We start from the raw sequence: 285,263 nt of genomic DNA, 5'->3' as shown, positions 1-285,263 counted from the left end.
CTGAAGATGCTGGAATCTTGAACAAAGTCAACAAAGTGCAGGAGTAACTTAGCGGGTCAGGCGGCATCTGTGGAGGGAATGGATGGGTGAAGTCTGGATAGGGAGCCTTCTTCAGACTGATAACAGTAGCGGAGAGAATGCTGGAAAAGAGAGGTGAAGGGGGGACAAAGCTTAGCAGGTGATACACGGCTAGAGGTGAGGGGGTTTGATTGGTAGATGGGTGGAGTAAGTGACAAAGGCTAGAGGTGAAAATAAAACAAAAGAATGTTTGATAAAGAGAGAAGAGTAGGATCAGAGTAGGTCCGAGCATCATATTTGGCAGAGACAATAGACAATAGGTGCAGGAGTAGACCATTCGACCCTTCGAGCCAGCACCGCCGTTCAATGTGATCATGGTTGATCATCCACAATCAGTACCCCTTTCCTGCCTCCTCCCCACATCCCCTGACTCCGCTATCTTTAAGAGCTCCATCTAACTCTCTCTTGAAAGCATACAGAGAACGGGCCTCCACCACCTTCTGAAGCAGAGAATTCCACAGACATTTTTTTCTTCATCTCCGTTCTAAATGACTTACCCCTTATTCTTAAACTGTGACCCCTGGTTCTGGACTCCCCCAACACCGGGAACATGTTTTCTGTCTCTAGTGTGTCCAAACCCTTAATAATCTCATATGTTTCAATAAGATACCCTCTCATCCTTCTAAATTCCAGAGTATACAAGCCCAGTCGATCCATTCTATCAACATATGACAATCCCGTCATCCCGGGAATTAGCCTGGTGAACCTACGCTGCACTCCTTCAATAGCAAGAATGTCCTTCCTCAAAACTGCACACAATATTCCCGATGTGGTCTCACTAGGGCCCTGTACAACTGCAGGAGAACCTATTTGCTCCTATACTCAACTCCTCTTGTTATGAAGGCCAACATGCTGTAGATCAAACAGGATTGCTGATTGATCTACGTGCCTGGTTTTGCAGCTGATGACCTGATCCATAATCCGTCAGGTTTCACACACCACCGCCACCTCATGCATGTGGGCAGCCATGTTGTGTTTTAGTTTTAACTTAGATTTTGAGCCCACAGTACTCATCTCGATGGTCTCTGTATGTATACCAATTAAAGGGCTTGTTATGATATAATGGCACACATGCCATTCGCTTTCTTCACTGCCTGCCCTACCTGCATGCTTACTTTCAGTGACTGATGGACCCCCAGAACCCGTTGTACTTCCCTTTTTCCCAACTTGACACCATTTAGATAATAATCTGCCTTCCTGTTTTTGCCACCGAAGTGGATAACCTCACATTAAACTGCATTTGCCATGCATCTGCACACTCACCCAACCTGTCCAAGTCACCCTGCATCCTCCAAGTCACCCTGCATCCTCACAGCATCCTCTTCACAGTTCACACTGTCACCCTACTTCGTGTCATCTGTATTGTGGGCCGAAGGGTCTTGTACAGTGTTGTACTGTTCCAGGTTCTATGTTCTATGAAGAGTGAAATGTAAAGCCAGAAGGTGGGAATTAGGTGGAAACGGGCATTGGGGCGGAAAAGGGGCGAAAGTTTGCCGATGACACTAATGTAGTATGAACTGTGAGGAGGAGACAAAAAGGCTTAAAGGTGACTTGCATCAATGGAATAATTGGGGAAAATGTGATAGATGCAGTGTAATGTGGGTAATAGTGAAGCTGTCCACTCTAGTGAGAAAAATAGAAAAACTGTTTTTTTTTAATACTTTTAGATTAGGAAGTTGACATTCCATGAGATTTGAGTGTTTTTGTACCCCAGTCATTTAAAGCAAACATACAGATGGATATGTGTTCAAGAAGGAACTGCAGATGCTGGAAGATCGAAGGTACAGAAAAATGCTGGAGAAACTCAGCGGGTGCAGCAGCATCTATGGAGCGAAGGAAATAAGCGATGTTTCGGGCCAAAACCCTTCTTCAGATATGGTGTGCAGGAAACCATATAACCATATAATATAACCATATAACAATTACAGCACGGAAACAGGCCATCTCGACCCTTCTAGTCCGTGCCGAACACATAATCTCCCCTAGTCCCATACACCTGCGCTCAGACCATAACCCTCCATTCCCTTCCCATTCATATAACTATCCAATTTAACAACTGCAACTGCTGGTTTAAATCGAAGGTAGACACAAAATGCTGGAGTCGTTAGTCTGAAGATGGGTCTCAGCCCGAAACGTCACCTATTCCTTTTTTCCCAAGATTCTTCCTGTCCCGCTGAGTTACTCCAGTATTTTGTGTTTACCTTCGATATACAGATGGCTATGCAAGGATAGGAGGGATGTGTATCATATTCAAGTAAAGGAGGTTATATTAACATGGCATCGTGTTTGGCATGGACATTGTGGGCTGAAGGACATGTTCCTGTACTGTTCTATGTTCTAGGTTCCATGTGTTAGTTGTAGCAAGCAGTTGGAAAGACAAATGGTGTTTTGAATTGAAAAGCCAGAGGATTTGTGTATAGGAGAAAATATGTTGTGCTCTAGTTATACAGAGCCCTAATTGAGATGCACCCGGCTGAGTCCTGGATGATATGGTAGCTGTATAAAGTGAGATAAGGCTCATGTTCACTAAGATTAAGCAAAGTGACAGGGAATCTCATTGAACTTTACAAAATTCCGACAGGGCCACACAGACCGGGTGTGGGACAATGTTTGCCCTGGCCAAAGGAGTCCTGAACAATGTTAGTTAATTAGTGGACAAATGAATTGGGACTGAGATGAGAAGAAATAGCTTCAGTCTGAGGGTTAAATTCATGATCACAGAGGTTGGAGAGGCCAAGTCACTGAACACATTTCTAGACACAAAATGAATCAAGGGGCATGGGGGTCATGTGATAATATGGTATTGAGATGGATTATCATAAGGAATGGTAGAACAGCCTCAAAGACTAGATCACATACACATGCTAATGTGGACATCCAAAAGTTGCAGGCATCTTCTCTCCAGCTCAAATTCTTCCTGGAACTAGCACTGGGCCATACTTTCCCCTTGGACAAACTGCTGGAAGACCAAAGGCCTGGTCAGACCCAGCCCAGAAACAGCAAGGAACAGCTCCAAGGTCAGCATTGAGTAATATACATATTCTAACTGAACAAATTTCCAGTCATTTTTAATACATTATGCCTGTAAGGGTTCTTTAAAATGTTATTAAAAATATTTATCATTTCCTTTAAAAGTTTAATTCCCTTTTTTAATAGTTTAGTTTAAATGATTAACTAGTTGTGCTGGAGCAATTCATTGGGTCAGTCAGCATCTGTGGAGGACTTATCACTTGCTAGGCTTTGTTCCACCTCCACTTGTTTCCAGCTTTCTCTCTCTGACTACAATTAGTCTGAAGAAGGGTTTCGACCCGAAACATCAACTATCCATGTCCACCAGAGATGCTGCCTGACCTGCTGAGTTACTCCAGCATTTTGTGATTTTACTTTGGAGTCACGTGACTGACTACGTGAAGAACCCCGCCAGGACGCATGCGTGTCATATCGCTACACGCATTGCAAAACGTCAGGCGCGGTGGAAGGACTGCACAGTGACTTCTTGAAGGACTGCACAGTGCTTCTACCTCATCAGAGGGGAGCACTGCGGGTCAGTTCTGGGCTGATCTGGAAGAGGGGTCCGCAGAAGAAAAGTCAAGTGTGCAGGGGGTGCAGGAACGAGAAAACCTACTGCACATGGTGTCCAACTTCATACAGCCAGACCAGATTGGCCAAAACCTGGAGCCAAAGCTTGCTGCCAGTATAGACTATATGTCTCTAAACCAGTTACAAGAACAGGCTGTACTGGACACCGCATCAAGACACCTGGCACCGGGCAACTGCATATCCCTGAATGTTCCAATAGTAAATACCTGTATATGGAAACATATTGGAATAGGAGTCACAAGTATGGATGTCAAACTACAAAAAGTATTGAAACTCCTAACAGCAGGGATAACAGCATTTGCCCGCACAGTGGATGACAAGGACATGTCCCAGGACCAACAAGATGCACTGGCACTGCTTTGCAACACTCAATATGAGATAAACAACATCAGGAAGAGTGCCATCCAACCCACATTAAATTCAAAATTCGCTGATCTGTGCAAACCTGGGAACACAAAACCACCAATACTATTATTTGGAGGCAACCTACCGAAGCAAGTCAAGGAGCTTGATGAGGAAGCAAAAACCCTGGGACTAATAAAAGGGACTCCATCAAAAACCCACTACAGCCATAGACAGCATCCCTACGCACCCACCAGTAGAGCAAGACCGACTGGTGAAAGCTCGAAGGCCCAGTATACAAAACATGAGTCTTTTTTAGGCCATGGCCCAGACCGGCCTTCTTGGAAGAAGCGCGGACCTCCAACGCCAACCAAACTACAAATCCAGACACCAGCGCATCAACATCAGCGAAGAACTTACAAAAAGAAGTAAACCTGCCGCTGGTAACTATGGAGGTAGGTGGGTCTGGTTCCCTACAAAATACAGTGAGCATGGAGGTTGGGGGGGAGATTACTCTCGTTTCTGAATGCATGGAGCATGTTAACAACCGATACTTACATTTTAAGCAGTATCCAGGGATATACAATAGAATTTATATACAAGTACAGCCCTCCAGTTCAACATATACCGAACCGAATGTTCATACTTTCTGGTAAAGAAAAATCGGAGACGCAAGCTGAACTGGAGTGGCTTTACGCAAAAGGTGTAATTGAAAAAACCCAACACGATCCACTAGAATTTGTGTCCAATATATTTACCAAAAACAAAAAAGATGGTGGTTGTCGCATCATCATAGATCTGACCAAATTGAATACATTTGTATATTCATTGCAAAATGGAAACATTTGTTACTGCTAAACAATTAATTTCCAAAGGTCACTTCATGGCCAGAATCGATTTAAAAGATGCTTACTATTCAGTGCCCATACGAGGTGACCACAGATGTTACTTAAAATTCAACTGGATGGGACGGCTCTGACAGTATAAAGCACTACCAAATGGTTTATCATCAGCCCCCAGGCTGTTCACAAAGATTTTGAAACCAGCCCTAGCGTTGCTACGGAAACGAAAACACATGGTCATGGCATATCTGGATGACATACTTATTGTGGGCAAAACTTTGGAATTGGCCAAACAAACTGTAAGAGCCACAAAACTGTTATTTGAAAAACTGGGATTTATTATCCATCCAGTTAAATTTAAATTAATGCTTTCCACTACTATGGACTATTTGGGGTTCACCATTGACTCAGTTCACATGTCGGTGACTTTGCCTAAGGGAATGGCAACAGACTTAATAGAGGCTTGCAATAACCTTATTGACATCAGCAAACCATCCATCAGATTGGTAGCAAAAGTAATTGGCAAAATGGTGGCTGCTTTTTCAGCCACACAATTTGGACCTTTACATTACTAAAACTTACAGAGAGCAAAAATACAAGCACTCAAAATCAATGCAGGTCACTTTGACAGACCTATCAAGCTACCAATCAAAGCTAAAATGGAACTAAAATGGTGGATAGATAACATCTGGCTTTGTTCCAATCCAATCATTGTCAGTAACCCTTCTATGGTACTACAAACTGATGCCAGTGCACTTGGGTGGGGTGCCACCAATTCCATCACCAGCTGTGGAGGTAGAGGGACTGCTCAGGAGGCATCATTATTACTCACGCTGGGCATAAACTACCTGGAAATGTTGGGTGCATTCCATGGCCTAAAGTCATATTGTACTGGGTCATATCACCAGCATGTTAGACTACAGATAGACAATACCACCGTGGTAGCATACATCAACCACATGGGTGGAAACAAATCGACATCATGTGACAATCTGGCTAACACAATTTGGCAATGGTGTATCCAGAGAGATATTTGGATATCTGCTACTTACCTACCAGGAAGACTAAATTTAGTGGCAGACACCAGGTCACGCGAATTTAATGAAAACACCGAATGGATGTTGAATAAAAAAGTATTTGCTGATATTACAGCACGATATGGAACACCAGATATCGATCTATTCGCATCCAGACTTAATCACCAGTTATCAAATTATGTTTCATGGGAACCAGACCCTGGGGCAGCGGCGACAGATGCATTTTCGCTGCATTGGGGGAAATTGTTTATTTATGCATTCCCTCCTTTTCTGCCTCATCAGTTGGGTATTAAGGAAAATATAGCAAGACTCTGCGTCTGGTATTTTGGTAGTACCCGATTGGCCTACTCAACCATGGTTCCCAGTGGTACTAAACATGGTATTAGAACCATGTATCACCATCCCACATAGACCAGATTTATTGCTTCATCCCGTAACAAGGGATAGCCACCCATGCCATAACCATTTGAATTTACTAATTTGTAGAGTTTAAAAACACCACTACTACAGCTGGGACTGATGGACCGAACAGTGAACAAGATCTCGGCGGCCCAAAGACAGTCCACCAAAAAATAGTATCTGGTCTATATCAGGAAGTGGGAGATGTACTGTCACAAAAACAACATCACCTACAGAGATATGAACATCCCGTCTGTTCTGGAATATCTGGCAGGCCTCCATTATGATGAGGGGCTCAGTTATAGTGCCATCAACTGTGCCAGAAGTGCCCTATCAACTTACCTATGGCAGGGGACAGAGCGTCACTCTGTTGGGACTCACCCACTGGTAACAAAACTTATGAGGGGAAATTTTTAATACCAATTCACCAAGAACCAGGTACTCCCAAATATGGGATGTAAGTATTGTCCTGAAGATCCTCAGGAATTGGTCTCCAGCAACAGCTCTGTCCCTACACAGACTGACATTAAAAACAGTCATGCTAATGGCATTGGTCACGGCACAAAGGGTACAGTCACTGCATAAATTAAGACTGGACAACATGACTTCTTCATCTGAAAATATTACGTTTCATATTTATGAATTAGTAAAGCAGAACAGATAGGGATCAGCGGGCCTCAATATAGAATATAGGTCATACCCAACAGATGATCGTCTCTGTATAGTAAGACATTTGTCGTTATACATGGAGAAAACGAAAATCATCAGAGGCAATGAAAAGGCACTTCTGGTCAGCCACAAGCAACCACACAAAAGAGTGACGGTCCAGACCATCTCAAGATGGCTGAAACAGGTGCTAACACAGGCTGGGGTGGATACTAATATTTTTAAATCTCATTCCACCAGGGCTGCAGCTACATCGGCAACTATGCAGTTGGATGTACCAATGGACCAAATCCTCAAGGCAGCAGGATGGTCAGGGGAAAAAACATTCCAACTATTTTATCATAAACCAGTCATGAAACCTGGAACGTTTGCAGAAACAATTTTAAGTTCTGTAATTTAATTTACCCCATAAATAGGGGTTATAATTTTGTGTTAATAAATTTTATGAATTTCAATGTCGAATTCATGTCTAAATTATGTTGACACAATTCCTCCTACAGTCATCGGCAGATGTGATGCATGGACTCTTCTCCACGGCATGAAATCACAGAGCTTTAAAATCTTCACGTAGTCACTCACGTGACTCCGAAGTAAAATAGTAAGATTAAACGAGAACTTACCAGTTTGAAGTTTGATCGTTATTTTATGAGGAGTAACGTTGTGGGATTACGTGCCCTCCGCTCCCACCCTTGATCATATACTCAACTGGTATCTCTTCTCTAATCTTACTATGTTTAGTCATTAGTTATCTGTGATTTCACACCGCTGCTTTGAAGAATGACACGCATGCGTCCTGGCGGGGTTCTTCACGTAATCCCTCAACGTTACTCCTCATAAAATAACGATCAAACTTCAAACTGGTAAGTTCTCATTTAATCTTACCATTTATTTCTCTCTGTGGAAAATGTTTTAGTTTGAGCTTAGAGATAGAGCATGGAAACAGGCCCTGCGGCCCACCGAATCCACACTGACCATCGATCACCCATTCACACCGATACTATGTTATCCCATTTTTACATCCACTCCGTATACAATGGGGGCAATTTTCTGAGGCTAATTAACCTACAAACCTGCACTTCTTTGGGACTTGGAGTACATAGAGGAAACCTATGCAGTCACGGGAAGAACACGCAAACTCCACAATAACATCCAAGGCCTGGATCAAACTCGGGTCTCTGGTGCTGCCCTAAACATGCATGAATATCCCCGCATTCATATCATTCTGTATGATGGTTCAACTCACATCAACTCACTCTTTAGTGCAGAAGGAAACCCCAAGTGGTTTAATGGAATAAGATCAAATAATGCTAGGTCAGTTGGCCAAAGTGTGGGTTTGACAAGCTGCATTATTAGGCAGTGGGGTAGAATGTGGAACATTCAGTCTGAAGAAGGGTTTCGGCCCGTAATGTTGCCTATTTCCTTCGCTCCATAGATGCTGCTGCACCCGCTGAGTTTCTCCAGCACTTTTGTCTACCTAAGAATGCGGAACTGTTTAGTGGAGGCTTGGCCTGACTCCCGGTGAATATGGGGGATGCAACGCAATTGTAAGCGAGCAAACATCTCAGACCTTTGTAGGGCTAGGAAATGTTACAGGGGTCGGGGATGGCGACACTGTGGAGGGATGTGAAAGTTGGCATGAACATTTTATCAACTGGGTAATAGTATATATCCATAAACACAGACTTGCTGGTGTAATGGGACTTGATAGAACTTAACAGCTGAGTGTTGGTTGACACTATGTTTGTGCAAGGAGACTGGTCAATACATTGTTACAATAAAGGTGTTGTTGAGGTTTACAGTCACGAATGAGCTAAGATTGGAGAAGAGGGAGAAACCAGTAGTCTTAATGATGATCAGAATCTTATCTTAGCCCAATTGAACTTAGATCTGGAATCACACAGTGGGCAGCGAGAGAGTGGTCAAAGAGTGAAGTTTGTGGCACCAAAGGACATTTGTTTCAATTGGCCTTATATTCAACTGCAGAAATTATTGCTTGTTGGTAGTGGATGTTGGATAAGCAGATTAACAACATACAGAATGAGCAGTGGCCAGGAGGGAGTTAGGTGTCAACAGTGTATGTGATCCACAGAGGATCAGCCACCACAAGTTCCTTGACACAGACAGACCTGGGTCCAACAACATGCACTTCACGACTGCAGGGTGTCTCTCCCTGCTGCTATCTTCTTCCAGCTTCTCAGATGTTGTGGTGCTCCACACACTAGCCAGCCACCATCCTACACCGGTTTCACCATTGCGGTCTTCTTCTTCAGCCGTGCTTTGTCGTGAACCTCCCCTTTGACCTGCCCACCACGGGTGACTCTGCCAGGAGCATCTCTCCAGAAGGTTTAGCTCTCAGGAACTCAGTCATAGAGAGGTTTCTCCATCACGACAGGGTAGTGACCCGAAGATAGACACTTAACATCCCTTCACATTCCGAATCTGCAAGGAGCATGGCGCAAGAATACACTCCACTTGCTGGATGAGAGCAACACCAACAATTTTCAAGGACCTCAACACCAAGTCATTTAATTTTCATCAATCAGCTTAAGAAATGATTCACTCCCCACTGGTGCACAAAGGCTGCAGAGTGTGCCATCTACAAAACGCACCAATGTTACCCACCCAGGCTCCTCCTGACAGCATCTCCCAAACTCTCTCCCACCAAGGACTAGAACACAAGTGGCACAGAAGCACCAAATTCCCCTTCAATTCAGCACCATTCTGATTTGGAAATATGTTCAGGAAATGCTGTAATGAGTCAAGTCAAAGACACATCAGGATACAACACATGTTTATAATGTACTTACAGAATCAGTCTGCAGGACATCACAGTTCCTATCAGCTACTCATACTGAATGGCGTAGGCAAAACTCTTGTTAATATAAAACGCATATTGTGCGGAGCAACTACTAACAAGCACTACAATTGGCTGGTAGGAAATAACCAATCTACATCTTTCCTTGTAGAAACAAAAGAAAGCATCGGTACATAGGAACAGGGTGGCTAAGCAACATAGGTAGCAGAACGTTAATAACGCATATGGGGAAGTTTATATAGTTACACTAAATCCCCGTATCTAATGGGTGGCTTGCTAACCCGTCCGGCACATGTGCGGTACAAATCCGCCTCGCCTCCTTTCACCAGAGAAGATACCGGGGAGGGAATGAGGGATGTGACCAGGGACCTGACGGGGCGGGGAGGTGGTGAGATAGGCGAGCTAGTCATCGAGTGCCGCTGGGAGGCCGCAGTGGAAACGGTCGCTGATAGTGGAGCAGCATGACCGGCAGTGGGAGGGTATACAAAACGCAAGACATCTGGATATGGAGCCGCAGGACGCGGTTCATTCACTGGAAGGATATGTTGACGGTTGGGTCTGTAAATGGCTCCGTCCACTTCAACTAGATAAGAGAGCGGTTCTTTGGCAGGGCCGTAGGTGTGACCCAGACGGCCATAGCCCTTGTTGGTCTGGAGGCAGAACCACCTGTCCATTGGCGAGAGGTTTAAGTGGCTTACTGGATTTGTCAAAAATATGTTTCGGTGTATCGCGTTTGAATTGTAGTTATTTCTGGACTGCAGGCGGAGAACGAACTTGTGGCTGCAAAAGCTGCTGGGACACAGGCAGGGGAGCACGGGTTTGGCGAGACATCATTTGTTGGGCTGGGGAACCCAGTATGGGATCCCTTGCAATGTTCCTTAAGTTGAGCAGGTCTAGGTATACGTCCGATTTTGCAAGGTGTGAACGCTCCATTAGTTGTTTTGCGCTTCGGACAGCGGGTTTGGTGAGTCCGTTGGACTGCGGGAACTCAGGGCTGCTGGTGATATGTCAGAAGTCCCATAGTTTTGCAAAGTTTTTGAAAGTCTGGCTGATGAACTGCCTGCCGTTGTCGGACAGAAGACGTGCAGGGGATCCGTGCATGGAGAAGTGATGCTGCAACTTCTCGATAACTGCTTCAGATGTAATGGTTTGGAGTAAATCGATGTCGAACCAACCCGAATAAGAGTCAACAAGAACCAGATAATGTTTCCCATGACATTCGAATATATCAGTGGCTAACGTGGACCATGGGAGAGGAGGAACCGGGTGCGGCAGTAAGGACTGCTTCTGCTGATGTGGCGTCAGGCTTTTGCAGACGGCACAAACTTCTGTTTTGTCACGGATGTACTTGGTCATACCTGGCCAGTAAAACATGCTTTGTGCCCGTTGTAGGGTTGCCTCCACACCGGGGTGGCCCCTGTGGACGGTGTTGAAGTAATTGTCCCAGAGGACAGCTGGGACAATTGCCTTGTGGCCCTTAACTGTAATCCCGTCCTGCATCACCAGTTTGTCATGAACCAGGAAGTTTGGGCGGATTGCGAGCGGGGTGTTGTGTTCTTTATCCTGCCAGCCACGCCGGATGACTGCAGACAGCAATTGTAGAGTCTTGTCAGCAGCCGTGTGTTCTGCCAGGCTGCTCAAGAAAAGGAACATACGAAACCTTCATTACTGAGAACTGGTCCTGTTCAGAGAGTTGTTGTTCGTTGGTTTTGCGTGGGGCTCTTAATAGTGTGTCAGCTATGTGCATGTCCTTGCCTTTCTTACAGACAATGTTGAAATCAAACTGCTGCAGTGGCATCATTCATTGTAGGCAGGCTGGGGCAGCGTGGATGGGTTTATTCAAAATAGTGACCAGCGGCTGGTGGTCAGTTTTGTATAGTCACAGACTCGCCCAAAAAGAAAGTCCTTGAGCTTTGTGCAGGCGAAAACCACTGCGAGCAATTCTTTTTCTATCTGGGCGTAACGTTGTTCAGCGTCAGTTAGTGTGCGAGAGGCGTAAGGAACAGGCTTGCAGTCACCCTCGGTAGTGGTCTGCAGGCAAGCAGCACCAAGTCTGTACTGGGACGCATCACAGGTTAGCGTTACTGGTAATCCAAAGCAAAGTAGGCGAGAGCAGATGCGCTGGCCAGCTGCAACTTGAGAGTGTCTAAAGCTCTTTGGTGCTGTGGATACCAGGACCATGCAGCGTCTTTGTGTGTCAGTTCCCGCAGGGGGGCAGATATGTTGCTGAGGTTGGGAATACATTTTCACAGATAGTTGACCATTCCAAGGAACCTTTGTAGATGCGCAACGTCAGTAGGAACCGGCATGTCGTTGATAGCTGCAGTTTTTGATGGGTCTTGTCTGAGAAAAAACAAATACCCGATAAACGTGAACGGAGTAGGTAAGACTCCCACTTCTGATACCATGTAATGAGTTGAGTCAAACACACATCAGGATACAACATATGTTTATTAAACGTACTTACAGAATCAGTCTGCAAGACATAACAGCTACTCATACTGAATGGCGTAGGCAAACGCTTGCTAATATAAAACGCATATTGGGCAGAGCAACTACTAACAAGCACTACAATTGGCTAGCAGGAAATAAACAATCTACAAATACGTTGTGGAATACCCAGCCTAAAAACATTGAGAAAATGTCTTCATTAGAAGTGCAGCGGCTATTTGAAAGAGTGGCTCACCAGAAACCTGTTCACAGTCAATTAATTGGCCCAATAAATGTTAGACGTCAGTGTTGCCCAGATCCTGAAAATGATCATCGCAAATTCGTTCATAATGGAGAGACAAAAGGACTTGCAGATGTTGGAAACTTGCACAGAACACAAAGTGTTAGAGTAACTCAACAAGTCAGGCAGCTTTTTTTGGAGGACATAGATAGGCAAGGTCAGACTGATTGTAATGTTGAGAGGGGGAATTGGAAAAGAAGTGGGAGTGGAGCAAAGCCTGGTAAGCGATAAGTGAAGATAGACTCAAAAAGCTGGAGTAACTCAGCGGGTCAGGCGTCATCTCTGGAGAAAAGGAATAGATAACATTTCGGGTCTAGGCACCTCTTCAGACTGAAACGAGAGAAATAGAATGTATATAGAACAAATGAATGAAAGATATGCAAAAGGCGACGATGAGCAAGGAACGGTGGACCCCTCAATAGTCCATTGTTGGCTGTGAGGTAGATGATAACGAGTTATGCAGACTGTGAAACTCAACAGACAACAGTGAAATTAGTATGATCAGGCAGGCCATGCAGTGAGGTCATGCCTATTTACATATACTGCAAAAAATATGTACAGACCCAATAGTCAAACCAACTGCAGTTTATAAAATTATAACTAGTTATTGCCAGATATCAGATCTCTGTCAGAAATAGTTTCCAATATATTATCAGTGTGAAGATGTTGGTCACAAGGAGATGTTGCAAATACTCAAGGGCCTGAGAGATTGGGCAAAATAGGAGTTTTACCCAGATAGTGGAGTCAAGAACCAGAATACATAGAAACATAGAAACATAGTAAGCAGGTGCAGGAGTAGGCCATTCGACCCTTCGAGCCAGCACCGCCATTCAATAAGATCATGGCTGATCATCCAACTCAGTATCCTGTACCTGCCTTCTCTCCGTACCCCCTGATCCCTTTAGCCACAAGGGCCACATCTAATTCCCTCTTAAATATAGCCAATGAACTGGCCTCAACTACCTTCGGTGGCAGAGAATTCCAGAGATTCACCACTCTCTGTGTGAAAAATGTTTTTCTCATCTCGGTCCTAAAAGATTTCCCCCTTATCCTTAAACTGTGACCCCTTGTTCTGGACTTCCCCAACATCGGGAATAATCTTCCTGCATCTAGCCTGTCCAACCCCTTAAGAATTTTGTACGTTTCTATAAGAGGTAAGCGTAGGTTTAAGTTGAAAAGGGAAAGATAGGAATAGGAACCTGAGGGGCAACTTTTTCATTCAGAGGCTGGTGGGTACATGGAACAAGCTGCCAGAGGAAGTAGTTGAGGCAGGTATAATAACAACATTTAAAAGACACTTGGACAGGTACATTAACAGGAAAGGTTTTGAGGGATATGGGCCAAATGCGGGCAAATGGGACTAGTTTAAATGGAGCATCTTGGTTGGCATGGACAAGTTGGGCTGAAGGGCCTGTTTCAGTGGTGTATGACTGTGTCACTCTATGATGACGGGAATATGAGTGTGAATAGTTTGAGAATTAAGTGATCTGCATGTTCAGAGAGTTATTTATCATCAATTACTGGAGGGTTCAAATTTTCTGCCACCCATTGTTAATTGTTCCCATCGACAAATCACTCCTCCACCCACAATCAGCCTCCTGATTCCGAAAGCTTACAGTAAATGTTCTGGTAACAGCTGCAGGTGTGAAACCACAAGAACAATGTTGAAATATGACGGGTGCAGCCTTTATAAAGCAGCTACAATATCATGTGGTTAGAACATCACAAGGCTCCAGAACGCTGTGGAGCAGATAGTAGAGTGCCAGAGACTCAGCACCAGAGACTCAGCGCCAGGGACTCAGCGCCAGAGACTCAGCGCCAGAAACTCGGGTCCGATCCTGACTTCGGGTGCTGTCTATGTGGAGTTTACACAAATTTCCCTTTGATTGCATTGGTTTTGGGATCCGTCTATGGGATATGGGAGGAGACCGGAACACCCGGAGGAAATGCACACGGTCATAGGAAGAACATGCACATTCCACATCCGAGGTCAGGATCGAACCTGGGTCTCTGGCTCCGCGAAGCAGCGGCTCTACCAGTTGCACCAGGGTGCATGAGGACAGGGCTTCTGTTCCACTGTTCCATTTTATACAAAAACATGTTACCCAGTCACCGCAGCAAGATCTAATCTAAGGTGCACGTGTCAAAATTGTTCCACTACCTTAGAAACAAACACACAGATGTAGGCAGGCAGCCATTTCCTTTGTGGTGGGCCAGATACTGTTATTGAGCACAGTGGTGCAGCTGCAGCTGGTCTCACAGCGGCACAAACCCAGGCTCAATCCTGACCTCGAGTGCTGACTGTGTAGAGTTTGGATGTTCTCCCTGTGACCGCATGGGTTTCCTCCGGGTGACCATAGACTGTATGACTATTAGATAGGCACATGGACAGGCCACGGAGATTAGTTTAGTTTGGTGTTATGTTCGGCTCAGGCATAGTGGGCAAAGGACCTGTTTATGTGCTATACTGCTCCATGTTCTTAAATACTGAAAACTTGATTGATTGTAATGCAGAATGAGGGAAGTGCTGTGACTGTGATCTCTGTAGAGTTCATACATTCTCCTTCTGATGGAATGGGCTTTCTCTGGGTCCGGGCCAGGGTTAAAACGCCATGGGGTGTGGACAGAGTGGCCGACGGACACAGAGCCGCTGGAGGTGAGGGTGGTAGGTGTGAGAGATGCCTCTGGGGGGGGGACCACCGCCGTGTCTCACCTATCACACCATCTGCACGGGAATGTGAATGCAGGTGAGGCAGCATCTATGGAGCGCTAGACAAAAATGCTGGAGAAATGCTTTAGTCTGAAGAAGGGTCAAATTCAAGCATAGATGCTGCCTCACCCGCTGAGTTTCTCCAGCATTTTTGGCTGCATTGCCATTTTAAATAGTGTGCGATGAGCTTAAGCCAATCAAGTTCTTTACGGGAAACCCGCTGACAGAAAACGATTCTCATTGGTGAGTGTGGAGGAGTGTGACTATTTACTTATGTATATATTTTTTTTAATATTTTTTATAGCGTGTGAAATTCTGTCATCAGCGTGAGAATTTCATGAAATGCGTGACTCTCACACTCAATGCATGAGAGTTGGCAGGCCTGCTCTCTTCCTGCCTCTTTCCCCTTCTCTCTACCCCCCCTCTTCCCTCCCCTCTCTCCTCTCTCCCCCACCCCCTCCCTGCCTCCCCCTTCTCTCCCTCCTCCTCCCCCTCTCTCTCTCCCTTCCCCCCTCCCCCCCTCCACCCCTCTTAACCAGCTATCCTTACACCCCCTCCCCCTCAACCTCCCCCCCTTCCCCCCCTCTCCCCGCCTCTGCCCCACTCCCCCCCCCCTCTCCGCCTCCTCATCTTCCTCTTTGTTTCATTCCAGTCCCCCTCTCCCCTCCCTCCCCCTGCCCCCCTCTCCCCACACTTCCTTCTCTCCCCCCTCCCTCACTCTCCTGTGTGAGTGGGGGGGGGGTTAGTGTGTGGTGTGATGTGCAGTTGGTAGACCCCCCCCCCCGCCTCAAAGCACTGCAGGTACCCAAGTTCGAAGCTGTCCCTCAGGTCTAGTCTTCTCTGTGTTGTCCCTGTTTTGTATGTCTTTCCTCTACCCTCTCTCAGCCCTTTCTCTCTGACACCCAGGGTGCTGCTGCCTCTTAACCAGCTATCCTTACATGCCCTTAATATTCCGGTTTTCCTTCCACATCGCCCAACCAGACAGTTCGAGTTTCAGGTGCTCGTAGGTTGATTAGCTTCTCTAAATTGCCCCTTGCCTGATGTGTAGGGAGTTGATGCGAAAGTGGGAATATATGGAAAGAGTGTTAGTGGATGATTGATGGTCAGCGTGACCTCGGTGGGCCAGAGGGCTGTTTCCATGCTGCATCTTTCAGTCAGTCATTCAGCTTTCTGACTGATCACCCACATGCCGACCGATAGAGGGTTTCCAGGAAATTGTGCCACATCAACAGCTGTTTCATTCTGCTGAAACATTACCCCAAATCATCACAAAACCCAACAGGAAGGCAAGTGGAGTCTAATTTAAATATCATTAGTTCCTTGTGTGAATCTAGCCACTCGAGCAACATGTTGCTGGATAGAAGATAGACACAAAATGCTGGAGTAACTCAGTGGGACAGGCAGCATCTCTGGAAAGAAGGAATGGGTGACGTTTCAGGTCGAGACTCATCTTAAGTCTAAAGAAGGTTCTCGACCCGAAACTTCACCCATTCCTTCTCTCCAGAGATGATGCCTCCAGCGTTTACTCCAGCATTTTGTGTCTATCTTCGATTTAGACCAGCATCTGCAGGTCCAACCTATACTTATTGCTAGATAGCATCAGTTGTGGACAGTTGAGACGTAAAAGATGTCCAATGCTCTTCTTCGTACTGCCTGAATAAAGGTCCCAACGTGAAACATTATCTATCCATCCGCTCCACAGATGCCGCCTGATCCTCTGAGTTCCTTCAGCACTTTGGGTTTTGCTGAAGATTCCAGCATCTGCAATTTATTGTGTCTCACTTTTCTTCTTTATTGCTTTGAACAAGAATGACATTTTGCTTCCAGGAATTTTTTACTTGCTTTTATTTCTGAAACTTCCAGCTTCATTCAGAATTTGCCTTGAGGCTGCTACTTACCAAAATTCCCTAAAACGAAGGGGAAGTTGTTTTTTTTCCCCCGCAGGCATACCCATTGTTGGTCACGTATTTGTTGGAGAAATTTTGACATCAGGTAATATCTCAAAATGTTTTGGATTTGTTCACAAATATTCAATCATAAAGTTATTGGAACTAAGCCAGATTCTGCGTAGAAGGACATAGATAGAGCTGATAGAGCTGCTGCCTCACAGCACCTGAGGCTCAGGTTTGATCCTGACCTCATGTGCTGTCTGTGTAGCATTTATACGTTCTCCCATGAATCTGCCACTGTGTAAACAAGCTTGCCCTGTAAATGTTCTTTTCATTTCATCATCTAATTTCATCATCTAATAGGAATGTTCTTTAGTCTTTGACATTTTATCTTTTGGATAAAGATCTGAGTGCATACTCTATGTATGCCTCTCATCATTTTATTTACTTCTTTCAGGTCTCCCCACAGTTTTTGATGCTCCAGAGAAAACAAACCAGGTTTATCCTACTTCTCCTGAGAGCTAACACCCTCTAATCCAGGCATCATTCTGGTAAACTTCTTCAGCATTCTCTCCAAAGCTTTCACTTCATTTCTGATATGGGGCAACCAAACTGCACACAATACTCCAAATACAGCAAATCAAAATCCTATAAAGTTTCCACATGACTTCCTGACTTATACTCAAGGCAAGCAGACCATACACTTCTTCCACCCAATACCTCATAGCACCATGTTGTAGTCATAGAAACATGGAGCAAAGGAGAAGAACCATAGAACATAGAATAGTCCAGCACAGGAAGAGGCATTTCAGCCCACAATGTCTGGGTTGAACATAATGCCGATCTAAACTAATTATCTCTGCCGGTACACAATCCATCTTCCACCATTCCCTGCGTATCCATGTGCTTATTTAAAATCCTCTTAATCACAGTATTGAATCTGTCTCCACCACCACCTCTGGCAGCATACTTCAGGTACCTATTACCTTCTGTGCAAAAACTTGTCCCGCACATCACTTTAAAAGTATCCCCTTTCATCTTAAAGCTATGCCCTCTAGTCGACATTTCCGCCCTGGTGAAAAGCTCCTGACTCTCTACCACATCCATGCCTCGCATAATGTCACATACAATACATCTATGAGGCCTTCCTTCAACCTCCAGCATTCTAGAGAAAACAATCCAAGTTTAGTTTAGTTTAGTTTAGTTAGTTTAGTTTAGATTATAGATACAGCATGGAAACAGGCCCTTTGGCCCACCAAGTCCACACCGACCAACAGTCACCCATAAGCTAATTTTATCCTACACACTAGCAACTATTTATAGAAACCATTCACACTAGTTCTATGTTATCCCACTCCCTGCACACAAGGAAATTTACAGAGGACATTTAACCTACAAACTTGCACATCTTTGGAATGTGGGAGAAAACTAGAGCACTCGGAGAAACCCCACGTGGTCACAGGAAGAACATGCAAACTCCGTGCAGACCTGTAGTCTGAATCAAACCCAGGTCCCAGGCACTGTAAGGCAGCAACTACCATGCTACCCTATATTTGTCCAACATTTCTTCGCATCTGGATAGTCAGAATCTTTTTCAATGTTAATGACGAGATGGGACAATTTTAAGGTGAGAGGGAAAAAATTAAAGATTTGCAGGGCCAGTCTTTTTTACACAGAGGGTAGTGGGTGTTGGTGAAGGCCTATACGATAGTGATGTTTAAGAGGCTTTTAGATAGATACATGGATAGTCAGCGAATTACGAGATATAGGTCACATGCGGGCGGGGAAGATTAGTTTATCTTGGCATCAAGCTCGATTTTTTCTGTCATCATGTTGCGTAATGCTGCTTCCATTAGTTCCTCTTGAAATAAAATATGCCTAGGTTCTAAATAAAATATGGGTTCTTGTTGATATTCTAAGTGCTTGTTCTGGAGCTCTGGTATGAGACATGGGATGAGGCAGCTCGCCCACTTGTGTTGGTTGATTCTGAGGATGTTTTGGGCAAGGACAGGGATGTTAATTTGCCTATCCAGCTAATCAACGGAGGATGTTGCGTAGTCTGTACTTTGGCTTGTCCACTGGGGTTTGTCCATGACTCACATATTTCTGAGTGCAATTAAACCAACACTGTCTCCCACTAAGTTACTCCAGCATTTGGTGTCTCTCCGAAGATGCTGCTTGACCCGCTGAGTTACTTCAGCCTTTGGTGTCTATCCTTGGCTAAAAATAACGCTCGGTGGCACATCAGTGGCAGATCCACTATTCAGTTGTAACACAAACTCGGTCTCTTCAAATAATAATAAAAGTGTATTTCACAAAAGACTGACAGATTACTCTCGGCAACCCATTCAGAGGAAGCTAATGAGAAGGGATCAGCTTTCCCTGATATTCTGTTTGCTCATTGCAATTTCTCATTGTAAGCAGAAGACTTGTTTAATTTCAGGATCCTCTTCAACTTTAATTCGTAACGTGTCTTCTAACGATATCCCCCACTAGATATCATTCAGCCTTATATTTAGGGTTTTAGAAAGGATTATATTTCTGTGATGCTATTTGTTGTGCAAATTGCCTCATTTGATCATGTTGATTTATGTAAAAATCAGGAATTACGCAGCATTTGGATTTGCTTGCTATATTTTCCTATTTATCCCTGTAATAGTTACCTGGAATGTATCTTAATTGCAACTGTTTCAATATGCAGAGCATTTGTTTAATGCACTGTCATAAGATGACTCTAATGTAATTTATAAAAATGCAGAGAATTAATTTAAATCTTAAAATAAGTGATTGTGTTGCATTTAATCCAATCTAACCAATAAACAACAAAATTCAATCTTTCTCAAAAACTTTATATTGGATATGCATTATTCAAGAATCATTCAATAGTACGTTAGTCTTTATGTCAACCCAGATATACACATGGGTGTACATATACATTTACATACAGGGGTGCAAGCACACAAATTAAATCTGTCTTGCACACACATATATGTATATTTCTTAGGCAGTTCTTGAACAAGGACAATCAGCTTCCAACTTGCCTCCAGTGTTGTGGCTTCTAAGATGACTGATGATGCCAATGTGGGAACCACATCACAGCTGGGTTTGGGAACAGCTCTGCCCAAGACACAGAAATGGCAGAGATTGGTGAATGTAGCCCAGTCAAATCACATATACCAGAACCCCCACCATCACTCCATCTACACCACGCTGTCTCGGGACAATAGTTAACATAACCAAGGACCTTTCTCACCCCAGGAAGGATCATCACTCTTCTCCCCTCTCCCATTAGAGGGAAAATACAAAAGCCTGAAAGTACGTACCTCCAGCCTCAGGAACAGTGTCTTCCCTTCTGATTTCAGACTTCTACACGGTCCTCACTTCCAGTCTTCTTCTTCTTCTTTCGTGTGGCATGCACAGGCTAAAGTTGTAGGACAACTTGTTCTATTTGATCTTCTGTTTGTGCACGTCGAGTTGATTGCATTAGTCGAAACCACGACCACATGAAGGTTGCAATCTTCCACCCCATTCCTGTCTTCTAAACTATCTCATTGCAGACCTTGGACGTTTTTCTCTGAAATTCTGGTTGTACTTGTGTATGGCTAGATGTACTCATGCATAGTATGAGCTGCTTTAATTGTTTTTTCCACTGTATATCGGTACATGATGATAATACTCTTTTACTAATACCATTATTAATACCAACCCCTTACACAGATGAGACAAGAATTGCCTGTCAGAGCAAGGGGTTATTATTCTGCACTCATTCTGCATTTTATTTCTGTCTGCTTCCAATGCTTGTATTCAAGTTTCCAATATCATTCTGAATGATCCTTCTCAACTTTTAACAGTCAAGAGCCAGAGGTTACCAGGTTTCAGTGGGGGTGTTATATTTCCCCAAGGAGGCAGTGAGCACATCAGTGTATCTTTTACTCCCTCCACTTCCCAGCACCGAGTTTGGAACAGCATGTCACCCTCGGGAGTCTAGTGTAGGGCATGTAAACGATGTGGCCATCTGGCAGAGACAACGGGAGCTGGACTTTCACCAGCAGACATCTCAAGGAATTGGAAAAATACCACCTACTCTCTCTGTAAGAACCTCCATGTTCTTCAGAAGGGTAATAAAAGTAAACTACCTCCCTCCAAAGACAACATTCCCAGTGATATGGTCCCAGATACAGCCCTGTACACAACTGGACACACACATTCAGGCTTACACTGAAAGGGACGTATATTATTACACAAGGATGCAGATGCCATGACATGCATGACACACACATACTGGCACACATTCACGTTCACAAGTTATAGGAGAAGAATTAGGCCATTCGGCCCATCGAGTCTACTCTGCCATTCAATAATGCCTGATTTCTGCCTCCTAATCCCATTTTCCTGCCTTTTCCCCATAAAACCTTGACACCCGTTCTGATCAAGAATTTGTCTATCTGTGCCAAAAATATCCACTGACTTGGCCTCCACGGCCCTCTGTGGCAATGAGTTCCACAGATTAACTACCCTCCTCACCTCTTATCTAAAACAGCAACCTTTAATTCTGAGGCTACGACCTCTCTCCCACCAGTGGAAGCATCCTTTCCACATCCACTGTATCTATGCCTTTAATTATTCTAATGAGTTTCAATGAGGTCTCCCCGAACCTTCTAAACTTCAGCGAGTACAGGCCCAGTGCTGTCAAGCACCCATCATACGCTAACCCACTCATTCCTGGAATCATTCTTGTAAACCTCTGGACCCTCTCCGGAGTCAGCACATCCTTCCTCAGATATGCGGCCCAAATTTCCTCACGGTACTCCAAATGCAGTCTGACCAGCGCCTTATAGCATTACATCTCTGTTTTTGTATTCCAGTCCTCTTGATATAAATGCTAGCATTGAATTTGCATTAATGTATACAATAACGTCCATGTACACTGATAATGTACACACAGATGCTTACTGCACACACATATGAATGTACAATTGCACATAGACATGTATATACACAGTGGCATTGGTGATGACGCTGGGTTTAGCAGTAATCGCATTGGCACTCGCAGTAGAGTGAACTCAGTTATATATTTTATTCACAGAAGTAAGAAAGTCCAGGGCCGCATTGGGGCACTGAACCACACCGTCAGGGCGCATGTGCGGTGGCGATGGGGATCTTGGTCTTGTCTTGGCATTTCAGTCCTGGTCTTCGAAGGAGGAGGCCTGGCTATTTCGGGCATCTCCCTGCAGTTCACTCTTTCCTCAATAGGAGGCGCCTGCGATCTCAGGTTTATCTTGGCGGCTCAGCTTTGGGCTGAAAAAGGCAGTGGCGGCTTATCCTGGTGGCTTAGTCTTTGCTCAGTGTGGTGGCCCATTGTCCATGTGCAGGGAGAGGCACTGGCATCTCAGGCTTGCCCTGGCCATCCAGTCTTAGCCCCAGTAGAGGCGCTGGGTGCCTAGGGCTTTTTCCCGGCAACCCAATCTTGACCACACGATGGCACTGGTGGTCTCAAGTTTATCCTAGTGGCTCAGTCTTCCGCGAACCTACAACAGTGAAAAAAGCTAGCAGGGAGGTCCCCTGCTTTCTCACTCTTTCCCTTCTCCCTTCCTTCTTCCTTCTTCCTCTTTCATCCTTTTTCTCTTCTGCTTCCCCTTTCACCGCCTTCTTTCTCTCCTCTGGGTGGAATGCCTGGGTTTTATGAGAAGGAGGCTGATGAGGTTCAATCCAATGTCAGCTAATTGCCAGCAGTTACTAGTGATGCTGGGGATTGGCCTCTCCTGGCCTGTCGGGGAATGATAAGCATCAGAGCGGCATCCGAGAGTGGGAACGCTGCACAACACATGCTTGCATGGATACACATGATTACACACTGCACGTGTGGATACATTGATGCGAACATACAAACACACAATTTGCACTAGCGTGTTATGTACAGGCACATATGTGCATGTCCACACACACATGCAAATTATTTTATTTCACAATTTATTATATCTCCTGTGCGAATGTGAGTCAGGGATTAAGTAACGTTCAATTGAAAATTGGATAAGCACACAGCACAACCCGGATGACTCACTCGATGCCTTCTGGACCCTGCCCAGCAACCAGCAATCACCATGGAGAAGGAAACAAAAACAGAAAAGCCTTTTGTTAGTTTGCAGGGAAAAATCATTTGGGGAATTACCTATTCAATATGAAAGACAAGCAAACAGGTTTCTAAAGGCCAGGGCGACTGATCTTATCAGCATCTGGTGACAGAATTGGCTTCCTAACTGGAGGCATCTTCCACTTGTAGAAACATGCCCGCCTCTCTTTTGGATACTGAGCATCAAATTCTGTCCGCATGCAGCAACAACCAATTAATGAAATAAAATGCCATTTGCAATCTGCTTACTTTTGGTAGTCGTGATTATTGTTGCAAACATATTCTTACTAATGATGCCACTGCTTTCCCATGATTATAAGATGCATTTTAATACACAGGAAACAGAAAGGAGCTTTTCAAATATGTCATCAGGGAAACTTGATATTCAGTAAAGCTCACCACTAGATCAGTCATGCATGATTTTCTTAGAATCATAGTCACACAGCATGGAAAAGAGTCCTTCAGCCCAACTCATCCACGCCTACCATGATGCCCAATCAAGCAAGTTTCATTTGCTTGCACTTGGCCCATATGCTGGTAATTTTCCTATGCATGTACCTGTCCAAATTACTTTAAGGTGCTGATATTGTACCACTCAACTACCTCCTTGATCAGCTCATTTCGTATACCCAACACTCTCTGAGTGAAAAGGTTGCCCCTCAGGTTTCTATTAAATCTTCCCCTCTCATCTTAAACCTATGTCCTGTGGTTCCTGATTCTCCTACCCTGGGTAAAAGACTCTATGCATTGACCCTATTAATTTCCCTCATGATTTTGTACACCCCTGGAAGATCACCCGTTAATGTCCTGCACTCCAAAGAATAGTCCTATCTTTCCAAATCTCTCCCTTTAACTCAGGCTCTCAAGTCCTGGCAACATCCTTGGAAATCTTCTATGCATTATTTGCAGCTTAATGACATCCTACCTATAGCAGGGTGGCCAAAACTGAACACAACACTCCAAATGCGGTCTTAGCAACATCTTGTACAACTGCAAAGATGCATTCTCAGCTCTCTACTATACTCCTTATACACTCATGACTGTGCAGCCATATACCAATCCATCTCAACATGCAAGTTCACAGCCGACACCACCATAGTGGGCCAGATATCAAATAATGATGAGACAGTGTGCAGGAAGGAGTTTGAGAACCCTGTAACCTGGTGCCAAGACAATAGCCTTTCCCTCAATATCAGCAGGACAAATGAGGTTGTGATTGACTTCAGGAAGCAAAGCAGTACATACACCCTGGTATAAATTGATGGCGCCGAAGTAGAGATGGTCGATAGCTTCAAGTTTTTAGGAATAAATATCACCAGCAATTTGTGCTGGGCATCGAAGGAATCCTCCCCAGCCACATCGAACCAATAGTCAAGAAAGCACATCAATGCCTCTACTTCCTTAGAAGGCTTAGGCAGCTTGGCATCTCCCCAACACACTCACCAATATCTACAGATGCGCCATCGAAAGCATTTTATTTGGATGCATCACAGCATGGCTTGGGAACAACTACATCCAAGACCACAAGAAATTGCAGAGTTGTGGACGTGGCCCAGACCATCACGCAAACTAACCTCCCTTCCATGGACTCCGTCCACACTTCACGCTGCCTCAGCAAAGCCACCAGCATAATCAAGGACCAGTCTCACACCAGTCACTCCCTCGTCTCCCCTCTTCCATCAGGCAAGAGGTATTGAGATTTGAAAATGCCTATCTCCAGATTCAGGGACAGTTTCTTCCCAGCTATTATCAGGCAACTGAATAATCCTCTCACCAGCTAGAGTGTGATCTAGATCTCCCATCTACCACCTTGGAAATCTTTAAACTATCTTTAACCTGACTTTATCCTGCACTAAATGTTATACCCTTTATCATATGTCAGATGATTGTACTCACGTATAGTCTTTTTGTTGACTGGATAGTACGCAACAAAATGGCTTTTTTTCACTGTGTCTCCGTGCACCTGACAATAATAAACTAAACGAAACAGAACATAATGTCCCAACTTCTATACTGGTGGCAAGAACAAGAAGGCAGATTATTATCTGACTGGTGTCAGATTAGGAAAAGGGGAGGTGCAACGAAACCTGGATGTCCTTGTACATCAGTCACAGAAAGTAAGCATGCAGGTTCAGCAGGCAGTGAAGAAAGCAAATGGCATGTTGGCCTTCATAGCGAGAGGATTTGAGCATATGAGCAAGGAGATCCTACTGCAGGTGTACAGGGCCCTGGTGAAACCACACCTGGAGTATTGTATGCAATTGTGATCTCCTTATTTAAGGAAGGACATTCGTACTATTGTGCAGGTTCACCAGATTAATTCCTGGGATGGCGGGACTGACATATGATGAAAGAATGGATTGACTGGGTTTATATTCACTGGAAAGAAAGATGAGAGGATATCTTATAGAAACATATCAAATTCTTAATGGATGCAGGAAAAATGTTCCCCATTTTGTGGAAGTCCAGAACCAGGGTTCACAGTTTAAGAATAAGGGGTAGGCCATTTTGGACTGAGATGAGGAAAACCTTTTCACCCAGAGTTGTGAATTTGTGAAATTCTCAGCCACAGATGGCATTGGAGGCCAATTCACTGGATGTTTTCAAGAGAGTTAGATATAGCTCTTAGTGCTAATGGAATCAAGGGATATGGGGAGAAAGCAGGAACGAGGTACTGATTTTGGATGATCAGCCTTGATCAGCTGACTAGAAGGGCCAAATGGTCTACTCCTGCACCTATTTTCTATGTTTCTATGATAGGTTTCTATTAATATCCAACCTGGGGCAATCATTACCTTAAAACAATACTCTATTTATATATTAGTCTGTTTTCTTTGATACACTATGGTTATGACATATCAGTCGCAATATTGCAAAGGGAACAGAATTAAAATGAACGGTACACATTAAAAACTCACTGACAATGCAAATTTGAAAAGGGAAAATGGACTTGCAATCAAGTTGCTGGCCATTTGGTAGAGCTCTTGTGTATCAATTTAAATGTACATTGCTCTGTAACCACTGTTTCTTTTGCAATTCATCTGAATAAATCCTCTTTTGTTTACAGAGATTATGAAAGTGATAGAAAGGAAACATCTAATTAAACGATTCAGCATTAGAAACTCGAATACAATCAACAGCTATCAAAAAGTATAAGGCTCTATTGGAAGTCCCTTAGACTGTAAAGATCTGCCTTGACGCAACAATTGTTGCTGGTTCAGATTTTATTGGAAAAACAATGTCATCTACAAAGTAGGCACTGAACAACAAGTTGTTAAATGCGCTGGCTAATTGCCACCCCCGACCATTCAGGATCCAATAACTTCCTATATATTTTAAATTCTTAATGGTGCAGCTGGTAGATCTGCTGCCTCACAGCGACAGGGTCCTGGGTTTGTTCCTGACCTCGGGTGCTGTCTGGGTGGAGTTTGCATGTGCTCCCTGTGACTGCATGGCTTTCCTCTGGGTGCCCCAGTTTCCTCCCATATCCCAATGACTTGAGGGTTTTTAGGTTGGCCTCTAAATTGTCCTTAATCTGTAGTGAGGAAGTGGAATAACATAGTAGTAGGGTGAATGTGTGATCAATGGTCAGCGTGCAATAATTGTGCCGAAAGGCCTGTTTCCATGCTGGATCTCTGAACTGTACCAAACAACAAAATATTCACGAATACTGTGAGCTCCCCATCTGGCCTTTAAGCTTGAGCAAATGTTCCCATTTTACTTGAAATTGTCAATACATCAGACCTCCAGAATTTAAAGTTCTAACTCTTAACCCAAACAACCACATCACTCTACAAGTGATCTTTTTCACCTTGGACATTCCTCCTTCTCCTTGCACCCATCGGGCAGAAGATATAAAAGCTTGCAAACAAGCACCACTAGGCTCAATGTGTAAGAAAGAATTGTAGATGCTGGTTTACAGCAAAGGTAGACACAAAATACTGGAGTAACTCAGCGGGTGAGGCAGCATATCTGGAGAGAAGGAATGGGCGACGTTTCGGGTCGAGACCCTTCTTCAGCCCACCATTAAACTCAGGTACAGCTTCTTCCTGTCTGTTATAAGACTACTGAATGGTCTTCCCATAAATCAGGGTCCAATCTTTCTTCATTGAGGAAGCTGGACTTTTTCTCCCCAAGTGTAATGCTCCAGTGCTGGAAAATTATATTCTGCACTCTGCTATTTTTCCAGGTATTTTGCTTTTCCTGTTGTTCTTAGGTATTACTTGATTATACTCCCGTATTGCATGATTTAAATAAATAGCACTCAAATAAAAGCTTTTCACAGTACCCCGGTACATGTGACAATAATAGACCAGTCCCAGTTTAGGAGTGGCACAGCGGTAGATTAGCTGCCTTATAGCACCAGAGGCATAGGTTCGATCCTGACTACGGGTGCTCTCTGTACGGAGTTTGTACGTACTCCCTGTGACCACATGGGATTTCTCCGAGTGCTCCGGTTTCCTCCCACACTCCAAAGACAGAGGTTTGTAGTTTAATTGGCTTTGGCAGGTTGTAAAATTGTCCCTAGGGTGTATGAAAGTGTTAGTGTATGGGGTGAGCGGTGGTGGGCACAGATCCAGTGGGCCGGATAGCCTATCCCTGCACCGTATCTCTAAAGTCTAAAGACCAATATTAAGTAGATATTAAGTAGTAAGGACTAATGTAGGGTTCACCAACCTGTGACTCAGCACCAAGGGACCAACATCAATATCAATCCTTGCTTGGAACAGTTGCAACAATCCTTTGGAGCACAATTGACAGAATCCAAGAAATTATTCATCTCTTACAGGTTTTCAAAATGTGGATGATTCTGTTCACTAATTTCCTTCTTATTAATCACAATTCTAGGCCATATTGGGTGCAATCAAGAATAAACCATACAAAGAGTAAATACACACAGCTGGTAGACCTGTTGTCTCACAGCACCGGAGATCTGGGTTCGATCCTGACCTTGGGTGCTTTGCATGTTACCCCTGTCACCAAGTGGGCTTCCTCCAGGTGCTCCAGTTTTCTCCCATATCCCAAAGATGTGCAGGTTTCTAGGTTAATTGGCCTCGATAAATTGATAGTAGTTTGCAGGGAGTGGATACAAAAGTGGGATAGCATTGAATTAGTGTGCAGGTGATTGATGGTCAGCATGGGCTTGGTGGGCCGAAGGGCTTGTTTCCATGTTGTATCTTCCAATCAATCAAACTACATACCATGGGTAATCACAAATCATAGTCACAGACCTTTTTACCTGACACCTGACAGCCTGTGTGACTTTTCCTCCTGTTGCCGGATTACTGATAGCCAAAATGATTGAAATCAACTTCAAATCTTGCTTTTATGAATTTTGAATTCACAGCCATTTGACTAGCAGAGCCCTGTTGTATTGGATTTAATCATTGTGAGCAAACCTTTCCAGCTTAGTTCTCCTTTCAAAGCTCAGTTCTGCTCAATGGTGGCAAGAGCAATATTTTCCTCCTTGGTCCTTCATGCCAGATCCTATCCTGGAATCAACTCAATGATCCGGGCTGTCAGTCAGATGGAAATCCAAGACCATAACTCCCTAAAAGTGGCAACACGTATAGATAGACTGATGAAGAAGGCATGAGGTATGCTGAGTATATGAGTGTGCAAGGCATGGTGTAGCTCTATAGGACTTTGGTTAGACCTTATTTGGAGTATAGCAAGCTGTTCTGGTCACCACATTACAAGAAGGACGTGGAGACTTTGGAGAGCATGCAGAGGATGTTTAAAAGATGGATGGATTGGGGGATATTAGCGACAGGGAGAGTTTAGACAACTTGGATTGGTGTCACTGGAACACCGGAGGATGCAGCAAGACTGGATAGAATATACAAAATTATGAGAGGGATAGATAGGGTAGATTGTCAGAACCTGTTTTTACTAGGATGGAAAAATAGTAAGATTAAACGAGAACTTACCAGTTTGAAGTTTGATCTGTATTTTATGAGGAGTTATGATGAGGGACTATGTGAAGAGCCCGCTCAGCACGCATGTGCGGCATACTTCAAAGCAGCGGTGTGGAATCACAGATAGACACAGTTATTAAAATAAACATAGTAAAGAAAAGGAGACATCAGTTATCAGTTTGACCCATATTATTGAGGGTGAGAGCAGAGGGCACGTAATCCCTCATTGTAACTCCTCATAAAATACAGATCAAACTTCAAACTGGTAAATTCTCGTTTAATCTTACTATTTTACTTCGGAGTCACGTGAGTGACTACGTGAAGATTTTAAAGCTCTGTGATTTCAAACCGTGTAACAGTTATTACTTTACTCACTCGGAGTCACGTGAGTGTGACTACGTGAAGATGTTTTAAAGCTCTGTATTTATTTCAAAACCGTGTAACTGGGTTATTATTTTCACTCACTGCCGAAGTCCTTTTGATCCTGCTGGAGGATGTGGTGTTCTTTTGGCCGTCGACGTGGATCAACCAATGAATGTACATGTTAGTGTTTGTAGCAAAAACACAACTCGGTAGGGTTTTTTTGAACCCAATAACAACGAAATTTTTGGTTGTGTCTATTAGGAAATCATGATCCCCTGGGGCTTACGAATTAAATATTTGCAGCTCTGTTTGATCAGTCCCTGGATAATGAAAGAGATCTGGTCTGGAGCTGTGATCATGTTGTCCAGTCGCAATAGGTGTAGTGACTGGACCCTCTGTGCAGATACAAGTGCCATCAACATGAGTGTTTTGAGCGTAGATTGTTCCAGGTTGAGGGATCTGGCTGGTGGCCATCCCCTGAGGTATGTCAGGACCACACTGACATCCCATGTATGGGTGTACCTTGGTCTAGGGGGGTTAGAGTTGTAAGTACCCTTCATTAGTTTGACCACCAGCGGATGGGACCCCATAGCCTGTTGTCCTGGAGCTTGTTTTAAATAGACAGACAGGGCACTTCTAGCTGTGTTGATGGCACTGTAGCTGAGTCCTTCATCGTGGTGAAGGTTCGCCAGGAATTCCAGTATGCTGGTAACTGTAGCGGTTGAGTAGGTGGTCCCTGTATCCAAGCAGTACTTCTCCCACTTTTTGATGCTGGACTGTTTTCTTGTGGATGTTCGGAGGGATGCTGACATGGTGTTGATGGTTTTTTCTGACAATCCCAGTTCCAGTAACGGTCTTTTCAAAATCTGCAACCCAGGAGTTTGATTTTTTCATGGCACGGGTGGCTTATGCCAGACACTGGGTGTGTTAATAATTCTGGGTTAGTGGAAAATATCATCAGGATTTCAACAACCATGTCGTGGAGTAATGGGAACCATGGCTGTGTAGGCCAGTCGGGTACTATCAAAATACCTGAAGCAGAGTCCATTTGTATTTTGCGCAGTACCCAGCTTATGAGGCAGAAAGGAGGAAATGCATAGAAGAAGAAATTAACCCAATCCAGCGCGAACACATCTACCGCTGCTGCCTCAGGGTCTGGTTCCCAAGCGACATACATAGGTACCTGGTGATTTAGCCTTGATGCAAATAGGTCGATATCTGGCGTGCCATATTGCTTAATAATTTTTGCAAACACTTTAGGGTTTAACATCCATTCGGTGTTGTCATTAAATTTGCGTGACCTGGTGTCTGCCACTGTATTTAGCTTACCTGGCAGGTAAGTTGCTGATAGCCAAATATGTCTTTCGACACACCATTGCCAAATTGTGTTGACCAATTTGTCGCATGATATCAATTTTATGCCGCCCATATGGTTAATGTAGGCCACCACGTAGTATTGTCTATTTGTAACCGAACATGCAAGTGATGCATATTGGATGCATATGCTTTTAAACCATAAAAGTCACCCAACATCTCTAGATAGTTAATGCCCAGTGTAAGTAGTAATGATGACTCTAGGTTAGTCTATCTACCACCTGTGCTGGATATGGACTTAGTCGTTCCCTAGCCTTGAGCACTGGCATCTGTTTGGATAACTAAAGTAGGGTTAATGATGATGATAGGCCTGAAACTATGCCAAACATTTTCTGCCCACCAATGTAGTTCTGACATTGCTTCAGTGGTTAATTTCATGATACGATCATAATGACCTGCATGTCGTTTTAGTGCCTGTACCTTTGCTCTTTGTAAGTTTTGATAGTGCAAAGGTCCAAATTGTGTAGCCGGAAATGCTGCTACAATTTTCCCAATTACTCTTGCTACTTGTCGAATAGTTGGTCGCTCGTTGACCATTAAATTGTTGCATGAATGTGCCAATTCAGTTGTTTTGTCTTTTGGCAAAGTTACAAACATGTGGGCTGAGTTAATTGTGAAGCCCAAGTAGTCCATGGTTGTGGATGGCTTCAACTTAGATTTATCTGGATGTAAGACAAATCCCAAGGTTTCAAACAACTGTTTGGTAGCTGACACAGCTGATATAGCCTATTCCATTGTCTTGCCTACTATTAAGATATCATCAAGACATGGCATGACAATATGTTTTTGTCTTCTTAATATTGCCAGGGCTGGTTTTAGTATCTTGGTGAATAATCTTGGGGCTGATGTTAACTCATTGGGTAATGCTTTAAACTGCCATTGCTGCCCCATCCAGGTAAATTTCAGGTATCTGCGATGATCCTTGTGAATGGGTACTGAATAGTAAGCATCTTTGAGGTCAATGCTTGCCATGAAGTATCCTTTGGAAATCAGTTGTTTGGCGGTAACAAACGTTTCCATTTTGAAATGTACATACTTAACAAACATATTTAGTGAAGTTAAGTCAATGATGATGTGACACCCACCATCTTTTTTAGTTTTAGTGAATATATTTGACACAAATTCCAAGGGTTCATGTTTTGTTTTTTCAATGATACCTTTAGTGATTAGTCTCACCAGTTCAGCTTGTCCCTCTCGTTTCTCTTTAACTGAGAGGGAAAAGACCCTCTGGGGTGAATATTGAACTGGTGGCAATTTTTCTAGTATAAATTGTATTTTGTATCCACTAATGCTATTGAGTATATACTTGTCACTCGTGATAGACCCCCATGCTTCCTTAAACAGGTGTAATCTCCCCCCTGTTAGTATTGCGCCCCTACTTTCTATATGCTGGTTGGAACCAGACCCACCTACCTCCATGGTTATGGGTGTTTCTTCTGTCTCTTCCCAGGCCAGCGAGTCTTGCTCATTGTCTGACGTGGCGGTGATGTTTGGGGGAGGCGCATTTTCCATGGCGTCCGCTCTGGGCCTTGGTCTAAAAAAGACTTCTGGTGGTGTTATGCGCTTGGGTATATTTGTTTTGGGTTTGCTCGTCCCGGGGCCTGCCCTCATGAGACCGAAAGTTTTAGAGGTCTCTTCCATATCCTTGACTTTTTTAGTGAGGTCTTTGCCAAAGAGCAGTGTGTCTGGCTCAGTGGTTGGGATTTTGCACAACCCGGCGAATTTTGGATTGAGGGCAGGTCTTATAATGGCCTCTGCGGAGGTTATTTATCTCGAACTGCATGGTGCATAACAGTGCGAGTGTGGCCTGTTGGTTTGTGGTCATTTCCGTATTGTCCACAGAACAAGCAAATGATGTGATGGCTGACGTCAGGAGCCTGAGGATCTGCTGCAGTTTCAGCTCCTGGTTTCGAATATTTGGCTGTTGACAGCCGGCACTTTGAGTGATTCACAATTTTCAGGAGCTGTGTATAATTCTAAGACCTCATTAGCCACCTGCTCCTGTAGGGGCCTGTTGGGAAGGTGGTTAATGCTGGCCGCTAGTTTACGCTCTAATGACCTTCCTGCACGTGGGGCTGCCACGTAGCGGCCCACCACACCCAGCAGCTCTTCCTGGTCCTGCACCCCTTGCATACTACCGACTGCTTCAGCCAGCATCCCCTCTTCCTGACCAGCCCAGCCCTGGTTGCCAAAGCTGCCCTCGGGTGAGGAGGAAGTGATGGCCAGTGCACAAGGCACTGTGGAGGGAGTGCCTGAACTCCCCCTGCGAGACTGCTCCTCACGCAGCGAGTCTCGCTGGAGCACCTGCTCCAGGAGCTGCTCCATGCGGCTCAGGCGGCTGTCTCTCCCCCGAACGGGTGGTGAGACGTCCCCGTCCGACGAATAGGAAACCACCGGCCGGATGGTCTTCCTGGTGGCTTTGCATCCAGTCCGCTGCTCAGGCGCTAGCGAGACTGGGCTCGGCCCGGTGTCGGGGATGGCGGAGCGCCAGGTAAGCGGTCCTACCGCCTCCTGTCCCCCACTGATGGAACGCTCCTCCGTTGGAGTCGAGCGGGGAACAGGTTTCTTCAAGAGCCTTTTCTTGTTCATATTCATGCGGTGGAAACAAAGCAGAAGGCTCTCCTTGCCAACAGAAAACCGACCTCAGAGTAGCTTACCTGACGGTCCCAGGTGTCAAACATAGAAACATAGAAATTAGGTGAGGGAGTAGGCCATTCGGCCCTTCGAGCCTGCACCGCCATTCAATATGATCATGGCTGATCATCCAACTCAGTATCCCGTACCTGCCTTCTCTCCACACCCTCTGATCCCCTTAGCCACAGGGCCACATCTAACTCCCTCTTAAATATAGCCAATGAACTGGCCTCGACTACCCTCTGCGGCAAAGAGTTCCAGAGATTCACCACTCTCGGTGTGAAAAAAGTTCTTCTCATCTTGGTTTTAAAGGATTTCCCCCTTATCCTTAAGCTGTGACCCCATTGTCCTGGACTTCCCCAAACAAAAGGCAAACAAGCCCAAATACATATTTTTTCTTTATTTCATGTACAATTATTTTCTGTCTTTCTAAGTGGATAAGATTGTATATAAACACTGTTCTTGATAAATATCTAGATATATCGACACTAAAATTTACCTCAACATCACTAATGAAAGCTGGAGAAGGTGAAGGGTTAAATTCAAATGTAATGGAGATGTTGTAAACTTTTGACCTCTGAGAGGTTTAAATGTTCAGTACCATTGTATTTTTGACTGCTGACTCCAAGCACAACTTTAAACAACAGCTTAAGTTTAAATGATGCTTTTGACCTTGAAAACATTCCAAAGAGTTCTGGAGAAGCAACATATCACAAATTGCCATGAGGGAGAAGCGATTAGTCAGGGTGGGAATTCCAGAGCTTGCAGACATTTGCAGAAGTTTGTGCATTACTGCAAGAATAAACACACTTTCAAAACTTGTCTTACACCACCAACTTCCAATAATTTGAGAGAGGAACTTGCAATAGACAGAAGTATGAATTTTCACACACTGCAGGCCAACAGGCATTTGGCAAAACTGAACAACAACCGTATTTATTCACCACAGTAGACTCCTCCCCTCTCATTACCCTAGACTTACCAACATTTCCTTCTGTTCCTCTCCTCTCCTTTCACTCTTCTAGCTCCACATGGAATCTACTTCTGTTATTTGGTTAAGTTAGTCCCTGCAGTAACAAGTTCCACATTTTTACCACACTGGGTAAAGAAATTTGCCATTGCTTTTAATTTGTCAGTGGCCATCTAATATTTATGTTCCCCTGTTTGGAATTCCCCCAAAGTGCTAAGCTTTTTTTTTTCCATTCTTACCTTATCCAACTCATTTAAGAGGTTTTAAAATTGGCACATTGATATGCAGGGATATGGATTGTGTGTGCGCAGTGAAAATTAGTTTAAGTTGGCATCAGGTTCGGCACATATATTGTGGCTGAAGGGCCTGTTCATGTCTTGTGCTGTTCTACAAAAACCATGGCTTCATATTTATAAATTATTTCTTCAAAAAACCTATTCCTAACTAATTGGTCTTAATTCCACTTTTGATTAATATTGATCAATATTCATAAAGAGAGGGCAATGTGTTGAATTGGAACATTTTATGAGCAATTTCTTGTTATTTCTAGGGGCTACTTTTTAGTCATAAAAAATCAAATGGAAATTATCTAAATGTTCAAAAGCTCATAATAATGAGGTATAATGCTTGGCACAGACATTGTGGACTGAAGTACCTGTTGTTCTGCTGTACTGTTCTATGTTCCATTTTGTAACATTCCAGACTTCTAATGGGTCACCCCCTTCTGTTTTCAAGAAAAAGCATGCCAATCTGTTCACCCTTTTCTCATTACTATGCTTCAGTATTTTCTCTCTCTCTCCCACGAATGACCGAACCATGGCTACAGCTATCAAGATTCAGCTAATTATGTTTCGTCACTGTTATTTCTAGCATTCACTGTTTTTTTGGCCCACCGAATCCACGCCGACTATCGATCATCCCTACACACTAGTGGCAATTTTTATGGAGGCCAATTAACCTACCAACCCGCACATCTTTGGGAAGGAGGAAAACCACATGCTCACAGGAAGAATATGCAAACTCCACACAGACAGGGCCCGAGGCTGGGAGACTCGGGTATCTGGCCCATTTAACCATTCACGTGGGCACAGTGTATGTTGTTCAGAAGGTTACCATTTGAAGAGGCATTGTGTTGAATTTTGATATTGGATAGACATTAATCCATTCGGGTCACATTCTATTACTTCCATCATCTTCAATAAGTTCCCACTTTTATCCCCCATCTTTCCTGTCCCTCCTGTCCTTATGTGCCCATATCCCTTCCCCTGGCTTTACATGTCACTCCTCCTCTTCTCTCCTTATCTGACACCTTTTCATCTTTAACCTTTATCACTTACTCCATCCGCAATCAAAAACCCTCCTCACCTGTATCAGCTTGCTAGGCTTTGTCCATCCCTACCTCTCTTTTCCAACGTTTGCCCCCCTATTCCAATCAGTGTGAAGAAGGACTGGAGGCCTGTGACCAGTGGCAGCCTCAGGGATTGGTGTTGGGTCGATTGCTGTTTGTCATTTTGTATCAGTGACACGGTTGAGAATGGAAAAGGCATGATTAGTAAGTTTGCAGTTAACACTACAGTGGAGTGGTATTGTAGTTAGCAAAGATAGTTATGAAATAATTCAGCAGGATCTTGATGAGTTGGGCACGTGGGCTGAGGAGTAGTTCATGGAGTGTAATGCAGATAGGTGTGAAGAATGTCAAACCGGGGAAGTACCTTCACAGTGAAGGCAGCGCCCTTGCGAGTGTAATAGAGCAGAAGGATCTGGAAGTGCAGATACATAATTCCGTGAAAGTGGCGTCACAGGGTGGTCAAGAACGTTTTTGGTACATGGACCTTCATTGGCCAGTGTATTGAGTATAGAAGTTGGGATGTTATGTTACGATTGCACTAGAAGCTGGTGAGGTCATATTTGGAATATTGTGTTCAGTTTTAGGAAAGCTAAGTTGTGAGTGTGTGGAATTCCCTGCCTCAGAGGGCGGCGGAGGCTGGTTCTCAGAATGCTTTCAAGAGAGAGTTAGATAGTAGATAGAGCTCTTAGGGATAGCGGAGTTAAAGGATATGGAGAGAAGGCAGGAACAGGGTACTGATTGTGGATGATCAGCCATGATCACATTGAATGGCGGTGCTGACTCGAAGGGCCGAATGACCTACTCCTGCACCTATTGTCTATTATCTATAGGAAAATTGTCTAAGCTAGAAAGAGTGCAGAGAAGATTTACGAGATTGCTGCTAGGATTTGAGGGCCTGAGCTATAGGGAGAGGTTGGGCAGACTGACACTTTCTTTCTTGTAGCGCAAGAGGCTGAAGGTTGATCTTATAGTGGTGTATAAGGTCATGAGGGAAATAGATGAGGTGAATGTATTAGAAGAACCAAAAGAACACAAATGTGGCTACATCAAGGGTACAACAACCTGTGACTGTGGCACACAGACCCAGACAATACAACACCTACTGCAATGCCCATTGCTGGATAATCCATGTACTACTGCAGACCTTGCACTTAACACTCCAATAGCGCAAAGATGTGTACAGTAGTGGCGAGCCACTATATAGCATAAGGACACGAAAGAAGAAGTGAACTTTATTGTGCCCATTTGTTAGACAAATGAGAGAGTGGTTTTCTAAATAACAGGGAAGATAAGATTAAAGATAACTCTGGGGAAAGACACAGATGAATGGCTACAGAGACATTGACCAATGATGAATTATTATAACAAGGAGAATCCAGAGTTAACCATTGTTTTGTGATAATATAAAAATGCAATGAGTGCTGTCATATGGTTATAATGAATAGGACTAGAATTTGGCCCAGTGGGTCTACTCTGCCATTCAATCATGGCTGATCTATCTCTCCCTCCTAACCCCAATCTCCTGCCTTCTCCCCATAACCTCTGACAGCTGTGAATCTTTCAAACACAAAAAAGCTGGAGAAATTCAGCGGGTGCAGCAGCATCTATGGAGCGAAGGAAATAGGCAACGTTTCGGGCCGAAACCCTTCTTCAGGGTATCTTCGAGTACGAATCGAGTACCTTCGATTCTCCAGCATCTGCAGTTCCTTCTTAATCTTTCAAACACTTTGGGTTCTCTCAGAGTATTATCCAGTGCGTACTGTTAAGGTCTTGAATAAACTGACTTGTTCGAGAAACTCACTGTTCTACGAAATGTTTTATTTTGTGTCTGTTCCTATCTGAGGCATCATTAAGAGGGCAACTGAGCGCCACGTGAAAGTCAGGCTCAGGGTACAGGTTCAATACAAAATTCCTTCCAACAATTGGCACTCATGGGCAGGCATAATGTTAACTCTCTGCAAAGGTAACATATTAACTCTGACTAATCCAGTCGCTGAATAAAATAGAAAATGCAATATATTGCTCTAGATGCAATGGATCTCTTTGTAGACTCTTCCAAAATAATTGTGATTATGAACTACATCAGCAGAGGAACCCTTCCTTTCTGGCATTCCTTGCATCTAAAGTGGATGTTTTTGGTTATTCCTAAATGAAGCAATAAAGTCTCAGGTAACTGCAAGTTCTTCTTGAGATCCCCGGAAGCAACTTTAATAATTCAGTGAAATACTACAAAGAAACGTTGACCACTGATGAATTATTTTTTAAATGTGAAATGTCCATCTGTGCGCCATTAGACAAATCTAGATTGTCCACTGGAATGGAGGATGACTGAATTAGAATGGCTAATTAACACTGATCTTTAATACCCTGGTGTGAGCAGACAATGACATTTCCTTAAATGGGCAATTCAATGTTATTTAGAGGCCAGAGAGTATAAGCTATTCTTTTTCAGAATGGGGAAAGGGAACATAATGTGGCCCTTGTGGCTAAAGGGATCAGGGGGTATGGAGAGAAAGCAGGTACAGGAATACTGAGTTGGATGATCAGCCATGATCATATTGAATGGCGATGCATGCTTGAAGGGCCGAATGAAATATAAAGTTCATGGTCCAAGGATGCCTTAAAAATGTCCAATACCATTTGTACCTTGCAAGGTAATCATTCAGTCAACAGAATGGTCGCCTAAAGCAGACTAAAGCCAGTTACATATGGGAATTGTGTGTTTCACTTGTACTCTGAATCTAGCTTTCACGTGAGGCCCAGTCCCTCTCTTAAATACGGCTCAGATCGGGACCGCACACAAAAAAAAACTTGTGGAACAGTGGTGAGTTTCTCAAACAAGTTGGTTTATTCAAGATCTTAACAGTATATATTGGGAAACCTTCTGAGAGAACCCACACTGTTTGACTAATTTACAACACCCATAGCCTTTTTATATCACGTGATACAATGGCTACACGTGGATTTTACATTTTTTAAATAATTCATCAGTGGCCAACGTTTCTTTGCAGTTTTTCATCCTTGTTATATTTTTCCCAGGGTTATCTTTAAGTCTTTGTTTCCTGTTATTTCAAAAATTATTCTCCCATTAGTCTGACAAATGGGTGCAATACCCTTATTTTCAGTTTTATTGCCCTCAGACTGGTTCACAACCTCCGATATTTATCTTTATTCCAGCTAGCTGTGCCTTGCAATCTAAACACTTCCAAAATCTATTAATTGTCTCACCTAACATGATCTTTATACTTTAAAATATGCTCTAAGGATAACTACATTACACACTTGCTCAATTTTCTTATTATATCCAGAATTGTCACTTTCAAGTGCATTTACACTGGACCTACAATGCTGAGAACTGTATTCTGCACTCTGTATCTTCCCCTGTGCTTTACCTATTGTAGGTAGACACAAAATGCTGGAGTAACTCAGCAGAACAGGCAGCATCTCTGGATGGATGGAATGGGTTACGCTTTGGGTTGAGACCCTTCTTCCGACTGCAGTTCCTTCCTTCACTTTATCTATTGTACTTGAGTATGATGTTATTTTATTTATGTATAGCATTATCTGATCAGATTGGATATTATGCAAGTCATTGCTTTTCACTGGTTGGAGCATTAGACGAGGCTACAGAAATAGGATAGAGAGAGGTCAATAAACATTCACCATTTGCAACTGGATCTGAAGTGAGTGAATTGATGAGCCATTTCAGTGTCAACCACATTGGTGGTCATCTAAAGGCCAGACCAGTCAAGGGCAGTGGAATATTACAGGGTGTTAATGAAACAAGTGGGTTTTACAACAATCCAGTAGATTCCGTCATTGTTATTAATCTGAATTAATACACCACAGCTATGGTGGGCCGTGTTGTAAGCCTTGAGATTGTTCAAGTACTGCATCACCACGTTATAACAGGAATTGCACTCCAGCAGTGACGTGCATGGAGATAGTGAGAAGCTCAGATCATTGTCATTCATGCATAGGACTTTACAGTGATTACGAACAGAATGTAAGACTCTAATTCTATTTGGCAGAGGATAACTAGTAAACCAGAGAAAGATTAGCATCTTCAAGAAAAGAGTACACAAAAGAACCAACACTAATCGCTGAGATTATATTTTTAAAAGGCACAAGAGGTGCTGAACCAGCAGAGGGCACTCATTTGACCTTTGGATAATCGTTCATGGTATGTTAGCAAAGTCACTCAGCCTGTTCTCATGCACAGCCTGTTCAGAGAACACTATTGATGCAATCGTGCTGTTGCCAGCATAATCTATGACAAAATACATTTAGTCAGCAATTCCAGAAAAAAGAGTTACAAATCCCTGCATTTTTTTGATGTGCATGAACTGTAGTGAACTTGTTTTAATTATTCAGATTCGGGGCCATTTGCACTGAGAATCTATCTATTCTTGCATGTGTTCCAATTGTAGCATTTCAAAAATGGTCAAGGATTTTTTGTTCCACTAACAGCATCTGTGAAGAGGTAAAAAGTTAAAGTTTGTGGAAATATTGTTTGTAAAAGTAAAGGGCCTGTCCCACTGTACGAGCTAATTCAAGAGCTCTCCCGAGTGTCCCCTGATTGGAACTTGGAGAATTACGGTAATGGCCGCTCGTAGGTACTCGGGGCTCTTGTGGACATTTTTCAACCAGTGAATAATCTTCACGAGTCTTCACGAGCGTTTCCCGAGTACCTGCCGTTAGCGTTACAAGCTGCTAAGAGACGTCCCAAGCTCCAATGTACCCGCTACGTACATTCTACGTGCTTACCATGAGTTTGATTTTTTTTTAAACTTAGGAGAGCTCTTGGGTAAACTCGCACAGTGGAACAGGCCCTTTAGAGAGCAAGTATGTTTCCGTTTCCCTGGTGCCTGGAGGTTTGTAGCACAGATGACATTCATGAGCATTGGGAGATGCATAGTTGCGGGAATGTTTTTTCAGGCGGTTGGAGCATTGGACGAGGCCACAGAAATAGGAGAGGGTGAGGTTAAAGGGTCAATTGAACACAAGTCTAAGGATTTTATGACTGAGACTTTGGTGCATAGGAATGGCACAGTGGTGTGGCAGGCAGAGCCGGTACCTCACAGCACCAGAGACCCAGGTTCGGTCCTGATCTTAAGTGCTGTCTGGGTGTGGAGTTTGCTTCCTCTCCCTGTGACCGCATGGGTTTCCCACGAGTGCTCTGGTTTCCGCTCACATCCCAAAGATGTGCAGATTGGTAGGTTGATTGTCTCTGTAAATTGTCCCGAGTGTGTAGCATATTGGGGGAGAGGGGATTGTAAGAATGTGGGGACATTTTTTCAAATGACATTCATGTAGGATTAGTGTAAAGGGTAGTTAATGGCCGCACAGACTCAGTGGGCCGAAGAGCCTATTTCTGTGATATATCTCTAAATAAATAAATAAATGGGATTAGTGTAGGATTAGTGTAAGTTGATGATCGGCATGGATCATTTCTGGAAGGGGTAACATGAAAATATAACTAGGAGAGCACTTGATCATTGAATATAACCTAGGTGAACTTCTTATTGCAGGAGGTTATGAGAATTCATACAGCACATAAATAGGCCATTCAGTCCAACACAACCAAGCCGACCAAGATTCCCCACCTAAGCGGATCTCTTTTGCCCACGTTTGACCCATATCCCTCCAAACCTTTCCTATCCAGGTGCCGTTCAAATGTATTTTAAATGGTGTCATTGAGCCTACTTCAACTACTGTCAGCTCGTTCTATATACTTACCAGCCACTTAATGAAAACGTTGACCCTCAGGTTCCTATTGAATCTTTCCCCTCACCTTTTCTTCCCCTCAGAAGGTCCATTGAAACTATGACCTTTAACTACACCAGCAATGGTTTGTCGTGATCTGCAATCTCTATGTTACTTCATGTGTGGTGACAGCTCTTGTTGCAACAATAGTCAAGAGTGTTTAATATGTAAGGACAACAGAACAATGACAATCTTTCATTCAGCAGATTAACAGGCCTGTAAACACAATATACACAAATAACCTATATTACTAAAAGTCTGTTCTTGACCGGTTTTGGCCATCTGTGCTGCGATTTCCGAGAGAACGCCGCCACCTACGGGTGTCATTTTTGGCCACTTTGCTCAGAGCCCCCCTCCGTCGCATGTGTGCCGAGGATTTTTCCCTTCGATGAAAATTGACAGAGATATTAATGTTTTTACAAAATTCCCCATTCTCTCTGCTGCCCCTGCTGGAGGGAGGGGGAGGACTATAAAACCAGGAAGTGGTGTGCCTCAATCAGTCTCTGCAAGTGGTGTGCCTCAATCAGAGCTCTGAATGACCCTGAACAAATGTCTCCACAGCTGTGAGTACCCATAATGTGGTTTGAAAATGAAAATATGGTTAGTTTGAGGAAAAAAGCACTGCCTGCAAATGGTTGTTTGGGGGGTTTGGGTTGAGTAAAAAGGCACACTATCTCTCTCTCTCTCCTCTCTCTCTCTCTCTTCTCTCTCCCCCCCCCCCCCCGTCCCTCTCTCCCTTTCTCTATGTCTCTCTCTCTCCGCCCCTCTCTCTCCCCCCCTCTCCTCCCCCCTCCTCTCTCTCTCCTCTCTCCCCCCCTCCCCTCCCCCCTCCCCCTCTCTCCTCCTCCCCCTCCTCTCTCCCCCCCCTCTCTCCCCCCTCCTCCCCCCCTCCCCCCCCCTCCCCCCCTAAACCCCCTCCCCTCCCACACACCCCTACCCCCTTCCCTCCACCCTCCCTCCCCCTCCCTGCTCCCCACCTCTCCCCCTCCCTCTCCCCCCCTCTCTCCTCTCCACACCCCCTACCCTCTTCCCTCCACCCTCCCCCACCCTGCTCCCCACCCTCTCCCCCTCACTCCCATCTCACCACCCCATCTCTCTCCCTCTCCTCCCCTCCTCCCCCACCTTTCCTCCTCACCCACCCTTCCTCTTCTCCGCCTCTCCCACTTGCCCCTCTTTGTGTTTCTGTCTCTCTCTCTCTGTCTCTACCCCTTCTAACTCTCTACCCCCGTCCCCCTCTCTAGATGTGACTGCAAGTTGGGGGCTATGCGTTAGTAGATAGGGTGGTTATGGGGTAAAAGGAGCAAATTGATAATATTAATATAATATCAAGGGGGGTAATTAGCGTGAGTGGGGGGGGGGGGGATAGTTAGTGTGTGTGACGCTGCATGCCGCCTCCCCCCCCACAACTGCACGTTGGGGGAACAGACCCAACGGGTCTGCACTTGGTCTAGTATATAATAAAAATTCAATTGAAGATTTGTGTAGATATTTTACAATAATCATGATATTCTTTTTATTATGTTATCATGATATTTAGTGAGCATCAAAAATGTAAATACAAAAAAACTAATGTTGAAATTGTGAACGATTGTAATAATTGTTTTTGTGTTGAGGCCTACTTAAGAGACATGGAAGCCTTCCTGAACAGTACAGTGCGGGTTGATGGTGTTATTAAATTGTTTTAATCCTGCAATTTTATAAGAATCTGGTTAGGATTATGCACAGCCAAGTAAAGGTTGGTCTGCATCATGTTCTGTACAGACATTGTGGGCCGAAGGGCCTGTCCTGTGCTGCACTGTTCTATGTGGTTCTATGTTTATCCCACGCCTACTATGTCAGTGATTGTTTTGCATCTCGAAGCGACCTGCAGAAGGCAAGGAATGACACTGCTAAATCGTGCATTTCATTTCTAACGCTCTAACGCTCCCATCCCCCGTCCTATCTTCCCCTGAAAATAATTTAGAACACCAAAGTTATTTTTCTTTCAAAACCCGCCCTCGCTTAAACAACCCCCTCCTCTGCAGACTTTCCACGGGCCCTTGAATGATGAAGCGGATAGATGAAGATGCTCTTTTGAATGCGGGGCCGGGCAGTCCCCGTGCACAAAGTGCGGGAACGATTGGGACTTCCCCATTTTTTTTTTCCACACAGCTTCCTAAATTCACTCCACCATCAGGGGAAATAAAGGAAGAATTTTTTTTTAATTGTTATTCCCTAGCCCTCTCCCCCCCCCCCCCCCCCCCCCCCCCCCCCAAAAAAAAATAAACCCAGTGGATATTTTGGGTATTGATAAGGCACCCAGTCCTGGTGTTTATAGTGGAAACTGAACTTTAATGCCTGGGTCTGACGACCTGAAAGCTCGCCTATCCTTTCCCTCCAGATACTGCCTGGCCGGCTGTGATCCTTCAGCACTTTATGTTCAACTGGAGATTCCCACTGTCTCCTGCCTTTTATCTTTAATACCTGGATGGCTTTGCCCCTTTGTGGAATATTCCCGCTGATCGCTGCGCTCAAATACTCCCCTCCGCTCCAGTGCGGGTATTTTCCAAGCTTTCCCCACTCTGTACACTTTGTCCTCTTTTGCTGTTCTCTGGAATTTCCCAGCAAAAAGCACAGAGCTTTCGCATGACATGTGAACTGGAGGCGGAGACAAGAAGCCCCGCCCAAAATATAAAAAAAATCCCCGAAATGCGATGTTTTAAATCTGTTGCTTTGCAGCGCAGCGTCTCAGACGTGACGGAGCTGGTTGCTGGTTGTGCTTTTGGAGATACTCTGCATTTTTTGCATTTGGTTTTTTGGCCTTTTTTTCCTCCCCTTCAAACGCAGGGAGAATTTTCCCTTCAGTGCTTTAAAGCAATGGCAGATCCCGTTCTATTTAACAATTGCACGGATGGTTTGGGTCAGCAATTCAAAGGGAAGGGAAAGCTGGAGCCTGCGTGCGGATCGGCGCAACCCCCGGTCAGCAAACTGGGCGGACTGTTGGAGGATCGCTGCGACAGCGGCATCGGCTCGATGAACGAGAGGGACGAGGAGGTGTTGCGGGAAATCAGGGAGCTCAGCCTGGCCGACAAGCCCGAGCCAGCCCTGTCCTGGAAAGACTTCACCTCGGAGGATGGAGACACGTAAGTCTTTTGTAAAGCATTGCTTTAAGTAGTTTACTATTGCTCGTTTAAATAAAAACGGAATCTAAAATGTATTTTACACCCCCCTTAAAAAAATAAATTGCATGAGTAAAAATACATCTAAAGCTGGCTGGAAAAAAAACACGTAATACAACAGCTCAGCACTTTAGCGGGTAGCTGAAAGTTTTTAAACTCCTACGACTAAAACAAAAGACGCTAGAGTTTAAAACAAGTTGCAAAAAATATCCTTAATTGATTGCGTTGATATTAAATTGTTTGAGCAAACTTGTGTGTTTGGAGGAGGGGGGGGGGGGGGGGTGAGGGGATCTGATGAAGAAATGGTTGAGAGCACCATGTTCTGTCTGTAGAGGCGCGCTGGGCGTAGTAGTTCCTGTATCAGCTTGGAAAGTCCCTGGCATGGGGCCAGCGTCTGGCGCACTGATAAATATTTAACAGCGTGGAAAGTACCCAAAACCCCGAGCTTGCGCAACCCTGGAGAGTTCCGTCTTTGTCTAGAGTTCCGGCGCAACCTCCACCCTTCGCTGTGGCCGCTGCAGCAGGTTTTAACGTGGCATATGCCTCTCTTTCAGGTTCCTACACTTGGCCATTATCCATTCTGCCAAAGACGTCGTTCGCCAAATCCTTAACAACACACAGGATGGGGACGAGTATCTTCACCGTCAGAATAACCTAAAGCAGGTAAATATTTTTGCTGGGTTTTCTTTGCACGTCCTAGTTTATGGTAGAGGAGCAGAATTAGGCCATTCGGCTCATCAAGCTTATTCTACCATTCAATAATGGCTGATCTCTCTCTCCTAACCCTCCTAATGTAATCTGGGGGGAAAAAGTGCTGTGGTAACTCAGCAGGTCAGATATGATCAGTGGAGAACATGGATAGGCGATGTTTCTGATCGCTAATCCATGATTCTGGTGTTTTGCAGTATTATTACCTCAGTTTTATGCTCAGCACTGTCACTATTGTTTCAAATGTAATACTTAAGAGACTAAATAATTGTAAAGTGAAACTGATGAGTAGCTGAGGGGGTGGTTTCCTGAGATGGGAAAGTCCCACTTGTGTCAACAAATGACAAATGGAACTGGAACAACTAGCCTGCATTTCAGTTGTGCTGTGTCCCACTGCTTTCCTTTCTGTATTCTCACGTGAATGGTTCACATTTTGTTCTCCCCAGAGTGCCATGCATTTGGCAGTGATCACACAACAGACTGACGTGCTGCAGGCTTTGGTTTGGGCAGGAGGAGACCTGGGATCAAGGGATGTGAGTGGAAATTCGCCTCTGCACATCGCTTCCGAGATGAATCTGTTTGCGTGCATCGACGTTATCAACTCGTTCTGCACAAGGCCAGACATACGAAACCTCGTGGATAGCAAAAATTACAATGGTACAGATATCTATCATTTGCACACATCCAATTCAATGCTAATTTCACATTTATTTATCTTTTAACGTAAATTGTCAGAATATAATGTTAGATTTTTTAAATGAATCCTGTACATCTACTATTTCATAATGCTCTGGTTTTGACAATAATATGAAAATTGTAATATTACTGGCTGAAAGATTTGATGGTGAAAATTGTTTGCAGCATCTTGAGATGTTTCCACTTTTACTATTTCAGGTCTTACATGTTTGCATTTGGCAGTGAAAAACAGGCTTCCTGATATGATGAAATGCTTAATTCAACTAGGAGCTAATATTAATGTTCAGGTAAGTTTTTTTTTTTCATTTTCCAATTGATAGTTATCAATAATTAATATATTGACTGTGTTTCATGTTTTCACTTGCACGGCAATTATTAACAGCAAGGTGTGCTTCTTCTCCACAGGAACCATCCAGTGGTAGGACGGCACTTCATCTTGCAGTGGAGGAGCAGGATGCTGAAATGGTGTCCTTGTTGGTGCGTTGTGGGGCAGATCCCAATGTGCTGATGTACAATGACAGCGCTCCGTATCACCTTACTCTTGGAAGGAGTAACCTGAGAATCCAGGACGAACTTATTAACGTGACAGACCCGTCCATACGCATTTTGTACGAAGATAATCAGATGTGGGATGCTGAATCTTCTGACTGGGAGGTGAGTGAGCTGGAAGAAAATTATCTAACCATGAAATGTTTGAAGAGCAAGCTTTACTTTGCTTTTATGTGCACAAAATTAGTATAATGGAGATACGCGGAACTACAGGTGTTGGAACATTAAGCAATAGTGCGCCACTTTGATGCAACTGGTAGAGCTGCTATCTCGCAGCACCAGAGATCCGGGTTCAATCCTGACCTCTGGTGCTGTCCATGTGGAGTTTGCATGTTCTCCCTGCGACCACATGGGTTTCCTCTGAGTGCTCTGGTTTCATCCCAAATACGTGAGCAGTTTGTCAGTTAAATTGGCCCCTAAATTACCCGTTTGTGTGTAGGGAGTAGATGAGAAAGTAGAACATAGAACTAGTGTGACCAGATGATCAATGGTCAGTATGGACAAGCTGAGTCAAAGGACCTGTTTCCATGCTGTATCCCTAAACTAAATTAAAATACAAAAGTTCATGTTCTAAAGCCATCTCTAGATTTATTTGATTATGTGAGGTAAAATATGAACATTTGCCACCAAAATTATTGCTAATGTATAATTCGTTATTTTCTAGGCTTCTTTCAGCTACGACGACTGTGTCATTGGAGGACAACTGCTTGGGTATTGAAGATGATCCCTCTGCATCTGAACTTTTGTCTACTTCAATTCTGGGTTGAAGATGTGCATTGAAGCTTGGTTACCCAATCATGTAATTTGATGAGAATCATCAATGACTGACACTAATATTTCCAAGTCATGCCGTTGGGTGCCTTACAGAATTTTTACTGTAATGAAATATCTATCCCGAAGCAGAGAATGTTGTTGTAAGTTATAGTCGTAAAATGAAATTCTGCTGTTCAAAGGGATACATTGAATGCACTGTCGCAGACAGAAATATGTGAATCATTCTACACCGAGATATTGTGCATATTTGTAATGTATAAAATCTGTAAATATGTGAATTATTGTAAATATTGTACATTTTATGTGAAAATATTTGATACAAGCCTTGGTTATTTATTTTTTGTCAAATAAAGAATATGAAATTTTTAAAGTTGTTCCTTGCTGTTGAAATTGTAAGTTTAGGTAACATTTTTCTGACTCTCACAAACATTAACCTTTGAATTTTCACTTCCATAGTGTGTCTGGGGCACTGCATCTCTTAAGATACCTCTCTGGTGTTCCGAGGACAGCAGTGTAGTCGTGAGTTCTTGTGACAAATAGACAAAAATAATTGAACAACAAAGGGTCAATATAAACCAACATGACTTTTTACAAGGATGTTGCCAGGACTCGAGGGCCTGAGCTATAGGGAAAAGTCTGGCGGGCTGGGACTTTATTCCTTGGAGCACAGGAGGCTGAGAGGTGGTTTTATAGAGGTGTTTAAAATTATGAGGGGAATAAATCGAATGAATACAGTGCTTTTACCCCGAGTAGGGGAATCAAGAACCAGAGAACTTTGAGGTGAAGGGACCAAGATTTAATAGGAACCTGAAGCGCAACTTTTTCACGCAGAAGATTTGGATTTATGGAACAAGCTGGTAGTTGAGGCATGTACTATTACAACATTTAAAAAACACTTCGACTGGTACATAGTTAAGAAAGGTTTAGAGGGATAGATACATAGAAAATAGGTGCAGGAGTAGGCCATTCGGCCCTTCAAGCCTGCACCGCCATTAAATATGATCATGGCTGATCATCCAACTCAGTATCCTGTAACCTGCCTTCTCTCCATACCCCCTGATCCCTTTAGCCACAAGGGTCACATCTAACTGCCTCTTAAATATAGCCAATGAACTGGCCTCAACTACCTTCTGTGGCAGAGAATTCCAGAGATTCACCACTCTCTGTGAAAAATGCAAAACATCGGGAACAATCTTCCTGCATCTAGCCTGTCCAACCCCTTAAGAATTTTGTAATTTTCTATGATCCCCCCCTCAATCTTCTAAATTCTAGCGGGTACAAGCCAAGTCTATCCAGTCTTCATATGAAAGTCCTGACATCCCAGGAATCAGTCTGGTGAACCTTCTCTTTACTCCCTCTATGGCAAGAATGCCTTTCCTCAGATTAGGAGACCAAAACTGTATGCAATACTCCAGGTGTGGTCTCACCAAGATCCTGTACAACTGCAGTAGAACCTCCCTGCTCCTATACTCAAATCCTTTTGCTATGAATGCCATACCATTTGCTTTCTTCACTGCCTGCTGCACCTGCATGCCTACTTTCAATGACTGGTGTACCATGACACCCAGGTTTCGTTGCATCTCCCCTTTTCCTAATCGGCCACCATTCAGATAATAGTCTACTTTCCTGTTTTTGCCCCCAAAAGTGGATAACCTCTCATTTATCCACATTATACTGCATCTGTCATGCATTAGCCCACTCACCCAGCCTATCCAAGTCACCTAGCAGCCTCCTAGCATCCTCCTCACAGCTAACAATGCCCCCAATAACAATAACAGCTTCGTGTCATCCGCAAACTTGGAGATGTTGCATTCAATTCCCTCGTCCAAATCATTAATATATATTGTAAATAGCTGGGATCCCAGCACTGAGCCTTGCGATACCCCACTAGTCACTGCCTGCCATTCTGAAAAGGACCCGTTTACTCCTACTCTTTGCTTCCTGTTCTCTGTCCACATCAATACTGAACCCCCAATACCGTGTGCTTTAAGTTTGTATACTAATCTCTTATATGGGACCTTGTCGAAAGCCTTCTGAAAGTCCAGATATAACACATCCACTAGTTATCCCTTATCCACTCTACTAGTTACATCCTCGAAAAATTCTATAAGATTCATCAGACATGATTTACCTTTCATAAATCCATGCTGTCTTTGTCCAATGATTTCACCACTTTCCAAATGTGCTGCTATCCAATCTTTTATAACTGACTAGCAGTTTCCCCACTACCGATGTTAGACTAACTGGTCTGTAATTCCTCGTTTTCTCTCTCCCTCCCTTTTTAAAAAGTGGGGTTACATTAGCTACTCTCCAATCCTCAGGAACTACTCCAGAATCGAAAGAGTTTTGAAAAATGATCACTAATACATCCACTATTTTTGGGGCTACTTCCTTAAGTACTCTGGGATGCAGCCTATCTAGCCCTGGGTATTTATCGGCCTTTAATCCATTCAATTTACCTAACACCACTTCCCGGTTAACCTGGATTTCACTCAGTTCCTCCACCTCATTTGACCCCCGGTCCCCTGCTATTTCCGGCAGATTAGTGAAGACAGTTATTCAATTGGTCTGCAATGTCCTTGTTCCCCCATGATCAATTCACCTGTTTTTGACTACAAGGGACCTACGTTTGTTTTAACTAATCTTTTTCTCTTCACATATCTATAAAAACTTTTGCAGTCAGTTTTTATGTTCCCTGCCAGTTTTCTTTCATAATCTATTTTCCCTTTCCTAAGTAAGTCCTCCTCTACTGGACTCTGAATTTCTCCCAGTCCTCTGGTAGGCTGCCTTTTCTGGCTAATTTGTATGCTTCATCGTTTGTTTTGATACTATCCCTGATTTCCCTTGTTATCCACAGATGCACTACCTTCCCTGATTTATTATTTTGCCAAACTGGGATGAACAATTGTTGTAGTTCATCCATGCAGTCTTTAAATGCCTTCCATTGCATATCCACCGTCAACCCTTTAAGAATCAATTGCCAGTCTATCTTGGCCAATTCATGTCTCATACCCTCAAAGTTACCTTTCTTTAAGTTCAGAACCCTTGTTTCTGAATTAATTATGTCACTCTCCTTCCTAATGAAGAACTCAATCATATTATGGTCACTCTTGCTCAAGGGGCCACCCACAACAAGACTGCTAACTATCCCTTCCTCATTACTCAATACCCAGTCTAGAATAGCCTGCTCTCTTGGTAGTTCCTCTACATGTTGGTTTAGAAAACTATCCCGCATACATTTCAAGAAATCCTCTTCCTCAGCACCCCTGCCAATTTGATTCACCCAATCTATATGTAGATTGAAGTCACCCATTATAACTGTTTTACCTTTGTTGCACGCATTTCTAATTTCCTGTTTGATGCCATCCCCAACTCCACTACTACTGTTAGGTGGCCTGTACACAACTTCCACTAGCGTTTTCTGTCCCTTAGTGTTTCGCAGCTCTACCCATATCGATTCCACATCCTCCAAGCTAATGTTCTTCCATTCTATTGTGTTAATCTCCTCTCTAACCAGCAACGCGTCAAACGTTTGCAAATGGGACTCTTAGGGCATCTTGGTCCTCATGGATGAGTTGCGCTGATGGATTGTTTCTATGCTGTATGACTACTGCTTATGCATGGGTGAAATCATATGCACAGTTGATCATTACACAAAGGTAGCTGATACTCCACTTCTTGTGAAAGGACTCCACTAAGTTCACTGTGTTTGCAAAACTGAGATAGAGGTGCCGTTTGGCATCACACATGGAAGGGAAAATGACAGGGTTCTCTGCAAAACTGCAAAGGGCTCGAGACAACAGTGGCACTAACCTTTCGTTAGGGAGCCTGTGTTGGTTCCATATCATGTAAAATCAAGTGATCCATAAAACGTTCTCAGAATTGAGGTTAAGGTGAAGTGTTTAGGATAGGAGCAATACAATAGCGCAGTTGGGAGAGCTGCTGCCTTGCAATGCCAGAGACCTGGGTTCGATCCTGATGCTGCTACTGTGCCGTGTGGGCAAGTCTTCCTTGTGACCACATGGGTTTCCTCCGAGTGCTCCAGTTTCCCCCCACATCCCAAAAATGTGCAGGTTCATAGGTTAATTGCACTCTGCAAATTGCCCTTAGTGTGTACGGGGTGAAAGCAAAAATCGATGATTAGAGCGGACTTGGTGGCTCAAAGTTCCTGTTTCCATGCTGTACCTTTCAATCTATCAAAAACCTTCTGTAATTCCTGTTCAAGGACACCCAGGTCCCTCTGAACACAACACCTTTCAAACTCTCACCATTCAAAAAAAAATCTCCTCTGACAAACATAGAAACATAGAAAATAGGTGCAGGGGTAGGCCATTCGGCCCTTCGAGCCTGCACCGCCATTCAATATGATCATGGCTGATCATCCAACAATATCCTGTACCTGCCTTCTCTCCATACCACCTGATCCCTTTAGCCACAAGGGCCACATCTAACTCACTCTTAAATATAGCCAATGAACTGGCCTCAACTACCTATTGTGGCAGAGAATTCCTCAAGCAATTTTGTGGCAGAGAATTCTTAAGCAATTAACAACATTTTTACACATCTGCAACATTCCTATCCATTTCATGAACCTGACTATCTCCCTGAAGCCTCTCTGCATCCTCCTCCCAGCCTGCAATGCCTGTGCTATACAGCTCTATAATTCCAAAAATGCTCAATTCTGTTGAATAATTTATTGCATGGTACTCTGTCAGAGGCCGTCTAAACAACCAAATAACCCACATAATTTATTCTGCTAGTTATAGTCTCAAAATTCTTTTCAGATTTTTCAAACATAATTTCCTTTTCAAAAATCCATGCAGACCTGGACCACTCCGATTATTATTTTGGAAGTTACCTATAAACATTTTCTTATTAATAGTCAGAGATTCATGCAGCATTGAAACAGGCCCTTCAGTCCAAGACATCAATGCTGACCAAGATGTACCTGGTTCAACTACTTCCTTTAGCAGTTCGTTCCATATATCCACACCCTCCGTGTAAAAAGGACGCCCGTTAGGTTTCTATTAAATCTTTCCCCTCCCATCTTAAATCAATATTCCCTCTTTCTTAATTCCCCTGTGCAAAGAAGTCACCTTATTCCTCTCATGATTTTACACACCTCATAGATTCTAACACTTTTCCTATAGTTTTTGTCAAACTAATAAGTCTATATAGCTTCTGTTTTCCATCTCCCATTTTAAAAAGTAGAGTTACGGTTGCTTCGAGCCTTTGTCCGATTCTGTTTTTCTGCACTTCTCTGACACCTCTCTCCCCTTTCTTGATCTTGCAGTTTCCATCACAGGGGATAGAATACCGACTGAAATCTACTACAAACCTAACGATTCCTACAGTTATCTGGACTAAACTTCCTCCCACTCTGCCTCTTCCAAAGATACCATCACCTATCCTTAATTTCTCCACCTCTGCTGTATCTGTTTCCAAGATGAGGTTTTCCATTCTCGGACATCTGACATGTCCTCGTCCTTTAGTCAATGTGGTTTCCCTCCCAATGTGAGAGATAGATCCGTCATCATCTACATCTCCACCGTGCCCCGTAATTCTGCTCTAGAACAAGGATAGAGTTCCCCTGGTCCTCACTTTTCACCTTGCCAGCCTCCACAACCAACACATCCTCCAAAATGTCCATCACCTGCAAGATTCACCTTCATCCAGGGTCGTCAGCAGTCCTTCCAGCTGCGATAGAGATTCACGTGCACCTCCTCTAACCTCATCTACTGCGTCTAGTGTTCCCGATATGGCCTCCTGTACATCGGCGAGACCAAGTGTTGATTCAGCCACAATTTCACCAAACACTTGTACTCAGCCCACCAAGACCTATTGGATCTCCCAGTTGCTAATCATTTTAACTCCTCTTCCCATTTCCATACTGATGTTGGTATCAACAATTTTAGGTAACTACAAAAACCCTCTCCCTGCCTCATCATGCACCACACCCCCTCTTCTTTCCCTGTCCCCTTCTCCTGTACCCCAGCTGGGCTTGCACCCATTTCTCTTCTCCCCCTCCCCCTCCTCTTCCAACTACATTTTTTCCTCCAGCTTCACAATCCGTAATTGGTCAATCCTTTTGTTTCTCACTGTCCATCTTTTCATCTCTGACCTTTGTCCACCTGCTCATCAACCCCTCCACCTCACCTGTATCAACCTGCCAGGTTTTGTCCTGCCCTTCCCCTCTTCCTGCTTTTTACGATCCCCACCCTCCCTGCAATCAGTTTGAAGAAGGGTCCGGCCCAAAATGTCACGCATCCACGTTTGGCATTTCTCTGTCTGACCTGCTGAATCACTCCAGCAGTTTGTGTCTTTTCCAATAAACCAGCTTCTGCAGTCCCTTGTTTCTCTTTTTTTTTTGCCATCTTCCGCTCCTGATGTTAGTTTCTCAGGCTACACTTCACAGGCTACACCGACTTAATAATCTCTACATTTTAAAATAAAAGCTTCACTTCAAAACAATAACAGGTAGGCGTCCCATGCGTAAGTGGAACATACATGTAATAATGTGAGACAAACCCACAGGGAAAAATGCTACCTTTGATGTATGTTGAATCTGTTGATCTAAACAGGGAGACAGTAGTGAGAAGATCTATTGGGCTCTGTGTCTCAGGAACCAGAGAAGGATCATCAATAGAGGGAATAAAATTAAAGTTTTCCACCATGGGAGTAAATAAGTAATGATTTTTTGCAAAATTCTTAGAAAATAGAACATAGAACAGTACAGCACGGAAACAGAGCCTTCAGCCCACAGTGTCTACGCCAAATGTATCTATCTCATGTCTATCTCAATTTAATGTCTATCTCAATTTAAAGATCACTCGAAGCAGAGATACAGGTATAAAGTATAAAGTCTCAGTAAGCTCTTGGTTTGACACAAGCCACAATTTTTCAATTCTGTAATTTTTAATTTTGTGATTTGTCTGAATCAAAGAGGGATTTTCTTTACAGTGTCTCAAATTAACAGTTACCACAGAACCACCAGTGTCTTAGGTGTCAGGCACCAGATATTTCAATTGTCAAACCTCCCAATGCCAGCTTTTTTATCCAAATTATGATCACTGAAATTACCTAAAATTTGGGATAGACCTTAAAAAAATTGTGATTGAAGAGACAGACAAAAATGTAGGAAAGTAATATTGGATTTTTTAAATAAATGGTGGTAACTTGCAAAAGAGGAACCCAGATGTTTTACAGGATTGAAATAGGTTTCTAAGACAGCGAAGTGTGCAGTTACAGAAGGATTCAGAAAATAAACATGAGGCTTTTAGCAAGGCCCTGCTTCAGTGGAGGCCGTTGAAGAGCAGTGAGCACAAGGGTCATGGGACTTGATGCATACGGGTCAAGTTTTAGATGAGTTCCTGCCAACTGAGGGAGAATACTAGGAGAGACAAGCCTGAGGGTAACAAATGCTGGACAGAGGACTTCCAGCGACAGATGAGCATTGACATTGCAGAATTTGAAATTAAGGATCTTAGTCTCTCCATGTGGCTTTCGCTGTTTTTCTCTTGTTTCACCTTTGCTCCCTATAATAAATGAAATCTCATGTCATCACACACACGTGCAGGAGAGAGCTGAAGTTAAAGGTCTGCTGGAACAATGCTGATGATAAGCACCTGTTCTATTGGTCTCAAGTGGCACAGGACTTGGACCACATTTGGTAAAAACTCACCACAGTTCATAGTGGTGAGCCATAGAGTCACACAGCATGGAAACAATCCCACTGGCCTAACTGTCCACTGGCCACTGTCCACTGTCCACAACAACCACTGGCCTAACTGTCCACGTCGACCATAGATGCCCCACCTATTAGTCCCATTTCAAGATACATTTAATTGTCACATGTCCCAGATGGCACAGTGAAATGAAATTCCCATACAGCCATACAATAAAAAAAATAAAGAACACACACTATAGAATTTGACATAAAACATCCCCACACAGCAGAATCAAAGTTTCCTACTGTGTGGAAAGGCACCAAAGTCATTTGCTTGCATTTGGCCCATATCCTTTTAAATCTTTCCTATACCTATCCAAGTGTCTTTTAAATCCTGCTATTGGACCTGCCTCAACTACCTCCCCTGAGAGCTCATTCCACATCCACTATTTTAGTGACAATTTTATTCCTCTTTTACCAGTTATCCTAAATTTCATGCATTCTGTTGTAATTATCACAAAGGGACAAAGTAGCTGGTGCATGGGAACATCACGACTCGCTGTTGGTTCCCTCTAAGTCACACAACATCCTGACGTAGCGTGACTGTTCCTTAACCATTGCTCAATCTAAATCTTGGAACACCCCACTCAACAGCAGTGGATTACTGCATTGAAGATTGTGGCTCACTTTCACCTTCTCAAGAGGAGGTTAGCGATGGGCAATAACATTGACATTAGCATCCATATTCTATGTGAATTTTTAAAATGTTCATATTCAGTGTGTAACACTACTCCTGAAGTGCAAACAGTTTCCATTTAGTAACTATCAAATCCTATCACTGAATTGATTGAATTAATAGAAACAGGCCCTTCGGCCCACCAAGCCCACAGCGACCATCGATCACCTGTTCATACCAGATCTATGGAATCCCACTTTTATATCCACTTTCTAAACACTAGGGGCAATTTACAGAGGCTAATTAACGGACACGGATGTGTCTCCAGTCCCCTATTATATACCTATACTACTGCTCACAGCCCAATTCGGAACAAACTCTACCAACAAGTTTGCAGATGAAACCACTGTGGTGGGACGAATCATGAGATGGCGCACAGGAAGGAGATTGAGAACTTAGTAAAATAGTGTTAGGACAATACCCTCACCCACAATGTCATCAAAATGAAGGAGCTAATTATTGACTTTAGAAAGTTTGACATAATGATTTGTCATGGACAATAGACAATAGACAATAGGTGCAGGAGTTAGCCATTCAATGAGATCATGGCTAATCATCCACAATCAGTACCCCGTTCCTACCTTCTCCCCATATCCCTTGACTCGGCTATCTTTAAGAGCTCTGTCTAGCTCTCTCTTGAAAGCATCCAGAGAAGCAGCCTCCACTACCCTCTGAAGCAGAGAATTCCAAAGACACACATCTCTGTGTGAAAAGGTTTTTCCTTATCTCCGTTCTAAATGGGTTACCCCTTAATCTTAAACTGTGGCCCCTGGTTCTGGATTCCCCCAACATCGGGAACATGTTTCCTGCCTCTAGTGTTCCCAAACTCTTAATATTTTTATATGTTTCAATAAGATCCACTCTCATCCTTCTAAATTCCAGAGTATACAAGCCCAGCTGCTCCATTCTATCAACATGTGACAGTCTCACCATCCCGGGAATTAAGCTCGCGAACCTACGCTGCATTACCTCAATAGCAAGAATGTCCTTCCTCAATTGGGAGACCAAAACTGCACACAATACTCTAGGTGTGGTCTCACTATGGCCCTGTACACCATGTACAACTGCAGAAGGACCTCTTTGCTCCTATACTCAACTCCTCTTGTTATGAAAGCCAACATGCCATTTGCTTTCTTCACTGCATGCTGTACCTGCATGCTTACTTTCATTGACTGATGAACAAGGACCCCCAGATCATGTTGTACTCCTTGTCAACCTACACCACACTCCCTCAATAGCAAGAATGTCCTTCCTCAAATTTGGAGACCAAAACCGCACACAATACTCCAGGTGTGGTCTCTCTAGGGCCCTGTACAACTGCAGAAGGACTTCTTTGCTCCTATACTCAACTCCTCTTGTTATGAAGGCCAACATGCCATTCACTTTCTTCACTGCCTGCATGCTTACTTTCATTGACTGATGAACAAGGACCCCCGGATCCCGTTGTACTGCCCCTTTTCCCAACTTGACACCATTTAGATAATAAACTGCCTTCCTGTTTTTGCCATCAAAGTGGATAACTTCACATGTATCCACATTAACCTGCATCTGCCATGCATCTGCCCATTCACCCAAACTGTCCAAGCCACCCTGCATCCTCATAGCATCCTCTTCACTGTCATAGCTGTCTTCATAGCATCCTCATAGCATCCTCTTCACTGTCATAGCTGTCCTGCCACCCAACTTTGTGTCATCTGCAAATTTGCTAATGTTACTTTTAATCCCTTCTTCTAAATCATTGATGTATATTGTAAATAGCTGTGGTCCCAGCACCGAGCCTTACTAGTCATTGCCTGCCATTCTGAAAGGGACCTGTTAATCCCTACTTTTTGTTTCCTGTCTGCCAACCAATTTTCTATCCATGTCAGTACCCTACCCCCAATACCATGTGCACTCATTTTGCCCACTAATCTCCTTTATGGGACCTTATCAAATGCTTTCTGAAAGTCCAGGTATACTACATCTATTGGCCCTCCCTTATACATTTTCCTAGTTACATTCTCAAAAAATGAGTCAAGCATGATTTCCCCTTCGTAATCCATGCTGACTCAGACCGATCCTGCTACTGCTATGCAAATGTGCCGCTATTTCATCTTTTATAATTGACTCCAGCATCTTCCCCATCACCGATGTCAGACTAACTGGTCTATAATACTCTGTTTTCTCTCTCCCGCCCTTCTTAAAAAGTGGGATAACATTAGCTACCCTCCATTCCACAGGAATTGATCCTGAATCAATAGAACATTGGGAAATGATCACCAATGCGTCTACAATTTCTAGAGCCACTTCCTTAAGTACCATTTGATGCAGACCATCAGACCATCAGACCCTGGGGATTTATCTGTCTTTAGTCCCATCAGTCTACCCAACACCATCTCCTGTCTAATGTGAATTTCCTTCAGTTCCTCCGTCACCCTAGATCCTCTGGCCACTAGTACACTAGGGAGATTGTGTCCCACTTAGTTAAGACGGATCCAAAGTACCTGTTCAACTCGTCTGCCATTTCCTTGTTCCCCATAATAAATTCACCTGTTTCAGTCTTCAAGGGTCCAACTTTGGTCTTAACTATTTTTTTCCTCTTCACATACCTAAATAAGCTTTTACCATCCCCCTTTATATTCTTGGCTAGCTTACCTTCGTACCTCATCTTTTTTCCCCGTATTGCCTTTTTGGTTATCTTCTGTTGCTCTTTAAACATTACCCAATTCTCTGGCTTCCCGCTCATCTTTGCTATGTTATACTTCCTCTCCTTTATTTTATACTGTCCCCGACTTCCCTTGTCAGCCACATTCGCCCCTTACTCCCCTTAGAATCTTTCTTCCTCTTTGGAATGAACTGATCCTGCACCTTCTGTATTGTTCCCAGAAATACCTGCCATTGTCGTTCCACTGTTATCCCTGCTAGGGTTTATTTCCAGTCAACTTTGGCCAGCTCCTCCCTCATGGCTCCATAGTCCCCTTGTTCAACTGTAATACTGACACCTCCAATTTACCCTTCTCCCTCCCAACCACATTGTACTTTGACCATGGGAATGATTCACATTACAATGCTGAGAACTATGTATATTTGTACATATCCGTATCTATATGTGCATTCTCCATCTTCCCCTTTGCTCTATCTCTTGTACTTGAGTTTGATGTAAATATATTTAGATATGGTATATCTGATCGGTTTGGATAGCATTCAAAACAAAACTTTTCACTGGACAATTCAAGTCAAGTCAAGTCAAGTCAAGTTTATTCGTCACATACTCATACGAGATGTGCAGTGAAATGAAAAGTGGCAATGCTCGCGGACTTTGTGCAAAAAGACAAACAACAAACAACCAAACAAACTACAAACAGAATGGAACAGAATCACATATTATTTTACATATTAAATATTGTGGGCAGAAGGAAAAAGGGAAAAAAACAGCAATTTAAAAAAAAGCAATAGAGTGGTTCAGTAAAGTTAGTCCCTGGTGAGATAAGAGTTTACAGTCCTAATGGCCTCTGGGAAGAAACTCCTTCTCAATCTCTCCATTCTCACAGCAGGCAACGGAGGCGTTTGCCTGAACGTAGCAGCTGGAACAGTCTGTTGCAGGGGTGGAAGGGGTCTCCCATGATCGTGACAATAATAAACTTAAATCTAAGCCTACAAACCTGCACGTCTTTGGGATGTGGGATAAAGCTGGAGCACCCAGAGGAAACCCATGTGGTCGCAGAGAAAACATGCAAACTACACACAGACAGTTCTTGGGGTCAGGATCGAACCTGCGTCTCTGGCACTGTGAAAACATTTCTCTACCCAGAGGGAAGTGGATCGACAAAATTCACTTTCAAAGAAGGTTGTAGAAGGCTCTGTCACGTAGTATATGAAAAATGGAGAGCAATAGATTTTTGAGTAGGAAGGAACTGCAGAATCTGAAGAAGGGTCTCGACCCGAAACGTCACCCACTCATTCTCTCCAGAGATGCTGCCTGTCCCGCTGAGTTACTCCAGCATTTTGTGTCTATAATAGATTTTTTTAGATTGAATTAAGAAAGGATATGGAGGAAAATTATGTAAAATATCAGCAATGAACTCATTGAATAGCACAGCAGGTGCATGCAGCCAAGTGACCTGTATCTATCTCACACCTTATTGAACAGGTGCAAGCTCAAGAAGTTGTAATGCAGGCAGCTCACAGAGGAAATACAGAAAGGGTGGAATTAAATAGACCTGGAAGAAGGTTGCGCTCAAGTCAAATGTAGGACAGTCAATAGCGTGACTTTGGAAATTTGCTTTAGGGATGGCTTGCCCAAGAGAGATGAAAATAAAAACTACTAACAATCTCATTGTGGTGCTTCTGAATTTGTATGAGGTGATCGCTGCTGAAAGCTGGAAGCAGTGTCACACTGATTCCAGTGTAACAGTGAATGATGGACAACACTCAAACACAATTAGAGCATTGTCTGAATCACACGGTATGTTATAACACCCTTTATAAATATTTGCAGCATTATTCCACGGATGCTGGTGCAAGTATTTGTATCTGGTTCTGTGTTTTTATTTTTATTTCTATATTGCACTATACTACGGACTGACGCTAAACTGCATTTCATTGTACCCATACTCGTATTTGTGCAATGACATTAAAGTTGAATTGAATTGAAGCCTTGATGCATTAAGAGGCAAGGAAGAGTCCGCCAGTATGTCTGACCTCCTGACTCCACTTCAATCCATACGTCCAGAAACGATAACTCAAGTAACAAATTAATGTGATGATGTGCGGGATTGTAGGTTAATTGCTCTCTGTAAATTGTAGGGAATGGATAAGAAAGAGGGGTGACATAGAACTGGTGTGAACGCGTGATCAATGGTCAGCATGGACTCAGTGGGGTGAAGGGCCTGTTTCCATGCTGTATCTCTAAACTCTAAATGTAAGCAATTAACACCTGAATGTTATTTATAACCATCAGAACGGGGTTGATGCTGTATAGTAGTTGACCGATGAAGCATCTGCCTGTATTTGGGGCACATTTACAAGGAACAATGGAAACGTCCCTGTTCAAGCCTATAACACTATTGAATCGGACCATGACTGCTCTTACTCCAACTTAAAAAAACAAAGTGCTGGAGTAACTCAGTAGGTCAGACAGCATCTCTGGAAGACATGGATAGCTGATGTTTTGGGTTGGGACCATTCTTCAGACTTCTTACTCCAACTTTATTTATTGATTGAATTGAATGATTGAAAGATACAGCATGGAAACGGGCCCTTCAGCCCACAAAGTCCATGCCATCGATCACCGTTCACACAACTTCCATATTATCCCATTTTCTGACCCACTCCCTACACCCCGAACCTAGGGCCAATATTACAGAGGCCAATTAACCTACAGACCAGTTCCAGATGTAAGGCACCCGAGGTCAGGATCAAACCCAGATCTCTGGCTCTGATGGCAGTGACTCTACCACTGTGCCACCCTATTTAATACCATTATTTATCATTTACATCCTTAACCCAGTGCTGAAAATTGCATCTGATTCAGCAGTTCCAATAAAACAGGAAACATCATTTAAAATTTCCCCTAAGTTTTTGCATTGAAAGAACTTCCTGATTTCACTCGAGTGACATGCAACCAATCAGGAAATTGCACCTCCCTGACTGCTCTAACAAATGTTTGCATACTTTTGGACACCTCAGTTGGTTGACGATTTATACTTAAGATCGCCAAGGAATGCAAGCCAAGTTTATGCAATGCTCGTAATTTAAGCTTTTAAAAGGCCATGTATTGTTCTGGTGAACCTAAGTTGCACTCTACCCAATGCTTATATATTGTTTCTGAGAAGCAGTGGCAAAAATTATTACCGCAGATAAAGTCTGATGGCACTAAATAACCAAAACATCTCTTTGATTATCAATACCCTAATAATTAGAATAAAGGCAATGTTTACCCATTACATTTAACTTATTTTCAATGTTTCATTTCCTATTTTGTTTGCTTTTTCCATGTGACAGTCACTTGTTTGCAAGGGGAATAAAAAATAGAATTTTTTCAGACTACTGTTCCCTGGTGGAAGTAACACCTTTGGTGATTTCCATTCAGAAAGATAATTCCAAACCTCTGAAACTAAAAATGTGACAACTTTAGAGGAACAGGAAAATAAATATTGAATGGCAGCAAAAACATTTTACTAGGATCATTTATTTTCAATGTTATGAGATTTTAGAATTATTATTCACTGACTTTGCATAATGCTTACTGGCAGTTTTTTTTTATAGTCAGAGCGCCTTTATTCTTATTTTTATTTCCTGGTATTTACTGGCATCTGATATATTTCCTTACAGCTGGAAAGTTGGGGCTCAAACTGTAAACGAATGAGTATCAAGCTAAACATCAAGCATGGAGCCTGCTCTATATCAGTCAGTACTGAAACCTTGTACCGAGAACATAGAACAGCACAGGAACAGACCCTTCAACCCATAATGTCAGTGCCGAACATGATGCCAGGATAAACTAATCTTATCTGCTTGCATGTGACCCATATCCTTCCATTCCCTGCATATACATGTGCCAATCCAAAAGCCTTCAAAATGCCACTATTGTGGCTGCATGTTCCAGTCATCCACCACCCGTGATTCACCTGTGCGAAAAAACTTGCCCCGCACATCTCCTTTCAATTTTGCTTCATATTTTGATATGTGCTCTGTTACCTTAGAAATCTACTTGCACCGTCATAATAACCATGAGAAAAGAATGTGCGGAATATATTTTAATGAAAACATCACTTTAAATTAATCGGGACTTTTTCATTATTCACTTTAATATTTTATTTTTCTCTCTTTCGTTCTTTCTTCTGTTAGAGTACGCAGAAAATGTACTCCCCCATTTCTCATTTATGGAAATTAGATCGGAACTCAGAGCTCATGTAACCATACCAATCTACTGAAATGAATACTTTGACATTATGACGTCTCACCCATTGAATCTAGTGAAAAATTGCCGATTTCCTGTGTGGTATTAATCAGATGCAACTTAGTAGGGAGTGAAAATCAAGAGTAAGCATAATTATCATGGCCGGTTGGTCTGCTTAACATGTGCCATTAAACTCAACTCAACTCAGTTGAAACCATAAAAGAATGTATAACTTTTGAATAGTAAAATTAATATGGTCATTCAATAGAACAGGCATATTCCATTTATGGCTGAGACATAGTAACATGGCCCCAGAAGCAGATCCAATATGATTTTATGCTACACTCTGCATTCAAAATGTCACCTAACCATGCTCTCCAGAGATGTCGCCTGACCTGCTGATTTACTCCAATTATGTCATTTTTTTATGTTTGTTGGTTTGACGATAGAATCCCATGGATTTATAGGCTTGGAAAAGCGGTTTTCAATTGTATTAAGTTACTAATTGCTAAATTTTACAATGGAAGATTGGTGCATATCAACAACTTGAACCAGAGATGCTGCCTGTCCCGCTGAGTTACTCCAGCATTTTGTGTCTATATACGATTTAAACCAGCATCTGCAGTTCCTTTCTACAAATTGATCTAATAAGATCCCACAGGCACCACCCACATTGCAGCAGTTCACAAAGCAACACAGTAATCCACCACGCAATCATATATTCATCATCCTAACATAGCATTCTTGCTTCCTCCGACTCTGTGAATGATGATTGAAGGTTGTACAACTCTCTTACTTCCTGGACCTCGTAGGAGTGTCCCATGTATATTTTCCACAGAATATAGTTAATGGTTATCAATAATTGGTGCTAACTTTCCTAACCAACAAAATTAGCCAAACTTTTTGGTGGACCAGGCATTGAACCAGGGACTCTCCTGCTTTCTATCACATGTTGTACTCCCATTATCTTCAGAAAAACTCCAGTCCCACTTCACACTTGTGATTGTGGTTGTGTCTACCGATTTATTTGAATATTGGTTACAATTAAAGAATCCTCAATGTACCAGCAGTGGCTCCATTTGCAGCACATAATAAAGAAAGTTGTGAGTGCATATGCCACTCTGGAGATACAAACACAGAAATTTAGACTAATGCTTCAATGCACCGCTGAGGAAGATGAAGAGGTTGGCGCAGCTGGTAGAGGGTCTCGGAGAAGGGTCTCAACCCAAAACATCACCAATTCCTTCTCTCCATAGATGCTGCCTCGCCTGTTACTCCAGCATTTTGTGTCTGCCGTCCCACTTCCACTTCAGTTGTATTCTAGGCTCTGTACAATATAACACATCCATATGCCTTTGGGGATCATGGATAGATACTATCTTGTGTACTATTTATTTACAATTGTTGAAATTAAAAGATACATTAAAAAAAAATTAAACACCACAAATAATAATGTTATTATTAAAGGAAACCATCAAAAATGGTAAGGTTTCATGCAAATATCTGTTCTGATATTTCTAAGTCAACTCACAAGTTCACTCCACACCCCAGCATGGTGCCTCAGCGCTCATACGAGCAAGCTAGACGCCATCCTCAACGACACCATGCGGATCACCACCAGCTGCCTATGTCCTACTCCGACGGATCTTCTGCCGGTGCTCGCAGATGTTGCACCCGCGAAGCTTCGCAGAGAGTCCTTCACTCACAGGCTGGTGTGCAAGGCCCCATCGGACGCCAAACATCCTTTGCACCACCTCGCCCAGGACTCACAGCAACTGGGACCTCAACACCTGTCATCTCGTCGCCCCTTCTCCCGTCACGCTGCGACCCACTGTGGCCCCGGTTTCAACACACTAGGAGCATGGAGAACTAGCTAGGAACAGACATCGCAACCTCCTCAATTCACTGTTGCAGCGAACACCACAGCCCCACCCAGCTCGGACCTGCCCTGCAAAGAGTGGGTCGCCCTGAACCGGCTCCGTACAGGGGTCGGCCGGTTCAACGCCAACATGCATTACTGGGGGCTGCGTTCATCAGCAGCCTGCATATGTGGAGTAGACCAGCAATCAGTGCAGCATGTCATTTTTGACTGCCCTGTCCTCCGCCCCCCTGGTGGAAAGGTAGATCTCACGGCCCTCGACAACAGCACATTGAACTGGCTACAGCGCCTGGAGGGCGTTACATAACCTCTGCTGCCTCAAACGCAAGAAGAAGAAGACTCCACAATGTGAATAGGATTTTAGGGTTTTATTGCAGTCTCAGGTTCAATCCAACACATGCGATTAAAACTTCCATTGTACAATAACTTCCATTATATAGTAAATCTGTCCCATAGTCTCACTGAGTTTGAGCAATTTAGGTTCAAAGACATGCCACATTGTTTCCAAATGCTCAGACAGACATGAGAGTACTATTCTGAGTAAAAACTACCACCAAAATTTCCAGTCTAATAAATTCCCTCTCAGATGCATCTCTGTAAAGACCAACAGCCTTTCATGTGATCAGCCTCATACTTCCGTTGATGTCAGCTCAGAGGAAGTAACTAACTGATAAGCTCATCAAAGATATAGCTGGAGCCTCAAATTAACAGAGACAGGCAAATGAATGCCTTTGCATTGTTCATAATGTGTTGTGCTGGTATATAGTTATTTTTGTAGGATGTTGGGTTTAAAGAAAAACAGTTGAGGAGACTGTTTTGACATGGCTCATCAAGTAAACCATATCGTATAATTAGGAATAAAATATTCCTAAATAATCACAGGCTTATCCTTACTCAGAGAAATGTTACCTAAGATTAATTTTTAGAACCATGCACAGGTGCAAAGTTAATTTTGACCCACTGAAGATAATTTTAGCAAAGTGAGCAGCAAATGGCTTCTTCTGAGGCTGTTACAATGCAACTACACAATGGTTTATTTGGGGTTAATCTTTCCTACTTTCTTCACATTAGACAGTCACCTCTCTTTGAACCCGGCTGCTTGTGGTTGTGTCTACCGATTTATTTGAATATTGGTTATAATTAAATAATCCTCAATGTACCAGCAGTGGCTCCATTGGCAGCATCTAACAAAGAAAGTTGTGACATTTAGACAAATACAGAAATTTAGACAAATGCTTCAATGCACCGCTGAGGAAGATGTAGAGGTTGTCGCAGCTGTTAGAGCTGCTGCCTCCCAGTGCCAGACTCTCTGATTCCATCCTGACCTCAGGTGCTGCCTCTGTGGAGTTTGCACATTTTCTCTGTGACCGTTGGTTTCCTCCAGGTGCTCCGATTTCCTCCCACATCGCAAAGACATGCGCGAGTTTGTAGGTTAACTGGCCTCTGTAAATTGCCTCTAGTATATATAAAGTGGATGCAAAAGTGAGATAACGTAGAACTAATGTGTGAATGGGAGATTGATGGTCAGTGTAGACCCGAGGGGCTTGTTTCCTTGCTGTATCTTTCAATCAATCAATCAAATCAATAAACCAAGGTCCTGTTGCTCTCTTAGGTGGATGTTGAAGACCCCTCAACAACATTTTGAACAGCATTTAGCTTTATCCTTGGTTGCCAGGCCAATATATATTTCACAAATTAGATCAACAAAAAAGATTAGGTGGTCAATGTTATACTATTTTCTGCACAAACTTTCAGTCATAAACTAGCTGCCATATTTCTTGCATTTAAATAGCTGCAATGTGTTTTAGGATGTTTTAAGGACACAAATGGGGAAATTCATGCCTTTGTTTTAACTGAACATTTCTAAAGTTACTGTGTCTATTATAAGAGGAGATGTAATTTTTTAAAAGCGCTATATAGGACAGAGGGAAGAGGAACTTCTGATAGATGCTCAAGCAAATTCTCTGATCAAAGTAAAATACTACAGATAGTAGAAACCTGAAATAAAAAGAGGAATGGTTTTCACTGTAACTCGATGCACATGACAATAAGAATAAACCTAAACCAAAAACTAATATTCAGCATGTTTAAGAAGGAACTGCAGATGCTGGAAAATCAAAGGTAGACAAAAATGCTGGAGAAACTCAGCGGGTGCAGCAGCATCTATGGAGCGAAGGAAATAGGCAACGTTTCGGGCCAAAACGCTTCTTCAGACTGATGTGAGGGTGGTATTCAGCATCTGCTGTCAGGGAGCAGTTAATGTTTCCAGCCAACAGCCTTTCAAAACATCAACTCTGCTGCTTTCTCCATGGTTTGTGTGTTTCCATTTCAAGGGGAAGGAAGGAATGCTGGGTAAAATCACTCAATCAATCAATCAACCTTTATTGTCATCTTGCAAGCAACAGTTGTACAGTGCAAAATGAAAAGACGTTTCCCAGGGAATAGCGGAGCATCGCACATGAAATTTAAAACGTTTCACACATAATAACACTAAAAACAATCCAGTCCCTGATGGAACAATATAAATAAATAGTTAAAAGCAGGTAAAACACAACGTTAAAATACAATAAACCAATCATAAAAATGTCCGGGGCAGCTGATTTGAGTGGCCAGTCCCAGTTATTGAAGTGGCCAGTGCCAGTTATTAAAGTGTCCGTGCCAGCCGCAGAATCAAGTGACTGTGAGTACAGAGTGACTGTTTAGCAGCCTCACAGCCTGTGGTAGGAAGCTGTTTAGCAGTCTTGTAGTCCGGGCTTTGATGCTTCGATATCTCTTGCCTGATGGCAGGAGATCCAGGTGTATGTGGAGGGGGTGCAGTTTGTCCTTAGCAATTCTCTGAGCTTTTTTCAGACAGCGGCTCTGGAACAGTTCTTGTACCAAGGGTAGAGAGACGCCAATTATCCTCTCTGCTCCCCTCACTACCCTCTGCAGAGCCTTCCTGTCCGAGCAGTTGCAGGTGGAGTACCACGTATTTATGCAGTAAGTGAGTACAGACTCCACCGTACCCCTGTAGAAAGTCCTGAGGATGTTGGTGAGGAGTGAGGCCTGTTTTAGTTTCCTCAGGAAGTGCAGTCGCTGATGGGCCCATTTGACGGTCCCAGTGGTGTTCCTGGACCAGGTGAGGCTGTCTGTAATTTGCACACCGAGGAACTTTATGCTCTCCACTCTTTCCACTGTGGTGCCACTGATGTTGAGGGGTGTATGCTTTGGCTGCGCCCTCCTGAAGTCGACAACATCTCCTTCGTTTTGTCCACATTTAATTCTAGATTATTTTTGCCGCACCAGTCCACTAGTTGTTCTACTTCCTCCCTGTACATTGATTCGTCATCTCCGCTGATGAGTCCCACCACTGTTGTGTCATCTGCGAATTTTATGATCTTATTGTCCCTGAATCTGGCAGCACAGTCATGTGTGAGCAATGTGAACAACAGCGGGCTGAGCACACAGCCTTGAGGGGAGCCGGTGCTCAGCGTGATCGAGCCTGAAGTGTTCTTGCCAACGCGGACTGACTGCGGTCTCTCTGTCAGAAAGTCCAAGATCCAGTGACACAGGGTGGTGTTGAGGCCCAGCAGGGTTAGTTTCTCCACAAGTCTCTGTGGGATGATGGTGTTAAACGCTGAGCTGAAGTCAATGTACAGGATTCTGGCGTATGTGTTATTGTTTTCCAGATGCGTGAGTACTGTGTGCAGCGTGGTAGAGATGGCATCCTCTGTAGAACGGTTGGGGCGATAGGCAAACTGTAGGGGGTCTAACGATGAGGGGAGGCTGGCAGTAATGTGGGGTTTCACCAGGCGTTCAAAACACTTCATTATTATTGGGGTCAGGGTGACAGGGCGGTAGTCATTTAGGCAGGCAACCACTGGTTTCTTCGCTATGGGGATGCGTGGAATAAATAGTCTATTGCAGAAACAACAATCAAAATTCTATTTCAATGGTTCTGAAGCTGAACAAGTAAGAACATGGATGGCAGGTAACAATTAGTGCTGCTGCCTCACAGCTTCAGGGACCTGGAGTTGATTCAATCTCAGGTGCTGTTATTTTCCCTGTAGAGGCATTCAGAGAGTGCTCTGCTCTCCACCCAGAGCCCAAGGGCATGTTGTTAAGTTAATTGGCTGCTCTAAATTACCCTTCAGTGTATGTGGTAAGAGGTGAAAAACAACCAGAGGGGAGGTAGCAGATATTTGAGAGAGAATAAGTTGCAGGTGTCTCTGATTTCTTGACATGTGAGAGAGAGCAAGTTGCAGGACTACAGAATAATGATGATGGGGGAGTGGGATTGTTCTGGTGAAAGCTGTGAAAAACTGAAAGGAAGGAGATGCATTAAAACATGCATGCATTAGTTTCAATGCATTAAAATGGGCTGTGACTAAAGTAGATTGCAATCAAAGATTGCCTAGTAAATCTTCATTGTAAAAGCTTATTTTGTATTGCTAACTACAGTTAACCTCTTCAGTCTTTTTGTTTTGGTTCAGAGATACAACATGGAAACAGACCCCTCGGCCCACCGTCCACCCTTCCCCACTGTCAAGGTCTCAGTATCAGGCCTGCCAACTCTTATGCTTTGAGCGTGAAAATCACAGATTTGAACAAATTCTCACGCTCTCACGCTGATCACAAATTTCTCACGCTCTGTCGTGAGAAATTCTGTGATCAACGAGAATGTCAAAACTTAGATAAACTGCATGGGCCGCGGGTGTTGGAGAGCCGGGGCTGAGGGAGGGATGAAAGCAGAACCAGCGGCGGGGACAGATGCGGGGAGCCGGGGCTGGCTAGTGTTTGCGGGGCTGGCGAGTCGCTCGCTGCAGCTCCGGCCATGGAGCAGCCTCAGTGCAAGAGTCCCCGGCCGTCGGAGGCGTTGGAAGCGTTGCGCCGCTGCCGTGAGAGTCTCTGTGCCAAAGGGACAGAGACTCTCAAAGGGAGGCAGAGAGAGAGAGGGGAAGGAGACAGGGAGACAGGGGGGAGAGAGAGAGGGGGTGAGAGGAGAGAGAGGGGAAAGAGAGGGAAGAAAGAGGGAAGAGAGAGAGAGGAAGGAAAAAGAGGGGGGTGGGTGGGAGGAGAGAGGGTAGGAGAGAATGGGAGAAGGGGGGGGGAGACAGGGGGAAGAGAGAGGGGTGGTAAAAAAGAGAGGGGGGAAATGGGATAGAGGGGGGATGAGGGGAGAGAGGGGGGTAGAGAGAGAAGGGGGAAAGAGAGAGCGGGGCAAAGAGAGAGGAGATAGAGACTGAGGAGAAATGAGAGGGGAGAGAGAGCAAGGGAAAGAGTGAGGTGGGAGGGAGAAAAGGGGGAGAGAAAGAGAGGGGAGAGAAAGGTAGAGCAGAGGGAGAGAAAGAGAGAGAGGGAGAGAGAGAGAGAGAGAGAGAGAGGAGAGAGAGAGAGAGAGAGAGAGAGAGAGAGAGACAGAGAGAGAGAGAGAGAGAGAGAGAGAGAGAGAGCAAGAGAGAGAGAGAGAGAGAGAGAGAGAGAGAGGGGGAGAAAGAGAGAGAGAGAGAGGGGGAGAGAGAGAGAGAGGGAGAGAGAGAGAGTTAGTGAGATAGAGAGAGAGGGGAGAGAGAGGAGGGAGGGAGAGAGGGGGGGGGAGAGAGAGAGAGAGAGAGAGAGAGAGAGAGGAGAGAGAGAGAGAGAGAGAGAGAGAGAGAGAGAGAGAGAGAGAGAGAGAGAGGGAGAGAGAGAGAGAGAGAGAGAGAGAGAGAGAGGGAGAGAGAGAGAGAGAGAGAGAGAGAGAGAGAGAGAGAGAGAGAGAGGAGGGGAGAGAGAGAGAGAGAGAGGGGGGAGAGAGGGGGAGAGACAGAGGGGAGAGACAGAGGGGAGAGACAGAGGGGAGAGACAGAGGGGGAAAGAGAGGGATAGAGAGACAGGCTTGCCAACTCCTATGCATTGACCTTGAGAATCACGCATTTAGGCAAATTCTCACGCTGATCACAAATTTCTCTCGCTCTGTCATGAGAAATTCTGTGATCAACGAAAATTTCAAAACTCGTATCCACTGCATGGGCCACGGGTGTTGGAAGCAGAAGCAGCAGCGGGGACAGATGCGGATGGGGAGCGGGGCTGGCGAGTGTTTGCTGGGCAGGCGAGTCGCTCACTGCAGCTCCGGCCATGGAGCAGCCTCAGTGCAAGAGTCCCGGGCCATCGGAGGCATTGGAAGCGTTGCGCTGCTGCTGTGAGAGTCTCTGTGCCAAATTTGCCCAGGTGACCGGCATGGATCAGGTTGCGGCTCAGTGCATCCTGGAGGACAATCAGTGGCTGCTGGAAGTAAGTACCAAGCACTGGGTAGAAACGGTGGAAGATAGTGGACTTCAAATGGGGGTGGTTGGAGAAAGCATCCTGCTTGCCTGCTAGATTTTCACTTACTGTAACTGCAAGAAAAATGTTCCCAATGTTGGGGGAGTTCAGAACCAGGGGTCACAGTTTAAAAATAAAGGGTAGGCCACTTAGGACTGAGAGGACAAACTTTAATCTCGCAGAGAGTTGTGAATCTGTGGAATTCTCTGCCACAGAAGGAAGTGCAGGCCAATTCACTGGATGTTTTCAAGAGAGAGTTACATTTAGTTCTTGGGGCTAAAGGAATCAAGGGATATGGGGAAAAAACAGGAAAGAGGTACTGATTTTAGATGAATAGCCATGATCATATTGAATGGCAGTGCTGGCTCGAAGGGCCAATGACCTATTCCTGCACCTATTTTCTATGTTTCTATGCTTGGAAACTTGTACTTGTCACTTTAATAACGTTTTATAAAGGTCTCCGACATTCAGAGACGTAAAACATATCAATATTGAAATAAATAATTAATAACAAAGATAACTTGTGGCAACATCAATAACTCGACGACATTAACTACCACAAAGTAAAGTTAAAAAGTATGCTACCCTCCAGTTTGTCTCTTATTTCAGTCTCACTGAAATTAATGATGTCTTGTAGACACTAAACTGGAATAACTCAACTTGTCAGACAGCATCAGATAGACCCGCTGAGTCTGACTGACCTGTTGACTTACTGCAGCTTTTTGTATCTATCTTCGGTATAAACCAGCATCTACAGTTCCTTCCTAAACGTTAATTATGCCTTGGATGCTGTACCCAATATGACCGGGCGATACAAGAAACTGCAGATGATGGAATCTTGAATAAAACAGTGCTGGAGTAATTCTTCTCTATGGATTGTTACCTTGTCGTGGTGGAGAAGCTTGTGTGGACCTGAGATCCTGAGAGCGATGCTGTCTGGAGCTATGCTCCTGGTAGGGCCCCCATGCCAGCAAGGTTGGGGAGGGGGAGGTCTCTGACAAAGAGCAATCCAACCAAGACCTCAATGGTGAAATGATGGCTGACCTTAGCGGTGTGTCACAACGGCTGGAAAGGTGGGTGAAGGCTGCAGCAGAAAAGTGTCTCCAGTCGTCTTGGACTCCATGCCATTGGATCCTGACCCAGTTCTGTCGAGGACTGTGCACCAGTCTCCCCACGTTAAACAAAGTCACGCACAGGGGTCCTCCATATAGGGAATAACACCCTGGAAGCACCCATGACCGAAGGGGGCTTAAGAGATTGGAGTAACTCACTGGGTGAGGCAGCATCTGTGGAGGAAATTGTCAGGCAATGTTTTGTGTTTGAACCCTTCTTCAGCAATAAGGCAAATATAACACAGTAGGCTGAACTAATCTACCTAATAATTATGCCAGCTCTGGGTTCTGCTAATTTTTCCAAGACTGGCTTGAAGGGATGAAAGATCACAATCATAGAATAAATATCATTGATCACCAGCATCAGACACAAGCAGGATCATCAGCCTTCATTTTACTTTCACCTCCGCTCATTCAATTCTGCCAATGGGATCTTGTACAAAGGAACGTGTACAAGTATCACACTTGGAACTTGCAACCAAAAATTAAATTCCTCCTTGATACATAGCACGAGCGACCATATGGCTGAAAAATCAACATGTTTGCTAACTATTGCTGAATTAGGTTTAGCTATATTTGTACACTGTGGTTTACTATCTACTTCGAGGAGGTCTGAGGTTATGTGCCATATTCACAATATTTACAGTACTCGTTCAGTAGTAAAGTGGGGAACAGCTACTGGATTTGGTTGGCTGTAATTGGACTATGTGACATTTAACACAATGACATGGAGTGTAAAATATCTTGCATTAACTCGTCTCCATTATGGGTTTTTGTCTATTATATGTTTGGCTGCAGACCTGGGAGGTGTAGAAGTGATCATGTACAACTCTTCAGAGAACCACAGGAGAAAAAGGACATTACATAAGCCTTATCCTAAATCTGAGTCTGAAGAAGAGTCCCAACCCGAAATGTCATCTGTCCAATCCCTCTAAACATGCTGTCGTCAGAGTTCCTCCAGCACTTTGTGTTGTGAAACTCCAGCGTATGCAGTTTCTTGCGTCTCCATGATCTTTATCTTAATGTCTACCTCTGCGTGTACACAGTCCCTAGGTGTTCATATACCACTCTATGCTGGGCTTCGAACCACCCCTAGTGTTGGCCAATTGGTGTGGAACATTTAATTCTATTGTACAAACATTTGTGTAGAACACCTTTGTCGATTAGTCAATCACCCAAGGCTCTACTGGAAATGTCTTCAAAGTCCTGCAGGAAGATTGTGCAATTAGTCATATGGCTTCCTGTACAAGTGCCATCAGAATCATTTGGCAGAACGTTCCACCACTAAAACTTTCACACAAGATCCGGCAAGAAGGATGCTGTCTTTCACATCCTTGATGTTCAGCTACTCCGCACCCACATACACCATCCTGGAAGCAGTTAAGGTGCGGATGAAAATGCCACACATCTCCTTCTGGAATGAACACTTGCCAAGAAGGTCTGGAAAGAGATGCAATAATCTTTGTCGTGGTTCATCATAAACAACTGGGTAACACAGAACTCAGTACAGCATAGACTAGTCTCAGAAACGCATACAAATATTTACATTTGTAATTTACCCGTGTAAAAATAGGGCATGACATTATTCAAGGAACACTTGTAGTCTGAATACTTTAAGCAGTGAAGCATGAAACCATATAAAGAAAATTACACATCCAGTACAGTACAGGATTTTACACATGAGCTTTAAAGCTGGCACACAGAAAACTTTGAATTCTTTCGTTCCATTCTGAATCCAAATGAATTATGTCACCCAGTTCCCTAAGCAGTTGGTGTTAAGTCCAGAATCTCAGGATTTTGTCTAAATTATGGTGCCATCTCATTAATGTCAAGTGACCATGGTGGTTTACAGATATAAGATAAACAAGCTGAGCATTTGCATTTAGTAATCTTTTAATATCAATTATCTTTTAAAATGACTCCTCAATTAACACCGAAGTGCACGCAGATGTTGACCGTGACCTCCAGATGTATCTTTACGACAGAGAAACCAAGCATAGACTAGTTTAAGCCCAACACTTGTGCTAGGTCTGCTAAGGCCTGTTGGATCTTGTGGTTGCCAACCATTCACCTTCCCATTCTGACCTTTCTGTCTTGGGTCTCCTCCATTGCTAGAGTAAGGCTATATGAAATCTGGAGGAACAGCACTTCATTTTCCACTTGGATAGCTTACAATCAAATGGTACGAACATTGAATTCTTCCATTATTGGTTTACTCCTCTCCATTTCTCACACTATCCCACCCCTTTCCCCACCCCCTTTCACTTTATGCATGCCCTTTGGCTTGACATTTCACTCCTTATCTGACACACCTTGGTCTATTTTTTTTTCTCAAGCCTTTGTCACATACTTCACCCACTTACCTATCAAGCCCGTCACCTATACCCATCTATCACTTGCCAGGCTTTGTCGTGCCCCCACTTCTTTTCCAGCTTTCTCCCCCCACTACAATCAGTCTGAAAGGGACTCATCTGCCCATTCCTTCTCTAAAGGTTCATTGAAAATGTTACAGATTTACAGTAATTGTGAATAGATTACCAGTGTATGTTCAGAGAGAAATTAGTGTTATTGTTTAGCATAACACATCACAAATCAAAGCCATTCTGTCTATTGAACTTGAACTATTCAAATAGCCCCACTTGGGTGCAGCAGTAGAGTTGCTGCCTTACGGTGCCAGAGACCCTGGTTCAATGCCGACTATGGGTCTGCACGAAGTTTGCACGTTCTCGTGACAGCATGGGTTTTCTCTGGGTGCTCCAAATTGGCAATTGTACTTCAAATATTGAACGTAAATTGCAAAACTCAAAACGCAAACCAAAGGATGTTTTAACCTAACATTTAATTACAGAATACGCGTTTGCCTAATATTTAATCAACTAATTCCCACATTGTAAATCAACTCCTGTATACTGTCCCAATTGGCTGAATTGGTTTATTTCTTTAGAACATAGAAAAACTAGAACAGTACAATGATTCCAAATTAAACATCTCTTCTGCCTGCATTTGAGCCATATCTCTCCAACCCCTACATATTCATGAACTATTACGTGCCTTAAAACCACCTCCATCGGGCCGGCGCCAAAACACTCCATTGCGGGGATCCTCAACGACTTCCGCCCAGTTGCACTTACTCCCATCATCACCAAGTGCTTCGAGAGGCTGGTCCTGGCACACCTCAAAGGCTGCCTACCTCCCACACTGGACCCCTATCAGTTCGCCTACCGCAAGAACAGGAGTACGGAGGATGTCATCTCGACGGCACTTCACTTCGCCCTCTCCCACCTCGACAACAGAGACACCTACGTGAAAATGCTGTTCATCGATTATAGCTCAGCATTTAACACCATTATCCCCTCAAAACTGATCACCAAACTCAGCAACCTGGGCATCGACCCCTCCCTCTGCAACTGGATACTGGACTTTCTAACCAACAGACCCGTCTGTTAGGTTAGACAAGCACACCTCTTCAACCCTCACCCTGAACACCGGCGTTCCACAGGGCTGTGTGCTGAGCCCCCTCTTCTACTCCCTCTTCACCTACGACTGCACACCTGTACATGGTACCAACACCATCATCAAATATGCAGATGATACAACGGTGATTGACCTCATCAGCAACAACGATGAGTCGGCCTATAGGGAGGTCCAGCTCCTAGCAGCATGGTGCGCTGACAACAACCTGGACCTTAACTCCAAGAAGACCAAGGAGCTCATTGTGGACTTCAGAAGGTCTAGGGGCGGCACGCACACCCCCATCCACATTAACGGGACGGAGGTGGAACGTGTCTCCAGCTTCAGGTTTCTGGTCGTCAACATCTCCGATGACTTCTCTTGGACCCACAATACCTCAACACTGGTCAAGAAGGCTCACCAGAGTCTCTTCTTCCTGAGGAGACTAAAGAAGGTCCATCTGTCTCCCCAGATTCTGGTGAACTTCTACCGCTGCACCATCAAGAGCATCCTTACAAACTGTGTCACAGTATGGTATGGCAACTGCTCTGTCTCCGACCGGAAAGCACTGCAGAGGGTGGTGAAAATTGCCCAACACATCACCGGTTCCTCACTCCCCTCCATTGAGTCTGTCCAAAGCAAGCGATGGCTGCGAATGGCGCGCAACATCGTCAAGGACTGCTCTCACCCCAGCCATAGTCTGTTTACCCTCCTCCCATCCGGGAGGCGCTACAGGTCTCTCCGTTGCCGGACCAGCTTCTTCCCTGCGGCTGTTACATTACTTAACTCTGCACCTTGGTGATTGCCAGTCACCCACCCCGGATACTCCTTCCCCCAGAAAAATTGCACTACTACTACTGTATGTACGTATATATATTTATTGCTCATTATTCGATGTTCGCTCTTCTGGGGAGATGCTAACCGCATTTCGTTGTCTCTGTACTGTACACTGCACAATGACAATAAAGATTGAATCTGAATCTGAACTATTAAAAACTTATTAAAAGCCGCCTACCTATCATATGTGCTTCCACCACCACCTCAGGAATGCGTTCCAGACAGCCACAAACTTGCCCCGCATGACTCCTTTAAATTTCCCCTTCTGATCTTAAAGCTATGTCCTCTATTCTTTGACATTTCCTCCCCGAGGAAAAAGGTTCTGACTGTCTACCCTATCTTTGCCTCTCATAATTGTATAAACTTCTATCAGGTTACCCCTAAAGGTTACATTTTAATAAAGGTTTTAGGATTTCAGATTGTTCTATTTTGCCAACTTCCAAATAGCAGGTCCAATCTGGAATATGGGGAAATTTGACAGTCTATGTTAAATAGAAGTAAAGCAGATATTGATTTCCCCACTTAGATATATAATCCATTACATGGTCTGTAAAAAAGATATAACCATGTCTGTATACATTACTTTAAATAACAGTATTTTCAAAAACCTCCATTTTATTTGAACAGAATAAAATACAGTGCGGCTGCGCATTCTGTTACAGCAACAACCAGTCTTCCATTAACAGTGTTTCTTATGTAACAAATAGTCTTAAACAAAATGGTTTTCAATCTCTCTCTGCCAGAGCAACCAGATGTACATCAATTTCAGAGTCTGTAAGAATCCTGAAAGATAAAATGGTCAGAATGAATGAAGACTTGAATGCTTAAGCATATTTTCACTAACAAAAATTCATAGTTAAAATGCAGATCTAGATTTAGTCTTATAAACTTCAGAGTAAAATTAAAATGTACTTCCAGAATTAAAACTGACGAGAACTGCAGAAAAAGCTGGCAAGAGTGCAGAGAAGACTTGAGAGGATGTCGCCTGGGCCTGAGCTATATAGTCGTTAAGCAGGCTAGATTTGTTTCCTTGGAGCACAGGGAGGTCTTAAGGAATAGGATTGGAATTAGGCCATTTGTCCCATCGTCTACTCTGCTATTCAATTACAGCTGATCTATCTCTCCCTCCTAACCCCATTCTCCCATCCTCTCCCCATAACTTTCTGCCACCTGTTCTAATCAAGAATAAGATGATGGTTTTATGGTTGTAAGTTGATGGAGCTGAGGAATGATCTTATAGAAGTGTATAAAATCATGCAGGGAATATGGTAAATACACAGACTTTTACCTTAGGTAGGTGTAGTAGCCATTTAGCTTAACTATAACCAGTTACCTTTAAATTTTATCTGCCTGTAATTAATTGGGTGGGATTTATATGCAGTCTGAGGCATGTTTGCGGCTGGGATTCTCGCACAAACTCCCAAGGAGTTTAGTTTAGTTTGAAGAAGATCGGGGAAGAGACATAGTTTTTGACCATGCACGAGCATGACCACGAGTATGATTGAAATGGACGTATACAAGAAGAAGCTTGTATAGAAACATAGAAATTAGGTGCAGGAGTAGGCCATTCGGCCCTTCGAGCCTGCACCGCCATTTAATATGATCATGGCTGATCATCCAACTCATTATCCTGTACCTGCCTTCTCTCCACACCCCCCGATCCCCTTAGCCACAAGGGCCACATCTAACTCCCTCTTAAATATAGCCAATGAACTGGCCTCAACTACCTTCTGTGGCAGAGAGTTCCAGGGATTCACCACTCTCTGTGTGAGTGAATTATCTTTCTATTTGTACTACTACAATAAGGAAACTATTAATCAGGATTGCTCCCTGGAAGGACTCTATCCCCTACTCCCAATTCCCCCGTCTATGCCGCATCTGCATCCAGGATGAGGTGTTCCAAACCAGGAAACGTGGGTTCCCCTCCTCTATAGATGAGGCTCTCACCAACGTCTCCTCTATATCCTGCAGCTCCGCTCTCACTCCCCATCCCACTAATCGGAACAAGGACAGAGTCCCCCTTCACACTGGTCGAGAAAAACAAAACTTAATATTGAGTCTACAACTGTCTGGGGAAGAACATGAATCGCATGTTCAGTGGTATCAGAAGAGAACTAGGTTTTTCCTCGGTTTCATGGAAGTTCCTCCGTCTAAAGTTTCAAAGCTTTTCTTCTACATCTCCAAAAACATAACTGATCTCTGCAAGATGTGTAGGTATTTGTACCTCATTGTACTTGAGTTTATAATAACTTGACTACGAACATAATGCTGTAAAACTCGGTTAATCCGCTGTTTGACTGTTTGGAAATCATAGTATTTGGCATCTGTCTGCCACACTCCCTTCCCACTCACCTCAGTTCCCTTGCTCCCTTTTAACTTACCAGATTCCCTGAATTTACCCGAATCATATGATGCATTTCCATTTTGCTTCTCATTGAAAAAGTAGTCTAAAAGAAGGTATTACTAGAAATAAGATCTAACTGTCCAGAAAATCTGTCAATCTAACTTAATGATTGCTGGAGTTTAACTCTAGCCCTGCCAGTTAGGCACTCAACCTCAGCAATGAATTCCAAGTGCATCCACCTTACTAATTCAATTAGATGGGTCAAATCAACTAAGGAGATATCAGTAAGAATTTTTACCTTTCTATGCGAGGCATTCTTCAGCCTCCAAGTAGAATTACCAGATGGCACAATTTGCGAACATATTTTTTGAATGGACAAAGGACATTTATTATCATATACACCAATTGGTGTAGTGAAATTTGACTTGCCGTGATTTTACGAGGAATTGAATGAGTGATTTTACGAGGAATTGTGCTGATTCTTGGTGGTCATTTCATGTGACAAACTAATAGCCTTGCTTTGGACAGGATTCAAACCCAGTTTCTGCATGATTAGCATTTTAACAATGTGCAACTCGGTTTTTATATAATTATCGTTTTTTTTTAATAAAGATGACATATGCACACATTTTAAACCGATTCACCTCTGTTAAAAGGTTATTTAAAGTTACCTATATGAAAGACAAAAATCAATTATAAAATGCAAAGTGCGGAATTTATATCCCCATTTTGTCAATGCAAGAATGCAAAGTTTTGAGACAGCTTATTTTTAAATATTTGTAAAACCGATAGCAGCCAGAACTCCAGAGAAGATATTTTAGATTCCAAATTTGTAAAAAATCAACAGGCATCGGTAGTTCAAGCTAATACGTTCGAAATCAGGGGTCGGCAACCAACGGCCCCTGGGCCGAATGCGGCCCGTAACCCGAAATCACCCGGCCCGCAGGCGGATTTTTTCCCCCCGTAATCATCCGGCCCGCCGGAGCGCCGAGCTCTGACTGTACCGCATCCTGCACAAAGCAGCCGCGCACCTTCTGTGAACACATTTAAGAAAGAACTGCAGATGCTGGAAAAATCGAAGCTAGACAAAAATGCTGGAGAAACTCAGCCAGTGAGATAATGCTGAGTTTCTCCAGCATTTTTGTCCACCTTCTGTGAACACGTGATTGATGCCTGCCATCCGGGCAGGATCCATGTGTACACGTGATGGATGAGGCCCGCCATCCACTCACAGACATGTGTCCTGGCCCCTTTGCAGAATAAGGTTGCCGACCCCTGTTCTAGATAATAGTAGCAATCATGTGCAAAACTAGAAAGTTCAGATTATTCTTTGTTTACATAGCAACGCAATGGGAAGAGACTGTGCAGAAGCAGGCTGTTACCAAACTGGGTAGCACAGTGATACAGTTGGTAGGAGGTCATAAAAAATGGAGGGCGAGATCAAAGGTTAACAAACCACAAGGATGAGAAATTCATGACTACGTGCGTGACAGTCATGTAGCTTGTAGAGCTGCTACCTCAGAGTGCCAGAGACCTGGGTTTGATCCTGACCTCGGGTGTTGTGTGCGTGGAAATTGCATGTTCTCCCAGTGGGGTGTCCTATGGGTGCTCCAGTTTCCTTCAACATCCCAAAGACGTGCAGGTTTATAGGTTAATTGCCCTCTATAAAATTGTAAAAGTGTATAGGGAATTGGTGAGAAAGTGGGATAACAGAACTAGTGTGTGATCGATAATCAGCATGGACTTGGTGGGCCGAAGGGCCTGTTTCCATGCTGTATCTTTCAATCAAAAGAAAAACTGGCAATCCATGGCAAGGTACTTTGTCCAACATTCATACAAAACCTTTAACCTCAAATACTAAACAAATAAATGAAGGAAAACAAATTATTTAGAAACAAAAAATTATCACTAATTAGTACATTATCACTAGACAATACATTTAACATTTTTTTAATTTTTGAATAGCACTTGCTTTATCAATTGAAAAGGCTTAATTTACCTAAATTTCGGGTTATCCACTGTAACCACTCCTACTTCAATTTCACTAGGTTTGAAGTCAATGGAAAGTACTGTGGACAGACAAGTTATTGCTGTCTACAAAAGAGAAAATGGATGAACAAAATAAACGCATGTTAATTTATGGTTCATTACATTTCAATTGAAACAATCTAACACAACATTAAAAATAAACCCATGTTGATTAGTGTTAAGTCTTTGCACTTTCTTACCTCGACAGTTTGGTTATAAACCCAGTCAAGTTTCTTCTTAATTTTCTTTTCCAAGAAGCTTGTGGCTTCTGTCTGTTTTACTCCTGCAGCAGTGGCCTTGAAACCACAGTAATAACCAGCGGGATCACACTTGTAAACCTGAGCACCAAGCCCTTCATCCACACCGACCAGAATCATACCTATAAAAGAAAGCAGAGAACTGTCAAAGTCAAAAAAGTATTTGATACAAAGAATTTTTAAAAAGCATTTCACAGAATCGCAAAACCTGTAGCTCTGGAGTCAGCGGTCTGATCTGTTATGTCCATGATGGCTTATTGAAAGTGTTGTTGCACCTAAGTCCCAAACATTTACTTTGTCTCAGAACTTTGCAAGTTCCTCAACATTAAACCTCTGTTCAGGTCCTCTTTAATTGTATTTTAATAGTATTTTCTCGTAAGTTTTCAAGTTGTTTTAAGAAATGGTTTCTATTCTGATTACAAAGAAAAGCGTGATCAACAAGAACCTGAGAGCAAGACTAAATATTTGAATTCCAGAAGTAAGAAAGAAAACATCAATACAGTTAAAAATGTTAATAGATTCTTACTCAAATTCTGCAGATATCATCCTTTCAATGCAAGAGTGTTTGAATTAATGAAAAACGCTGCCTACATGAGCATACATAGGTATTGGTTAACAGTGACAACATTATGATATTAAACTCCTCAACCTTGCTCTCTGCCAGAATTGAGATGTGCACAAATGTAGATGGGCCACTACAGAGTGACGAAAAATGGAAGTTCTGACCAAATATTTGTCCTTCAACTAACATTACTTAATTGCTGCATACAATAGGTGCAGGAGTAGGCCATTCGGCCCTTTGAACCAGCACCGCCATTCAATGTGATCATGGCTGATCATCCACAATCAGAACCCCGTTCCTACCTTCTCCCCATATACCCTGACTCTGCTATCTTTAAGAGCCCTATTTAGCTCTCTCTTGAAAGTATCCAGAGAACCGGCCTCCACCGCCCTCTGAGGCAGATAATTCCACAGACTCACAACTCTCTGTGTGAAAAAGTGTTTCCTCATCTCCGTTCTAAATGGCCGAGCCCTTATTCTTAAACTGTGGCCCTTGGTTCTGGACTCCCTCAACATCGGGGACATGTTTCCTGCCTCTAGCGTGTCCAAACCCTTAATAATCTTATATGTTTCAATAAGATACCCTCTCATCCTTCTAAATTCCAGAGTATACAAGCCCAGTCGCTCCATTCTCTCAGCATATGACAGTCACGCCATCCGGGAATTAACCTTGTGAACCTACGCTGCACTCCCTCAATAGCAAGAATGTCCTTCCTCAAATTTGGAGACCAAAACCGCACACAATATTCCAGGTGTGGTCTCACTAGGGCCCTGTACAACTGCAGAAGAATCTCTTTGCTCCTTAACTCAACTCCTCTTATTATGAAGGCCAACATGCCATTCGCTTTCTTCACTGCCTGCATGCTTACTTTCATTGACTGACGAACAAGGACCCCCAGATCCTATTGTACTTCCCCTTTTCCCAATTTGACACCATTTAGATAGTAATCTGCCTTCCTGTTTTTGCTACCAAAGTGGATAACCTCACATTTACCCACATTAAACTGCATCTGCCCACTCACCCAACCTGTCCAAGTCCCCCTGCATTCTCATAGCATCCTCCTCACAGTTCACAGTGCCACCCAGCTTTGTCATCTGCAAATGTGCTAATGTTACTTTGAATCCCATCATCTAAATCATTGATGTACATTTTAAATAGCTGCGATCCCAGCACTGAGCGTAGCCCACTAGTCACTGCCTGCCATTCTGGAAGGGACCTGTTGATCCCTACTCTTTGTTTCCAGTTTACAACCAATTTTCTATCCATGTCAGCACTCCACCCCCAATATGCCCTATGTGCCCTAATTTTGCCCACTAATCTCCTATGTGGGACCTTATCAAATGTTTTCTGAAAGTCCAGGTACACTACACCCACTGGCTCTCCCATGTCCATTTTCCTAGTTACACCCTTAAAAAAATCCCAGAAGATTAGTCAATCATGATTTCCCCTTCGTAAATCCATGCTGACTCGGACCGATCCTGTTACTGCTATCCAAATGTGCCATTATTTCCTCTTTTATGATCGACTCCAGCATCTTCCCCACCGATGTCAGGTTAACTGGTCTATAATCCCGTTTTCTCTTTCCCGCCTTTCTTAAAAAGTGGGATAACATTAGCTACACTCCAATCCACAGGAACTGATCCTGAATCTATAGAACATTGGAAAATTATCACCAATGCGTCCACGATTTCTAGAGCTACATCCTCAAGTACCCTGGGATGCAGATACAAATTGGCTGGTGTATTTCCATATGCTACACGACTAATTAGTCTTCAAACGTTATGCCTTGCACAAATGGAAAATTACCAAATACCAAATGTAATGATTGGTCAATTTGCTTTTCAGCAAATAAATTGGAAAGTAACCGATACATCAAAGCATGATTATGACTAACATAGAAACATAGAAAATAGGTGTAGGAGGAGGCCATTTGGCCCTTCGAGCCAGCACCGCCATTCATTGTGATCATGGCTGATCATCCACATATGCAATTTACATAATACAATCTGAAGCATTAACCTAATGTTGCATAATTCTTACAACATAAAATAGCTGCTTACAGCATCCCAGAGGTCGCATTTCAGCATTCTGCGTATATACTTGGGAAATGTCTGCCATCCGCTTGCACAGCATGTCTACTGGGATATCGTAACCATACTTGTATTTCCAATTTGCTGCTTCATAACGAGCTCGCTGAACTTGAGACATGCTATCTGCTGTAGACGAATAAGAAAAAATAGGGTTGCTTAGAGATATAGCAGAGAAACAGGCTCTTCGCGCTCCCCCTCCCCCACGACTATCGATCACCCGTTCACACTGGTTCTGTGTTATCCCATTTTCTCAACCACTCCTTATACACTAGGGGCAATTTACAGAGGCCAATAAGTTCAGGTAATAAAGCATTATTTTATCTCAACTATTTTCAAAAATATATGGGATCAAATTGTCAAAATTCAGAATATTAGATCAAACAATTGAGACACAAGAGAGGAAACAATTATATCAAATACCCATGTTAGGTGATTCTAAATACACCAATGGACCAGAAAGAAATACCATTCTGGATTTACATTATCTCAGTCTGCAATATTTGGAATCTCTTCTTAACTATGCTTATCTTTATCAATTGTTGATTGGAACAAATGAACTACAACAGTAACAAATGATTAAAATCAGGAATTATTCAAATTTGAGTTATAAAATAATTATTTTAACAAATCCATTAATAAATCATCTAGGGGATGGATTCTCAATCTGTAAGGAGTAATTTTTTTTCAGGAAGTTTATTACCTGTCATTCCTGTCATAACACATCCTATATTTTCAGTTATTCTGAAAAGATGAGTGACCGTGTTGGCATCCAAAAGCTTATCCTGAAAAACAGAAAATCAAGCAGTTTTAATTAATTGAAAGATACAGCTTGGAAACAGACCCTTCAGCCACTGAGTCCAGGCAGACTATACACTCCTTACACAATTTACAGAGTGTCCACTGCCCAGTAATCCACTGCCCAGTAATCTCATATGTGGAACCTTGACAAAGGCTTTCTGAAAGTCCAGGTACACTACATCCACTGGCTCTCCCTTGTCCATTTTCCTAGTTACGTCCTCAAAAAATTCCAGAAGATTAGTCAAGCATGAATTCCCCTTCGTAAATCCATGCTGACTCAGATCGATCCTGTTACTGCTATCCAAATGTGCCGCTATTTCATCTTTTATAATTGACTTCAGCATCTTCCCCACCACTGATGTCAGGTTAACTGGTCTATAATTCCCCGTTTTCTCTCTCCCTCCTTTCTTAAAAAGTGGGATAACATTAGCTACCCTCCAATCCACAGGAACTGATCCTGAATCTGTAGAACAATGGAAAATGATCACTAATGCGTCCACGATTTCTAGAGCCGCTTCCCCAAGTACCCTGAGTACCATCAGGCCCTGGGGATTTATCAGCCTTCAGTCCCATCAGTCTATCGAACACCATTTCCTAAGTGAATTTCCTTCAGTCCTTCCGTCATCCTAGGTCCTCTGGCCACTAGTACATCTGGGAGATTGTTTGTGTCTTCCTTAGTGAAGACAGGTCCAAAGTACCTGTTCAACTCGTCTGCCATTTTCTTGTTCCCCATAATAAATTCACCTGTTTCTGTCTTCAAGGGACCCACATTTGTCTTAACTAATTTTTTCCTCGTCACATACTTAAAGAAGCTTTCACTATCCTCCTTTATATTCTTGGCCAGCTTGCCTTCGTACCTCATCTTTTCTCCCCCTATTGCATTTTTATTTACCTTCTGTTGCTCTTTAAAAGTTTCCCAATCCTCTGGCTTCCTGCTCATCTTTGCTATGTTATATTTCTTCTCTTTTATTTTAACATTTTCCTTGACTTCCCTTGTCAGCCACGGTCACCTCTTACTCCCTAGAATCTTTCTTCCTTTTTGGAATGAACTGATCCTGCACCTTCTCTATTGTTCCTAGAAATACCTGCCATTGTTGTTCCACTGTCATCCCTGCTAGGGTCTCTATCCAGTCAACTTTGGCCAGCTCCTCCCTCATGCCTCCATAGTCCCTTTTGCTCAACTGTAATGCTGATGACATTTCCGATTTTCCCTTCTCTCTCTCAAATTGTAGATTCAAACATCATATTATGGTCACTAACTCCTAATGGCCCCCTTACCATGAGTTCCCTTATCAAATACGGTTCATTACACAACACTAAATCCAGAATTGCCTTCTCCCGCATTCTCACCGTGCAAAGACCCAAGAGTACAAAATTCTGCTGCCCATGTCCTTTCTTACACCAAGTCCCTTTCACCCATCACCCCTCTGCTTTCTGACCAGTACTGGTACTTGGTTAAATAATACCACGATATTTAAAACTTCCAAATCACCCTCCCTGTGACATCCACGCCACAGGGTTGGAAACTGGAAGTATCCTGAGCTAATTCTGCTATCACCATCATCTAGTGTGACAAGTGATGGCTCCCACTGATTGTTTCGAGGGATATTGTCCAAACGTGGGCAAATGGGATTAATTTAGATGGAGTATCTTGGTCGGCATGGACGAGTAGGGCTGAAGGGCCCGTTTCCTTGCTGTATAACTGACTCCACACTCACCGGTACTTTCTTTTGTGTGACTATGACAGCGCAGTCCTTGCCACGGACGGCGACTGATGTGAGCCCGCCCTGGTTGATAGCTTTGAAAGCGTATTCTGCAAGACAAAAACACAGGTTATCCTGGGCACGGAGGACATGTAAATCCGACCCCAGAGCACGGCGCCTCGCTGCTAACCCAGTAAATTGCAATACAACCGGCCTGGAGTCCCGGGGCCTAAACTGAGCCCGAGCTGAGCTGAGCCGGGAAGTCCAGACTTGGGATCGGCCCTGGGTTAATACAGGAACCTCGGGGCCTGGGCGGAGCAGAGTCCTGGATCCCGGGCCTGAGGTGAGCAGCGAGTCTCCGGCGTCTGGGCCGCGCAGAGAGTAGCCGGGCCCTGGACTGAGCAGAGAGCTGAGGCCGGGGCCTGGCATGACTGAGCACACGGAGATAGGCCCCACCGACTGGGCCCAGGGATCCCGTCCCTCACTCACCGACTTGGTAGAGCCGTCCCTCCGGGGAGAAGATGGTGATGTGACGGTCGAAGCCGGCGCTCGATCCCCGCGACATCTTCAGCAAGAAGCCGAGTCGAGCAACAACATGCACGGCGGCGGAACTGACCCGGCAGCGGCAGATCGGCTGCACCGGATACACTCGCTGATTGATGGCTCAGCCCAACCTCCAGGAGAAGGAAGGAACTGCAAATGCTGGATTACACTGAGGATAGACACAAAATGCTGGAGTAACAGCGGGCCAGGCAGCATCTCTGGAGGAAAGGAATAGATAACGTTTCGGGTCGAGACCCTTCTTCAGGTCTGAGAATCACGGGGGAGGGAAACGAGAGATACGAAAAGGTACATAGAACAAATATGTGGCCCTTCGTAGACGACGATAACATGCTAAATGTAAGCAAAAGGACAAATCAAAGGCAGCAACGACGATCAAGGAAAGTTGCAGCCCACAATAGTTCATTTTCGGTTGTAGAGAAGGTGATATAGCGAGTGACACAGTTAATAAACTCAGCAGTGAGCCTCGTACGATGACGAGGGTGGGGGAGGGACTGAGAGAGATGGGGATTCAGGGGCAACTTGAAATTAGAGAGATCAAAATCACACCACTGGGTTGTAAGCTGCCCAAGCGAAATATGAGGTGCACCAGTGCCTTGCTAATTAAGCGAACTGGTTCTTTGGTGAACATTGTCACTTCATGACAATGTTCACCAATAGTGACAGAAAGTGCTGCGTGAAGTCAAGTACAGGGTAATGGAGAATGTGCTTTCCAAATAATGAAAGAAAAAATCTGGACCATGTCCAACTAGTTTCCAACCCCAGGTTCAGGTTTAATGTAAACATACCTTAAGATGTTTTAAAATGAAAATTAGATCTTCAGCCTAACTTATCTCACCTGCAGTTTGGTTATTTTTCTTTCAAACGCAATAATATTCCACTTGGGTAACTTGCACTCCAACAGTATGAAGATCTCCAATTTTAGGTAACCTCTCTCCCACGTTTCTCCCCTCTCTTCCCTGTGCACCGATCCCACAATCTCTAACCATGCCCCCTTCCACCTACATCCCTTCCTCGGCCCAAGACAATAAAAACCTGCCTTGCTTGTATCCACTTACTTGCCAGATTTGTGTCCTGCCCTCACCTCTTTTCTCGTGTTCTCTCCCCTTTTCCAGTGTTCACTCCCCTACTACAATCAGTCTGAAGAAGGATTCCAATCTGAAACATCACTAATCCATGTCCACCAGAGATGCTGCCTGACCCATTGAGTTATTCAAGCACTTTGTTGTTTTTTTGTAGATCTGCAGTTCCTTGTATATCCACAGGAATGTGTATGTTCGCTGATGCTATGCCCACCTCTTCCAGACTGACCATGATGCTTATTGACACTATCCCATTTTCCAACATTGGGCCTGCGTCCTTCTACACCTTTCCTGTCTAAGTACCTGGTCAAACATCTTTGAAATATTATATTGGCCCCACTACCTAGTCTGGAAGCATGGTTTAAAAAAAAAAGCTAGCCCTCAGATTTCCATGTTAGATCTTGAAACTAGACCTTAGTGATACAGCATGGAAACATGACAATCAATCACCCCATCAAACTAGTTCAGTGTGGTCCCATTTATTCATCCACTACCATACACATTTGAGGCAATTTGGCACATTGTGGGCGTCTTTGGAATGTGGGAAGATACTGGAGCACCTAGAGGAAACTCAGTCACAGGAAAATATGCAAAGTCCACACAGATAGCACCTTCTTCTTCTTGCATTTGAGGCAGCAGAGGTTATGTAACGCCCTCCAGGCGCTGTAGCCAGTTCATTCAATGTGCTATTGTCGAGCGCCGTGAGATCTACTCCTCCACCAGGAATGACATGCTGCGCTGTTTGCTGGTCTGCTCCACACACGCAGGCTACTGATGAAAGCAGCCCCTAGTGATGCATATTGGTGTTGAACCGGCTGACCCCTGTACGGAGCTGGTTCAGGGCAACCCACTCTTTGCGGGGCAGGTCCGAGCTGGGCGGGGGAAGGGGCGACGAGATGACAGGCGTTGAGGTCCCAGTTACTGTGAGTCCTGGGCGAGGTGGTGCAAAGGATGTTTTGCGTCCAATGGGGACTTTCACACCAGCCTGTGAGTGAAGTACTCTCTGCGAAGCTTAGCGGATGAAATACCTGCGATAGCACCTGAGGTTAGGATTGAACCCAGGTCTCTAGCACTGTGAGGTAGCAGCTATACCAACTGCGCCACTGTGCCAGCAACTTCTTCAAACTGCCACTAACTTCTTTCCTGATCTTAAGCCTATGCCCACTAGTTCTAGACTTCTCTGCTCTGGGAAAAAGTTCTTACTATCTGTCCTATCTATGCTTATAATTTTATAAACCTATATACGGTCACCCCTCAGCCTCCTAAATTCCAGTGAGAATAAACACAGCTTGCAAAGTGGTTAGGTGGAGAAAATCTTGACCAAGCATCTGTCAAAAAAATGGACTAGTGGCAATTTGCAGTAATCCAAAATTGGCACAGTGATATCCATGACCCAAATAATAAATGTGCCCACACCATACTGGGAACCACAGACTTGTGAGGCTGGCCTCAGTGGTGGGAATGTCACTGGAGGGGATACTGAGAGGCAGGATCAATGTGTATTTGGAAAGGCAAAGGTTGATTAGGGATAGACACCAGGGCATTGTGTAATTTTAATTGATTTTTTTGAAAAATGACTAAAATGATTTTCGTGAGTTGAGTAGTAGACACGTTTACGTTGCCTTTAGCAAGGTTTTTGATAAAATCCTGCACTGAAGGCTTGTCTAGAAGTTAGATGCTGGTCAATTGGATAGACCATTGGCTTGGAAGAAGATGTTATGCTGGGCTAACGGTTGCAGGGTCATGCAAGATGCTAACATTCTCTGTTTAGAAAAATAAATCAACTATGATTTATTATGCAAAGTACGGAGTTTTACCAGAAGTGGATAATAACATTAGCTAATCTAGGTAAAAATACTCCAACTAACCCATGCTTAATAAGAAAATTATTCTATTTTTACAAAGCACTCTCTCAGTTTTGGAGTATACACTTTTCAGTATGTGTGTGTAAACTTTAAACTCTTTGTTCATAAAACGGGATGTTGGTTGATTTTATTTTATTAATAAATGTACACAACAGCATATTTTGAACATCGAAACAAATTTGTTTTTTCATATTATTTATGGATCTGGGTGTTAACAAATAGCATTAAAACATCTTTCACTATATTACCTTTTTCAATATCACAACAATCCCAAAATCTGTTGATTTAAATTCAAACACAGATGTATGTGTAACAGTTTATATTCGCTCAATGTATCCGATACTGACCAGATAATTCCCACATAACTGGAAAAAATATAATTTGGTCAGAAGCCTATTTAAAGATCGCGAACATCTAAATTTTCCATCGTTAATGCAAGAATTAACAATATCATGATTGTTACTCAAAATGAAAATACCTTTTTTTTAAAAGAGTGAAACATTTTTGTTACAAAAATCAATTCTTACTTATTATCTCTTAACGTACACATGAACACCAGTTTGAATGCAATTGTTCGAACTGAAGTTACATAATTTATATATTTTACATGCATTACAAGATTATGTAGTACTCTTGGATACAATTTCATTTAATGTTTACATTAGCAAATGTCTTATTTGTGGTTCTAGGTTGTTCCAATGACTGATCAAGAAACAATACAATAAAAAGCTCTGTTTCATCAACCGTATCAACTCATTCCGAGTGATTTGGCAGGCACCACAATGTGCCACTACATTACAGTGCTACTCTCATATTCCTTGAAGAGGCAAATAAGATGAAATTAAAGAAACAAAACACTTCAGGAAGGCTAAAGAAAAAGTTCAAAAAATAATAATTATTTAAAAACAAAAACTACAGCATTCATACACTTATTTTGAGTATAAAATAACAGAGAACAGCAGATCCTGGTTTATACCAAATGCTGGAGTAACTCAGCGGGTCAGGCAGCATCTCTGGAGAACACGGATAGGTAATGGTTCAGGTTGGAACGTCTTTTGAGTCTAAAGAACAGTTCCTAACTGAAACATTCATGTTCTATCCATGTTCTCCAGAGATGCTGCATGACTTGCTAAGTTACTCCAGCATTTTGCATCTCACTTCTTTTCAGTTATGTTTTGAAGGCACAACCATCTACGTGGAACTTCATAGGAGGATCTCTCCACTCCTCTCTCTTCGTATGGTATGTGCCAGGTATTATGTGTTGACTGCATGATTGTATCATACTTTGTTATGACCTACAGTGAAAAATTGTTTTAAAAAAAACAAGTCAATATTGAGACAAAATGAGTATTAAAAATAACAATTAAATATTTTTGGTAGGAAAACGTTTTCCAGTTTTGGTATGACGAAGCTTAAATAATGTCTAATTTCTTAAGCAATATACACTTCATAAAATGTGGTCACAAGAATGTGCTTCATTCAGCAAAGATTTGTTAATTATTATTTGGCCAATAAGCTTCAATGTTTTGTAATTTTCTGTCAGAAGAATTCAAACACATAAGTTTTAAACATTTTGAGCAAAGAGAAACACAACAAAAAAAAGTTAATAGTAAAAATAAATAGCAATATTCAAAAAAATTAAAATAATGGTTGCGTACTCTATTTCAGAAAACCTCTACACTGAAATTACAGGATTTGCAGTCCACACAAAAGGGTTAATTTGGTGTCGATGCAGAAGCAGGTTGGCTAGAATTAAGATCTTGGGAACTACAGAATTTTCATGAGGGTTCTATTGTTAAAATTCAGTTAACAGAACTCCACTATCGTTGCCTACACATTTGGGACGTAAGTGTTTGTGTGGGAAAATTCAAACGTGATGGCAGCTAAGTGAAGAAACGTCAGTCCGCAAATTCCAGTTTTGTGCAACAACTTGAGGTACATAATATTTAGAATTTAACATTTTAGATCACTGATCTTCAATCTAAAATATAAATCTCTTAAAGCAGATTCAAAGATTAAATGTGAGGTTGTTATCTTTTGAATAATAGCTGAAGAAGGGTCTCGGACCCAAAACGTTGCCTATTCCCTTCGCTCCATAGACGCTGCCTCACTCGCTGAGTTTCTCCAGCATTTTTGTCTACCTTGAATAATAGCTAGATAGGTCTCTTATAGATCAGGGGATATGGGGAGAAGGCAGGAACGGCGTACTGATTGGGGATGTTCAGCCATGATCACATTTGAATGGTGGTGCTGGCTCGAAGTGCCGAATATCCTACCCCTGCACCTATTGTCTATTATCTATTGCAAATAAAATTCCACCTTGGGACCGGGACCCTTCCTCAGCCTCCTTTCAATATAGATTCCTTGTGTCTCCACTGCCCTACTTCTTTGTCCTGCCACTATCTCCCCCCCCCCCCCTCACACACAGCAATCAGTATGTTTCACATGAGATATTGATGTCAGGTTTCCGATTAGCAGGAGTTTCATCTATTTAAAGTGCCAACATTTTTTTAAAATTCTTACTCTCTCCATAGATGATTCTTGACCTGATGTATTTCCAGAATTTTTTTACTGATTTGGTTTTGAACTAATTAGCAATTGAGCAGCAATATAAAAGCACAAATTTTACGAGAGACCAAACTGTACAGTCACAGTTACAACTACAACTGCTACAAAAGGAATTAAAGTGTCCTTAGATTCCATATTCCAATTTCTTAAATATTTTCAAAAAAAAACTTGATCAACTGGTTTCCTTTGTCTCTCTTTACAAATACTGTTTCAATTTTTTCTCGCTTGGAAGAATCAGATTTTACTGCTTTGTCAAAGATGTTTTGTGAAAAAATTGTTTGGTAATGCAATCTGACACAAAAAAAATCTGATTTGACAAAGACAAGATAATCCTCAAAAAAGCACTGGTGTGGAGTGGAAATCTTAAAAAAAAAAAAAAAACCTTAAACATGCATCACCTGGCAGAATGAGAGTTTTCTCAAATTTGCAGGCCAACTCTTACAATTATGCATAGAAAACTCAAATCATACAACTCTGTGTTTCAAATTAACTTAGAGAATGCAGAGCTGCTCTAGAATATATTTTGCCTCAAAGTACAAAAGCTTCCCTCCCCTGTGCCCTATCTGGGCTCCCACCCAAAGATTTGCGCCCACCTATTTCTCCCCACCCCACCCCCGCTGCTATTTTCCTCCCTCTTCTTCACGATCCACAACTCTTCACACCTGTCTCAACTTCTGCTCTTATTGCCAGCCTTTGTTCCAACCATCTGCCCATCAAAACCCACACTCGCCGATGTCCACCCCTTACCTGCCGTGCTTTGGCTTGCCTCTCAACTTTTCCTGCTTTATTCGCCCCCTCCTAAAATCAGTCTGAAAAAGGGTCACGATACAAAATGTCACCTCCAGAGATGCTGCCTAACCTGCCGAGTTATTCCAGCTCTTTGTGTTCATTATCCAGCATTGGCAGTTATTTGTTTCTACATTTCTCAACATCTTTTTGTATGTCTTAAGGCAAGGTAACATTGCATTTTTTGCACTTCTAGGTTACATCAACATATGCTAAGTTCCCACCTCAAATTTGATCTTGTGTCCTGGATTATAGTGTGATAGCACAAGCTGATGTCCACGCTGCCACTTGAAAAACAAACGGCGTGCATTTTTGTTGATCAAACAGGCCTTATGATCCCGCATAAGGTCTCGACTAACGAATTTACAGTGATTTCCTGAAATTATTGTTGCATATAAAAGAAAGGGATCATCTTCTGATCTGGATCAAGAGAAACAAAAGAAATCCCAGTTTATATACATACACAATTATCATTGGAACAGCATTTTCTACTCTTCAAATAGGAATTATACTAGAAATTTCACTTCTGGTCAGTAATTTGTTTGAACGGTGCTCGTGTTGTGATGTTGTGTAAGTTTCCTCCCACTCCCTGCAGTTCCTTAGAGGTTATTAATCTGATCTCTCACGTGCAATGTTTTCAAATATCTAGCTGTGTGGGATTGTATTTAGATGAATTTGCAGCCATTTATATCCACTTGCTTAAAGCCAAATCATGTACGTTTCACTTCTTGGTCACTCAACACAAGCAAATAAGAGACGATTTAGATATGGGATGGAAAGTTAATTTTCACAGATATCACACACTGGTCTATAACATGCAATGTCAGGTCATTTAGGAAACAACCACCATCTTGGTATCACAATTGATTTCTGCAATTCTTTGAAGGGAAGCTATTTTAAATCAAATTAAAACACTGACAATCTGCCAAACAACAGAGGCATCTCAATGGGCACAGAATAACTGCAAAGGGTGTAAACCAGTAAAAAGGTTGTGAGAAAGAAATAACTTCATGAAACCCAAGAAGAAATCAGCATCTATGCACTTTAAATAAGAATTCTTCAGATGGCCAAGTGCACTCTTTATCTTTATTAATGTCTTACTTAGGACATAGAGAACAGAAACAGGCCAACATTTAGCCTAGCCAGCCAGCATGCCTAGCCAGCCAGCATGTCCCATTTTTCCACATCTGCATCTATCATCCTGGATCTCTTCATCTTATTGGGGTGTGTATGCGCTTTATATCCACTTGCTCAAAGCCAACCACTCCAAGGGTAATAGGTTACACATCTATATATCATATCTCTATACTTATAAAACTCTGATCTTGGATGTGTGTGTGCATATAATCACATCTTCTCGAAAAAACGACGTGGTAACGGTAACATTTTTACATATTCCGGTAGAGATTTTTGCTATGGAGTCCGAAATAGCTGAATCTGAAAATTCCATGCTTTATTTCTCTTATTAATGAAAATGTTCAAAAATCTGGCAAAACTTTGAAATAAAAATGACAGTCTTTCGCTGATGACGTCACAAAGATCTTCTAGCGGAGCAAGATGGGTTACTCTCACGCAAACGTGTAGTACGCTCATGGGCGGATTCATGGGTGATTATAGGACCCATTTTAGCAACCAGCCCCCGCCATCTTGCTCCGCCATCTTGCTTCCGGCCAAAGATCGGATCTTTGTTTCCGCAGCAGGGCGGCAGCTTCGACCAGCACAGGCCGCGGCGTTTGAGCCAGCCCGTTTGCGTGGTTCGGTGAGCCGCGGGACTGTTTGTGCCATCGCCCAGTGGGGAATCGCCTCAGCGCAGAGGGAGAAGAGGAGGGAAGAGACTGTAGCCCTAAGATTTTTGCCTGCACCACAGTGAGGAGGTGCTTGGAGGATACACTGTGGTGGATGTTAATTTGTGTTTAGTGTTGTTTATTATTGTATGATTGTATGTATGACTGCAGGCACGAAATTCCGTTCAGACCGTAAGGTTTGAATGACAATAAAGGAATTCAATTCAATTCAAAGGAGGAAAATGATTGAACTTTATTGCCTTCCATCACAGTAAGGAATGTGGATTCCGCTGTGATGGATGTTCATGTGGCTGTGTGTATTGTAGTTTTTCACTTAGTATGGCTGTATGATAACTCAAATTTCACTGTACCTTTATTGGTATATGTGACAAGTAAATTGAATCTTGAATATTGACATTACAGAGTAATGATCTATTTTTCAATGATATTATTGATATATATTAGTGGCTTAAAGTTACTCATCATATTAACTTGTGAACAACAATTGGTTATAAGAATTAAAGTTGGCAATTAGGAACAAGTAGGATTTCCCCAGAAGATGACCATTAAGACGTCAAGCAAAGGACTTAATTTTGAAAAATCATGAATATACTAATTATTTCATAACTACGATGATTAAATTTTACAGGAACAAATCATTTGACACTGCCTTGTGGCATCTGTCTGAAAGTGCTGTCAACACAGCCCCACTCCATTGTACTTTCATAATGAATTGAATCATTCTTCATGGCCCTTCTTTTCATTCTGGATCTTAGAATTATTCAATTATTTTTTCATAAAAAGGAATGATAGGTTTTCTTGAGTTGCCCTTTATATTCATTGCATTGAACTTTAACTTACATATTTGATGTAAAGAAGCAGTCAGCATATTTCTGTATGGCAGCCATATGACTTTTGTCCCAGTTACGTGTTCCTCTCAGCATGTGCTTGCGCCCAAGGACAAGGAGACGTAAGTTTTGTTGGGCAAGATGAGAAACTACTTCAAGAAGCTGTTTGAAAAGAAAATGTGCAAATTAATGAGGTTATAGGTTCATACCAATGCAAATGGACATGAATCTGCAAGCGGATGTAAAATTATGTTTTTTTTCCTAATGCAGTTCCCTGTGTCTCGCATAAATAGAGTTGTATACTGGGTCTTAAACTAATTAGGGGAGAGGGTTTAAAGAACAGGATGTTTGATAAATCAAGAGGAAATTATAGAAGGGTGGTATAAGATGATGACGGAAAATTGACAAGCAAGGTGTGATACTAACCCAGTATTTTTTTTAAAGCACCTCAATGGTCAGGATGTCTGAGATTGAGTGAGAAACGCCTTACCAAGATCCACCTGCTTGTTCAGTGATGATTTGGTTAGCAGCAGTGTTTCCACTTTAAAGGAAATTACCCGAAATTCTGGAAATCCCGGTTGTCTTCGGGTAATTTTAGGGAAACTAAATAATTTCGGGAAATTTCCGCATCCGGATAATTTGGGGGGAAAAGTATATTTATGACCATCCGCGCGGCTGCGCAGTGTGGGGAGGCCCGTCAGCCGCATCACAATTGAAAATAGTGCCGATGTCGCGGTAGGGACGCAAAATGACGGCGTCTTCCCGCATGCGTCGAGGCGGCATTTTTTGAACACGGTCAGTTTTTCGGAGCCCCGCACGATGTCAGGACCAGCTCCGCACAACTCCATACGGCTCCGGCAATCGTAGTGGGACCGTTCCCGCGAGGCCGTACGGCTCAAGCGACCATGTTAGGTCGCGCTTGCCGCATGGAGTTGCATGCTCGTGGGGCAGGCCCTTAAGTTTGATAAATTACTTTGAGAGCCTGTACTGTGTAAAAGGTTGGGAAGGGGTTTCGGGCTGAAGTAAAAATTGACATATTACTTAAAAACCAGCGCCGAGGTGGGGCTGGTTTTGTGATATTTCAGGATTGCGATCAAAACATTTCTGCTCTAAATTCTGTTAAATCAAAGTGTTTTATTGAATGTTTTTGTTTAAGTTTGTGTGGTATAATTTTGTATATAGTGATTTATGTTTTTGCTTAAGTTTGCTTATATTGTTGCTTAAATTTGCTTATGCTTTTGTTTAAGTTTGTGTGATTTTGCTTTCAAATTGAAGAAGTAAGGAGGATACCACATTTTTCTGATAACAGCATTCTTTTGCTGTTCAGAATTTTGCTCGGTCCAGTGCTTCACTTAAAGCAGTACACTCAGATTCTTCAGATTTACGATTGAAATCAAATACAATCTTCATTGTTAACTTTTGTCGTTCTAAAATACTTTTGAGTTTTGTGGAGGGGTATTGTGGAATTTATTTTGATGTGTAAATTTTGTGTTGTGGGAATTGAATTGTTTTGTCTGAAATTTTTGGCCAAAATGAATCACAAGGCATGAAAGAGCAGGAGAAAGAAAGGCTTGTGGGAGAGCTGGCAAAGGGGAGGGGAAGGAGGGAGAAAGCAAGGACTATCTGAATTTGGAAAAGTCAATGTTCATATCACTGAGGTGTAAACTACCCAAGCGAAATATGAGGGGCTGTTCCTCCAATTTGCACTGGGCCTCACTCTGACAATGGACGAGGCCCAAATCAATGTGACCACTGAACTTAAGTACTGTGCTAGAGTATCAACACATTCAGTCAACACTGACCCGAGGGTTATTTACCAACCTTACCTGGCAGGGGAGAGACCGTGATCAAAAAGGCGGAAATCTTTTTGTGTTCTTATCAGAATAGTTCTGACGGTTCTCCCAGGTCAAGACACGGATCGTGGATCGCATATCAAGGCCGAATTGAAATTGGAAGTCACGCTGGTGATCAGGTGATCGGTTGCTGGCTCATCCAGTAAGAATGACAGCAGCAAATGGAGCGGGAGGACAGGGTGTCCCGCAATACCCTGCGAGTGAGCATGAAGAATGTCAGCGAGGGGACTCCCTTACAGGACTTGTTCGTTAGGAAGGTCTTGCTGGAGGACTGCAAATTTGTAGCCGAGAACATTTACTGTCTCCAGAACTTCCCTGGTAACGGATACTTTGATGTCACTTTCAACATTCAACGGGGTGGCAGAAGCTGATGCAAGACTTCCGGGAGAGGGGTAACGAAGCTCCGCTATCGCTGCTGAAGGTGCAGCCATCATGGATGTTCTCATCTTCCTTGCTCATTATGTTGGGGGAGCAGGGAACTGTGAGGGTGTGAAGGACCTGATTGGAATCTGGACGAGCAAGCGGCAAGTCAAGGTGAAGTTGAGGGTGAACGAGAAGGGAGCCATTATCCACCCTCCCTCGGTGTTCGCTATCGGTGGGAACTGAGGGTACATGACCTATGCGGGACAACCCAGGGTGTGCAGGAAATGCAACAAAACTGGGCACGTGGCGACCCAATGCAGTGCAGTTGTCTGCAAGAACTGCAAGCTGCAGGGCCACGAGACAAAGGACTGCCAAGTGAGCAAGAACTGCAACATGTGCGGGGAGGCAGGTCACCTCTACCGGGCTTGCCCTAAAAGAACCGGGGGAGGAATGGCATGTGGTGAAAAGGAATAAAAGGAGGGCTCTGCCCAAAGAGCCAAGGCCGGAGGGAACGGGATAGTCTAAGAAAAGACTCCTCTCCCACACCAACTCCAGCAACCTCTCCTTGTCACAGGATGAGACGACGTTGGGGCCCCAACGACAGTCAGAGGAAGAAAACTGGTGAGGAAAAGATCAGAAAGAGAAAGGACACGCGTGTTGTCCCCCAGCTCCACGAGACCGGGAGCAGTGCAGCGGCCAATGGGCCCCAGCTCCGGGAGACGTGTACTGGCCAATGGGCCTCAGCTCCAGGAAACCGGGAGCAATGAACCAGCCACCGTACTCCAGTTACAGGAGATGGAGGGGGCAGTGCGCCCGGAAGAGGGTGGAACTCTCGCTACGCCAGAGGAGACCTCCCTCCTTGAGTTTGCCAGCACACAGTAGCTGAACCCCAAAACAGTGCTGCAATTCACCAAGGCGATGGGCATGAGAGGACAAGATGACGGTCAGTGACTTTTTTAAAAGGATAATGGAGCTAAAAATAGCATCACTAAATGTGCGCAGTGTGAAAAATACTGCGCAATGTGTAAACGCCTTGCAGTACCTGGCCAAGGTGAAGGCGGACGTCACTTTTCTGCAGGAGTGCGGGCTGCCACACCTCCGCTGCTAATGGAGGTGGTCGTGATGGTGGCCACACAGACTGCTGCGGGGAGGGAGCCTCTCCATCACGGAGGTCAGGGAGGTGGCTGGGGGGCTTCTCCTGGTGGTGAATGTAATGTACCGTGGCTCTCTGCTCCGGCTGATTAATGTGTGCGCCTCACCCGTGCAGAGCGAGCGGCTGGCCGTTCTCCAGCAGCTCCCACCGTTTCTGGCCACATCCCAGCAGCTCGTTCTGGCCAGTGACTTCAACTGCATCACTGATGCGGCTGGACGATCTGGCAGTGCCAACAACAGACTGGACAGCACCTCCAAGCTCCTGATTGAGACGGTCAAAGACACAAAGCTGTGCGACCCTGCAGTTGGGGCCCTGTCGCGGTTCACCTGGTCGAGATCGAACGAATTAGTCCGGTCCCGGATAGATTTCCTCCACGTCGAATGCCGTCAGACACACTGACCTCACGCCGGTGTTCTTCTCTGACCACTGCCTCCTTCTGGTTCCTATCACCTACAAAAGGACCGGAAGTCAGATAGAGGGACATGGAAGTTAAATGTGAGGCTGTTGACCCCAGAGAACATTGAGGAGTTAAGAGGGACCACGCATGTTGGAGAACTGTGAGGCCCCTCTTTGACTCCCCCACACACTGGTGGGAAGCAACCAAAGAGAACATCAAGAGGTTCTTCATATTTAAAGGGGTTCAGAGAGCAAGACAGTCAGAGGGAATTGTGTCAACTCCAGACAGATTTGCAGCAACTGCTCCTTCTGCAGTCAAGAGGGCTGGATGTGAGGGAGGAACTTAGAGAGTTGAAGAGCCAGCAAGCTCTGCTCTTCACCTCCGAATCCTCCAAAATCATCTTCCGATCCAGGGTCCTCCACATGCAGCAGGATGAGACGTGCTCACGCTTCTTCTTCCATAAGCTTCACAGGGGGAGCTCTATGATGAAGAGACTTAGGGAGGAGGACGGCTCAGTAACATCCTTGCAAACGGACATGCTGAGGATCTGCAAATCCTTTTATACGGATTTGTACGACAGAAAGGCCAGACTGCGCCGCTTCCTAGAACTTCCTGTCCTCTATCACGGAGGTCTTGGAGGACAGCAAGTGAGAGAGTCTGGACCAACCACTGACTCTAGAGGAGCTGACTGGCTCCATCCATTCCTTTGACTCAAGTAAAACTCCCAGAAGCGATGGTTACCGACCGAGTTGTATTTGGCTCTGTGGGACTGGGTGGGCCCGGACCTACTTGGACGTGTACAACGACATGCTTCTAGCCGACAGCATGTCAGACTCCATGAAGGGCAGCATCACCCTAATCTACAAGCAGAAGGGGGAGATGAATGATCATACGGAATTGGAGACTCATCACATTGTTGAATGTAGATTACAAGATCGTGTGTCAAAGGCCATCGCCAACCGGGTCAAGTCTGCTCTGGGATGGGTGATCCATCCGTACCAAACCTGTGCTGTACCTGGCAGGAAAATCTCAGACAGCCTGGCGCTGCTGAGAGATACCATTGCCTACGTGCAGGACAGATGGGTGGATGCCTGCCTCGTCCGCTTGGACCAGGAGAAGGCCTTTGACAGAATATCGCACACGTACATGAGGGACATGCTTTCCAAAATGGGCTTTGGGGAGGGAATCAGGAATTGGATCCAACTGCTCTACACCGATATCTGTAGTACATTCCAAATCAATGGGTGGGAATCAGACAGCTTCCCCATCAGGTCAGGCAGGGTTGCCCTCTCTCCCGTCTTGTTCGTCTGTTGTATTGAACTTGTTGGAAGGACGCGAGCATAAGAGGAGTGACATTGCCAGGCAGTTGGGGCACTCCGGTCAAAACCTCTCTGTACATGGACGATGTCGCCGTCTCCTGCTCAGATCCAGGGTCCCTCCGCAGATTGATTAGCGTCTGCGACCAGTTTGAGTCGGCCACGGGAGCCAGAGTGAACCGCAGGAAGAGCGAGGCCATGCTATTTGGCAACTGGCCTGACCGATCTGCCGTCTTCTTCACCATCAAGCCTGACTTCTTGAAGGTCCTGGGGATCTGGTTCGGGTGGGCGGAGGCATGTGACAAGAACTGGCTGGAGCGGATATCCAAGGTTTACACAAGTTTGGTCTGTCCCTCCCTCCTACGTCACAGGGATCACCCGGGCCATCTTCCAGTTCATCTGGGGGTCGAGGATGGACCGGGTGCGACGGGCCACAATGCACAAGTCGGCAGACAACGGGGGTAAAAGTGTGCCCAACGTTGCCCTCGCCCTGATGGCCACCTTTGTGTGTGGTTGCATCAGCCGGAGCATAGAGCCAAGGCATGTGGGCACCAAGTGTCACTACCTGCTGAGGTTCTACCTGTCCCCGGTGTTGCGAAGGATGGGCCTGGTGCAGATGCAACGCAATGTGCCAGTTAGCTGGACATTGCAGCACCATCTGTCGTTCGTGGAAAGGTTCTTCCGGACCAACACCTTTGACCACGTCCATCGGACAGTGGTCAGCACGGAATGTCCTGCAGGCAGTGCAGGGAAATGTTTCCATGGATCCTGTGGAGTGCTTCTCAGAGCAGAACTCACCAACAAACACCAAGACCTGGCTTGGCTGGCGGTGAGGGGAGCCCTCCCGTTCAGATCCTTCCTACACCGTCAGAACCTCACTATCAGCACACGCTGCCTTCAGGACAGCTGCTATGGAGAGGAGGCGGTTGCCCACCTCTTTGCAGAGTGTGGATTTGCAAAGAAAGTCTGGAGAGGTTTGCAAGGGTCCCTGTCACGTTTTACTCCGAACAGCCCCATTACAGAGGACTCTGTGATTTACGGACTGTTCCCAGGTTCGTATTCAGAGACTGACATCGAGTGCTGCTGGTTTCAACTCGGTGAAAGACGCTCTTTGGTCTGCCCGAGCTTTGTTGACCTCCCAGCGGAGCGGGATGTCCATCAGGGAATGTTGCCAACTGGCCCGCTACAGACTGCAGGAGTATGTGCTGAGGCACTGAAGCTTGGTGCAGCCAACGCTAATGCTCGATGGGGGAGGACCACAGTCTAGAATCCTTCTGCTGCTGGGCATGAGGGGCAGGATGTGGTGGAGACACCCCTCAAAATAAGGGAAGGGATTGGCATGAGTGGCAAGGGTGGGGGATAAATTTGTGAAACTTGAGCAATGTATGTAAACAGCATGGAATGTTTGTATTGCCTCCAAAAATGGCAGATTCATTTTTTTGCACGGTTCATGTATTATTTATTACTTGAATAAAGTCTATTTTGAAAAAAAAAATTACCAACCTAATACAAAAGGCTTGAGTGTATGTGTATAAATACCAGAATACAGCCACAAAATTGAAGAATGCAGGTAAAAAGACACTTAGAAAATGCTGGAAATACTTAGCAGATCAAGCAACATATGTGGAAAGAAATACAGAATTACAATTTCAGATCAAAAACCAGCATTCTTGGTTTTAATTGCAGGTTTTCAGCAGTGGCATTAAAAAAAAGTTTATATAAAGGTAATAAAAACATTTGGATTTTAAAATTTACTAGACCAAGTGTTTTCCCCAACAGCGTTTGCGGGGGGGGGGGCGTGAGGTGTGAAGAGGGGAGGGAGGAGGAGGAAACGGGATAGATTTGGGAGGGAAAGGAGAGCGCGGTAGGGGGGGTGAGAGATGGGGAGAGAGATGTGGGGGAGGGGGATGGGGAGGAGGGAGGGATGGGGAGAGGTGTGGGGGGAAAGAGGGGAAAGAGTCGTGAGGGAGAGTGGAGGGGAAGGGGGAGAGAAGTGGAAGAGTGGGGAGGGAGGTGCAGAGGAGTAGCGGGAGTGATGGAAGAGGGACAGAGGGCGAACAATATCTGAAGGAAAAGGGCAATGCTTCGGGCGCCTCTGCAACAAGGGTTCGGCCAAAAACGGGACCGATTTCAATTCGCCAATCGAGCTGCCGGGGGGGGGGTGTGGGGGGGGGGGGGGAGGAGGGGGGGGGGAGCGAGAGAAGGGGGGGGGGTGAGGGGAGAGAGGGAAGGAAGGGGTGTGGGGTAGACAGGGAAGTGGGGGGTGGGGGGAGAGAGGGATGGGGAGAGGTGAGGAGAGGAGAGGGGGAGAGAGAGAGTGGGGAGAGAAGTGAAAGAGTGGGAAAGAAGTGAAAGAGTGGGGAGGGAGGGGGTAGCGGGAGTGGAGGGTAGAAGAGGGATGGGGGGAGTAGTGGAAGAGGGACAGAGGGGTAGGAGGGATGGGGGTGGGGGGAGAGGGGAAGGGAGGGGAAGAAGAGAGAGGGGGGGGGGGAGGTGGGAGAGGCGTGGGGTAAGGTGATAGAAGTGGAAGAGTCGGGGGAGGCTGCCGGGGTAGGGGGAGTGGTTTCCTTCTTGAAAGAGGGACAGAGGGGGGGGAGGGTAGGGGGAAGTGGGTGGGGGGGGGGGGGGTAGTGGAAGAGGGAGGGGGGAAGAGGGGGTGGGAGAGAGGGGAGAGAGGGTGGGTGGGTGGGGGAGGGGGTGGGGAAGAGGGAAACATAGAAATTAAGTGCAGGAGTAGGCCATTCGGACCTTTGAGCCTGACACATAGAAACATAGAAAATAGGTGCAGGAGTAGGCCATTCGGCCCTTCACCGCCATTCAATATGATCATGGTTGATCATCCAACTCAGTATCTTGTACCTGCCTTCTCTCCATACCCCCTGATCCCTTTAGCCACACGGGCCACATCTAACTCCCTCTTAAATATAGCCAATGAACTGGCCTCAACTACCTTCTGTGGCAGAGAGTTCCAGAGACTCACCACTATCTGTCCCTTTGAGAATAGGGAAGATTCAAACAAGAGGACATGACTTCAGAATTAAGGGACAGAAGTTTAGTGGGTAATATGAGGGGGAACTTCTTTACACAGAGAGTGGTGGCGGTGTGGAATGAGCTCCCAGTGGAAGTGGTGGAGGCAGGTCCATTAGTATCATTTAAAAATAAATTGGATAGGCATATGGATGAGAAGGGAATGGAGGGTTATGGTACGAGTGCAGGCAGGTGGGACTAAGGGGAAAAAATTTGTTCGGCATGGACTTGTAGGGCCGAGATGGCCTGTTTCCGTGCTGTAATTGTTATATGGTTATATGGTGGGGGGGGGAGACTGAAGGATTGAAAAAGGGTGAGAGCACTGTTTATCTGTGTGAAAAATGTTTTCCTCATCTCAGTACTAATTTCACCTTTATTCTTAAACTGTGTCCCGCTTGTCCTGGACTTCCCCAACATCGAAAACACTGCCCTGCCTCTTTAAAAAAAAATCCAATGGCACCTCCCCTGCCTGCTGCAGCAGTGAAAAGTTCAGTGTTCCTGTCTTGCAACTTTTTCGAAGTGTGTTGGAAGCTGATAGGAAGGAGCAGCCGTCAACGAATCAAAAGGCAGGAAGGGATCCGTACTGCAGGCGGACGGATTTGAGTTTTATATATTAATGGATAGATAGATAGATAGATAGATAGATAGATAGATAGAATTCAGCTCTAAACTAAGAAGATGACTAAATGTTTTCTTTCTAAATGAACACAAAAAGAGAAACAGTTAAGGGCCTGTCCCACTTGGCGATTTTTTCGGCGACTGCCGGCATCATTGATTGGCATATCAGGTCACTGAAAAATTTGCTGCGTGATGCGGCGGTGATGCAGTGTGATGATGTATGGCGCGCAGTGTTCTTTCAAGTATCGCAACATTTTTTTGTCGCCGCTGGATTTTGAAATGTTCAAATTCTTTTGGCGACACTTATATGACGTCGGCAGTCGCCGAAAAAAATCGCCAAATGGGACAGGCCCTATAGGTTCATATTTTGCACTTAACACCATCCCACACATTTAAAGTTACACCTCCTTCTCATGAACTTGGACTTTTTATTCTTTGTCATTCTAGATAGCAAAAGCCCCCACTTAACAGAGTGGGAAGCTATCGATATTTCACTCAGCATAAGGTAACTATGAAACTGGTACAATTTAAAATGAGAAGCTATGAAATTCATCCTAGTTCTGTACTATAAATATTAACAGCTTGAAGACTAGCATTTTCTCTGCTCCACGAAGGGTCAGCATTATTATTGCCATATTAAGCATTTAAATAAAATATATACATTTAAAGTTCATGGTTGAGCACTTGATATGTTGTAACCTACAAAGTTATGGTACAAGAACTGGAAACTGGGATTAGGCTGGACAGCAGGAAAATACAGATTCGATTAACTGAATGGGCACATTCTGTGGAGTAAATTTCTGCAATATAGAGCACAATTCTGGTTTACTGATTTGCACTAAACCTAAACAATTTTTTTTTCCTAAACTCATTATACCTTTTCTCCAGAGACGTAGGTATACATTGAACAACATCTACATCCAAGTTATTACTAATTTTACACATGGTATATCAATGAATGGAAAAAAAGTACACTGATAAAAAAAAATCCCCAAAACTTTGAAAGATTCCGCGTGGGTGATAAATAAAACCTCCTATGCTAATCTTTAGTTCCTGTGGTGGACTGCAATCATTACATGTTAATGACTTTAAAGACTGGCCAAAACCAGTAGATACTGATGTTTTACATTTTGAAGACCATAATTACCAGTTATAGAACATAAAATAGTACAGCACTGAAAATGTCAAAATGGACATGTCAAAGACTAGGGCATAGCTTTAAGGTAAGGGAGGCAAAGTTTAAAGGAGATGCGCGGAGCAAGTGTTTTTAACACAGAAAGTAATGGATGCTTGGTATGCGCTGCAGGGGGTGGCGTTGGAGGCAGATACGATAGTTGTGTTTAAGAGGCTTTTATATAGGCACATGGATATGCAGGGAATGGAAGAATATGGATCATGAGCAGGCAGATGAGATATGTTTATCTTGGCATCATGTTCAGCACTGAAGAGTCTGTTCATATGATGCGCTTTTAAATATTCTATGAACAGGCATTTTGACTCACAAAATCCATGTCAAACATGATGCTAATCGCCTCTGGCTGTACATGATCAATATCTATCCATTTCCTACCTATCCATGTGCGTATTTAAAAGCTTGTTCAATGCTACTATCTTGTCTGCTTCTAATACCACTGCTGCACCACATTCCTAGGACCTACCACTCTATGTAAAAAACATGCCCTTTAATTCACATCACCTTTAAACTTTGTACCTCTCACCTTAAAGCTACGCCCTCTAGTCTTTGATATTTCTACCCTGGGAAAAAGGTTCTGACTGTCTACCGTATTATTTTATTATTTTACCTCATATGGTCTACCTCATAATTTTATATACATCTCGGATGGTGATGACTCAAATATTTTGCAAAAATTGATGTGACTTATGTCATTGAGACTTTTCAAAGAATTCCAATTTGGTGACAACATCATAAGATATCCAGCATTTCAAATACTGATAAGTACATAAAATATAAAGAAACAAAGAAAGATACAATATTTCAAAGCTTCAACTGATTAGTGCAGATTTTTTGTGGCCTCTCATAGAAACATAGAAATTAGGTGCAGGAGTAGGCCATTCGGCCCTTCGAGCCTGGACCGCCATTCAATATGATCATGGCTGATCATCCAACTCAGTATCCCGTACCTGCCTTCTCTCCATACCCTCTGATCCCCTTAGCCACAAGGGCCACATCTAACTCCCTCTTAAATATAGCCAATGAGCTGGCCTCGACTACCCTCTGTGGCAGAGAGTTCCAGAGATTCACCACTCTCTGTGTGAGAAAAGTTCTTCTCATCTCAAATTGAATTTCAATATTGAGGTTTAAGCCCAGGCCAAAAATTAAAACAGATCTGTGGGTTTGTGCTGGTCCTTTTAAACTACAGATGAATCAAATTGAGTTTCAATTATATACAAAGTAAGCCACCTGTACAAATTGGCCCAATGTTTTGCCAATCGTTCAGTAATTGGAGCATGCACTGTTGAAAATAAAAGGTTAATTATCCTTCACATTCTGTTCATTTTCAGTTACAATGTTATTTTGAGTCATATGTTGCTGTTTTAGGGATATGGCCAATATTTACATCATCTCCAAACTTTGCTCCCATATTTAGATCTAAAGGCAAAACATTAAAAGCAAGGGACCAGGTCCCAAGATCTGTGACGCGCTACAAGGATGAACCTTCCAGCCACAAAAACACATTATTATTATTAGTATGGTCCCTGCCACTCATCTGATTACAGATCCATCATGAAATATTTCCTTGGATCCCATGTGCTTGCATATCCATTTTATAAGCCCTAAAATGCACAGTCATTAGTCCTCTTTGCCCCAATGTTACTACCTGCAGGCTTGAAACATCAGTCAGATGAGGCTTTCCTTTAAAAAAATTAATGCTGACTATCTGTGCCATTTTAACTAAGGATTGATCTGTCCTTTAGAATGAATTCCAACAGACATGTGCTTCTTTTAACAGCTCAAAATATAGTTTCAGTGTCTTGTGTACTTTAAAAGTGGCATAATTACTGACTAGTTACTCTTACCATCCACACATTAAAGTACTAGATGCTGCAAGTATTCAATTTCCTTTTAAAAGTTTTTAATCTGATCTGCCGTTCATGGGAACTATTTAGTCAGAACTTAGGGTCTCAGAACGAAAAAATATGAAAATGGGTTTTCTACCACCAGTGAAAAGGTGCTGGGGGTGTGATAGGCTGGCAGCTATATGTGCTTGGGAAGCACATTTCGAGCTGCTAGCTGCTGATGAAAAATTGATCGGACATCCGTTCGCAGTATATATTTTTTTTAATTCGCTGGACAATTTTATATTTGGATTAAATTAAAAAGCGACTTCTAACGCCCTCAACGCTTACAACGTGACGGATCGCAAGAACGGGACAAAACAAAGGGTAAGTCATTTATTTTACACATAATCTTGCTTCTTGGGATGGCTTTAATCTAATTTTATGTTGCGAAAATGTGATTTGGGCCCCTATACGAACTGGCAGTCTTTTTCCTGCCGATATGGAGTCCAAATTCACCGCAAATGCAACGTTCCAATCGATCGCGTTTTTTTTGGACAATCATGTCATAAGCCGTACAAATTGTCTTTATTTTGTGTTATTCTCTCTCTATGATCATTATTTTTAAACTAAATATTCACAAAAGTTTGAGTCACATGTATTGTACAAAAAAACAATTTTGATTATATTTTGAGAGACTTTCTGGATTAATTTATGGGAATTAAACATTAAATTCCTTCCATCTGGCATATAAATTCATGACAGTGAGATTTTAAAATCATGTTATATTGTGAATTCCTGTGTGAATGGGATTAGTTTGTTATTTGGATACTTAGGCTATTTTGAAAAATTATCCTTTTCTTACAAAAATTGGGAAGGACATTGGGAAAGTAGTGGGCAGAAAGGCACTACATAAAGCGAGGTTGAAGCATTTGCAGCCTTCTTCAGCCAGACATGCTACATGGATACTCTACCATCAAAGCATTCAGTCTTCAGCCAATTCGATTTTCTCCACATGCTAATAAAATTCAAATTAAAATCTTGGATAATGCAAAGAGTATGGGACCAGACAACGCCATGGCTGCAGTACCAAAGAGCTATGCTTCAAAACTAGATTAGCCAAGCTATTCCATTGATGTATAGTCACAATGCAGAGAAATGCCTAGGTATGTTATGTCCACAAAAGGCAGGACAAATCCAATCTGCTTGATTACTACACAGTAAGTTTACTTATAATCATCAACAGTGATAAATTATTGGCAACAGTGCTATGAAATAGAATTTACCCACTATAGACCCGAAACTCTTGTTTCTCTTTCCACAGATCTGCATGACTTGCACAACATTTCCTGCATTTTATTAAAAAAAACTATCCAGCATGTTTATGTACAAATTGCGAGTGGAATGCTATGTGATCATCTTATTGGGAAAAATATTTATATTTCTGAGGAAGTTCAAAATTATGCATAATAAGAAAACCTCTTACAGATCTGCTGGAGAATATTAAAAAAAGTTTATTTTATTTAAAGAATTGCAAAAGTATAAAATAACATAGACAGAAGAAAAAGGTCCATAAACACGGGTTAAAAAGATTATGTAGATTTGCCTGCTGAAAAATAATGGGAGGAGATTTATGTGGAGCATAAATGCTATCACAGATTAGTTCTGCTATTCTGTTTTCTATGTTCTATGTTTTCTCCACAATGCAAGTCTGTGCAAATGTAGTTCCATTCAACTGGGCAACTGAGATGCGAGAGAATGCAGAGAGGTCTAGAAGGACCAAAGTTGGTAACATTAAATTTAGAGTAATAAAGAATTGTTGTCAGTTTGTATCTTTGATTGATGAAATTCCATGCTATGAATGGACGGAAACCTGACTGCAAAAATTTAAACTGAAATAAAAGCATTCATTCGCTTGTGTCAGATGATGTTCTGCCATCGCTTTGCCACAGCCAGTGCCACATCTTTGCCTCTGTGGAGATCGTCAGCAGTGCATGCCTCTCCACCGCAAGTCAGTAGGTGGGCCATTGACTGTACCTCTCCACAGTTGCCAGAGTTCGAGAAGCCCCACTTCTTCAGGTTGAGTCCACAACATCCCACTCCAGTGTGGAGGTGGTTTAGGGCTTTCCAGGTAGTGTTAGGCAGGAGGTGTGCTGGTGCCATCTGTTGTTTGTTTTTGGTGCCTGGCACAGTTGACTCTAGTTCCATGAAGCTGTTCCGACTCTTCAAGCGTTTCTTGGCATGTTGGTGATAGTGCAAGGGGTGACGGGGGTCTGTGTCCGCAATGAAGCATTCTACTGCAACTGCTCGATCACGTCTTCGAGATGGTTCATCGATGCCAGCCAGTTCATACAGATGTTCAACCTTTGTCGGCTTCAGGCATCATGTGGTTTTCCTGCAGGCAGTGTTCAATGCAGAGTCCACCTTGCGAGCATGTTTAGAGCGGCTCCAGACGGGGCTTGCATATAATCTGCCAATGAGAAACAGAGCGCCAGGGCTGCAGTGCGGATTGTTGTTGGGTCACTTCCAAATGAGCTGTTTCAAACACTTCCAAATGATGACCACACCCTACGTACTTTGGGGCTTTATGAAGATTTCAACATTGTTCTTAATAAATCAATTCTGAAACGCATGACACATTTAAATTATTTGTTCAATAGGATGTTTCAAGAGAACTTATTTCAAGTTGTAAGTATGAATTTAGTCAGAAGAATGCTGGCAATATATTAAGTTACTACACTCCCAATTTTCCCTCTATCGGGATTTTCTAAATTAAGATTTCGCAACTCTGATAAAGCAATGAATCATTCTGATGCTGTCTGTTCCTATTTCCTTCGCTCCGTTGATGCTGCCTCACCCGCTGAGTTTTTCCAGCTTTTTTGTCTACCTGTCAGTTTATTATGCACTTTAACTTCAAAGGGCGAGGGATTACCAAGGAAATAAAACGATGATTCATTCTAAATGTACTCCAAAGGACAAATCCCATACCTTAAGTGACACATTTCAATAATATTGGGCAACATTGATTTGACTATCCACTATATTAAATTAATATGAAATGAGTCATGAGTAAAACAATTGACACATCACCTCAGCTAACTATGTACATATAAAAATAACGAGACTTAAATTGGAAATAGATATTATAATTGAAATACTATTAGACCAGGGATAAATACAATAGGTCAGAACATATCCAAGGTCTTAAGAGTTTTCATGATCCGAGTCTTGAATATGTTAAGAAAATTACCCTGGATCTAATTTCTTCCGTATTTCCTTTGCCATATATGTGCCCATTACTTAAATATATTTAGAAATGGTCTTTAACAATACTGCAATTTAATTATTAATTTTGGGGACATTGAAATTACAAGCAGAGCCAATGTTTATTGCTCACACCTAACTGCCCTTGAGAAGGTGATGGTGAGCTCTCATCCTTATAATGACCTCGAAAATGATTAAAGAATGCCGATTATGTTTTCAAGTGTGTTCAGGGGTGATGGAATTCACTGTTCTTGTCCCTCTTGTACTAGAATGTCATGGGATTGGGGGTTAATTGTTTTCTTGATTTTAAGGGCAATCACTCTCACCTCACCTCCAAAATTCAACCTGGTGTTTAATCCCTGGATTAAGATTATGCTGGACATTGAGGCACAGAGTCCAGTGGGGACATCTTTCAAACTCTAATGTAGGAATATCATCCCAGGGGGCCAGATGAGTGGCAATTATGCTATGTATAAGGGACCAGGGAGGTGCTGACACTACTGAGTAAACTATGAGCAATAATGAATGAGTAGACATGAAGAATGTATTAAGAGTTTTACATGCTTTTTTGGTTTTGTATATCTTTGTGGATAAAGTTTATTTTTTTTTACGTCCAAGCAAAAGCTCCAAGTTGTACTGCTTGATTACACTAACGAATATTCCATCACTTTGCTGATTATGAATGAATTGGGCATTAATTATTATTGGCTTCAATTTGCTCTGCCTTATCGGAAACCTAACATTTTCTGTAAATGATAGTGTGTAATAGCTGTACTTTTATATTTTTTCCTTGCAACATAGATGGAGCCATTAGTCTGCACTGGCTTTCAAAGATAACCCACCAATCCCCACCCATGTCCCTTTTTTCTCTCACTTACACATATGATGAGCATTTGATTGCACTGGGCTTGTACTCGCTGTAGTTTAGAAGGATGAGGGGGAAACCTCATAGAAACTTACCGAATAGTGAAAGGCTTGGATCGAGTGGATGGGAGAGAATGTGGCCACTAGTGGAGAGTCTAGGACTGGAGGTCATAGCCTTAGAATTAAAGGGCATTCCTTTAAGAAGATGAGGAGTAATTTCTTCAGTCAGAGGGTGATGAATCTGTGTAATTCTTTTCCACTGAAAGGTCTGGAGGCCATCAATGAATATTTTTAAGGGGTCGATATATTGTTGATTAGTGCAGGGTCAGGGGTTATGGGGAAAAGGGTCGGCACAGTGGCACAGCGGTAGAGTTGCTGCCTTACAGCGCCAGAGACCCGGGTTAGATCCTGACTACGGGTGCTGTCTGTACGGAGTTTGTACGTTCTCCCCGTGACCTGCAAGGGTTTTCTCTAAGATCTTCGGTTTCCTCCCACACTCCAAAGAGGTACAGGTTTGTAGGTTAATTGGCTTGCTATAAATGTAATTTATCCCTAGTGTGTGTAGGATAGTGTTAATGTGCGGATCGCTGGTCGGTGCGGACTCGGTGGGCCGAAGGACATGTTTCCGCACTGCATCTTTAAACTAACCTAAAAAAATCAGGAGAATGGGGTTAGAAGAGAATGATAGATCAGCCATGATTGAATAGTGGACTAGACTTGAGGGGCCAAATGGCCTATTTCTGCTCCTATCATTTGTGATAGGAAGGACATTCTTACTATTGAGGGAGTGTAACGCAGGTTCACCAGGTTAATTCCCGGGATGGCGGGACTGGCATATGATGAAAGAATTGGTCGACTCGGCTTATCTATATTACTAAAAGTCTGATCTTGACCACTTCCTGGCGTTTTGTATATTGATTTTAGAAAAAAAGCTGCCACTTACTGCTGTGATTTTTGGCCACCTTACTCAGAGTCCCCCTCCGCTGCGTAGGAGAAAAGGATTTTTCCCATCGATTAAAAAATAAAATAGTTACTAGTGTTTAAAAAATGTTGAGATTCTCTCTCCTGAAGGCCACGCCCCTTCCGGAGGGACTATAAAACCCGGAAGCGTTGAGTGCCTCAGTCAGTCTCTGCAAGATGGGGGAGGGAGAGGGTCACGTCTCTCAGTCTGAGCTGTGAATTACATGTCTACTAAACTGTGAGTGGTTTTACTGACCTGTCAGAGCCCTTAATGTAGTTTGAAAATATAGCTTGGAAATGCTAAAGCTGTGTTGCCATTGGTTTGGAAATGCTAAAGCTCTTTGGTTTGGAAATGCTTGCTCTGTTGCCTTTAGTTTGGAAATACTAAAGCTGCTAATTAAAGTTGCCTTGCCTAATTAAAGTTGCCTTGCCTTCTATATAATTAAAAGTCTAATCTTGACCACTTCCTGTTTGCGCTTTATATTGATTTTAGAAAAAACGCTACCACGTACGGCTGTGATTTTTGGCCATCTTACTCAGTCCCCCACCGCTCATCAGGTGCTGAGGATTGTCCCCATTGATGATAAATAAGAGTCATTTGTGTTTAAAAAATGTTGAGATTCTCTCCTGTCAATTCCGCCATGAAGGCCACGCTCCTTCTGGTGGGAGGTAGGAGGGACTATAAAACCCAGAAGTGTGGGTGTGGCTCAGTCTCTGCAAGCTGGAGGAGGGAGAAGTCACGACTCGCTGTCTTTAGTGGCCTTGCACCCTGCTTGAAATGGTAAGAAACTGCACTTGAATTTGGTGGCCTTGCACCCTGCTTGAAATGGAATTTCAAGGAATAGCCGTGAGTCAACTGCCTGCCTACCAGCCGTGAGGGAGTGAGCTGCCAGCACACCAGGCTTGAGTGACTGAACAGCCAGCCCAAGAATCCATTCGGCCCACAATGTCCATACTAGCCCTCTAGAAACCAGTCCCTTCAGCCCACAACACCCATACTACCGCTCCAGAAAGCTCCCCCCCCCCCCCCACTGGTCACCAATATTGGAATTGGTGGAGAGGTGGAATATTGTACTGGGGGACTAGCTCTCCCGTGTGATGTTGGGACCCAACGGGTCCTACTTAGTCTAGTATTTAGTGGAATTTAGAAGGATGAGAGGGATCTTATGGGCCAAATGGCCTACTCCTGCACCTATTTTCTATCTTATAGGAACATATAAAATTCTTAAGGGATTGGACAGGCTAGATGCAGGAAAAATGTTCCCGATGTTGGGAGAGTCCCGAACCAGAGCTAACCATTTAAAAATAAGGGGTAGGCCATTTAGGACTGAGATGAGGAAAAACATTTTCAAAAACATTTTCACCCAGAGAGTTGTGAATCTGTAGAATTATCTGCCAAGGAAGGCAGTGGAGACCAATTCACTGGATGTTTTCAAGAGAGAATTATATGTAGGTCTGATGGCTAACGGATTCAAGGGATATGGGGAGAAAGCAGGATAGGGGTACTGTTTTTGAATGATCAGCCATGGTCATACTGAATGGCAGCGCTGGCTCAGAGGGCCGATTGGCCTACTCCTATTTTCTATGTTTTTATGACCTTACGTTACTTAATTCCAATTCCCTCATCACCCACCTACATTACAAGCAACTTACTGTTGGCATTTAACCTACTGACCAGCATATCATTAGGTGGTGGGTGGAAACTGGAACAGCCAGGGAAAATAAAAGTGATCATCGGGAAACATGCAAACTCCACAGAAAAGACATTGCAGTTCAGGTTTGAGATTGGGCTGCTGGAACAACACTGTACCAATTATGATGGAGGCTCTGCCAGTTCTGAAGTCTTCAGGTCTACTGCCAGGATGTTTTCCAGTTCGACAGGTTTTACTGTATCCATTGTTCTCAGACATTTCCTTACATTATGTGGAATGAATCAACCTGGTTGAAGACTGGCTACAGTGATGGTGGGAATTGCGAGACAAAGCAAAAATGAACTATCCACTTGGTACAACTGTTACAACCACTGAAAGCTGTAATATTCCTGTAACCTCTTCCTGCATTCATACAGTTAATGCAGCGCCGGAGACTTGGGTTCAATCCTGACTATGGGTGCTATCTGTATGCAGTTTGTACTTTCTCACCGTGACCTGCGTGGGTTTTTGAGATCTTCGGTTTCCTCCCACACTCCAAAGACGTACAGGTAAGTAGGTTGATTGGCTTAGTAAATGTAAAAAAAATTGTCCCTAGTCTGTGTAGGATAGTGTTAATGTGCGGGGATCGCTGGTCGGCGTGGACCCGGTGAGCCAAAAGGGCCTGTTTCAGCGCTGTATCTCTAAACTGACTAAACTTCTGTCAGTTGTATATCTGGCCATCAGCTTTCAAAACTCTATATGCAGCTTGACAGCAGAACTTTTTTTAGGTTAATCTATTTTATATTGTTTTTGTTGTTTAACACATCTGTGGGCCTGTAATGGAATTTTATGTCAGCACCTCAGTTTTAAATTCCTCTCTATGTTTAGTTGGTTAGAGAAACTGTCTTCTTGCCTGGTTAATAAAGACAATGCCCAACATAAAAAGATTATTCATTGGATGGAAGATGAAAAGATTACAAAAGCATATTGAAACAGATAGATTGCAAGAATTGTGCCTTTTTTTCTCCTTTCTATTGTGGAAATAAGCCATTCGGTATTCCGACTGCGCATGCACTGGTCATAGGCCGCTCGGCGTCTCTTCCCAATCCAGTCGCCGCTGGGCCGTGCCCAGCCCCTCCCGAGTGTCCGGTCCAAGGGCGGCTGGGGTGGCCCAAGGCCGGTGGAGCACGGGGAGGGGGGGCGCCGGCTCCAGCTCAGCTCTGCTTGTCCCGGCGAGGAGGAGGCCCGTCGCAGTGCGGAAAAGAAGCACCGATTCCAGCTCAACCCGGCCCGTCCCGCGGGACAGGCAGAATCGAGCTGGGGCCAGCGCCACCCCTCCGCGCTGCCTACGGGCCTGGGCCAACACTCCCGTCCGCGGATCTCCGGATAGAAGACCCTCCTTCAGACTTCCTACACATTAGACTTTTGCGCCGAGGTTGGGATGGATGGGAGCAGGGATTTCCATTGGAACAAATGACCTAAAGTTTGCGAACTGAATGTTCTTAACGTTCTTGTTGCACACCGGCGTTTTGTGAAAGTGGTTGGATCCCAGCTTCAGCTCAACCAACATTGGTCACGTTATCCGGACGGGCAGCGGGGGATCAGTAGCTGATGTGAGGCATCGGCGATGCTCTGGAATCCTAGTCAGCCACCGCCGAGCAGTGGGATCGAGGAGGCAGCACCCGACCCGGGTAGTATAGGTGTCAGTTCTTCCAGCGGCTTGTAGAGAGGCACCAGCTACCGCGGGCCACTGACCTGTTGGGCACTGACTCCTCGATCCCAGGATCCAGCCACTCTCACAAAATGCCGGTGTACAACAAGGACGGTAAGAACACTCAATGCAAACTTTCTCTCGATTGAAGACATTTTCTCAACTCTCCTAGAAGCAACGAGCCATGGCTTTACCAGTGGTTGTCTGTCTAACTGAAACCTCTCTTCCCCCACCTATCACCGTCTCTCCCTGTCTCCCACTCGCATCTACCCCCTCCTCTCTCTCTCACTGTTACACCCCGCTACCAGGCACCCCGTTCGCTTTTTTTAATTCTTGAAATACCTTTGAAAAATCCCATGATTCCTTGCGTTTTTCAGAATACCAAACTGGCTTTTTGTGCATGATATATTATCCTGACACCTAGACAGCAAGTGGAAGAGAGTGTTGAAGTCTATTTTCATTGTAAATTGATTAAAGAACTGTTTTGTATTATGCTATGCTTTTCTCAACTTCAAAATTGCCCAAAGCACTTTAGTGTAAAAACAATTCTACTGTGCAACTTTCAATATGATGTCTCATGATATCGCATGGTCAGATACACAGTAGGTGTAAATTAGGCATATGTCAGTTTCACGTGCAACATGTTGTTAAAGTAGCTTCTTTGTATCTGTTATTAAGATCGCACTGCATTTAACACAGAAGTAACTATATTACAGTGAGGAGCAAATAATACAACTCTTGGGAACTGGAAAAATACAGCTTGAACTAATAACTGCAGCTAGAAATAAACATAATTTAAATTATCCAATTAAGATTAAATACGATTGTGCCTACGTTTTGCAGGCGGCATGCAGAACACATGCCTACTCACGTTTTGACCGTTTCAAGCTAAAATCTGCAGACAGAACTTCAACAGTAATAAATGGGCCCTTAATGCATATGCGAGTGTCTGACAGCCCAACCACCAGGAACACAAGTACAGCACCTGGTGGTGCCATGCATTTGCCCACTCACCCAGCCTATCCAAGTCACCTTGTAGCCTCCTAGCATCCTCCTCACAGCTAACACTGCCCCCAGCTTCGTGTCATCCGCAAACTTGGGAGATGTTGTATTCAATTCCCTCGTCCAAATCATTAATATATATTGTAAATAGCTGGGGTCCCAGCACTGAGCCTTGCGGTACCCCACTAGTCACTGCCTGCCATTCTCAAAATAACCCGTTTACTCCTACTCTTTGCTTCCTGTTTGCCAGCCCGTTCTCTATCCACATCAATACTGAACCCCCAATGCCTTGTGCTTTAAGTTTGTATACTAATCTCTAATGTGGGACCTTGTCGAAAGCCTTCTGAAAGTAGAGATATAACACATCCACTGGTTCTCCCCTATCCACTCTACTAGTTACATCCTCTAAAAATTCTATAAGATTCGTCAGACATGATTTACCTTTCGTAAATCCATGCTGACTTTGTCCAATGATTTCACCACTTTCCAAATGTGCTGCTATCCCATTTTTAATAACTGACTCTAGCAGTTTCCCCACTACCGATGTTAGACTAACTGGTCTGTAATTCCCCGTTTTCTCTCTCCCTCCCTTTTTAAAAAGTGGAGTTACATTAGCTACCCTCCAATCCTCAGGAACTACTCCAAAATCTAAAGAGTTTTGATACATTATCACTAATGCATCCACTATTTCTGGAGCTACTTCCTTAAGTACTCTGGGATGCAGCCTATCTGGCCCTGGGGATTTATCGGCCTTTAATCCATTCAATTTACCTAAAATCACTTCCCGGCTAATCTGGATTTCACTCAGTTCCTCCATCTCATTTGACCCGCGGTCCCCTGCCATTTCCGGCAGATTATTTATGTCTTCCTTGGTGAAGACGGAACCAAAGTAGTTATTCAATTGGTCCGCCATGTCCTTGTTCCCCATGATCAATTCACCTGTTTCTGACTGCAAGGGACCTACATTTGTTTTTACTAATCTCTTTCTCTTCACATATCTATAAAAACTTTTGCAGTCAGTTTTTATGTTCCCTGCCAGTTTTCTTTCATAATCTATTTTCCCTTTCCTAATTAAGCCCTTTGTCCTCCTCTGCTGGTCTCTGAATTTCTCCCAGTCCTCTGGTAGGCTGCTTTTTCTGGCTAATTTGTATGCTTCATCTTTTGCTTTGATACTATCCCTGATTTCCCTTGTTATCCACGGATGCACTACCTTCCCCGATTTATTATTTTGCCAAACTGGGATGAACAATTGTTGTAGTTCATCCATGCAGTCTTTAAATGCCTTCCATTGCATATCCACCGTCAACCCTTTAAGAACCCAAAGAACCAGCCCGAGGATTTTTCCATCCACTGTATGGGCTATAGACATGGCCGTATGGACTATAATAGCAGTGCCCAGGAAAATCATGATAGCCTGCTGCTGCTGCTCATTAGCACTTGCATCCACCACAATCAAGTAATGAATTGCTTTGAGGTGCGTTACGGCACAAATCAATTCCCGTCTCAGAAATAAGCTGGACCCCCTTCATTTTACCTATTCCCACAACAGAAAATGCTATTTCACTTGCTCTCCACTCTGCCGTGGACCACCTAGATAACAGAAACACACATATAAGGCTGTTGTTCTTTGACTCCTCCAGCTTGGTGTTCAACACAATCATGCTTTTCCAAACTCATTACCAAGCTCTACAACTGCACTTCTGCACAACCCTAATCCTACCTCAACCACAGAATATCACTTGCACTACCATGGACTTTCTTGCAGAATTTATGTACAATATATGTTTTTGTGTGTTTGCTATGCGCCATTTTACCTGCACCTCAGCAAACTTGTGAATATGACAATAAACAAGTCTAAACTTGAATAAGTCACAGAATAAAGAGACTACAGTAAGTGCCAGTTCAGTTCCTATTTTTAAGTCATGCACTCATATTTGCCCATTTATATTTTCATTGTATCGTCTCTTGTTCACATGTATATATTACAGTAGATGTCTATATATATTTGCTCTGTTGTAATTATGCATTCCCGCTGTTGTTAATTTTATGTCTGCAGTTCCATTACAAAATATACACACTGGAACCTCAGGGAGAATCAGCCATCTGTTCAATACAATATCTATATTACTAAAACTCTGTTCTTGACCGGTTTCGGCTTTCTGTGCTGCGGTTTCCGAGAGTACGCCGCCACCTACGGCCGTCATTTTTGGACACCTCGCTCAGAGCCCCCCTCTGCCACGTGTGTGCCGAGGATTTTCCCCGTTGATTAAATATGACAGAGATATTAATGTTTTTACAACATTTCCCATTCTCTCTGCAGCCCCTGCTGGAGGGAGGGGGAGCGACTATAAAACCAGGAAGTGGTGTGCCTCAATCAGTCTCTGCAAGTGGTGTGCCTCAATCAGAGCTTTGAATGACACTGACAAATGTCTACAGCACTGTGAGTACCCTTAATTTGGTTTGAAAATGAAAATATGGTTAGAGGTAAAAAAGCACTGCCTGCAAATAATTGTTTGGGTTGAAGTAAAAAGGCACCCTCTCCTCTCGCTCCCCCCCCTCCTCGTCTCTCCTCCCCCCCTCCCTCCTCCCCCCCCCCCTCCTCCCCCCCTCCCCCCTCCCTCTCCTCCCCCTCCCCTCACCTCTCCCTCCCCTAAACCCCCCCCTCCCCTCCCTCTCTCCCCTCCTTGCTCCCACCTCTCCCCCCTCCCCACACCTCACCCCCCTCAGCACACCCTCTCTCTCTCCCCTCCTCCCCTATCCCCCCCTCCCCTCCACACTTCACACCCTAACCCCCTCCCCTCCCCTCTTCAGCACCCCCTCTCTTCCCCTTCACATCACCTGCTCTCTCCCTCCTCACCCACCCTCCCTCTTCTCCTCCTCCCCACCTCCCTATCCCTCTTGCCCCTCTCTCTGTGTCTCTCTCCCTGTCTCTGCCCCTTCTCCTTCTGCCCTCACTCTCTATCCCCCCCCCCCCCCCTTCCCCCTCCCCTTGTGACTGCAAGTTGGGGGCTATGCATCAGTAGATAGGGTGGTTATGGGGTAAAAGGAGCAAATTAATAATATTAATATAATATCAAGGGGGGTAATTAGCGTGAGTGCGGGGGGGGGGGGGGGGATAGTTAGTGTGTGTGACGCTGCATGCCGCCTCCCCCCCACAACCGCACGTTGGGGGAACAGACCCAACTGGTCTGCACTTGGTCTAGTATTTTATATATTTCATACAGAAAAATAGCCCCATTGATAAACTTGATAAAAAAGAATACAAAGTAGCATATCAAGTATGAAATATCACTTGGAGAAATAAAAAATCATCAATGATCAGGAGGGATCGCATTCCATCTATCTATCTATCTCTCTATCTATCTATCTATATTACTAAAAGTCTGATCTTGACCGCTTTTGGCCCACTGTGCTGCGATTTCCGATAGAAAGCCGCCACCAACGGCAGTCATTTGGCCACCTCGTTCAGAGCCCACCTCCGCCTTCCGGGACCAGAGGATTTTTCCCATTGATAAAAAATCAGAGAGATATTAATGTTTAATAAAATTCCCCATTCTCTCCGCTGCCCCCCCTGGCGGCAGGGGGAGGGACTATAAAACCCAGAAGTGTAGTGCCTCACTCAGTCTCTGCCAGACCCAAGAAGGGAGAGGGTCACGGCTCTGAGCTGCGAATAACATTGAACGCACGTCTACTTCACGGTGAGTCCCCTCGATGCGGCTCCAAAGTGGCTGCAGCCCAATTGTTTGCCTCGCCTTTTTTTAAAGTTTGTGTTCACAAAATGAATTTTGGTTGTCTGGTGGCTGCAGCCCAATTGTTTGCCTCGCTTTTTAACAAGTTTGTGTTCACAAAATGAATTTTGGTCGACACATGGCTGCAGCCCAATTGTTTGCCTCGCCTTTTTAACAAGTTTGTGTTCACAAAATGAATTTTGGTTGTCAGGTGGCTGCTGCCCAATTGTTTGCCTTGGCTTGGCTTTTAAAATCGTTGCAACAGTTGGCTGCCAGCCCAGGAATCCATTCGGCCCACAATGTCTATACTAGTCCTCTGGAAACCAGTACCTTCGGACCGCAACACCCATACTAGCGCATCAGAAATCCCCCCCACCCCCACTGGCGAGCTATATTGCAATTGGTGGAGAGGTGGAATATTGCATTGGTGACCAGCCCTCCCGTGTGATGCTGGGAGCCAACGGGTCCCACCTAGTCTAGTTATTTAATCTATTATGATTTGAGTTAGAAACTGAAAATGAAAATCTTAACATTCATTTTATCATTTCCAATTCTACTTGAATGAATTTGCAGATTGCACTGAGTGCTACTTTTTGAGATATTATTTTTCTACTTTGAAAACAATGGGAGAGTATCCATCTTGCTGAAAGCAAAAATCAACTTTTAAAACTTTTTTTAAATCGGCGGGAAGAGGTTGACGGATATGTTTTTGGTGTTGCTGATTGTGGAGCCGGGGTATTAGATTGAATCGGACGTCCGAATGGTTCAGCTGGAGGGAGAGTAGCAAATAAAAAGATAGCAAGGCACAGTGGAGCGGCCTGTTGAGAGTAGCCATGTTGAGATGAAATACAACTTGAGGCTTTGGCTGATTAGTGTGGGGGTTGTAGGATGGATGAGCAAACTAACCAGAGCACCATGGTTCAGGGGGCTATTCAAGGGGGGGGGGGGGGGGGGGGGGGGGGGGCGGCGCGGCAACACACACACACACTAACCACTCCCCATACACACACACTAACCCCCCTCTTGATATTTTATTTAATATTATTCACCCATTCCTTTAACCCCATCCAGTAAAAAAAAGAGAGAGAGAGAGAGAGAGAAGAGGCCAGAGACCGGGAAAGAGAGAGAGTGAGAGACAGGGAGAGAAAGAGGCAGAGACAGGGAGAGAAAGAGGGCAGGGAGAGGGCAGAGACTGAGAGAGAGGGCAGAGACAGAGAGAGAGAGAGAGAGAGAGGGATTGTTGTCCTTCTACAGCATCCAAATTCCAATTAAAATCTGGCTTAAAATATTTGACAGTGTAATCCAGCCTATTGCGCTTTATGGTAGTGAAGTATCCTTAAAACACAAGAGGGGAGCCCAGAAAAGAGTTCCCAGTGTCAGTTAGTACTGAGACTAACTACCCCTATTCAGTTAAACCCTATCCAGTTAAACCGTGACCAGCCTTAGATCAATACTGATCCCCAATCACCAGTTAGAGTGAACCAAATTATCAAACAATGTAAAGAAACGTATTTGGAACATTGGAATAAAGAAACCAAAAGCCAAAGCAGATTAGAATGTTACCGTGTCCTAAAAAGAGATTATAAATTGGCAGACTCTCTCAAATGTTAGAGACATAAAGCAGAGACAGACCCTCACCAAATCCAGGTTAAGTGACCACTATTTGGCAGTTGAAAAAGGAAGACAGAAGAGATTCTGGCAACCAAGAGAAAACAGAATATGCGGCCACTGTTTGACAGATGAGGTTGAAACAGAGGTGCACTTCCTCCTAAAATGCAAAAAATTTGACAGAACAAGAAAAACATACTTTGACAAACTCAGTCTGGCAATCCCAGATTTTAAAGAACTAGATGATACATCAAAACTAAGAATAATCCTTGGTGAAGGAAATACGGCACATCTTGGTGCACAATACATAACAGCATGCCATAACCTGAGAGACGGTGAATAACTAATATGCACATGTGCACGCACACACTATTTGACATTAACTGACACTAAGAAATTCATATTGAATTGCTAAACTTGCTATTGTGTTGTACTGCTTACAGCTGCAAGAACATGTAGCAATCAATAAAGGGCTATAGATCTATTGCGAGTTTATGTACAGGGACATATCTATCCATGCACTGTATACGTATTTATACTTATGCATTTTAAATATGTATGTCATGTTCTATACTTTGGCAATATAACGATGTATTTTATCATGCAATAAAGTTTTTAAATTGAATTGAATTGAGGGCAGAGACAGGGAGAGACAGGAAGCGAGGGCAGAGAGAGAGAGAGAGACAGGCAGAGGGAGAGAGAGAGAGAGAGAGAGAGAGGGAGAGAGAGACAGGGGGAGAGAGAGAGGGCAGAGACAGGGGGGGAGAGAAGGCCGAGATAGGGGAGAGAGAGAGAGGACAAAAGACAGGGGGGGGGGGGGGGGGGCTGTGAGCAGACGTGGACTCGAGGGAGGCCGAGCGTCGTGGCCGGGCTTGTGAGTAGCGCGTCCGGGCTTGGGATTGGTGGGGCAGGAGAGAGAGGGGTGAGAGAGGGGGTGAGAGAGAGAGGGGGTGAGAGAGAGCGGACTTGAAATCGGCGAGCGGGCGGTCATGGACTCGAGGAACACATGGAGAGGGCTGCGGGCAGATGTCGACTTGAGGGGAGACTGAGCGGCACTGCCAGGCTTGTGAGCAGCGCGGCCGGGCTGGCGATTGGTGGGGCTGGGGAGAGAAGGGAGGGGGGGAGGGAGAGGGCGGACTTGAACTCGGTGAGCGGGGCTGACGGCAAGCGGTCATGGACCCGAGGACCCCGGGCGACGGGGGCACGACCGTTGAGAGCAGGCGGCCAGGCAACATCACTTGCAGCGCGTGAACAGAGCATGCAGCCATTGTGACATCATCACGTCATCAGCCAAAGCCAGCAGTTTCATTTTCTAAGATATTTGAGATTTTTGAACATTTTGATTAACGACGAGAAATAATGCATGAATTTTTCAGGTAAGCCAATTTTTGACTCCAATGGGGTAAATCTCTACCGGGATATATAAAAAATTTCCCGTTAGTGTGTCGTTTCTTCGAGTAGATGTGATCACACGCAAACAAATAAATAAATACACACACACACACACACACACATCCAAGATCAGAGTTTTATAGTTATAAGGATGCTGACAATGTATGTTTAGGATAAGAGATCAAATATCTTATATTTGGTTATCGTGTGTGACATTTTGGTTCACTTCCCACCGAATCGGCCCAAAAGCATAGTTGGGTGGGGGGGGGGGGGGGGGGGGGGGGGGGGGGATTAGTACAGTCAGGGGAATAGACACTATGTTCTGTCACGGTCAGAGTTTGTGAATCGACCATTCTTGACGTTGAGATGTGATTGCATTGGCGGTCACTGGGCATTTGCCGGGTTTGCATCAGGCGGGTGACTGTGTGCCATGCTTTATGGCTTGAGTGGGTGAAGTCGATCGATTCAACTGTCTCAATCCAGCGTTATTGTCGTTTCTCATCCAAGAGTAAGATTTTGGTAAAATTTTAGAATACGTTATAAACGATGAGGTTTCTGAGTACATAAAAGCACATGATAAAATTGGCCGAAGTCAGCATGGTTTTGTGAAAGGGAAATATTGCCTGAAAAACCTGTTAGAATTCTTGAGGAAGTAAATAGCAAGATAAACAAAGGAGAGTGAGTAGATGTTATTTACCTGGAATTTCTTTAGGCCTTTGATCTGCTGCATGTGAGGCTGCTAAAGAAGATCAGAGGGAAGATACTAGCATGGATAGCAGGTTGGCTGGATGCCAGAAGGCTAGGAGGGACAATAAAGGGGGCTTTTTCTGGTGGACCGCAGTGACTAGTGGTGTCCCGCAGGGGTCGGTGCTGGGCCCTCTTCACATTGTATATCAATGATTTGGGCGAGGGAATTGTAGGCATTATGGCCAAGTTTGTCGATGATAATAATAATAATAATAATACATTTTATTTATGGGCGCCTTTCAAGAGTCTCAAGGACACCTTACAAAAATTTAGCAAGTAGAGGAAAAACATGTAAGCGGAATGAAATAAATAGTAGAGACATGACTAGTACACAAATTAAAGACAGAATTCAATTCAAAACACAATACGAGGCAATTCAAGCACAGATGAAAAGGGAGGGGGACGTGGGGCTAAGGATAGGCAGAGGTGAAGAGATGGGTCTTGAGGCGGGACTGGAAGATGGTGAGGGACACAGAATTGCGGATCAGTTGGGGGAGGGAGTTCCAGGGCCTGGGAGATGCCCTGGAGAAGGCTCTGTCCCCAAAACTGCGGAGGTTGGATTTGTGGATGGGAGAGAGATGTGGCTGATGTGGATCTGAGGATGATACATTTTCTACCTGATACGTGAGGGTTGGTAGGGGGGAGAGGAGGTCAGTGAGATATGGGGGGGGGGGCAGATGGTGGAGGGCTTTGTAGGTGAGGACCAGGATTTTGTAGGTGATCCGGTGGGAGATGGGAAGCCAGTGAAGTTGTTTGAGGACTGGAGTGATGTGATGCCAAGATTTGGTGTGGGTGATGAGTAAGGCGGCTGCGTTCTGGACCAGTTGGAGTCGGTTGATGTAGGTAGAGCTGATGCCAAGGAGAAGTGAGTTGCAGTAGTCCAGTCGGGAGGAGATGAAGGCATGGATGAGTCTTTCAGCAGCAGGAGGTGTGAGAGAGGATGATGATGATGATAGGTGGAGGGGCACATATGGAGGTGGAGAGAAAGCAGGGACTCTGCAGAAGGACTTGGACAAGTTGGGAGACTGGGCTAAGAAGTGTCACATGGAATACTGCAAAGCAAAGTGTAGACTCATGCATTTTGGTAGTAGGAATAAAGACGTAGACTATTTTCTAAATCGGGAGAGAATTCAGAAATCGGAGATGCAAGGGGACTTGGAAGTGCTAGTATAGGATTCCCAAAAAGTTAATTTGCAAGTCGAATTGTTAGTAAGGAAGGCAAATGCAATGCTAGCATTTATTTTGAGAGGACTAGAATATAAAAACAGCGATATAATGCTGAGGCTTTATAAAGCACTGGTCAGACTGCATTTGGAGTATTGTGAGCAGTTTTGGGCCCCATATCTGAGGAAGGATGTGCTGGGATTGGAGAGGGTCCAGGCGAACCTTTGTGAAAATGATTCCAGGAATGATTGGGTTAACATATGATAAATGGCACTGTGCCTGTACTCACTGGAGTTTAGAAGGATGAGTGCGGAACCTCATTGAACCTTACTGACTTGTGAAAGGCCTGAATAGAGTGGATGTGGAGAGGATGTTTCCATTAGCAGGAGAGTCCAGAGGCCAGACGCCATAGCCTCAGAGTAAAAGGATTTACCTTTCGAAATGAGATGAGGAAGAATTTCTTTAGTCAGAGGGTGGTGAATGTGTGGAAATCATTGCCACACATGGCTGTCATTGGGTATTTTTAAGGGGCAAATTGACAGATTCTTGATTAGTAAGGGAGGGTGACAGGGGTAATGGTCAGAAGGCAGGAAGATGCAGTTGAGAGGGAAGGATAGATCAGCCATGATTGAATGGCAGTAGACTTCATGGGCCAAATAGCCTAATTCTGCTCCTATAACTTGTGTTTTGTGCTGCCTATTCCAACTGCCTAAACCAACTCAGTGTGAGACAGTAAGCCTACAAGCATAGAATTTCTAGCTCATATCTGCATTCTGCATTTTAATGCACAAGCACATAATGGAGGACACTGAAGAGTCGCTACAAATCTCCTGGCTGAAAACGTATATATTTTGGTTGATATTTATTTTGTGCAATGCACTATGCCACCATTTAACCATACTAAATATATGAATTCATATCGTTGGTCTTAATTTGAGCTGGATTGAATGTATTAAAAAAATGCCTTAAGGGCCTATCCCACTTTCATGGCCTAATTGACGACCTCTGCCGAGTTTGCCCTTGACTCATACTCGCAGCTTGGGCGTCACGAGGTCGTGGGAGGTCGTAGGTTGGTCGTAGCAGGTTGTGAAGCTAGTCGTAGGTACTCATGGGATTAAGTAGGTCGGGGCTTTTTTTTTTATCATGGTGAAAAATGTCCACGAGTAAAAAAGGTTGTGAATTAGGTCGTGAAAGTAGGACAGGCCCTTCAGCAATATAATACAAACATTTACATCAGCCTGCAATCATGACTTGATATACCAATGGTTTAACCAAATAAAGGATGGTGTTAAATATTCTTTATTGAATACTTACAATTTTAGATTGCGTACCCTTAGCTGAGATGTTGGCTACATTTAATCCATCAATTACAACATCAAAAGGGAGACGATTCTTCACAAAGGACTGAAAATGTTGCAATTCCTAAACAAAAATCGAAAACATACATTTTGCAAATAGATTATAAAACTGTATTATATTTAGACTACAAAAACCTGTGGAATAATTTATTGGCAAATGTACACATCTTTGCTGTAATCTTGAGCGAAAACAAATCCTGGAAGACCACAGTAGGTCAGGCAACATTTGTGGGGGAAAAGGGACAATGTGTCACATCGGGATTCTTCTTCACTCTGAATTGTGTATCATAGATTAACTTTCATACAGTAAAATGAATTCTCTATCAGAGATGTTAATTTGTGCATAGCATGTTAAAAATATTCTGATTAAGTGACATCCTCAACTTCACCAACACAATTTTGAGTGTAAGAGTCACACAACCCAACCTCACTCCCATATACTCCATTTATATTTAACGTTACTTGGCAAGGCACCAGATTAATCAAGGATGATTCTCACCCTGGGCACTCCCTTTTCCACACACTCTCATCAGGCAAGAAGAATAGAAGTGGGAAAACACATACCTCCAGATTCAGGGATAGTTTCTTTCCAGCTGTTATCAGGCAACGGAACCATCCTATCACCAACTAGAGAGCAGTGCTGACCTGCCATCTACCTCATTGGAACCCTCGGACTATCTTTAATGAGAATTTACTGGACTTTATTGTGCACTAAACTTTATTCCCCTTATCCTTTATCTGTACACTGAATGGCTTGATTGTAATCATGTGTAGTTTTTCCACTGACTTGATAATAGCACACAACAAAAAAGCCTTTCACTACACCTCGATACAGGTAGCAATAAACTAAAACACCAGAGACACCAATCATGGTATTGCACCTCATTGAAGTTTAGAGGTATGATCTGAAATTTTAAGAATAAAACCTACTAGCCTGTTATACAGCTATGTAGTACCTCAATGTTCTTCAAAAAAATTAATCTTTCATTCTCACCCTGAATGACCTAAATATAGCCCAATAACTATCACGTTGTTGAGTCTAAACTACCCTCTGCAGCCTAACAATCCATTGGCAATTAAAAATGAGCAATAACTGGAGAAGCTGATTAGACGAGCAGGACTTTAAAAAATGCCAGACAATTAACGAAGCCCCACAGTTAATGAGGTGAGGTGAGCTTCAATTGGAGAAACTCAAAGCAGTTAGCATCCTGGAGTGACTGCTCCTAGTGAGTGTATAAAAGAAAGGTAGATACAAGTGAAGTGATTGTAATGGGAGCGGGCAAGTACCAGGCTCTGGTTCGAGGGGCAGGCAAGTGTTGGACTGTGGTTGGAGAGGCTTTGATGCAGAGGGTAATGATGGGATAAGGTGCAGTCTGTTTTTTCCTTTTCATAGAAACATAGAAATTAGGTGCAGGAGTGGGCCATCCGGTCCTTCGAGCCTGCACCGCCATTCAATATGATCATGGCTGATCATCCAACTCAGTATCCCGTACCTGCTTTCTCTCCATACCCTCTGATCCCCTTAGCCACAAGGGCCACATCTAACTCCCTCTTAAATATAGCCAATGAACTGGCCTCGACGACCCTCTGTGGCAGAGAGTTCCAGAGATTCATCACTCTGTGTGAAAAAAGTTCTTCTCATATCGGTTTTAAAGGATTTCCCCCTTATCCTTAAGCTGTGACCCCTTGTCCTGGACTTCCCCAACATCAGGAGCAAACTTCCTGCATCTAGCCTGTCCAACCCCTTAAGAATTTTGTAAGTTTCTATACTTCATTTGTAACTTTCCCTTTGCAGTACAGATGGCAGTTAGGTCAGTTGTATGCTCTTCCTGCAGGATGTGGGAAGTCGGGGACATTTTCAATGATATAGTCACAAAGTGTTAGAATAACTCAGTGGGCCAGGCAGCATCTTTGGAGGAGAAGGATGTGATGTTTTGGGTCGGAACCCTTCTTTAGACTAAAAAGGGGAGGGAACTAGTAGAACGACTAGGGTGGGGGAAGAGAGGAAATGCAGGGGTTACTTGAATTTAGAGGAATTGCCATTCATACCACTACCAAAGCAAAATATGAGGATATGTGGAGGCGGCCCAGGACAGAAAGGTCAGCAGTTTGGGAATGGGAAAGGGAGTTAAAGTGTTTGGCAACCAGTAGATCGCGTAGGCCAAGGCAGACTGAGCACAAGTGTTCAGCAAAAACTACGGACTCCAGTCTGAAGATGGTTCCCAACCTGAAACGTCACCCATCCTTTTTTCTCCAGAGATGCTGCCTGACCTGCTGAGTTACTGCAGTGCTGTGTCTATCTTTGGTATAAACCATCATCTGCAGTTCTTTGTTTCTACATAAGCATATTTGTTCAACTTGTTCAACATTTATTCAACTTTCTCTTACCTGAAATCGAACAATATTAACCTTGTCAACAGCACCTCGTATTATTTCTTCTGAGAGCAATTAGTTCTCCAATTTCTGGTAACACCACCCCCTCTTTTCCTGTGCCCCATCGCCCAGGTCATCCCACTCCTTCTGACCCTACTTCCACCCCCACACTCCCAAATGGCTACACTTTCACTTGCCTGGCTTTGTCCTGTCCCCTCTTTTTTTTTCCAGTGTTTTCCTTCTTACTATAATCAGTCTGAAGGGTTCTCACCCATAACGTCATTCCCTCCACAGATGCTGCCTAACTGACTCACTAAGTTATTCCAGTATTTGGTGCTTTATTTAACTTTACTTGTAAAGCTCCTTTGACAAAAGCGCCACCTTCAGTCTAAAGTCAAGAAGGTAAGTGGAGCTCTAAAGTTTCCAGTTTAGGTAGAACTCAAATGTTAAAAACAAACTTGCATGAGTTCAAGGAAACAGTATTTTTTATATCACAATGCTATGAACATTTAATTTTTGTCTGTGGTGTCTCTTGTGACATGTAGAACCTGATACCGGAAATTGGAGGAACAGCACTGGGGAGAGTCTGCATCCTGGTGGCATGAACATTTAATTCTCACAATTCTGTTAACCCTTGCTGTCTCCTCCCCTTCCTACCTCAGCCCTCGGGCTCCTCCACCTCCTTTTTCCTTTCTCCTCCTGCTTGTTCCTTTCTCCAACCCCCCCCCCCCCATCAGTCAGAAGAAGGGTTTTGGCCTGAAACGTTGCCTATCTCCTTCGCTCCATAGATGCTGCTGCACCCGCTGAGTTTCCCCAGCATTTTGTATACCTTCGATTTTCCAGCATCTGCAGTTCCTTCTTAAACACTCTGAAGTCCAGTTTGTCAATCTATCCAATGGTCTCTCAAACCAGAAAATGAAATGGTTGCCACAAAAGATCATAAATGCCAAGTATGCATTATATTCAGTGGTTAGGTGTCTCTGACACTTAAGAGTCATTCACCATAATTAGCCAAAACAAGTCTATGGGAGGGGAGGGAATCAAAACCAGCGACCACTGGTGTGGAGTCAATGATGAGGCATCATCTGTATATTGTATTGGTGCATCCCTCGATTCCTTCCATTACGCTGTGTTTCAATTCCATTTCATCTAGATAATGGTTTTACACCCACAATATGAATGGCATCTGTTGTTTCATTACATGACCAAATGATTTAACTGTTTTGTGGTGATTTTGCAGTTTGAGAATTTGATGGTGCCTGTCACATTTTCTAACCTGGAAAGAGCTTGAATCGCAACAAAAAGCAAATGAAGGAACGTGACCAAGCATTGGTAGCCGCTCTTCAATTGATACATCAATAATATGCAACAGAATATCGAAACCTACGTTCTTGCATACCATTCAGTGGGGAAATCTTGGCCTTTCCCATGTGAGACCACACCTGGAGTATTGTGTGCAGTTTTGGTCTCCAAATTTAGGGAAGAACATTATTGCTATTGAGGGAGTGCAGCGTAGGTTCACAGGGTTAATTCCCGGGATGGCGGGACTGTCATATGCTGATAGAATGGAGCGGCTGGGATTGTATACTCTGGAATTTAGAAGGATGAGAGGTGATCTTATTGAAACATATAAGATCATAAAGGGTTTGGACATGCTAAAGGCAGGAAACATGTTCCCGATGTTGTGGGAGTCCAGAACCAGGGGTAACAGTTTAAGAATAAGGGGTAAGCCATTTAGAATGGAGATGAGGAAACACTTTTTCACACAGAGAGTTGTGAGTCTGCGGAATTCTCTCCCTCAGAGGGCGGTGGAGGCCGGTTCTCTGAATACTTTCAAGAGAGAGCGAAATAGGGCTCTTAAAGATAGTGGAGTCAGGGTATATGGGGAGAAGGCAGGAACGGGTACAGATTGGGGATGATCAGTCATGATCACATTGAATGGCGGTGCTGGCTCGAAGGGCCGAATGGCCTACTCCTGCACCTATTGTCTATTGTGAATGAAAGGAAATTCCAAATTTTCCCACATGCATGCGTAAACTCAGAAAGGCAAAAAATGCTTAGAACATTTCCTTTGGATATTCACCACTGCACTCTAGTTCAATTCCTGATAGAATCCCCAATGAGGGATTTCAAAGTTATGGCAATTCATCATCCTGCAATTCGCCATTCTTTCAATGGAGAAAAACAATTGCAAGGGAATTAGTCTTAACAAAGTTAATTCAACATTTTTTTCGATTTGTTTGAATTTCAATGTATTTAATACAGTAGGTTTGAGCAATTTGACTGCATTTGACTTCCAGCAACAATCAAAACAAAGTTTCTCGATAACTAAGTGTATGCCTGGCGTAAAATACAGTCTTTTAGCATTTTTATACAATTTGCTTACCTCAGGAGTCGTCTTCTTAAAAACATCTCTCCCTTGTATAACATCATTCATCACACAATCTCTTAATATATTGTACTCTTCATCACTTAGCTGAATGGATTCTAGCAATGTGTTGCATTTGTGGCATTCCCCACTGTAACAAAAAGTTTCAATTTCATTAGTTTTACATAGGGATGTGATTCTAAAACTTTATTGGCGAAGCCCATCATTTACAATCAATACACTAAACTGTTGTTTTCACTATATTTTATGGGAGAATTCCGTTTTTTTAATTATGCAAGATATTGATACGGCATAGATATTTATAAGATATCATGCCATACCAAATCATTTGCCCAATATTGGCAAACACCGCCGAACAGGAAATATAATCCCACAAGACTTTCATTGGTAATTTTCCATTGCATACACATTTTTAATGACCTGCAGAGTTTGACCTGGAGATTAGACTACCCTTTCAACATGCACATTAATATTCTTGCATGGGATGCATGGCCGAAGGGGGGTTTGCGTTGGGTACGGTCGCACCCCCCCCCCCCCCCCCCCCTTTTCCAAGAATAAAAACAAATCCTGAGAAAAAAAATTAAAAATTGGAGCGCAATCAGCGGGATAATTTGGAAAAGAAAATATGTGACCATCCGCCCCTGCGCAGTTGGGGGAAGCTGGTGACGTGGGAGCAATGTAAAATGACGCCATCTCTCTCTGCGCGCGCGCGCAGTGGGCAGGATCAGATCACCGCCAATTTCACTGCATCACCTTGACGCCCCGGGCCTAGTTTGGGTGAGTGTGGCCGTGAAATATTGCGTTGCGGGGAGGGGGGATCTGTTTGTTTTATATCAGGGGTGTTTAAACTACCCACGAAGGGTCCAATCCAACAGCGGGATGATTTGGGTAAAAAAAAAAAAAGGAGTGCCCGTTTCTCCATGCCTGGGGGGGGGGGGGGGGGGGCTGGCGGCTGTCTGTCTGTCCGCCCGTCGGAGCCTCGCCGCCGATGGTCCGGGGAGATCGTTCTCCCACTCCCGGCGGGAAGCCGGAACGACTGACTCTGAACAGTCCTGGCAGTGGCTGTGACCCGACACTAGGCGCCGCTCCGGCCGGGGCCCCACCCCCCCCCCCCCCCCCCCCCCCCAGTCCCTTGCCCCCTCCCCCGCCGCAGACCCTCGCTTTGTCGGCGGCGGTGGCGACAGCTGTAGTGCTGGGTGACGGAGGGTCAGAGTGAATGACAGGCCTCGCACAGCAGCAGCGACCACGGTGGCTCCACCTCCTCCCGCACCCCACCCTGGTATTTTATATGAAATAAAATAGTAGAGCAAAATGAGGCTACAGACTTTTGGTTATTGAGTAGAGCTACTACGAATGGAAAGTCTTGCTGTTGCGGCTTTGACAGTCCGGAGTCGCCTTCCAGAGAGAAGTGCTTCAAAGAATTTGTGGCCAGGGTGAGAGGGGTCAGAGATGATCTTACCCACTCGCTTCCTGGCCCTTGCAGTGTACAGTTCGTCAATGGGGGGAAGATTGCAGCCAACAACCTTCTCAGCTGATCGGACAATTCGTTGCAGCCTCCGGATGTCGTGCTTGGTGGCTGAGCCAAACCAGACCATGATGGAGTAGGTGAGGACAGACTCTGCGATGGCAGTATAGAATTGGACCATCATTGCCTGTGGTAGATTGTGTTTCCTCGGGTGCCGCTGGAAATACATCCTCTGTTGGGCCTTTTTGACTGTGGAGTCGATCGTGGTCCCCCATTTCAGGTCTTTGCTTCCAAGGAACTTAAAATACTCCACATATGTGACTGTGGTGTTGTTGTTGGTGAGTGGGGGGAGGGGGAGCTCTCCTAAAGTCTACTATCAATTCTACTGTCTTAAGACCATTGAGTTCCAGGTTGTTACGAAGACACTAGGATGCCAGGTGTGTCACTTCCTGTCTGTAGGCAGATTCCTCCCTATCCTGGAAAAGCCCAATCAAGGTTGTGTCAGCCGCAAATTTGAGAAGCTTGACAGAGGAGTCTGTGTAGGTGCAGTCGTTGGTGTAGAGAGAGTATGCAGCCTTGCGGTGCTCCTATGCTGTGGGTCTGAGGTGCTTTCCCAGCCTCACATACTGTTTCTTGTCTGTCAGGAAGTTGGTGATCCACTGACAGAGGGGTTCAGGTACAGTCAACTTGGAGAGTTTAGAGTGTAGTAGCTCTGGCACAATGGTGTTGAATGCAGAGCTAAAATCAACAAACAAAATCCTGGCGGTCCAGATGATGGAGGATGAAGTGTTATCCACTGATTCTATTGGCCCGGTATGCAAACTGCAGAGGGTCCAGCAGGGGGTTTGTGATATTTTTCAGCTTGGCCAGCACAAGTCTTTCAAGGGTCTTCATGACTACAGAAGTCAGTGCGACAGGCCTGTAGTCATTAAGACCAGTAATCCGTGTATTTTTGGGAACATGGACAATAGTGGAGACTTTGAAGCAGGCAGGGACATTACAGGTTTGCAGGGACTGGTTGAAAATGTCTGGGTAGACCGGTGCCAGTTGTTCGCTAGACAATAGGTGCAGGAGTAGGCCATTCGGCCCTTCGAGCCTGCACCGCCATTCAATTGGCACAGATTGACAAAGTGGTGGTTGTGGAGGAGTGGGTGGGGAAGGGTCCAGTCTTTGCAAACTGGTCAGCTGTCCAAGGAGCGGGGACCTTTCCTCTTGTAGCTGGTGATTTCTTGCAAGCCCTTCCAAACTGAAGAAGAGTCACTAGCTGGGAACTTGCTCCTCAACTTCTCAGAGTACCTTTCCTTGGAAGCTCTGATTCCTCTTTTCAGCTTGTACTTCGCCTGCCTGTAGAGGTCTGCATCTCCCTGTAGGCTTCATCTTTAGACTGGCGGGGCTGTCTGAGTTCTGTTGTGAACCAGGGCTTGTCATTGTTGAACCAGATCCGGGTCCTAGTGGGAATACAACTGTCCTCACAATAGCTGACATATGATGTCACAGTATCTGTATACTCATCGAGGCTTGTGGTGGCTTCCCTGAACACATTCCATTCAGTGCAGTCAAAGCAGGACTGTACGTTTTCAATCCCGCTTGTCCACCTTTTCATTGACCACAGGCTGAGCAGATTTTAGTTTCTACCTGTAGGTCAGAATAAGGTGAACAAAACAATGATCAGAGGGACCCAGAGCCGCCCGAGAAACAGAGCGATATGCATTCTTGATTGAAGTCTGACAGTGATCGAGTGTTCTCTCCTCTCTGGTGTGGCAGGTAACATGAAGTCTGTACTTTGGAAGGTCTCGGCTGAGGTTAGCCATGTTAAAGTCCCCCAAAACAATGACCATGGAGTACGGGAAGTCGCTCTCTACCCTCATTACCTGGTCAACGAGTTGCGTTTGCACCTCACGTATGCAGACAAGATACAAGATACATTTATTTGTCACATGTGCCAATTGGCACAGTGAAATGTAATCACCATACAGTAAAAGTAAAGAACACAACATAGAGTTGATAGAATTCAACATAAAACATCCCCACACAGCAGAATCAAAGTTTCCCATTGTGAGAGAAGGCACCAAAGTCAGTCCCCTTCCTCTAATAATGTTCCCCAATGTTCACCCGTGGTCGGGGCCTCCCCGAGCCCTCCGTAGTCGCCGCTACGGGCGGCCCGATGTTCAGGCCCGCTCGCCGGGGTGATGTAAGTCCGACGTCGGGGCTGGGAGACCTCCTCAGCGGCCTGGACATCAGAGTCGGCCAACTCCTACCAGAGTCCACGGCTCCAAAGTCCGCAGGCCGTGCTGGGGGATGTAAACTCCAGCGAGAATAAAAGAGGTTTAATTCCCTCGGAGAATAAAAGTGTTTGCAGTTTATAAAGAAGGATTCTAGATTGGGGGAACAGAGGTTAGACAATTCCGTTATGTCGCAGCACCAGACATGGTTTATTATAGAAGCATATTCCAACGCCTCTTGATTTTCCCGCTGCCTCTGCTTCACAGTCTGCTCCATGTAGTTGGAATCCATTGCAAATAAGGTAGTAGTTTACTTTTTAATTTAATTTTAAGAGAATAAATAAATTCACAGCTTTAGCAATTAAACTGATTGAATAAAAATCATACATATTAATGATCGGAACGCCTGTTGATGTTTAGTAGAGAGTAGAGTGTTTAATTTGTTCATGATATATGTATTTTTATTTCTATTTATTTTTTACTGCACACTGAATGGACACTGGTTGAGCAACGTTTTTTTGTTTCCTCTGGGTATGTGAGTACTCGGGAAAATGACAATAAAGATATACTATACTATACTATTTAAATACTTCCCATCATAAAATGTTCATACCTGTATTCAATAGTTGTTTTGTGTCCTTCCCACACCTTACCTGGGAGGCTGAAATTGAAATATTGTGATAAATAAAATAGTTATAATAAATTAAAACAAACTTTAAAACATTTGTTAATATAAGAATCGTAAAAGTTATTTCTTCACAATATTTTACCTTGCCCTCAAATTCCAGTGACTTGTACAGGGTGCATTAAGATGACAACTAACAATGTAGATGGCCAGAAAATATACGAGCTCTGTGTAATTTTGGCCCATCAAATGAAGAGACCGTGCAAGGATTTTATTATGGCAAGAAATTTTGTGATGATCACTATGAATGCATAAGCAAATATCCATAATTTTAAGCATGGTCAACTTCCAATTTCAACAACAATCACATGACATCAATTATTAAGTGAATTTAGACCTCTCCACGTCTGATGAGCATATGTACAGTAAAGCTTTATCAATGGGTGCAGCAGCATCTATGGAGCAAAGGAAATAGGCAACGTTTCGGGCCAAAACCCTTCTTCAGATTGATGTTGGGGGGTGGGGGGGGGGGGGGGAGAGAGAAGAAAGGAGAAAGGACGAGGAGGAGCCCGAGGGCTGAGGGAGAGCTGAGAAGGGGAGGAGTCAGCAAGAGCTACCGGAAATTGGAGAATTCAATGTTTATGCCGCTAGGGTGCATGAGGTGCTGTTCCTCCAATTTCCAGTGGTGCTCACTCTGGCCATGGAGGAGGCCCAGGACAGAGAGGTCGGATTCGGGATGGGAGGGGGAGTTGAAGTGCTGAGCCATCGGGAGGACAGGGGGGGAGATGGGAAGATGTGGCAAGTGGTGGGGTCACGTTGGAGGTGGCGAAAATGACGGAGGACTATTTGTTGTATGTGATGGCTTGTGGGGTGAAAGGCGAGGACTCGGGGGACTCTGCCCTTGTTATGAGTAGGGGGGTGTGGAGAGAGAGCAGTGTTACGGGGTATGGAAGAGACCCTGGTGAGAGCCTCATCAATAGTAGGGGAGGGGAACCCCCCCCGTTCCCTGAAGAATGCGGACATTTCCGATGCCCTGGTGTGAAACGCCTCACCCTGGGAGCAGATGCGGCGTAGACGGAGGAATTGGGAGTAGGGGATGGAGTCCTTACAGGAAGCAGGGTGGGAAGAAGTGTAGTCTAGATAGCTATGGGAGTCAGTTTATAGTGGATGTCGGTCAGAACACCTGCGATGGAGATAGTGAGGTCAAGAAAAGGTAGGGAAGTGTCGAAAATGGTCCAGGTGTATTTGAGTGCCGGATGGAAGTTAGTGGTGAAGCGGATGAAGTCAGTCAGTTGTGTGTTGGTGCAGGAGGTAGCACCAAAGCAATCGTCGATGTAGCAGAGGTAGAGGTCAGGGATGGGGCCCTGGTACGCCTTCGAACAAGGATTGTTGGACGCACCCGACAAGAATGCAGGCATAGCTGGGGCCCATGCGCGTGCCCATAGCTACGCCTTGTATTTGGAGGAAATGGGAGCAGTCAAACGAGGTTATTGAGGGTAAGGACCAACTCCGCTAGGCGGAGGAGAGTATCAGTGGACAGGTATAGGTTGATTCTCCGGTCGAGGAAGAACCAGAGGGCTTTGAGACCATCCTGGTGGGGGATGGAGGTGTAGAGTGACTGGACGTCCATGGTGAAGATGAGGGGATGGGGACCTATAGAATGGAATGTCCGGAGACGACGGAGAGTGTCTGGGGTGTCTTGAACATAGGTAGGGAGGGATTTAACCGGGGGGGGGGGGGGGGGATAGGATGCAGTCAAGCTTTGTGGAAATAAGTTTGGTTTTTCCTTGAATGGAGTCGAGGGGGGAGGAGAGCAAGCAGTCCACCCAAGCAGTCGTTTCAGGTGCAACAGAAGTTCACCTGCATCTCCTCCAACCTCATCTATTGCATCCGCTGCTCTAGATGTCCGCTGGTCTACATCGGTGAGACCAAGCGTAGGCTTGGCGATCGTTTCGCCGAACACCTCCGCTCGGTCTGCATTAACCAACCTGATCTCCCAGTGGCTCAGCACTTCAACTCCCCCTCCCATTCCGAATCCGACCTCTCTGTCCTGGGCCTCCTCCATGGCCAGAGTGAGCACCACCGGAAATTGGAGGAGCAGCACCTCATATTCCGCTTGGGCAGTCTGCACCCTAGCGGCATAAACAATTCTCCAATTTCCAGTATCCATTGCTGTCTCCTCCCCTTCTCAGCTCTCCCTCAGCCCTCAGGCTCCTCCTCTTCCTGTCTCGTTTCTTCTCTCCAATAGAGAAGGAACTCAATAGAGTTCCTTCTCTATTGTTTTGAAGCTGTTATACAAAAGATTAGTACAAATGAAGCAATTAACTTAGAAAGTCATGCTACAACGACTCTCGGTTTTATACATTTACTGGAAAATGTGACACCATACCTGCACAACTCAATCAACAGGTCCAATTAATAAAAGAAAAATCAACAGATGGCTTCATTACAAGATAAGAGTAATAACTAAGCTTAGATATTGTTATGTGAAATGCATGTTTAAAGCAAATTAAAAAGCAAGCAAATAACATGAAATGTTGCTAATTCATCTTAGAACGCAACTATAATATAGTAAATATTGCAGAATGGATCAATGATCCTTTTGTGCAGTAATCAAGGAAGGGCTTGCTAAATCAAAACATCGACAAGGGAGTTTTCACCTGACCCACAGCACAACGCATTAAAATGGATATTTGGATTTACCATTAAATCCTAACCAAGATGTCCAAAAGAACATAAGTAATTATTTTTACCTCTCAAACCAGGACTGGATACTGTACAATAAAGTTTCCCCAGGATATATTTGATTGTCTCTCAGGTATGAAAGGATATTCATCATCATATTTTCATATTGCTTATCACACGATGATTTAACACAATGGAAAAATGCTTGCAATGTTTCTTCATTTGGTTGTAGATTTCTGCTTTCCATCTCGTTAAGCAATCTCCAAGCAGTTTCTACTTCTTTGTGCTGAAGTGCGGAAATAATAACATCACCATAATTTCTTGGTGATGGGTTAATCATTTTTTTAATTGAATCCAAAAATATCAAAGCCTCCTTCCAACGATCCGTCTTGCTAAAACCACTGATGAAGAGGCTGTTAGCTCCTATATCCATCGTTTTAAATTTTGTTTTCATAATGGCATACACATCAAGCACCTCGTTTAGATGATGCCCTTGGACACACAGTGCTAAATACTTCAAAAGTAGTTCATATCCAATAGTACCAGTTTCCATTGTCACAAAAACTAAAAGTGATTTAGCCACGTCAATATCAGCATGATTGGACAGCAATTTTTCCATCATGCTTACTTCAAAACGAGTTTTATTGTATGCATCAGCTTTCAGTTTCTTCCATTCATCTATACTCAAAGGGTTTATTGGAATTTGCGTTTTTGCAGTGTTCGCTACCTTTGGAATATCCATCAGTTTATTACCAAGTTTGCTTTTTGCCAATTCGGCTCTTTTTCTGGCAGCCCCTGCAGTAAATAAAGTAAAAGTGCTAGTTGCACCCCTGCGAGTTACTCTTTCTTGTCGAGTACTCGGCGAATCCCTCTTATTGTCACCGTTGTGTCTGGACACGCCTAACATTAAAAACCTCCACGAGGTGCAGGACCACAAAGCAAGGGAGCATGGTAAAAGCTTCGTTGTACCCTGGGCTTTGACCACAGGGGTGAACGCACATTTTAAATGGAGAACAGTCATCAGGCGCCGGGGCAACATATCTGAAGAAGGGTCTCGACCCGAAACGTCACCTATTCCTTTTATCCAGAGATGCTGCGTGACCTGCTGAGTTACTCCAGCATGTTGTGTCCACCTTCGGTGTAAACCAGCATTCTGCAGTTCCTTCCTACATATATCCCCTTGAAACTCAAAATGTCGTAATAAAGATCGGCCCCCAAACACCGCATTTCGCAGGTGAATGGTTGCAATTGCGCAATATCTGAGTGAAAATAAAGGGCTGGAGGAACTCGGGCAGCAAAGGACAGCACAGCACGGTACGGTACGGTACTAGACGGAGGATGCGGACCGCCGACCGTCAGCTCCACCGCGCAACCGCCAACTGTCAGCTCCACCGCGCAACCGCCAACTGTCAGCTCCACCGCGCAACCGCCAACTGTCAGCTCCAACGCGCAACCGCCAACCGTCAGCGCCACCGCGCAACCGCCAACTGTCAGCTCCACCGCGCAACCGCCAACTGTCAGCTCCACCGCGCAACCGCCAACTGTCAGCTCCACCGCGCAACCGCCAACTGTCAGCTCCACCGCGCAACCGCCAACTGTCAGCTCCACCGCGCGTCGTGACGACAACAATCCCGCCGGCAGCGCATTGGTCGGTCGGGTGGCGGGGCGGGGACGGGGACGGGGACGGACACGGGACCTTGGGTCAGAGGTGAGCGCGACCAAATGTTCTGCCAATGAGGTGACAGAGGTCCGTTCCGCGGCCACGGCATGGAGGCCAAAGACACTCCTCTAGTATCTTTGATGGAGGCGGCTGGGGACTGGAGGCAGACGCTGAAGAGTCGCCTTGTCGCCGGGGCTTCTCAGAAACGTAAGTATCCATACCGAGAGAGCATAAAGATCACTGACCCTCTCCTCACTCCGATCACTGATCCCCACCGGCGGTCACCAGGACTAGGGATATGTATCCATTCTACTATGTGAATTACCAAGTGAAAGGTGTATATTGTGTAACTGATAACATTGTCTCTAAAGAGTGTTTAATTGTCGTCTGTAGTAGCACTGTCAAATATTAAAACGCATCGGAACAAATAAATTCTTACTTCTGTTGTCATATTACACAGGGCAGTTTTACAATGAGATTCTTACTTGACGCAACATAACATGGCCTGTAAACATAGTACGCACAGATAATACGTAATTAAAATAAAACAATAATGTAATAAAATGTAGAATGTAAGATAAATTAAAATGTAGAATGCTCATCATTGTACAATGCACAATGTTACAAAAAAACGAAGCCCATAATGCAACCAAAGACAGTCCACATAAGTTCATACTGTGTAGTATCGGGAGGTTTCACGGCAGTCGGGTCACGACCCATGACCCGCACTGTTGCTACGCTACTCCAAATGGATTACACGCGATGAACCGCAGGTAGGCACTTACCATTGTTTCCAACGTAGCGGGCCCGTTAAAACCCGCCGAAAATGTCAATTTTTGCGCTGCAAATAATTATGGAAAAAGGGGTTAGCGTGTGAGACATTTAGCCTACTTCAGAATTCCAAAAGTGAGGAGAAAAGACGGTAGATAGAAGCGAGAGCTGAAGAGACAACAACAGCCAGAGTGCTTAGCGAACATTGGCCGTTTGTTCACTGCATTTCATCAACTAAGGCATTTTTTGTGTTTTTTCGATTTCTTTGGCATCTAAAAAGTTTCAGAAGTGATAAATCTGGCTGTAATCTTTTTAAATCGCCCATGGTTCTCAAGTAGGTTTTTACGTACAAAATGAAAACGCATCTGAAGAAAAATTTACAGCCAGATTGATCACTTCTTAGACTTTTTAGATACCAAAGGAATCAAGAAAAAACACAAATAATGCCTTACTTGATGAAATGCAGTGAGCAAACGCAATAATTCCGATATTTTCAATTACGATATCTGCACGGCCAATGTTTACCAAGCACTTTAGCTGCTGTAGTCCCTTCAATTCTCGCTTCTCTTTACCTTCATTTTGCTTCATGTTTGGAATTCTAAAGTTGGGCACGTGTCTCTCACACGTACCCCGACTCCCACAATTTTTTTCAGCGGTTCTTAACAGGTAGGACTGTACGCGTTTCTTGCATTAATAACATATACCGGAAGTGTCGGATGTCTTCCAGATGGATAGAGCGGCTCTCAGTGCATCAAGCCCTCTGACCAGTGACCTTATGTGCAACACTCCTATAGGGAGGTTTCACGGCAGTCGGGTCACGACCCATGACCCGTACTGTTGCTACGCACTTACCATTGTTTCCAGCGTAGCGGGCCCGTTAAACGCGCCGAAATTGTCAATTTTCTGGTCGTCGCTATAATCAGGTTCCCTTCAGATTTGATGTTTGATATTTCACGTTATTGATGATTAAAGTTTAAAAAAAGCCAAAAAAGGCTTCTGAGAGAGAGAGAGTCTTCCAGCAGCTTCCAGTGATGATGTCACAATGCCATCTCACCGTGCACCAAACACAATGTAGCAATGTTACAAAATTTTGAGATTTTAAAAATCAAGTCTGCAATTTATCCCATCAGATAAAGCATAACAATAAGTTTAATTTGACACCAAATTCACTTTCATATCTCAAGTATTAAAAAAGTTATGGCCATTTTCATACTCGGAAATTAGCATCTTGTTCCCTATTGATTTTCAATGGACATTACAAAAAAGCTGTGATCTTGGATAGTCAAAAGCCCATTTCTTAAGGAAAGATTAACATTTTTAAATAGCTTAAGTGTCCAAAGATTATTCACAAATAATTCACAATATAACATGATTTTTATATCTAATTTACATTAATTTATAGGCCAAATGGAAGGAATTTAGTGTTTAATTGCTGTAAATAAATGCCCATTTAAATCGGCTTTCTAGTGGGTTTCTGTGAACGCGCTGGTTTAGAACGTTCGCATAGCGCTGGATTAGTGCCCTCAAATGCCGAGAAAAATACTGCGGGATATAAAAAGCCCAAAATGAACTACTCGCTATAGATAACTTTAATTACAGGGTTATAACTGCCCCATTTAATGTAAAAATAAGGTACATACCTTTAATTGTTTGCTTTATAAAACCCTGGGGCTGCGAGAGGTTGCGGATCAGAGAGTAATTTTAAAACTATTATAACTATATTATCGAGGCCTATAAAACTAATAATACCTTTTGCGACCGGGTCTTGCAGCGATTTTTCGTTAATGATTTACTAGGCTGAACATCTGCGATTAGAACAGCCTAGTAAAAATCGCGTTTTAAACCCGCCCCCTCCAAACAGCGCCAAAATCGCGGACATGGCTGAGGGCAGATTCCCAATGACGATTCAGGTAGGTTTTGTAACATACCTACACAATGGGCTCTCATTTACACAAGCTGCCAAGTGCGACAATGTCATCACATTGGGACGTTGCCAACGGTAATGGCAGCAACAGCTTAAAGGAGAGGTTGCCAACAGTAATGGCAGCAGAAGCTTGGAGGAAAATGTTGCGCGCCACCATCGAGAGGGAGCAGGGGAGAGAGAGAGAGTGAGTTGCGTTGAGGGATCTGGTGAGTGGTGGAAACGGGTTGCATTGGGGAAACTGATGAGTAGTGGAATATCACGTTGGTTGCCAACAGTAACGGCAGCAGCAGCTTGAAAGAGAATGCTGCGCACCACCATCTTCAGTCCAACTGGGCCGCACAAGGGGGGGGGGTTAAAAGTCGAGTCTATTCATTGATAAGGATTGATTGGCGATTTAGAAAAAAATTCCAGAACTTCCCTCCGACGCTGTCGGTAACCTCCCCACACATCAACGCCATGCTCCCCACCCCCTGCTCATCAGATCGATTGATAATGCCCTCATGGGGTTATGGAGGGAGGGAGTGACTGAGGGGAGAGGAAAGGAGAGCGAGGGAGGGGAGAGGGAGTGGGGGAGGAGGAGATGGGAAACTTCAGGGCCGATGAATGGAGGGGGAAAGAGGGCTGGAGGATGAGTTTAAATGAGCCGATCCTGCACAGTAGAGGAGGGAGTATGGGGGGATTGAGGGAGAGGAGGGGGTAGGGAGGGAGGGGAAAGTGGGGAGGTGAGGAGGGAGAGGGGGGGAATGGGATAGAGGGAGAGAAGGGGGGTAGGGAGGGGAGAGGGGTTATGTTGGGAGGGAGGGAGAGAGTGACTGAGGGTAGGGGGAAGGAGAGGTGAGGACAGTGAGGAGGAGAGAGGAAAGAAGAGGGAGGGGTGAAGAGGGGAGGGAGTGCTGGGGGATGAGGGGGAATGGAGGAGGATAGGGGAGGGAAGGGGAGGGGGGGAGGGGGTGAGGGGAGGAAGCAAAGGAGGGTTGGTGGAGGATGAGGAGAGGGAGGATAATGGAGGAGGGGAATAGGGGACTGAAGAGGGAGAATGAGATGCGTTCACATTGATCTTATTTATTACGTTATTGCCACTTTAAAAATGTCTGCTGTGCCTGTGCAGTTTGGGGGCTATGGGTGAGTGGTGGAATAATACGTTGGGGGAACGGGGCCCAACGGGTCCAACTTGGTCTAGTTAATAAATGAAAACCAAACTTTGGTGCAGATGGTCATCCGTGATAAAGAAGTTTTAATGGTTTTATTTGTTTCAATAAAATAGCTAAAAAGACAGACCAAGAACTAAAGGATAATGAGATGGATCTATTTACTAAATATTATGTTGAATGGAGTGGAGACAAAAAAAAGAACAATTTATCTTACAGAAACATCCCAAGATTTTATTATAGGGTATGTACATTCTGTTTGCAATTTGCAAATAATCACACTGTTTTCATTTTGTAAAAGCTGCAGAATTTCATTAAGTATTTCAAGTACAGTGCCCTCCATAATGTTTGGGACAAAGACCCATCATTGATATATTTGCCTCTGTACTCCACTATTTGAGATTTGTAATAGACAAAATCACATGCGGTTAAAGTGCACATTGTCTGATTTTATTCAAGGGTATTTTTATACATTTTAGTTTCACCATGAAGAAATTACAGCAGTGTTTATACATAATCCCCCCCCCCCCCCCTTTTAAAATCTGAAAATGTGTGATTTAACCACATGTGATTTTTTTTTTTCTATTACAAATCTCAAATTGTGGAGTACAGAGACCAATAAATAAATGATGGGTGTTTGTCCCAAACATTATGGAGGGCACTGTATCTGACCTGTCTTGAAAAATAGTAAAATGTATTTTCTTTCACTTAAATTTAAGTTAGAAAGTTTTACTGTTTTTAGAATAACTTCCATTTTAATGTTTTAAATAGTTCCTTTTGCTTCAAAACTTAGTTTATTTTCTTCATTTCCTAATGGTGACTATTTTGCTGAGGGCAAACTAACATTTCCAAACTTTCTTCCGATGCCACATAAGCTTCCAGCTGAAGATGAAATCTTGTTGCAGAAATTAAGAGAAGAATCTAGGGCAGTATTTCTTCAAAGAAAAAGCAGAGAACTGTTAGATAATGAAGAGCTGCAGGTATGAAAACCTTTAATTTTTAAATTGATTGAAATAAGATTGCATTATAATTATATTGGACAAAAAACAATAACATGATTAATATTTGGCATTTGCTTCATTGGCATACTTAGTTATTAAATATTTTAGAAGCAAAGAAGGAAGAACCTTTGAGAGTACAGTAGCTTTGTTTTAAATTGGCCAAATAATGTTAACTGATATTGTATCTTCCCAGCAAAAGAAAAATGCTGAATGAATCTTAACTAACTTTATTTTAATGTTATGACAGTTGCCATAACCAGATTCAACGTCTTCAGTATGGGTTTATTTTTATTATTAATTAATGTTGTGAAACATGGGTGTCAGCAGCAAGACCTATATTTATTGTCCAACTGTAAAGCCCCTGAGAAGAATTTGTGGGGTGCTTTCTTGAACACGGGCTGCCCTTCTGGCGAACAAAAATGTTGATGGGTACAGTATTCCTGGATTTATCTCATGCCATTGAAAGGTTAGCAGTGTATTTGCAAGTCGGGATGTGAATTGGTCATGGTCACGCAGGTAGTGTGTTTACTTGCATTTGCTTGCTTATCCTCGATTAGTGGTTTCAATCATGGGTTTGTACGACCCTGTCGCAGTCTAAGCATACGACTGTGATACATTTTGTAGATGCTAAAGAAAATTTATATTTAACGTGGTGGTTTGGGGGTATCAGTCAAATGGGCTGCTTTGTCTTGTACAATCTAATGGTATGAACATAGAATTCTCCAATTCTAGGTAACTAGCCTACAAACAAACCCTCCAACACTCTCTTCCCTGTGGCCCTCCTAGTCTTGCCATCCATTTTTCCCCTTCCACCTATATTACATCCTTTCCTTCACAATTCACACCTCTTCTTGCATCTTTATCTCATACCTTCTGTCTTTTCATCTCAGACTTTTGTCCAACAATCTGCCTATCAACTCCCCCTTTCACCTTTATCCACCCATCACTCGCCAGGTTTTATCCTGCCCTTCATCTCTTCCCGTTTTCTCCCTCACTACCATAAACAGCCTGAAAAAGGATCCCAATCTGAAACATCACCTACCCATGTTCTCCGGAGATGCTGCATGACCTACTGAGTATTGCGTTACTCCTGCACTTTGTGTCTATTTTCGTCTTGGATAATGTTGAGTTGCTAGATTGTTGGAGTTGCACACATCCAGGCAAATCATTGTGTTATGTGGGTGATTAATAGGCGTTGGAGCAGCAGGAAGTGACTTGCTGGATACTCAGTCTGTAACCTTTTTAACCATGAAAATTAGTGGCTGGTTCTCGTCAAAAATATTTAATTGGGGGACTTGACAATGGTAATGCCAATGTGGATGCATTGCACTCTTTCTTGACAGACGTTGTCTGCTGCTGTTGTAATGCAAACATTGCTACTTATTATCTTGTGTCTAAATGTTGTCTGAGTGTTGTACAGGTATGGACTACTTCATTTTCTGAAGTGTCAACGAATGGAATTGAATATAATTAATGCTCAGCAAAAACCCCCTGACTTTTTGATCAAGCATCTAAAAATGATTAGACCTAGGATATTGCTCTGAGGAACTCCTGCTAGGATGTAGCAAAGGTAATTTCAAGTTTAATCTCACACTTTATTTCGAGAATTTGCATTTCAGTAGTTAAATGGATAGAGATATGTGGGTTTATAACCCTCGCACTAATCATTCTCACAATAGGTTGATATTCTTTTGATTGGAAACCATGAATATTTTTGTTGCTTTAATCTGTTGCTCAGTCAAGATGAAATATAAATTTGTAGTCTCCACTTCAGTAATATATACCATCAGAACCCTTTTTTTGACACCAGATAAAATACAATTTAGATATTGCAAAGATCTATGTAAAATAACATTTTGTTTATCTAATATACATTGCTTACAGGAGAATGTAGAATTGCAGACTGATATGTTCAAAATGAAAATGAAGTTAATCTAATTGCAGGAGGCCAGGTTACGAGTTTTGAAATAATCATGGACGTCATCATGAGTACAGTGGTACTGGACTCAAACTTGACAGTCATACTAGACTCATAGACACTAGAGAATGCATTTTATGTTTGAGATAATTGTAGCAGCCTATTATTTGGGACCTTGTCAAAAGATTTTCTAAAGTCCATGTTGACAATGTCTACAATCCTGCGCTCGTCAATCCGCTTAGTCGTCTCTTCAAAAAATTCAGTCAAATTTGTGAGGCATGATTTCTGACATACAAAGTCATGCACTGTCTCTAATCAGTCCTTATCCAAATGCAGATAGATTCTGTTTCTCAGAATCAATCCCCTTTATTATCACTGATGTGAGTCACCACCCTATAGTTCCTTGGCCTCTCCTTGCACCCCTTCTCAAATGAGGACACAACTAGCCACCCCCCAGTCTTCCAGTACCCGGCCCATGGCTAACAATGTTGCAAATGTCTGCTAGGACCCCAGCACTTTCCCCCTAGGTTTCCCACAATGCCCAAGGACACATTTGTTCAGGCCCTTGGGATTTATCCACGTCTATGTGCTTTAAGACCACCAGCATCTCCTCTTTGACAACATGATCTCAACTCGCCAATACCAAACCTGTATTCCAGGTTCCTTGTGGTCGTACCCTCTAGCTGTCTCCTCCCACCCTCCTATCCGCCCGCCCTCGGGCTCCTCCTCCTCCCCTTTTCCTTCCTTCTCCCCCCCCACCCCCCATCAGTCTGAAGAAGGGTTTCGGCCCGAAACGTTGCCTATTTCCTTCGCTCCATAGATGCTGCTGCACCCGCTGAGTTTCTCCAGCAATTTTGTGTACCTTCCAGGTTCCTTACTGACTACTTTGCGTTTCAAATAATCAAGTATAATTTTGTTTAATTTAATTTTGTTTTGTAGAATCTATGGTTCCTCCTAGACAAACATCAAACCCCTCCGTTGATAGGAGAGGAAGCAATGATTAATTATGAAAATTTTCTGGAAGTCAAAGAAAAGGCAGGGCAGAAATGCAAGTAAGTGCTTCTTGTACAAATCCTTAGAGTTAAACAAACAAGGAGCCCCAGCTATTTTAATAGTACCACTTTCCTACATGCAGACTGTCCAGTGTTAATGATAAATGGTTACAATTAAAACAACTTTATTTAGCAATATATAACAGTTTCAGTCTTGATCTGGATTAAATTAAGATAATTGCTAAATCTACACACTCGCAAAACATGAATATAGCAAGACCGTTTGCCATAGTAATATTCACATGCTAAATGCAAATCCTCACGTATATCACAAATATAGTATAAAATAAAATTAACAATCTGCAGTACATATTGGAAACAGAAATCACACATTTCACATACTTCATCTAAGCAGTTACTTCAAATGTTGATCCACTGGCATTTTTTAATTTATTAGTGTTTATAATTATCATTTTCACATTGCATTTTAATGATTTTCCACAGACAGTTCTTTGCAGCTAAAATATTTGCAAAACTTCTGCACAATGACCCATATGGAAGGATTTCTATAATGCAGTTCTTCAACTATGTCATGCGAAAAGGTAGCGAGTGTTATTGCATTTCAAACTGTTGGATTACAAGCATCATTTTTTAACTGAATATTAATTTATTTATAACTTACTAAATCTTTGCATTATAGTTTGGCTACATCAGACAAGAATAGGTCTTAGTTTGTATGATGTGGCAGGTCAAGGATATCTCCGTGAATCTGTAAGTATCCTCCGACCTTGTGTCCAGATTTAGCAGTTAATTTAATATGATTCTCATTTAACATGATGTGTTGGATTGTATGAAATATTGACGCCATGCTACATTATACCAACAGGATCTGGAGAATTATATTTTGGAGCTGATTCCCACTTTACCGCAGCTTGATGGTTTAGAGAAGTCCTTCTATTCATTTTATGTTTGCACAGCTGTCAGAAAATTTTTCTTCTTCCTTGACCCACTCAGAACAGGCAAGTTAATATTTACACCACCAATGCATTTAAATATTCTGTGACTTTAACGTATCCATTATAGATAACTCTAGCAGACACACCCATTCACAGTTGTTAGCACGTCTGCTCTATGATCAGCTATTACTTATTTTCTTCTGCTGCAGAGATGTGTGTTAAACCAGTACACAAGCTAGTGAAATGAAAAGCCGACTTAGTAGCGAATGGATTCACAACATTCTCAGAATGGGATTCACGTATAAAAGCTGTAACATAAAAACTAGGAGCAGAGGTAGGCCAGCTGGCCCTTCGAGTCTGCTTCACCATATATCAAGATCGAGCCTGATCTTCAACCTCGGCTCCAATTAACTGCATTGTTGAAAGATTAATTGATTGATATAATTTAATTGCCACACAACCAAGGTCGGTGGAATTTGGGTTGCCAGCAGCGGTACAGTAATAAAATACACACAACCACCATAAAAATGTTACAAACATCCACCACACCATTCATCACTGTGGTGGAAGGCACAGAACTTGGCCAGTCCTCCTCCATTTCCCCCCGTGGTCGGGACCTCCACCCTCCACAGCCGTTGTTGCGGGCGTCCAGATGGTAAGGGACAAAGTCAAGGTGAGTCCAGGATCGGCTCTTCCCAACCAGAGACCGCGGATCCTTTGATTCCCTATAATATCCAGAAAAATGTGCATCTGTTTTGAAAATAAAACAGATGATTTTTTTTTGTATTGTACAAATACAGAAAAAATATTACAAAAGCCTGTCTGCGGCCAATTAATTCACTTCAAATCCCATCAAGAAATCACTGACGGAACTCAATACCAGCTCTGCATCTGTCTCCTGCTAACCCACTCGCTGTTATATTGTCAGAAAATGTGGTTACAATACAATATGTCCGTTTATCCAAGTTCTTAACATAGATTATAAATAGTTGAACCCCCGATCCTGTGACACTCCACTGATTTAACAGCCAAGACAAACAGTTAATTGGTCACTGTAGATTAAACGGTTTCTGTAAATTATCCTTTAACTTGGGTTAATCATAAAAATAGATGATGGGTATTTGTATGAGAGATTGAGGTAGAGAGAAATGTGTGGAATTGCTTCGCTGGGAACTGTTTCTCTTCTGTTCATAAAGTGTCCAATTCAGAATTTCCCTCTTTTCTCTATTAATCATACTCACTTTTGCCGAAGGACCAACAATTAGCTGTGCTTTTCCTTACATAACTGTGTAAGCTCCTATATTATGTTATTTGATAGTTTACTCCCACACTCTGTATATTTTTTTTAATTCATCCTTGGCTAGCCTCTAAAAATTTCTTAAATCTCTGTCCTGTCACTGATCTTTGTGCTGCTCTGTCATATTTTCAATTTGCATCCACCCATAATTTCTTTAGTTAACCACAGGTAGTTAATGCTGCTTCTTGAGTTTTCTTTGTCAGGTGAAGAGCAACAGCTGCATGGGAACGCTAGAGCAAAACACAAAGTGCTGGAGGAACTTAGTGCGTCAGGCAGCATCGCTGGTGGGAATGTACAGACGACTTATTCAGTCTGAATAAGGGTCCTAATCTATAATGTTGCCTGCCCAGTCCCTCCACAGATGCTGCCTGACATGCTGGAGGAACTCAGCAGTTTGTGTTTTGCTCAAAATTCTAGCATTTGCTGTCTGTTGCGTCTGCATGGAGACACTATGCAAGTTGCAGTGTCTGACTGGCACAATCAAGTGCCACACCATCCTGATTTGCAAGTGTATCACCATTCCTTCACCATCACCGAGCTCAAACCCCAGATATCAATACTCCAAAGCACTGTGGGACGACTTTTACCAGAAATAATAGTTCTGGTTAATTGGGTATAGGAATAGCCAATTAATGCTGCACTTGTGTAGGTTCCCAGCAGTGAAACATTCTTCATGCATTCACTCCAAGCCCTGTAAACATTTTGTAAGTTTCGAATGAGTATGCCCTTCATTCTTCCAAATTTGAGAGAGTACTAGCCTAGTCTACCTAATCTTTGTACTGCACATCCATCATCTCATAGTCTGTCAATTCCTTTGTGGCACTCCCTTTATGGCAAGTCTACCCTTTAGTGAAGGAAACCAAAACTGTACATTGTACCTCTTGTATAGTTTCAATGCCCTATATCATTACAGTATAACAGCATTACTCCTACAACCAAATCTATTCATATCGAAGGCCAACTAATCAAATGCTACCTTAATTACCAGTTCCACCTGCATGTTCGCTTTCAGTACTTGCATAAAATGACACTTTTGAATATCAACATTTCTCCATCTACTGTCATTTTAAAAAGTAACGAAAACGCTGGAAATGCTCAAAATCAAACCCCGTGCATCAGCATTCTTTTTCCAATTACTTCTTTACCACATACATTTGACTCGCTCTCCTGTCATTATTTGGTTTACTGCTGCTGTCTTTCTTGAATAAGACCACCTTTACACTTCTCCAACCATCTGGCACTTCACCTTTAATCAGTGAAGGTTATGAAACCTCTGTCAGATCTCTAACGATCTCTTCCCTTGCCTCCTATAACTGTCTGGCATACATCTCAACAAGCCCCTACTTTGCTCTATCTCTCCTCAACACTCTTGATGAAGGACCTCTCCGATTTTTCAGTTAGTTTAGTTTTAGAGATACATGATAGGTTAAATGTCAACAGTAAGTTGCTTGTAATGTAGGTGGGTGGTAAAGGAATTGGAGTGAATTAACGGGTAAGGTCATAAGTGATAGGAGCATAAATAGCCCATTTGGCCCATCAAGTCTACTCCGCCATTCAGTCATGGTTGATCTATCTCTCTCTCCTAATCCCATTCTCCTGCCTTTTTTAGTTTAATTTAGAGATACAGAGCGGAAACAGGCTTCGGCCCACCGAGTCCGCACCGACCAGCGATCCCCACACATTAACACTATCCTACACACGCTAGGGACAATTTACACATACACCAAGCCAATTAATCTACATACCTGTACTTCTTTGGAGTGTGAGAGGAAACCAAAGTTCTCGGAGAAAACCCAAGTGGTCACGGGGAGAATGTACAAACTCCGCACTGACAACATCTGTAATCGGGATTGAACCCAGGTCTCTGGTGCTGCAAGCGCTGTAAGGCGGCAACTCTACCGCTGCGCCACCATGGCCGCTCTTGTTCTCCATGTCTACCATATACTTCCTTCTTTATTTAACCTTCAACAACGTTAATGTCCATATTTCCTCAGATCTGCTTCCCTTGGCTTTCACCACACAGGAACATGAACTCTCATTGCTTCACTTTTAAATATAAGCACAACTAAGTACTATACCTGCTCCTTATGTCTACTTTTGTCAGGTCCTGTTTAATATTGAACTATGCCTTCACCCTTCCACCCAATTTGGCATCTTAATTTTCAGATTATCCTTATCCTTTTCATAACTACCTTAAAAACTTTGGGCTGTAGTACCAAAATGCATTTCCACTGATATTATAACCTCGACATTCCCTCAAATTAGTTCCAGCCCAGCCTCATCTCTTGTAGACTACCCAAGTATTGGCTCAAATAGCTCTCATGGACGCACTTTAAAATTCCCATCCCATCTATGCCTTTCACACTAAGATAATACTGGTGAAGGTTAAATTGCTGACTGTAATGACACTATTACTCTTACATCTATTCGTAGTTTGTGTATGTACTTGTTCCTTTACTTTCTGGTGACTGTTAGGAGGCCTGCAGTATGCCCCAACAATGCGATGGTCACATTTTTAATCCTCAATTCCACCATCATAACCGCATTTGAAGAGCCTTCTTAGAGATTCTCACATTACTGCAATAATGAACATCTTAACCAATACGACAATGCCACCTTCTCTTTTACGTACATTTGTCACACCTGCAGATTCTACATCCTGAAATGTTGAATTGCCCTTCCTTCACCATGTCTTTGTGACAACAACAAAATCATATTTCCAAATGCTGATCAATGCACTCTGAGTCAGACCCATTGTATGGAAATTGCTCTATGCCTTATCTCTCCAATGAGCCTTATCTCGCCCATATCAGCTTCGCCTGTTTTACCCCCCCCCCCCCCCCCCCCCCCCCCCCCCCCCCCCCCCCCCGCCATATCCTCCCAACTGTACATCTGCGATGCATGCCCTTCTGAAAAAAATAATTTAAACTTTACCTGGTAGCATAAACTAATCTCCCCGCAATGAAATTGGATCCATTCAAGGGTGTCAAAGTCCACTTTCATTCAATCATGGTACTGTGATAAAACTGGATTAATCGCAGTTGTTTAAGATTGTCAATTTTTGTTGAATCATTTGAAATGGTTTTACAGCCATTATAACCTACGTTTAGTCTACCCAGATGTGTTGGAAATATGATTCATTCATCTGAACATTTGATCAATAGAACTGATCTGAATTTAAATTGCAGAGGTTAGGTGCATGTTGATTCAAATCTATTACGTTTATGTTATCTTTCTATATATGCATTGATAAAGTTGCTCTATGCATTATTTTCTCATTTTAATATCCTTCTAGGCAAAATAAAGATTCAAGATATATTGGCCTGCAGCTTTTTGGATGACTTGTTAGAGGTAATTGAGGAATTGAGCATCAAAACAAAAAAATACTTTGAAATCTAATGCATTAATATCACTTGAAGATGTATATAACTGCTTTTGCCTGTGACCTTTTATTTGTAGCTCAGAGATGAGGAATTGTCCAAAGAAAGCCAAGAATCAAACTGGTTTTCAGCTCCTTCTGCATTGAGAGTGTATGGTAGGTGTCAGATGTAGATGTAAACTTGATGGCTGGTAGTGTATTATTGTTACGTGTGGTTTTCTAATGTGATAATTTTGTTCATTCGCTAGGACAATATTTAAATTTGGATAAAGATCACAATGGAATGCTCAGTAAAGAAGAATTGTCACGTTATGGTACTGGAACTCTTACGGGCGTGTTTTTGGACCGGGTCTTTCAGGAATGTTTAACATATGATGGAGAAATGGTAAGAGCCTACCAATTCAACCTGCTACAATTTCTTACAAATGGTTAACTTTCCCTTTCCCATTGAAATGGAATGCAGTTGTTATATCTGTCTCAAAATAATATTTTATTTTATTGTAGTGAATAGGGTACATGATTCATCACACTTCATATGGTGCCCTTGCCAGTGACACCCAGATTCCGAAAGATATATATATTTTAAAAAGCTCACCTTCTGCTACACCAGCCGCTACATTGAATGGATAATCCTCTATTGTATTTACCACATTCACTTGACTTCTCCTGGTTAAATAAAGGTTAAATAAACCACATTCACTTGATGTCACCATCAAACATACGCTCCTTTTCCCACTCATTTCAGCATTCAGAAATAGTAACAATGTGGTCCACTTCTCGGTCATTTCCATTGTGTCCTTTCCACATCAGCTTCCTATGCAAAAGCAGCAAAGCCACACTTGTCCTTTAACTTCCTTTCTTCCCAGCATGTATGATTCCAAACACTTTCCAGGTGAAGGAGTGGTTTGTTTGTTATAGTTTCCATTGCATCCTGAGCATGGACTACAGTGTCTGAAGTCTTCTGCACACACAAATGGAAATTGGACAGTAATTTTGCAGAGCTCCATTCAGTCTGCAAACTTGAATTTCCAGTTGCCTATCACTTTAAATGTTCTTTCCCACTGACATTTCTATCCTAGGGACCATATTCTATTTTGAAAGCTCTAAATACCTTTCAGGAACAACATTTCATCATTTGATTAAGAAATTAAGTTAACAATCTGAAATCATAAGATTTCATAATCATCCGTGTTTTCCTTTTCATTTTGGATGGCAGTGTTTGGTAATGATTGTGATATTCCCATTTACATTTCCTCTAGACCCATTTTTTCTTGTTTCACTAACACCCCTTTATCTACCACTATCATTTTATCAACTTTTTATTCTTCCCTTGTCATCCTGCATTCCCACATTTGTATCTTAATTTAAAAATGTAGACAATTAACATTTTCTAAAACTGAAATGCTGCTTGACTATCTGAAGATTTCCAGTATTTTAGTATTCATTTCAAATTTTCAATAAGCGTGTCCCTTTTGTTACATATTTATTTACAATAGTTAAAAAAAGATAACTAAACCATTAGGTATTCTTGCTGAAGCTAGAGAAAACAAAATAAGGGAAATATATCAGAATAATTGAGGGTGGGGGATATAAATGTTTTTTTAAAGAAATTGGCTGATTTTTGTCCATCACGTTACTTAATATCTGCAAGTAAAATTGTATCTTGGATGTCAAAGATGACAACTTTTTGCATCTTTTCTCTAGGATTACAAGACTTATCTGGATTTTGTTCTTGCTTTGGAGAATCGAAAGGAACCCGCTGCTCTCCAGTATATCTTTAAATTATTGGATATGGAAAATAAAGGATATCTTAATGTCTTTTCCCTCAATTTCTTTTTCAGGGTAAGTCTTATTAGTGTATTGATGTACCTTTAACAAATTATCCAGATGATACTATGTGGCATTGCAACGCATTTGCCATTACTTCAAGGGCTCTAACCATACGAGGCTTTCATTCCAGCTGCCTGGCCATACTATTTGGTGTTGAATCTAACTAGAACATTCGGCGGCCTGTATTTAAATAATTAACACAGTAAAACTCCAATAATCCATTCTGTGACTATTTGGAATCCCTGCACGTTTGTTATCTGGCTCATTGGCTGATGACCCGTGCTCCCTTTGAATTTTACTAGGTTTACTGGAAAAAATTATGAAACTACTGCGTGTCCTTTATATCAAAGAAAGTAAATTAAATGTGCGATGGGATGTTAATAAGAATTACATCCAATTGTCCAGAGTTTGTGTGTCTGGCACTGCTAATGTCCTGAGCATGCCAGGTTATCTGAGTTTTACTGTATTTTGATTTCTGTGGTACAATATATCAAAATCCCCAAACTAAAAAGTACTTAAGGTTTTTTTTTCTCAACATAAAGGAATACCTAATTATGATTACACATTGCACATCTGTATATTTTCACCATAAGTAATTGTGGTATTATGTATCTCGAGGCTAATTAATTAAGTAACTTGTATACGTTAAGTTCTCTTGTATGTTTAAAAAATATTTATTATGGTGGTCTCAAGCCCTTTGAACACTAAGTCTGAGTCTCATGGCAAGGGGGGTCACAGGATTTGAAGTTGTTGGGAATACCTTTCAAGCATTAGTTTTGTGTTAGTTGGTTTGCTTGGAGAATCATTAGCCTCCCGAGAGTTGGCTGGAAATTATGCAAGCACAACTTTATTTTTCCCATTGCAATAGATTCTCTTTATATTCCTTCAAATAATTAACCAATTCATGTTAAATTATGTCATGGTCTCTGAATTAATAGCCACTTGTTCATCGCATTTCCTAAAAGTACCCAGAATACTCTCACATTACGTGTTCTGGGCTTTTGATTAAGCAACAGTGAGATCAACATTGTATGTTCAAACAAGGATAATTAATTAACACTACAGCCTTTACACTTTGGTGCTAGGTTCCATTATTGTTGAAATTGCAGATATTTGTGAAGCTACCTACTTGTTATCTGAAAAGCAAGAACAATTGCAAACGTTGAAAATAAAAATCAAACATTGGGTATACACAAAACATCAGGAAGAATTTCTGGATGATAAATAGAATTAATATTTCATACAGACCACCAAACAGCTGTAGGGAGGTTGGGGATAGCATCAAGCAGGAAATTAGGATGGAGAGTGACACGATTAATTCAGAGACTCGGGTCCTAAACTTAAAGAAGGAAGACTTTGAAGGAATGAGACGGGAATTTGGTTAGGATAGATGGGAAAATTATGCTTAAAGGGTTGACGGTGGAGATGCAATGATAAATATTTAAAGACCGCATGGATGAACTACAAAAAATTGTTCATCCATGTCTGGCAAAAAAATAAAGGCGGCTCAACTGTGCCTAACGAGGGAAATCAAGGATAGTGTTAAATACAAGGAAAAGGCATATAAATTGGCCAGAGGAAGCAGCAAACCAGATGACTGGGGGAAATTTAGAACAGAGGACAAAGTTGTTAATTAAGAGAGGGGAAAAAAGAGAATGTAAGAAAGCTTGAGGGGAATATAAAAACTGACTCCAAAAGCTTCTTTGGATATGTAAAAAAGAAAAGATTAAAGAAATGCAATTCCTCCTAATGGATAAATCAGACCAATTCATAACGAGTTGGTCTCCATTTGTCGTCTTTTTGGAATCATATGGTGCAACACAATTGTAAAAAAATAACTGTTTCAGGACCGGACGAGGGTTGGTCAAGATTATAAACAATGATACTTTTTTTTTGTTTTATTCTCTTTTTTCTATTTTCTTTTTCTCAACTTTCTTCACTCATCCGTCTTTTTTCTTTTTCTTCACACACTATATATCTCACGTCTTTCTATCCTTTACTGTCTAATCTCTTTTTCTTATTCTAATCTTTCTTTAATATAAAAAAAAGAAGCTGTACATAAAATGTATTATGAAAATATATATTAGGCACTTTGGTGCCATATGATTATACTTCTAATAAAATAAAATAATTAAAAATAAATGATTAATGAAGACAAATGTAGGTCCCTTACAATCAGAGACAGGTGAATTTAAAATGGGAAGCAAAGAAATGACAGAACAGTTAAACGAGTATTTTGGTTCTGTCTTCACTAAGGAAGACACAAATAATCTCCCAGAAATACTAGGGGACTAAGGATCATGCTTGACTAATCTTCTGGAATTTTTTTTAGATTTACCAAGTAGAATGGATGAGGGAGAGCCAGTGGATGTGGTGTATCTGGACTTTCAAAAAGCCTTTGACAAGGTCCCACACATGAGATTAGTGTGCAAAATTAGAGCACATGGTATTGGGGGAATGGTATTGACATGGATAGAGAACTGGTTGGCAGACAGGAAGCAAAGAGTAGGAATTAACGGGTCCTTTCAAGAATGGCAGGCAGTAACTACAGGCAATGAGATTTCTCCACGAACCCGCAGATTTCTACGGATTTTGAAATTCATTTAAAAAAAATAAATCTCTAAAAATCTATAAATGGATTTCCGTGAGACAGTGGGGGCGGGACTGATGATCGAGGGCGCCGATTGGATGAGAGGGACGTCGGTCAGCAGGCAGTGGGGGGGATGGGACGATGATTCAGTGCGATGATTGTAAGAGGGAGGCATCTGCGGGTGGGACAAGGTGAGGCCTGGTGGAGCGAGGCGACGGGGCCAGGAGTGCAGTTAGCGGCGGCCCCAGGGGAGGGCTGCGGGAGTATGGGCACTGGGCTGGGAAAGGCCGGGGCGCGGCTGCAGGGCCGGGGCCTTGTCAGTGTCAATAAGTGTTTTAAAGCAAGTAAAAGGAGTGTGTGTGAGCCCTGGTGAGCAGAGGGGAGTCTCTGTGAGTGTGTAAAGGTGAGGGGACGTCCCTGTGAGTGTGAGCAGTGAGGGGGTCCCTGTGAGTGAGTAAAGGTGTGGGGTTTCCTGTGAGTGTGAGCAGTGAGGGAGTCCCTGTGAGTGAGCAAAGGTAAGAGGGGGGGGGGAGGTCCCTGTGAGTATGAGCAGTGAGACGTTCCCTGTGAGTGTGAGTGGAGAAGACCCTGTGAGAAATTAAGGGTAAACGGACAGGAAAACTATTATTTCAAGGTACAATTATCAAAAAAAATCTGCCACCTTTTACCCCTGCCAGGGGCATTGTCCCTTGGTCTCCTAATTCTCCTGGACCCTCCTCTTCCTCTTTTTTTCATTTTTTTCCTGTCTCATGCCTGTAACTAGTGGGATGCCACAAGGCTCGGTGCTGGGACCTCAGTTATTTATAATATATATTAACGATTTAGACGAGGGAATTAAATGTGATATCTAGTCTGCGGATGACACACAGCTGTGTGGCAGTGTGAGCTACGATGAGGATGCTATGAGGCTGCAGAGTGACTTGGATAGGTTGGGTGAGTGGGCAGATGCATGGCAGACGCAGTATAATGTGGATAAATGTGAGGTTATCCACTTCGGTAGCAAAAATAGGAAGGCAGATTATTATCTGAATTGTGTCAGGTTAGGAAAAGGGGAGGTGCAGTTGTACAGGGCCCTAGTGAGACCACACCTGGAATATTGTGTGCAATTTTGGTCTCCTAATTTGTGGTAGGACATTGTTGCTATTGAGGGAGTGCAGCGTAAGTTCACCAGGTTAATTCCTGGGATGGCGGGACTGACATATGAAAGAATGGGTTGACTGAGCTTGTATTCACTGGAATTTAGAAGGATGAGAGGAGATCTTATAGAAACATATAAAATTCTTAAAGGATTGGACAGGCTAGATGCAGGAAAAATGTTCCCGATGTTGGGGGAGTCCAGAACCAGGGGTCACAGTTTTTGAATAAGGGGTAGGCCATTTAGGACTGAGATGAGGAAACATTTTTTCACCCAGATAGTAGTGAATCTGTGGAATTCTCTGCTACAGAAGGCAGTGGAGGCCATTTCACTGGATGTCAAGTCAACTTTATTTGCCTCATACAAGATGTGCAGTGAAATGAAAGTGACAATGTCTGCGGATTGTGCAAAAACTTCAGAACAGAAGCAGTATTTACATGTTAGAAAATAATTTTTTACAAAAGACACAACACAACAGTAAATTAGTACAGTAAATTATTCCCTGGTGAGATAAGAGTTTACAGTCCTGATGGCCTGTGCGAAGAAACTCTGTCTCATCCTCTCTGTTTTCACAGCATGACAGCGGAGGTGTTTGCCTGACCGTAGCAGCTGGAACAGTCCATTGCTGGGGTGGTGGTGGTCCCCCATAATGTTGCTGGCTCTGGATCTGCACCTCCTGGTGTATAGGTCCTGCAGGGGAGCGAGTGTAGTTCCCATAGTGCATTCGACTGAACGCACTACTCTCTACAGAACCTTCCTGTCCTGGGCAGAGCTGTTCCCAAACCAGTTTGTGATGTTGCCAGACAAGATGCCTTCTACAGCCCCAGCGTAGAAGCACTGAAGGATCCTCAGAATTTCCTCAGATGCCTGAGGAGGTAAAGGCGCTGCCTTGCCTTACTCACCAGTGCGGCAGTGTGTATTGTCCATGTCAGATCCACTGTGATGTGGACTCCCAGGTATTTAAAGCAGCTCACCCTATCCACAGTAGTCCCATTTATCTCCAGTGGTGTGTACGTCCTCGGATGTTGTGTCCTTCTAAAGTCCACAATCAGCTCCTTAGTTTTTGTGACATTCAAGAGGAGGCTGTTGTCCTGTCACCAGAGTGCCAGATCAGCCACCTCCTCGTTCATCGTTATCGGAGATCAGGCCCACCACCACAGTGTCATCAACAAACTTGATGATGGAGTTGGAGCTGAACCTGGCCACACAGTCATGTGTGCACAGGGAGGACAGTAGGGGGCTAAGGATGCAACCCTGGGGGGATCCTGTGTTCAGGGTGAGGAGGTTGGTGGTATGTCTCCCCATCTTGACCACCTGGGGCCTGGTGGTGAGAACGTCCAGGACCCAGGCACACAGGGGAGTGTTAAGCCCCAGTTCCAGCAGCTTCTCAGCCAGTCTGGTGGGGACTATCGTATTGTAAGCTGAGCTGAAGTCAATGAACAGCATCCTCACATAGCCCTCCTTCTGGCTGCCAAGGTGAGAGAGCGGTGTACAGAACCTGGGAGACCGCATCATCCGTGGATCTGTTCGGACGGTATGCGAACTGCATGGGTCCATGTTACAAGGGAGGAGATGTGGTTCTTGATCAGCCTCTCGAAGCATTTCATGACTACCGAGGTGGTGGCCATTCAATGGTCGGTAGTCATTCAAGCAAGCTGGAGAGGCATTCTTTGGCAATGGAACAATGGTGGATCTTTTGAAGCAGGCAGGGACCACAGACTTGGCCTGGGAGAGGTTGAATATTGTGGTGAGCACTGGAGCAAGCTGAGTAGCATAAGACTTTAGTACTCGCCAAGATATACCATCTGGGCCTACAGCTTTCCTACGTCGTGCTCGGACACCGAGAATGTGTGCATATCCCCAGCGGTGGACCTCCCTCCAGCCTTGCTAGCCAGCGCACTGGTGGTGTTGTTAGCGGCGAGCTAGGGGTGATGTTGCCCGTCTCGAATCGTGCGTAGAAGGAGTTCAGGTCATCAGCTAGGGAGGTGCTGGCACTTCCAGTTGGGGGGGGTGGGGGGGGGGGGTGGGGGGGTGCTGCTGCTCCGGTAGTTATGTTTTCAAGAGAGAATTAAATTTAGTTCTTAGGGCTAAAGGAATCAAGCGATATGGGGAATAAGCAGAAACGGGGTACTGATTTTAGATGATCAGCCATGATCATATTGAATGGCGGCGCTGGCTCGAAGGGTCGAATGGCCTACTCCTGCATCTATTTTTCTAAGCCACAGTATTTTTTGAGCTCACATTTAACCTGCTGGGTATACTAGTTTGGTCTACTTAGCTGGGTAACAATGCTGCAGAACAATTTGCAAGGTGCCAACCAAGTTAAAATGGGCATTGATTTATAGAAAGATTACAATTACAGCAAACTCTAATATTGTCATTGACAGAGGTGTAGTTATTAGATTGGTAAGAACTATACCCTGCTGGAACCAGAAGTTGTTGTTGAGTCAGGTACAGTAACAATATTTAAAACCCACTTGAGAGACAGGTACGCGGTGGGAAAGATTTAGAGGGAAATGGGCCAAGCAAGGTAAATGGGACGAGCTTTGAATAAGGCATTGTGATCGACATGGATGAGTTGAGACCAAGGTTATTTTTCCATGCTGTGTGACCCTAACCCAGCTCTTTGTATTGGGTTCTGGTTAGATATATACTTCAGTAAGTATTCCAACTTGCTTCTTGCAGATTGGACTGTTTAGTACAATCACGTGTCCTGTTCTTGATGAATATTTGGGTATTTCATATTTGAACCGATCAAGAACTTGTTTGAAGACACAGGAGGCCGCTTGATTAGTTTAGTTTAGAAATGCAGCGTGGAAACAGGCTCTTCAGCCCACTAAGTCGGCGCTGACCGGAAATCATCCATACACTAGTTCTATCCTACACACAAGGGACAATATTTATACCAAGAGGAATCGAATATTTATAACACGAGGAATCGAATATAGGAGCAAAGAGTAGGTATGTTACAAAACCTACCTGAATCGTGTCTGAGCATCTGCCCTACCCCGTGTGTGTGATTTTGGCGCTGTTTAGAGGGGGCGGGTTTAAAACGCGATTTAAAAATGTTAATCATTTATTAAGAAATGGATAGATGTTTAGATCTAATAATTGAAGTTTGAAATTAGCTACAATTGGGTAACTAACTAATTATATGCTTTAATCTCAGGTCATCCAAGTAAGATTATTTTATATTTGTTTCAGAATGCTTCAATCTATGATAACTGAAACTTTCATTCAGTTCTCTTAATTTTTAAGAAGGTTATGGGCTTTTGACTGTCCACGATCACAGCTTTTTTGTTATGTCCATAGAAAATCAATAGGGAACAAGATGCTAATTTCCGGGTATGAAAATGGCCATAACTTCTTTATTACTTGAGATATGAAAGTGAATTAGGTGTCAAATTAAACTTATTGTTATGCTTTATCTGATGGGATAAATTGCAGATTTGATTTTTTAAATCTCAAAATTTTGTAACATTGCTACAAAGAGGTCCTTCTGCAGTTGTACAAAGCCCTATTGGGACCACACTTGGAGTATTGTGTGCAGTTTTGGTCCCCTAATTTGAGGAAGGAAATTCTTGCTATTGAGGGAGTGCAGTGTAGGTTTACAAGGTTAATTCCCGGGATGGCAGGACTGTCATATGCTGAGAGAATGGAACAGCTGGGCTTGTACACTCTGGAGTTTAGAAGTATGAGAGGGATCTCATTGAAACATATAAGATTGTTAAGAGTTTGGACACGCTAGAGGCAGGAAACATGTTCCTGATGTTGGGGGAGTCCAGAACCAGTGGCCACAGTTTAAGAATAAGGAGTAAGCCATTTAGAACGGGGACGAGGAAACGCTTTTTCTCACAGAGAGTTGTGAGTCTGTGGAACTCTCTTAAAAACATATTGCTCAAAGAAATTTACTTACCATATTATTTGTACACAAAATCCATTCTTCTCTCTTTGTTTCCTGTTGTACCAAGCTGTTTTAAATGTTCTAGTTATTTTTGTTCCTTTGCACTGTTGAAGTTCTATAAGTTTCATTTTCATTGTCATTTTCAATTATTTTGGTCTTTTCCTCGTAAGTTTGCTGTGAGAAACTCATCAGGTAATCACTATCCATCTTTGAAAAACCCGACAAGAAACTTGCGCTTGCGCATGCGCAGTAGGCTGGTGCGTATGCACAGCGCACCATATGCACGCAGTCCACGGTGTAAAGGCAGAATTTCAGCTGCTTTTACGAACCGTTCCCACTGATGGCTTGAAGCATCATTGACGGCACGGGAGTAGCACATACTTCCTCGTTTTAAATGTACTGCGGATGAAAGGCACGGGAGATCGATCTCTTTGGGGAGCATAATTCTCCCGTGACACTACTATTTATGACCATTTTATATATGTTTTATATATATAAAATAATGACCATTTTGTAATTTTAGTCAGGGTAGGCACTGCCTACCTTGCCAACCCCGACAGCACGTGCCTGGAATACAGTCGCCTTGCCCAGCTGCACTGCAATCTCTTCCACTGTGCACATGGGATTGTGTGGTCGTTTAATGGCGGTGTTTACATCTTTAGGATTAATACAAATCCGTATTTCTTCCTGATTCTTTTCCGTTGCTACGTCCACGGTCGAGACCCAATCTGATGGGTCAGCGACAGGGGTAATCACACCCACAGTCACCATTCTGTCGAGTTCACCGTGTATACGGTTCCGCATAGCAAGGGGAATCTGGTGTGCCGGACGGACAACTGGGAGTACCTCGGGGTCAGTCGTGATTGTGTACTTGACAGGTAATCTGCCCTGCTTGTTGTCGAACAGACTTTTGTATTGTCAGCATTTGTTGAGTGAAGCCACATGTAGCAGACAGTTGATAGACAGATGTACTGAAGGTGACCAGACCCAAGTCATTACAAGCATCAATGCCTAGCAGAGAAGGCATTTTTTCTCGGACAATAAAGAAGCTCAGGCTGTGGACATGTGAATCAAACTAGCATCGTAGCTCAACTTGACCGACAGGGAGCACTGTGCCACCTGCAAATGGAAGTAGAGTTTGATTGATGACTTCGTTTTTTCGAATCCTATTGAGTTCAGATAAGGATAAAACGTTCAACGAACTCCAGTGTCGAGTTTAACAATAACATTCATTCCGTTAATGAGAGTGACCATGGGATCTTGATGTTTACGACACAAATCCGACAAGGAATGTATGTTGATATCCAGTCTCTCGTTAGCAGGCAGTATGTCCTCATTAGTCAGAGAAGCTTGTGTGGGAGCCGTATGGGAAAGCTCTGGATCTAAGCTCTCACGTTAGAGGAGGTGGACAGATTACTTTGTCTGTATTTTGTTTCCATGCGAATGGCAACAACGAATGAAGTGATTTCTGCATTTATAAAAGTAGAAACGTTTTCCATAAGCTGGGCAACATTCACATGCCTGAATGCGAACCTCCATAGTTCACACAATTATTAATGAAACTTAACACCAGATCTACCAGGCACCTGTGAAAACTGGCGTTGGGCCTGATAAACCGTGCCGGCAACATTAACATTATAGGCCGAATGGGGACCCTGCCCCAAAGATTTGGTGTGAGAATCTGTCATTTCTGCAATACGACAGCGATTTTCAGCACTACAGAGTGAGATCAGCATCACGTAGAAGTTCATCACGTACCTTATCATTGAGAATTCCATAAACCAGTCTGTCTCGTATCAGACTATCACACAAATTGTCAAATTCATATCAACTGGCGGTGCTTCAAAGAACTGATGTACGCTTCGCCAGGTTCACCCTGCCTTTGGCTGCACGAAAAAAAATTATGGCGGTCCATCACAAGATTAATGCGTAACTCACATAGTTGTTTGAACTTGTTAAGAAGGCACTCAGGGTCTTGAATAGATTCAGCCGGAACCATCTGGACACCCGCAGCATTGAACTGTACCGGAGCATAATGAAATCTTCTAGCACGTCGAGTGGCCTCTGTACTGGCCAAGTTGAGGAGAATAGAGGCACCAACATCTGGAGTGGCGGCAGCATGCGCCGCATGAACATACACAGTGAAATCCTCTTCAAAGATGCGCCAACGCTCGGCGAGGTCACCATCAAACACTAAAGACCCAGGCTTGCAAAGAGAAGCAGCCATTGTAAAACCACAAAATGAACACAAAACAAAAACACTAAAATAAACGTAAACCAACTAGGCGAGGAGAGGGTCCAAAGTTTCTGACACCATGTTGAAATGATCAGACTCACACATAGTGATTAGAATCCATAGTCTTTTATTAGCAACTCTGCAGAGGAAACACCAGGTGCTTTCATCTCCATGCATTCAGCTAACCTAACTAGAGAGAGAGAGATAGAACTCACTATCAAGCCTGTGGGCGGATCAGCAGTATGAGTGACATAAGGAATGTGCAGCATGCATAATCTGTGTGGTAACATATATATATATATATATATATATATATATATAGTACTAACACACTAATCTACAGTGATTTTAGCAGAAATGTTTTTCTGATTTATTTGTGTATCATGTGGTGGTAATATAATTTGTTTGTATTCATACAGGCTATCCAGGAACAAATGAAACTTCATGGGCAGGAGCCAGTTTCTTTTCAAGATGTTAAGGTATATTTGTAACTGTGATATTGATTATAAAGAATACAATTAAAGAACAAGTACTTCTGCAATTTTTGTAAATGTGCCATTTGATCATAGTAGTGAGATAGGATTAAATTGTTTATCATAAATGAAAAACGGTGATGGACAGTACAATTTTTAACTCTCCATTTTCCTTTCCAAGTGGTATTCCCATAAGACCCGTGCTGGATTCAAAACAACTTGTTAAAGTATAGCCTTGCATTGTATGTCCACAAGGTTAATTCCCAGGATGGCGGGACTGTCATATGCTGAGAGAATGGAGCGGCTGGGCTTGTATACTCTGGAATTTAGAAGGATGAGAGGGGATCTTATTGAAACATATAAGATTATTATGGGTTTGGACACGCTAAAGGCAGGAAGCATGTTCCCGATGAGGGGTAAGCCATTTAGAACGGAGATGTGGAAACACTTTTTCACACAGTGGAAACAATTTGTCCTACAGGTAGCAATTGAAGAGAGCATCCCCAGTGGTGAGGTCTGTACAGAGCTGGTCGGGGGGGGGGGGGGGGGGGGGGGGGGGGGGGGGGGGGGGGGGCAGAGGAACAACTCCAGGACTGCTCAGGACTGGGCAATGTTCAAGGACTCGGCAACAGACCTGAAAGAATACGCCAGTCGTTACAGACTTCATAAGGAAATGTGTGGAGGACTGCGTCCCAACAAAAACCTTCAGAGTGTTTCCGAACCGGAAGCCTTGGATGAACCATGAGATCCGCATTCATCTGAAGACCAGACCCGGGCATTCAGGTCTAGAGATGCAGAGGTCGACAAGAAGTCCAGATACGACCATGGTAAAGCCATCAAAAAGGCCAAAAGGGACTTTTGCTCCAAGCTGGAGGATGAGACTGACGTTAGGCAACTGTGGCGGGGCTTAAATGCCATCACCTCCTACAAGGCGAAATCAGGAGGCAGCTCAAATGTCAGCGCAGCATCACTCCCTGATGAGCTCAATGCATTCTATGCACACTTTGATAGGGAGAACACTTATGTGCCTCCCAGAGCCCCCATTTGCCATGATGGTATTTCAGTCACAGTCACAGAGGCCGACGTTAGAAGATCCTTCAGAGGGGTGAACCCTCGGCAAGCGCCTGGACCTGATGTCTCAAAACTTGTGCAGACCAATTGGCTGGAGTTTTTACGGACATTTTCAACATCTCACGTCTGAGGTTCCCATCTGCTTCAAAAGGGCATCAATAATACCAGTGCACTAGAAGAGCAAGGTAACGTGCCTCAACGACTATCGACCAGTGGCACTAATGTCTAAGTGCTTTGAGAGGTTGATTATGGCGTATATCAACTCCTACCTCGACAAGAACCTGGACCCACTGCAGTTCGCTTTCCGCGACAACAGGTCAACAGTGGATGAGATCTCACTGGCTCCCCAATCCGCTCTGGACCACTTGGACAACAAAAACTCGTATGTCAGGCTGTTGTTCATAGACTAGAGCTTGGCGTTTAATACCATCATCCCCTCCAAGCTGGTTACCAAGCTCACGGATCTGGGTCTCTGCGCATCCCTCTGCAATTGGATCTTCGACTTCCTCATCCACAGACCATGGTCTGTCCGTATTGGTGGAAATGTGGCTCCCGGCTGGAAGGTGCTCCCATGGGAGCAGCCCAGTGCGGGGCTGAGACGCTGCCGTGTGGGCAGCCCGGGGCGGAGACGGTGCTCCGGTGGCTGAGGCAGCGTTCTGGCGGCAGCGACCTGAATCCGGGGCTCGGCCGCGGGCCAGTGGACGACATCGTCGGGAGCTCGCGGGTCACAGGCTGGTGCCTGTTTTCCGGAACTCCCGTGGCAACAGCTGCGTCCGTTGGACTGGAGGGCGGCAGCTTCGACCACCCCCGGGCCGCGGAGCTTGAACCGCGGGACTGACTTACAGAGGTCCGGGGGGTATCGCCTCAGCGCAGAGGGAGAAGAGGAGGGAAGAGACAATAACTCTAAGACTTTTGCCTCCATCACAGTGAGGAGGTGCTTGTTGAACTCACTGTGGTGGATGTTAATTTGTGTTTATTGTGTGTTGTTATTATTACATGTATGGCTGCAGGCAACAACATTTCGTTCAGACCGAAAGGTCTGAATGACAAATAAAGGATTCAAATTCAAATAGAAGGGGTAGATTAGGGACCCACAATCCTGTTTATATCAACGGGACAATGGTGGAAAGGGTAAAAAACTTCAAATTCCTGGGCATGCATATTTCCGAAGATGTTTCCTGGTCCCAGCACACTGATCCAATTATAAAGAAGGCACATCAGCGCCTCTACTTCCTGAGAAGATTATAGAGAGTCGGTATGTCAAGGAGGACTCTCTCGAACTTCTACAGGTGCACAGCAGAGAGCATGCTGACTGGCTGCATCGTGGCTTGGTTCGGCAACTTGAACGTCCAGGAGCGGAAAAGAATGCAGAAAGTTGTGACCACTGACCAGTCCATCATCAGCTCTGACCTCCCCACCATCGAAGGGATATATTGCAGTCGCTGCCTCAAAATTGCTGCCAACATCATCAAAGACCCACCATCCTGGTCACACCCTCATCTCTCCGTTGACATCGGGAAGAAGATACAGGAGCCTGAAATCTGGAACATCCAGTTGAGGAACAGCTTCTTCCCCACAGCCATCAGGCCATTAAACACAACATCAAATAAGCTCTGAACAATATCAGTCTATTATTATTATTATTGCACTTTATCTGTTTATTTATTGTGTATATATGATCTATGGACAATAGACACACTGAACTTTTATATTCCGTTCTGTATTATGTTTACAATAGACAATAGACATATAGGTGCAGGAGTAGGCCATTCGGCCTACTGTGATCATGGCTGATCATCCCCAATCAGTACCCCGTTCCTGCCTTCTCCCCATATCTCCTGACGCCACTATTTTTTAAGAGCCTTATCTAGCTCTCTCTTGAAAGCATCCAGAGAACCTGCCTCCACCGCCCTCTGAGGCAGAGAATTCCACAGACTCACAACTCTCTGTTTAGCGTGTCCAAACCATTAACAATCTTATATGTTTCAATGAGATTCCTTCTCATCCTTCTAAACTCCAGAGTGTACAAGCCCAGCCACTCCATTCTCTCAGCATATGACAGTAGCGCCATCCCTTGTAAACCTACGCTGCACTCCTTCAATAACAAGAATGTCCTTCCTTAAATTAGGGGACCAAAACGGCACACAATACTCCAAGTGTGGTCTCACTGGGGCTCTGTACAACTGCAGGACCTCTTTGCTCCTATATTTGACTCCTCTTGTTATAAAGGCCAACATGCCATTCGCTTTCTTCACTGCCTGCTGTACCTGCATGCTTACTTTCATAGACTGATGAATAAGGACCCCCCAGATCCCGTTGTACTTCCCCTTTTCCCAACTTGACGCCATTTAGATAGTAATCTGCCTTCCTGTTTTTGCTACCAAATTGGATAACCTCACATTTATCCGCATTAAACTTCATCTGCCATGCATCTGCCCACTCCCCCAACCTGTCAAAGTCACCCTGCATTCTCATAGCATCCTCCTCACAGTTCAAACCGCCACCCAGCGTTGTGTCATCTGCAAATTTGTTAATGTTACTTTGAATCCCTTCATCCAAATCATTGATGTATATTGTAAATAGCTGCGGTCCCAGCACCGAGCCTTGCGGTACCCCACTAGTCACTGCCCGCCATTCTGAAAGGGAGCCGTTAATCCCTACTCTTTGTTTCCTGTCTGTCAACCAATTTTCTATCCATGTCAGCACTCTACCCCCAATACCATGTGCCCTAATTTTTCCCACTAATCTCCTATGTGGGACCTTATCAAATGCTTTCTGAAAGTCCAGGTACCACTACATCCACTGGCTCTCCCTTGTCCATTTTCCTAGTTACATCTTCAAAAAATTCCAGAAGATTAGTCCAGCGTGATTTCCCCTTCGTAAATCCCTGCTGACTCGGACCAATCCTGTTATTGCTATCCAAATGTGTGGCTATTTCATCTTTTATAATTGACTCCAGCATCTTCCCCACCACCGATGTCAGGCTAACTGGTCTATAATTCCCTGTTTTCTCTCTCCCGCCTTTCTTAAAAAGTGGGATAACATTAGCTACCCTCCAATCCACAGGAACTGATCCTGAGTCTATAGAACATTGGAAAATTACAATGCATCCACGATTTCTAGAGCCATTTCCTTAAGTACCCTGGGATGCAGACCATCAGGCCCTGGGGATTTATCAGCCTTAAGTCCCATCAACATCTTACTTGCCAATTTCTAACAGCCTCAAGCTCGTCCACTTTATTTCTTATACTTCGCGCTTTAATATACAGCACTTTGACCTTCGTATTCACTTCCCCCCTTGCACCGCTTGCAATTTACCCTGACCTCACTCTGTTGTCCCTTCTCGAGCTTTCCTTCCCATTCGAGAATCTTTTGTAATTTTTCCTGTATTCACTTCCCCTTCAACTCCATCTTTATACTCCCAATTTGTCAATCCCTCCCCCCTAGTATTTAGTTTAAACCCACACATGTAGCCCAAGCAAACCTGCCTGCCAGAATGTCGGTCCCCCTCCAGTTAAGGTATAACCCGTCCCTTTTGTACAGGTCAACCCTACCCCAGAAGAGATCCCAGTGGCCTATAAATTTAAATCCTTGCTCCCTGCTCCAGCCCCTCAGCCACACCTTCAGATCCCCTATCTCCCTGTTCCTGCCCTCACTAGCATGAGGTACTGGAAGCAATCCAGAGATAACCACCCTAGAAGTCTGGCTTTTCAGTCTTACCAACTCTCTGAACTCATGTTGGAGAACCTCCTTCCTCTTCTTCCCGATGTCATTTGTGCCTGCGTGCACAACTACTGCCGGCTGTTCACCTTCTCTCTCGAGGATGTTCTGAATTCGACTCGTGACATCCTGAACCCTGGCACCAGGGAGGCAACAGACCATCCTCGCATCTCGTCTGCCGCCACAGAATCTCCTGTCCGCTCCTCGGACAATGGAGTCACCCACCACTAGGGCTCTGCCCGACGTCAGACTCGCCGGTCGAGTCCCATCTCCAGGATTGGAGCCACCGACGTGTCCGCCGCTCGGACTGGAAACATCGTATCCCCGGACAGTTCCCAAGAGGGCGTACCTGTTTTTATTAGGCACAGCCACCTGGGTCTTCTGCACTCCACAATTTCCACCCTTTCTCTCCGTCACACACATTGGCTCTTCCCGTATCCTCGGCGTGACTACCTCACTGTAGGTCCTGTCGTGGAAACTCGTTTTCCCGGATGGCCCTGAAGTCATCCAGCTGCTTCTCCAGTGCCCCAACACGGTCCTTCAGGAGCTGAAGCTGGACGCACTTGCCACAGTTGTAGCAGCCAGAGGCTCCATCCGTGTCCCTGGACACCCACATTCTGTAAGCCTCACACTGTCTCATCTGCCCCGACATGTGTTCACCGCATTCCGTCCTTTCGAGCTTTATGCGTAGCCTCCTCTCCTCGCCGAAGACTCTCGAGCTAAAGACGCACTTCCCTCACAGCCGCTCCCTAAGAGCTGTCTTGCTTATATTGACTGATAAATTGCCTAATTTACCAATTTACAAACCACATTCCTCAGTTTTAAACTGTTTTCCCCCTCTGACTCACCTCTAACTCTCCTCCCACACAGGCTTGAGCAAATCAGTGCTTTTTCCTGATTCTCTTTGCTGCTGCTTCTTCAAAATCCACGTAAGCTCTGAGTTAAGTCTGTCTGTCTGTTTTGCCGCACTTTTTAAACTTTCCCCCTCTGATTCTCCTCCCACACGGGCTTGAGCCACTCAGTGCTTTTTTCCTGCTTCTTCAAAATCCACGTAAGCTCTGAGTTCTGTTGTGCTGCAGCAAGCAAGAATTTAATTATCCTATTTGGGACACAAGACAATAAAACTCTCTTGACTGGAATTCTCTGCCTCAGGGGGCGGTGGAGGCCTATTCTCTGGATACTTTCAAGAGAGAGCTAGATAGGGCTGTTAAAGATAGCGGAGTCAGGGGATATGGAGAGAAGGCAGGAACGAGGTACTGATTATGGATGATCTGCCATGATCACATTGAATGGCGGTGCTGGCTTGATGGGCCGAATGGCCTACTCCTGCACCTATTGTCTATTGCCTATAATCCGACTTCAAAAAGGCAGGAGCAATTATTCCTCGCTGAGCAGAATTGTGACAATATGTTATTGCTGGGATCTATAGAAACTCCAGCTTAGCTGTTACATTTAGGCGCTGAAGTAACTCAGTGAGTCAGGCAGCAACTGGAGAGAACCAATGGACAATGTTTTTCTTTAAACTGTATAGGCTTGTTTTTTTACTGCAATGAATGCATAACCTATAAGTTATACTGAAAAGTATTTTAATTTTTGCAGGATGAAATCTTTGACATGGTTAAACCTAAAGATCCATATAAAATCACACTTCAAGATTTGATAAGCAGTGGGCAAGGCGACACTGTCAGCAGTATTCTAATTGATCTAAATGGATTTTGGACTTATGAAAACCGCGAAGTTCTTGTTGCGAATGACAATGATGGTAATGCCGAACTGGATGACTCGTGATTTTACGCATTGTTTCTGTTTGTTTCCCCCCCTTGGTTTACTTGACCATTTGTATTGAATTGCTGTGAATTGTACATAATGTAAAAATAATTTGCAGAAATTTTATTAAAGTTCTGTAGTTTAAAAAGGCGAATAGACAATTTATTTATAAAGAGAAAAATAACACTACAAATAAATAATGCAATTAGTTAGATTAAACAAACCTGTGTAGTATTATAATTATAGCACATGATGGAAAGCAAAATGAAGTGAGAAGTGAACGACTTTACAAGGCACAACTGCATCTTGAATCAGTAAATTAAGGCGTGGTTTATTTTTTAGAGTAAAGGGCAGGACGTCTGCTTATCTTCCTCCTTTTGTAGAGCTTCTAAGTTGGGATAGGATCACCTCTTTGTTTGGTTTCTGATGTAGGTGTAGGATCGTTTTCCATCTCAAAACTGACATTTACAAATGATGCATTAACAGCCGGTAAGCTATCTTGTGCACTGACCACATCTTGCTGCTTTTCTATTTGTTCTTGGTAATTCTTTTCAGCTTCTTCTGACATTTTATTTTCTTCCTCTTCCTCCTCCTCCTGCAACATTTAGTTTCAGATATTAGCAGAATTGCATAAGAAAACTGGCAATTAGTCTTTCTATAAAATTCATTTTCTCATTTCTTTGTGATAGTACTTCATCTAATAATAATTTAATGCTGTGTCCTCTATAATGACTCATCAACTTGTTAACTACATACTTAGTTGCAATGATTACCCCTGGTACCTGGGTTCATTTCACACCATTAAAATATATCAGTATGCGTTTTATGAAGTACAGCTTTTAATGTTTGCTAGTAAGTTGCTGATTTATCTAGATTCACCACCAGATATGTAAGAATATAGTTTAGGACGTTTGGCATGTCCTCACCAACTTCTCCAGGTGCACCATAGAAATGATGCATCACCACCTGGTTTGGGAACAGCTCTGTTCAAGACCGAAATAAATTGCAGAGTGTTGTGGCAGTAATCCAGAGGATCTCACAAACCAGCCTTCCTTCGACTACGTCTGTACTTCACTCTGCCTCAGCAAGGCCACCAGCATTATCAAGAACAAGTCCCACCCTCGTATCCCATCAGGGAAGAGGTACAGAAGTTTGAAAACGTACTCTTCCAGATTCAGGAACAGATTCTTCCCAGCTGTCATAAAGCAACTGAACGGTCCTCTCATCAGCTGGAATGCAGTCCTGACCTCCGATCTACTTCATTGGAGACCTTCAAACTATCTTTATTTGGACTTTATCAGACTTCAATGTTATATCATGCAATAAATGTTGTACCTTTATCTGTGCACTATGGACAGCTTGATCATATTCATGTGGCCTTGATTGTGACTGCATAGCACACAAATAAAACCTTTTCACTGCATATCAGTGCATGTGGACAATAATAAACTACACTAGAATCAGTATTTGACACTATCACTGGATATCAGATTAGGTCTTCCTATCCACCACTGTGTCAAATTGCTCTCATAATTAACTACCCTACACAAGTCCATAATGATCAATATCTACATTATTAACTGTGTCTGCAAAATGGACATTAGAAGTGCCAAAGTTGCAATGACATTTACATAAGGTCATAAGCGATAGGAGAAGAATTAGGCCATTCAGCCCATCAAGCTTACTCTGCCATTCAATCATGGCTGATCTATCTCTCCTAGCCCCATTCTCCTGCCTTCTCCACAGAACACCTGACACCCGTACTAATCAAGAATCTATCTCTGCCTTAAAAATATCCATTGACTTGGCCTCCACAGCCTTCTGAGGCAAATAATTCTAGATTCACCACCCTCTGACTAAAGAAATTCTTTCTCATGGAGGAATGGAGGTCCCAAGGTTGTTAGGAAATGTTTGCAATACTTTGTCTGGAACTGTCCACATGATGTGTAGCAAAGGAAAGTAACACTGTAATAGGTCCTCGGTATTTGCATGGGGAGTCGATTCAAATAATGCTCATGAAAATGTTGCACAGATAAAGATTTCAATCAAGAGAGACTTTATTAAATATTAGTATTTTAAATGTGTAAAATGTAGTTTCATACTTGTGTCCAATGCCTCGTATAGTTGACAAGTCTGATTAAAGATGGTTCAAAGGTCGCCACGGAGGTAGATGGGGCGTCAGAACCAGAACCAGCTGATGTGAGGACTGTTCAGTTGCCTGATTATAGCGGGGCTGAGGAACAAGGCTGAGCTTTCTCTTGGAGTACTTCTTACCAGTTACTGTGTATACAAGGCTTGTCCTCTCTCCGTAATGCTATTTACATCACAGACATCTTGAATAGACACAAAGTACTGAAGTAACTCAGCAGGTCAGGCAACAACTCTGGAGAAAAAGGATGGGTGACGTTTCGGGTTGGAACCCTTCTGCAGATCTTCCGACCCGAAACGTCACCCATTCTTTTTTACCAGAAAAACTGCCTGACCCACTGCGTTACTCCGGCACTTTGTGTCTATCTTCGGTATGAAACAACATTAGCAGTTCCTACACAGAAAATCTTGTGGTCATGATGTGAAGCCACCTTTTCTCCATGAATTCTGAGACAGTGGAGATTCTGGGGCGGCATCCGAGATGCGAGGATGGTCTGTTGCCTCCCTGGTGCCAGGGTTCAGGATGTCATGAGCCGAATTCTGAACATCCTCAAGAGAGAGAAGGTGAACAGCCGGCAGTAGTTGTGCACGTAGGCACAAACGACATCGGGAAGAAGAGGAAGGAGGTTCTCCAACATGACTTCAGAGAGTTGGGAAGTAGACTGAAATGCCGGACTTCTAGGGTGGTTATCTCTGGATTGCTTCCAGTACCACGTGCTAGTGAGGACAGGAACAGGGAGATAGGGGATCTGAATGTGTGGCTGAGGGGCTGGTGCAGGGAGCAAGTATTTAGATTTATAGACCACTGGGATCTCTTCTGGGGTAGGGGTGACCAGGTACAAAAGGGACGGGTTACACCTTAACTGGAGGGGGACCGACATTCTGGCAGGCAGGTTTGCTAGGGCTACACGTGTGGGTTTAAACTAAATAGTGGGGGGGGAGGGAGTGACAAATTGGGAGTATAAAGATGGAGTTGAAGGGGAAGTGGCTACAGGAAAAATTACAAAAGATTCTCGAATTAATGGGAAGGAAAGCTTGAGAATGGACAACAGAGTAAGGCCAGGGCCAATTGCGAGGGGGGAAGTGAATACGGAGGTCAAAGTGCTGTATATGAATGCGCGAAGTATAAGGAATAAAATGAACGAGCTTGAGGCTCAGTTAGAAACTGGCAAGTATGATGTTGTGGGAATTACTGAGACATGGCTGCAAGAGGGCCAGGGCTGGGAACTGAATATTCAAGGGTATACCTCCTATCGAAAAGACAGACAGGTGGGCAGAGGGGGTGGGGTTGCCCTGTTGGTGAGGAATGAAATTCAGTCCCTTGCAAGGGGTGACATTGAAACAGGAGATGTGGAGTCAGTATGGATAGAACTAAGGAATTGTAAGGGTAAAAAGACCCTAATGGGACTAATCTACAGGCCCCCAAACAGTAGCCTGGACATAGGGTGCAAGTTGAATCAGGAGTTAAAATTGGCATGTAGTAAAGGTAATGCTGTGGTTGTTATGGGAGATTTCAACATGCAGGTAGACTGAAAATCAGGTTGGTACTGGACCCCAAGAAAGGGACTTTGTAGAGTGCCTTTGTGATGGATTCCCTGAACAGCTTGTATTGGAGCCCACCAGGGAGAAGGCAATTCTGGATTTAGTGTTATGTAATGAACTGGATTTGATAAAGGACCTCGAGGTTAATGAGCCATTAGGAGGCAGTGACCATAACATGGTCAGGTTTAATCTACAATTGGAGAAGGAGAAGAGTAGATCGGAGGTGTCAGTGTTGCAGTTGAATAAAGGGGACTCTGGGGCCATGAGGGAGGAGCTGGCCAAAGTTGATTGGAAAGATACACTAGCAGGGATGACAGTGGAACAAAAATGGCAGGTGTTTCTAGGAATAATACAGAAGGTGCAGGATCAGTTCATTTCTAGGAGGAAGAAAGATTCCAAGGGGTGAAAGGGATGACCATGGCTGACAAGGGACGTCAGGGACAGAATAAAAATTAAAGCGAAGAAGTACAACGTAGCAAAAGATGAGCGGGAAGCAAGAGGATTGGGTAATGTTTAAAGAACAACAGAAGATAACCAAAAAGACAATACGGGGAGAAAAGATGAGGTACGAAGATAAGCTAGCCAAGAATATAAAGCAGGATAGTAAAAGCTTCCTTAGGTATGTGAAGAGGAAAAAATTAATTAAGACCAAAGTTGGAACCTTGAAGAACGAAAAAGGTGAATTTATTATGGGGAACAAGGGAATGGCAGATGAGTTGAACAGGTACTTTGGATCTGTCTTCACTAAGGAGGACACAAACAATCTTCCTGATATAGTGGTGGCTAGAGGTGGAAATCCACATTAGCAGGAAATGGTGTTGGATAGACTTATGGGACGGAAGGCTTATAAATTCCCAGGGCCTGATGGTCTGCATCCCAGGGTACTTAAGGAAGTGGCTCTAGAAATCGTGGATGCATTGGTGATAAATTTCCATTGTTCTATAGACTCAGGATCAGTTCCTGTGGATTGGAGGGTAGCTAATGTTATCCCACTTTTTAAGAAAGGCGAGAGAGAGAAAACAGGGAATAATAGACCAGTTAGCCTGACATCGGTGGTGGGGAAGATGCTGGAGTCAATTATAAAAGATGAGATAGCCGCACATTTGGATAGAAGTAACAGGATCGATCCATGTCAGCATGGATTTACGAAGGGGAAATAATGCTTGACTAATCTTCTGGAATTTTTTGAAGATGTAATCTGGAAAATGGACAAAGGAGAGCCAGTGGATGTAGTGTACCTGGACTTTCAGAAAGCATTTGATATGGTCCCACATAGGAGATTAGTGGGCAAAATTAGGGCACATGGTATTGGGGGTAGAGTGCTCACATGGATAGAGAAGTGGTTGGCAGTCAGGAAACAAAGAGTAGGGATTAACGGGTCCCTTTCAGAATGGCAGGCAGTGACTAGTGGGGTACTGCATGGCTTGGTGCTAGGACCGCAGCTCTTTACAATATACATCAATGATTTGGATGAAGGGATTCAAAGTAACATTAGCAAATTTGCAGATGACACAACACTGGGTGGCAGTGCGAACTGTGAGGAGGACGCTATGAGAATACAGGGCGACTTGGACAGGTTGGGAGAGTGGACAGCTGCATGGCAGATGAGGTTTAATGCGGATAAATGTGAGGTTATCCACTTTGGGTAGCAAAAACAGGAAGACAGATTACTATCTAAATGGCATCAAGTTGGGAAAAGGAGAAGTACAACGGGATCTGGGGGTCCTTGTACCAGCAGGCAGTGAAGAAAGCAAATGGCATATTGGCCTTTATAACAAGAGGAAACGAATATAGGAGCAAAGAGGTCCTTCTGCAGTTGCACGGAGCCTTAGTGAGATCACACCTGGAGTATTGTGTGCAGTTTTGGTCCCCTAATTTGAGTAAGGACATTCTTGCTATTGAGGGAGTGCAGCGTAGGCTTACAAGGTTAATTCCCGGGATGGCGGGACTGTCATATGCTGAGAGAATAGAGCAGCTGTGGGTTTGTACACTCTGGAGTTTAGAAGGATGAGAGGGAATCTCATTGAAACATATAAGATTGTTTAGGGATTGGACACACTGGAGGCAGGAAACATGTTCCCGATGTTGGGGGAGTCCAGAACCAGGGGCCACAGTTTAAGAATAAGGAGTAAGCCATTTAGAACGGATTTAGAACATTTTGACCAGAATTAAGGGGCAGAAGTTTAAGGGTAATATGAGGGGGAACTTCTTTACTCAGAGAGTGGTAGCGGTGTGGAATGAGCTTCCAGTGGAAGTGGTGGAGGCAGGTTCATTGGTATCATTTAAAAATAAATTGGATAGGCATATGGATGAGAAGGGAATGGAGGGTTATGGTATGAGTGCAGGCAGGTGGGACTAAGGGGAAACAAAATTTGTTCGGCACGGACTTGTAGGGCCGAGATGGTCTGTTTCCGTGCTGTAATTGTTATATGGTTATATGGACGAGGAAACACTTTTTCTCACAGAGAGTGGCGAGTCTGTGGAATTCTCTGCCTCAGGGGGCGGTGGAGGCGGGTTCTCTGGATGCTTTCAAGAGAGAGCTGGATAGGGCTCTTAATAATAGCGGAGTCAGGGGATATGGGGAGAAGGCAGGAACGGGGTACTGATTGGGGATGATCAGCCATGATCACATTGAATGGCTGCTCGCTCGAAGGGCCAAATGGCCTGCTCCTGCACCTATTGTCTATACTGGGAATCAGATGTAACCCTCTATTTCTAGTTGGGGAGTTCAATGGTACTTAGTGATTTTCTCAAACATATCCAAAGCGAGGATTGAGACACCCTCTAAATGACATGTCCTTTACTGAATAGTCACATGCAATTTGCTTACCTCCTTCTTTATCCTATAGTACTCGTCAATAGCATATTGGTACTTCGGTGCATTTATACCAAAAAGGGAAGCTAACTTTTCTCCCAGGAAGTCGCACACTAAAAAAAATTACAAGATCATAAATAAATGTTCAATTATATAATTAATACTACTTGAACAAGATATTTTTTCAAAATTATCACTTTCATTATTACCTGCTAAAAAACATTTAACTTATCTCTCTTAACTTGGTTCTATTTCTCTACTTTGTTTCCTTCATTTAATGTTGCTCCCTGACCACCATCAATTCATCAAGTTCCTGCATCTAATCTCAGAACCGTCATCAGATTTGTCCCACTCCCACTTCTCTTCCTGGTTTCTCCCTCCACGATAATCAATCTGAAGAGTCCCAACCCGAAACATCGCCTGTCCATATTTTCCAGAGATGCTGCCTTACCTGCTGAGTTACTCCAGTACATTGTATTTTTTGTTGTGTAAATCGGTATCTGCAGTTACTTGCGTCTACAAATATCATCAGATCCTGACAATAGCTCATTAGTCTTGTAATTAATGATACTATCTATACATTATGCTTACCTGACAGTGTTCCCGTAGCAAATCTTAGCATGTAGAACCACAGGAATGGAGCCCAAGGAAGTTTGCTCTGAAAAAAAAGTAATACTTTACACCTAGATTGTCATTTTGCCTATGATTTACAAAAATAACTTCATAGTAGACAAATCTTACGACATCAATTGTAGGCAACAAATCTCTTTTCTCTTCTTCCTGTTCTTCTTCATCTGTGCTGTACTCCTCCATGGTTTCACCACTTGCAAAGTGAATGATTCTCCGAGGAACCTTTGTTTTTTTCATACCTACATCTCCAAGTTCTACAGTCTCAAATGATTTTCCATTTGCCTGCAGCTTATAAGAGAAAAATAAATAAAGTTAACTATTTAGGCGAGTCATGAAAGAATAATTCAACAATCTCAATTCCAAGTATATATTGCCTCAATACACAACACAAAACTGTACACGAACAGAAATTCAAACATTAGATGGCAAAAAATGTACATGCGTGGTGCTGCTGTATTTCTTGCTAAGTTTGCAGCATCACCGATCAACAGCATGCAGACACTTTTGTAATTGGGTTCACAATTATTTGAAATATTGATCTCCAGTTGCTTGTTCTTTTTGAGTGGATATTCTACATTCAGGACCCTGAATTAGCATTTTCAAAATCAGGTCAAATATAAATTTACCTGGCTAGTGGGGTTATAAAATGTATTCCATTAAGTTACCATGCAGCATCATTGGGGCGATACAGTGCCGCAGCTGATAGAGCTGCTGCCTCATAGCACCAGAGACTTGAGTTCGATCCCAACCACGGGTGCTGTCCGTGTGGCATTTGCACATTCTGTCACTGCGTGGGCTTCCTCCAGGGATTCTAAATTTTCTTGCACATCCCAAAGATGTGCAGTTTTGTGGGTTAATTGGCCTGTATATTGCCCCTAATGAGTACAATGCGGATGAGAAAGTGGGATAACATAGAACTAGTATAAATGGGTGATTGATGCTCAGCGTGGACTTGGTGGGCCAAAGTGTGTAGGAAAGAACTGCAGATGCTGGTTTAAATCAAAGGTAGATACAAAATGCTGGAGCAACTCAGCGGATCAGGCAGCATCTCTGGAGGGAAGAAATGGGTGACGTTTCGGGTCTGAAGATGGGTCTCGACCCGACACGTCACCCATTCCTTCCCTCCAGAGATGTTGCTGACCTGCTGAGTTACTCCAGCATTTTGTGTCTACCTTCGGTGGGCCTAAGTTCCTGTTTCAATACAGTATCTCTAAAAATAATTTCAAAATCTGCGTTCCTGCAATGTGAAAGCTCCTTGCGTGATACAGACACCTGAATATAAAGAATATTTTGCAGTAACTGAACTGAGGGCCCGCTTTAAAACATTTTTTTGCCTTTTTTATTGCGAGACATGGGGTTCATGTCGCGGCCCTGTTTCCACCAATCTTTCCACCACTATGCACAAGAAGCGCAAGACGCCATTGTTTGCAGATGCCGAGAAGTGTGTTCAGTTCTGGCTGAACAATTTCTAATCTTGTGATGTGGACTCGATAAGAAGATTGTGACACATAAATGTTTCCACTATTATCAGTAGCACTCTCAACTCTCATGTTCATAGAAACACACAGCACAGAAGTTGACCTCTTCTGACCATATCTGTGCCAGCCATGATGCAATTTGAACTGCACATCTGCCTGCACATGGTCTATAACCCTCAAATCCTTGCATGCCAAGTCGGGCGGCCCGGCCCGGGGAAGAAGCGACGCCAAGTCGGGCGGCCCGGCCCGGGGGAAGAAGCGACGCCCAAGTCGGGGCGGACCGGTCGCAGGTTACGGCGCCCAAGTTCGGGGCGGCCCAGGTGCCTCTCAAAATGCTTCTTGCTATTGTATCCGCTTCCATCACTTCCTCTGGATGTGCCTTCCAGATTCCTACCACTATATGTGTAAAACAAACCCTGCCAAGTAAATCTCCTGAACATTTCTCAGTGGCCACATTTCCAGCATCTTGGGTCTATATCCTGTTTCGGACTGTTCTTTTTGCGGACCAGACCTCCATCTCTGGGTGGACACATCCACAATTCGGTCATGACAATAAAAGGCTATCTATTTATGAGCTTCATCTGCAAATTCTAATCTGTGTAAAACAAACCCTGCCTTGACATTTTCAGTCCACATTTCCATCTTGTCTATATCCTGCCGGATTTTTGGACAACCTCCTCACCATCCACAATCCCATCAATTTTTGAGTCATCTGCAAATTCTAATCAACCCCCTTACATTTGGTCCACACCACTGGTCACAGACATCCAGTCAGTATAACACTGCTCCATCACTATTTTTTCTTTGTCTTCTATAGGCAAGACACTTTTGAACCCAATCCAACAATTACTGTGGATCCCACATGCCTTAATCCTCTGGATCAGTTTATCATGAGATCCTTGTCAAAAGCATGTGGTGTGCTTTTAAAAGAAAGCATTGTGTGCTATTTGAAATTTGGTAACTAAATGATCTTAAATACTTATTTTTAAAGTCTGAATGTACTGATTCCTTTACAACAAAATGACAATCATTCAAATAATTTCTGATCTTTTCTACTATAGATCCTAACTATTAATGCTAAGAAAGACATTTTCATTAATCATGCCCAGATTTGTTCTTTGAGATTTCCTCCTGCCAGGAGATACTTGAAGAGCTCAAGAATTACTTGCAGCCCGTGTGGGCAAGTTGGGCCGAAGGGCCTGTTTCGACAGTGTAAGACTCTATACGACTCGAATTACTTTGTAATACAGTAATCTTCGTTCAAAACCAAAGGTAGTTCAAAACATTTTTTCCCCCAAAAGTCAACTTTAATTACCTCTGACGCTTCCCACAAGCATAGGTGAACCCTTCCCAGTGCAACACAAAACAGAAATAGCACTTAAAATGGAATATTCAAGAATTTTAACGCAACCCACTCTATTAATTTGGTACCATTGCTTTGTATTACTATGATGCAATAACTAGGCATATTGAGCACGACAATACGTTCTCTCATCCAGCTTCTATTGAGCATTCTTCCGTGTAAAACAAAAGCCACTGCATCACACAGAGCAAAAAAAAACACATCAGGAGAATGTCCCTACTCTTTGAATTGTGTTACAGGATCTCTTATTTAAGGGGGCTTGGCAGGGTGATCTCAATTTAATATTTTTTGCATTTCTCACGATAGAGTACTACTCCATGTTGTAGATGCAGGTTTTTGTTAAATCATCAAAAATAATTCTGACTTGGAGGGAAGAGTTCTACATGAAGATTACAGCCTAATGTGCAGTTGTGTTTTACATGTTAATAAGGGCAAAATTGGAACCATTCAGTTCGGTGGAATATAAACAAATGACAGTTTCATACCCGGTGCCAAAAATATTAACTGACTTTTGTTTCCAAGGACATTATTTGAGGTTTTATTTTACAGAGATCGGTGGATGCCTGAGTGGTGTTCTTAGAGATGTATAAAATCATTTGGGATATAGATAGGGTGAATGCACAGAGTATTTTTCACAAGGTAAGGGGAATCAAAAACTAGCGGGAACAGATTTGTTGAAAGACTCAACAGGACTCTGAGGGCCAACTTTTTCACATTGTATAGTACATATATATGGAACAAGCTGCCAGGGTAAATAGTTGAGGCAAGTACAATTACAAAATTTAAAAGTCACCTGGATAGGAAAGGGTTTAGAGGGATATGGGTGAAATGTGGCCAAATGGGACTATCTTAGATGGGAGGTTGATCAGTAAAGCCAGGATGTTTAGGCACTAAAAAACTCTGAAATAGGCATGCAAAAAGGCATAATAAAATTACAAAAAAGGCACAAAAAATGCATTTATGACAACAAAAAAAAGGCATAAAGCATTTATTTCCACAACCAAAATATGGTTAAAAATTATAATATAAAGGTATACTTCATTAAATGACCAGTTGCCTGATTGCACATAATTACTAGCATTTTTTTTCAAATTATCTGGTGTTAAACTATGCCATCTGTCAAAAGACTATGCTTCAGTTGTGAAAAACTTATTTCTACCCCAGTTGAGTCACAAGCTATCGACTCTATATTCATGTTGATATCTTGTGTATTACAACTACCTTTGAGAACTTTAACTATGTTTTGTATTTCTTCAAGATCTTTGTTAGCTAAAATCACTATCTCACATTTTCCGTGTATGTCTTTACCTACATCACCAGGAACTTTATGAATATCGTCACTTATTTTGTTGAAAACCTGCAAGTTATTCACTAATGTTTCGCCATGTTTCTCAAAGGAAGGGATAGCTTGTGGGAAGTTTGCAAAATAGGAAGCAATAAACACAGATCGCAGTGGAGGGACTTTTTATGCATGATTTCACTGATGATCCTGACTGCAGATCAAAACAGTTGACTATTTCTTTCATCTTTTCAAAATTTGCAGCATAGTAGAGTACAGCAGAGAGCCATGTACCCCACCTAGTTAAAACATGCTGAGGAGGTAGCGGAATCTCAGATGCCATTTCCTTGAACAACTGCACACGTGACGGTGTTTTGAGGATTTTCTTAACATTGGAAACTAGGCGATCGACATTTGGAAACAAGCTACGTATGTGCTTGGCAATTCTATGACGTCCTTGAACTAAGCTAATGCAACATTTTGGGGAATAAAACTTTAAGTCACCAACAGAAGAATATTCTCGTGTTTTATACCTTCTGGCCAAAGTACAGCAAGTGAAAATGTAAACAACTGAGCAATAGTTGAGCTGTTTGACTTATCCAATACTTCCGATATCAACAAATACTCCTTTGATGGTTGCCCTGCCTCCAGTGTACCGATGACCACATTGGCAACATATCCCTCCACAGCATCGGTTGTCTTACCTATTGAGATCCATATTTTGTTGCATGCAACTTCATCTCTAATTTTCTGCACAACAATGTTGAAGTTGCTGTCAACATAATTTTTCTGTAATGATGACTCGCTTGGTATATGTTCCTCTGCCCATTTCGCTAAAAAACCTGAGAGATTTGTTTTCCAATTTCCACAGTGGAATTCCAGCATCAATGAATGACTTGCACAGATCACTCGAAAAATCAGATTTGCGACTGAAGCCAGCAGTAAATGTAGTGAGGAGATAAGCTTGAGTATTTCGCTTCGGTAGTCTACATCCCAGCAGTATCAACACTGACTTCTCTAATTTTAGATAGCCCTAGTCTTCTCCCTCCTCCCCCTCCCCCTTCCCAGCCCTCCTTCTAGTCCTACTGTCTCCACTTCTTTCTTTTTTTCTTCACCACCCCCCCCACATCAGTCTGAAGAAAGGTCTCGACCCGAAACTTCGCCTATTCCTTCTCTCCATATATGCTGCCTCACCAGCTGAGTTTCTCCAGCATTTTTTGTCTACCATCGATCTTTCCAGCATCTGCAGTTCTTTCTTAAATAGATCTTGGAGAAGACTGCACCAGCGGGCAGCGGCACGAAGGAATGAATGACCGACAGTGGCGCCCCCAGTTTTGCCACGGTGGTGGAAGTTTGCTTGTAAGTTATACTGTTAACACGTTAAAAATAACATTAATATTAACGTGTTAACATAGAAAATGTCATTGTAATCACAGTACAAGAGAAAATAGCACAACCTTTTAGCAAAAAGGCAAAAAGAGGCTGATTTAGGCACTCGATCGTGAAAAGGGCATTATCCTGTTGAAATTATCAAAAAAGGCATGGAAAGGAATGTATGGCAAAATCCTGGCTCTATTGATCAGTGTGGAAGAGTTGAACCAAAATACCTATATTCGTGATTACAATGTGTCAGTGAATCGCTGTGCAATCTGGAAGCACTGTTTGGATGCCTGGAAGCTTTGAAGGAGGTGAATGAAAGGGAAAGAGGATCGGAGGGAAATGGTGAAAGGGAAGCAAGGGGGTAGAAAGGAATGGAGGGGGTTGGAGAGCAAAGGAAATGGGAAGATGGTGACAGAACGAGGGAGGTGGAAGGGGAAGTGTTCCATCGCCAGCCGTTGCATGGGAAATGGGACACTGGTTGGTGGGGAGTAGAGAGTAATCCCAAAATGCTGTAAATGCGGATGGGAATTGTGGACTTTGGATGGGAATTGTACAAGACTTTGTCCAGATGGGAAGTGAATGACCAGATGATTTGCACTGAGAATTAGATCTTGTGTTCCAACCCACCAGTTCGGGTACTATCCGTAGGCAGGGGGATATGGGGGAGAATGTTCTCCCAGCTGGGGACAGGGGGGACATCCCCAGCCGCTCCTGGCGGGGGAAACAATACAATCCCCAGCGGTTGCGAGGATACCCAGGGCCGCTGCCGACCGCGCCTCGCCCTCTCCCCCGCCCCTCGTGGCTGGCTCCGCGGGGACCAGCCCGGCGCTTGGCCTTGCTCCCTCCCCTCCCCTCCCCTCACCTTCTCCGCGTCCATGCTGGCCCCGCTCAGAAGCACGTTGCCGGGGTTGAGGTAGAGGCCGAGACCGGGGAGCTTCTCCGCCATTAGCTGCTGCTGCTGCCTGGCCGGAGTTCGCCGGGCGGCCAGGCGGCGGCGGCAGCGCTCCCCGCCCCGGGCTGGAGGCGGGAGCCATGGATGGGGGTAGGGAGCTGTGGCTCCTCCCTGCACTGACAGGTTGCCCAGATGCCCCGTGTCCGGCTGCACCTGTTATTGGGCAACAGGACGCAATGGTGCCGGTGGGTGGAGTCGCTGTCTGCAGTCAGACAACCGCTCGCTTCATCAGGAAGGGCAACTGCACTGATACTGCACTCAATCCGTAGAGGGGGGGAGGGGACCACCACGGGCTAGGGCCCTTCCTCTGCTCAACATTAAGGGGTTGAGTCAGGTGGGGCAATTCCCCCTCCTTCAAACAAGGGAAGGGATGTCACTCCAGGGAACCACATCAGTGCCAGTGGTGCAATGTGCAGACAGAGGACCTTTTCCCCTGAGTGGAAATGTCAAAGACTAGGGGGCATAGCTTTAAGTTAGAGGGGAGAAGTTTAAACGAGATGTCGAGGCATGTCTTTTTTTTTCCCCCACAGGTGGTGGGTGCCTGGAATGTGTTGTAAAGGATGGTGGTGGTGGCAGATACAATCGTTTCATTTAGGAGGCATTTAGATACGCACAGATATACAGGGAATGGAGGGTATGTATGACACGCACACACAGATTAGTTTAACTTGGCATTATGTAGCAATGTTACAAAATTTTGAGATTTAAAAAATCAAGTCTGCAATTTATCCCATCAGATAAAGCATAACAATAAGTTTAATTTGACACCAAATTCACTTTCATATCTCAAGTATTAAAAAAGTTATGACCATTTTCATACTCGGAAATTAGCATCTTGTTCCCTATTGATTTTCAATGGGCATTACAAAAAAGCTGTGATCTTAGATAGTCAAAAGCACATTTCTTAAGGAAAGATTAACATTTTTAAATAGCCTAAGTGTCCAAAGATTATTCACAAATAATTCACAATATAACATGATTTTTATATCTAATTTACATTAATTTATAGGCCAAATGGAAGGAATTTAGTGTTCAATTGCTGTAAATAAATCGGTTTTCTAGTGGGTTCATGTGGAACGCGCAGGTTTAGAATGTTGACAGCGCGCTGGATTAGTGCCCTCAAATGCCGAGAAAAATACTGGGGGATATAAAAAGCCCAAAATGAGCTACTCGCTATAGAAAATTATAATTATAGGGTTATATACATGCCCCATTTAATGTAAAAATAAGGTACATACCTTTAATTGTTTGCTTTATAAAACCCTGGGGCTGCCAGAGCTTGCGGAATGAACGAGAGCTTTTAAATTTATTATATCTACTCTTCGAGGCCTATAAAACTAATAATAGCTTTTGGGACCGGGTCTTGCAGCGATTCTCCGTTAATGATTTACTAGGCTGAACATCTGCGATTGGAACAGGCTAGTAAAAATCGGGTTTTAAACCCGCCCCCTCCAAACAGCTCCAAAATCACACACAAGGGGAGGGGCAGATGCTCAGCCACGATTCAGGTACGTTTTGTAACATACCTACATTATGTTCCTCAAGATCCCATAACACCCTAGCTCTGCTTTCACTTTACTCTTGGCATCGCGAATAAGGTGCAGGAGTCTGAATACTGTGACTTCAAGATTCAGGAACAGCTTCTTCCTGACAGCCATCAAGCTATTGAGCACAGTGAACGCCAACTAAACTCCAAACTACGATCTGTCTTGGTTGCACAAACGACTTTTGGCTTTGTTTTATTTTGGCCTATATTGTGTGTTTTATTTATCAAACTTTTATTTATCAAACTTTTTTTTGTTTATTTTGTTAACTATTGAGTACTGTGTTTACAAACCTGTTATATTGCTGCAAGCGGGAATTTCATTGTTCTGTTTCAGTACATATGACAATTAAATACTCTTGACTTAAACAAAAGGTGTATTTTATTTCATAGAACATAGAACAGCATAGCACAAGAACAGGTCTGTCGGACCACAATGTCTTATGCCGAACATGATGCCATGATAAGCTAATTTCATCTTCATCCTTTCATAGAAAGAGCACCCTGCTCGTATTACAAAATGTGCCATTTACAGGTTGGTAAATTTGTCGCTGAATAAATAAATAACAATTGAGCTCAGGAGTAAACTATGTGATCTGCTTTGACATTCATCAAGATCATTGCTGATTTTTGTACCTAAACCAAGTTTTCCTGCAATATTTCCATATCCTTAGATCTCATGAAGTTCTGCCATGTTTGTTTTGAATGAACGCAGTAACTGAGATATACCACCCTCTGACCAAAGAAATGTTTCATCAGCTCAGTGCACAATGACCTACCTCAATTTCTGAGTGTCTCCTCAGTTAGGGGAAGCGTTCTCTTTGTTTAGTACTCCAAAGACTTTATGGAATGTAGAACAGTACAACACAGGAAAAGGTTCTTTGGAGCACAATGTCTGTTCCAAACATGATGCCAAGTTAAACAAATCACGTCTGCTTGCACCTGCCATATTTCTTGGGTCCCTGCATAACCACATGTCCATCTGTGCCTTGGTTTAGGCTTAGGTTTATTATGATAAATGTATTGAAGAGCGAGAAGCTTTGCTTTGCATGCTTTCCTATAACATAGTGATCAAAGCTAAACTCAATACTCTAAATGTGGTCTGACCATGTCTTATACAAATGTAACATGACCTTCCAAATTCTATACTCAATACATTTCTAATTCCGGGCTGTATCTGCACCTTAGTGTTCAGTGACCATGTACCCAGGTACCAAGGTTCTTTTGATTATCATTATTTCCAAATTTGTCACCATTTAAAAAACTCCACATTTCTGTTTCTCACACTGAAGTGGGTAACTCACATCTGTTAACGTTATATTCTAACTCTATGCTCTCAACCATTGACTTAACTTGTCCATACTCTTGTGCAGCCTCTTTACATTTTTAACCCTACTCACTGGCTTAACTAGTTTTTTATTAACAACAAATTTTGAAACACAACATTTCATTCCCCAGCCAAATTGTTGACGGTGGTTGTGAATACTGGGATTCTGGCACCAAATACTGACTGCCCCATATCAGATCACTTGCACCCATCATTAAAGAGAAAATCAACAACTCTGATGAAGATTAGCATTCAATTACATTCTTGGCACAAGATAAATAAAAAGTTAGCTCCACCAAATATAAGGGGTACACAAGGAATTGCAGATGCTGGAATCTTGAGTAAAAACACAAGGTGCTGAAGTAACTCAACTGGTCAGGCAGCATCTGTGGAGGGAAATTGACATAGAGCGTTACTTTGTAAAATGAAGAGAAAGCATTGTGACTTGCTTTTCTATCCTTATGCAACATTAATGTTAATAGATATTAAATTAGAATCAGAAATATTCCAGTTCTATTAATGCTCAGGATCTCTTCTCTGATTTTAATCTCTCCACCATGATTGGCTGTGTCTTCAGCTACACTCAGCTCTGTAAGTTTCTTCTTCACCAACTCCAATCCACCTCATTAAGTTTCAAGTCGGGACCCTTCATCAGATTGTAGTAGGTGGGCAGAAAGCTGAAAAATGTGGAGTGGGGGAAGGTCTGGCAAGTGATGGGTGGATACAGATAAAGGGGGTTTGGATTGATACATGGGTGGAATAAGTGACAAAGGCTAGAGATGAAAAGGAGACATAAGGGTGTCAGATCAGGAGAGAAGAGGAGTAGTAAAATGAAAAGTGCCAAGTTTCTTTACCGAGAGCGTGGTGGTGGATCGTTCAAATTATTTTCACCAGAGAATAGCACCACCGTTTTTCGTTATGGAGAACATAGAACAATATAGCACAAGAACGAGCCCTTTGGCCCATAATGTCCATGTGCCAAACATGATACCAAGTTAAACATTTCCTCTGCTTGCACACGATCCATATCCTTCTATTCCTTGCATTTCAATGTGCCTATCTAAAAGCCTCAAATGCCACTATCGTATCTACCTCCACCACCACCCAGTAGCACGTTCCAGGCATCCATCAACCTTTGTGTAAAAAAAAACATGCTTCAACATATTTAAACTTTGCCCCTCTTATCTTAAAGCTATGGGCTCCAATATTTGACATTTCCATCCTGAGAAAAATGGTCTAGCTGTCTATAACCTATCTTATGCCTCTCATATTTTTATTTACTTCTATCAGGTCTCCCCACAATCTCTGGCATTCCTGAGAAAACAATTCAAGTCTGTCCAACCTCTCCCTATAGCTAACACTTCTTAATTTAGACATCATTTTGATAAATCTCCTCTGCACCTTCTCCAAACTCTCCACATCCTAAATTTATTGGGGCAACTAGAACTACTTGCAATACTCCAATGCAGCCTAACCAAAGTCCTATCAAGCTGCATCATGACTTCCTGTCTCATACATTCAATGCCCCAACCGTTGAAGGCAAGCATACCATATGGTTTATTTACGATATAGCACAGAAATAAAATATTATTGTGAAACACTGGAACAATAAGTCTTATCGTATGGTGTATTAGCTAAATGATATGTTCCGTTTATAGTGCTATAAATAAGTGCACGTTTACCTGGTTTCATCCTATATTCACCGGAAGGCCCCATGTTTGACTTCCAGTTTGTGCAGAGGTAGTTGGAGCAGTGCATTAGGGCAATAAAAATGAGTTTAGTGTTCTTAGGTTTAGACCACCAAACTAAACCTTAACCTGAACCAAAATTTCACGTGTGAATGGGATTTAGCATGAAGCATTCTGCAGCTAAATATCACAGTGCCAGTTTATTTCTGATGAAGAATGACCAGGTTCAAGGCACTCCTACCTCAACTACCTTGGAAAAAAAATATTTATTTTCCCCTCAGATCATAACACAATATTCATTTAGTCCTTTCAGTCGAATCAATCTATTTTCTAATTTAAAATTTAAATTATCTTCATTACAAAAATGATTTTCATACAATGCTGCAGACCAATTTGTTGGACTTATCAATCTTTGCACATTTCAGCAATTTATAAACAGCATTTATTTATTTAACAAAGCAGTTTTGAGATCACACTGATGGCTTCAGTGCTGGCCTGTGGTATCTAAACATCGGCAGACAGTCATTTCTTTGTTTGTGTTGCTGAAAGGAATAGGAAAAAAAATTGCAACGCTAGTAATTTTGTGAAAGGAAACAAAATCTGCAACACCACCAGCAAACAGATTATAGAAAGTGAAAGCATGAAACAAAAAGGATACATTTATAGCTAAAAATCAACAATGTTCATTGTTTCTGAGGCTCTCCAATATAACACAGACCAAGCAGCAATACTTTGTCACTGGGTGGAAAAGAACAAGCCAGGAGTCCATTGACTTACAAATTCAAAGGAGAAAATTGGAGTTGGATTGGACGCACCCTCAGGAAACCTGCCACAAACATCACCCGGCAAGCCCTGAAATGGAACCTCAAGGAAAAAGGAAAAGGGTCGCCCCAGGAACAGCTGGAGAAGAGGTGTCCAGACAGAAATGTCAGAGAGTGGGCTCAACTGGGGAGATCTTGAAAGAACTGCCAAAAACCAAGTGAGGTGGAGGACATTTGTCAATGGCCTATGCTCCCTACAGGAGCAAAGGGCTTAAGAAGATGAAGCAGCAGCAATACCAACACTTATTTTAGATTAAATTAGAACAGTTTTCCATATTCACCAGTGTCTTGCTAACTCATTAAGGGCTTGAAATGTAGATTATATGTGGTGTGTTCACTGGCCAATGAGATTTTAACGAGACATAATTGTAGGATAAGAGTTTAAGATTGAGATGAAGGGAGTTTTTTTCATCCAGACGGTTGTGTATATTTGGAATTTCCTGTGCAAAACTGAGATTAAAGTGGGAAATTAAAGGATATAGAAACAGAGTAATAGGAGGAAAATGTATGTTTAAACAAAATATTAAGTAGTGTAGCAGACTTGAGGAAACAGTAGTCAGTCATCGAGTCAGAGGAGATAGCTGAGGCAGGTACGATAACAACATTTGGACAAGTACATGGATAGAGAAAGTTTAGAAGGATATAGGACGAATGTGACTAGCATATATTTTATCCCTTACTGTACAGGAGGCTGAGGGATGATCTTATAGAGGCGAATCATGACGGGAATGGATAAGGTGAATACGCAGAGTCATTTTCCCAGTCAGGTCGTACTCCTATTTCATCATGTTGGTCAGTGCTACTGACACACAGCTGCAGTGACCCTGATTTGATCCTGATCTCTGGAGCTGTCAGTGTGGAGTTTGCCCATCTATCATACTTGTGGTACTAGTAGTACTATCATAGTAGTAGTGTGAATGGGTGATCAATGGTCAGCATGGACTTGGTAGGCCAAAGGGGCTGTTACCATGCTGTATTTTCCAATCAATCAATCAATTCAAATCAGAGGTATTATTTTTGTTCGCTCACTTATCTATCTCCCTGCAACATATTCTCTTTCAAATTTAAATCGGATTCTCTTTCATCCATCTATGCTAATGGGTAATTTAGTGTCACTAAATCTATCTATATTTGGAATGTGGTGGGAAGCTGAAGCAGCCAGGGAAAACACATGCGAGCACAATGAGAAATGGAGATAACATAATGTTATCTCCATTTCTCAACTACTCCCTACACACCATGAGCAATTTAGAAACCCGCATGTCTTTGGGATGTGGGAGGAAACCTACACAGTCATAGGGAGAATGCAAATTCCATACTCTCCTGAACACCTTGGAGAAATTGCACCCCATTTCACTATGATTTTCCCGGTCAATATTGGGAAAGTTAAAATCCCCTACTACTATGCTCTTATTTGACGCAGCTGTCTGCAATCGCCTGGCATATTTGTTTTTCCAATTCCGTTGACTATTTGGGGGTCTGTAGTACACCCCCAACAAGGTGATTATCCCTTTCGTAGACACAAAAACTCAAGTAACTTAGCGGGCCAGGCAGCATTTCTGGAGAAAAGGAATGGGAGACATTTTGGGTCGAGACCCTTCTTCGGTTCTATTGCCAGAGCAGTTGTGTTTATGGATTTTGGGGAGAAGGTAAAACCGGGCTGTGCAAGCCTGGGAAACAATACAGTTAGAGGCAGTGGAAGGGCAGACAGCCAGAAGTGATACAATCAGAAATGGTCTGTGAGAATACGGCCTGGTGCTCATCTGTGGGATCATGGTTCAAGAATAGGAAGGACGAGGTGTCGGAGAGCTGTCGCCTGGCCTCACCAGTCAGCTCACCAGGCTACCATTCCACCTCCCTTGTTGGTGGCTTTGATGATAATGTTGTGGTTGAGGCAGAGTGAGCGGAGGGCTATACGTTCAGAGGGGGTGAGGTTAGAGTAGGTAAGTAGAGTGGAGAGGTTGAGACGGTTGATGTAACGCCGGCAAATAGAAATAAAGGTCTAAAGAGGGTAGAAGGCTGTTCTGGGGAGTCCAAGAGGAGGGGACCCGGTGGAGGTGGGAGAAGGGGTCATCACTGGATGTTGAGGACTCCTTCCCATAGAAAAAGGCACGGAGCTGGAGGCAATGGTAGAAAATCTCCACATCGTTGCAAACCCAGAATTAGTTGAGGTGGGGGCAGAGTGGAACAAAGGTGAGGCCTCTTTTGAGGCCAGACAGTTTTGTATCGGAAAGGGGGGGGGGGGGGGGGGGGTCAGGGGGGGATGGTGAGGACACGACCAGGGTGGGGTTGTGGTCAGAGGAGGGCCACATTGGGCTGGAGTAAAGATAGGTGTCGTCGGCAGCAGCATTGGTGGTCCTGGGGAGACAGTGAAGGTTGGTGGCCCCGAGGATGTGGTGAGAGTCGGCAGCGGCGGTTTCGGTGGTCCGGCCCTGGGATTGGCCGGGAAAGCGGTGAGGGTTGGAGAGCCAGTGGATGTTGATGCTGCTCCTCCTGTTGGCAGGTCGTGGCCCCCTGGTGGTCGAGCAGGCGGCGCAGTCCAGCGGTGGGGCCACGGGCCTGCGGGCGGTCGAGTTGAGGCGTTTCGGTGGAGGGACCTGTCTGGAGGCGGGCAAGCTTGTGATCCTTAGTAGAGTCCAGGTAGTGGTGGAACATTTTGTTGAAGGCTTGGATTTGGCAAAGAATGAAGTTAAGTTAAAGTAAAGAATGAAGTAAACCTTCACTTCCTTGTTCCTCAGTTCCAACCATATAGCCTCACAAGACAAACCATTCGTAATGTCAACTCTCACCACTGACGTGACGTCCTCCTTAACCAATAAAGCCACCCCCCCCCCCCCCCCCCCCCCCCCCCCCCCCCCCCTCTTTTACCCTCAGCCCAGTCTCTCCTGAAGCACCTGTATCCCAATAGATTGAGCTGCCGGTCCTACCCCTCACTGAAATAGGCTTCAGTAATAGTTACATCCCAGTCGCACGTACCTAGCCATGCCCTAAGCTCATCTGCTTTATCCGTCAGGCCTCTAGCATTAAAATACGTGCAGTTTAAATCAACCTTCCTTCCTTGCTCTCTGCCTTTCTCCTGCCTATTCTGTCCTCTAACCTTTCTCTCACCACCAAATTCTACCCTCTCACCTGCATCTGTCCTGTGTGAGATCCCACCCACATGCAACACATACATTCTTACCTGGTAAAAACAGCCAAAATGGTCAATATTTATGTTATAAAAAATTATGGAAATAGGGGTAACCGTGAGAGATATTTATCAAACTTCAGAATTCCAAAAGTGAGGAGAAATTATGGTGGAGAGAAGCGAGAGCTGAAGGGACAACAACAGCTAAAGTGGTTGGTGAACATTGGCAGTGCAAATACCAAGATTGAAAATATTGGGAATTATCGTGTTTGCTCACTGCATTTCATCAACAGTAAGGCATTCTTTGTGTTTTTTCTTGACTCCTTTGGTACCTAAAAAGTTTTAGAAGTGATAAATCTGGCTGTAAAATCGCCCATGGTTCTCGTGGGTTTTTACATGCAATAAGAAAATGCTTCTGAAGCTAAATTTATCATTAAAAAAAAACGCAATCCATACGTGGGTTTTGAATTACATGTTGCTCAGATGCAAGACAAGGAATAGTATAATTGTTAGCTGTTAATTGGACAAAATCCAGCTCAGTAAATTTACAATATCTTTGAAAGAGAGTAGGTGTTTAAGCTGTCAGGACATTGTATTATTTGCCAAAATATCAATTTCAATTTTTCTTGTTTAAACCCTACACAATTATTTACATTAATTTATTTATTATGCTGGGACAGAGGACAGGTCCCGCTGTGCTGGCAGCCATAGTAAATGCTTACCTGAAGTTCACCACTTGTACTCCAGAAGGCGCGTTGCGTGGCAACCGTACGGGTCAGGGGTCGTGACCGCGCCTGTGCAAGGGCCCTATTGTCATGTGTCCCAGATAGAACAATGAAATTCTTACTTGCTGCAGCACAACAGAATAGTAATAGTCTGGTCAGAAACGTCGAGGTCCAGGTCCCTGAGCTGTTTGGGACTGAGCTTAACGAATGTAAAGGAAGAGGTGAAGGGTTCGGTGCCCGGGTTCAAACTGAAGGGGATGGAGGCAACGACCACGTGACAGTCTCGTCGATCACGTGACAGTCTCATCGATCACGTGACAGTCTCATCGATCACGTGACACGTTGACCCGCCCCCGACGCCGTGTCACGCGGGGCAGCGGCCCGATGCCTGACGTCATGTCACGTCACGTGACGCATTCGCGGAATGTTGTAAACAGGCTCGAGGCGCCGGAATGAGCCGAGAGCACGGGGACGGGGGAAATCAAAACAACTCAATCTTTACAGTTCCCAGATAACTTTAACCTAGCGTCGGTGCAGAACATTTTATAATAAATCCCTAAATAAATAAACCGATGAGCTTTGTGCTGAGAGTGTGGGTGATTGAAGGGTTTGTGATGTTGATCACCCTCGCTACCTCCCCGCCCCTCCAACTTGCCAGGGTCCCGCCTGACTTCCGGTGCGCGGCCTGGGCTGGAAGCGACGAGGCAGCGGGGCTGAGACACAGAGGGAGAGAGAGGCCGCCCCACCCCACAGAGCCTGAGCTGAGAGAGAGGCCGCCCCACCCCACCCGACAGAGCCTGAGCTGAGGGGTAGACACACGGAGAGGCCGCCCCACCCACAGAGCCTGAGCTGAGGGGTAGACACACAGAGAGGCCGCGCCACCCCACAGAGCCTGAGCTGAGCCGAGCAGGAGCCCGGAGAGAGGAGCGGGGAGGGAGACGGTAGCCCGAGGCCCAGCGCTCGGGCCGGCCGGCTGGCAGTGAAGGGGAGGCGGCCAGAGCCCGGGAAGGAGCCGCGGCCATGGCGCTGTGCGGGGCGGCGGTGGCCGCGCTGCCCTGCGAAGTAATTGTGCACATCTTCTCCTTCCTGCCCCCCTGGGACCGGCTGCGGGCCTCGTCCGTCTGCTCCCGCTGGCGCGAGTGCCTCTTCTACCCGTCGTTGTGGCCCGAGCTGCGGCTCCGCCTGCGCGGCTCAGCCGCCGAGCGCTGCCGCCTCGATTTCCTCATGAAGAAGTGCGGCTCGTTCGTGCGGGAGCTGAGGGTGGAGTTCGCCGGGGGCGGCGGCAGCAGCAGCGGCAGCAGCCGGCCCGACCCGCTGCGGGGCTACATGGACGAGGTGGTGTGCGTGTTGAGGAGTGTGAGAAGCAACCGCAACCTGCAGAAACTCAGCGTGTTCGGCGACATCTATCAGCAGGAGCCTGACGATAAGCACTCGCACGAGTAGGTATCGGAAGCCAAGTGGAAGGGGTGCAAGTAGGGGGGTTGGGCAGGGGTGCAAGTAGAGGGTGGGCTGGGCAGAGTAGGGGTGCAAGGCAGGGGTGTAAGTAGAGGGGGGAGGGGGGTAGGGTTGTGGGAGGGGGTGCAACCGGATGAGGGGTCTGGGAATGGGGTGCATGCAGGTCGGGACCACCCTGAGCTCATCTCAGGGAAGATGTTGTGTTATACGGCGACGAGCTGTTGGATGCAGTGTCCATCCTTCAGCTCTCCTCCTGGGGGTTGGATGTGCAATGGCACTGATCACTGCCCCCGCAATGTATTGAATAGTATATGAACCTCGGAACAGAGGTGATTCTATCATCTATGTGTGTGTGTGTGTGTGCGCATATACTTCTATTTTTTTTGGCAAGTTTCTCCAAAACATTGATTCTTTGACCCATTGCCCCTCCAAGTAACCCGGTGTGGTGCGAATTTTGGACGCATTTGAGAAATAGTTTTTATCATATTGACTTTGTGTGCCAAATTAATCTGACCAATACTTTCCTATAGTGCTAGCAGCAAACTTGCTGGATTTTAATGTAACTCTTTGCATACGGTTTTCTGCTCCTCTATTGACAGCTCAACGTAGAATATAAAATAAATATTTTACTGATAAAAATACCTGTTTGCTTTTTCTTTTGTCAACTCTCGTGTTTGTTTATGTGAAGATACATAAAAACATAACTTTACATTCTTACTACTTAACTTTACTGTGGAGTCTATTGGTTAGCAAAGGCCTAATTTCAACAATCTCCAGGGTCCAACATCTTTCATAAAATTGTGGAAAAGAAGCAGATGGTCAGAGATCTTTTTAGATATCAGACACTGGATTTATTTGTGGTAATCAGGTCAGGCTGTAAAATAAGAACATAATGGCTGAAAATCACATTGTGGAACAAAGCTGCAATGTTTCTCTGGATTGGAAAATAAATGTGCAAGTTTGATTAGAAACATAGAAAATGGGTGCAGAGTAGGGGTGCAAGTGGGGAGCAAGGCGGAGATGTAGGGTTGGTGGGAGGATTCTTGAGGATGCTGGAATATGACTACCATTTGAAACCCATTAACCATTTTAAGCCCTTGAGCTTTGGCTAAATAGTGAAGTGCTTCGAAGTTGAGTGGCATCTATTAGTTTGAGATGTTATGGCTCTAGATCTGGCATTTTGTAGTATTGTAGAGAATAATATTATGATTTTTTTTAACTTTGTATTTGCGTCCTGCATGACTGCCATGAATTTTGGGATTTTTATAGAATCCCTGTACATTATTTATCTTTAGGCAAAGTCAAAATAAACATGAAGTGCCATAGTCGGTGAGATTACATGGTTTCAATTAATAGACCCTTGTGAAAAATGCAGACATGAACTGTAATTGTTTTGTGGAACAGTTCGATTAACTATTCTGGAATTATTTTAGTTTTCTGTTGAATTGTCTTCATTGATTTCTGGTACAAAATGATTCGATTGCATAATTTTAGAAACATTTAATCTCTTGCATAGGCTCTGTATTTACCCTTTTTGTCTGTTTTGTTTTATAAATGTTTGTATTGTTTTTTCCACTTTCATTTTCTTTCTCTTTTATTTCTATTTATTTAAATAAATTGCAACTTAAAACAAAAGTCTGGGCAGATATTTTCCCACCCCAGACTGCACCCATTGATTCTTCGGTATGCTAAAGAATATTTTTTTGTGGTCCAAACAATTTATATAAAAATGTAAGTCTTGTATGCGTGGATTTCCCCCCCCCCCCCCCCCCCCCCCCCCCTTTTTTATTAAAGGTTAGGTTTGCTAGGATATATTTTATTTTAGGGCTTGTGATACTGAAACATGTATATCAAAACGTGGGTTACTGTCTGAAGAAGGGTCGACCCGAAACGTCATCCATTCCTTCTATCCAGAGATGCTGCCTGTCCCGCTGAGATACTTCAGCATTTTGTGTCTGTCTTCAGTGAATTTTGATAGTTAGATTTCCAATCACATTTTAAGGAGAATTTATGTCTGAGATAGAAAATAGATTCAGGAGTAGGCCATTCGGACCTACGGATTATCCAAAATCAGTACCTTGTTCCTGCTTTCTCCCCATATCCCTTGATTCCGTTAACCCTAAGTGCTGTATCTAACTCTCTTGAATGCATCCAGTGAGTTGGCTTCCACTGCCCTCTGAGGCAGAGAATTCCACAGATTCACAACTCTCTGGGTGAAAAGGTTTTTCTTCATCTCAGTCCTAAATGGCCTACCCCTTATTCTTAAGACAGCCAACATCATCAGACCCACACCATCCTGGCCACGCATTAATTTCACCATTGGCATCGGGAAGAAGGTACAGGTGCCTGAAAACTGTAACATCCAGGTTCAGGAACAGCTGCTTCCCTTCAGCCATCAGGCTATTAAACACAACAACAAATGAGCTCTGAACTCCAATAGACTAATTATTATTGCACTATACTTGTTTGTTTATTGAGTGTGTGTGTGTATATATACACACTGAACTTTTCTTTTCTCCTGTTATGTACTATGTTTACATATTCTGTTGTGCTGCAGCAAGTAAGAATTTCATTGTTTTATCTGGGACATATGACAATAAAACACTCTTGACCCCTGGTTCTGGACTCCCCCAACATCGGGCACATTTTGCCTGCATCAAGCCAGTTCAAGACTTTAATGTTTCTATAAGATTCCTTTCATCCTTCTAAATTCCAGTGAATATAAGCCCAGTCGATCCATTCTTTCATCATATGTCAGTCCCACCATCCCGGGAATTAACCCGGTGAACCTACGTTGCACTCCCTCAATAGCAAGAATGTCCTTCCTCAAATTAGGAGACCCAAACTGCACACAAAACATAGCAAACATGTCCTTGTGGGTTCATCGAGTGACTTCTGCCATCAGTTTTCTTCTGGGTTCATAATTTACATGGGCTTTTCAATTCTGAGCTGAGGTTAGATTTTGGGAAGGTTGAAAAAATAATTTGGGGAGCGGTATCACCAGCAGTAAACTGCAGAATGAACCCTTATGTTAATTGGAGCAGTTTAGGTGAGTGTACCTCAGGAAGGAGAACGGTAATTAGTATACATCCCATGTTTCGATCCGTACTGTGTATTAAAACTTAAATGTCTTTCACCAGTGAATTGCAGTTCAGGTCAATGTTTGTAAAATTATTTAACTGTCTTAACCCTGTCATTATCATCAGCACTATTGGTTAATGTGGATTACATTCTATTATGAAACGTGACAGTCGACATTGTCAAGATTAAATAAATGTTTTCTTAATAAATGAGTGTTCGCTTAAAAATAGGAATGAAGTGCATTGCAAGTGTCAGAATTTGCAATTGCTTTAAATGGAGGCACTGTTATTTTGAATGATCATACTTTGCCACCATCTTGTGTGCAGCATTGATACTGCAATGATGATGAGCAAAGGAGAATGCAACCTGACCCAGATATTTCAATTTTGGTTTGTCGCCTTGCTTTTTGTGCAGCTCTTGCACTGTTATGTTGTGCTGAGTCATAAACATGGCCCATTTAATGAACCAAATTTCCCAAATGTTAATTAGCATTATAGGGAATAGAGATTGTAAATCATAATACAGCCTGAATCATGACAGGAGATATTCATACAATTTAAAAAACAAGTGCCTTGAGTTGTAATGTTTTACATGGTAGTAACCATTGACCCAATATTTTAAAGAAAAGCACCAAGTGCTTGTTTTAGGCAGTTGTATTTAATTGGTATGTTGATAAAATGGAAGTTGAATACTGTATAACTAAGGCAATGCTCAAAGCCCAGAAATCCACAGTTTAAAGATGCAAAGAGATGATCCAATTTCCCTGAATCATTTTTTAAATATTATCAATACGGTGCTGGAGCTACTCAGTATGTCAGGTAGCATCTGTGGAGAGAGGAACTCTTTATGTTTTCAGTTGACTCTTGATTAAAACTGCCAAACATGTTTTAATTTGCAGAGAAACAAGGAGGGGCAGAGGGAATAAAGAGTGTCTGTTAAGTAACTGGATTTTAATAATTAAAACTGTGATGGTGGCATGGATTTATCTTGTTCTATTGATGCAGTTTTGATTCAATATGTATTCTTGACTCAATGTGAATTCTATTCCCGACAGTCTCTTTGGGAATTGTTGAAAGATTTTTAGGGATTTGGACGTGTGAATCTGATGAACTGCTGTTTAGAAATATAGCAAATGTAATACTTTTGTTTATTACAGAATCCAACAATTGATTGAAGAGGTATTGGGAAATTCCAAACATCTGAAATGGCTCTCTCTAGGTTTTATGCTGGAGGTAGTAACTCCCACAACACTAGCAGCCTTGCCTCAGTCCAGTGCCAACTGCATTGAACATCTGAGTCTCCTGGATACCCATTTTATTAATAAAACCCCAGTTATTGAGGCAGTTGAGCTGGAGCGCTTTCTAAACCTGCGATCACTTGCATTGGATTTCTGTGATTTTACTGCTGAAGTGTCACGAGTACTCGCCAACAGCAACCACGTGCCTTTGCATAGGTTGTCTCTTGTAATACATCACCTCTCAATGTCCAACACACACGTTTTAGATAACATGCCACAGGATGCAGATTGGAAGGTGCTCACCAGGCACCGTGCAAATCTTCGTGTTTACATCATGGCCTTTAATGTCAGGAATGACATTTTGCTAAGAATTCTGAAGCCAAGCATACCTTTAGGAAGAATTCACTTTGACAGCTCCACTAATGGCGTTTCAGGTGCTCTGGTAGATATCATATCCAGGCAGTATGACAAATCCCTTACCCACTTCCTCCTTATAAAGGATGTAGAGCAAAGAATTAATGGCTTCCCTGATCTCAGCGACAACCGAAATGAAGACCCTTTGGTGCTTTTGGCATGGAGGTGTACAAAGCTTTCTCACCTCTCAATCCATGGTAAGTAGTAAATGTATCTGAATATTTGCATTAATATTGACCTTGTATAGTTACTTTTGACTCAAATGTGTTTTTCTCGTCATGATTGTAGACATGTTTACTTTTGTGCACTTGTTGGATCAAGAAAAGCCAAAATTATTACAGAATAACAATAACTTATTGTGAACAGATTGAAGAGCGATTGGATCTTTGACAAATTAAATTATCAAATTTTCTAGAGAACTTATTGTCATCAAAATGGAGAAATTGATTTTCTAGCAATTTAATTCATTTTGAAAATGTTTAATATATTAAATTTATGACATTTCTGTAGAGGGTAAAATCATCCATTCTTTAAAAACTGAGCCAGTATGCAATTTTTACGGAGTAACATTGTGATTTTCATACTGCATTGTGAATTGTTTTAGTGGCATAGCTTTGTGGCCATTCATGATTCTTTGGTGTTAGTCAAACTCTCCATTTAATAGCATTATGTTTGGATAACATCGTTTTTCAATGAAGTTTTATTATTCTGAAATTTTTGGTTTCACAAATATTGGGATGCTTTATTCTTACAAAGATTTTCAATCTGAAAATGTGTCATTCTGGAATCTTGAACTGCAGCATCATCATGCTGCAGCTCAAGGATTTGGGGTCTGGACCTTTCTTCAGGTCCTTGACCTGGAATGTTACCCATTCATTTCCTTCCACAGATACCGTCTGACCTGCTGAGTTCCTCCAGCATTTTGTTTTGTCATTCTGGAGTGGTTTGTTAGGAATTTAAAGTTATGGTTTTATGTGTTTGAATCTATAACCATTTGAACTTTCAATTTTCAATCTAGGCTATGCAGTTTGGGCCCATAATCTTATCGCTATAGCTCGGCTTCGTGGACCTGAGTTGCAAGTTCTGGAGGTCACTGAGGAGAGCATTAATTTTGATGAAGACGCAATGGCTGACCTGGATGGAGATCCTCTGCATAATCTCATTGAAGAAGTATCCATAGGTCTGGGAAAACGGTGGCATCCGGTGATGAAAAATGAAACCCTTTATGTTTTCAGTGAGACTACTCGTTATTTTTACAAGGAGATGCAGCGTTTCAGTGAAGGCATTTAGCATTTCAAAATGTCTGCATTTCTTAGAAATAAGTTAACATTTACCTGTGCTGTTAATTAGTATTAGTTCTAAGTATATACACTTGTTTATCCTGCTTAATCTGTAAATGTAGTTGGTATTGGTTTAGAGGTAGATGTGGCAAGAGTCACTGGATTTTCTCTGTCAGCGCCTGTGTCAACTGCCAAAGAAAACAGAATGAAGAAGTGCCCACATGCTGGCAGGGGCAGGCCAATGGCTGGTCAGCCAGAACCTACGAGATTAAAAGGTCGAATTTTCGACCTGCGGTACACAGCTGTGCTGTGGCTCAGTCAACAACGTTACAGCTCTTTAATGAACGTGCACCTGGTTCACTGTGAATAGTGAATACAAAAAAATCAGTTCTAACAAAGCTAGGAGCTGCTGCTATGATTTTTGAGAACATTCCACTAGGATAACTTTTAAAATCTTGTTAAAGCAAGAGGCTTTAAAAGCCGCAATGTTCAGGGCAACCGCGGGTACAGTCGTGGTCTCTGTGAGACTAGCACCTGACCCCAGTTTTAAGTGGTACGAATGTTGTGCATTTAATGTAAAGGACAGCCAGTATTACTCAGTGTGGCCATCATGCTGCCCAGCAGTGCTGTGACCTGGCTGCTTTGTATAAGCTTGTAAAACAAATTTACTGTATGCAACATATGTCAAGATTCTATTTATGAAGAAAGTATGAGGTGTGATTGTTTCAAATGGTTTTACCATCTTGTGTCAAAGATGATGCGTTTTGACAGGTGTGCATTATGTTGCGTATCTCCAGTGATTAATGCACTTACCATGCGGATTTTATATGTACATCTGTAGAGTGGATCCACTGGTGCAATGTATGAAAATGCCAGATGTGGTGCGATTTTATCATTGAATGAGATCATATGAAATACTGACAGAAAATGTGAGGAAAGCAGTTGAATGTTAAATTAATGTTTAAAGTTTGTGTTGACTGCCGATTGTTTTAATCTATCAATAAAGCATTCAAAAGTCTTATTTACGTAATGTTTAGTACTAAAGTTTTGGGAATTTACAATGATGTTTTAAGCTTTATCATGTGTAAACTTTGCAAAAAGTTGCATGTACTGACAGTAAACTACATTAATTGTCTAAACTATTTTACATACACTTTGAATACTGTTAGTATTTGCAGTAAAGTGTGGTTTCAAACTAGATTTGATTTTTTTTTTTTTTTTTTTTTTTGCTCCTACCATGCTTCTTGAATGTAGCATTTGAAATTACAGTGATCCTATGAGGTTTCATTACCAGGGCAATTCCACAACACATTACAATATTTTTTTTTACCCAACTACCACCCCATTTAAAAAAAAAAAAAGAACATAATTAACAGGACTTGGCCCAAGTTATTGTTTGGAGTTTTTCCCATCATTTTTTTGTAAATTGCTTGTTCTGTGATTTATAGTAAAATGTTCTGATTGGGCAAGAAAACCTGTTTGATGGCAGTCATTAAATAATATTTTATGGAGAGAGCATGGTTAAGCAGTAGCTTAACATCTGTCTGTTAGATGGAAAGGAATAGTAATTGAAATGAGTGTTTTGTGGTGAGTGAGAAATTGAAGATATTAGTTCCATTATTGTAGTCTGATACTTGCTTGGTCTATGCCCAGAAAACAATTATAATCACTAGTGCCAGTTAAATTGTGGCAGAATTGAAATATCTCTGGTAACCTCAGTGGCTGAATAGAAGTAACCAACTATTTTAGTTATCCTTGCAATTAACGTTTGCTAGACTAAGCTACAAATTTAGTCATTGGATGACCAAATTTTCAAACTGATGTGGTAGGATGATATTTTTCTATTACAGGTCACCTGAAATTACTCTTGATTCACTTATAATATTTAACAAGGGGTGCCTGATTCTAAAATGGTCTTCAGTGTTGATTCAACATGGTTTGCATTCCTTAGATTGATAGTACAAGAGAATTTCAAGGCTGGTATTGGCAAGATTTGTTCAGGTGATCTTGTCACTTGGGCTGCTTGTGTTAGAGATTTCAAACAGTTTGTCCTGTCCATTGTTTCTCTTCATTGCTTCCTTCAAATTGTGTTCAATGTGATTTATATGCAAGATCTTATTTGAGCTAAAGAATATGTTGAGGTCTCTGGGACTAATATTTTAGCACATCCATATTAAGATTGTGAATCCTGCAGCATTGCCTCTCTTTACCACAAGCTAATTTATTATTAGAACCATTGGTCAATATCATAACAACTAAATCACAACATTAAGCATTTTAGTCAATGCAAATCAGAACTTGCATGCTTTTAGCTTTTTCTAGATATAAAGTGGTGGCATGACAATAAAAACAAGCAATATTCCATTGTTTTCACAATCTCAGTATAGAAAATATTAAATACTTTTTCTAACATCTTAAAGCAGACCCAAGAGTTTCTTGTCTCTTAGTTTTGCAACAGTTACGCTGATTTCACCTGAAAATTGTTGCTGTATCTTATGCTTAAGAGATGAGTTTTAGGATAGGAAAGACATGACGAATTTGACACCTATGAACTAAGTGGATAGGGATATATTTTTTTAAATGGATGCGAAAAACAAGTTGTAAAATCCCATAAGTTTATCTTCATTGCTATGTACGTAAAGTTGTATGAAGAGAATTACACATCTAAAGTTCATTTTGTTTAAATCAAACTTGTTTTTTTCAGTATGTTACAATAAACATTTTTACATTCTAAATGTTCTCCAAACATTCCTTTTATCTTAGGACAATAAATCTGCATTTACATCAGTGGAACTAATATTAGCTCCACCTTGGACATGCACATGAATGATAATTAAAATTTTGCAGTTCAAATATTGTTTTGCCATTTAACGAATTAAATATTTACAAATTTCATTAGTAAAATGGGCAGGATAAAAACAATACATTTAACTAAAATAGTGCATGGCCAGAATCTGCTGTACAATTCTAATCAAACAGCACTATCAGAAAACGCATCTTTATTTAAAGCGTACCACCAATTTTAACAAACACCAATTAAAAAAAAAAAATGCAATAGTGTAACCTGCACTTCAACAAGTGGGGAGTCATTCATTATCTTGTGAAGATGGGCGCTCAGTTGATGGTAAATTGGGCAGAGGAAGTCGTGTAGGAAGGAGGCCACCTGCAATGTTGGAAAATGGTCGATGTGGCAGGAACATGGGACGAGGTGGTGGGAAATATAGTCCTGGTCGAACTGAAATAAACAAAAGTTTTTGGAATTCATAGCTACAACAGAGTGATAGCAACACCCAGACAATAGGTCATCTCACTGACCTAGTGCCTCCAAACCCACTTAGCAGTTGAACATCTTAGAAGGCCGATCTTACTAGTTTGTTGTGATCAGATTCCAGCAACGAGGAACAAACAGCAGGACATCCTATATTAAAAAGACTTCATCTCCGAAAACATCTAGAGTGCCCTCCATAATGTTTGGGGCAAAGACCCATCATTTATTTATTTGCCTCTGTACTCAACAATTTGAGATTTGTAATAGAAACAAAAATTACATGTGGTTAAAGTGCACATTGACATAAGAGAGCTCTCAGCACCCAGTCTTTCCATCACTTTCAAAAACGTATTGCTCATTATCAACATGAGGACCAAAATTGTGCAAATGAAAGTCAAAGAAGCCTTTATGAGACCAATAAACAAGAATCAAACTGTTAGAAACATCAGCCAATCCTTAGGCTTACCAAAATCAACTGTTTGGAACATCATTAAGAAGAAAGAGCACTGGTGAGCTTACTAATCCCAAAGAAGACCTCCACAGCCGATGACAAAATAATTTCCTCTATAATAAAGAAAAATCCCCTAACAACTGTCCGACAGATCAGAAACACTCTTCAGGTGTGGATATGTCAATGAAGACTTCATGAACAGAAATACAGGGGCTACACTGCAAGATGCAAACCATTGGTTAGCTGGAAAAATAGGATGGCCAGGTTACAGTTTGCCAAGAAAAGAGCAACCACAGTTCTGGAAAAAGGACTTGTGGACAGATGAGATGAAGATTAACATATCAGAGTGATGGCAAGAGCAAATTATGGAGGAGAGAAGGAACTGCCCAAGATCCAAATCATACCACATCATCTGTGAAACACGGTAGTGGGGTGTTATGGCCTGGGCATGTATGGCTGCTGAAGGTATTGGCTCAATTATCTTCATTGATGATACAACTGCTGATAGTAGTATAATGAATTCTGAAGTGTAGACACATCCTATCTGCTCAAGTTCAAACAAATGCCTCAAAGCTCATTGGCCGGCAGTTCATTCTACAGAGACAATGATCGCAAACATATTGCTAAAGCAACAATGGAGTTTTCCCAAAGCTAAAAAATGGTCAATTCTTGAGTGGTCATCAATCACCTGATCTGAACCCAATTGTGCATGCCTTTTATATGCTGAAGAGAAAACTGAAGGGGACTAGCCCCCAAAACAAGCATAAGCTAAAGATGGCTTCAATAATAGGCCTGGCAGAGCATCATCAGAGAAGACACCCAGCAACTGGTGTTGTCCATGAATCGCAGACTTCCAGCAGTCATTGCATGCAAAGGATATGCAACAAAATACTAAACATGACAACTTTTATGTACATGACATTTCTGTGTCCCAAACATTATGGTGCCCTGAAATGGGGGGACTATGTATAAACATTGCTGTAATTTCTACATGGTGAAACCAAAATGTATAAAAATGGTCTTGATTAAAATCTGACAATGTGCACTTTAACCACATGTGATTTTTTTCTGTTACAAATCTCAAATTGTGGAGTACAGAGGCAAATAAATAAATGATGGGTCTTTGTCCCAAACATTATGGAGGGCACAGTATGAAAGCTTTGACAATTGGTAAAACACTACCTCCAACTTTCTACTATAAAAGCTTAAATGTTTTTATTCTCAGATGTTTAATGTTTGTTGATAAAATTTCTAAAATAATAGTTTAGTTATATTTTAAATTAACACAAAGGTACCTACTTTCCCATTAATGTTGGTGAAACTCAAAATACATCAACCACTAGGAAGTGGCAATAACGACCCAGACTTTGAAAGTTGAACTCTATTTTGTAACCTTGGGTTTAGTACCACCAAAAAAGGACAAGGGCTTCAGGTGCATATGAACAGCAAGTACTCCAAGTCGCACACTATTTTACTTTGAAAATATATTGTGTCATCACTGGGTATAAATCCAGGTCCTCCTTTCCAAACATGGGAATAGCTTCAGAAAAGTTGCAGTGTTATGGCAGGAATTCAACATCCCTTTTCAAGGCCAGTTAGAGATGGATAGTAAATAATTGCCTTGCTTGCAATGCCCAGATTGCAAAAAAGTGTGTGTGTATATATATATATACTAGACCAAGTGCAGACCCGTTGGGTCTGTTCCCCCAACGCGTGGTTGTGGGGAGGCGGCATGCAGCGTCACACACTAACTACCCCCCTCCCGCACTCCGCTAATGGAGGGGAGGAGGGGAGGGGAGGGGGAGGGGGGAGGGAGAGAGAGAGAGGGGGGAGGAGGGGGGGGAGGGAGGGGGGGGGGGGGGGGGGAGTGAGAGGGGGGGGGGGGGGGGGAGGGGGGGGGGGGGAAGGGAGGAGGGGGGGGGGGGGGGGGGGGGGGGAGGGGGGGGGGGGGGGGGGGGGGGGGGGGGGAGGGGGGGGGGGGGGGGAAGAGAGAGAGAGAGCCTTTTTACTTCAACCCAAACAACTATTTGCAGGCAGTGCTTTTTTTTTACCTCTAACCATATTTTCATTTTCAAACCAAATTAAGGGTACTCACAGTGCTGCAGACATTTGTCAGTGTCATTCAAAGCTCTGATTGCGGCACACCACTTGCAGAGACTGATTGAGGCACACCACTTGCAAAGACTGATTGAGGCACACCACTTGCAGAGACTGATTGAGGCACACCACTTGCAGAGACTGATTGAGGCACACCACTTCCTGGTTTTATAGTCGCCCCCCCTCCCTCCAGCAGGGGCAGCAGAGAGAATGGGGAATGGTGTAAAAACATTAATATCTCTCAATTTTCATCGACGGGAAAAATCCTCGGCACATACGTGGCGGATGGGGGCTCTGAGCGAAGTGGCCAAAATTGACGGCCGTAGGTGGCGGCGTACTCTCGGAAACCGCTGCACCGGTCAAGAACAGAGTTTTAATAATATAGATATATAAATCATGGGCACAGACGCAACAAAAGCCAGAGAACTACCTATGGTAAGATAACAACTATAGGATGGGTTGTAAACATTTTACCCAAATGGCCTGTGATTAAACTGGCATCTCCGGGATTGAGTGTTTTGAACCAGCACTAATCTGGGCAGCAGTGAGTGTCTTGTAGATAAATTTGGTTATCAAAAAAATTGTTTGAGGAAGTCAAAGGACGGGACAATCAATGCAAGAGGTTTTAAGGCAAGTTAGCGAAGAAAGAGCTCCCAAGAGTAGGGAAAAGTAATGGATGACAACAAACTCAAACTGCGAAAATGGTGACAAGGAACAGTAGATGTTGATTTATAAAAAACAAACATTTTAATTAGGTGATTAATGCCTTTCAATATAAAGGCCAAGTTCTGCTGAAGTAATTTAAGACAGTGAAGGCCTATGAATTTATTTCATTTATAGACAGCAGGTAGTACAGCAGAAACTGGCAAGGATTCATGGAATTTGCTGGAGTAACCCCGCTTCCCATTCTGATCTTTCTGTCCTGGGCCACCTCCAATGCCAGAGTGAGACCACACAGAAACTGGTGGAACATCATCTCATTTTCCTTTGGGTAGGTTACAAACCAACGGTATGTACATTATCTGGTTTAGTACCCCCCCCCCCCCCCCCCCCCCCCCCCCTTCTTCCTTGTGACCCACACGGGTGAGCATCCATTTCTCCCAGAACCTTGCCCCTCCACTTTCCCTCCCATTGCATTCCACCCATGTCCCTTCCTCTGGCTTTGTATTTCTTTCTCCTTATCTGACACCCCGTTGTTCCCTTTTCATTTATATACTCAGGCATGCGACAGGAAAAAAAATGAAAAAAGAGGAAGAGCGATGGGGATTCCAAGGGATGCAGAATTAAAAAAAAAAAAATGTATCTTGAAATGCACCGTTTTTCTTGCCCGTTTACCCTTAATTTCTCGCAGGGTCTTCCCTACTCAACCTCACAGGGTCCCCCTCACTGCCCACACTCACAGGGTTCCCCTCACTGCCCACACTCACATGGACGTCCCCTCACCTTTACTCACACTCACAGAGACTCCCCCCCACCCCCCCCCCCCCCCCCCCCCCCCCCCCCCCCTCTGCTCGCAGGGTCTCACACACATTCCCTCTACTTGCTTTAAAATGCCTATTGACACCGACAAGGCCCCGGCCCACCTATCACTTACCAGGCTGACCCACCGCCACCTCTTTTCCAACTTTCTCCCCACACAACAATCAGGTCCTAGCTCAAAATGTCATATATCCACAGATGCTACCTGAACCACTTATTCCAGCACTTTGTGTCTTTTTGACAAACTTGCAAAAGAGTTTGGGGACATAATTGCATGGAAGGCTACGATAAAAGGGTAAAAAAAAATGGATTTGATAACAAAAATGAGAATTATACAATATGATTCAGTGAGTAGATATGGTTTAGTAGGAGAAAAGGTTTAAGCATTTTCATGAAACTGAAACTCCCTGTTACTGGTCATTATATTAATTCTTTGACATAAAAAACATTTGGAGAGATATATGGCTAGGAAAGGTTTCAAGGGCCGTGGCCATGCGGGCAAGTGGGACAAAACCTGTATGCTAACGGTTGCCATGCACAAGATGGGCCCAAGAGCCATTTTCATGCTGTTCAACTCTATGACTATGAATCCTTTGCCGGTTTCTGGTGAATATTTCTTCCAACGTGATGTCCAGAACTGAAATCAATTTAGTGGCCAACAGATTCTTGTATTATTTCAGCATAACTTGGCATTTTTCTATAAGGCATTAATCACCTAATTAAAATGTAATTTATTTAAACATTTCATCACATTTTAGGGTATGGGTATCACTGGCAGAGCCCAGCCTTTATTACCCATGAACAGATGGTGTACTTACCTCCTGAAACTATGAAATTCCATGACAAGTAACACATTTCATTTCATTTTTCAAGTGAAACTATGATTAGCACATCATAGAACATAGAATAACACAAGAACAGGCATGTGCAGCCACCAATTAAATCTCATATACATAAGCTGGTTACTTGCATCTGAGGATTAACTCAATTTATTTTGCTTTTCTACACTACACATACAAAATCTTGTGCAAGTACACAATTTCATTATGCATTGCCATAAGACATAGGAGCAGAATTTGACCATTAAGCCCACCAAATCAGGTCTGCCATTCAATTGTGGCTGATCTATCTTTCCCTTTCAACCTCATTCTCCTTCCTACTCACAGTAGCCTTTGGCACCCTTACTAATCAAGAACCTATCAATCTCTGCTTTAAAAATACCCAATGCCTTGGCCTCCACGGCAGTCTGTGGCAATTAATTCTACCGCCTGCCCAAATAAATTCCTCCTCATCTCCATTCTGAAGGTACATCCTTTTATTTAAATGCGGTGCCCTCTGGTTCTAGACCCTCCATTACTGGAAACATCCTTTCCACGTCCACTCAATCTAGGCCTTACATTATCCAGTAGGTTTCAATGAGATCCCCCTCATCCTTCTAAACTCCAGAGAGTTTCAGTCAATTGGACAAATCGATGCATATACTTACTTTCCAGGGACGGATGAGGTGGCAAACCAAATGCTCGTAATGGAAAACGCTCTAGAGGACCATAGATTCCACCACGTGGAGCTGGTGGAAGTCCCCTTAGTGGAACATGACCTCTTAGATCAACATGTAAAGAGGGAACTTGGTTCAGATAGGCAGGTGCAAAACCAGGTCTAATTCCAAGGTCAGCTTCCACCAGAAGAGATGGGTTTAGCAATGCATTTATTGTGTCCTGCAGGAAAGACGGTACATTTTGTTTATTCTCTAATAATAAATCATGCAATCAAATAAAAACAAAAAATTCCAGTGACTCAGAAGCTCATTGGGATCCTGTATTTTTGCAAATGGAATTGTTGCTTTCACAGTATTTAGAGGCAAGAAGTTACTTAGAAACAAGGCAAGAGATTAGTTATGACTAGAGCCAGGATTTTGCCATAAATGCCATGTGCTTTTTCGTGCCTTTTTTGATATTTCACCAGGATAGTGCCTTTTCACGATCGAGTGCCTAAATCTGCCTTTTTTTGACGTTTTGCTAAAAGGTCATGCTATTTTCTCTAGTTGTACCGTGATTACAATAACGTTTTCTATGTTAACACGTTAATATTAATGTTATTATTAGCGTATTAACATAGTGTAACTTACAAGAACATTTCCACCACCGGGCAAAACCGGGAGCGCCACCGTTGGACGTTCATTCGTTCGTGCCACCGCCCGCTGGTTCAGTCCTCTCCAAGATCTATTTAAGAAAGAACTGCAGATGCTGGAAAAATCGAAGGTAGACGAAAAATGCTGAAGAAACTCAGCGGATGAGGCAGCATGTATGGAGAGAAGGAATAGGTGACATTTCGGGCCAAGACCCCTCTTCAGACTGATGTGGGTGGGCAGGGGGGGGGAAAAAGCAAGGAACTGGCAGAGACAGTAGGACTAGAAGGAGAGTTGGGAAGGGGAGGGGGAGGAGGGAGAAGACAAGGGTTTTCTGTAATTAGAGAAGTCAATGTTTTTACTGCTGCGGTGTAGACTACTCAAGCGAAATACTCAAGCTTGTCTCCTGACTACAATTACTGCTGGCTCCAGTCGCAAATCTGAGTTTTTGAGTGATTTGTGCAAGGCATTCATTGATGCTGGAATTCCACTGTGGAAATTGGAAAACAAATCTCTGAGGTTTTTTAGAGAAATACACAAAGAAACATATACCAAGCGAATCATCATTATCGAAAAATTATGTTGACAGCAACTTCAACATTGTTGTGCAGAAAATTAGAGATGAAGTTGCATGCAACAAAATATGGATCTCAATAGACGAGCCAACTGATGCTGTGGGGAGTTATGTTGCCAATGGGGTCATCAGTACACTGGAAGCAGCTCAACCATCAAAGGGGTATTTGTTGACATCGGAAGTATTGGAGAAGTCAAACAGCTCAACTATTGCTCAGTTGTTTACATCTTCACTTGCTCTACTTTGGCCAGAAGGCATAAAACACGAGAACGTTCTTCTGTTTGTGACTGATGAAGCTCCGTACATGAAAAAAGCTACTCGTGCACTTAAAGTTTTATTTTCCAAAATGTTGCATTTGACATGCTTAGCTCAAGGACTTCATAGAATTGCCAAGCACATACATAGTTTGTTTCCAAATGTCGATTGCCTAGTTTCCAATGTCAAGAAAATCTTCCTTAAAGCACCGTCACGTATGCAGTTGTTCAAGGAAATGGCACCGGCGATTCCCCTACCTCCTCAGCCTGTTTTGACAAGGTGGGGTACATGGCTCTCTGCTGTACTCTAGTATGCTGCAAATTTTGAAAAAGTCCCTCCACCGCAATCTTGTGTTTATTGCTTCCAATTTTGCAAAGTTCCCACAAGGTATCACTTCCCTTGAGAAACGTAGTGAAACATTAGTGAACAACTTGCAGATTTTCAACAAAGTAACTGGCGATGTAGGTAAAGATATACAAAGAAAATGTGAGAGTGATGTTAGCTAATAAAGATCTTGAAGAAATACAAAACATAGCTAAAGTTCTATAAGGTAGTTGTGATGCACAAGATATCGACATGAATATAGTTTGTTTCCGGTATGCACCAGTGACCTCAGCTGGGGTAAAAATAGGTTTTTCACAACTGAAGCATATTTTGTCTGACGAACAGCATAGTTCAACACCAGATAATTCGACAAAAAATGCTACTAATTATGTGCAACCAGGCAACTTTGGTCATTTAATGTAGTATAACTATGTTATCATTTTTAGCCATATTTTGGTGGTGGAATTGCATGCCTTTTCTTTGTCAATAAATGCGTTTTTCGTGCATTTTTGTAATTTTATTATGCCTTTTGACTGCCTATTTCAGAGTGTTTTACTGCCTAAACATCCTGGCTCTATGACAGACCGAGTACACTTACTTGGTCTTGGGCTTGACTCTCTGAAGCAGAATTTGAAGATTGCATGCTGTTTTCCTGTTTGGGGCGTCCATCTGCACAAATCAAAGCTGGGGAGAGGTGAAAATGAATTATAAATCTGTCATAGATCATTTAAAATTAAGTTATAGCTTTATTAATTATATTTTTTGTATTTCCCTTCTGCAATGTTTGAGGTTATAAACACCACATATCTATATTACTAAAAGTCTGTTCTTGACCGGTTTTGGCCATCTATGCTGCGATTTCCGAGAGAAGGCCGCCACCTACGGCCGTCATTTTTGGCCACCTTGCTCAGAGCACCCCTCCGCCGTAAGTGTGCCGAGGATTTTTCCCGTCGATGAAAAATGACAGAGATATTAATGATTTTACAAAATTCCCCATTCTCTCTGCTGCCCCTGCTGGCGGCAGGGGGGAGGGACTATAAAACCAGGAAGTGGTGTGCCTCAATCAGTGTCTGCAAGCTGGAGGAAGGCAGAGGGTCACGTTTCTCTGAGCTGTGAATAACACTGAACACGTCTACTCAAATGTAAGTGTCCTTAGTGGTTTGCAGAAACGCTTGCAGAATGTGTCTATTGGTTCTAAAATGTTTGCAAAAAGTGTCTATTTTGGTTCTACAATGCTTGCAGAATATGTCTTTTTTGGTTCTAAAATGTTTAGGTTCTCCCCTCCTCCTCCTCCCCTCTCCTCTCTCCCCTCCCCCCCCCCCCCCCCCCCCCCCCCCCCCCCTCTCCTCCTCCCCCACCCCTCTCCTCTACCCCACCCCCCCTCTCCTCCTCTACCCCACCCCCCTCTCCTCTACCCCACCCCCTCTCCTCTCCCCCTACCCCCCCCCCCCCCCCCCCTCCCCTCTCCCCCCTCTTCTCCTCTCCCTCTCCCCCCCTCCCCCCTACCCCTCCCCCCCCCCCCTCCCCCACCCTGCTCTCCCCCTCCCCCCCCCTCCCTGCACTCCACCTCTCCCCCTCCCCCCCCCCCCCCCTCTCTCTCTCCCCCCCCCCAGGAATTCCAAGAGCCTGGCTTGCCATTCCCCGTTCAGCTCTCTGAAAGTACAGATACCAGCTCTGCCATCCACTCTCTCCTCCCTTCATCTAACGAGCAACTTGACCCTGAGGTAACCATATTTGTGAATAACAGACCATTGATCGCTAAGGTTGATACGGGCGCAAAATGCAATGCCATCTCGTTATTAGAGTTTAAAAAAATTCGCAATGCTGAGCGTAATGAAAAGGTCTCTGCCACGGTTCGGGTCTATGGGGGAGATGTTCTACACCCACTTGGACTAACTAATTTAAAGTGCACTATAGACAAGCAGCCCCATACGTTAAAGTTTTATATCATCAAGGGGGATTCAGAGACTATGCTCGGTATTAATGCATGCCACAACCTAGGCCTGGTATACTTTGGCCGCGCTGTCCATCAACTCCTTCTCGCTGACGGACCCACTCAGCAAGTACTCTCTCAATGCAAAGAACAGTTTAACGATGACCTTGGCAAGTTGTCCCTCAAATACCACATTGTTGTTGATCCCAACGTCATTCCTGTGGTCCGCACACCACATAGTGTTTCCACATGCCATGCGTGACAGAGTACACAATGAACTCAAGCGGATGGTCTGCATGGGTGTTATTGCTGAAGTTACAGATCCATCTGACTATGTTTCCACCATGGTGGTCGTAAAGGAAAAAAAAACCCAAGGAGATCTGTATCTGCAAACCCCAGAGATCTTAACACTGCTATCAGAAGCCAGCACTATCCTATGTGAACAGTAGAGGAAGTAGGCTGCTCAAATAGGCAATACATCAGTGTTCTCCGTTCTGGATTCCATAAACTCTTTTTGGCAGATTCCACTGGACCCAGATTCGTCCAATCTTACTACATTCGGCACCCCCTTCGGCCTATACAAATTTCTGAGAATGCCCTTTGGCATCAACTCCGCAAGCAAAGTTTTCCAGCATACGATGGAACAATTGTTTGCTGAATATCCATGTGCCATCATTGACATGACGCCAATCTGAAGAAAGTACTAGACTGTGCCAAAGACATTCAGCTCAACTCAATCCCCTGAAGTGCACGTTTCGAGTCCCAGAAGTTACTTACGTCAGACATGTTTTCACAAGTGATGGTCTCAGACCAGACCCATCAAAAACTGCAGCTATCAACAAAATGCCGGTTCCTACTGACGTTGCGAGTGCACAAAGGTTCCTTGGAATGGTCAACTACCTGGGGAAATTTATTCCCAACCTCAGCGACATATCTGCCCCCCTGCGAGAACTGACACACAAGGACGCTGCATGGTCCTGGTATCCACAGCACCAAAGAGCTTTTGACACTTTCAAATTGTAGTTGGCTAGCACACCTACTCTTGCCCACTTTGCTTTGGAGTTACCAGTAACGCTCACCTGCGATGCGTTCCAGTACGGACTTGGTGCTGCTTGCCTGCAGACCACTACCGATGGCGAGTGCAAGCCTGTTTCTTACGCCTCTCGCACACTAACTGACACTGAACGTTACGCCCAGATCGAAAAAGAATTGCTCGCAGTGGTTTTCGCCTGCACAAAATTCAAGGACTTTATTTTTGGGAAGCTGCTGGTCACTATTTTGAATAAACCCATCCACGCTGCCCCAGCCTGCCTACAATTAATGATGCAGCTGCAGCGGTTTGATTTCAACATTGTCTGTAAGAAAGGCAAGGACATGCACATAGCTGACACTCTATCAAGAGCCCCACGCAAAACCAACGAACAACAACTCTCCGAACAGGACCAGTTCTCAATAATGAAGGTTTCGTATGTACTACTGATTGCTTGAACAGCCTTGCAGAACACACGGCTGCTGACAAGACTCTACAATTGCTGTCTGCAGTCATCCGGCGTGGCTGGCAGGATAAAGAACACAACACCCCGCTCGCAATCCGCCCAAACTTCCTGGTTCACGACAAACTGGTGATGCAGGACGGGATTACAGTTAAGGGCCACAAGGCAATTGTCCCAGCTGTCCTCCAGGACAAGTACTTCGACGCCGTCCACAGGGGCCACCCCGGTGTGGAGGCAACCCTACAACGGGCACAAAGCACGTTTTACTGGCCTGGTATGACCAAGTACATCCGTGACAAAACAGAAGTTTGTGCCGTCTGCAAAAGCCTGACGCCACATCAGCAGAAGCAGTCCTTACTGCCGCACCCGGTTCCTCCTCTCCCATGGTCCACGTTAGCCACTGATATATTCGAATGTCATGGGAAACATTATCTGGTTCTTGTTGACTCTTATTCGGGTTGGTTCGACATCGATTTACTCCAAACCATTACATCTGAAGCAGTTATCGAGAAGTTGCAGCATCACTTCTCCATGCACGGATCCCCTGCACGTCTTCTGTCCGACAACGGCAGGCAGTTCACCAGCCAGCCTGTCAAAAACTTTGCAAAACTATGGGACTTCCGACAGATCACCAGCAGCCCTGAGTTCCCGCAGTCCAACGGACTCACCAAACCCGCTGTCCGAAGTGCAAAACAACTAATGGAGCGTTCACACCTTGCAAAATCGGACGTATACCTAGACCTGCTCAACTTAAGGAACATTGCAAGGGATCCCATACTGGGTTCCCCAGCCCAACAAATGATGTCTCGCCAAACCCGTGCTCCCCTGCCTGTGTCCCAGCAGCTTTTGCAGCCACAAGTTCGTTCTCCTCCTGCAGTCCAGAAATAACTACAATTCAAATGCGATACACAGAAACATATTTTTGACAAATCCAGTAAGCCACTTAAACCTCTCGCCAATGGACAGGTGGTTCTGCCTCCAGACCAACAAGGGCTATGGCTGTCTGGGTCACATCTACGCCCCTGCCAAAGAACCGCTCTCTTATCTAGTTGAAGTGGACGGAGCCATTTACAGACCCAACCGTCAACATATCCTTCCAGTGAAGGAACCGCGTCCTGCGACTCCATATCCAGATGTCTTGCGTTTTGTATACCCTCCCACTGCCGGTCGTGCTGCTCCACTATCAGCGACCGTTTCCACTGCGGCCTCCCCGCGGCGCTCAATGACTAGCTCGCCTATCTCACCACCTCCCCGCCCCGTCAGGTCCCTGGTCACATCCCCCATTCCCTCCCCGGTATCTTCTCTGGTGAAAGGAGGCGAGGCAGATTCGTACCGCACATGTGCCGGACGGGTTAGCAAGCCACCCATTAGATACGGTGATTTCAAGTAAAGTATCCTTTATTGTCATTCAGACATTTCAATCTGAACGAAATTGTATACCTTGCAGTCACAACATAGAATAAAATAACAAAACACACACTTAATACAGTTTAACATCCACCACAGTGAGTCTACCAGGCACCTCCTCACTGTGATGGAAGTCAAAAGTCTGAAAGTCCTTGTCTCGTCCCTCATGTTCTCCCCCTGCGTTGAGGCGATCCAGGTTTCCGATGTTGGGACCCCGCCGGGTGATGGTAAGTCCAGCGGCCACATCTGAGCTCCGCAAATGGGCTGGTTCAAACTCCGCGGTGTTCGAAGCTGCCACCCTCCAGTCCAGGGGACAAAGCTGTCGTTGCGGGTGCTCTGGAGAACCGGTTACCAACCTGGGACCTGCGAGCTCCCGACGATGTCTTCCACTGGGCCGCGCGGCAGAGTCCACTGGACCCGCGGCCGAGCCTCCGAAGTCGGGTCGCCGCCACCACAGCCCCGAAGTCGGCCAGCCTCGCATTGGAAAATCCTGGCTCTGCCTCCGGAGCCCCGAGGTCGGTCCCAGTTAGAGGCCGCCAGCTTCGCCATTAGGCCTCAGCGCAGAAGGAGACGGAGACGGGGGATATGACAAGAAAAGGTTGCATCCCCCCCGAAGGAGGAGAAAAAAAACAGTTTCTCCCCCCCCCCCCCCCCCCCACACGTACACAAAAAGACAGACGGACTGCAGGTGAGCCGCAGCTGCTTGGGCAGCGCCGACACTTTATGTAACTATACAAAGTTCCCCATATGCGTTATTGACGTTCCGCCACCTATATGTTGCTTAGCCACCCTGTTCCTATGTACCATTGCTTTCTTTTGCTTCTACAAGGAAACATGTAGATTGGTTATTTCCTACCAGCCAATTGTAGTGCTTGTTAGTAGTGGCTCCGCCTAATATGCATTTTAATATTAACAAGAGCTTGCTTACGCCATTCAGTTTTGAGTAGCTGCTAGGAACTGTAATGTCCTGCAGATCGATGTTGTAAGCAGATTTAATAAACATGTGTTGTATTTTGATATGTGTTTGACTCGACATTACAGTTATGAACAGTGATTGAGAGAAATCAATGTTTTAACATTGGATAATAGATAGCTGGTTAGATAATGATTATCATCTCAGGGGAAAATTACAGGAACAAGAAAGTCTGACTACAATTTTATACAGCCTTGATGAGAGCACATCTGGAGTATTATCTCCCAACTAGGTCTCATTATACGAGAAAGTAGATACTTGCTAGTCTGAGATGTGGAGACTGTAGTGCGAGGAATGATTATATTGATAAAGACCGTATTCACTGATGTTTAGAAAAATGAGGGAACTCATTTTCGCTCAAAATACTGATAGGATCTGATAGGTTGGATGCAGAATGGATGGGAATGTGGGGTGGGGTGGTGTGACTTGTTAGATGCATGGATCAGGCAGTCTCAGTATATGTGGCATGGCACTAGGATTGAGATGAGGAGAAATCTCTTCAGTGAAAACCTCGAGCACAAAATGTTATGGAGGCCATGTTGCTGCATGTATTTTAGAAGGTGGACTGGTTTTAGACACAAAGGGAAGAATATGAAGTTTACACAGTAACGGCCATGATCGTACTGAATGATTCTAAGAACCAAATGGTCTATCCTGTTTTCTCTGCATATTTTGAAAACGTGAGAACCTTGTTAATTTTCCCCAATTTTAATTTGCTAAAATCATTGTGGACAGGGAAATAGTTATAGGCTATTCTATTGTATATTTAGAGCACATAACAGCATTGTGAAAAGCATACACAGTACATCAAATGTTTCCTTAAAATCTAAATTTACTTAAAGTATTCGCAAGACTATCAGTATTTAATATTTAAAATTATAAGTTTACAATTGTACAAGTTTACAATTATTTATTCAAGTAAACTCATTCACATAACTTAAACACCCACAGTAAGTTGTATAGTGGAATATTTTATAGGGTTCCTTTCATACCTGGCGGCGTTCTGAACAGCTTCCGATCTCTTTCCCATACAGGAGAAAGTGAACCACTATCTGACTGTGGGCCATGGTGATCAGACAATCGGTCAGAAACTGAATCTGTTGATTCATTGGCGGTGTGATCTAGCTGAACTGATGGACCTCTCGCTGTAGACACATGATACACCAAGGTTTAGATTTATTATTGTCACGTGTACTGAAAACCTTTCTTGTGCATGCTAACCAATCAGATCAGCTAATACTGTACATAAATATAATCAACTCAAATTCGTGTACAATGGATCGAGCAAAGGGGAAGAAATATGCAGAATATAGTTCTCAGTATTGTAGTGTAACAGTTCCAGAAACAAAGTTTAATGTCTGTAATGAGGTAGAGCTAAACAGCAGCCGAGCTCATGGAAGGGCCGTTCAAAAATCTGTTAATTGAGGGGAAGAAGCTGTTCGTGGTGTACACTTTCAAGCTTCTCTATTTTCTGCCCAATGGGAGCGGAGAGGAGGAGGAATGACTGGGCTGGAATAATGGCTTGAAACACCAGCTTAGCCAATCTTTTATCGTAACTAAAAATTCACACCTGGCAAGGGTTTTTAAAAATCGTGATTTAAATGATGCATTTCACATAAAGTGTGGTGTGTATATGGAACAAACTCCTCTGGCAGTTGAGGCAGGTACTTTAACAATATTTAAAATATATTTAGATAGGTACATGGACAGGAAAAGGTTAGATGGATATGGGTCAAACATGGGAAAATAGGACTAGTGTAGATGAGGCACCTTCGTTGGCACTGGCAAAAAAGTTGGGCCGAAGATTCTGTATCCCTGCCATATGACTATGACTGCTACTCTGACTGGCTTTGCTAGACTGTAATACATTTCCCACAGACTATGATGCTAAATACTTTACTTTTAGAGTCTGGTTTCCCAGGAAACAAAGGCGAAAACCTTAATGGTCCATCTAATAATGGAGGTGACAGAAAACCCATGGGATCAGCGCCAGGTCGACCCACTGGAGAAGGGCCATATGGTGAACTTCCTCCTGCAATTATGAAGCAAAAATAAATAAATCACAAAACAGCTCTCATTTTTGAAAATCAAAAAATTCAAAACAACCTTTCAAAGCAATCAAAACTATCGTACTAATCAATGCAAAGAACTGCTCGGGTCATTCTTAAATAATTGAAATTTCAATAATACGCAACTAAGGGAACCGCATGCTAATGCTCTTAGATGCATGGACATTTATTGCGTTACAATGCAAAGCCAGAAAGGACCAAAAGGGACTGCAGTACCTCTGTATGGTGGGACAAATGTTGAAGCACTTAACCCAGGCCTTCCAGATACGTCAATTACAAGGGGATCCTTCAAAACAATGTCGATTTTGAATTCAGCTTCAGTTATCCTGTAAAGATAATACATACTCTGTCACCCAAAATGATCCTATTCTGCTGGAAACCTAATCCCTCCCTGATTTACAAGGGATGGGAGGGAGGGGGGGGGGGGGAGGTGAATTCAAGTGTGCTCTCATTAATTTGCATACATTAAAGGAGGCGAGCGATCACCAGTATCACAAATTCAATAAAAAAATTTAAACATTTTTCTCAAGGAATGATTACAAAGTGGAATGTAATGGAAGCGAACAATGTAAATGTTTTTGAAAGAAAACTAAGTACATGGAAAAGAGGGGAATGCATATGCTGATTAATAGGGAGAAAGAGGGAACCTTGAGTGAAGCACTGGCCAACTGGGTCTTATGGCATGTTTCTGTGTATAAATATACATTTTGGATTGCTATCCACCAAGCTATCCTCTTGTGCTTTCCTCAATTGTTACTTGAAAGGAACTTCAAATCATGAAGTTCCGTTTAAACAGAATCTGCCTTGCAAACCTATTCCGGCAATTTGGCAGACATATTTTGTGCAGCAAAGGTTTATTTGGCAGCATCTTATTCAAAGATTTCCATCAGCTGCTGATTAGCAATAAAAATAAAATGTTACCACAGGCAGGAAATATATCAAGAATTCACCAAGTCTGCAACAAAACTGAAAAGGGTTAGAAAACAAGCACAATTCTTCAATATTAATGTATTAAGATTTTATGGCCAAATGCAGTGATGCTTTTTCCTCAAAAGTTTGACTTTAATGTACTTTACAAAGTATTAACATATTTACAGGTTAGTAATAGGACTGGTGGAATTAATTCTATGGAAAAAACTGAATGCACTTTCCTTCATCCTAGCAAATATCTGGAATAAAAAATCCAAACACCGAGAACCCAGGGAGTTCAAATATTTTAATCACGTTATGCATTTTTGCTAATGGTATTTGCCGTTACAGCCTATTGGCACTTTCTAAAAAGTTAAATAACAGATTTTCTCATTTTTAGAATTTTAATTTGATTTTATACATTTAATTATTAGTTTATTTTATCATATGTTGATTGGTCACAAAATAACAACAGAAGAGGGTGGTATATTGATGAAATTGTTTTTGATAAATGTTGTCTGGTTTTTAACTGATATGCATTTTCACAAAGAAGTTGCAAAGACTTTAAAACCTTTAGCTCTGATGGACGAATGGATAGGCTGGATTTATATTCTTTATAACTGAACTGAGCAATTTCAGATAAGTAGCCTTGCCAGTCTCAGACTGCAGTGTTTTGCATCCCACGAAGGAGAGGCCAGATTTAATTGAGGTAGTAACATTTTGAGGGGTCAAGAAAACCGAAAAAGACCATGTTCTATTAGCAGCGAGGGCAAAACACACGAGGGCACAGATCTAAAGTAATTGTTACCCAGATTTGAGTGGAGATGAAGAAATGTTTTACAACCGACTAGGGTTTGGAACATCACCAGAAAGGGTGGCAGAGGCAGAAACCTTTGTTGTACGTGGATGTGCAGTTGAAGAACTATAATCTACAGGGCTATCATGGGAAGAGAGAATTAGGTTTGGGTAGCATTTTGGAACTGGATACATTGACCCTCCTAACCTCCCACCTCACCATCTTAAATGTTCTATGATTCTATAGGTGTACAGTCTCGTGCTAGATGCACATAGTCTCTTGGTAGATTCACAGAGTCTCTTGCCCAGAGGACATAGGTTGAAGGTGAAGGAGAAACGATTTAATAGGAATCTGAGGGGTAACTTATTCACACAAAGATTGGTGGATGTATGGAACAAGCTGCAGAGGTAGTTGAGGCTGGGAAGCAGTTACACGGATACATGAGAGGTTTGGAGGGATATGGACCAAATGCTGGCAGGTGGGACTAGTGTAGCTCGGACATGTTGCCCACTGTGAGCAAGTTGGGCCAAAGGGCCTGTTTCCACACTGTATCACTCTATACTTAATTAATTATCACGCTGGTGTAAATATAGCTATTAAATTACTATTCCTGAAAATTCCCCTCATAAATATGTTTAGTGCTATAGAGTCATACCGCAAGGAAACAGGCCTTGGGAATAAATTATCCATGCAAACTAACATGTCCCAAGCTAGTCCTATTTGCCCATACTTGACCAACATTGGTGAGAAGGCTTTTGGCATGCTGGCTATTAATGGTCCTCCCCCTCCCTCCCCTGTGCCCCACCTGGACTCGCACCCATTTGTCTCCTCCCACATTTCTTCCTCTGGCTTCGAAATTCGCAACTCTTCAAGCAGTCAACTCAGACCTTCTGTTTAGTTTAGTTCTGCTTTAATCTCTGGCTTTTGTTCCAAACATCTGCCCATCAAAAATTATTGATATGTATTTTGTTAACAAACAAAATCACTAGATACTTATCAACTCTTCCATCAACTTTTGTAAAACAGCATACCTTAACATATTGTGGAACCAAGGAACTGCAGATCCGGGTTTACAAAAAAAGACAAAGTGTTGAGTAACTCGGTGTTTCTGTAGAAGGATCCCAACGCAAAATGTCACCTATCCATGTTCTCCAGAGATGCTACCTGACCTGCTGAGTTACGCCAGCACTTTGTGTCTTTTTTTTAACCCGAATATATCTATTGATTAAAAAAAACTTCATATTGCTGGAATGTCAAAACATTTAGGGATTTTCTTTTATACTCAATATTCAAAAAGGTTGTTACTGAATTCAAAAGAAATAAGGACCTCATTTGGAAATAGTTGGAAACTTACTTTTGTCGAAGGTGAATATTCTCTCTTTTAATATTGCCATTTTCCCGTTCAGCTTCACGAGCCGAGAGCTGCAATTGAAAATATTTTGCACATAAGTTACAACGATAAACCTCTGACGACTGATGCTGTAATTCATTGATGGTACATTCCCAGAATTAGTTTAGCAGGATGTTTAGTGGTTGTTTTTTTTGCCTGATTCTGTTTTCACAATGAGCAATGATTTCTCATTTTCATTAGGTTATGCCAGTTTTTTTCAGTGTTGAAGACACCGAGTGCTCTACACTTGTACCAGGGGTTGACTATTTTCTTAATACGAATATATTAACTTAATGAATAGCTTTTGTATGCGCAATCATACACTTGCACAGATGCATGCCTTCTGAAACATTCCTGGTAAGCCACTGACTAGGTTGCGCTGGGAGTAACAGTTGAAGTATTCAAAATAGGAAATCGTGACTAAGCCATTTACAACAGTCATGCATGGCATAAAATTATTTAAATAGATGTAGAAATTTAAATGATCAACAATGCATTTCATGTCTGAAACTCACCCAATTATCATGCGCTTTTTTCTCATGGGATACAATCTATAAATGCAGATACAAAAAAACCCAATTAATTTAAAATGTGTGCATATTTTCACGTAACAATGTAACAGTGGACATCACCTTACCCTCCTCCTAAACTTTAATTTAACCATCCACATTTTGATTTAAACGTCCTCCTTCCCACAATCTGGGCATCGTAGACAATATTTATTGTTCTATATTATTATTGGGTTCATATAAGTTCATTACATTTTGCTGGGTCTATAGTTACATATACTGGACCAGTTCAGGACGTCAATGTTTTTTTCTTAAGTGCAATACTTGAGTGCACTAAATGGAGTTTGTACAACAATCCAGTAATGGCCTTATATCAACTTCTTATTCCAACTGTATTGAATTATTTAACTGTATCAACTAATCACCCCAGTTGATATGCTGGTTTTTAAAGTGATATCTTCCAATAATTAGCCTGGACCTAATTTGGTAACATAAGCATTTTGGAAAAAGGGAAAAAGAATGGAGCAATCTTTCAACGAATGGTGAACCACCTGAACTTACTGGGTGCCTGCTCTTGGGTTATGCTGTTTTGTCCAGCACGGTTCTGGCATGGTTTTCTACTGCAGGGAGCCAGCTGATTTCCAGGATAGTTCAGGGTCTCTAAGTGCAAGTGGCCATCTCTGCCTCCACAATGGCTTTCACCGGCAATAGGGCCACTGACATTCACAAAATTTAAACTTCATTATAAATGTCTTATTTTAAATGGTGGTGGTAAAATGGCGCAGCTGGTTGAGCTGCTGCCTCACTGCCTGCGTGGGGTTTCCACGTTCTCTGGGACCGCATGGATTTTCTCCGGGTGTTCCGGTTTCCTCCCACATCCCAAATAAATGTGGGTTTGTAGATGAGTTGGCCTCTAAATTGGTCCTTGTGTGTATCGAGTTGATGCAAAAGTGGGATAACATAGAACTTGGGTGAACAGGCAATCGGTGGTTGGCATACTCAGTAGGCTGAAGGATCTGTTTCCAATTCAATGAAAAATTATAAATGATAGGATAATTGCATAAAACAAAGTTGGGATGGCTAATCGGCTTTACTTTAGTTTAGTTTAGATTTTGAGGTACAGCATGGAAATGGGTCCATCAGACCACCAAATCAGAGGAACAATTTTGATTTACTTGATTTTTATATGACTGCATAGTTTTCATTAATTCTTCTTCAAGATCTTTAGCACGTTGCCTGCAAAGAAAACAAAAAATGATATCTCAATTTAAAATGTATACTGTCAATCCTTGTTTTAAAGGACCTCTGTAACAGACTTTGGTTATAGCGGACGAATCCCTGACATGCACTGCCTCCCTGACGGCCTTAGCGCACAGGCTTCTGAGGGACCCCACCTGACTTGCAAGATGCACCAGCAAGCCATTCTTCACTCACTGCACAGTCCAGTTGACACGGCTGTTGTAGCAGTTCACGTTGTAGCCCCTGGGGACATTGCATTCTTCAGTCCGCTGCCACTGACAGGACGTGCTCGGTCACCGTGGGGTTCCCTCCCCTCTCACTCCCCTCCACTGCCACCTCCTCCTCCCCAGGAGACATCAACATACACCACCTTGGAAGTGGCAGTAGGTGTGAGGGAAGGGAGCCCCACGGTGACCGAGCGAGTCTTGTCATTGGCAGCGGCCTGTAGACAGACCTGACTGCAAGGGGCAACCGCGTGAGCCACAACAATAGCCGTGTCAACTGGTAAAGAAGGGCTCGGTGGTGCAGAACGGCAGCATCGGCGCCTAGTTTTAAGGTGAAACGACACAAAGTGCTGGAGTAACTCAGCAGACTTAATCAGTCTGAGAAGGGTCCTGACATCACCTACCCATGTTCTCCAGATGTGGTGCCTGACCAGCTGAGCTACTCCAGCACTTTGTGTCCTTTTGTGTATTAACCATCATCTACAGTTCTTTGTTTCAACTACATACAATGATAATACCTTACTCAGCTATAACGGACAATCTGCAATAAAGGACACGATCCCCCCCCCCCCTTTGGTCCATTATAATGAGGGTTTACGGTATTTTAATTATGAAATTGGCATCCAAAAGTTACCTATAAATAGTGAGTTCTTCAGTTGCTTGATTAATTCTTCCATCAACTTCGGACAGTTTCTCTTCTTTCTGCAAACGCTGATGTTCTTCCAGAGTTAGGTTTCTGCAGACAACACATTCAGATTACAAAATAATTCCTCAACTAATTGGCATATCTTGTCAATAGAATTAGTCATACAGCCTGGAAACAGGGGGTTGAGGGGGAGCTTTGAGTGTTGAACATATATTAAATTCACGTGCAACAATACTTAATCCCTCCTCAATATTTTCTGCTGCAGCAGTTGTAATTCGTTGAGTATTACAGGTTGAAAAATGGACTCTAATTTTGTAAAATGAATAACAAATCAATGATCACAACTGTATACTTGTGCTCTTTTCAATACATGATTAATGTAAATAGTTGAGGATCAACCATTTCTAATATTTTCCGTGGATGTTACATTATCACATCAACAGGAAACTGTTGAAGATAAGGCAATTCTAAAGACAATACTTCCCTTATATTCTCCCTACTCACAGCCCCTCTGAGCTCATCATATGGACTTTCAACTAACTCTCTCGCAGTGAAGCTCTGAACTACGTTATGTATTACTTAACAAGCCCTAAAACTGACTCAACCTCATTTTCAATTATTTTCATTTATTTCCTGTAGGATTTATTTTCATTCAAATTCTGCCTCAGTCCAAGCTTGTTACCTTTGAAGCTCCATTTCCTTCTCATGATACAATTCTGTCATGATTTTCAACTTCTGCTGAATGGTTTTGTGTTCAGTCTCAAACTGAGATTTCACAGATTTAATTGAGGTATGATCCAACTGAAGTTTTTCAATGCGCTCTGCCACATGAAAAGAAAACAAAAGGCATTCATGAATTCATTGCAAAGTACAAAGTATTTTTCTTGAGAACATAAGAAACAAGAAAAGGAGCCGTCAATTGGCCCTCTTCATTCAATTAAGGTCATGACTCTTCCAATCATGCCCTTAGTACCACTTTCCATTCCACTTTCAGCTGTCCGAAGGGACCGCTCCCCTTTGCAACTCCTGGCTGGCTCTTCCATCACCAACAACATGGCAATGCTGGCAACACTTTACCAGAGACATTCCCTTTCACCTGTCCAGCACACTCCCATTATTTTGTTAACTTAAAATGAACTTGTCTCCTTGCCACGAGAGTGATGAGTGTTTCCCTAAATTTCATTTTTTTAGCACACAGGAGAATATCAAAGGACCAGTCAGTTGGGGAAACAAAATGAGACAAATGGGAAAGGTAACAGAGGCGAAGCCTTTGTTGTACATGAATGTGCACTTGAAGAGCTAAGATGTACAGGGTTACGACGGGAAGGGAGAATTAGGTTAGATGGTATTGTGGAACTGGACCCCCTCCTGCATCATACATTTTCTATGATTCTATACTTCATGAGTTAGTTTTTTTCCAAACATTGATTTAAATATAGCTATTAAATGACTGTTCCTGAAAGTTCCCCTCATAATACAGTATTGAGTTATAGAGTCATCCTATACTTATATAGCATAGAGTTAACTATCTATCTATCTATCTATCTATCTATCTATCTATCTATCTATCTATATATAAAACTCAAATCAGTCCGCCTGCAGTACGGATCCCTTCCTGCCTTTCGATTCGTTGACGGCTGCTCCTTCCTCAGCTTCCAACACACTTCGAAACAATGTTGCAAGACAGGAACACTGAACTTTTCACTGCTGCAGCAGGCAGGGATTTTTTTTAAAGAGGCAGGGCAGTGCTGGAATCTTACTTTTGAGAACGGCTTCAGTTCCATTGGAGGAGACGGGTGCATGGTGGAATATTGGGTTGGGGGATCACACCATTGGGGGAGCAGACCCAACGTCTGCACTTGGTCTAGTATATATATAAAACTCAAATCCGTCCGTCCGCCTGCAGTACGGATCCCTTCCTGCCTTTTGATTCGTTGACGGCTGCTCCTTCCTCAGCTTCCAACACACTTCGAAACAATGTTGCAAGACAGGAACACTGAACTTTTCACTGCTGCAGCAGGCAGGGATTTTTTTTTAAAGAGGCAGGGCAGTGCTGGAATCTTACTTTTGAGAACGGCTTCAGTTCCATTGGAGGAGACGGGTGGGGATCACACCATTGGGGGAGCAGACCCAACGGGTCTGCACTTGGTCTAGTATATATATAAAAGTCTGTGGCTGCCGCCTGCCGTCCGGCTGCCAGCTGCCTTTCTTCCTTTTGATTCGCTGCTCCTTCCTATCAGCTTCCAACACACTTCGAAACAAAGTTGCAAGATAGGAACACTGAACTTTTCACTGCTGCAGCAGGCAGGGGAGGTGCAATTGAGGGAGGCAGGGGAGTGCTGGAAACTTACATTTGCCAACGGCTTCAGTTCCATTGGAGGAGACGGGTGCATGGTGGAATATTGGGTTAGGGGAATCACACCATTGGGGGAGCAGATCTATAATACTCTGGGGCCTTCCGACCGACTGCCGTCCGGCGCCCTTCCTGCCTTTCAATTCGTGCCCGATACTCGCAGATGTCCAATCGGAATGGCCGATGCTCGCAGATGTCCAATCGGAATGGATCCATTTGCATGTACGGCTGCCGGCTGCATTTCTTCCTTTGATTCATTGCCACGCCCAATCCAGACGCTTAATCTCCGAGATCCTTTCCATTTCGGTAGACATTTCGCTTTTCTTTCTAAGTATCCGCTCCTCATTACATTTCGTCGTGTTGAAGTGCACCTTTTTAATCAAATCCTTCACCCCCCCCTCCACACCCAAGTATTTCAAAATTAACTGGCTTCTCCATTTACATGTCAGCTTCCAACACACTTCGAAACAAAGTTGCAAGACAAGAACACTCTGAACTTTTCACTGCTGCAGCAGGCAGGGGAGGTGACATTGGATTTTTTTTTTTAAATCCACTGCTGAGGGAGGCAGGGCAGTGCTGGAATCTTACTTTTGGGAACGGCTTCAGTTCCATTGGAGGAGACGGGTGCATGGTGCAATATTGGGTTGGGGGATCACACCATTGGGGGAGCAGACCCAACGGGTCTGCACTTGGTCTAGTATATCTATAAAACTCTGGGGCCATCCGACCGACTGCCGTCCGGCGCCCTTCCTGCCTTTCGATTCGTGCCCGATACTCGCAGATGTCCAATCGGAATGGCAGATGCTCGCAGATGTCCAATCGGAATGGATTAATTTGCATGTACGGCTGCCGGCTGCATTTCTTCCTTTGATTCATTGCCACGCCCAATCCAGACGCTCAATCTCCGAGATATTTTCCATTTCGGTAGAGATTTCGCTTTTCTTTCTAAGTATCCGCTCCTCATTTCATTTCGTCGTGTTGAAGTACACGTTTTTAATCAAATCCTTCTCCCCCCACCCCCAAGTATTTCAAAAAGAAACTGGCTTCTCCATTTACATGCCAGCTTCCAACACACTTCGAAACAAAGTTGCAAGACAGGAACACTGAACTTTTCACTGCTGCAGCAGGCAGGGGAGGTGCCATTGGATTTTTTTTTTTTAATCCACTGCTGAGGGAGGCAGGGCAGTGCTGGAATCTTACTTTTGGGAACGGCTTCAGTTCCATTGGAGGAGACGGGTGCATGGTGGAATATTGGGTTGGGGGATCACACCATTGGGGAAGCAGACCCAACGGGTCTGCACTTGGTCTAGTATACTATATGAAGTATATATATTATGAACTATTAACTATATAAAGTATATATACTTATATAGCAGAGAGTTAGTTTGATGGCCGGTTCTCCTGAGCTCCTGCGGCAACGGCTTAGTCCGCTGGACTGGAGGGTGGCGGCTTCGTCCGCACCGGGCCGCGGAGTTTGAACCGGCCCGTTCACGGAGCACAGATTCGGCTGCGGACTTACCATTACCCAGCAGGGTCACAACATCGGAAGCCTGGATCGCCTCAACGCAGAGGGAGAACAAGGCGGGAAGAGACAAAGACTTTAAGACTTTTGCCTTCCATCACAGTGAGGAGGTGCCTGGTAGACTCACTGTGGTGGATGTTAAATCTGTGTTCATTGTGTGTTTTGTTATTTTATTCTATGTTATGACTGAAAGGCACAAAATTACGTTCAGACTGAAGAGTCCGAATGACAATAAAGGATACTTTGACTTTGGTTATAGAATCATACAGCATGAAAATTGGCACTTGGACCTAATTCATCCATGCTTACTAAAATGCCCCTAGTTAGACCTACTTGCCCACAATTGACCCATATTTGTGAAGAAGGTGTTTGGCATGCTGCCGATACTTATTCTGCTTGGGTCGCTTGCAAACCATTGAATTCTCCAATTTTAGGTTACCTCTAACAACTGCTGCCCACCCCCTCCCCTGTGCCCCACCAGGACTTGCACCCAGGGCCGGCCTTAGGGGGTGCGCGGGGCCGAACTGGGAACAATTTTGGTGAACCCCAGATTCCCAGCCAAGGTGTGTCAGCCCAGTTATTTAGTGTATATTATGAAATTGTACACTAGGTGCTATGGATTATATAGAAACATAGAAATTAGGTGCAGGAGTAGGCCATTCGGCCCTTCGAGCCTGCACCGCCATTCAATATGATCATGGCTGATCATCCAACTCGGTATCCCGTAACTGCCTTCTCTCCATACCCCCTGATCCCCTTAGCCACAAGGGCCACATCTAACTCCCTCTTAAATATAGCCAATGAACTGGCCTCAACTACCCTCTGTGGCAGAGAGTTCCAGAGATTCACCACTCTCTGCGTGAAAAAAGTATCCTGCTCCCTCACGTTTGCCTGTCAGTAGCTCCGCTGGCTTCCAACCTTTACCGTAGCTGCTAATTATGTGATTGGACACAATGTCCTTGGAGACAGCGGCTGATTGGACGGGAGGAGACCTATTTGTTGATTGGACGGGAATTTTGAGGCAAGCTGGTTGGTGATTGGATGCAACCCCCTTAGAGACAGCGTTTGATTGGCCGCCAAATAAAATTGTCAAATCTGTAACAAAAATCGCTAGTCGGTGCGAACTCAGTGGACTGTCTGGTTGTATCTCCAAACTAAACAATATAACATGCAGGTACATTCATTTAAAATTAAATTAAGTGATTATTTCACATGATTTCTCATTGTGTAAAGCTCAATATCTGACCAATTTCTGTTTAACACGTTTGGTCTGCCATGAGCATTTTTCTCTCCCAAAATAGTTCATATCTAGCAAACCGATCAACGAACCAGACAGCAGTTGGACGCAGTCATAGAACCATAGACAATAGGTGCGGGAGTATTGGCCATTCGGCCCTTTGAGCTTGCACAGCCATTCAATTGATCATGGCTGATCATCCAACTCAGTATCCCGTACCTGCCTTCTCTCCATATCTTTAGCCACAAGGGCCACATCCAACTCCATCTTAAATATAGCCAACGAACTGGCCTCAACTACATTCTGTGGCAGAGAATTCCAGAGATTCACCACCCTCTGTGTGAAAAATGTTTTTTTCATCTCAGTCCTAAAAGATTTCACCTTTATCCTTAAACTGTGACCCCTTGTTCTGAACTTCCCCAACATCAGGAACAATCTTCCTGCATCTAGCCTGTCCAACCCCTTAAGAATTTTGTAAGTTTCTATAAGATCCCCCCTCAATCATCTAAATTCTAGCGAGACGCCGAGTCTATCCAGTCTTTCTTCATATGAAAGTCTTGACATCCCAGGAATCAGTCTGGTGAACCTTCTCTGTACTCCCTCTATGGTAAGATTAGGAGCCCAAAACTGTACCAATACTCCAGGTGTGGTCTCACCAAGACCCTGGACAACTGCAGTAGAACCTCCCTGCTTCTAAACTCAAATCCTTTTGCTATGAATGCTAACATACCATTCGCTTTCTTCACTGCCTGCTGCACCTGGGTGCCTACTTTCAATGACTGGTGAACCATGACACCCAGGTCTCGTTGCATCTCCCCTTTTCCTAATCGGCCACAATTCAGATAATAGTCTACTTTCCTGTTTTTGCCACTAAAGTGGATAACCTCACATTTATCCACATTATACTGCATCTGCCATGCATTTGCCCACTCACCCAGCCTATCCAAGTCACCTTGCAGCCTCCTTGTTTAGAGGGGTTTAAACGATTTAGAGATGTTTAGAGGGCTTCAGATGAGTTCAGGTGTGTTTAGAATTGTTCAGAGGAGAATAGAGAGGAATAGGGGGGCTAGAGGGGGTTTAGAGGTGTTCAGAGGGTCCCAGAGGGGTTTAGAGATGTTATAAGCCCCCCGTGAGAAATTGTAATTCTCTGAAATTGAAGATAGACATAAAGCTGGAGTAACTCAGCAGGCCAGGTAGCGCAGCGACTGGAGAGAAGACCCTTCTTCAGACTGAACTGAACTCTCGTCGGTGAGAGTACTTGTGATTGTCTGAAGAAGGGTCTCGACCAGAAACGCAACCCTCTCCCCAGAGCCGCTGCCCGTCCCGCTGAGCCACCTTCAACTTCAGAGCCAAACAAAAAACACAGAGTGCTGGAGGAACTCACCCGCTAGGTTTCTCCAGCATTTTTGTCTACCGCAAAACGTCAATGATTCCGGGAATGCTGAGGCGACAGGGTGATAGAGAAGGAGTGGGTGAGCTAGAGAGAGACGAGATGGGGAGCAGGAGAGAGAGCGCGAGAGAAAGAGGGAGGGGGGGAGAGAGCAAAAGACAGAGAGACACAGCGTGGGTTGGTAGGTGAATGACTAACCTGCACACCAGGAAGAAGCCCCTTCTCGCGGTCCGGGGCCCTCACTCATGATCGTGAGTTTAATGAAATTCTCAACGTGTCATCGATCTACATTCCTCAGTAAATGTAATTGTGTTTTAAACGCAATTTCAATCCAATTTATTTGAATTGACAATAAAGTTTACTTTGAACTTTGAACAAGTATTAATGACGCCGCGTGAATTTTATTCAAAGGAACACGGCATTATTAATACTTGTTCAAAACACAATAACATTTACTGAGGAATGTGGATGGATGCAGATTGATGACATTGCATAACGAGGTGTTAACTACTTGCTGTTAAGAAGTGCTAGTTAACAAATCGTTTGTGTCTGATGGCCGTGCAGTGGTTGTTATACATGTTCGTTTAAAAAAAATCCGGATGGTGAATCAAAAAAAATCTTTATCTAACAAAGAGAATTCGTATTTCCGTACGAAATACGGAACATTAATGCGGGGCCTCGCTTAGGCGCAGGGCCCAATTGGGAGCAATCGGTCAAATCGGCTTAAGGCCGGCCCTGCTTGCACCTATTTCTCCCCTCCCCTTTCTACATTCCATCCTTCACAATTTGCAACTCTTCAATCAGTTTGTCTCACACCTTCTGCTTTAATCTCTGGCTTTTGCTCTAACCATCTGCTGATCGATCCTCCACCCCCTCGCCTGTGTCCACCAGCCGCATGTTGTGCTGCCTCGCCTCTCCCAGCTTTCTTTCTCCCCCAATCCAATACAACCCCCAAACCCCTCTCCCCCACCTACCCATAATCAGTGTGAAGACAGGTCCAACCCGAAATATCACCTATCCATGTTCTCCAGAGATGCTGCCTGACCCTCTGCATTACTCCAGAACTTTTGTCTACCTTCGATTTTTCCAGCATCTGCAGTTCTTTCTTAAACATTTAGTACTGTGCTCAGTTCTGGTTGCCCTGCTATAAGAAGGATGTTATTACTTTGGAAAGGGTGCAACAAAAATCTACAAGGAAGCTACTGGAACCAGAAGATTTTAGATATAAATCTGGATTTCTCCCTTGATTTCCCCCTCCCCCTCCAGAGTATAAGAGGAGAAGGGATATTCATAGAGCACAGAACCAGCCCCTACAGCCCAACTTGTCCATGCTGACCAAGTTGGAACTCTGGGCTAGTCCCATTTGCCTGCATTTTTCCCATAGCCATCTAAACCCTTCCTATCGATATAGCCACGCAAATGTCATTTAAAATGTAACCTTATTGATGACCTTGTAGCTTTTGATGACATTGAGATTTATAATATCATGAGGGGCAAAGAGATGGTGAATAGGCTTCTTTTTTTTTACTAGGGTAGGGGAGTCTAAAACAAATGACATGGGTTTAGGGTGAGAGGAGGAAGATTTAAGTGTGCGTTTTTCATACAGTGGTGCAAATATGAAACCAATTGCCAGAGGAGGTAGGGACAAGGGTACAATTATGATATTTATCAGATGCTTGGACAGGTATGTGGATAGTAAATGTTTGGAGGGATAAGGGCCAGGCACAGGCAAGTGGGTTAAGGTTGTTTAAGCAACTTGTTTGCCACGGAGAGTTGGGCCGAAGGGCCCGTTTCTCTGCTGTATGGCACAATGACCCAATCATGAGCCGAAATACCTTGTCTGTGATGCAAATGTATTTGGCTCTAAAATTCTTGTTGAATGCCAAATACACTACATCTTCTCTTTATCTAGACAAATCGACCACTTCTTCCTTTTAGCAAAAAATAAAATGATCAAAAATACTTAGCAGATGAGGCTACAATTGAAGAAGAGATAAAACTGCAGCGTTATCGCATCCTTCCTGTATTGTGGTAACCAGAACTGTGCACAATACTCCAGATGTAGTTAATTAGTAGCAGAATTAAGATGCAACAGAAGGCACATATGTTGCTCAAATCTCTTCCAGCATAGTTTGTTTTCATTTCTGATTTCCAGCATCAACGCAATTTTACTTTTGAAAAACAGTTCGAAACTGAATTTCAAACTGCAAATCAACACTTAAAAAGCACTCTGGACTATAGCGAAGAAAAGTAGTTGTTTCAGAGAGAGTTTGATTTTCTGATCCAGAAAGCAAGACCTTTATCATCCATGTTCATTCACCCTGTGACCTTGTAGATCTATCTTTCGGAACTTGTAAAATTCACTCTGACCACGCAGCGTGGAAACAGTTCAGTCAGAACATGCAAGAAAGATGAATTATTTTAAGTCAAGAATCTATCATAAATGCCTGCTAGAAGGACAGGGAAGGTTTTAAGAGGGGTATGGGCCATTGCAGGTAAATGGGACTAGCTTTGATGGGGCATCTTATTAGGCATAAACGAGTTGGACTGAGCATGAACTGAGCCTGAGCTATATAATTCTATGATTCTATGTGCGATGAACTACAATTCATTAGTTCCAAGAAGTTATAAGGTTGGGAAAAAAACATTGGCATGTGGCATAACGTTAGGTTCCACAAAATATATGAGAACTGATGTCTCTTATAATTACCCATCAGTTCTTGTTTCGCGTTGATTTCATCCGACAACTTGCCGTGAATCTGATTTCTTTCTTCCTCCACAGATTTCAAACTAGCATTTAGCTTTAATTTAAAAAATAAGATATTAAATCAACATTTAAAGCATAGCATTGTGAAGTTTTAAAGTTACATATTTCATGTTATTATTTATTTTTACTCAAATTACATGGATGTAATTATCCTGGAGAGAGTTACAACTCCATCAAAGAGTCAGCATTAGCACAATGAGGTAAATGTGCCTTTCATTTGTGCTGTATCACTATTAATAAAATAAGTGGCAGTCCTGTAAGCAAACTGATCAAAAATATTGATGTATTCTTGTTCCTTGCAGTCGCAGATCAAGAAACAAGAATTAAAACAATATTAATCATTCATTCAGCTCATGACTGATGTGTACTTTCAATTCTAGAAGTTTAAAGTGGCAAAGTTTAATGATGTGCAGGGCAAGTTTTTTTTTAAAACACAGAGAGTAGCAAGTGCCTGGAAAGTACTGCCGGGCATAGTGGTGGAGGCAGACACGATGGTCACATTTAACCTGGTGACTTTTGGATAAGCACATGGATATGCAGAGGATGGAGGAATATGGATTATGTGTTGGCAGATGAGAGTTGGTCTTGGCATCATGTTCTGCACAGACATTGTGGGTCGAAAAGCCTATTCCTGATCTGCACTGTTCTATGTATTTGCCAACCTTCATTATATATTCTGTGATACTCTCACCATACAAAAGGCTATCAATATTGGTTTGAGAATGTAAAAAGATCTAGTCTAAACAGCCTTTTTGAGAATAGATTACTGGTTTTCATTACAGGGTTTGTGAAGCAGTGCTTTCAAATGAATGTTCTAACTTTAATTTTCAGATTTTCCTCTTGCTCTGGACTTGCCCAACTGAGGAAACATTCTCTCTTTTGATCAGGTCAATCATCTTAAACACCTCACCTAAGTCAATCCCTTCCCTATCTTCTACACTCTACAAATAGAGGTTTCATCTAGGCAGCTTTCCCTTAAAAGAGATAAATAGGATAGAATCAGAACAGACTTTGCAACTCAAAGCTGAACACAATTCTCCACATGCAGCATCACCAATGTCTTGTACAACTGTAACACAGCCTCTCAACTTCCACACTCAATACCCTGACTGATGTAGACTAATGTACCGAAAGCCTTCTTGACCACCCTATCTACCCGAGACACCACTTTCAAGGAACTATGTAGAGTCATAATGTGGAAACAGGCCCTTCGGCCCATCTTGCACACACCGGCCAACATGTCCCAGCCACAATAGTCCCACCTGCCTGCGCTTGGGTCCCTCCAAACTTGTCCTATCCATGTACCTGTCCAACCGTTTCTTAAACATAGGGATAGTTCCAGCCTCAACTACCTCCTTTGGCAGCTTATTCCATACACCCACTACCCTCAGATTCCTATTAAATCTTTTCCCCTTCATCTTGAACCATCCTCTGGTCCTCAATTCCCCTACTCTGGGCAAGAGATTCTGTGCATCTACCCGATCTATTCCTCTCATCTATCTATCTATCTATCTATCTATCTATCTATCTATCTATATATATCTATCTATATTATATTATATTATTTTATTATTATATCTATACATAACTGAAAATATGCTCGTCCGGTTTGCGCGTTTTTTCTATTTGCGCAAAAATGGTACCCAATAGCGCTACGATTTTTCGCCAGCTCGCTCACAGTTCTGTGATGCGAGTGCAACTAGTTTCGGTCCGATCAGTGATATATTGTAAAAGTTAGCGAAGTTTAAAAATTTTAAAATCCACGCGTGCACAGATCAATCTCCTCTCCTGCCAGTCAGCGGCGCGCAGATTGGTTTCTTCTCCTGTCACACCCCTAGACGGTCTGCCCCTTCCTGCGCCATCGCGTCTTTACTGGAGCTGAGGGACGCTGCGGGTGGCCGGTGGAGGTCTCCAACCGGGCACAATTTTCAGAGGGACCGGATGCGGTGCGGTCAGAGATGTCACCAAACGGAAAGCGGAAAATCTGATCCCAGCGAGGAGAGCATCCAGCGCCCGCTGTGAGTTCCAAACGCCCAGCCATCGCAATGCCCCTTCCTTTCTGGTCCCCCTCGCTGGCTCCTGCTCCCCTCCCCCGTGATACTGCGCTCTCCCCATGACTCTTCCCCCGTCTTTTCTCCAAGATCTCCCAACACCCCCCACCCCACCCCACGGGGCCGTAGCTGCTGGTGCTTCCGAGCCGAGCCGAGGATCCACGCCGACGGCTGATGCTCCTCCAGGGCACGCCAGATGGGAGAGGAGCGGCAACCTCAAGATCCTGGGGAGGGAGAGTGGGGGAGGAGAGGGGATAGAGGGAGAGGAGGGGAGAGGGGAGAGGAGCTATGGAGAGAGGGAGTGACTGAGGGTAGTGGAAAGAAGAGGTGAGGAAGGGATAGGGGAGGGTAGGAGGAGATGGAAAAGAGGGAGGAGGTGAGGAGGGGGAATAGAGGGAGAGGAGTGGGGGAGGTAGAGAGGGGAATAGAGTGGGGGAGGTAGAGAGGGGGAATAGAGGGAGAGGAGGGCAGTGGGGGGGGGTGAGGAATGGAGGATAGAGGGGGGTAGGGAGGGGAGGGGAGTTACGGGGAGGGAGGGAGTAACTGAGGGTAGGGGAAAGGAGGAGGTGAAGGAGGGATTGGGGGAGGGGAGGGGTAAGAAGAGAGAGGGTGAAGAATAGGGGGAGGGAGTGCTGGGGGATGAGGGGAAATGAGAGGTGCCTGTGCAGTTGGGGGATATGGGCGAGTAGTGGAATATTTCGTTGGGGGAACAGGTGAGTGATCATCCCCTTTTCTGCCCATATAACCTCACTGGATGAACTATCAGTAATGTAATTTCAAATTACTGCCATGACTTGCTCCTTAATCAATAAAGCAACACTCCCTCCTCTTGCCAAACTATGACCCGCACCCACCTCGCTTCCAGCTTTCTTTTCCATACTACAAATCAGTCTGATGAAAAGTTCTGATCTGAAATGCGTTGAAATAGGGAATGAGGCGATATGGATCACATGCAGGCAGATTAGAGTTTGACTTGGCATCATGTTCGGCATAGACATTGTAGGCAGAAGGACCTGTTCTTGTGATGTACTGTTTTATGTTCTAAACAGTGTTAACATTTATTGGCCAAATAATGTGATTTTAAATAGTATTAACTATGTTGAAGGTGTACTTCAGAACTGGCTGCACCACTTGTCAAACATTTCCAGTGCAGCAGGGCTCCATAAATGTACATAGTTGGCAGCGGATAGGAACAAAATAATTGGAATAATCTTTCAAGTGCTGCCAATCATAACAGGTGGGTTACTTCATGCAATACAAGTGCCATTAAGTGGAGCTTCAAACAACAATGGCCAGGATATTCTTGTTAGAAACTAAGTAATCAATTGCTATAGCAAGGACATAATGCTTGTACGCTGTGCCACGTAACGTACCTTAGCAACATAAATCAAATTTTCAATCTTTTGCTTCTGTTGTTCTTCTGGAATTTCTAATACATAGTGGGAAAAAAAAACTTTTTAGAATAACTGAAAGGATTCCTCAGACTCTAAAATGTAGAATATTTAAGAGAAATGTAGATCAACACCAACCTTTTTGAAAACAACGAGAAATCACAAAAAAACAAAGCAAATGTGGTGGAAACATTTTTTAACTATGAAAACCACTCATTTACCAATTTGCCACTGCTCAGCCTGCTGTCTCATCTGACTAAGTAGAAGATAGGTAGTAATAAAGATGGCCAATAATTAAGTAGCAACCATAATTGTAAAACATTGTGAGATTCATAGCAATTCAGTTGTTTTGGTTTATTATTGTCACATGTACCAAGGCTCAGTGAAAAGCTTTGCATTGCATACTATCCAATCAGATCAGATATACTATACACAAATACAGTAAAGTCAAACTCAAGTACAATAAATAGAGCAAAGGTGAAGAAGATACAGACTGCAGAATATAGTTCTCAGCATTTTAGCCCATCAGTTCCATAGACAGTCCAGTCCACAATGGGGTAGAGGTGAATCCGACAGTACCCCAGCTGATGGAAAGACCGGTCAGAAGCTGGATAACAAAGAGGAAGGAGCTGTTCCCGAGTCTACAGTTCCCAGTAAATGGATCTATTTTTCCTGCCTAATTGGGTTGTTGGACATACTCTACTAATCCAATTCTATCTGATCACAAAAGAGCAAAACACAAGGTGCCGGAGGGAATGGACAGGTCAACCCCTTGTTCAAACTGATTGTGGTGGGGGAGGGGATGGGGGAGTGGTTTGGCAGATGCGTGGAATGTAGCAACGGCTATATGTGAAAAGGAGATAAAAGGGTGTTAGAAAAGGAGAGAGAATTATTGAAATGTACAGCCAAAGAGAGGAATATAGGCAGAAGGGGACAGGGGGAGTGAGGGTGGGACATGAGTTGAGGTCTCACAACTAATTGCAATGCTGGATCAACAACCATGCCAACAATTTGATGTTCCTACCGGCCATTATTCACATAACAGCCTCTTCCAAAGCGTTCACCAAATCTAACAACTATTGGCAACCTGATTTAGGCAAGGTCTGAGTAAAGAGGTCAAGCTCAAAAGCAAATGTTTTTTTAAGAGCAAGGCTGAGATTTACTTTTTGCTATAATGTATCATTTGTCCCAGTTATTACCTTCTGAAGGATTGTCTTCAGTTACACTCCACAATTTCATTTTCAGAAGGCAATCTGTTAGAGACTAAAAGAAAGAAGTTTTAAAATTGACATTTCCAATAACTGAAACATTTGCATTATTTGATTTCACAATAACAAATCTTACCTTTATTTCATTATCTTTACATGCAAGAACTTCCCTTATATCCTTCTGCGATTTTACACTCAAGTTAATATGTTCAGTCAGCTCACTGTAACGTTCGTTCCATCCTTCTGATTCTTGGAACAGCTGCAGGCAGAAATGTCACAATTAGGCTAAAGGATTGAACAAGTATTATTATTATTCTTTTAAAGAAAACATACTGGAACACTATCATTATCTTCAAAGTATTTTCTCTCAACAAAATTATTAAAACAATTCTAAGGAGTAAAATGGCTAAGCAGTTATAAAATACAACACAAACTTAGACAGACAGCTTGATTCACTAATCCAATGCAGCTCCTTAATAAATGGAGGTAATCTGAGATAACTAACAATACAGGTCATTCTCCTATAACACAATAGTTGTGTTCCTAAGAAACCGCATGTTATAGAAATAATGTGTGATAAGAACAAAGGGGGTTAGAGGCTAGAGTTTCAAACGTGCAATAACAAAGATATTTCTCTAATAGGATTTTCAAAAATACAGGTCTTTTTCATAGTATACTTCAAGCTAAAAATGCTGAAAGTAGTATGTTATAATGTTTAATAAAGTATTGTTTCCTTTCATTAATCAGGATATTGAGTATAAGAGTCTGGAAGCTGTGATGCATTTTTATAGGACTTTGTGTCCAGTTCTGGTCAGTCCATTACAAGAAGGATGCGGAAGCTTTGAAGAGGTTGCAGAAGAGGTTTACCAGAATGCTACCTGGGTTAAAAGGTATTAGCCATGAGGAAAGGCTGGACAAACTTGTATTGTTTTCTCTGGAGCTTTCAAGGCAGAGGGGTGATCGGATAGAAGTTTATTATGAGAGGCATAGGTAGGATAGAAAGTCAGAAACATTTTCCCACGATGGAAATGTCAAAGATTAGATGGCTTGGCTTAGGGCGAAAGGGGCAAAGGTTAAAAGAGATTTGCTGGGCAGGTTTGTATCGTACTTAGAGAATGGTGAAGGTCTGGATTGCATTGCCAGGGGTGGAGGCATATATGATGGTGGTGTTCAAGAGCCTTTTGGGTAGGCACTTGAATATGCAGTGAATGGAGGGATGTGGATCACCTCCAGGTAGAGAATATTAGTTTAACTTGGCATCTATCCCTGGTCTTAACTGACATTTTCAATCTGTCACTGGCCCAGGGTGTCGTCCCTACTTGCCTCAAGACCTCAACCATTGTGCCAGTGCCAAAACAGTAAGCTTCAGGGAGTCTCAATGACTTTCGCCCAGTGGCACTCACCCCCGTCATCGCGAAGTGCTTTGAGCGACTGATCTTGGCTCACCTCAAATCCAGCCTCCCTCCCACACTGGACCCCCATCAGTTTACCGGCCCAACAGGTCTACAGAGGACGCCATATCTGCGGCCCTACGCTCTGCCCTGATCCACCTGGACAATAATTCCTACATCAGGTTGTTGTTCATCGACTTCAGCTCCGCATTTAATACTGTCATCCCCGCCAGTTTGATCACCAAACTCAGTGGACTTGGCATCACCACCTCCCTCTGCAATTGGACACTGGATTTCCTCACCAACAGACCCCAGTCTGTTAGGATCAACAACCTCACCTCCTCCGCTCCGACACTGAACACCGGCGTGCCACAGGGCTGTGTGCTCAGCCCTCTCCTCTACTCCCTCTTCACCCATGACTGCGTCCCTATGTATGGCTCCAACGCCATCATAGAATTTGCCGATGACACCACTGTGGTAGGACTGATCAGGGACAATAACGAATCAGCCTACAGGGAGGAGGTCCAGAACCTGGCAGTCAGGTGTACCAATAATAACCTCGTCCTCAACTCAAGACGAAGGAAATCATCATAGACTTCAGGAAGACCAGAAGTGGCAAACATACCCCCATCCACATAAACGGGACTGAGGTGGAGCGCGTCTCCAACTACAAATTACTCGGGGTACATATCTCAAAGGATCTGTCCTGGTCCCTCTATACCACCAAACTGATCAAAAAGGCGCAGCAGCACCTCTACTTTCTGAGGAGGCTTAAGAAAGTTCACCTGTCCCCCCAGATCCTGTCCAACTTCTACCGCTGTACCATTGAAAGCATCCTGACCACCTGCTTCACGGTGTGGTACAGCAGCTGCACAACAGCTGACAGGAAGGCACTGGAACGGGTGGTGAAAACCGCTCAGCACATTATCGGTGCCCCGCTCCCTGCCATGGATGCCCTCCACCGCAAATGGTGTCTGAGACGGGCCAGGAAAATCATTAAGGACCCCTCTCACCCTAACCATGGACTATTTGCCCTCCTCCCATCAGGGAGGTGGTACAGGAGCCTCAGGTCTCGCACAAGCAGGCTGAGGAACAGCTTTTTCCAAAATACCCTGCTGAACTCACAGGCCCGACGCTAGCTATCTTTATACTCTTTTATCTGTATATATTCATTGCCTATGCACTTGTTTAATTCATCCACATTGCACATATTGTTTTAACCACTATTTTTACTACCTTGCACTCTGATTAGATGCTAAACTGCATTTTGTTGTACCTGTACTCGTATTTGTGCAATGACAATAAAGTTGAATCAAATCAAATCAAATCTTGTTTGGCACACACATTGCGGGCTAAAGGGCCTGTTCCTGCACTGTTCTATGTTGCACAAGTGTCAAGAGAAATGACATGTCAATTCCAATGGTGACATGCAAAGAACCTGACAGACCCTGTTTTTGAGAAACAATGGCGTCTGATTATTGTATGGGAGGTGGTTAGGTGGAAATAGTTTATTTTCCCTAGACTTTCCAAAACAATTTTATTTGCTGTTTGCCAATGTTCTCTAGATCTGATAGAAATCGTGTTATAGCCAATTTGGCCGGCTTAATACAAAATAAAGTGATCCCTGTTAATGAAATTGTGACATAAATATGGTGGTTTTCTTAATTCAAAGATTGACTGCAGTGGATTGTTCAACCACAGATTAGTGTCCATAACAAGCATAAATTCAGACGAAGGAGGGCTTATGATTTTAACTCTAGACATGCCAGAGAAAGGGGAAGAAAGAGCGCCAAACACAATTTCACCATCTTTTAGTCATTAAATGCTGCATGATTAGATCAGGGCAAGGGTTGAATTGGTTGCTCTTTTGCATGGAGGACCATTTGTCATTCAAAACTTTCTCTGAAAGCTAAGTACAGGGAAAGACAGAGTGGATAGAAACTGTTCTCTCAGTGCTGATGTGGCACTAAACCTTTTTAATGAAGGAGAAAGAAAATTCGGAGGTCCGATGGTTTGGGTATTTCAAGTCCTGAGAAATGACCAGCAAGTAATTGTACAGTGGATCTGGATTCTAACACTCAGCATGTTTCGGACAGTAAAATTGCAGGTCACGTTGCAACTTTATCGAATTTTGTTTCGGCTACATCTGGGGTAATATGTGCTGTTCTGGTTTCCCCATTACTGGAAGGATGAGAAAGCTTTGTAGAGGTTACAAAAGAGGTTTGCCAGGATACTGCCCAGAATGGAGGATATTAACTATAACTAGTTCTCCTTGAATATGGCGTGTACAGCCTAAGGTTGTAGGACAACTTGTTCTATTTGATCTTATTTGATTGTGCACGCCAGATTGATTGCATTCGTTGAAACAGGGCGTACCATGTGAAGGTTGCAATCTGCCACCCCAATTGGTAATTAAATTCCCAAGGAAGGATTAGTTTAATAAGCGAGCTTGGTATTTCGACTGCACATGCCCAGGTCATAGGTCACTCGCCATAAACATTGTTGGTAGCTTAGCAGCTGAACCTTCGTTTCATCCGTATTTCCCAGCTTTGATACTTCTAGTTAAGAAAATACTGCTTTCAAATTGAATTAGTTGTATTTATTGTTCCTTTGTGCAAAGCTACAATGATTTTGTCATATATATTGCTTTATGCTTCGGTGAGTGAGCGAGGGTGCAGACCGGCGTTTCGTCCATGGTCGAGGCCGAGCCTGGGTCTCCGGTGCTGCGGACGCTGTTGAGTTGCTGCTGGGCCATTCCTGTCCCCATCCCCTCTCGGATGCCTCGTCCCTGACGGAGGGTGGATGGAGTGGCACTGGGCTGGCAGGGCGCCGGCGGTCCCAGACTTGCAGCCAGCGCGGAGGGATGGCGCTGGCTCCGGCCTGGTTCTGCTCCGGCTCCCGGGCAGGCCAGGGACCATCGGCTGCGCCTCTCTCCTTGTCCAGTGGCTGTCGGTTGGCCTCCTCGGTGCTGGCGGGGACCGAGCGCCGGTCATCGACGGGGATGCACACGGGGTGCTGCGGTGGCTCAGCAGGTCAGGCAACTTCTCTGGAGAAGGCTCTCGACCCGAAACGTCACCCATTCCTTTTCTCTGAGGATGCTGCCTGTCCAGCTGAGTTGCTGCAGCTCTGTGTTGATGGCTGGTTCTCGGCCGGCGACTGCTGGGTGGGGCAGGGGGTGCTGTGACTGGCGGTTCCCGGCCCATCGGGGAGGGCTTCCTCGGGGATTGGGCTGGAGTTGGCTTTCTTCTCTACGCTGGCTGTGGGCCTGGGGCCGCCGGTGTCCCGTCAGTCTGGGGCTGTCGGTTGGCCAGGCAGAGTTGAGTTGGGATTGGCGCTTCTTCTCCTCGCTGGCTGTGGGCCTGGGGCCGCCAGTGTCCCATGAATAAACAATAGACAATAGGTGCAGGAGTAGGCCATTCAGCCCTTCGAGCCAGCACCGCCATTCAATGTGATCATGGCTGATCATCCACAATCAGTACTGTGTTCCTGCCTTCTCCCCATAATCCCCATGACTCTGCTATCTTTAAGAGCCCTATCAAGCTCTCTCTTGAAAGTATCCAAAGAACTCGCCTCCACAACTCTCTGAGGCAGAGAATTCCACAGACTCACAACTCTCTGTGTAAAAAATGTTTCCTCATCTCCGTTTTAAATGCCTTACCCCTCATTCTTAAACTGTAGCCCCTGGTTCTGGACTCTCCCAACATCGGGAACATGTTTCCTGCTAGCGTGTCTAAACCCTTAATAATCTTATACGTTTCAATAAGATATCCTCTCATCCTTCTAAATTCCAGAGTATACAAGCCCAGCCGCTCCATTCTCTCAGCATACAACAGTCCGCCATCCCGGGAATTAACCTTGTAAACCTACGCTGCACTCCCTCAATAGCAAGAATCTCCTTCCTCAAATTAGGGGACCAAAACTGCGCACCCGGGTCGCCCCGGACGTCTCCAGCCGCCCCCTGGGCGGGGATGGGACACTCAGCGGGGAGCAGTCCAGTGGTGGTTCAGCAACGCTTGCGGCGCCGGGGACGATTCTAGCTGCGGATGGGGCGTAGGTCTGTGTGCACGCAGCAGCCGAGAATGTCTCTCCCCCATCTCCCACCCGCATCGGTCCCCTCTCTCTCGCTGTTACACCCCGCTCACCCTCTACCTGGCACCCCCATTCCTCAGATTAAATATATTTTTATACATAAATTATGAATAAAGATAAGAATTTATACACAGTTCATGCAACCAGTGCTTCGTTCGCTTTTGACCTTTGACAAATCCCATGATTCCTTGCGTTTTTTGGAATAGTAGTAGGCCCCCCTCGGTCATGACTGACCATGGGTGATGCATCCTAGTTTGCAGGTGATGTGTGGTCGGATGCAAGCCTGGGTGATGTCATATGGAGGACAGGCTGTTGCCCATGCAGCACGTCCCCCCTCTCCACGTCGCTGATCGATCCAAAGGAACAGCAGGGCCGTTACAGTTTGGCACCAGCGCCATCGCAGGAACTGCCAGAGTGAGATTGTAGACAACAACGGACAGCCTTAGGATTTTCTTGAGGTTTACTCCAGGAGCCTTTTCCATGACTGGATATGGCCACAAGGCAGTGGAGGTTTTAAATCCCTCTCCTGGATGGACTGCCTTCCCAGGCTGACGAGGCCCATCTGCCCGAGATTACCAAAATCATACCAAGCTCATTTATTGGAGACAGCGTGTTCGCACAGACATATTAGGCTGAACAGACTGTTCTATGTTCCAAGATGGTCCAGAAAATGATGGAAAATACTACACAATGAACAAAACATTTAAATCAGGTCAAAATAAGATACTTTGTAATCATCTAAAACTCGAGATCTTCGTATCATTGTCATTACACTTACCATTGCTGTACATACATCAGTAAGCATAATTCAGTGGAAAATTGCTCAAGAAAATTGCTCAAGTTGCTTTTATTCAATAGAGTTGATATAAAAGGTTTGGTAAAAATATATCAATCCCACCTGTTTGTTGCTTTCTTTGAGATGATAATTCTCTTCTTTTTCAGCTTGAATAAATTCCTGGAATCTTGTATCATTAACCTGAATTTCTTTTAATTCCTTTTTAGCCTTAAAATACAAAGAGGAATATAAGTGTTTCTTCTGCCACACTACAGCAGTGTTTTATAATTTCTTCTATCCTCACCTCTTCTACTTGGGTCTTGAGGTTTTGATCTTCATTTTCCAGTGCAATTAAATTTCCTCGAATTTCTGTAATCTGGATGAAAGAAAGTACAACTGTCTGCAGAGAATCTAGATTATAATTTTTACAGTTGATCATTGTAGATATCTATAAGATTAGTCAATAGTGGGTTAAAACAACAGTTGAATTATTACATACCAGATTACTTTGTTGAGACCTTGTTTGTTTTTCTCTCTCTAAATCCTGTGTGAACTGATCAATTGATTGTCTAAGTGTGTGATTGGACTGCTCCAATTTGGCATACGTTTCCTAAAAAAAAAGTATTTATTATTAAAGTGCTCACAAATATAATTGCCAATAAATACAAGTAGACCAAGAAGTGCTTAATCCTAAAACTTGATTTGACTGTCTTTTGTCATGATATGGAAACTAGGATAACTTCTTTCTACTGAAACTTTATCAAAAAGGACCTCAATCAATATTGAACAATCTTAATTCAAGTGTGAGATTGACTTGCACAAAACACAGATGGTGTAGGAGCTCAGCAGGTGAGAGCAGCATCTGTGGAGGGAATGGACGGTCACCGTTTGGTTCAGGATCCTTTTTCAGACTGAAGAAGGGCCCCAACCTGAAACACTTTGTGTTTTGCTCAACATTCCAGCATCTGCAGTTTCTTGTGATTCCATAAGATTCACTGCATTATTCTTTAATATAAACAATTATAAACTTTAATATAACAATCTTTAATATAAACAATCATAACAACAATCCCTATAACACACCCCTTTCCATAATCATTTTGCTTTAATTTGTCATATTTTAAGCACATATTTCTGGGTAATAAAAAATATTTTACAGAAGCTTATTTAACTATTCTTACCTGAAGATGCAAAGTCTTTGTTTCTGTTGATTGTTTTAAAACAGCTGCTTCTTCAACAGATGCTTCAAATTCACTGTACTAAAGACAAGAGGACAACGGCGTCAATTAGGGGCAAATTAATAAATGAGATTGATCTGAATTTATTTTCACCAGGATGGAAACATTTGGAAACTATATTTGGGTGGTGTGGTGGCACTGTGGTAGAGTTGGAGTCTAACAGCACAAGAGTTCAATCCTGACTCCGAGTGGTATCTGTACAGATTTTGTACATTCTCCCTATGACTGTGTGCGTTCACCCTGGGTGCTCCGGTTTCCTCACACATGCTAAAGACATACAGGTTTTGTCGGTTAATTGGCTTCCATAAAATAAAAATTGTGAATTGTCCCTAGTGTGAGCTAGTGTAACGGGGATCACTGGTTGGTGCAGACTTGGTGGGCTGAAGGGCTTGTTTCTGTGCTGTATCTCTGAACAAAACTAAAAAACTAAACTAAACTGTGAAAATCTACACAAGTTAAAGATGCAGCAGCACATCAGTTACATAAATCTTAAAAAGGGTATTTTTTTTTAAATTCTTTAGTACTGTCGTGTAATGCTGTGTATAAATAAATATTACATTTGTAAAGACATTTTTACGTCTGATCGGATCACAATTTTCAGAGTTGATTCAATTCTGCCTTTGCTCTGATGGCACATTCAGTGAAGCACCATGATACTTCTTGTATTGTGAATGTGGATAGCCATAAAAAGTAACGGATCAACCATACTGAGATAATCCATTCTCAAAATATGGATCAAGCTTGTACTCAAACTTCATGGTTGGAAGATACTTCCACCATTGCAGAACCAACCAACCCATTCATCGGACACATTTGCTTGGATAGTTAAAATGTCAACAGAACAGATAGACAGGTTGTGCATTACATCACAAGTCTCCAATGTTACGAAGTTGTTACTGAAAACATCTATTTACAGCACCACTCACAGGCACTGCCCAGAATTCAATGACACACATAAATTCAATGTTAATATATTCCTTGCAGAGTTACGGGGAGAGTTTGCATAAGCTGGACTTGCTTTCCCAGTAGCAAAGGAAACAGAGAAGTGAGGCAACAGAAGTATGCAAGATTGAGTGACATAGATAGGGTAAACAGTCAAACTGGGGAGACAGTGAAACAGGGTAGATAGTCAAACATTTTTCCCCATGGTAAGGATATATAATACAAGATGACTATTTTATGGTGAGAGGTAAGAGATTTAAAGGAAATCTGAGGTATAATGGTGGAATCAAATACAATTATTACATTTAAGGGGCATTTTGACAGACACCTAACAGGTAAAGCACAAAAGGATAGCCCCAATTAGGACAAATGGGCAAAAGAGTCAGCATGGTCTTTAACTTGGTTACACATGAAGACTGTTTAGAGTAGCTGATGCAATTCAATTTCTGAAGTGACATGAAGCAGAGTAAAAAAGTGATTTCATTATTACAGGATTTCACTATTTTAATTTCAATTAGGCATGGAATGTGCACTTTCCACTGAAAATAACTATAAGAAGCAAACTCAAATAAAATATGGTAACTAGATTAATGCAGTTTATAATAGCATCATCAAAACTATGCTGACATCGTATCATACAATACAAGTGACAATTCAAATTGTTGCAAATAACAAAAAAGCACAAAACCGGAGTAAAAGTTGCACAAACCTTTTGCTTACAATTACTCAGTTTTTCTAGAAGTTTGCATTTTGCTTCAATCAGTTGAGCAACTGTTTCTGCAAGTTGTTTCTCTCTCTCTAAAAAAATATAAAAATATAGCAAACTTAAAATATCAGATTGCAGGGTAAATTAACTGAATAAGAATATTACATAAACGTGTAGTGACTTACCCAAGTACCTTCTGCTTTTCACCTAAAAAAAAGCGTGCAAGACAGTAACAGTTACTAGTAGAAACAAGGAACTGTAGATACTGGTTTACAAAAAAAGACAAAAGTGCTGGATAACATGCATAGATGATGTTTCAGGTTGGGACCCTTCTTCAGAATTATTATGGTGTGGAGGTGGGGATGGGCAGAAAGCTGGAGGAGAGGAGGGGCAGGACAAAGCCTGCCAAGTAATAGTACAGGTGAGGGGGAAGGAGGGGTTGGGAGGGTAGATGGGTAGCCAAAGGACAGATATGAAAAGAAAGAAGGTGTGAGACAAAAGGATTAAAGACTGACAAATTGTGAAGCTAGAGGAAGGGATGTAGGTGGGGTGGGAGGGGAAAAATAGATGCAAGTCCAAGGGAAGTCCGACACATCATCGGGTAGTGGCAGCCTCCCCAGCAGCTGTTCGTCCTTTCGACTTTTTTTTGTTTTTAGTATGTCTGAAAGTGTGTTTTAGTGTGGCAACTTTTTTTAGTCACTTACCTAGGCGGAATGCAACTTTTCTCCAAGTCGCATTTTCGGCCTCCCTCACGGCCTAACAGCTTGGATTGGAGCGGCCTTTCTCTGAGTCAGGCCCAGAGCTTCAGCGATGGGTGCAGCGTGGAATTTCCATCGCGGAGCGGGGCGAACCCTTGCCGGGTTAGCCAGAAATGAGTGCTCCGATCGCTGGCCTGGTGACCATAATAGGGCTGTGGTCTGCGGAACTTCTAGCTGCGGGCACGGCGTGGACTTTCCATCGCGGAGTCTGGGGTCCCTTGCCGGGGAATCGCTGGAGAAAGGCTCAACTCCCGGCCTGCGGCCTATAACATCGTGAAGTTAGGAAGCGGCTAATTCGGGACCTCCAATTTGGGAGTGTCCTTCCATCCGTCCCGACGTCAGAGTTTCGATCATCCCGACGAGAGGGCCTATACATCGGGCCGTCAGTAGCGGCGACTGCGGATGGTTCATGGCCCCGACCATGGATGAACAAAGGAGGAGGACTGACTGAACGTTATTGCCTTCCACCACAGTGAAGAATGTTGATTCCACCCTGGTGGATGTTCATGTTATATTCTATTGTGTATTGTGCTCTTTTTGATTGTGTGGCTGCATGGTAAATCTAATTCCACTGTACCTTAATTGGTGCATGTGGCAATAAATGTGAACTTGAACTTGAACTTGGAAAGAGGGGGAGAAAAAAAAAGTGGGGGTGGGGGGGTAGTTTTGGTAGTTACCTAAAATTGGAGAATTCAATGTTCATACTGTTGGGTTGTAAGCTTCCCAAGTCAAATATGAGCTGCTGTTCTCCTAATTTGCATGTAATAATGGAGGAGGCCCTGGACAGAAAGTTCAGCATGAGAACAGGAAATGGTTAGCAAACGGGAGATTCACTAGGCCTTGGCGGACTGAGCACATGTTCGGTGAAACGGTCGCCGAGTCTACGTTCGTTCACCCCGATGTACAGGAGGCCACATGGGGAACACCAGATGCAGTAGATAGGATTAGAGAAGGTGCACATGAACCTCTGTCTCACCTGGAAAGATTGCTGGGGTCCCTGGATGGAGGAGCGGAAAGTGGTAAAGGGAACAGGTGTTCCATCTTGCAGCGGCAGGGGAAGGGGTGGTTTGGGTGGTCCTTGGGGAAGGGGTGGTTTGGGTGAGAAAGTACGAGTGAACAAAGGAATTTTGTGGTGTGGTCTCTGTGGAAGGCGGAAAGGGGTGAGGATGGGGAGATATGACTGGTGGGTTGGATTATGTTGGAGGTGACGGAAATTACGGAAAATTATGTGTTGGATGCGGAGGCTGATCGGGTGAAAGTTAAGGACCAGGGAACTCTATCCTGGTTCCTTCTGGAGGGGTAGAGTGGGAAAGGGGTACAAAAGCAGAACTGCAAGACACAGAGGAAACACAGGTAAGGGATCCATTTGTGATAGTAGGGGTGAAACCACGTTTGCTAAAGAAACAGGACACCTCGGATATCCTAGAATTGAAAGCCTCATCTTGGGAGCAGATGTGGTGGAGACGGAGAAATTGAGATGCAGCGGAGGAGGTGGTTCACGTGCACTTAGTTGTCCAACTACTGTGAAATAAGTAATTAACACATGCAAGTACACTTACTGCTTGGCATGTCCTGTAGATGAACAGCAATGCAGTGATAATCCCCAACAGAAATGAAATCAGAAACAGCTCCGTGCGAGGACCCCGTAGGATTGTAGAAGCTCCTGGGTCTTCAGACAAAATATCCATCACTGTCTGATTGGACTGCAAGTAAAATATTGACATCAAGGTAAAGTCAATACCATATGGATTCGCAGATCTAACAATATTGAGGCTACAGGGAAGAGTAACAGAAAAGACATTGCTCACAACAGTAGGGGCCAGACTTAGTACATTATCAAACAGGACAATGGGCCATCATGGTCAGGTCAAGAACTCCGCACTTACAAACTGAGACTTGAAAATGTCACTGAATCTATACTACTGCTATACACTATAACTGCTATACACTTGTACTGTGCCTGAGATGTTTCCAAGTGCTTATGTATAGTGAAACGTACTGAATTGCACAGAAAAAATAATTTCACTGTACCTTGGGACAAATAATGATAATTAAACAAGTTAGAAAGATAAAAATTAGAAAGATAATTAAACAAGTGGACATATCACATTCACGATACATTGGTGGCACAGAAGAGCAGTATGATGAAAATGTATCAAAATGTCTATGTTACTGGCAAATCAATTTTAAAACATATATACAAAGTGATATGTTTCAGTCAGTAAAAATAAGGAAGTCATATACATAAGAGAAAATAGATTTTCTCCACGGGGTGCATTGGCACCTGGAACTACAGATAAACAATGCAGGTAAATAGCCATAAAAAAGGTAGAAAAACACATTACCCCATTTTCAGGCAAAGGAAAAGCACAAGAAAAAATACATTAGAGCAGAGAGACTTATGATAACTGAAAAAAGTTCTAGTAAGATATTCTACAACTGAGGTTAAATTTGATCACAAAGTGCTGAAGTAACTCAGCGGGTCAGGCAGCATCTTGGAAGGACCTGAATAGATGATATTTTGGGTTGAGACCCTTTTCAGTCTGAAGAAGGATCCCGACCTGAAACCTCGCCTATCCATGTCTTCCATGGATCCTGCCTGGCCTGCTGTGTTACTCCAGCACTTTGTGTTCTATGCAAGATTCCAGCATCTGTATTTCTTTGCGTCTACAAATAAACGGTGTGGAATATTTTTTGTCCTTGAAATAAATTCCATGGGGAATGTTTAAAAGTCCCCTTGAAATGCAGCCCAAAATTGAATGATATTTGTTAAAAAAAACCTCCAGAAATAAAATTTAGAACATCTACATTTGCTATATTGGTGGAAATTCTCACCACATGATAGAGTCATGCTGGCACGCATACATGTACTTAAGGGGAAACGTGATGAGGGAGAAAAGTATGTTGTCAATGTGGTATCATGTTGCTGATCCTCAGAACACATATTAGTGGCGTATGATTAGCTATTTCCACCTTACTCAGCACCTATTCTATTTCCTCTGCTGCTGACCCTTAAACACGTCTTTGTACCTTCGAAACTCTTTCAATTACATTTTGTCTGTGTTCCCAAATGGCTCAGAACTGCCTTGATTGCACTAGGGGCTTGGCGACATTGTTTTTTTTGTGTCTGCACTATTTTGTTTGTTTGTTTTTATATTGTCAACTTTTTGTTATTTATTATGGTGTCGACTGAGTACTATGTTTGTTATCATCTGTTGCCCTGCCACAAACAAGAACTTAAATGTTCCGTTGCAGGGCATATGACAATAATGGTTAATTGATCTCTGTAAATTCCCCCCAGTGTGTAGGGAGTAGATGCTAAAGTGAGAGGTGTCAAGTGTTGTTTACTAGCACTTCACTAAAGCAGCTTTAGGTGACATACATTGTTAATACTGCAATATTGTTGAATAGATCCATATGTTGGATCGGTTAGATAAGGAAAGGACACTCCCAGTAAGGTATAACTTCTCAGAACAGATGTCATGCCAGAAGCTGGTAGAGCAGCTGCCTCACAGTGCCAGATTTGTTCCTGACCTGGGGGTGCTGTCTGTGTGGAGTTTGTACGTTCTCTGTGCGATTCATCTGGGTGCTCTGGTTTCATCCCACATCTAAAAGATGTGCGGGTTTGTAAGTTAATTGACCTCTGCATATTGCACCTCGTGTGTAGGGAGTAGACATGAGAGTGAGAAAACATAGAACAGGTGATTGGTGTGGACAGTGGGCCAAAAGACCTGTTTCCATGCCGTACCTTTCAATCAAAAAACTCATATCCTTTGTAATTTGACAACCAGGTAATAGAGCATCTACGACCAGATTTCCCTGCTGCCGACACCATCGGTTGGGTGTGGGTGTGGAAGGAGAGTGGGGGGCGGCGTAAAGAGGGAGCAAGTGGGGAATCGGGGAGAGAAGGGGCAGTGCCCAACCCCTTGGACCGGCGTCACCAACTACTTGCCGGCCGGGAGAGCGACGTGTTCAGAAAATCGTGGGCGATCGCCGGCAGCTGCTCCGTTAGTAGCCGCGGATAATGCACTCGCCTGCCCGCAGATCGGTCCGGACCGTCCCGTCCCTCCGCCGCTCAGTCGGGACGTGGATCCGACGGGTGCCCCGGGCCCGCTGCCATCTTTAAAGCGCAGCCTCCGCTTCCGAGGCAAAGGGCAGCGTCCGTGGCCGCGTCTTCCGGCCAGACGGGCAATAGCGGCGGGGTAGGACTGAGGGGCGGGGAGGGGGCAATGGTAATGACTTGTTTACAAATGGGGCACTTTCCATGGACTGCCAATGAGGGGCAATGGGAGGGAGGGAGGGAGGGAGGTAATTTGGGTGAGCAGGTGGGAATGACGGGGGAGGGAGGTGTTGTGAGCAAGCCGGTCGGTATAACGGGGAGGGAGTCAAGCATGGGACGGTGCAACGGGCCTGTAATGGGAAGGGGTGTAATGTGAGAATGATTGGGTGTGGGGGCTAAGCATGGGCGGTTGCAATGGACCTGTAATGAGGATCAATGGGATTGGGATTGGGGGGGGGGAACAAACGTCATGGGGATAGTGAATGTCAGGTGGGTAAATGGGAGTGGGGTAAATGTGGGCATCGGGTGTGCAATGAGGGTTTATCGAGGTATATTGGGACTACTGGAAGGAATAAGGGAGGTAATGGGATGGGGTGGGAAGACCTAGGGGAGAAGACACCCGCGCCATCATTCTTGTGCTTGGGCCTGCCTTGGCTTGATTAATTCATTGAAAGATAGCATGGAAACTGGTCCTTTGGCACATCAGGTGCACGTCAAGCACAATTCTTACAAGTTCTCAATCGTTACACTTACGAATTCACTCCCTGCACCCTAGGGCGGCGGTTCTTAACTTGGGGGGGGGGAGGTCGTTTGGGTTTTTTTCCGGGGGTCATAAATTTGTTGAGCTCATTTTTAGGAACCTAACAAAGGTACGCACCACACAGTATTTAGTTTGCGTATGCGCGTACGTATACGCATAGGGTGATTTCACCAAAGGTCAAATGAGCGTAGATCCCCCCTCACGTGACCGAAAATTCTGACTGGAGGACATCTCTCAGTTTGGTACATGTAAGTGAATGGGGAAACACGCACTTTCCCACCCGTTAAAAACATGGAAAACGGCCGATTTTTGAGCTGAAATTTTCTGTGCTAGTCGGGGTGACCGTGAAGCACAGCGACCTAAATTTTCAGGCAAAACAAAAGATAGAAAGTGAGGTAATTACAAGAGGGAACTGAAGGTAGAAAGCCACGGAAATGAACAGCTGACATTTGCCGTGGTGATTTTAAGATCCAAAATATCGGGAATTATCGCATTTGCTCGCTGAATTTCATCAAAAGTAAGGCATTATTAACTTAGTTTTGATGAAATTCAGCAGCAAATGCGATAATTCCCGATATTTTGGATCTTAAAATCACCACGGCAAATGTCAGCTGTTCATTTCCGCGGCTTTCTACCTTCAGTTCCCTCTTGTAATTACCTTACTTTCTATCGTTTGTTTTGCCTGAAAATTTAGGCCGCTGTGCTTCAGGGTCACCCCGACTAGCACAGAACATTTCAGCTAAAAAATCGGCCGTTTTCCTTGTTTTTAACGGGTGGGAAAGTGCGCGTTTCCCCATTCACTAACATGTACCAAACTGAGAGATGTCCTCCAGTCAGAATTTTCGGTCACGTGAGGGGGGATCTACGCTCATTTGACCTTTGGTGAAATCACCCTATACAAACTGTGTGGCCTGGATCATGTGCGATCGAGGCTCATGCTTGTCAACTGCCATATGTTAGCTTTCGTGCCACGTCTTCACTCCCTCTCACCCCATCCCTCTCTACCCCCTTACCATCTAGCCTCACTTCCACACTCTCTGCCCCCCTCCCTCTCCTTCCACCTCTCTACCCCCCCACCCCTCCCTCTCTGCCTCCCTCCCTCTCGAGGGATTGAAGAGGAGGGAGTGCTGGGGGATGAGGAGAAATGAGCTGCGCCTGTGCAGTTGGAGCAATGCGTGAGTGGTGCAATAATACATTGGGGGAACAGGTTGCGTTGGGCGAGTGGTGGAATCTTGCATTGGGGGAGCAAACCCAACGAGTCTGCACTTGGTCTAGTTGCATCTAAAAAGGATCATGTACAGTTAGGGAATGGAGATATCGCAGGCAGATTCTAGTTTAGTTTAAAATCATAATTAGTGGCTGAAGGGCCTGTTCCGACAGTTTCTCATTACTTCCCCGAGTCCACGCCTACTAGCGATCATCCACGCACATTAATGCCCCTGTCCCACTTAGTAGCAATGTTACAAAATTTTGAGATTTTAAAAATCAAGTCTGCAATTTATCCCATCAGATAAAGCATAACAATAAGTTTAATTTGACACCAAATTCACTTTCATATCTCAAGTATTAAAAAAGTTATGGCATACTCGGAAATTAGCATCTTGTTCCCTATTGATTTTCAATGGACATTACAAAAAAGCTGTGATCTTGGATAGTCAAAAGGCCATTTCTTAAGGAAAGATTAACATTTTTAAATAGCCTAAGTGTCCAAAGATTATTCACAAATAATTCACAATATAACATGATTTTTATATCTAATTTACATTAATTTATAGGCCAAATGGAAGGAATTTAGTGTTCAATTGCTGTAAATAAATGCCCATTTAAATCGGCTTTCTAGTGGGTTCATGTGGAACGCGCTGGTTTAGAATGTTGACATTGCGCTGGATTAGTGCCCTCAAATGCCGAGAAAAATACTGCGGGATATAAAAAGCCCAAAATGAACTACTCGCTATAGATAACTTGATATATAGGGTTATTATATGCCCCATTTAATGTAAAAATAAGGTACATACCTTTAATTGTTTGCTTTATAAAACCCTGGGGCTGCGAGAGGTTGCGGAATCAGATAGTAATTTTAAAATTATTATAACTATATTATCGAGGCCTATAAAACTAATAATACCTTTTGCGACCGGGTCTTGCAGCGATTTTTCGTTAATGATTTACTAGGCTGAACATCTGCGATTAGTACAGCCTAGTAAAAATCGCGTTTTAAACCCGCCCCCTCCAAACAGCGCCAAAATCGCGGACATGGCTGTGGGCAGATTCCCAATGACGATTCAGGTAGGTTTTGTAACATACCTACACTTAGGAAACTTGAACGGAAAACCTCTGATGACCTTGCCCGCGACCCAAGGTTTCCATCAGGTCGCTGGAGGTTTTGGTCACTCTCCCTAATGGTTGAAAATGGTTTCCGCGTGGTTGAGGCTTGTAGGTTGCTTCGATTGTTCCAATATAATCAAAACCGGCCTCAACTAAAAATAGGTTGCTGTTTGGTCGAAGCCACTGAAGTGGGATCGCTATTTACAGGCAGTCGAAGGCCATCTCCTTCGCTGACCGGCCATTTTCATTGGCTCATTGGAGTTTCACGACCTAGAAGACCCACCGAAAGGTAAAATGGCCACTAAACTTTATTAAACTTCTTAAAACTGTCTCCACTCCTCCTTCTCTCCCCCCGCGCTCTCTAAAGGACTTACTGTGCTCTATGGCAGCCGTTTACCTTCCTCTTCATCGCGCAGACAGCGCTCCTCCACTCTCCATGGCCCCCACCTTCGCGATGTGTGTGTGTGTGTGTGCGCGCGTGCACACACGCGGTCGGTAGCAAAGATCCTATAGGACCTTTGGTCGGTAGATGCAGCTAACGCTTCGGTCGTTCCAGCACGAGGCTTTCCAGGCAAGTGACCAAAACCTCCGGCGACCTCATGAAAAATCTTGAGTCGCGGGCAAGGTCACCAGAGGTTTCCGTTCAGGTTTCCCAAGACAGACAGGTGCATAGCACTATCCCGCACACACTAGGGCCAATTTACACATTCACCAAGCTAATCTTCTTCTTATCGAGTCCACACACAAGATTAGAAGATGTTCACCAGACCTGAACACACTTCTCAGCATCTGCATACAATGGTGTCTGTTTTGTCGCTTCTTGTGCGTGGTGATGGAAAGATTGGTGGAAACAGGGCCGCGACGTGAACCCTCTTTCCTTGACTCCACAAAGCCAATTAACTTACATACCTGTCCGACTTTGGAGTGTGGGAGGAAACCAAGATCTTGGAGAAAACCCACGCAGTCACGGGGAGAACGTACAAACTCAGTACAGACAGCACCTGTAGTCGCGCTGTAGAGCAGCCATGGCCCATTTTCATTGAGTTCTAAACTGCTATTTTTCTTGGCATCTTTATGCAACTACTGCTTAAATCTTAACTTCTTTTGTTAGCTCAGCAGATTGCTGCAGTTTCTGAGGTGGATTTAAGTTTATGAATGAATGGATGGAAAATGGATGGGCAGAAGAGTGCTGAATGACTTGGTCAAAATATATTGTGTATATGAATGTGTTAGCAACATTCACGGGCAACGATCCAGGGGCAAAGCAGGTTATATAGTGAACTACATGGTCTTGTGATACAGTAGATATGGGTTTAGAAATGTGTTAAATAATAGTACTTCACCAGGAGCATAAGGGTTAGAGTTAATTAATAGTCTAAATAATCTGCTGACAGTATCCCCCTTAAAATGGGCTCTTGAATGGAAGCATTGTCGTCCATGGACCTACATTCAAGAATGAATCACGTGGGAAAAGGAAATGAACAGAGTAAAAAATGTCACATGGGAAGAGAAAGGGATATCACAAATGCTATAAAGTAACATTTGGATAATTGAAACATATCCATGTAACTAGAATAACGGTCAACGGTGATATTGTATGGTATTGCAATATTTTTCCAGTTTACAATGTAAACAATATGTACAATTAAATAAATACTTACATTTAGTTTGAAATGATCAACTATTATAATGAAGTTCTGTAAAACGACATCGACAATGCTGCCTAAAATATGGCCAGCTGCTTCCTGAACACTTGTTTCGTATTCTATTAAGAAAATGATAAATGTAAAAAATATTGTCTTTAGGCACCGCTATGCACACTAACAGTTTTGTTATTTACACTCACCAATGTCATCGTCAGTCCATGTTTCAGCTTTTGGGTCATCAGTTGCCAATGGTTTTTTAATATCACCCGAGGACAATGAGGATGTCGTTTTCTCTTCAGTCTGGTAGTGACCAGGTTCCTCATTTCTTAGATCCCATGATTCCTTCTGTAATTGATTTCCAAATTTATGTTCCACCACAGCCTCGGCAGCCATATTATCTGAATCAGTTATTTTGACCACTAAGTCCAGCTTGCCCTTCTCCGTTACACCCAAGTCTATGGTCTCCATCTGCTCCTGTCCATGCTTGCTCATTTGAATAGTTTTATCAAGAATTTCTTTACTTGCAACTCCCGTGCCTAAATTGTCATCTGTACTGAAAGCATCTGCAAAATAAAAAAAATAAATGTTTTTTCATCTCCAGTTATTTACAGATATGATATTAGATGGTTTCAGATGCTTTCCCTGAAAAGAACTATCTAAAGTTAACAGCAAACATTTTGCAAAGTATTGTGCATGACACATTATGATAGGGACACAATGAATTGAACATAACTACTGCTTTCATGTGGACACCATGATGTGAACAAAATCTAAAACTATAATTCTAATTCATTTTAATAAAACGGAAAAGATTGAGGGTTACCGCTCGAAACACTTAACCTGACATTTGCGATTTTAATAATTCGTGTGATGGCTTTCCTCTAATTTTAAATTCATTTTTCAATTGCTATATTTATTTTGCTGCCATGGGTTTTTCATTCTTTCTCCCTGTTCCCATCGGGCACTCGTTTTGTATTTTTTCACTGTTATTGTCGTGTGTGTGTGTGTGTGTGTGTGTGTGTGTGTGTGTGTGTGTGTGTGTGTGTGTGTGTGTGTGTGTGTGTGTGTGTGTGTGTGTGTGTGTGTGTGTGTGTGTGTGTGTGTGTGTGTGTGTGTGTGTGTGTGTATGCAACAGAAATGTGAAAATGTGCATCACCACTCAGGAACTGTTTTTTTTCCTCTTATCAGGCTTCTGACCAGTCCTATCATAAGCCAATTCATAAACAGTTCCAATTACCTCTATCCTATTGTGGACATTATAGTGCACAATGTATTGTATTAATCACTAAGGCATTGTAATAATCATGGCCTGGTTTAGCAACTTGAACACCCAGGAGCAAAGACTGCAAAAAGTGGTAAACACTGCCCAGTCCATCACAAATACTGACCACCCCACCATTGAAGAGATTTACAGGAGTCGCTGCCTCAAAATGGCAGCCAGCATCATCAGATACCAACACCGCCCTGGCCACTACACTCATTTCACTCCTACCATACAAGATATGGGAGCCTGAAAACTGTACCATCCAGTACCATTCTGCTTGAGACATATGACAATAAAACACTATTGACTCTCTTGACTAGTTCCATTGACAAAGTCCAGTGCTAAGAAGTTGTTTGACGATTATATTTTTAGTATCTGATCTGGTTAGATAGTATACAAAACAAAGCTTTGTATACTTAGTAGACATGATAATAAACCCAAACCTTTATCAGGAGTTTGGCTTAATTTGGCTTGATGCGCAACTTGACTGCATCACTGGAACCTTGGCACAGATGAGAGGATTTTCCACCATATGTGGCATGTCACTTCACACCTGGATTCCATAAATGATGCTGGTGAATTAATTTTGGTACCACCCAACACGCACAGAGTTTATATTCCGTAGATCCTGGATTATCTATAAAGTTGTTTATTACAAAGTAAAGTTTTGCACAGCCCACTGACCATTGCAGCTCATCTTGTGTTGTTTCTGTCCGTCCTCCCTCTCATCAGAAGTTCTATTATATAAATCTCCAACTTATCCCATTGTTATGAAACATGATTGACCTGCAACCTTTACTGTTTCTCTTAGCAGAGATGTTCCGCAGTTTCTATGTAATGTTTTATTTCGGATTCCCAGCATCTGCAGTATTTTGTCTTCGGTTTCACCAGTTTCACACCCATCCAATTAAAATAATGACCTGACCTTTTCGGGCACCCCCACCTCAATAGGAAAGGATCTGTGGAAATGAGGAACTGCAGATGCTGTTTTATTTAACCAAAAACTTAGCAGGTCAGGGAGCATCTCTGGAGAAAACGGATAGGTGACGTTTCGAGTCTGAAGAAGGGTACCGACCCGAAAAGTCACCCATCCTTAAATGAAGTCACCCATTCTTAGATCTCCATTTTCACCTTAAGCCTATGCCTCATGTTTTAGAATCCTCTACTCCGGGGGAAAAAGACTGACTATTTTATCCATACCACTCATGATCTTGCACACCTCACAATGGTCATGCCTCAGCTTTTTACATTCCAAAGAAAAAAGGCCCAGCCGATCCAAACTCTCCCTGTAACTCAAGCCCACAAGCCTGGGTAACTTCCCGGTGAATCCCTTCTGCACGCTTTCCAAGTTAAAGACATCCTTCCTGTAAAGTACCAAATCTTTTTTTTACTTTAAGATCATGCTAAGTCATCTCCTTCCCTATCTGCAAGATGAAAATTTCTGTTTCAACTGCGTGGATACCGGATTTTTTCTCCTTTCAAGCCTCTGCGGTAATGTTGGGAAACCTTCCAGGTCTTTTCATTCAACATTAATATTACAAGTGGTACTATGTGCCAGAAAATGATTATATTTAGCTGCGATTACCCCCATGTTTGATCATCTTTCAAAGTTTGGGTTCTTACATGAAGGGTGGTTGGTGGTAACAGCCAGCAGGAGTTACATTACATTCAACAATAATATATATTTGTTATAATGATTCATGAATAAATGATAGCTGAGTTGCACACCTGTCATGCATCTTGTTCTATAGATGTGAACTGGCAATAAATTCAAGAATACCCCATATAGAAGATTGGAAAAGTAATCACTATCGTGGCAGAGATAGAGAAATACAGTATGGAAACAGGCCCTTTGGCCCACCAAGTCCACGCCGACTATCAACCACCCATTTATACTAATCTATTTCAACTTTATTCATGCCATTAGTTATAATTTCTCCCCAGATTCTATCACCCACTTACACTCAGGATAATTTTTCAGCAGCCAATTCTTTAGGATGAGAGGGAAACCGGAGCACCCGGAGGAAACCCGCGTAATCAAAGGGAGAATGTGCAAAGTGGGTAGCACCACAAGGTCAGGATCACAATGGGGTCTCTGACACTGAGCTGCATCACTGTGCTGCTAGGAGGGGTTATCTGATACTGGGATCGTAGAGTTAAGACACATTCTAATGCTGTAAGTGACTGTCATGTATGATCTGGAACTAATGCTGCCCTTGTGTACAAATTTTCCTTTTCAAATCATAAACCCTCACAAATACAAATCAAAAACAAATTTTAAAAAGTGGTTGTTCTTGTCTTTTAAAAGACACAATATGTCCTAATCCCATGGTCAATTCCCAATGCTTTAGATCAAATGCCTGAGTTAGATACATTTGAGATGCATTTTCACTTTAGTGGCAGTTAGAATATCTTATAGCTTTTATTACATTTGAGGTCTTTCTTTTGTTAGACACCTCTTAAAAAGTGGTTATTTTTGGAAAGTATTCCCTGCACTTCCTTAAAACTTCCTGGGACTCTGTTTCCTATACTCCCTCTCAAATTCACTAGGGTCCTGTTTTTTTTGTGCTCCCATAAAACTTACAGATCACTGGAAACATTAAATAACATCTTAATTTTAAAAAGTAAGTTAAAAGTATGGGGGTATTAACAGGAGTAATATCTAATTGTCCAGAAAATCTGGTAGTTGGGTACCAGCAAAGTCCCAAAGGTGGCAGATTATCAGTTTTATTGTAATTGTTTTCATCATTCTCTTAGAAGCGCAATTGTGTCCTCAACTTTTTGAAAGCACCATTCCATAGGTAGTAACTGCAAAAATCTTGTGTTTTTGAAGAAAAATTAAATAATTATCAAGATGTATACTGTCAACAGTACTCTGAACTTCTCAAGGTGGACTTTTAACTTAGCCTACTTGTGACCCTATTCCCTGGAATGAGGAAATACTAGCTTGAAAGTCATTGGATTCTATACCTTTTGATGGTAGTGATTTGTCTTCAGCACCAGTTTCAAGTTTAATTGTTGAAATGATTCCATTTACATTTTCAGCTGTGGCATCTGGATTGGCATTAATTTGTGCATTTAGCTTGCTTGACTCTTTAGTTTTATAATCATAGACCATTATCAGCTTTTCAGAATTTAGTGTTTCATCGTTCAGCAAGTTTGCAGAAATGGATTCAGTGGACAACTTTATTGTTCCTTCTTTACTTGCATAATCAGTTTCTGCATTGCTATCACTTATTTTATATTTGGAGTCCTTGACAACAGGCTGTGGTTTAAATTTAGTGTCCATGTCTTGATATTTACTAGAATGCTCTACCGGTGAATTTGCATCCTCAGGAGACAATGAATTCACAACTACAATTGTCGATTCAAGTTCGTGAGAAATATGCACATGATTACTTTTTGCAATTGTTGCAGTGGTTTTACTGATGACAGGTGCAGTTATTACTTCCTCTGACGAATCTACAGTAGATTCGAAATCAACAGATTGATTTTCTGGTTCTTGAGGTTCTGATTTAGAAGATGTTTGTTTTACTTCCAAGTTTCGTTCATTGTGCGTTTTTGATGACAAGGGGTAGTCAGCATCTGAAGCAAGCTCACAAGATGCTGAGTTTGGGAGATGACATTCTTTCCTGATCGGTTTTTCCCCATGCAAGCTCTCCTTATGAACCGATGTATGCTGATTGGATTCAGAATCTAATGTCAAGGTTTGACGCTCCAAGGATTTTTTATCTCTGTATAGCTTTTCCTGTGTCACATCCCCAGTCCGATAGTAAACCTGCTGCTGAAATTGTGCTTGCCATGTTTCATCAAATCGTTCTCTCTCTAACGAAGGAGCATTTACATTGTTAGTTGTGACCCCTTTGTGACCACTTAATTGAGACATTTCCTCTTGTTTTTCATCCTTCTCAGTTAACAAACTGTAATGATCTGAAGTTTGCTCTTTTGCAGAAGTTAAATATGTAACTGGTGTAAAGGCTTCTTTGTCATAGTCATTCTGCGAAGATGGAATAACTTGACTAGAGGGAGGAATTTCATTAAATTCAAAATTTACATTTTGCTGTTCATTGCAAGTTTGTGTCTGGAATAAAAGCTTATTGTTACCTGAAACATTGAACTGCTCAGATTCCAAAGCTGGTATAACATCTTCTTGCTGACGCATTTGTTGCTTACGATGTATTTTTTCCTCTGGCAGACACTGATTATCTTGTAAAATTTCACCTTCAACTTGCAATTTGTCCCATGCTGAATGGTCTGCATTATCTGCTGCAGTAATAATTGCAGTTTCTGAACCTGGTTCTTTATTCAGTGCCCATTCAGAATGCATCGTCAAATATTTATCTTCTTCAGACAAACTATCTGACGCTGAATGATCATGTTCACTTACAATAGTAATTTGTTCCACTTCTGAGGCGAGATCCTGGTTTTGCAAATCCCCCTGTTCGCCTACTTTTTCACCAGAATGTAGATTTTCAGTCTTCGTATAATCTGAAATAGATTGATCATTTTTTGAAATGTATATTAAATGTTCTTGCAAACTTAGATCCTCGTGGAGATGTTCCTGTGTCAATAACATATTAGGATTGATGAAATCTGAATCTTGTATTACATTTTGTTCTAGTAATTCTTCTAACTTTGATGTTTTGCTTTCCAGGTTGTTTTTTAACCCAGTTATAGATTGTGCGATTTCATTCTCAGTTTCCCTGTATTCTTTTTCAGATTGCTGCAAGTATTCAGACTGACAGGTAACATCACTCTCCATCACATCTAGACATTGTTTTGGTGACTGATTTGCATCTTCATTTTTTATTGAATCAGCAATTGATGCAACTCTACTTGTGACTAACTTCAACATGGGAGAACCCTCTTCAGACTCAGAATTCATGGTATTTTGTTTTTCATCCCTAAAGATGCTTTTCGTTAATTCTTCTGGTGGACTGGAAACAAATAGATCTTCATCGGTTTGACCATATATTAATATATCTTTCAAACCAAAGGAAGCCCTTCCTGATACTGAACCATCAACATCCAATGTCATTTCCTTGCTATTTTCATTAATAGCCGCGTCATTTTCATCTGGTAAGGAAGGAACTTGATTTTCATTCCCTTGGCTAAATGGTGAATTTGATTCACCTGTTTCTCCTGAATTCTTTTCATTTCCACCTGCAGTTTGTGTCTCCAAGGTTCTACCTGTCTGATCCCCATTATCACCACCAAATCTGAAGATATCATTAACTACATTCAAATTAGGCCACCAGGATTCTGACTTGTCATTATCATTGCTATTTTCTTCCCTGGTGCTTTCTGTCATGTCTGAATTCTTGGCTTTATTGGTTTGCCCAAACCATAATTTGTCACTTAAACCAAACAATGATATAACATGACCCATTACATTTTTTTCATCTGTGTCAATATTTTCTGATTGACTATATTTTAGCCTGGAATCATCTGCTACGGAATGTTCAGATATTTTGTTTCCTGACTCGGCTACAAATATGTTGCTTGGATCTGTTGAGTCATCCAGATACAATTTTGCATTCTGATGCTTTTTTTCACCTTCATTGGTAGATAAAACATCTTCTGGTAAATCACTGTTGAAGTTTAACAATTTTGACAAACCCTCACTCCAGCTTGACATTCCCAAGCCAAGGACTCCTCTATCCTCAGAATACATGTTATTATTTTCCTCTTCTGACAATACAGTCTTCTCTTCATAGTCTAATGGAATTTTTCGACTTATAAAAGAGTTTAGCTGCATCGGCTCGTCAGTGGGCTCCACAACCTTTTCATTCTCATTACTTCCCACACCAAACCACCCACTGATTCTAGATCCAATCCAGTTGGATTCCTCAGGTACTGCTTTAGAATTTTCACTGATTTCCTGCCCTGGATGTTCATCATTTTCAAAACCAATATATTTACTCTGCACAGTATCAGGAAGATTAACTAGGTCAAATTCATTATCTGTCTGTCTGGAGACACTTTCATCACTTAAATCGTTCTGATGTTCAGTTGGTGAAAGAAATTCATTTACTTGCACATTCTCATCATGTGCTAGACTCTTTGCAAGATGGTCTTTATCAGAGTTCTTTTCTAGCTTTGCTGCATGATGTGTTCTTTGAACCAGTGTTTTATTAAGATCAATTAAATTGTCCATAGGTCCTCTTTTTGCAGAATTACCTTCGTAAACCTGGTTGTATTCATTAGGCTTGGGTTCATGCCCCAATTTTCTCTCGTCTGGCATTGAAAATGAGTTCTCTCCATAATCATTAATAACTGAATCGATTTCTTCATTATCAATGTAATTTTCTTCATCAAGGCAAAGGAAATCACTCTCCTGAAAAAACAAACAAATGGTAAATGTTTAGTATGCAATTCCCATTTCGGATGGTTCGATCATTTTCTGTTATTCAATAATTTTGTGTCAGATTTTTCTAAAATCAGAAACCGTTTTTGTGTGGTATGATTTTAATTAGGAACTTGTGGAATTCACTATGGAATGACTGCATACAAATAAAAAGATAGGAATGACGGAGATGGAGGGGTGACCTGATCGTAGTATATAGAATTCTGAGACATAGAAAGGGTAGATTGTCAGAACCTTTTCCTTAGGGAGTAAATGTCAAAGACAAGAGGATGTATCTTTAAGGTGAGGGACAAAGTTTCAAAAGATATGCAGGGCAAGTTTTTGTTTTGACACAGAGTGGTCAGTGCCTGGAACACGCTTCCACAGGTGATAGTGGAGGCAGATATGATCGTGACATTTAGATAGGCATACTAAAATGCAAGGAGTGGAGAGTTACAGTTCACATGCAGGTTAATTTAACTTGGCATCTTGTTCGGCACAGACAATGTGGACCAAAAAGCCCATTCCGGTACAGTTTTAATATTCTCAATCATTTGCTTAAAAATTTCCATTTAAAATATTCCAACAGAAGATGTATGAGGAACATTCTGAATCAAACTATTTGTTTCTGAATTGCATGCACAGGTGTTACAAATTATTTTAGGTTAGTATATCAAAATAATCAATCAGGGTCACTTCAGCATAAGTAATAAATCACGTAATCTGCTGCACTCCAGCCATCTTAACTTGATTAACACAGTAATGGATACATTAACTATACAATGCACTGATATATCAATTGAAGGGTTACCTGGGTTGGTAGTTCAACTTCAGTGTATGCCATGACATCTTCAACTTTAACTGCATCTTTTGGAAAATACCCAAATTGCTTCCCCATCTGAAATAACATTAAATAGTACAATTAGAAACCATTTGAAAAATATCACATAAAGGTATGTGTGTTATTTGATTGCATTCTCAGTGACCACAAAAATATTATAGAGTTCTGATGCACTGTATAGAGTCTTACTCAGTTAATCTGGTGATTAATTTCAAATATTAATAACATTGTAGTGATATTTTACCTTAGGTTCAGATTTATTATTATCATGAATACTGAGGTACAGAGAAAAAACTTTGTTTTGCATGCTAGCCGATGAGATTATACTGTACATAAACACAAACAAGTCAAATTCAAGTACAATAGTAAGAACAAAGGGGACAATATAGGGCATAATATAGTTCTCAACATTGTAGCACATCAATTCCAAGGACAATTAACAATGTAAGAATTAAAATTCACTTAAGTAGATCTACTTCATGATAACTTAATAGATAATTAATGACAAAAGGATATTCTGCTGGAATTTATTTTCTTCACTATAGACACCTTTCTCATTAAACCTTTAACACAGTAAATCTCAGATAATCTAGCATCTAGCTGCTTAGAAATTGTGACAGATTGGCATCCAGTTCATTCAATAATCCAGAATGAGGGCCATGGTTCCAGTGTGCTAGTGGGGTGACCAGAGGCATAGTTGCAACTGGGGGTTACATCCGTGATCGAAACTGTGACTATGGTCTGCAAACTAAAGGTCATGAACATGGGTGGGTTTACAAACAGAGCCAAGGTCCAGAATGTTTGAATAATTCCATCTCCCTTTATGAATGGGTGATTGATGATCGGCATGGACCCTGTGGACCGAAGGACTTGTTTCCATGCCGTGCCTCTAAACTCAACGTTAAGCTACTGGAAGAGTTATACTATTGTGTTACGCGTTTAAAAAGAAAAAAAGTCAAATAAAAGTACCGGAATATTTGGGGTTTAACAGGAGTAACCTCCAATAATCTGGAAAATGTGCAACCTTAGGAATCCCTTTGCGGGAGTCCAGAACCAGGGTCACAGTTTAAGAATAAGGGGTAGGCCATTTAGGAATGAGATGAGGAAACAAATTTTCACCCAGAGAATTGTGAATCTGTGAAATTCTCTGCCACAGAAGGCAGTGGCGGCCAATTCATCGAATGCTTTCAAGAGAGAGTTCAATATAGTTCTTAGGGCTAACAGAATCAAAGGATATGGGGAAAAAGCAGGAACGGGGCACTGATTTTGTATGATCAGCCATGATCATATTGAATGACGGTGCTGGCTCGAAGTGCCGAATGGCCTAATCCTGTACCTATTTTCAATGTTTCAAATTCTGACTATGTGTATCCCTGCTCTCCCTCCCCCACCTTGGGCAGCTGTGCTTTCATCCATTGGATTTCTGTACAAACCCCTCCACTCCTACATTTCTCACTAGCACTTTTATAATACTTTTAGACACCCATCTATCTATACGTAACTGAAGCTCTGATCTTGTTATCCTCCAGTTTGCTCGGTCTTTCTATTTACGCAAAAACGCTATGATTTTTCACCAGCATACTTACCGTGTAAGTGCACCAAGTTTTGTTCCGATCAGTGGTATACTCTAATGTAAAAGTTAGCGAGGTTTGAAAATCTTAAAAACCGAGTGTGCGCAGATCAATCTCCTCTCCTGCCTGTCATGCCGCCTGGATTGGTCTTTTCCCGTCACTCCGTGGGATGGTCCGCCCCTTCCTGCGCTATCGCGTCTTTACTGAAGCTGAGGGAGGCTCTGGATGTCCGACAGGCGTCTCCAACCAGACACAATTTTCCGAGGGACTGGAAGCGGCTCAGCCCAATGCAGCCCAGCGCAGAGTCGGAGAAGTCGCCAAACGGAAAGCAGAGGCTCTGATCCCAGCGGAGGAGAACGTCCAGTGACCAGCTCCAGCCCCTTCCCCTCTGGTCCCCCTCGCTGGCTCCTGCCCCCATCCTCTGTGATACTCCCCTCTCCCCCACAACCTCCGTCTATTCTCCGAGCTCTCTCCCTCTGCCCACACAACCCTGCCCACTTAGCCCTCTCCCCCACACACCCCCATGCCCACACACACCACTCCCACCCGCCTCCTCCCACACAACCCACTTACCCCTCCCCACCCACCGCCCTCCCCCCACTCCACAACCCACCCTTCCCCCCCACTCCCACTGTCCCTCCCCCCCCCCGCCCACACACCAACCTCCCCCTCCCCCACCAGTCCCCTCCCACGGCTGCAGAACGCAACAAGCGACGCAACATACACACCTCCCCTCCCACCCCACACCATGCTTTCCTCCCCTCCCACTCCCCCCTGCCCACACACACCTCCACTCCCCTCCTCCTCTCCCACCCCCCTTCCGGGGTGGAAGATTGCAACCTTCATATTGTCCGCCGTTTCAACTAATGCAATCAACTCAACGTGTACAAACGGAAGATCAAATAGAACAATTTGTCCAACAACTTTAGGCTGTGCACGCCACACGAAAGAAGAAGACCCCCCTTCCCTCCCCTCCTACACATGAAGAGGAGGGGGAGGGATTGCTGGGGGATGAGGGGAATTGTGCCTTTCCTGCTCAGTTAGGGGCTTTGGGTGAGTGGTCCCACTTAGTCTAGTAATAATATATTCTTCTGCACGATAACCATTATCATCCATTTATGCTCCTGTGAGATGTGTCGGGAGTTGTTGATAATGTAAACCAAATTAATCTATTAAAATGCAGAATGTTGATATACAGAGAAAGGCACGCTGAGTACATGATACATTTCCAACGCCAATCAACAGGACAATCACGTAGAGCTGCTGTCTCACAGCACCAGAGACACATGTTCGATCCTGATCTCAAGTGCTGCCGGTGTGGTGTTTGCGCATTCGCATGGGATTCGTCTGGATGCTCTGGTTTTCTGCCACATAACAAAGACTGTGGGTTTGTAGGTTAATTGACCTCTGTAAAGCTGTCGATAGCATTTAGGGAGTGGATGAGAAAGTGGGATAACATAGAACTAGTGTGAACGGGTAATGAATGGTCAGCGTGGACTCAGTGGACTGAAGGGCCCGTTTACATGCTGTACCAGTATACTAAGACTAATCTGAAGAATATTACAGATAGATGTGTCGAGTAGATGATATATTTCTGATGTCAATCAATTAGACAATCTAGAAGGAACGTTGAATAGAGACCGTTTAATTTATTGTCACGTGTTGTGAAAAGCTTTTGTTGCGTGCTAACCAGTCAGCAGTAAGATAAAACGTGATTACTATTGAACCATTTACAATTTCTACACGGATTAAATATACGTAGTTATGAATTGACAAAAATGAATGTCAACTATTCTTGAACAAAATAACACATTGCAAAACACAATACTTACACTTCCAGCCCATAAATCATCTCTTTTCCCAGTCAGTTTAAAGTAAACAAATATGGAGTCTCCATGCCTAAAAGTAAGGAATCTGCAATCACGTCCTGTGTAGTCCAATGTCGCTGTAACTCTGCTCAGATACCCTGCATACATATCAAAGGTAGTTTGGTCAAAACGAAAATAAATTCAAATAATACTAAAATTACATTATCTATTCAAACACATATATGTGGTTAATTTTGTATGATATAGATTATTAGATACTTTGACATAATACAAAGAACCAATTTGTTTTGTTGGTATATCTGGCTTTACTGGATTAGAAAGAAGAGCTGAATCTGTGAAGGAAGCCACAAAACCATTTGAAGTGATTTATCATAAAATATTACAGGGCAGTGCAGCTGGTAGAGCTGCCGCCTCACAGCACTTGTGAACCTGTGACTAACGTGCAAAGACGTGTGGGTTATCATAACCTTTGACTTTGACTCTGACATCGGGGGTGGGGGGGGGAAGAGTGCAGTGGAGAGACAAGTTTTTTTTGGCCTTCCATCACAGCAATGTGATGGATGTTTATGTAAAATGTAAATTATGTTGTGTCTGGGGTCTATTTGTTTGTAATGTATGGCTGCAGAAACGACATTTCGTTTGGACCTCAAGGGATCCAAATGACAATTAAATTGACTCTTGACTCTTGAGGTTAATCAGCTTCTGTATTAACCTGGTATGCAGGGAGTGAATAAAACATAGAAACATAGAAATTAGGTGCAGGAGTAGGCCATTCGGCCCTTCGAGCCTGCACCGCCATTCAATATGATCATGGCTGATCATCCAACTCAGTATCCCGTACCTGCCTTCTCTCCATACCCTCTGATCCCCTTAACCACATCTAACTCCCTCTTAAATATAGCCAATGAACTGGCCTCGACGACCCTCTGCGGCAGAGAGTTCCAGAGATTCACCACTCTGTGAGTGAAAAAAGTTCTTCTCATCTCGGTTTTAAAGGATTTCCCCTTATCCTTAAGTTGTGACCCCTTGTCCTGGACTTCCCCAACATCGGGAGCAATCTTCCTGCATCTAGCCTGTCCAACCCCTTAAGAATTTTGTAAGTTTCTATAAGATCCCCTCTCAATCTCCTAAATTCTAGAGAATATAAACCAAGTCTATCCAGTCTTTCTTCATAAGACAGTCCTGACATCCCAGGAATCAGTCTGGTGAACCTTCTCTGCACTCCCTCTATGGCAATAATGTCCTTCCTCAGATTTGGAGAACAAAACTGTACGTAATACTCCAGGTGTGGTCTCACCAAGACCCTGTACAACTGCAGTAGAACCTCCCTGCTCCTATACTCAAATCCTTTTGCTATGAAAGCTAACATACCATTCGCTTTCTTCACTGCCTGCTGCACCTGCATGCCTACTTTCAATGACTGGTGTACCATGACACCCAGGTCTCGCTGCATCTCCCCTTTTCCTAGTCGGCCACCATTTAGATAATAGTCTGCTTTCCTGTTTTTGCCACCAAAATGGATAACCTCACATTTATCCACAGAGAGAAAGACAGAGAGAAAACATAAAACTAGTGTAAATGGGTGATCAAAGGTCAGTGTGGACTCAGTGGGTCAAAGGCCTGTGTCCATGCTGTACCTCTAAACTAAATATATGTGGGTGGATCAGTTCAATTGCATTCATTTCAACAACCAGAATGAATCTTTTAACAATTAAAATACGTTTCAAATTGTTTCACGAGGGAATGAGCTCAAAGTGAAATCAAATACTACAATTAAAATTTCTTTCAATCAATTAGTCGTAATCAATCTTGAAAAAAAGTTGCTTTCCTGAATTACCGCTTAACTTTGCAGAATGTCACTTACTTGCACATTCAGGATCCCCGCAAACTTTTAAATCAGACAGTTTAGAAATCATTTCGCTTGGTTTCAATCGTAGAAAGAGCAGGAGTAAAGTGCTGAGGACTGCAGCAGACGCCATGTTGAACTACTCATCCAATTTTATATTTTCCACAGTTTGGGCAACCAGATGCTGAATTGGAAATAAGAAATAAACTACAGCCAGTTAATTCCCCTTACCTCTCCTCTCACAAAAATTACAAATGTAACCCAGTTACTATTGTCCTTCGAAAAGCTACAATTATTTAAAAAGCAATAAAGTTGTGACGTGTCCTTGTATCGTGAGGCATGGTTGAAGAGTTCAATGATTAACTGGGTACAAAAGGGTGATTTGCCCGAGTAAATCATCAAACTATGAACGTTTGGCAGGTATCTGACGAGAAACAACACTCGCGGATTGCCCAGTTCAGCAACATGAGGAGACTAGGTCAGTGACGACAATTGAAACATAATGGTCAGAATTGTTGATTTATCATTGAAGCACCCCCTAATTTACGCGATTAAACTGTTGGATCATTTCCCGTTGATTAAAAACTGACCATTGTTGTGAGAATAATTAAACGGAAACAACATTCATCTACAAACTCTTAAATAGTACTTGTGTGTAACACGGCCTGACTTGCTACATGTGCACGGAAGAATAAAACGCGACCCGACTTGGTCCGACCAGTCAACGGAGATGGCACAAGTTGGCGAGTTGATATCCATGGTGTGTTTCCTTGTACAATCCGTCCGAACAACTCACCCAGCCTACTCAGATACCCGACTACATCAAAAACTAACTTTGTTAGCGGTCGTTCATTGCCTTCATTTGCCATCCAACCCGATACCATTATGAACATTATCGGGAGTTCTTACCCGTATGAACATTATCGGGAATTCTTCGTGTTCTTAGCAAACCCGATGCTGTCAACACTGCGGAGTTGGCAAACCTTGGAGCCCCACCAAACGCTCTGACCTTTTACTCTTCCACCAGACCAAGAAGAGACCGCTGCTTGACTTGACTTCTGGTTTAATCGTTGAATATAAATCTCAAGTAATTGCCTCAGAAAACCCAGATTAATTTGTTTTCACTCACTTACACTTTGTGCCCATTTCAATAGTTGATTAACTGGGCTCCTTCAAAACTAAAAACTAAACTAATTCGGAATAAAATATCCAAATGAAGGTGATGTATGTGTAAGCTCACGGGAATGTTGCAACATTGACCCCAGCTTCCAGTCTTCACAGTTGAGAATGCTATTTTTCAACGGGACTTTCACCCATTGTGGGGCTGAACCAATCACGAGAAGGTGGTGGGAGGCTTACTGTTCGTTAACAATGGGCAGGGCACTTCCAGCCCACCTTGTATCACCGCCTGAGAGGTCAGCGCCGTCACATGCTGGCCGTCTATCCAGACTTACTCTTGATTTAAAAAAAAAACACAGCGCCGGAGCAAATCAGCAGCTCGGGCAGGACCTACGAAGGGGAATGGACAGATTGCCTTTCAGGTCCAAACCCTTCTTCATGACTGATTGTACTATGGGGGAGAAGGCTGGAAAAGAGAGGTAGAGGCGGGTCAAATGTGACATCTGCCCATCGACCTCTCGTCTCACCTGAATACACCCATCTCTTGCCAAGCACTGTCCCGCCCCATCTTCCTTTTCCAGCTTTCGCCCCCCTACTACAATCAGTTTAAAGAAGGGGCCCGACTAGAAATATAGCCTGTCCATTCCCCCACCGATGCTGTGTGTAAAAAGGGACTGCAGATGTTAGTTTAAACCTAAGATAGACACAAAATGCTGGAGTAACTCAGCGGGACAGTCAGGATCTCTGGAGAAAAGGAATAGGTAACGTTTCGCGTCGAGACCTTTCTTCAGACTGATCTATCTCCAACAGATGCGGCCAGACCCGCTCAGTTCCTCCAGCCTTTTTGTTTTCCTTTTGATTCCAACATCTGCAGGTTTATTGTGTCTGCACCTTTCGGCCCTTGTCCCTTTTGCTGGAGAGAAAACTACCATCATGAAAGATAATTAAAATTCCACTTTATATTTGACTTTTTAAAATTAGTATTTAAACATATACACGGATAATTAATTTGACGCCCCTGTCAATCTCTGCGGCATGGATTCTGTTATGGAGATACAAGGAACTGCAGATCTTGATTGAAACACGGTGTGCTGGAGGAACTCCGCGGTCAGGCAGTATCTGTGGAGAGGATGGGAAGACGATAATTAGGATCAGGGCCCTTCTTCAGTCTGTTTATAGTAGCGGGGAGAAAGCTGGAGAGAGGTGGCACATAGCCCGTCATGTGATAAGTGTGGGAAGTGTGCAGATGCTGGTTTAAACCGAAGATAGACCCAAAAGCGATCTAGATAATGGGATTGTGGCCAAATTTGCAGATTATGCTAAAATAGGTGGAGGGCAAGCAGTGTAGAGGAGTCAAGGTCTCCGCAGAAGGACTTGGGCAGGTTAGGAGAGTGGGCAGAGAAGTGGCAGATGAAATTCAGAATAGCAAAGTGCGGAGTCATGCAATTGGTAATAAGGCTAAAAGCATAGATTTTATTTTCTAAATAGAGAATCCAGGAATCAGAGGGGCAAAGAGTCCTGCACCAGAATTCCCAAGTCCCTTTAATTTGCAAAGTTAATTTGCAAATCAAATCGGTAGTAAGGAAGGCAAATTAAATGCAAGCATTTATATCAAGAGGACTGGAATACAAAAACAGAGATGTAATGCTGTGAGCAAATTTTGGTCCCATATCTGAGGAAGGATGTGTTGTTCAAGGAGAGGGTCCAGAGGAGGTTTACAAGAATGATTCCAGGAATGAGAGGGTTAGCATATGAAGAGCGTTTGATAGCACTGGGCCTCTACTCGCTGGAGTTTAAAGTTTACAAGAAATTCTCTGCCACAGAAGGCAGTGGAGGCCAATTCACCAGATGTTTTCAAGAGAGTGTTTGATATAGCTCTCAGGGATAACAGAATCAAGGGATATGGGGAGAAAGCAGGAACAGGGTACTGATTTTGGATGATCAGCAATGATCATATTGAATGGTGGTGCTGGCTCAAGGGGCTGAACAGCCTATTGTTGCACCTCTGTTGATGGGAGACTTCATTGAAACTTACAGAATAATAAAAGACAGAGTGGATGTGGAAAGGATGTTTCCAATGGTGGGAGAGTCTAGGACCAGAGGTCATAGCCTCAGAATTAAAGGGCGCTCTTTTAGAAAGGATGTGAGAAGGAACTACTGTAGTCATAGGGTTGCTAATCTGTGGAACTCATTGCCACAGAGGGCTGTGGAGGCCACGTCAGTAGATATTTTTAAGGCAGGGATTGATACCTGTTCTAATCAAGAATTTGTCTAAGGTTATGGGGAGAAGGTGGAAAATGGGATTAGGAGGAAGAGTGATGTGGATGTAGGAGCTTTGATTGGATGCTGTGAGGTTTGTCCCACCCCCACTTCTCATTTCCATCTTTCTTCCCCCTGCTAATTCCAGTTTTGAGTCTTTAAGCATAACACTGATTTCAAAGAATGGATGTAATGTGACGTTAGTCATAAGTCAAAATGAAAGGACGGCGATGCAAACGCTGGAAGATGCAAGAGGATAAAGGGTCTCGACCCGAAACGTCACCTAATCCCTTTCTCCAGAGATGCTGCCTGACCTGCTGAGTTGCTCCAGCTTTTTGTTTCAGTGACGGCTGAAACTCTCAACACACCAGAACTGCTAATTTCCAAGGTAATGGGCTGAAAGATTGACCGAAAAATATTGGGCTGGAATTGAGGCCTTCCATGCAAATATTTCTGTTGTTTCTTTGAGATCAAAATGCAGAGATTTTAATTAACATTTTTTTTTGTGCAAAATGAAAACATAAACATAAACCATTGGTTAAGATGGATCCCAATCTGTTTTATTATTTGCATGAGGCAATTATAATCCATGCCCATAAAATTGTTGTTTAGGTCTAGACTTTGCAGCATGAATAATTATGTTAACTCAAGATCAGGACATTGGACCATCATTGCACCTACTCATTTTACTAAGCAGAACAGAAGACTAGTTTGCAAACATTTTGTTGCTACTATTTCAACTGATTTCCATTCATTCTAGCAGAGAATCGTCAAAATAATGGAAAAGACTGGAGCATTGACTGTACATTTGGATTTATGTGTGCAACAGAATAAAGAACCATTAATGTTACTGTTAGTTTCATGCAAAAACAAAGTAGATAATTTTGCAGTCAGTCACTGCAATATCTGGGTTTAGAATTCTCAGTGGTTTAGGAAACCATCCTGAATTCTGCAAGATCAATTTGATTTCACATGGACCAGAATAGTCCAGTTTAAAACCAGACATAGTTCAGGTTGATTAGATGCAGTGTTAAGGAAGTGGTTGCCTTGTCGAGGTCTTCGTCTTCCAGATGATACATTAAAAAGCAAATCGAACTACTCGTTTAAGTGGTGCAAAGTTCTCATGGTAAGCATTTCACTTTTGGGGGGAGGGACATGGGGGGCGGGGTTGTGGTATGGAGTTTTTCCAGTAACCTGATCAACAATGATTGCTCAAGGATCAGAATCAATCAGACAAACTTGTCATTCATCTAATCTCTTAACGTTGGATTTTTCCGTCTTTTGGAATGTCATACATTCCAGTAAGACTATTCACCTCTAATCTACTTTACTTCCTGCATCACCCATCTGTTCCCTCTGTCAAGGACAAGAGGAATCAAAACAACACGAAGGGATAACACAGCACCACAGAGAACCACCTTAACCCCGCCCCAGGAGAGCTTTGACCATGGGAGACATCAGAGCTGAGACGAGGAATCTCCTTCACCGCCCCATACCGCATCCATGTGACCGTTCTCTCCACTCACCCTTTCCCCCTTGTTGGAGTTCACTGACCAGATGAAGGAGCTGGTCATGGCTGGAACCAAACTCACCCCCCGCCCTATTCCCATTTTCTCCCCCATTATTCCCTCCCGGCATCCACCTGTCGCAGTTTTGATCCAAACATCACAGGTACGAGGTTGAGCACCTCCGTCCCCCGCACGGCGGCATCATCCTCTGTCTGCCCAGCCTGATAAAGTTGCTTATGAACAAAATGCAGCAAGCTCTAATTGATATGTGCTGGGTCCAGGTTGCATGGCTAATGGCACTCATGACTCTTTTCAGGATAAGCTGGGGCCCTGTGTACCAAAAGCTTCTGCATTTTCTGTCTTGATAGGTAATAGAAAATGAATGGTGAATCTGCTAAGAAATAAGGAGGATTCAACTGCAAATTTAGCACCCATTCCTCATCAGCGACAGCCTTTCACAAAAAATGGGATAGATAATGCTTTTAACACACTAAAACTATCTTTATTAAATGTTAGGTTTTTGGCAGGAAATTCATTTTTAATCAACAATTTTATTATTAAGCACCATCTTGATTTTATGTTTTTAACTGAAACTTGGTTGGACCAAAATAACAGTGCAATTGTTCTTATCGAGTCAACCCCATAGCTTTGAGAGTAAGGCTAGAGTGCATAAGAAAGGAGGTGGAGTCACCATGATGTTTAATGACTCACTCCAATGCAAGTAGACATCTTATGAAAATTTTGCTTATTTTCAGTATGTGGCTCTTCAGCTGAGTTTATCCTCTTGAGGAACTATGTTCCTAAATATCTACAGGCCACCTAAATACTGTGCAAGTTTCTTTGATGAGTTTACTGAACTTCTGTCTATAATCTGTATTGACTTTGATCGTGTAGTTATTGTTGGTGATTTTAACATTCATGTTGACAACCCCCAGGACGGGGGGGGGGGGGGAACTAAAGAACTGTGTTGTGTTCTTGACACTACAGACTGACAGCATGTGACAGAGCCCACACACAAGGGGAACACTCTGGACTTGATTATCTCCAAGGGTCTGAACATTTCCAAAGTTGTGGTGACTGATGTTGCTCTCTTTCTGACCATTCCTGTGTTTTCTTTGGCAGGACTATCTCCATGCACACAAATGTTCAAAAAGAGATAGTCACTGAAAACACTAGTGAAACATTTATTCAGCTTTTCCCTTCCACACCCGACCCCTCTTGGGTCTCAGACAATGAGCTTGTAGATCATTTCAATTCTAAAATTACAAATGTTATTGATGCCTTTGCACCCACTAAGGTGAAGGCTGTCTCTAGTAAGAAAAGATCTTCATGGAGGAATGCCACGCTGGTAAGAACAGAAAAAAGTGGCGAAAACTGAACGCAGGTGGCGAAAAACAAATCTCCAGGTTCACTATGACATTTATAGGGAGAGACTTGCATTTATGGCTTAGAGCTGAGAAATGCAAGGCAGTCCTTCTTGTCTGACATCACTGCCAAAAACAATAATAATGCACGTGCCTTGTTTGCTACTGTCAACAGGCTAACACACCCTCCTGTGTCAGTAGCCTCTGAACTTTTTTCCACCAGGGCCTGCAATGAATTTGCCTCCTTCTTCACTGACAAAATTCAGAAAATTAGACAAGCCGTCAGTGCCTCCATATCAGGTACAGGATGCGTGTTGTCCGTGTGTCCACGTAAAACCAATTCAAATGCCATGACACAATTTTGTGCAATCAACCATAAAAAAACCTGAAGGACATTATACAACATCTGAAATCATCCTCCTCCTGCTTCCTTGATATTCTGCCAACATGCTTTTTCAAAAATGTTTCAAATTATTTGGCCTCAGATCTTCTACAAATCGTAAACACGTCTCATAGGTGTCTTCCCAAAGGCCCTGAAAGTCTGTCAAAGAATTGATTTCCAAATATTACTGTTGGTTTATAAAGCACTGAATGGCCTAGGGCCAAAATACATTTCTGATCTTCTGCTACATTATGAACCATCCAGAGATCTCTGGGACAGGTCTGCTTTCTGTCCCCAGAGTCAGAACTAAACATGGAGAAGCAGCTTTTAGTTTTTATGCACCACATATATGGAACAAACTTCCAGAAAAATGCAGGTTCATTCCAACTCTGTTCTTTTAAATCGGGGCTGAATACTTTTCTATTTGACACTGCTTTTAATTAAATTAAAATAATTATTCATTTCTTACACTGCACTGTAACTTTTATTCTAATTTTATACTTGTCTTATTCTATTTTAGCTTGTCTTTATTTTCTATTCTTTTTAATGACTGCTTCAATTGCCTTTTAATGCTTTGTGTAAAGCACTTTGAATTGCCTTGTTGCTGAAGTGTGCTATATAAATAAACTTGCTTGTTTGCTTACATTTCATAACTGATACAATGTTATGATGCGACTGTGCTGTTTATTATTTTAAAATCAGTTTTAAGTGCAGTTTTAGAGAAGCTGAATGTTTTTGATTTTATTCATTTTGTTTACTTTGTCCAATCCATTAACAGACAATAATCAGCATGTATAAAAGTGTTATTAAAATTGGCAAATGAGTTTTAAAAAAGCATTTTTATCAGTGCAATTTTTTTTTTTAATTGCTGTTAACACTTTTTTCTTTTGTGTAAACCCTAACAGTATAACACAGACTGATAAAATTCTTATACACTTAAGAGCTCTTCTAGACACACTCACGCACACACACACATTTTTTCCTGCATCGACTGATTGATGTCAGTTCCACATTTTTTAAACTCTGGAAATGAGGATTGGGCATATATTCTAAGGTCACTGTCTAATTTTAATTTATAGCTTTGTGCCTGGATGCTGCCCTATGTGTATATTAAACCATCATTGAGCAAATTAATTGAGTCACACTCTTTTACTATTTTCTTCAGATGATGACTTTCTAACTTCACCCATTGTTCTTAGATTTTTCTGCAATATCTCTGAATAAGTTCTGGTCTTTTTCATTCTCTGTGTATTAATTTTGTGATTTATGTGAAACTGCCTCCAATGTAGCGTAGAAAAAATATAATATGTTGATCAGCAACATTTCAGAACAGGGAATAGAGACCTAATTCACAAAAAGAATCAATAAGAATTCAAGATGAGGTTGGATAAAGAAAGTGAGTGACTAGAATGATAATGAGCAAGAACCAAAGAATCAGGTGTAAAGATGCAATCCAGGAAAACACCTGGATGAGGTTGGTTTGGAAATGAAACTGTGAGGAATGTAGTAGATGAATTGGTAAATAAAGATTGCTGCTACTTAACATGTGACTGGAAATACACCAAAGCAAGAAATATCAGTTGCCCTCCATAACGTTTGGGACAAAGACCCATCATTTATTTATTTGCCTCTGTACTCCACAATTTGAGATTTGTAATAGAAACAAAAAAAAAAAATCACATGGTTAAAGTGCACAGTCAGATGTTAATAAAGGCAATTTGTAATCATTTTGGTATCACCATGTAGAAATTACAGCAGTGTTTAATCAAAGTCTCCCCATTTCAGGGCACCATAATGTTTAGGACACAGCAACGTCATGCAAATGAAAGTAGTCACGTTTAGTATTTTGTTGCATATCCTTTGCATGCAATGACTGCTTGAAGTCTGCGATTCATGGACATCACCATTTGCTCGGTGTCTTTTCTGGTGATGCTCTGCCAGGCCTGTATTGCAACCATCTTTAGCTTATGCTTGTTTTGGGGTCTAGTTCCCTTCAGTTTTCTCTATAAACTGAAGGAAACTAGTTTATAAACAGTTTGAGCATATGAAAGGCATGCTCAATTGGGTTCAGATCGGGTGAATGACTTGGACACTCAAAAATTGACCATTTTTTAGTTTTGAAAAACTTTGTAGAGTGCCTTCGTGATGGATTCTTAGAGCAGCTTGTATTGGAGCCCACCAGGGAGAAGGCAATTCTGGATTCAGGGTTATGTAATGAACCGGATTTGATAAAGGAACTTGGTTAATGAGCCATTAGGAGGTAGTGACCATAATATGGTCAGGTTTAATCTACAATTGGAGAGGGAGAAGGGTAGATCGGAAGTGTCAGTGTTACAGTTGAATAAAGGGGACTATGGAGCCATGAGGAAGGAGCTGACCAAAGTTGACTGGAAAGATACTCGAGCAGGGATGACAGTGGAACAACATTGGCAGGTATTTCTAGGAATAATACAGAAGGTGCAGGATCAGTTCATTCCTATGAGGAAGAAAGATTCCAAGGGGAGTAAGGGGCGACCGTGGCTGACAAGGGACGTCAGGGACAGTATAAAAATAAAAGACAAAGTACAACGTACCAAAGATGAGCGGGAATCAAGAGGATTGGGTAATGTTTAAAGAGCAACAGAAGATAATTAAATAGGCAATATGGGGAGAAAAGATGAGGTACGAAGGTAAGCTAGCCAAGAATATAAAGGAGGATAGTAAAAGCTTATTTAGGTATGTGAAGAGGAAAAAATTAATTAAGACCAAAGTTGGACCCTTGAAAACCGTAAAGTTGAATTTATTATGGGGAACAAGGAAATGGCAGATGAACAGGTACTTTGGATCTGTCTTCGCTAAGGAGGACACAAACAATCTTCCTGATATAGTAGTGGCCAGAGGATCTGGGGTGACGGAGGAACTTAAGGAAATGCACATTAGGCAGGAAATGGTGTTGGATAGACTGATGGGACTGAAGGCTGATAAATCCCCAGGGCCTGATGGTCGGCATCCCAGAGTACTTAAGGAAGTGGCTCTAGAAATCGTGGATGCATTGGTGATAATTTTCCAATGTTCTATAGACTCAGGATCAGTTGCTGTGGATTGGAGGGTAGCTAATGTCATCCCACTTTTTAAGAAAGATGGGAGAGAGAAAACAGGGAATTATAGACCAGTTAGCCTGACATTGGTGGTGGGGAAGATGCTGGAAGATTATAAAAGATGAGATAGCCGTATTTGGATAGCAGTAACAGGATCGGTCCGAGTCAGCATGGATTTACGAAGGGGAAATCATGCTCGACTAATCTTCTGGAATTCTTTGAAGATGTTACTAGGAAAATGGACATGGGCGAGTCAGTGGATGTAGTGTACCCGGACTTTCAGAAAGCATTTGATAAGGCCCCACATAGGAGATTAGTGGGCAAAATTAGGGCACATGGTATTTGGGGTAGAGTGCTGACATGGATAGATTGGTTGGCAGACAGGAAACAAAGAGTAGGGATTAACGGGTCCATTTCAGAATGGCAGGCAGTGACTAGTGGGGTACCACAAGGCTCGGTGCTGGGACCGCAGCTATTTGCAATATACATTGGTCTTCATATTGACAAACAGCAATAAAAGTTTCCAAAGGTGATGGAGGAAAGACTAGATGCTGAGAGCTCTCTTATACCTGCATTAAGGAGGCAATTAAACACAGCTGAGCAATTAAAAATGCATGTGAAGTCATGTGTCCCAAAACATTATGGTGCCCTGAAATGTGGGGACTATGTATAAACACTGCTGTAATTTCTACATGGTGAAACCAAAATGTATAAAAATTACCTTAATAAAATCTAGACAATGTGCATTTTAACCACATGTGATTTTTTTTCTATTTCAAATCTCAAATTGTGAAGTACAGGTGCACAATCTTTTATCCGAAAGCCTTGGGACCAGACACTTTTCGTAATTCAGAATTTTTCGGCTTTCGGATGTGAAGATTTTTAACGTAAATTTTAACGGCTAGCGCAGTGGTAGAGTGCTCGGCTCATATCCGCAAGGTCGCGAGTTTTCGCCTCGATCCCGGCAGTTACTCGATCGCGAGTTTGAGTCTTCAATGTAGTTTTTTCTTGCAGAATAGGAGAGAATAGGGAGGGTTAGGCTGGGATCATTCTCTGCGAGATAATCTTAGTGCGGGAGACAAGTGTAGGAGAGGTTTACTGACTGTGTGGGCAGAACTTTGGAAGTGATTGCCCACCATTCTCAAAAGCCGCTGTGTCTCCCTGTCCCTCCAACTCCAGAGGAATCCGCTGCCCGATGGGCCGCTACGGCGACAAGTGGCAGTTCGCCCACAGCCCGAGCTGCGCCCCCTCATCCGCAACCCGGGTTCCTCTGAAGTTGGAGCGGGGCTGGGCTAGAGTTGTTGCTGGCTGCGAGTCTCTGGGATCTCCGTGCTTGCAGTGGGTCTGGGGGTCGGTGTCCCGATGAGGGAGCGCAGCTCGGGCTGTGGGCGAACTGCCACTTGTCGCTGTAGCGGCGCATCGGGGAGCGGCTTCTAGTGGTCCTGACGTCTCTCAGCTCCTGTCCGGGGGGATGGCCGGAGACGTCAGGACCAACAAGAACCCGCTCCCCGATGCGCCGCTACAGCGACAAGTGGCAGTTCGCCCACAGCCCGAGTTGCGCCCCCTCATCCGCAACCCGGGTTCCTCTGGAGTTGGAGCGGGGCTGGGCTAGAGTTGCTGCTAGCTGTGAGTCTCTGGGATCTCCGTACTTGCAGTCGGTGTCCCGTTGGTCCTGACGTCTCCGGTCACCCCCTGGAATGGAGCTGAGACGGGGAACTGTACCGCCCTTGCCCCCTCCCTCTGCAACTGCAAACAACCCCACAGTTCCCAGTCTCAGCTCCTGTACAGGGGGTGGCCGGAGACTTCACAGCCCGAGCTGCGCCCCTTCATCCGCAACCTCAAGACCAAGACGTACCTTGCACACCATCAGCTTCGGTCCCTACGGGGAGCGCGTTCCTCTGGAATTGGAACGGGGCTGGGCTGCTGCTGGCTGTGGGTCTCTGGGATCTCCGTGCTTGCAGTGGGCCTGGGGGCCGGTGTCCTGTTGGTCCTGACGTATCCGGTGACTGCCACTGGCTCCGATGTGAAGACAGTGCAAAGCCCCCGCGCCGGTGCAATGGGCGGGGAGCTGGAGAGGGGAGGGAAGGGATCACACACATGGCCGGGAAGCAGAGGGGTGGAGGTGGGGTGAAACTGAAGGGAGCGACAATTTGCTGCTGCCTGCCCGCTGAGTTAAAAAGTTCCCATGCAAGACTCACGATACACTGTGTATCGTGAGTCTACCGTGGGAACTTTTTAACTCAGCGGGCAGGCAGCAGCAGGTCAATTATTAACTCTCCCGCGCAATATACCCTCACCTTCTCTTTTAAGAATGGGGATTTAGTTCACCTTTCTTCGAGGACCGACCGGAGGTTCCGCTGTCACCTCTGCGGGCCGCCCTCGGTGAACGTCTTCAAGGACCTTTCTTCAAGGACTGAAAAAATGTCCGCTATTCGGAGCTTTTCGTTATTTGGAACTTCGGAGAAAAGGTTGTGCACCTGTA

General features: G+C 43.3%; 7 protein-coding genes across 9 annotated transcripts; 3 read left to right on the top strand and 4 right to left on the bottom strand.

Moving 5' to 3' along the window:
- The first annotated feature begins 44,309 nt into the window (after nucleotides 1–44,309).
- On the top strand, nucleotides 44,310–47,867 carry nfkbiab (nuclear factor of kappa light polypeptide gene enhancer in B-cells inhibitor, alpha b). The gene is made up of 6 exons (XM_055640524.1): nucleotides 44,310–44,734; nucleotides 45,325–45,433; nucleotides 45,925–46,135; nucleotides 46,373–46,461; nucleotides 46,580–46,828; nucleotides 47,388–47,867. The coding sequence occupies exons 1-6, from the start codon at nucleotides 44,469–44,471 to the stop codon at nucleotides 47,439–47,441; spliced, it is 978 nt and encodes a 325-aa protein (XP_055496499.1). The 5' UTR covers nucleotides 44,310–44,468; the 3' UTR covers nucleotides 47,442–47,867.
- A 29,069-nt stretch (nucleotides 47,868–76,936) lies between these two features.
- On the bottom strand, nucleotides 76,937–86,772 carry psma6a (proteasome 20S subunit alpha 6a). The gene is made up of 7 exons (XM_055640522.1): nucleotides 86,611–86,772; nucleotides 86,137–86,231; nucleotides 84,321–84,402; nucleotides 83,591–83,746; nucleotides 80,912–81,090; nucleotides 80,683–80,777; nucleotides 76,937–77,122 (listed from the first exon to the last, which is right to left on the bottom strand). The coding sequence occupies exons 1-7, from the start codon at nucleotides 86,684–86,686 to the stop codon at nucleotides 77,065–77,067; spliced, it is 741 nt and encodes a 246-aa protein (XP_055496497.1). The 5' UTR covers nucleotides 86,687–86,772; the 3' UTR covers nucleotides 76,937–77,064.
- Nucleotides 86,773–89,744: 2,972 nt separating this feature from the next.
- Nucleotides 89,745–139,889, bottom strand: prorp (protein only RNase P catalytic subunit). The gene is made up of 7 exons (XM_055640521.1): nucleotides 138,617–139,889; nucleotides 135,852–135,899; nucleotides 131,549–131,681; nucleotides 126,746–126,853; nucleotides 95,629–95,777; nucleotides 93,208–93,403; nucleotides 89,745–90,924 (listed from the first exon to the last, which is right to left on the bottom strand). Exons 1-7 carry the CDS (start codon nucleotides 139,585–139,587, stop codon nucleotides 90,784–90,786), a joined length of 1,746 nt encoding a protein of 581 aa, XP_055496496.1. The 5' UTR covers nucleotides 139,588–139,889; the 3' UTR covers nucleotides 89,745–90,783.
- Nucleotides 139,890–140,237: 348 nt separating this feature from the next.
- On the top strand, nucleotides 140,238–172,468 carry ppp2r3c (protein phosphatase 2, regulatory subunit B'', gamma). The gene is made up of 13 exons (XM_055640518.1): nucleotides 140,238–140,415; nucleotides 144,168–144,295; nucleotides 144,927–145,031; nucleotides 147,910–148,022; nucleotides 148,467–148,564; nucleotides 148,663–148,733; nucleotides 148,849–148,981; nucleotides 153,511–153,566; nucleotides 153,675–153,750; nucleotides 153,843–153,979; nucleotides 155,299–155,436; nucleotides 165,709–165,768; nucleotides 172,153–172,468. Exons 1-13 carry the CDS (start codon nucleotides 140,316–140,318, stop codon nucleotides 172,339–172,341), a joined length of 1,404 nt encoding a protein of 467 aa, XP_055496493.1. The 5' UTR covers nucleotides 140,238–140,315; the 3' UTR covers nucleotides 172,342–172,468.
- On the bottom strand, nucleotides 172,429–185,976 carry fam177a1 (family with sequence similarity 177 member A1). The gene is made up of 5 exons (XM_055640520.1): nucleotides 185,818–185,976; nucleotides 179,567–179,743; nucleotides 179,417–179,483; nucleotides 178,841–178,938; nucleotides 172,429–172,915 (listed from the first exon to the last, which is right to left on the bottom strand). Exons 1-5 carry the CDS (start codon nucleotides 185,899–185,901, stop codon nucleotides 172,709–172,711), a joined length of 633 nt encoding a protein of 210 aa, XP_055496495.1. The 5' UTR covers nucleotides 185,902–185,976; the 3' UTR covers nucleotides 172,429–172,708.
- Nucleotides 185,977–195,909: 9,933 nt separating this feature from the next.
- Nucleotides 195,910–203,630, top strand: LOC129700227 (F-box only protein 33). The gene is made up of 3 exons (XM_055640519.1): nucleotides 195,910–196,577; nucleotides 200,831–201,522; nucleotides 202,344–203,630. The coding sequence occupies exons 1-3, from the start codon at nucleotides 196,159–196,161 to the stop codon at nucleotides 202,613–202,615; spliced, it is 1,383 nt and encodes a 460-aa protein (XP_055496494.1). The 5' UTR covers nucleotides 195,910–196,158; the 3' UTR covers nucleotides 202,616–203,630.
- A 1,695-nt stretch (nucleotides 203,631–205,325) lies between these two features.
- Nucleotides 205,326–274,303, bottom strand: ctage5 (CTAGE family, member 5). 3 transcript variants are annotated; one of them, XM_055640515.1, is made up of 29 exons: nucleotides 273,982–274,303; nucleotides 273,091–273,256; nucleotides 271,230–271,363; nucleotides 267,797–267,883; nucleotides 263,610–266,976; nucleotides 259,576–259,938; nucleotides 259,391–259,494; nucleotides 252,144–252,287; nucleotides 250,012–250,033; nucleotides 249,830–249,918; nucleotides 248,122–248,199; nucleotides 247,440–247,550; nucleotides 247,245–247,316; nucleotides 247,064–247,168; nucleotides 240,822–240,944; nucleotides 240,677–240,740; nucleotides 239,460–239,515; nucleotides 235,979–236,069; nucleotides 227,449–227,587; nucleotides 226,755–226,856; nucleotides 225,833–225,893; nucleotides 224,664–224,699; nucleotides 224,113–224,180; nucleotides 221,270–221,379; nucleotides 220,885–221,016; nucleotides 219,977–220,129; nucleotides 213,777–213,862; nucleotides 211,387–211,615; nucleotides 205,326–205,840 (listed from the first exon to the last, which is right to left on the bottom strand). In XM_055640515.1, the coding sequence occupies exons 2-29, from the start codon at nucleotides 273,203–273,205 to the stop codon at nucleotides 205,692–205,694; spliced, it is 6,390 nt and encodes a 2,129-aa protein (XP_055496490.1). In that variant the 5' UTR covers nucleotides 273,206–273,256; nucleotides 273,982–274,303; the 3' UTR covers nucleotides 205,326–205,691. The 3 variants fall into 3 exon arrangements, 2 of the variants coding, with proteins under 2 accessions (XP_055496490.1, XP_055496492.1); XM_055640517.1 differs by lacking the exon at nucleotides 273,982–274,303 and having other exon boundaries at nucleotides 264,744–266,976; nucleotides 273,091–273,397; XR_008723998.1 differs by lacking the exons at nucleotides 205,326–205,840; nucleotides 211,387–211,615; nucleotides 273,982–274,303 and having other exon boundaries at nucleotides 220,923–221,016; nucleotides 273,091–273,416.
- Between the last annotated feature and the right edge of the window lie 10,960 nt (nucleotides 274,304–285,263).

This window comes from Leucoraja erinacea, chromosome 9 (genome assembly GCF_028641065.1).
Source record: "Leucoraja erinacea ecotype New England chromosome 9, Leri_hhj_1, whole genome shotgun sequence".
Taxonomy (NCBI): domain Eukaryota; kingdom Metazoa; phylum Chordata; class Chondrichthyes; order Rajiformes; family Rajidae; genus Leucoraja; species Leucoraja erinaceus.
This window is presented reverse-complemented; position numbering and strand designations above follow the sequence as displayed.

Bases quoted from the DNA above. Each gene is read 5' to 3' on its own strand.
- nfkbiab (XM_055640524.1), top strand. From the start codon at position 44,469: ATGGCAGATCCCGTTCTATTTAACAATTGCACGGATGGTTTGGGTCAG. The intron at 46,462-46,579 runs GTAAGTTTTTTT...TCTTCTCCACAG, and splicing joins GAGCTAATATTAATGTTCAG to GAACCATCCAGTGGTAGGAC. The intron at 46,829-47,387 runs GTGAGTGAGCTG...GTTATTTTCTAG, and splicing joins CTGAATCTTCTGACTGGGAG to GCTTCTTTCAGCTACGACGA.
- psma6a (XM_055640522.1), bottom strand. From the start codon at position 86,686: ATGTCGCGGGGATCGAGCGCCGGCTTCGACCGTCACATCACCATCTTC. The intron at 80,778-80,911 runs GTAAGAAAGTGC...TCTCTTTTGTAG, and splicing joins TTTATAACCAAACTGTCGAG to ACAGCAATAACTTGTCTGTC. The intron at 77,123-80,682 runs GTAAATTAAGCC...TTTATCTTTCAG, and splicing joins GTGGATAACCCGAAATTTAG to GATTCTTACAGACTCTGAAA.
- prorp (XM_055640521.1), bottom strand. From the start codon at position 139,587: ATGTTGCCCCGGCGCCTGATGACTGTTCTCCATTTAAAATGTGCGTTC. The intron at 135,900-138,616 runs GTAAAAATAATT...TTTCAATTTCAG, and splicing joins ATCCAGTCCTGGTTTGAGAG to CCTCCCAGGTAAGGTGTGGG. The intron at 95,778-126,745 runs GTAAGTATTCAA...CTTTTCAAACAG, and splicing joins AGGGTACGCAATCTAAAATT to CTTCTTGAAGTAGTTTCTCA.
- ppp2r3c (XM_055640518.1), top strand. From the start codon at position 140,316: ATGGAGGCCAAAGACACTCCTCTAGTATCTTTGATGGAGGCGGCTGGG. The intron at 145,032-147,909 runs GTATGAAAACCT...TTTGTTTTGTAG, and splicing joins TAGATAATGAAGAGCTGCAG to AATCTATGGTTCCTCCTAGA. The intron at 153,980-155,298 runs GTAAGAGCCTAC...TCTTTTCTCTAG, and splicing joins TAACATATGATGGAGAAATG to GATTACAAGACTTATCTGGA.
- fam177a1 (XM_055640520.1), bottom strand. From the start codon at position 185,901: ATGGCGGAGAAGCTCCCCGGTCTCGGCCTCTACCTCAACCCCGGCAAC. The intron at 179,484-179,566 runs GTAAGATTTGTC...CTTTTTTTTCAG, and splicing joins TGTTGCCTACAATTGATGTC to AGCAAACTTCCTTGGGCTCC. The intron at 178,939-179,416 runs GTAAGCATAATG...AATTTTTTTTAG, and splicing joins TGCTACGGGAACACTGTCAG to TGTGCGACTTCCTGGGAGAA.
- LOC129700227 (XM_055640519.1), top strand. From the start codon at position 196,159: ATGGCGCTGTGCGGGGCGGCGGTGGCCGCGCTGCCCTGCGAAGTAATT. The intron at 196,578-200,830 runs GTAGGTATCGGA...TGTTTATTACAG, and splicing joins GACGATAAGCACTCGCACGA to AATCCAACAATTGATTGAAG. The intron at 201,523-202,343 runs GTAAGTAGTAAA...TTTTCAATCTAG, and splicing joins TTCTCACCTCTCAATCCATG to GCTATGCAGTTTGGGCCCAT.
- ctage5 (XM_055640515.1), bottom strand. From the start codon at position 273,205: ATGGCGTCTGCTGCAGTCCTCAGCACTTTACTCCTGCTCTTTCTACGA. The intron at 266,977-267,796 runs GTAACCCTTCAA...TTGTTTTTTCAG, and splicing joins AAGTTGAACTACCAACCCAG to GAGAGTGATTTCCTTTGCCT. The intron at 236,070-239,459 runs GTACGTTACGTG...TTTAAATTAAAG, and splicing joins ATTTGATTTATGTTGCTAAG to CTAAATGCTAGTTTGAAATC.